General features: G+C 43.0%; 2 protein-coding genes across 2 annotated transcripts; both read left to right on the top strand.

Moving 5' to 3' along the window:
- The first annotated feature begins 88,263 nt into the window (after positions 1 to 88,263).
- On the top strand, positions 88,264 to 93,372 carry CALCB (calcitonin related polypeptide beta). The gene is made up of 5 exons (XM_070803141.1): positions 88,264 to 88,351; positions 89,450 to 89,544; positions 89,816 to 89,962; positions 91,917 to 92,098; positions 92,912 to 93,372. The coding sequence occupies exons 2-4, from the start codon at positions 89,459 to 89,461 to the stop codon at positions 92,074 to 92,076; spliced, it is 393 nt and encodes a 130-aa protein (XP_070659242.1). The 5' UTR covers positions 88,264 to 88,351; positions 89,450 to 89,458; the 3' UTR covers positions 92,077 to 92,098; positions 92,912 to 93,372.
- A 28,251-nt stretch (positions 93,373 to 121,623) lies between these two features.
- INSC (INSC spindle orientation adaptor protein) lies at positions 121,624 to 260,377 on the top strand. The gene is made up of 13 exons (XM_019975829.2): positions 121,624 to 121,727; positions 158,687 to 158,787; positions 187,190 to 187,535; positions 188,508 to 188,560; positions 189,619 to 189,742; positions 203,439 to 203,552; positions 209,615 to 209,740; positions 228,458 to 228,629; positions 236,083 to 236,261; positions 247,153 to 247,219; positions 249,853 to 250,008; positions 251,489 to 251,565; positions 259,072 to 260,377. The coding sequence occupies exons 2-13, from the start codon at positions 158,732 to 158,734 to the stop codon at positions 259,198 to 259,200; spliced, it is 1,599 nt and encodes a 532-aa protein (XP_019831388.2). The 5' UTR covers positions 121,624 to 121,727; positions 158,687 to 158,731; the 3' UTR covers positions 259,201 to 260,377.
- The last annotated feature ends 27,981 nt before the right edge of the window (positions 260,378 to 288,358 follow it).

Here is a 288,358-nt window from a genome sequence, read left to right as displayed (position 1 = left end):
TTAAAAGATGCTTACTCCTTGGAAGGAAAGTTATAACCAACCTAGAAAGCATATTGCAAAGCAGAAACATTACTTTGCCAACAAAGGTGCGTCTAGTCAAGGCTATGGTTTTTCCAGTGGTCATGTATGGATGTGAGAGTTGGACTGTGAAGAAAGCTGAGTACCAAAGAATTAATGCTTTTGAACTGTGGTGTTGGAGAAGACTCTTGAGAGTCCCTTGACTGCAAGGAGATCCAACCAGTCCATTCTTTTTTTTTTTTAATTTTATTTTTAAACTTTACAATATTGTATTAGTTTTGCCAAATATCGAAATGAATCCGCCACAGGTATACCCGCGTTCCCCATCCTGAACCCTCCTCCCTCCTCCCTCCCCTACCCTCCCTCTGGGTCGTCCCAGTGCACCAGCCCCAAGCATCCAATACCGTGCATCGAACCTGGACTGGCGACTCGTTTCATACATGATATTATACATGTTTCAATGCTATTCTCCCAAATCTCCCCACCCTCTCCCTCTCCCACAGAGTCCATAAGACTGGTCTATACACTGGTGTCTCTTTTGCTGTCTTGTACACAGGGTTATTGTTAGCATCTTTCTAAATTCCATATATATGTGTTAGTATACTGTATTGGTGTTTTTCTTTCTGGCTTACTTCACTCTGTATAATAGGTTCCAGTTTCATCCATCTCATTAGAACTGATTCAAATGTATTCTTTTTAATCACTGAGTAATACTCCATTGTGTATATGTACCACAGCTTTCTTATCCATTCATCTGCTGATGGGCATCTAGGTTGCTTCCATGTCCTGGCTATTATAAACAGTGCTGTGATGAACATCGGGGTACACGTGTCTCTTTCCCTTCTCCAACCAGTCCATTCTAAAGGAGATCAGTCCTGGGTGTTCTTTGGAAGGACTGATGCTAAAGCTGAAACTCCAGTACTTTGGCCACCTCATGCGAAAACTTGACTCATTGGAAAAGAGTCTGATGCTGGGAGGGGTTGGGGGCAGGAGGAGAAGGGGACGACAGAGGATGAGATGGCTGGATGGTATCACTGACTTGATGGATGTGAGGTTGAGTGAACTCCGGGAGTTGGTCATGGACAGGGAGGCCTGGCGTGCTGCAATTCATGGGGTCACAAAGAGTCGGACACGACTGAGCGACTGAACTGAACTGAGCTGAATATTTCATTGTGTGTGTGTATGTTGTATATATATATGCCATATTTTCTTTTTCCCTTCATTTGTTGAATGAAGCTTAGGTTGCTTAGGAAGCCTAGGTTGCTTCTATGTCTTAGCCATTGTAAATAGAGATGCTATGAACTTCTGTGTCTTAGCTATTGTAAATAGAGCTGCTATGAACACTGACATGCATATATCTTTCCAAGTTGCAGTTTTTGTCTTTTCCAGATATATGCCCAGGTGTGGGATTGCTGGCTCATATGGTAACTCTATTTTTAATTTAAGGAACCTCCGTACTGTTCTCCATAGTGGCTGCGCCAATTTGCATTCCCAGCTGCATAGGAGGGTTCCCTTTTTGCCATACCCTCTTCATTATTTATTATTCATAGATTTTTTGATGATGGTCATTCTGGCTGATGTGAGGTGATACCTCATTGTAGTTTTGATTTGCATTTCTATAATAATTAGCCATGTTAAGTATCTTTTCATGTGCCCATTTATCATGTGTAGGTCTTCTTTGGAGAAATGTCTATTTAGGTCTTCTGCCCACTTTTTGATTTTTTTTTGATATTGAGCTGTATGAACTGTTTGTATATTAAGAAAAAAGTGTAGGTAACATTGAATGCAAAGCAAGTAACAATTTACTGAAAATGGCCATTTGGCAAGAATAATTCCAAACACAGCTTTATACACATAATCAGATAAAACTATGGATATGTAGGTGGTAAGCAAGTAGATACATAAAAACAATTTTACAAAATAGACTGTACATGTCTTTTAAATGTATTATATTTATCATTTGCTGTTCTGTACTTAGTCACTCAGCTGTGTCTGACTCTTTGTGATCCCATGGAGTAGCCCACTAGGCTTCTCTGTCCATGGGGATTCTCTGTCAAGAATACTGGAGCGGGTTGCCATGCCCTCCTCCATGGTGTCTTCCCAACTCAGGGACTGAAACCAGGTCTCCCAATTGCAGGCAGATTCTCTACAGTCTGAGCCACCAGGGAAGCCCAGGAATACTGGAGTGGGTAGCCTATCTCTTCTCCAGGGGATCTTCCTGACCCAGGAATCAAATCGGGGTCTCTTGCACTGCAGGTGGATTCTTTAGCAGCTAAGCTACCAAGGAATCCCTATATTTATCATATTTGAATTCAATAGAAAAGTAAGTTGAAGAAATTGCTGAATTGCAGATAAAGTTGAGAGGAAGGTACAAAGATCTCTCATATGCCTTCTGCCCTCACAAATTCTACCCTTCCCCATTATTAACATCACTCACCAGAAAGATACTATTTTTTATATCAAGAATGAACCTACATTGATATATCAGAATTACCCAAAGTTCATATTACCTTGGAGTTCACTCTTGGTGTTATATATTCTATGGGTTTGGGTAAAAATACAATGACACATATCTGCCACTGTATTATACAGAATATTTTCATCATCCTAAAAGTTTGAAACAAAACCTTTCCTTTTTTTTTTTTTGATGCATGTTCCTTTCTAGTAGGAAAGCAGGATTTAATTAACACAAAGTTTGAAATCCATGTGTTTGAAGCAAAGCCTTGGATCAAATGTGCCACATTATTTTAGGAGAAATTATATTGAGAATAAGATGTCATATATCCCTTTGCCATTTCCCTGGCAATTTTATTAAGGTCTAATTTGCATATAATTAAATGCACTCATTTAAAAAATAATTTATAGTTTGATGAATTTGGACAAATGTATACACCCATGTCATCACCACCATATTAAAGATATAAAACATTTCCATCACCCCCAAAGTCCTCTATCTCTCCTTTCCCAGCTAATCCCTCTTTCCTACCCCCTAAACCAGTGATCTGCTACCTATCATAGATTGGGTTACTTTTCTAGAGTCTCAAATAAATGTAACCATACAGTATATACTCTTTTATCTGGCTTCTTTTGTGTAATTATCCATGTTTCTCTGTATCATTACTTTATTTTTTTTATTGGTAAGTGTAGTTCATTGTATAAATATACCACATCACCTTTATTGATTTCAGTTCAGTTCAGTCGCTCAGTCGTGTCCGACTCTTTGTGACCGCATGGACTGCAGCAAGCCAGGCCTCCCTGTCCATCACCAACTCCAGGAGTTTACGGAAACTCATGTCCATTGAGTCCATGATGCCATCCAACCATCTCATCCTCTGTTGTCCCCTTCTCCTCCCACATTCAATCTTTCCCAGCATCAGGGTCTTTTCAAATGAGTCAGCTCTTCGCATCAGGTGGCCAAAGTATTGGAGTTTCAGCTTCAGCATCCATCCTTCCAATGAATATTCAACACTAATCTCCTTTAGGATGGACTGGCTGGATCTCCTTGCTGTCCAAGGGACTCTCAAGAGTCTTCTCCAACACCACAGTTCAAAAGCATCAATTCTTCAAAAGCTCAGCTTTCTTTATAATCCAACTCTCACGTCCATACATGATTACTGGAAAAACCATAGCCTTGACTAGACGAACCTTTTTGGCAAAGTAATGTCTCTGCTTTTGAATATGCTATCTAGGTTGGTCATAACTTTCCTTTCAAAGAGTAAGCATCGTTTAATTTCATAACTACAGTCACCATCTGCAGTGATTTTGGAGCCCCCAAAAATAAAGTCAGCCACTGTTTCTACTGTTTCCGCATCTATTTGCCATGAAGTGATGGGACCAGATGCTATGATCTTAGTTTTCTGAATGTTGAGCTTTAAGCCAAATTTTTCACTCTGCTCTTTCACTTTCATCAAGAGGCTCTTTAGTTCTTCTTCACTTTCTGCCATAAAGGTGGTGTCATCTGCATATCTGAGGTTATTGATATTTTTCCTGGCAATCTTGATTCCAGCTTGTGCTTCTTCTAGCCTGGTGTTTCTCATGATGTACTCTGCATATAAGTTAAATAAGCAGGGTGACAATATACAGCCTTAACGTACTCCTTTTCCTATTTGGAACCAGTCTGTTGTTCCATGTCCAGTTCTAAATGTTGGTTCCTGATCTGCATACAGATTTCTCAAGAGGCAGGTTAGGTGGTCAGGTATTCCCATCTCTTTCAGATTTTTCCACAAGTTTATTGTGATCCACACAGTCAAAGGCTTTGGCATAGTCAATAAAGCAGAAATAGATGTTTTTCTAGAACTTTCTTGCTTTTTCTATGATCCAGTGGATGTTGGCAATTTGATCTCTGGTTCCTCTGCCTTTTCTAAAACCAGCTTGAACATCTGGAAGTTCATGGTTTATGTATTGCTGAAGCCTGGCTTGGAGAATTTTGAGCATTACTTTACTAGTGTGTGAGATGAGTGCAACTGTGCAGTAGTTTGAGCATGCTTTGGCATTGCCTTTCTTTGGGATTGGAAAACTGACCTTTTTCAGTCCTGTGGCCACTGCTGAGTTTTCCAAATTTGCTGGCATATTGAATGCATAACTTTCACAGTATCATCTTTGAGGATTTGAAATAGCTCAACTGGAATTTACTTATTGATAATTGGCTGTTTGCATTTTTGGTCTATTATTAAAAAAGAACTCCTGTAAACATTCCTGTCTAGTCAAAGCTATGGTTTTTCCAGTTGTCATGTGTGGATGTGAGAGTTGGACTATAAATAAAGCTGAGCACCAAAGAATTGATTCTTTTGAACTATGGTGTTGGAGAAGACTCTTGAGAGTCCCTTGGACTACAAGGAGATCCAACCAGTCCATCCTAAAGGAGATCAGTCCTGGGTATTCATTGGAAGGACTGATGTTGAAGCTGAAACTCCAGTACTTTGGCCACCTGATTCAAAGAGCTGACTTATTGGAAAAGACCTTGATGCTGGGAAAGATTGAAGGCAGGAGGAGAAGGGGACGACAGAGGATGAGATGGTTGGATGGTATCACCAACTCAATGGACATGGGTTTGGGTAAACTCCAGGAGTTGGTGATGGACAGGGAGGCCTGGTATGCTGCAGTTCACAGGGTCAGAAAGAGTCGGACACGACTGAGTGACTGAACTGAACTGACCTATGACTGATGATATGAACTACTTCTGATGTGCTTATTGGCCATTTATATGTCTTTTTTTGTAAAGTGTTTGTTTACATCTTTTGCCCAGTTTTCAGTTGAGATTTTGTCTTTTAACACTGAATTGTAAGAGTTCTTTATATGTATGTGTATGTGTATATATATATATATAGATAGATAGATGGGGAAACAGTGGAAACAGTCACTGACTTTATTTTTTTGGGCTCCATAATCACTGCAGATGGTGATTGCAGCCATGAAATTAAAAGACACTTACTCCTTGGAAGGAAAGTTATGACCAACCTAGATAGCATATTAAAAAGCAGAGACATTACTTTGTCAACAAAGGTCCATCTAGTCAAGGCTATGGTTTTTCCAGTGGTTGTGTATGGATGTGAGAGTTGGACTATAAAGAAAGCTGAGCACTGAAGAATTGATGCTTTTTTACTGTGGTGTTGGAGAAGACTCTTGAGAGTCCCTTGGACTGCAAGGAGATCCAACCAGTCCATCCTAAAGGAGATCAGTCCTGGGTGTTCATTGGAAGGACTGATGTTGAAACTGAAACTATAATACTTTGGCCACCTGATGCGAAGAGCTGACTCATTGGAAGAGACCTTGATGCTGGGAAAGATTGAGGGCAGGAGGAGAAGGGGACAACAGAGGATGATATGGTTGGATGGTATCACTGACTCAATGGACATGAGTTTGTGTAAACTGGAGTTGGTGATGGACAGGGAGGCCTGGCCTGTTGCGGTTCATGGAGTCTCAAAGAGTCAGACACAACTGAATGACTAACTGAACTGATATGTTGGACACCAGTCCTGTATTAAATATATGTATCATGAATATTTTCTTCTAGCCTATGGCTTTTTTTTAAAATGCTGCCTTTCAAGAAGCAGGAAATTTTAGTTTTTATAAAGTCCAATGTTTCATGCTTTTTGTAACTTATCTAAATAAATTATCAATTACTCCATGCTTGCAAGATTTTCTCCTATGTTTTCTTTAAACTTTATAGTTTTAATTTTTATATTTAGGTCTGTGATCCACTTCAAGTTAATATTTGGGTATCTATGAGATCAAGATTTCTTTTTTACCATATGGTTGGCCAGTTGTTCCAGCACCATTTGTTCAAAAGATTATCACTTTCCCATTGAATTGCCCAGAACTTGTGTTAAAAATCAGTTGACCACATATGTATATCTATTTCTGGATTATCTATTTTATTGTGTTGATCTACATGTTTATCTTCACTCAATTATCACACTGTTATGATTCCTATAGCTTCATATTAAGTCTTGAAATTGGGTAATGTTAGTCTTCCCAACTGAGTCTTCTTCAAAATGGCTTTGGCTATTCTAGCTCCTTTACATTTAAATTGTAAATTTGGAAAAAAATTCTATGGGTAGTTTGACTGGCATAGCATTGCATTTGTAACTCAACTTGGGGAGAATTGAATCTTAGCAATACTGACTATTCCAATCCATGAACTTGAATATATCTATTTACTTGGGATTTCTTTAGTCCTGTCAGGAGTGTTTTATAGTTTTCACTGTAAGCTTGTCTGGAAATGTTTTACATTCTACATCCTTGTAGTTGTAGATGTTATTCCCAGTTGTTAATTACTTGAATATGGAAACAAATTGTTTATCTCTCTGAATGCTTTACATGAATCCTTTAACTTTTATGGGCAATATTTTAATTATGATTTACTTCAGAATAATTTATTTTCCCTATGATTTTTTTTGAGCTATGAGTTCATATGAATTATGAAATTTAATCTCCCAATATTTGAGTATTTTAAGTTTTTTTTTAGTTAGTAATTTCTAATTTATTCCCTTTTGATTTCAATCTTTTAATGTATTGAGACTTAGTTAATGACCTAGCATCTGTTCTATCTTGATAAATGATCCATGTGTACTGGAAAGGACATATAGTCTGTGGCTGAAGGGTTAAGTTCAGTTCTGTCACTCAGTCGTGTCTGACTCTTTGCGACCCCGTGAATTATTGCATGCCAGGCCTCCCTGTCCATCACCAACTCCCAGAGTTCACTCAAACTCATGTCCATCGAGTCGGTGATGCCATCCAACCATCTCATCCTCTGTCGTCCCCTTCTCCTCCTGCCCCCAATCTCTCTCAGCATCAGACTCTTTTCCAATGAGTCAACTCTTTGCATGAGGTGGCCAAAGTACTGGAGTTTCAGCTTTAGCGTCATTCCTTCCAAAGAAATCCCAGGGCTGATCTCCTTTAGAATGGACTGGTTGGATCTCCTTGCAGTCCAAGGGCTTCTCAAGAGTCTTCTCCAACACCACAGTTCAAAAGAATCAATTCTTCGGTGCTTAGCTTTCTTTGCAGTCCAACTCTCACATCCATACATGACTATGGGAAAAACCATAGCCTTGACCAGACGCACCTTTGTTGGCAAAGTAATGTCTCTGCTTTTCAATATGCTATCTATGTTGGTCATAACTTTTCTTCCAAGGAGTAAGCGTCTTAATTTCATGGCTTCAGTCACCATCTGCAGTGATTTTGGAGTCCAAAAAAATTAAGTCTGACATTGTTTCCACTGTTTCCCCATCTATTTCCCATGAAGTGATGAGACCAGATGCCATGATCTTAGTTTTCTGAATGTTGAGCTTTAAGCCAATTTTTTCACTCTCCTTTTTCACTTTCATCAAGAGGCTTTTTAGTTCCTCTTCACTCTGCCATAAGGGTGGTGTCATCTGCATATCTGAGGTTATTGTAGTCTTCTAGAAATGTCCATTAGTTTAAGTTCTTTGATAGTGTCATTCAGGTCTTCTATATTCCTACTTATTTCTATACTTTTTATATTAAGTACTGAGAGAAGAGTTTTGGGACCTACAACTATAATTTTATACTTATCCATTTTTTTTTTGTTTCAATGTAATCAAGTTTTAGTTTTGTGTATGTAAACTTCTACTGTTATCCTTTTAAGAATTTTTTCTCTTCTTTTTTCCTCTCTTTCTGAGACCAAAATCACATTTATGCTAGGCCGCTTGATACTGCTTCACAGATTAGTTAGGCTCTCCTATTTATTTTTATTTTTTTCCCCTAAGTGCTTCATTTTTGATATTTTCTATTGCTTTGTCTCCTAGTTCACTAACCTTCTTTATCTTTTATATCTAATTTGTGGATAATTTCATTCAGAATAATTTTTACTTCATGTATTTTATTTTTCTTCCCTAGCAATTTGGTTTTATTTTTTAATTCTTCTATTCCTACCTCATTATGTTCATGCTTTTATTTAAGTTCTTAAGCATAGTGAATATATGCTTAGCGAATATTTATAAAACATAGTGAATATGCATAGTGAATATTTATAAAAGTTATTTTATCATTCATATTGCTAACTCCATCAATTTTATAGTTTATGCATCTGTTCCATAAAGTCTTTTTTTCTTTTGGTCACATTTTCCTCTATCTTTGCACATCTTGTGCTGGATTATTGCATTTCTTTAAAGGGTGTGGATTTGGTTCTGGTAAGCAGTTAAATTACTCATGATTCACTTTGATATTTTCTAGACTTATTTTAAAGCTTTCTAAGGATGTGACTAGATGTTTTCCTATAACACCAGTTTAGCCTTAGATATGACTCTTCTAGAGTCACTAGTAAATGTCATGTATATTTAACAAAGTCTTTCTGTTCTGATGGGAAGGAATTTGAATAGTCCTGGCCCTGTACATATGTTGGATGTTTGGTTTCCACTCTGTGGTAATTGGTTTTTTCTCCACATGTTGTCCTTCATGCAGTCTTGTTGAATTTTATGTTGTGCATGGACATATTAGTATTCAATCAAAGGCTGACAGAGATCCACATTCAGATATCTTAGACTTCTTCTGTATAACCCTCTTCTCTGTAATATTCTACTCTGCAAATTCTAATGGCCTGAGCTGCCCTAAACTCTTAATGTCTGACTCCTCAGCACAGAGAAGACTACTAAGACTTTGAGATCTCCTATCTGCACCCCTGGGCCTGAAATTGTCTTCTTTCTGAAAGCTGGAGCTATTGGATGACCTATATCATTTATTTCCTTTCTTTCAGGGATCATAACCCTTCAGTGGTTGTGGTCCAATGTTCAGAATCATTTTATATATATATATATATATATATGTATATGTATATTTGATTAGTTTTCTAATTGTTTATGATTGAAGAATTTACTCCTTCACAGTTATAAGCACAAACCATAGTATTTTTGTTGAAATATTTTTTTCCAGGTGGCTTTGTTTCAGTTCTCTGTTCATATGGTGGTCATTACTTATCATTTTACCTCTTTGGGTTCTTAACTTTGAATCAGCTTTTGCTTAGCTCATTTTATCTATCTGAAGTGCTTTTTGTTGAGAGGCTTATGGGCGCTATGTGTCTAGAGAGTTTCAGAAAACATCACTTAACATTTTTTACTTGAAAAACAACTTGTGTGGGTTTAATATTTGTGAGTCATACCCATTTTCCCTTATAATTTATAGACATTTTTACAATGTCTTCTGCCACTGAATGTTACTGTGAGAAGCCAGTATGGTATCCAGCTCACTTTTAATCATTGTATTTTTATTTTTTGCTCATATGCCTGAAGACTTCTGTTTTCATCCTTAGAGTTCAATAATCAAGATCTGTCATTAATGCCCTGTTTAATTCTGGGAGGGGGGGGAAGATATGTGGTATATGCCATTTTAATCCACAGATTTTGATTTGCAGATATATTTTTTAATTGCAGGTTTATTTTTTAATTTTTGTTGGGTTCACTATTTTAGAGACATCTAAATAACTTAATATTCCAATATGAGATTGTCTTTCTCTGATTTCTGTCTCTATTTTTTTACATCATTTGTTTTACTCTCTGTTTTTTTTCCTATTCATTCATCATCATTGTATTTTTTTCTTCTGCCTTCATTTGAGTTTTAGCTATATTTGTCCTATCCATGCAATTCTAGTTTATAGATAATGTTGTTTGGATCTCATTTTATTTCCTTAGCTTTAAAATTTCTGTTTTTCTTTCCTTTCTGATACTTCATTTTCCATTTAGTCTTTGAGCTCTCATTTTACTGAATTTATGTTTACTAAGTAGTTCTATAAAGCTCAGCACTTGTAGGTAATTTGTTTCTGCATCTCATGCTATGTTATTTTTCAGACTGCATTCTTTGACAGTTCTTGCTTGCTTTCTGGATTGTTTGTTTGTTTGTTTGTTTGAGTAAATTCTCCTTGGTGTTTTTCTCACTTTATCTGGGAATTGTTTTTTTTTTTTTTTCCCTGCCACTGTTTGAGATTTAGTTATTTCCTTCCATCACTTTTCTGAAGCCTATTTATCCCTCTGTTCTTGACTTAGTGTTATTACTTAGGGAGGTCTTCTCTTATTCCCCAATCTAAACTAGGACTCCACTGTTATTTTTCTCCCAGATCTATGGTCTTTCCCCTTATAGCATTTATTGGAATGTGTGATTTTGACCACAATTTGAAAAAAAAACCTTCCTACAGTTTTGAAGTAATTTCTCCCCTTCCCTATAAAGTCTATTAGTACCATCAAGCTTTTTTTTTTTTTTTGTCTGTTTTTTTTTTTTTTTTTTAAAGCACCAGAGTTTCAGCCTTATAAATATTTTATTACCTGGGGAATAAAAAATAATTACAGTAAAACTTTCAAATAATCTTAAAGAAAAAATACCTGCTTTACAAACCACACAGATGAGATAGATTGCTTGGGGCATCACTAAATGTCTTAAAGGTCATTAGAAAGATATTGATTTCATGAATACTTTGACCCTTTCTACTAAAGCTCCTATCAAGTGCTAAATGATCACCTCAGTGCCACTTAAATAAAGAGTGTAAACTCACAAAATTCTGCAAATTACAGTATTTGTCTTTTTCATGCACACACATGTACACACACACACACAAACACACAAACATCTATATGTGGCTATAGAACTACTTATTTTGTGCTTATTGTCATTACCACAACTTAAAAGTATGGCCAGATAAAGAATGAGAGGAGTTTACATGGTTGAGGAAAAGATATTAAATTGTATTTAGAGATATATAGAGAGTCAACTGAAAAGAATTTGAAAAATAAATTCAAGATTCAATCAGACAGAAAAGTGATTAGTTGACTCCAAATCGGGATAAAGAGTTTCAAAATACCATCTACCCAAATTGACTCATATAAAAGATCCCAGCATATCAGAGGAAAAATAGAATCATTTTGGAAACAAAGAATATCTTTTATTTGCTGTGGTTCATTTTCTTAGAGTGTAAAAACTTCTGGTATGATAAAAACATTATCTGGAATTTTTGGTGCTGGGATTGAGAAAGTAAATCTCTGAAGATTAAATTAAAAATCTTTGAGAAGTCAAAAGTTTAAAAAGTTAAGTCGTTCAGTAGTGTCTGACTCTTTGCGACCCCGTGGACTGTAGCCCACCAGGCTCCTCCATCCATGGGATTCTCCAGGCAGGAATACTTGAGTGGGTTGCCATTTCCTTCTCCATGGGATCTTCCCGACCCAGGGATCGAACTCGGGTCTCCCACATTGCAGACAGACGCTTTAACCTCGGAGCCACCTTAATGGTTTCCAATTATTTGTTTTCAACAAAGGACCTCATCAAGATACTTGCTTACAGATTATTAAAAATTAGTTTTGAAGCTTAGAGTACTAGGTGCTTTCTGGCTTTTAACTCAGAAGTAGTTCAACGAATTATGATATTGTTATGAAAAAGTTTCTTCCACACCCATTCTCACTATTTGCGTGAATGAGGTATCATAGTTTTTACATCTATTAAGTAGGAACTATAAAAATAGGAATAGAATTGTATCAGCATTGTTTTCAAATAAGTAGGATTGTCCACAGATACTGAAATTGATTAAAAAATATCATATCCATCTTGTTAAGAGATGCATTTCCAGTAAAATATTACTTTATATATTTAATAATTATGTAACAAAATAGATAATGAATTTAAAATGTATAATTGATTATATTATCAATAATATTTATAACCATAATTTTATACTTGAAGTATTATAGATAACTAGAAATAAAAAATATATTCATCTCTTTTTTCAAAGCAGAATGCAATGGGACAAATAAAAGACTCTCAGACATAAAATGTAATGCATTATGATAGAATTCAAGGGAAGATGAACAATGTAAAATTTCTGACAGTTAAAGAAGAGCCTGTTCTTTTATTTTTTGGATTGATGAAGTTGTTATACATTGCTATAGCATTTAGATTCCAGTGAATATCTTTAAAAGAACAATATAATAGCTTAAAATGTCGATATTTGCAATGTCCTGGGAAGTACGTTATTTTACTACTCTTCAAACTTATGAGAAACATTTTAGATATCGTCTAAAAGAGGGTAGTGAGCAAATCATTTAAAATTACTGTACCAAGCTATGTGGACTGGTAATAATCTCACTTAGTTTAAATTTTCTAATCTGAAAAAGTAGGCATAATTATACAAAATTCACAGGGTGCTTCTGTTAAATAAGATAATAAATGTAAAGGTTTTAGCATGAAATAAGCTCTCAATGAATGTTAATTCTGTTCCTTCTCATTTTTCAAGTGAAGAAACTAAATTGAAACTTGCCTAAGAAAAATGGTGTTAAGCTAGCCCCAGTTCCAATGAGAGGAATGTGGAGGCAGTACCTTGTATTGGCAACCCTGGGTAAAGGGTAGAGGGTCCAGGTAAAATCCTAGCAAAGGGACTCATTTAGGTGCCAAAGTTAGTGTCAGGAACAGAACAAGAGATCAAGCAACTCTTCTGTGTATGGAGCACTTGCTATATGTCCGGTTACTGTGCGTTAAACCCATTTCAATCATTATTTAATTTAATCCTATGAAAAAGTCTATGTAGACTTTATTTTTAAAATTTTATCTCCATTTATCAGATAAGGAAACAAAGTCTATCTGATGTTAATTTGTCTGAGGTAAGGCAGTATATTTCTGAGGCAGGAATCAAATCCCGCCTCAGATAAGTTTGTCCCCAAACATAATCTTGCTTGCATTGAAAAGAGTGTTCTTAGTTTGTATTCTACAATCTCCTTCCTCAGAAGGTTACACCCAGAGAAGACCACGAGATTGGTTTCTAGATTCTAGAAATGGTCCTTTTGGGACAGAGGCCTTAAAAGCCCTGGCAGCATGACTCACCAAGACCCATGTTTCAGATTAAACTTTAGGTCAGACTCAGAGCTGGATTCTAGAGTTGGACCCCAGGCTCAGAGAATGGCTACTGAGCCCCCACCTTCACCTCTTGTCATTTCCAGGCAGGAACGGCAGTCACTATCTTGGGTCAGGCTTACATAGATACTGGCCAGTTTTCATATACCCTAGGAAATCCATCCCGGGCTCTGTGAGCAGCCTGCTGTGAGAGGGAACCTTTCCCTTAAGTCAGGGTCTTTGATCCAAAGCGCCATTCTTATGGAAAGACTTGATGAACTAGGAAAGTATCACAGCACACTGTAGTAGATTCTCTGATGAGGCTAATTATAGGAGGAGTGAGATGATGGAAGAGAGAGCCTCTCAACACGGTCCAGCAATGCCACCCTTGAAGGATGAGAAGCACACTACAGACTAAGGTGGTAGTGAGAAGTGGGGAAGGAGGGCTGAGGGGCAGTGAAAAGTCTTCAGGTGAAAGAAAACAGGGATTAGGTGTTTGAGAGCCTTAGTGCCATGTGAAGAGTTTGGACTTTATCCAGTGCAACAGGGGAGCAATGGAGTGTTTTAGGCTACACAGTGAGCACCTCTGGACTATGTGTGATCAGGGCTTGAAAATAGAAAGGGGTGGCACATTTAATTTAGAGGCTTGTATATAATTCAGGCAAAAAATGATAAGGACTCCATTTAAAGTAGTGACAGTGGGATTAGAAAGGAGAAAGCAATAGTTTTTCTAAGCACTGTCCTGCTTCAGAATAATCTGCAGGTGCATCTGAAAAACATTGCAGATTTCTAGGCCAACCAAAGGGAGAATCTTTGATGGATAAGGTCCAGGAAACTACAAGTTCATCAAGTACCGTGGCACAGCACTTTACGATTGGGAAGGAATCACCAAATAAATCCCAGCTTCTCTCTAAGGAGTGAAGATTTTGGATCATATATCTAATAGCCAGTGAGACTCAGCATTCGCCAGTCCGTCAGGACCACAGTCAACAAACAGGTGGTGGTTAACTGAGTGTGTGAGCACTTTCAAAGGCTTTCCCATGAGGTTCATCACAGAGGGAGCAGGCAAAAACTCAAGAGCTCTCAGTTTCTCCCTGCAAGGGATTAGACTACATACTTTCCTACCTACTGCCTGAAAGTTGGGCTTCTAATTAGCCTGCATGCGGGAGCTGACTGGGATCCTTGTTGAAGCCTGAAAGAGCTTGTGGGCACTTCCCCAGCCACACTGAGACACATTGTATTCAAACTGTAAAACGTTGAAAGGGAGAATCTTGAAAGCAGCAAGCAAAGAGTGATATGTTACATATAAGGGAACACTTAAAAGACTATAGGTAGATTTTTCAGCCAAAACATTATAGGCCAGAAAGGAGTAGAATGATATTTAAAGTGCTGAGAGAAAAAAAACTTGCCAATGAAGAATAGTTTTCCTGGCAAAGTTGTCCTTCAGAATTGAAGAAGAGATAAAGATATTCCCAGACAAACAAAGCTGAAGAAATTCCCCACCACTAGATTGGCTTTGTAAGAAATGCTAAAGGGAGTTTTTCCAGCCGAAATGAAAGGACCCTCATTAGTACCATGAAGACATATGAAGTATAAAATTCACTGGTAAAGGTAAATATCTGGTTACATTCAGAATACTTTCATACTGTAATGATGGTGTATAAATTACTTATTAACTCTAGGATAAAAATTAAAAGACAAATTACTAAAAATAAATATAGCCACAATAATTTGTTGGGCTTCCCTGGTGGCTCAAATGGTAAAGAATCCACCTGCAATGCGGGAGACTTGGGTTCGGGCATGGCAACCCACTCCAGTATTCTTGCTTGGAGAATCCCATGGACAGAGAAGCCTAGTGGGCTATAGTCCACAGGGTTGCAAAGAGTTGGACACAACTGAGCAACTAAACACACAGCACACAATAATTTGTTAACTGATATGCAATAGGAAAAGATGAACATTGTAACATCAAAAACATAAAATATGGAGGGAGATTAAAAGTGTATAGCTTTTATATGACATCAAATTAAGTTGTTATCAGCTCAAAATACATTATTGTAAGATGTTCTATGCAAGTGTCTTGGAAACTGTAATTCAAAAACTTGTAGTAGGTCCACAAAAGTTAAAGAGAAAGGAATCAAAGCAGAAAATTATCATATCACAGAGGAAGACAGCAAGAGAGGAAAAAGAAGAACAAAGGGTTAATGAAACAGCCAGTACATTAAATATAAATCGATTAAATTCTTAAAGTTTTTAGGTAAAAAGCTAATGAGACTACACAGTACTCCTGTGAACAGTAATATGCCAGAAATTGGATCACCTGGGAGAAGTGGGTAAATTCCTAGAAATATACAACTTACCAAGCTTAAATCATGAAGAAATTAAAAATTTGAACAAACTGGATAATGAATAAAGAAAGTGAACCACTAATCAAAAACCTCCTAATAAAAGTCCAAGACCAGATGGCTTCACTGATATTTCTACCAAACATTTAAAGAAGAATTAGAATCAACCTTTCTCAAATTCTTCCAAAAAACATTAAAGAGGGAACATGTTCAAACTTATTTTATGAGGCTAGCATTACCCTAAAATCACAGCCAGATAAGTACACTTCAAGTAAAAAAAATTGCAGGTCAGTATCCCTGATAAACATAGATGCAAAAGTCCTCAATGCAAAATACCAACAAACCATCCATAAGAGTGAATTTAAAGGATCATGCACCACAATCAAGTAGGATTTATCCCTGGACGCAAGGATGGTCCAAGATTTGTAAATCAATAAAAGTAATGCACCACATTAACAGAATGAAAGATAAAAATCATGTGATTGTATCAGTAGATACAGAAAAGAGATTTGATAAAATGCAACATCCTTTAACATCCTTTCATGACTAGAATTCTCAACAAACTAAGAATAGAAGGAATGTATCTCACCATAATAAAAGCCAACAGGACAAAGCCACAGCTAACATCATACTCATTGGTGAAAGCTGAACACTTTAAAAATGCACTTTGGTCATTCCTATTCAATAAAGTACTAGAAGTCTAGCCAGAGCAAACAGGGAAGAAAAAAAAAGGCATCAAAATTGCAAATACGGAAGTAAAATTGTCTCTGTTTTCAGATGACATGATGTTATATATACAAACCTTAAAGAATTTACAAAAAAAAAAAAAAAAAAAAAGACAAAAAACAACTGTTAGGACTTGTAACAAATTTGATAAAGTTCCAGACTATAAAATCAAAATACAAAAATCAACTGTGTTTCTATACATAGACTATGAACAATTAGAAAAAAAAAAAACAATCCCATTTGAAATAGCATCAAAAAGAATAAAATACTTAGGAATCCATTTAACCAAAGAGGTGAAAGATCTATATATTGAAAACTATGTAATATTGATGAAAGAATTTAAAGCAATCACAAATTAAATGAAAGATATCCTTTGTTCTTGGATCAGAAGACAATATTGCTAGAATGTCCATGTTGCTCTACAGATTCAGTGCAATCTCTATTAAAGATTCTAATGACATTTTTCACAGAAATAGAAAAAAAATTAAAATTAACATGGAACCAAAATAAGACTCTGAATAGGTAAAGCGATCTTGAGCAAGAGGAACAAAGCTAGAAGCATTATGCTTCTTGGTTTCAAACTGTATTACAAAGCTATAGTAATCAAAATAATATGGTACTGGCATAAAAATAAACACACAAATCAATGAAACAATAGAAATTCATAAATAACCCCATACATATATTGCCAACTAATTTTTGACAAAGGTACCAAGAATACAGAATGGGGAAAAGATAGTCTTTTCAATGAATGATGCTGGAAAAACAGGATATCCACATGCAAAAAAATAAAAATAAAAAAGAAACTGAACCATTATCTTACACCATACACAAAAATTGACTCAAAATGGATTAAAGACTTAAATGTAAGGCCTGAAACCATAAGAACCCTACAAGAAAACTCCCTAACAATAACTTTTTGGCATTAAGTTGGCAATAACTTTTTGGATTTGACATTGAAAGCTCAGCCAATGAAAACAAAAATAAACAAGTGGAACTGCATCAAACCAAAAAGTTTCTATATGGCAAAGGAGATAATCAACAAAATGAAAAAGCCAATTATGGCTAGAAGGAAATATTTGCTAAGCATACACTGAATAAGGGGTTAATATACAAGCTATATAAGGAATTCTTACAACTCAATAGCAAAACCTCAAATATTCTAATTAAAAAATGAGCAGAGAAACTGAACAGACATTTCCCCCCCAAAAAAAACATATAAATAGTTAACAAGTATGTAAAAAAATGCTCAATATTACTAATCATCAAGGAAATGCAAATCAAAACCACAATGAGATATCAAGTCACACATTTTAGGATGTCTGTTATCAAAAAGATGAAATAAATGCTGGTGAGGATGTGGTGAAGGGAATGTAAATTTGTACAGCAATTATGGATAACAGTATGGAGGTTTCTAAAAAAGTTTAAAATGGAACTATCAAATGATCCAGAAATCCCACTCTGATATCCAAAGGAAGTGAAATCACTACCTTTAAGAGATATTTGCACTTCCATGTTCATTGCAACATTATTCATAGTAACCAAGATGAAGAAACAATCTAAGTATCCATCCATGGATGAATGGATGAAGATGTGAATATATAGTGAGATATTAAGAAGGAAATCCTGTAATTTGTGACAATGCTAGCAAAACTATAAGTCATTATGCTAAATGAAATTATCCAGACAGTGAAAGACAATGCTTATAACATAGAATCTTTTGGGGAAAAAAAAAAAGACAACGCCAAATTCATGGAAACATAGACTAGAATTATGGTTTCCAGGAGCTGGAGGGATGGGTGAACTGTGTTGATGCTGGTCAAATGGTACAAAATTTCAGTTTTAAGATTAATAAATTCTTGGCTCTAATGTACATCATGGTGACTCTAGTTAATAATACTGTATTGTACATCTGAAATTTGCTAAGTGTAGATCTTAACCATTTTCATAAAAAAGTAACTATGTGGATTGATAAATTTGTTAACTTGATTGTGACAATCAGTTTTACAATGTATATGTATACCAAATCATCTTGTACACTCTAAATACACTGCAATTTTATTTATCAATTATACTGTGATAAAGCTGGAAAAAAGTAAAATAATTGTCATTCATCTTAGTAGTACATGATATGAGTCTGGAGAAAGAGTCATAAGTGAAGGGATACACCATCTGGTGTGGTGTATCTGGTGTGGTGATGGGTGGTTCAAATATCAATGTATAAGGAGGCTAAAACATCTCTAGACAATTGGAAATATGTAATTGTTCATTTTGTTTTCCAATTTTCCAATAACCATTTTCCTAATGGAAAATGGTTAAATGTACGTTGGTAGTGCCCTCTAGTGGAAGTTAGAGGTAGTGCCCTCTAGTGGAAAGTTAAGCAAAAAGACCCTCCTTGCTGGTGTCAACCGACTGTAACTATCTTTTTCACTAGCCTCTTTTTCTTTTTAAATTTAAAAAATTGTAGATCTCCACTTTCCCAGCCCTCTTTGAAGCTCTCAATAGCCACTTGTGGCTAATAGCTACTGTACAGAATAGCACAGGTATAGATCACTTCCATAGATGCTTCCCAGGGGGCTCCGTGGTCAAGAATCTGTCAATGTAGGAGATGTGGGTTCAATCCCTGGGTCAGGAAGATCCTCTGGAATAGTAATGGCCAACCCACTCCTGTATTCTTGTCTGGAAAATTCCATGGAAGAGGAGCCTGGCGGGCTACAGTCCATGGGGTCGCAAAGAGTCAGATATCACTGAGTGACTGACCATGCACATACACGCAGATCACTTCCATTGTTGAATATCATGCATTGTAGACTGTGTCACTAACTATGAATCCAACAGCTGGTGTGTCTTAAATCTGTTGCCACAGTCAATTAAAATTCCAAGTCACTAAAATACATGGCATTGTGCTTTCTACCAGGTATAAGTGATTTGTTTGTTTCAAATTATTTGTCTCTTTAAAATACCTTGCAGGGAGTTGTCAGTTTAAGAAAATAGAAAACATTTAACTTTAAATAAGCAAAAATGTCATGTTAAATATAATTTTTAGCATAAACAGATATGCTAAAAATTCTACCCACATCAAAATAATACTGAACAGTTTTTAAAAGACTTAGAGCCTGAAGTAGTGTTGTGTTTTTAGCTTCTGTGTCTTCTCCATTCTACCTTTTTCCGGTTAGACGCTATCTACCTCCATGACAGCAAGGAGTAGGATGAGTTAGTGATCCTTCAGGCTTTTGTTATTTCTGAGAATCGAAGTTCTTCACTAAAGCTATTTGGAAAGCCTGTTTTGTCATATAAAATCCATGGCATTTCTCCTGCACAGAAGCTGAGTAGTGGCACAAGAAAACCAATGAGGACTCACAAGTATTTGTCTTATTCATGCTGTTCATGACCATATCAGTAGAGGAAACAACAGGTAAACCCCATGCCCCAGAAATTTTCATCAAATAAAACCCTCATTTATCTACTGTTTTAATTGGAATCTAATCGCTTTACAACAATGTGTTAGTTTCTACGATACAATACTGTGAGTCGGCTATGAGTGTACATGTATCTTGCCCACCCCGAGCTCCCGCCCAGCCTCCCTTTCCACGGCTCTAGGTCTTCACAGAGCACTGAGCTGCACGCCCTGTGCTGTACAGCAGCTTCCTGCTGGCTGGCTGTTCCACACACGGTCCTGCATATGCGTCAGAGCTGCTCTCGAAATATGTCCCGCCCTCACTTCGCCCCTCTGTGTCCACGAGCCCATTCTCTGCCTTTGCACCTCTATTCCTGCCCTGCAAATTAGGTTCATCAGTACCATGTTCCTAGATTCCATATATATGCTATTATTTTAAAAAGCCATTGAAATATGTATAATATCATATATGAAACGAGTCGCCAGTCCAGGTTCGATGCACGATACTGGATGCTTGGGGCTGGTGCACTGGGACGACCCAGAGGGATGGTATGGGGAGGGAGGAGGGAGGAGGGTTCAGGATGGGGAACACATGTATACCTGTGGCAGATTCATTTTGATATATGGCAAAACCAATACAATATTGTGAAGTTAAATAAAATAAAATAAAATAAAAAATAAAAAAAAAAAAAAGCCCTGTCACTTTCCTTTGCACATACTTCTTTGAAAACTCACATCAAATCTGGCCCTCTCTTATAATAGAAAAATATTAAAAGTGTGGTCTCTTTTTCTCATGCTTTGTTTCCAAGGGTCTTGCTGAGATATATTTTTCATGCTTATTAAGTTAAATCATCTCTATCTACTGAGTCAATTAATTCTATTTCTACCATACAACACAGCATGAAAAATACCCTATACTGTACAATCATATAATTATGTATTTTACATACTGAATCTTTTGTAAAATGTCTTTATATATTAATTAGTCTAACAGTTTCCTTCTATTTTAATGTGGTATGCTTTCTCTCAACCAGTGCTTGGAGAACTGGCATTTCTTGATCAGGCTAGAAAAAATGAATGTGAATAGAGTCTCAAGAAACAAATTCTCTCTAGTAAATCAAACATAAGACAAATAAATGTAACACTTTGCAATTTGGTCTCCAAAAGCTACCTGAGCATATGTAGAAAGGTTGAGAATGATATGACTCCTCAGATGCATTTGTTAAAAATGTTTAGTAGCTTTAGTTACTCTTGATTTTAAGATATGTTGGTAATGTGACAATGTAGTAGATTTCAGCTAGGGTGATGGTCTGACTGTCCCCTCTACTTTCTGGGAGCAGAAATAATACATACAGTTAGACCTAGGTTGGTCATGTTGAATTACCCACAGCCAACTGGCCCTGATGGCACCTGACAAAGACTGGTCAGACAAAGTCTGTTCCCAGGATCTGCCACAGGAAACTATGAAAAGAGAGAGTGGTTTTTGTTATTGAGATATGAGTATAGCGCCTGATGGGGTTTCCCAGGTGCTCAGTGGTAAAGAATCTGCCTGCCAATGCAGGAGATGCATGTTGGATCCCTGGGTTCGGAAGATCCTCTGGAGTAGGAAACGGCAACCCTTTCTAGTATGCTTGCCAGGAAAATTCCATGGACGGAGGAGCCTGACGGGCTGCAGTCCTGGGGTGGCAAAGAGTCGGACACCACTGAGTGCACACACACAGATGCACGTATAGTACCTGACAATGCCCGTGTTTCCTGTCACAAGAGTCCTGTAAGGAGCTGGTCTTTGTTTTGGTTGTCTCTTGGGACTGTTTGACTTTTCACTGTGGTTAAATAAGATTTTTAATCCCAGCTATTGCCCTCTGCACAAAACCCCTTACCTTTGCAGTGAATTTCTTTTTGCTTGAGTTCACGTCACTTGACTTTCTACTACTTGCAACCAAAGTTGAGATTAAATGCTGTTTTCAAAGGAACGAATGAAATCTTAGTTTACAGTATTTTAGGACTGTGAGTATTTAGGATAAGAGAAGTGATATACACATTTTATTCTAAACTGTAGCGTTATGTTGATTCTGGATGATAAAGAGATTCAAGGTCACATCATATAAAAGAAGGTTGAAGGAACTGGAAATTTAATTTAGAGGAGACTCCACTGGGACAATGATCGCCTGAAATATGGCTGTTAGGTTTGTTTTATACTATTTCAAAGGCCCTTAAAAATTATTCAAAGTCCAACATGCTTTCAATGCCTAAATCTCTCTAGGATTCCTGCCTCTAAGACATTGGTGTATTTTTGACACATCCAGGAATTCAACAATTATTTAACAAATAGTCACTGTATACCTACTATGTGCCAACCACTATACTATAAACTTGTGTTTTAGCAATGAGAGTGATGTCTGTGCTCTCAGGGCAGCTAGAGTCTCATTGAGAATTTAACTCCCACTTGAAATATTCTATCAGAAAACTCTTGCTGGGCCCAATGGAAAGAAATTGTGGAAACACATGATTTGAGTTGTTTGAAAATGGCCAGATCTGAATGAGAGTAAATATTTAGATACATTTAGATAACTTTCCGGTCCTGAGATTATATGTGAATAAGGACATTCTTGATATCAGTAGTTTCCAGTCTTTGGACTGCAGACCATGACGGTTTCAAGGAATTATTTCAGATGGTTTAGGAACCATATGTGCTTCATTAATTGTTTAAGATGAAGTCAGTAATACTGCCACTGCTATCATGTAAGAATCCATTGAAATTTTCATTCATTTATGCATTCATCCATTCAGTGTATATTGATGACCAGTCAGGTCCCAGGGACTGATTTAAAAGCTGGGGGAAAAACAGAACAAAAAATATTTAGAAAGATTGGGAATCATTGCTTTGAGGTATTTGTAATATTCAGTTTTGTGTACTATATGCTTTCATCAGAAGAAACAGAAGGCAAATCCATGATCCTGTTGGCTTTTTTTTTGGCAAGTAGGGGTGTTTCACACACTATCTACTAGTTATTAGGATATAAATGATACTCTACAAGCTATGTGATCCAGGACAATTTGATAATTTTAAGACTTTTATCATGACCTTTGGCTGTGAATAAAATTTTATTTGACTGAAAGTCACATTATCTTGCTATGTTCACAGAAAAAAGAATTTCTTCTTTTTTATGGCAGTTAAATTGAAGCTGGTGTATTAAAAAATAATGAGATGTCTGTTTCCATGGTAGTAGTACAAGAACAGCCCACAAAGAGGAGGATTTCAAAGCTCCTGTAACTGGAATCTTCAAAAATCTATAATTGCTTAATAATCCCAGGAGACCCTGGAATCCTTGGACATCTAGAATCAGCAGAGAGAAAACAAAACATCAAGCACCATTCTTTGCCTCTTCCTTTACACAGTGCTAGCATGTGAGAGTAAGATTATAGAGACCCATTAGCCAGGTTGTATCCTAGAAAGAAGGTAGTTAAAACTAGTGAATGGTGCTGATTATCTTAGTGCTATGTAGTGGTCAGAATATTATTGAGTAACACTGGTTTAAAACATTATATGTGTCATGTGAACAACATTAAATTTCTACTTCTGTATACCCTATAGTGTGCTTACCACCAAAAACTTCATTTCCATCGGTCACCCTACCATCTGATCCCCTTTACCTGCTTTGCCCACCCACCACTCCCTTTCCCACTGCTAACCACTATTCTGTTCTCTGTAATTACATGTTTGTTTTTTCCATTTATTTTGTTTTGTTTTTTATATCCCACATATGATTTAAATCATGTGGTAATTGTCTTTCTCCATTTGACTTATTTCACTTAGCATAATACCCTCACAATCTAGCCATGTTGTCACAAATGGCAAGATCTCATCTTTTTTTTTGGTTGGGTAGTATTCCTTTGTATATACCTCCCACATCTTCTTTATCCATTCATCTGTTGATGGGCACTTAGGTTGTTTTGATACCTTGGCTGTTGTAAATGATGCCGTGATGAACACGGGGCACATGTATCTTTTCAAATTAGTGTTTTTGATTCTTTGGATAAATATCCAAAAGTGGGATAGCTGAATTATAAAGTAGTTATATTCTTAACTTTTTGAGGACTATCCATACTGTTTTCTACAGTGGCTGCACTAATTTACATGCCCACCAGCAGTGTATAAGGACTCCCTTTTCTCCACACTCTCACCAACACTTTTTATTTCTTGCCTTTTTGATAATACCCATTTTAACAGGCAAGAGATGATATCTAATTGTGGTTTTGATTTACATTTCCTTAATAATTAAACTAAAAAGCCTCTTGATGAAAGTGAAACTGGAGAGTGAAAAAGTTGGCTTAAAGCTCAACATTCAGAAAACGAAGATCATGGCATCCAGTCCCATCACTTCATGGGAAATAGATGGGGAAACAGTGGCAGACTTTATTTTTCTGGGCTCCAAAATCACTGCAGATGGTGACTGCAGTCATGAAATTAAAAGACGCTTACTCCTTGGAAGGAAAGTTATGACCAACCTAGATAGCATATTCAAAAGCAGAGACATTACTTTGCCAACAAAGGTTCGTCTAGTCAAGGCTATGGTTTTTCCTGTGGTCATGTATGGATGTGAGAGTTGGACTGTGAAGAAGGCTGAGTGCTGAACTATGGTGCTTTTGAACTGTGGTGTTGGAGAAGACTCTTGAGAGTCCCTTGGACTGCAAGGAGATCCAACCAGTCCATTCTGAAGGAGATCAGCCCTGGGATTTCTTTGGAAGGAATGATGCTAAAGCTGAAACTCCAGCACTTTGGCCACCTCATGCGAAGAGTTGACTCATTGGAAAAGACTCTGATGCTGGGAGGGATTGGGGGCAGGAGGAGAAGGGGATGACAGAGGATGAGATGGCTGGATGGCATCACTGACTCGATTGGACGTGAGTCTGAGTGAACTCCAGGGGTTTGTGATGGCCTGGCGTGCTGCGATTCATGGGGTTGCAAGAGTCGGACACGACTGAGCAACTGATCTGATCTGATCTGAATAATTAAACATCTTTTCATGTTCCTGTTGATCCTCTGTATGTCTTCTTTGGAAAAATTTCTATTCAGATCATCTGTCCATTTTTGAATCAATTATTTGTTTTTATTGTTGAGATGTATTAGTTCTTTATATAATTTGGATATAAACACCTTATCAAATTGTTTGCAGATATCTTCTCCCATTTTGTAGGTTGTCTTTTTGGCTTTCTTTTTACTGTGCAAAAGCTTTTTAATTTGATGTAGTCCCGTTTGTTTATTTTTACTTTTGTTTCCCTTGCCTGAAGAGACATATCTAAAAAGATTTGGCTAAGACACATGTCAAAGAGGGTATGTGTATTTTTTTTAGGAGTTTATAGCTTCAGGTCTTACATTCAAGTCTTTAATCCATTTTGAGCTAATCTTTATTTCTGATGTGTGATAGTGATCTAGCTTCATTTTGGTTTTACCATGACTTGAATGAACTCTCTCTCCAATTTATACAGTTTCTGTGCTTGCCATGTGATTTTTAATTTCTAAATTTGCCTCTTGATTAACCAGCTGCCAAGAAGCATACACAAGTATACTATTCATGGTGAAGGTATATACTCTGTTGCAAATTAGTAGATTTTTATGAACTTAGAAGATCTTATTGTGCTTCATAGCCATGGTTTTCTACTATTATATGTCATTCTTTAAGAATTTGAGGTCCACCAGTTTGGATTCATAGGTAAAATTAAACCAGGAAAGGAAACCAAAATCTTGGACACTATTGTTACTTCATGAGATTCTGCATAAGCATCTAGTTTTTAACCCCAGGTGCATTATCTTACACCCCTTTCCAAAGTAGTCCTTTGAACTAGAGATAAATCAGATGCTTGGAAGAGTGAAGAGTAGTCTTTATTTTTAGTTCCTTACTAAAAACAAAGCAAAAACTAGAAAAAGATCCTTCTGTTTGGATATATGGTTTTATTTCTACCCCATCTATGTAAATCTAATTCCCAAACTGACATCTATATATGCAGAGATGATTCAATATAGTATACATTTCATTGAAGAGAATTGCATTTCTGCTTTGTAAATGCCAATTTAAACATTCTCAGATTTTAAACATTAATCTTGAATGAACTGTAAAAGCTTTATTGTATTGTTAATACTCTATGTGGTTTAATTAGAGGAATTAGTATCAATGAGTGAAAATGTTTTGAAGATTGTTCTCAGGCTTAAATTCAGTTGCAAATATGGCTTAAGCTGTGTTGATCACAACAGATTATCCATAAACTGAACTCTGGCTATGACAAGCTGTGTTGGATCAAATGATACACCTACAAATAGCTTTTAATTTTAAGCATTTAATAAACAGGGTGAGGAATCCAGTACAGAGTGGGTTGCATCAACCAGGAAGCCTGGGGGTGCTCTTTTTATTGAATGCTTGGTATATGATGTAAAGGAAAGTTAATGGCAAAAAAATCTTCATATCAGCAAGATGCTTTGAGTATCTTATTATATCTAAATGTGATAAAAATGATGATAGCCCATTAATTACACATTCAGAAGAAAACCGTATTGTTCAGTGGAAAAACCCATTTCCTGGAATTGGAATTACCATTAGATATCTTTTTTAATGGATTTTATTTTCAAAAATGAAAAAAGCTTTTTGTTTGTTTCTGATTATAAAAGTAATGGGATTAATGGGAAAGATGGTGGTCTAAGTGTTCATTTATCCATGCCTAATGTTTACTGAAAAGAGGCAGGAGAATGAACTAAGAAAAAGAAAACTTCATTAGTGCTGAAATGAGAGCAGGCTTTATCTTCATAATATAATGTCTGGATAAAGGATGCCAAGAAAGGAACATGATTCTCCTGCTCACGAGTATCATGGGCTGGGCTGAGGAAGTGGGTGGAGATGATACAGAACTCCTGTGGTACTTCTCACTAGAAGAGCAAGATACCTGTGGTATGAGTGGGCTGCAGGAAGAACAGCAAACATCTTCTTTGGAGTGAAGGGGATGCTGGAAGAGAACCATATGACTAAATAGTATCATTCTGTTTTTCTGACCTAGCTTCCTAAGCAGTAGAGATCTACAGATGAACCTTCATTGAAGCTGTGGACCAGAAAAACAGACTTTCCTGATGGCTCAGATGGTAAAGAGTCTGCCTGCAATGCAGACTCTTTACCCTGGTTCGGGAAGATCCCCTGGAGAAGGAAATGGCAATCCACTCCAGTATTCTTGCCTGGGAAATCCAATGGACAGAGGAGCCTAGCGGGCTATAGTTCATAGGGTCACGAAGAGTTGGACAGGAGTGAGAGGCTAATACTTTCACTTTTTCACAAATTTAAATGTACACTAATCCTTTAAAGAGAAGTCTCAATGTTGAAAATAGATTCTATATCAGAAGCAATAAAATAAATATACATTTTAGGAGTGCCCTCCATAAAATAGGTAATATTCTATGAAATGGATAATAATGAAAGATTTTTAATAAATTAAGAAAGAAAATACAATTTTCTTTCCCAGACTCTAAGTTTATATAGACACAGACCGCTACCCACCCACACACCTATTTGCCATAGGTAACTAAGTAATAGAAAAGGGAATATTTACTGTAATATCCATCCATTTAGCTCAAGTGCTAGTGGAAAGATTAGTATATTGATGAATAAATAGGAAGGAAAGTCAAGTAGATTCTATCCATATTAATCTGGAACAAATATTAGACTTATATTATGAGATAAATATGCAGGAAAATACCAGCTTGCGAATAAACATTTTATAGCAAAAAAGATTAAAAGGACATTTATGTAAAAGGACGAAAATGCATTTTGGTACATTTACTGTAGGGAACAGAGAAATTTCAACTGTAACCATTTTGTGCTTGTGGTTTTAAGCAGGAGATTGTACAATAGGGTGAAATGAAAAAGCTACTAGAAAAACTAAGAAAATAAAAAAAGATAAAGATCACCTTCTAGACAAATATTATATCAATGTTAATTTCCTGTTTTTGATAATTGTACTGTTTATGTAAGTTGTTAACACATGTATTACTGACAAACAATGTGTCTAGAGAACTGGGAATAGTAGGTACTCGATAAATATTTGTTGAATGAGTGAATCAATTTCATCCATAATGGTGTGCCACAGTAGTAAAGAGTGATCATTAGAATTATACAGGAAGCTATTTAAAAGTACATAAATCTAGGTTCCACCTCATATCTATTTAATTAGAATCTCTGAGAAAGTGACAGAAGTTGATAAAACAATAGTAATAAGAGACGTCAACATATCTTAGTTCTTGACAGATTTTGTAATTAAGAAAAATCCATAGAAGATCTTAATCATATAATTAACAAGCTTAATCTAACATTTTTAAAGCTGTGGAATTTTTCTTCAGAATATATCTTATATTAAAGACTCTCAAGGATTAAGAGATACAATTCCTTTTTTAAAAAATTAATTTTTATTGGAGTATAGCTGATTACAATGTTGTTTTAGTTTTGGGTATATAACACTGTGAGTCAGTTATACATATACCTATATCCACTCGTGGAGAAATAACTCAAGAGAGAATGAAGGGATGGAGCCAAAGAAAAAAGAATACCCAGCTGTGGATGTGACTGGTGATAGGAGCAAGGTCCAATGCTATAAAGAGCAATATTGCATAGGAACCTGGAATGTCAGGTCCATAAATCAAGGCAAATTGGAAGTGGTCAAACAGGAGATGGCAAGAGTGAATGTCAACATTTTAGGAATCAGCGAACTGAAATGGACTGGAATGGGTGAATTTAACTCCGATGACCATTATATCTACTACTGTGGGCAGGAACCCCTCAGAAAAAATGGAGTAGCCATCATGGTCAACAAAAGAGTCTAAAATGCAGTACTTGGATGCAATCTCAAAAACAACAGAATGATCTCTGTTCGTTTCCAAGGCAAATCATTCAATATCACAGCAATCCAAGTCTATGCCCCAACCAGTAACGCTGAAGAAGCTGAAGTTGAATGGTTCTATGAAGACCTATAAGACCTTTTAGAACTAACACCCAAAAAAGATGTCCTTTTCATTATAGGGGACTGGAATGCAAAAGGAGGAAGTCAAGAAACACCTGGAGTAACAGGCAAATTTGGCCTTGGAATATGGAATGAAGCAGGGCAAAGACTAATAGAGTTTTGCCAAGAAAATGCACCGGTCATAACAAACACCCTCTTCCAACAACACAAGAGAAGACTCTACACATGGACATCACCAGATGGTCAACACTGAAATCAGATTGATTAAATTCTTTGCAGCCAAAGATGGAGAAGCTCTATACAGTCAGCAAAAACAAGACCAGGAGGTGACTGTGGCTCAGACCATGAATTCCTTATTGCCAAATTCAGACTTAAATTGAAGAAAGTAGGGAAAACCACTAGACCATTCAGGTATGACCTAAATCAAATCCCTTATGATTATACAGTGGAAGTGAGAATTAGATTTAAGGGCCTAGATCTGATAGATAGAGTGCCTGATGAACTATGGACTGAGGTTCATGACATTGTACAGGAGATAGGGATCAAGACCATGCCCATGGAAAAGAAATGCAAAAAAGCAAAATGGCTGTCTGGGGAGGCATTACAAATAGCTGTGAAAAGAAGAGAAGCGAAAAGCAAAGGAGAAAAGGAAAGACATAAACATCTGAATGCAGAGTTCCAAAGAATAGCAAGAAGAAATAAGAAAGCCTTTTTTCAGCGATCAGTGCAAAGAAATAGAGGAAAACAACAGAATGGGAAAGACTAGAGATCTCTTCAAGAAAATTAGAGATACCAAAGGAACATTTCATGCAAAGATGGGCTCGATAAGGACAGAAATGGTATGGACCTAACAGAAGCAGAAGATATCAAGAAGAGGTGGCAAGAATACACAGAAGAACTGTACAAAAAAGATCTTCATGACCCAGATAATCACGGTGGTGTGATCACTGACCTAGAGCCAGACATCCTGGAATGTGAAGTCAAGTGGGCCTTAGAAAGCATCACTACAAACAAAGCTAGTGGAGGTGATGGAATTCCAGTTTAGCTATTCCAAATCCTGAAAGATGATGCTGTGAAAGTGCTGTACTCAATATGCCAGCACATTTGGAAAACTCAGCAGTGGCCACAGGACTGGAAAAGGTCAGTTTTCATTCCAATCTCAAAGAAAGGCAATGCCAAAAAACGCTCAAACTACTGCACAATTGCACTCATCTCACACACTAGTAAAGTAATGCTCAAAATTCTCCAAGCCAGGCTTCAGCAATATGTGAACCGTGAACTTCCTGATGTTCAAGCTGGTTTTAGAAAAGGCAGAGGAACCAGAGATCAACTTGCCAACATCCGCTGGATCATGGAAAAAGCAAGAGAGTTCCAGAAAAACATCTATTTCTGCTTTATTGACTATGCCAAAGCCTTTGATTGTTGGATCACAATAAACTGTGGAAAATTCTGAAAGAGATGGGAATACCAGACCACCTGATCTGCCTCTTGAGAAATTTGTATGCAGGTCAGGAAGCAACAGTTAGAACTGGACATGAAACAACAGACTGGTTCCAAATAGGAAAAGGAGTACGTCAAGGCTGTATATTGTCACCTGATTATTTAACTTATATGCAGAGTACATCATGAGAAACGCTGGACTGGAAGAAGCACAAGCTGGAATCAAGATTGCTGGGAGAAATATCAATAACCTCAGATATGCAGATGACACCACCCTTATGGCAGAAAGTGAAGAGGAACTAAAAAGCCTCTTGATGAAAGTGAAAGTGGAGAGTGATAAAGTTGGCTTAAAGCTCAACATTCAGAAAACGAAGATCATGGCATCCGGTCCCATCAGTTTATGGGAAATAGATGGGGAAACAGTGGAAACAGTGGCAGACTTTATTTTTCTGGGCTCCAAAATCACTGCAGATGGTGACTGCAGCCATGAAATTAAAAGACGCTTACTCCTTGGAAGGAAAATTATGACCAACCTAGAGGGCATATTCAAAAGCAGAGACATTACTTTGCCAACAAAGGTTCGTCTAATCAAGGCTATGGTTTTTCCTGTGGTCATGTATGGATGTGAGAATTGGACTGTGAAGAAGGCTGAGCGCCGAAGAATTGATGCTTTTGAACTGTGGTGTTGGAGAAGACTCTTGAGAGTCCCTTGGACTGCAAGGAGATCCAACCAGTCCATTCTGAAGGAGATCAGCCCTGGGACTTCTTTGGAAGGAATGATGCTAAAGCTGAAACTCCAGCACTTTGGCCACCTCATGCGAAGAGTTGACTCATTGGAAAAGACTCTGATGCTGGGAGGGATTGGGGGCAGGAGGAGAAGGGGATGACAGAGGATGAGATGGCTGGATGGCATCACTGACTCGATTGGACGTGAGTCTGAGTGAACTCCGGGATATGTGATGGACAGGGAGGCCTGGCATGCTGCGATTCATGGGGTCGCAAAGAGTTGGACACGACTGAGCGACTAATCTGATCTGATCTGATATCCACTCCTTTATCTACTCTTTTAGATTCTTTACCCATATATGCCCTTACAGAGTACTGAGTAGAGCTCCCTGTCTATACAGTAGGTTATTAGCTATATACTTTATATATAGTACTGTGTATATATCAATCCAAGTCTTTCAATTTATGCTTACCCTGTGGTAACCATAAGTTTGTTTCCTACATCTATAACTCTATTTCTGTTTTGTAGATAAGTTCACTTGTACCCTCTTTTAAGATTCCACATGTAAGCAATATCATATGATATCTGTCTTTCTCTGACTTTCTTCACTCAGTAGGACAATCTCTAGGTCCATCCACATTGCTGCAGATGGTATTATTTAGTTCCTTTTTACAGCTGAGTAATATTCAATTGTGTATGTGTGTGTGTGTATATCTTCTTTATCCATTCCTCTATCAGTGGACACTTTGGTTGCTTCCATGTCTTGGCTACTGTAAATGATGCTTCAATGAGCATTGGGGTGCATGTATCTTTTAGAATTATGGTTTTCTCTGGATATATACCCAGGAGTGGAATCACTGGGTCATATGGTAGCTCTGTTTTCAGTTTTTTAAGGAGCCTCCATACTGTTCTGCACAGTGGCTGTACCAATTTACATTCCCACTGACAGTGTTGGAGGGTTCCCTTTGCTCCACATCCTCTCCAGCATTTATAGTTTATACATTTTTGGATGAGCAGAGGAGCTCAACAGACATTTCTCCAAAGAAAACATACAGATGGCCAAAAAGCACATGAAAAGATGCTCAGCCTCACTAACTATTAGAGAAATGCAAATCAAAACTATAAAGAGATACAGTTCTGATAATTGTTATATAGTTATTGATTTAACAAATGCAGTATTTTCAATTCCCTTAAGTAAGGAATATCAGAAGCAGTTTTCATTCATTTGGGATGAACAGTCAGTCCATATTTATGAATTTACTCTATGATCTGTGACTGCCCTCTGTCACAATATAGGAATCCAAAGAGTTTGATCATCTGGGCATTGTACAGAAGATCACATTGGTTTGATATATTGATGACATCACATTATTTAGCCCTGATAAGCAGGAAATAGTAAATGTTCCAAATGCCTATCACTGCAGATGGTGATTGCAGCCATGAAATTAAAAGACACTTACTCCTTGGAAGGAAAGTTATGACCAACCTAGACAGCATATTAAAAAGCAGAGACATTACTTTGCCAACAAAGGTCTGTCTAGTCAAGGCTATGGTTTTTCCAGTGATCATGTATAGATATGAGAGTTGAACTATAAAGAAAGCTGAGCACCGAAGAATTGATGCTTTTGAACTGTGCTGTTGGAGAAGACTCTTGAGAGTCCCTTGGACTGCAAGGAGATCCAACCAGTCCATCCTAAAGGAGATCAGTCCTAGGTGTTCATTGGAAGGACTAATGTTGAAGCTGAAACTCCAGTACTTTGGCCACCAGATGCAAAGAGCTGACTCATTGGAAAAGACCCTGATGCTGGGGAAGATTGAGGGCAGGAGGAGAAGGGGACGACAGAGGATGAGATGGTTGGATGGCATCACCGACTCAATGGACATGGGTTTGGGTGGACTCCTGAGAAAAAAATGAAGAAAGAAAAAAGTTAGGAAGTCTTGTGAATGGGATGAAATTGAATTTGGACTGACTGGGCAGACACGATGTCACTGAAATGTGAAGGACTAACAGGGAAAGAAAGAGCAAGTCCTGAGGCTACCTGGGGGAGGGGTGCCAAGTGGAATGGCAACAGTGTACACAGGACGGAGGTGGGAGTTTGTGGAGATAACCAGCGGGGCTGGTAAGAACTTTGACAGGTTGAGGGCAAAGGACACAGCAGAGAAGTGACATGAGTGCTCTATATTTTAACAGTGCACAGAACAGACAAAGTTCCTGCTCTCATGAAACTTTTATTCTAGTAGAGGAGGCAGACAGTAACAAAATATAATAAATAAAATCTAGAGGATGAAATGTGATACATACTACTAAGAGAGAATGAGGCAGAGCAAGAGGACTTTCTGGCTGCAGCATTGAAAACAAGTTGTTGAGGGGCCCTGGGAAGGGTGTGAGGGTGGATGCAGGGAGAGAAGTTAGAGGTTATGATAGTAGTCATGGCAGGAAGTGCTGAGAGTGAGTGGTAGCAATGGAGAACAAGGGCCATGGCAGATTCAGGGCATATTTAGGAGGCAGAGTCAACTGGAACTTATTGCTGGATTGGATATATGGTGTGTATGAGAGAGAGAATTCCAGGCTAACTCCAGGGATTTTGGGCTGAGCAACTGGAAGGATGGAGTTGTCATTACTAGGATGGAAAGACCATGGGAGGAGAAGGTTTTGGGGAAACTGTGGGAGCTTGCTTCTTTGAGCCCGTTTGCAAGGCCATAGAGATGTTGAGCGGGAAGTAAAAGTTGGCATGAACTTTTCCTTTTCAGCTCATGCTTTATCTTGAAAGATACTTTCTCACTGAGACAAAGTTTGATTATATATAGTTTGATTACTTGGGCTCAAATCTGCCTCTAAGATGCACTGTCCCTGTGCACACTGTGCACCAGTTCGCTGGTGGCAGAGTTAGGGTTCAATTCCAGGCAACTTGGCTCCAGAATCCAGGTGTTTTGGACTCTCAAAACTCTCAGTTGAGTTCAGTTCAGTTCAGTCGCTCAGTCGTGTCCGACTCTTTGCAACCCCATGAATCGCAGCACGCCAGGCCTCCCTGTCCATCACATACTCCCGGAGTTCACTCAACCTCACGTCCATCGAGTCAGTGATGCCATCCAGCCATCCCATTCTCTGTCGTCCCCTTCTCCTCCTGTCCCCAATCCCTCCCAGCATCAGAGTATTTTCCAATGAGTCAACTCTTCGCATGAGGTGGCCAAACTACTGGAGTTTCAGCTTTAGCATCATTCCTTCCAAAGGAACCCCAGGGCTGATCTCCTTCAGAATGGACTGGTTGGATCTCCTTGCAGTCCAAGGGACTCTCAAGAGTCTTCTCCAACACCACAGTTCAAAAGCATCAATTCTTCAGTGCTCAGCCTTCTTCACAGTCCAACTCTCACATCCATACATGACCACAGGAAAAACCATAGCCTTGATTAGACGGACCTTTGTTGGCAAAGTAATGTCTGGTTTTCAATATGCCCTCTAGGTTGGTTATAACTTTTCTTCCAAGGAGTAAGCGTCTTTTAATTTCATGGCTGCAGTCACCATCCGCAGTGATTTTGGAGCCCAAAAAAATAAAGTCTGCCATTGTTTCCACTGTTTCCCCATCTATTTCCCATGAAGTGATGGGACTGGATGCCATGATCTTTGTTTTCTGAATGTTGAGCTTTAAGCCAACTTTTTCACTCTCCACTTTCACTATCATCAAGAGGCTTTTTAGTTCCTCTTCACTTTCTGCCATAAGGGTGGTGTCATCTGCATATCTGAGGTTATTGATATTTCTCCCGACAATCTTGATTCCAGCTTGTGCTTCTTCCAGTCCAGCATTTCTCATAATGTACTCTGCATATAAGTTAAATAATCAGGGTGACAATATACAGCCTTGACGTACTCCTTTTCCTGTTTGGAACCAGTTGGTTGTTCCATGTCCAGTTCTAACTGTTGCTTCCTGACCTGCATACAAATTTCTCAAGAGGCAGATCAGGTAGTCTGGTATTCCCATCTTTTTCAGAATTTTCCACAGTTTATTGTGATCCACACATCCAAGGTTTTGGCATAGTTAATAAAACAGAAATAGATGTTTTTCTGGAACTCTCTTGCTTTTTCCATGATCCAGCAGATGTTGGCAATTTGATCTCTGGTTCCTCTGCCTTTTCTAAAACCAGCTTGAACATTTGGGTGTTCACGGTTCATGTATTGCTGAAGCCTGGCTTGAAGAATTTTGAGCATTATTTACTAGCATGTTAGATGAGTACAATTGTGCAGTAGTTTGAGCATCCTTTGGCATTTCCTTTCTTTGGGATTGGAATGAAAACTGACCTTTTCCAGTCCTGTGGCCACTGCTGAGTTTTCCAAGTTTGCTGGCATATTGAGGGCAGCACTTTCACAGCATCATCTTTCAGGATTTGAAATAGCTCAACTGCAATTCCATTACCTCCTCTAGCTTTGTTCATAGTGATGCTTTCTAAGGCCCACTTGACTTCACATTTCAGGATGTCTGGCTCTAGGTGAGTGATCACACCATCACGATTATCTGGGTCATGAAGATCTTTTTTGTACAGTTCTTCTGTGTATTCTTGCCACCTCTTCTTGATATCTTCTGCTTCTGTTAGGTCCATACAATTTCTGTCCTTTATCGAGCCCATCTTTGCATGAAATATTCCCTTGGTATCTCTAATTTTCTTGAGAGGTCTCTAGTCTTTCCCATTCTGTTGTTTTCCTCTATTTCTTTACATTGATCGCTGAGGAAGGCTTTCTTATCTCTTCTTGCTATTCTTTGGAACTCTGCATTCAGATTCTTATATCTTTCCTTTTCTCCTTTGCTTTTCACTTCTCTTCTTTTCACAGCTATTTGCAAGGCCTCCCCAGACAGCCATTTTGCTTTTTTGCATTTCTTTTCCATGGGGATGATCTTGATCCCTGTCTCCTGTACAATGTCACGAATCTCATTCCATAGTTCATCAGGCACTCTATCTATCAGATCTGGGCCCTTAAATCTAATTCTCACTTCCACTGTATAATCATAAGGGATTTGATTTAGGTCATACCTGAATGGTCTAGTGGTTTTCCCTACTTTCTTCAATTTAAGTCTGAATTTGGTAATAAGGACAGAATGTGGCCACTGGAGAAGGGAATGGCAAACCACTTCAGTATTCTTGCCTTGAGACCCCCATGAACAGTATGAAAAGGCAAAATGATAGGATACTGAAAGAGAAACTCCCCAGGTCAGTAGGTGCCCAATATGCTACTGGAGATCAGTGGAGAAATAACTCCAGAAAGAATGAAGGGATGGAGCCAAAGCAAAAACAATACCCAGCTGTGGATGTGACTGGTGATAGGAGCAAGGTCCGATGCTATAAAGGGCAATATTGCATAGGAACCTGTAATGTCAGGTCCATGAATCAAGGCAAATTGGAAGTGGTCAAACAAGAGATGGCAAGAGTGAATGTCAACATTCTAGGAATCAGCAAACTGAAATGGACTGGAATGGGTGAATTTAACTCAGATGACCATTATATCTACTACTGTGGGCAGGAATCCCTCAGAAGAAATGGAGTGGCCATCATGGTCAACAAAAGAGTCCAAAATGCAGTACTTGGATGCAATCTCAAAAATGACAGAATGATCTCTGTTCGTTTCCAAGGCAAACCATTCAATATTACAGTAATTCAAGTCTATGCCCCAACCAGTAATGCTGAAGAAGCTGAAGTTGATTGGTTCTATGAAGACCTACAAGACCTTTTAGAACTAACACCCAAAAAAGATGTCCTTTTCATTATAGGGGACTGGAATGCAAAAGGAGGAAGTTAAGAAACACCTGGAGTAACAGGCAAATTTGGCCTTGGAATATGGAATGAAGCAGGGCAAAGACTAATAGAGTTTTGCCAAGAAAATGCACTGGTCATAGCAAACATCCTCTTCCAACAACACAAGAGAAGACTCTACACATGGACATCACCAGATGGTCAACACCGAAATCAGACTGATTAAATTCTTTGCAGCCAAAGATGGAGAAGCTCTATACCGTCAACAAAAACAAGACCAACAGCTGACTGTGGCTCAGATCATGAACTCCTTATTACCAAATTCAAAACTCTCAGAACATGTTAAATATGGTTATTTCCCTGGGTTTTTTCTTTGTTGTATCAGGGCATCAATTTTTAATCTGCATCAATTCTTAATAACGCTTAAAATTCATTTAGAGTCTGATATTTGTCAATTGTACTTCTAAGGAGTATTGTTACTTTCAATATACTTTGTAAAGTGTCATTTCTAATTGCACTAGGAATGACCTATCGTTGCACTGGCCAGGCCCTGTGGCTTCCTGCCATTCTCTAATTTGAGCACTCTGTCTTGTGTATCTAGGTGATCAGCATTCTGCCAGTTACAGTGACAACACAGGGATTCAGTTCTGCCTGCCTTCGTGGGAAGAGTTGATTCCTGGTTGAGATTCGATCTCCCATGACTGTTACCATGTGGGAGCATTCTTGTTTTATCATTTCATGTTCATTCTTATGTGGACAGTAGTTGAATAGTTGGGTTCACTTATGTTACACCACACACATCATTCATACATTGCAAATATTATTTGTAACAGTTGTTTATAAGCTCTCCACCCAGGACCTTGTTTGGTAAAATATGATATTTTAATAATTAGGAAAATCTTTTTTGACAATCAAGTAACTTTTATTTTATCTTTACTTATTCCTTCTTTGATGCTTTTTTCCTTTCTGTAGATATGAGTTGCTTACCTGTATTATTTTCCTTCTCTCTAAAGAAACTTCTTTTAACATTTCTTGTAAGGCAGGTCTACTGACAAGTTTCCTCAATTTTATTTATTTATTAAAAATATTTTTATTTATTTGACTGTAATGGGTCTTAATTGTGGCACATGGGATCTTCAATCCTCATTGCAGCATGCGGGATTTTTAGTTATGGTATGCAAACTCTTAGTTGCAGCATGTGGGATCTAGTTCCCTGACCAGGGATTGAATCTAGGCCCCTGGCATTGGGAATATAGTATCTTAGCCACTGTATCACTAGGGAAGTCCCCTTCAATTTTAATTTGTCTGAGAAAGTCTTTATATTGCCTTCACTTTTGGAGAATAATTTCAAAGGGTACAGAATTCTAGGTTGATGTTTTTTTTTTTTTTTTTCCCCCTTAACACTAAATAGTTCATTCCCCTCTCTTCTTGCTTGCATGGGTTCTGAGGAAAAGTCAGATGTAATTTTCATCTTTTTCCTCTATAGATAAGATGCGTTTTAAACTCTGGATTCTTTCTTTATCTTTGATTTTCTGTAGTTAAAAATTATGTGTCTACTTATAGGGGTTTCTTGTTGTTTTATTTGGTTGGTTGGTTTTTGTTTTTTGCATTTATTCTGCTTGATATTCTCTTAGCTTCATGGATCTATGGTTTTCTGTCTGACATTAATCCATAGTAATTCTCAGTCATTATTGTTTCAAATATATCTTCTTTCTTTTTATCTTTCTCTTCTTCTATATTTTTATTACACATATGTTACACCTTTTGCAGCTGTCCCCTAGTCCTTGGATATTCACTTTGTATTTTCGAGTCTTTGTTTTTTTGTTTTTCTGTTTTGGAGGTTTCTGTTGACATAGCCATGATTCTAAGATTCTTTCCTCAGCCATATCCAGTTTACTAAGTTCATTAAAGGCATACTTCATTTTATTACAGTGTTTTATATCTCCAACATTTCTTTTGATTCTTTTCACCTCTCTACTTAAATGTCTCACTATTCTTGCAGGCTATCTACTTTATCTGTTAGTTCAGTTCAGTTCAGTTGCTCAGTCATGTCAGACTCTTTGTGACCCCATGGACTGCAGCAAGCCAGGCCTCCCTGTCCCTCACAACTCCCGGAGTTTATACAAACTCATGTCCACTGAGTTGGTGATGCCATCCAACCATCTCATCCTCTGTCATCCCTTTCTCCTCCTGCCTCCATCTTTCCCAGCATCAGGGTCTTTTCAAATGAGTCAGTTCTTCACATCAGGTGGCCGAAATATTGGAGTTTCAGCTTCAACATCAGTCCTCCCAATGAGTGTTCAGGACTGGTTTCCTTTAGGATGGACTGGTTGGATCTGCTTTCTGTCTAAGGGACTCTCAAGAGTCTTCTCCAAAAAAAAAAAAAAAAAACAAACAAACAGTTCAAAAGCATCAATTCTTCTGCAGGCAGCTTTCTTTATAGTCCAACTCTCATATCCATACATGACTACTGGAAAAACCATAGCCTTGACTAGATGGAACTTTGTTGGCAAAGTAATGTTCTGCTTTTTAATATGCTGTCTAGGTTGGTTATAACTTTTCTTCTAAGGAGTAAGTGTCTTTTAATTTCATGGCTGCAATCACCATCTGTAGTGATTTTGGAGCCCCCCAAGAATAAAGCTTCCCCATCTATTTGCCATCAAGTGATGGGACCAGATGTCATGATCTTTGTTTTCTGAATGTTGAGTTTTAAACCAACTTTTTCACTCTCCTCTTTCATCAAGAGGCTCTTTAGTTCTTCTTCACTTTCTACCATAAGGATGGTGTCATCTGCATATCTGAGGTTATTGATATTTCTTCTGGCAATCTTGATTTCAGCTTGTGCTTCAAACAGCCTGGCGTTTCTCATAATGTACTCTGCATATAAGTGAAATAAGCACGGTGACAATATACAGCCTTGACATACTCCTTTCCCTATTTGGAACCAGTCTGTTGTTCCATGTCCAGTTCTAACTGTTGCTTCCTGACCTGCAAACAGGTTTCTCAAGAGGCAAGTCATTCCCATCTCTTTAAGAATTTTCCACAGTTTGTGGTGATCCACACAGTCAAAGGCTTTGGCATAGTCAATAAAGCAGAAATAGATGTTTTTTCTGGAACTCTCTTGCTTTTTCAATGATCCAGCAGATGTTGGCAATTTGATCTCTGGTTCCTCTGCCTTTTCTAAAACCAGCTTGAACATCTGGAAGTTTACAGGTCACGTACTGTTGAAGCCTGGCTTGGAGAATTTTGAGCGTTACTTTACTAGCGTGTGAGATGAGTGCAATTGTGAAGTAGTTTGAGCATTCTTTGGCATTGCCTTTCTTTGGGATTGGAATGAAAACTGACCTTTTCCAGTCCTGTGGCCACTCCTGAGTTTTCCAAGTTTGCTGGTATATTGAGTGCAGCACTTTCACAGCATCAACTTTTAGGATTTGAAATAGCTCACCTGGAATTCCATCACCTCCACTAGCTTTGTTCGTAGTGATGTTTCCTAAGGCCCACTTGACTTCACATTCCAGGATGTCTGGCTCTAGGTGAGTGATCACACCATCGTGATTATCTGGGTCATGAAGATCTTTTTTGTATAGTTCTTCTGTGTATTCTTGCCATCTCTTTGTAATATCTTCTGCTTCTGTTAGGTCCATACCATTTCTGTCCTTTATTGAGCCCATCTTTGCATGAAATATTCCCTTGGTATCTCTAATTTTCTCCAAGAGATCTCTAATCTTTTCCATTCTATTGTTTTCCTCTATTTCTGTGCACTGATCGCTGAAGAAGGCTTTCTTATCTCTCCTTGCTTTTCTTTGGAACTCTACTTTCAAATGCATATATCTTTCTTTTTCTCCTTTGCTTTTCACTTCTCTTCTTTTCCACCTATTTGTAAGGCCTCCTCAGACAGCCATTTTTCTTTTTTACATTTCTTTTTTTGGGAATGGTCTTGATCCCTGTCTCCTGTATAATGTCAGGAACCTCTGTCCATAGTTCATCAGGCACTCTGTCTATCAGATCTAATCCATTGAATTGATTTCTTACTTCCACTGTATAATCATAAGGGATTTGATTTAGGTCATACCTGAATGGTCTAGTGGTTTTCCCTGCTTTCTTTACTTTAAGTCTGAACTTGGCAATAAGGAGCTCATGATCTGAGCCACAGTCCGCTCCTGGTCTTGTTTTGCTGACTGTATAGAGCTTCTCCATCTTTGGCTGCAAAGAATATAATCAGTCTGATTTCGGTGTTGACCATCTGATGATGTCCATTTAGAGTCTTCTCTTGCGTTGTTGGAAGAGGGTGTTTGTTATGACCAGTGTGTTCTCTTGGCAAAACTCTATTAGCCTTTGCCCTGCTTCATTCTGTACTCCAAGGCCTAATTTGTCTATTACTCCAGATGTTTTTTAACTTCCTCCTTTTGCATTCCAGTCTCCTATAATGAAAAGGACATCTTTTTTGGGTGTTAGTTCTAAAAGGTCTTGTAGGTCTTCATAGAACCATTCAACTTCAGCTTCTTCAGCGTTACTGCTAGGGGCATAGAGTTGGATTACCATGATATTGAATGGTTTGCCTTGGAAATGAACAGAGATCATTCTGTTGTTTTTGAGATTGCATCCAAGTAATGCATGTCAGACTCTTTTGTAGACTATGATGGTACTCTATTTCTTCTAAGGGACTCTTGCCCACAGTAGTAGATATAATGGTCATCTGAGTTAAATTCACCCATTTCCGTCCATTTTAGTTTGCTGATAGCTAAAATGTTGATTTCACTCTTGCCATCTCCTGATTGACCACTTCCAATTTGCCTTGATTCATGGACCTAACATTCCAGTTTCCTATGCAATATTGCTCTTTACAGCATTGGACTTTGACTCTATCACCAGTCACATCCACAACTGGGTGTTTTTGCTTTGTCTCTGTCTCTTCATTCTTTCTGGAGTTATTTCTCCACTGATCTCCAGTAGCATATTGGGCACATACCGACCTGGGGAGTTCATCTTTCAGTGTTATATCTTTTTGCCTTTTCATACTGTTCATGGGGTTCTCAAGGCAAGAATACTGAAGTGGTTTGCCATTCCCTTTTCCAGTGGCCCACATTTTGTCAGAACTCTCCACCATGACCAGTCCGTCTTGGGTGGCCCCACAGAGCATGGCTCATAGTGGCATGTAGCACCACACAGAGCGGTGGCTGTGCTTCGCTGGAGTGGCCGTGAGGAGACACCCAAAGTCCAAGGTCGGGAGCTGCAGCTGCACTTCACTAGAGGGGCTGTGAGGAGATACCTCACATCCAAAATCAGAGAAACCCAAAACCAAAACCAGCAAGAGTGTAGGTGCTGGAGAGGCTGCGCGGCATTGGAACAGCTGTGAGCAGATACCCCACGTGCAAAGTCAGAGAAACCCCAGCAAGAGGGTAGGTGCTGGAGAGGCTGCGTGGCACTGGAACAGCTGTGAGGAGAAATCCCACACCCAAGGGCAAAGCTCTAACCATTAGAGCCCTTAGCATATTAACCATAGGTGTTTTAAATTCCAACATCCCTGCCATGTCTGCTTCTGATGCTTGCTATGGATAGCCGTATTGTGTCTTTTGACTTTTAGTATGCCTTGAAATTTTTTTTTTGGTAGTCCAAGGAGCTGTGGCTGCGCAGGCGCAGGAGGGCCTAGAGGAGTTATCCCACATTGAAGGTCAGGAAGGGTGGCGGTGAGGAGATACCCCTCTTCCAAGGTAAGGAGCAATGGCTGCACTTTGCTGGAGCAGCCGTGAAGAGATACCCCACGCCCAAGATAAGAGAAACCCAAGTAAGATGGTAGGTGTTGCAAGAGGGCATCAGAGGGCAAACACACTGAAACCATACTCACAGAAAACTAGGCAATCTAATCACACTAGGACCACAGCCTTGTCTAACTCAATGAAACTAAGCCATGCCCGTGGGGCCACCCAAGACGGGTGGGTCATGGTGGAGAAATTTGACAGAATGTGGTCCAGTGGAGAAGGGAATGGCAAACCACTTCAGTATTCTTGCCTTGAGACCCCCATGAACAGTATGAAAAGGCAAAATGATAGGATACTGAAAGAGAAACTCCCCAGGTCAGTAGGTGCCCAATATGCTACTGGAGATCAGTGGAGAAATAACTCCAGAAAGAATGAAGGGATGGAGCCAAAGCAAAAACAATACCCAGCTGTGGATGTGACTGGTGATAGAAGCAAGGTCTGATGCTGTAAAGAGCAATATTGCATAGGAACTTGGAATGTCAGGTCCATGAATCAAGACAAATTGGAAGTGGTCAAACAAGAGATGGCAAGAGTGAATGTCAACATTCTAGGAATCAGCAAACTGAAATGGACTGGAATGGGTGAATTTAATTCAGATGACCATTATATCTACTACTGTGGGCAGGAATCCATCAGAAGAAATGGAGTGGCCATCATGGTCAACAAAACAGTCTGAAATGCAGTACTTGGATGCAATCTCAAAAACAACAGAATGATCTCTGTTCGTTTCCAAGGCAGACCATTCAATATTACAGTAATCCAAGTCTATGCCCCAACCAGTAATGCTGAAGAAGCTGAAGTTGAATGGTTCTATGAAGACCTACAAGACCTTTTAGAACTAACACCCAAAAAAGATGTCCTTTTCATTATAGGGGACTGGAATGCAAAAGGAGGAAGTCAAGAAACACCTGGAGTAACAGGCAAATTTGGCCTTGGAATATGGAATGAAGCAGGGCAAAGGCTAATAGAGTTTTGCCAAGAAAATGCACCGGTCATAACAAACACCCTCTTCCAACAACACAAGAGAAGACTCTATACATGGACATCACCAGATGGTCAACACCGAAATCAGATTGATTATATTCTTTGCAGCCAAAGATGGAGCAGCTCTATACAGTCAGCAAAAACAAGACCAGAAGCTGACTGTGGCTCAGACCATGAACTCCTTATTGCCAAATTCAGACTTAAATTGAAGAAAGTAGGGAAAACCACTAGACCACTCAGGTATGACCTAAATCAAATCCCTTATGATTATACAGTGGAAGTGAGAGATTTAAGGGCCTAGATCTGATAGATAGAGTGCCTGATGAACTATGGAATGAGGTTCGTGACATTGTACAGGAGACAGGCATCAAGACCATTCCCATAGAAAAGAAATGCAAAAAAGCAAAATGGCTGTCTGGGGAGGCCTTACAAATAGCTGTGAAAAGAAGAGAAGTGAAAAGCAAAGGAGAAAAGGAAAGATATAAGCATCTGAATGCAGAGTTCCAAAGAATAGCAAGAAGACATAAGAAGGCCTTCTTCAGCGGTCAATGCAAAGAAATAGAGGAAAACAACAGAATGGAAAAGACTAGGGATCTCTTCAAGAAAATCAGAGATACCAAAGGAACATTTCATGCAAAGATGAGCTCGATTATGGACAGAAATGGTATGGACCTAACAGAAGCAGAAGATATTAAGAAGAGATGGCAAGAATACACAGAAGAACTGTACAAAAAAGATCTTCACGACCCAGATAATCGTGATGATGTGATCACTGACCTAGAGCCAGACATCCTGGAATGTGAAGTCAAGTGGGCCTTAGAAAGCATCACTATGAACAAAGCTAGTGGAGGTGATGGAATTCCAGTTGAGCTATTTCAAATCCTGAAAGATGATGCTGTGAAAGTGCTGTACTCAATATGCCAGCACATTCAGAAAACTCAGCAGTGGCCACAGGACTGGAAAAGGTCAGTTTCCATTCCAATCCCAAAGAAAGGCAATGCCAAAGAATGGTCAAACTACTGCACAATTGCACTCATCTCACACACTAGTAAAGTAATGCTCAAAATTCTCCAAGCCAGGCTTCAGCAATACATAAACCATGAACTTCCAGATGTTCAAGCTGGTTTTAGAAAAGGCAGAGGAACCAGAGATCAACTTGCCAACATCTGCTGGATCATGGAAAAAGCAAGAGAGTTCCAGAAAAACATCTATTTCTGCTTTATTGACTATGCCAAAGCCTTTGACTGTGTGGATCACAATAAACTGTGGAAAATTCTGAAAGAGATGGGAATACCAGACCACCTGATCTGCCTCTTGAGAAATTTGTATGCAGGTCAGGAAGCAACAATTGGAACTGGACATGGAACAACAGACTGGTTCCAAATAGGAAAAGGAGTTCGTCAAGGCTGTATATTGTCATCCTGTTTATTTAACTTATATGCAGAGTACATCATGAGAAACGCTGGGCTGGAAGAAACACAAACTGGAATCAACATTGCTGGGAGAAATATCAATAACGTCAGATATGCAGATGACACCACCCTTATGGCAGAAAGTGAAGAGGAACTAAAAAGCCTCTTGATGAAAGTGAAAGTGGAGAGTGAAAAAGTTGGCTTAAAGCTCAACATTCAGAAAACAAAGATCATGGCATCCAGTCCCATCACTTCATGGGAAATAGATGGGGAAACAGTGGAAACAGTGTCAGACTTTATTTTTCTGGGCTCCAAAATCACTGCAGATGGTGACTGCAGCCATGAAATTAAAAGACGCTTACTCCTTGGAAGGAAAGTTATGACCAACCAAGATAGCGTGATCAAAAGCAGAGACATTACTTTGCCAACAAAGGTCCGTCTAATCAAGGCTATGGTTTTTCCTGTGGTCATGTATGGATGTAAGAGTTGGACTGTGAAGAAGGCTGAGCGCCCAAGAATTGATGCTTTTGAAATGTGGTGTTGGAGAAGACTCTTGATAGTCCCTTGGACTGCAAGGAGATCCAACCAGTCCATTCTGAAGGAGATCAGCCCTGGGATTTCTTTGGAAGGTATGATGCTAAAGCTGAAACTTCTGTAGTTTGGCCACCTCATGCGAAGAGTTGACTCATTGGAAAAGACTCTGATGCTAGGGGGGATTGGGGGCAGGAGGAGAAGGGGATGACAGAGGATGAGATGGCTGGATGGCATCACTGACTCAATGGACGTAAGTCTGAATGAACTCTGGGAGTTGGTGATGGACAGGGAGGCCTGGCGTGGTGCGATTCATGGGGTCGCAAAGAGTCGGACACGACTGAGCGACTGATCTGATCTGAAACACATTGCTAGCTAAACAGGCTTCCCTGGTGGCTCAGTGGTAAAGAACCCACCTGCCAATGCTGGAGATATGTGTTTGACCCCTGAGTCTGGAAGATCCCTGGAGAAGAGAATGGCAACCCAACTAGTATTCTTGCCGAATAAGCTATAGTATTTAAAAAGGATTCCTTCTCACTTTCCCCTTCTGAAAGCACAGGAATTTTTTCTTCAGTATTTACTGTAAGAACCCAATCACACTTCTGGAAGTAAATCTCACAAAATTGAGTTCCCTGTCCCCTCCCACATGCCTGAGACCCCCTGGATTTTTTAGGGTTGTCCACATGAATCCTCCAGCAACTGATCAATTACAGTTAGGTTTTCCCACCCCAGCCCTGATTCCCAAAGAGTTTATCCCTTCTTAGTCTCTGTTTCAGTAAGCCACGACTCCTTGCCTGCCTGTCTGTCTCTCCAGTTTTGGAGGCAGCAGTTTGCCCTTGTCCTCAACTATCTTATGGGTCCTAGAAAAGCTGTTGATTTTTCAGTCTGTTCAAACTTTTATTTGTTAGTTTGGAGTGACAACTTCCACGCTCATTTTATGCTGAACCAGAAACCGAAAGTGGCAATTAGTGACTTTAATGTAAAGATTTTAAATATTTAGGCATTATCATAGATTATGTACAATAACAACCTAAAGCAGTGGGTTTAACGTGTGTTTCTAAAAATAATAGAGCTATATTTTTATAATGAAAAATCCATGTTATGTGGTTAATTGAGAATAAAAACCTACTCTTTGAACTCTATAAAATGACGTAAACTAGAGATTGGCAAAAGATGAATGGTATTTTGTGAAACATTAAAATTACATATAATACATACCATATGTAAAATAGATAATCAGTGGGAATTTTCAGGGTGATGCAGGGAGGTCAAAACTAGTGTTCTGTGACAATCTAGAGGTTTTGGGATGGGGTGGGAAGTGGAAGGTAGGTTCAAGAGGGAGGGAACATCAGCTTATGGCTGATTCATATTAATATATGGCAGCAACCAACACAATATTGTAAAGCAATTATCCTTCAACTAAAAATAAATTTTTAAAAAAAGTTTACTATATGTATAAATAAAGTTTTATTGGAACACAGTCCCACTGTTACATTTTGTGGATGGCTACCTTCACACCATAGTAACAGAGTTGAGTAGCTATGACAGAGATTGTATAGCCTGCAAAGTCTAAAATAATTTACTATCTGTCCTTTGCAGAAAAAGTCTGCTGACCCCTTAAATAAATTAATACAAAGATAATGGTGCAGGCATTCTTGGTAAGACCAGGGTCCTGCATTGCTTGGTCAGGATCTGTTTGCCCGTCTTTTCACAATGTGCAGAGCTGTCATGCGGCAGTGGATGCTGACTGCAATCAGAGGAGACAGTCAGAGAAAAACATTTAGCCTAATCCCGTATAACATTCTGTTCTTATCTTAATATGTATTTCCTTTGAAAATATGGTTCTTGTAAATTGTTGGTTTGTTTTCCAGAAATAAAACCATCACTGAATGTAGAATTGTATTTTGAAAGCCTAAGTAAGAGAGGATTTTTTTTCCAGAATGAAAATTGTTTTATTTTTCTCATTACAAAAATATGCATTTAGTGTAAAAAATTATAAAACCAAAAAAGCATAGTGTAAAAGTGAAAATCCCACCTCTCAGAGATAACCACCATCTGACATCAGTTTATCCTATGTCTTAAAAGAAAGAGGTGATATTTATTTTTCAGCCTGCCAAAGACCACTTGATACTGGTCTGGATGCAGTTAAAGAGCCCTTTTCAAGGTGAGCGGAGCAGGTGGCCCAATGTCCTGCCCCAAAGGAAGCCCATTGGCTCTTTGCAGTTGTCCAAAGGTCAGGCAGGAAGCCAACAGGTAGCTCAGTTTATATCAGCAATAAAAGCAGGAACATGCTATATAGAAAGCATTGGATATGCATGCATTCATTTAACCATTCAACCAACCAGTGAATAGTAGGTATGCTGCTGCTACTGCTGCTAAGTTGCTTCAGTTGTGTCTGGCTCTCTGCGACCCCATAGATGGCAGCCCACCAGGCTCCTCTGTCCATGGGATTATGCAGGCAAGAACACTGGAGTGGGTTGCCATTGCCTTCTCCCGAATAGTAGGCATACTAGTTCCCTACTGCTTTTGTAATAGATGACCACAAATGTAATGGCTTAGAATGATACAAATTTATTCTTTTATAATTTTGGTGATAACAAATCTAAAATCAAGGTTTTGGAGGGCTGTGTTTCTTCCAGAGGCTTTAGGGAAGAATCTGTTTTCTTAGCATTTCTGACTTCTTTCTAGAGGTAAACTGCATTCCTTGGCTTGTGCCTCTTCCTCTGTCTTCAGAACACATCACTGTAACATCTCTTTCTGTAGTCACATCTCCTTTTCCCTTGGTATCTTGTCTCCCACTTATAAGGACCTTTGTGATTACACCGGACCCACCCAGATAACCCTGGATAATTGCCCCACCTCAAGATCCTTAATTTAATCCCATCTGTGAAGTCCCTTTTGCCATGTAAGGTGACATATTCACAGATTCTTGAGAAGTTTTTGAGAGATTATTATTCTGTCTACCACAGTATGTGGGCACCTGCTTTGTTTCTGACACTGCTCTGGGCTCTTGGAAATCAGAGTTGAATGAACACAGCTCCTCCCCCTTGAAAAGCTGATTCCAGGCCCAAAGAAAGAACTTGGGGAAAGATGTAGAAGAGTGAAGTGAATGGTGTAGCTGGGAGATGGTGATTAATTCACCATTTGGGAAATCCTGTATATTAGTCAGTGCTCTTTGGCTGAAGCATTAGAAAGCAACTTGATCAGGCTTAAACAAAGGTGATTTTCTTAAATAGATGTACAGTGACAAAAGGAACCCAAGAGCAAAAGTGCAGCTGGGCCCCAGGAAGGCCTGAACCAGAAACTGGAAAATGGACCGAAACCCAGGCAACTTCTCTCCATGTGCCTGCTCCTGATGTCCAGTCCATATGGCTAAAATGACTACACCTTAGCTCCTAAGCTTTTCTTTTCTCTTTTAAAAAAATGTTCACTTTTCTCACTATTCATATCCTCAGAAGAAAATCCAGTGTGCTGTTGATTTCTGGTCTAATTCTTTCTGACCTTGGCAGTATCACATAATGTCCACAGGGGAATCTCCAAAAGTCTTCACCTTGGGTGTTTGAATATCATAGTGCACTGCCATATAATGACATTTTTCTTTTCAAGGGGAGGTAGGTTGTTAATTTATTATCATTATTCTTATATTATTGAGGGCCTAGAAACATAGGACCTCTTGCCTGGAAAATCCCATGGGCGGAGGAGCCTGGTAGGCTGCAGTCCATGGGGTCGCTAAGAGTCGGACACGACTGAGAGACTTCACTTTCACTTTTCACTTTCATGCATTGGAGAAGGAAATGGCAACCCACTCCAGTGTTCTTGCCTGGAGAATCCCAGGGACGGCGGAGCCTGGTGGGCTGCCGTTTATGGGGCTGCACAGAGTCGGACACGACTGAAGCGACTTAGCAGCAGAAACATAGGACAGATATCAAAATAACATATCTGTCTGATTGTTCTGAGAAAAAATGAATAACATATCCTAATTCCTTTCCTTTGTTTAGTAATTTTGCTAGCTTACTTTATTCAATGTGTATCTCTCTCTTATCCTGTAGTTCCTAACCCTGGCTGCAGAGTTGCCTGGGAAATTTTTATAAAATATTCATGCCTCAGACCAATTGAATCAGAATCTGGGGTGGTAGCAGACATCTGTGTTTTTAGAAACTACACTGGGTGAAATGAGTGCATGTAACAACTGGTGAAAATTGAATAAGGCCTGTAGTTTAGTTAATAGTATTGCACTGATATTAATGTCCTGGTTAGATCACTGGGGGAAGCTACTGAAGAGTACAAGGGAATTCTCTACTGTTTTTGCAACTTCTGGTAAGTCTGAAATTATCAAAAGAAAAAGATAAAAAGAAAAAGTCCACAGAGGCTAACACAATATTGTGAAGCAATTTTTCTTCAATTAAAAATAAATAAGTTTGAAAAAAAAATCCAAATGAACAAAGAGCCAAAAGAATCCACCCTTTCCCCAAATAAAGAGTTGTCAATTTGACAAATTTTTTGAAATTTGTCAAATTTTGAAAGTATTAAAAACAACAACAACATGCCCTAGGTGATTCTGAGGAGGATTGGGAATGTTTGCCTTAATGTATTTAGTAGACCTGAGTCCCTTTGTGTAAGATCAAATTGGATTCCCCTAATGAGAATTTCAACCAAACAAAGCTTCAGTGGGATTAAATTTGGGAAAGTTTATAGGTAGAATTTATCTTCTGTTCTCAATCTCAGGGAATGTAGTAAAAGGTCAGAGCATCTCTTTTATAATGCTGTAGAAATGACTCAGAAATTTCCTGTAAAAGCTCAGCCGTAGGCTTCTGACACTCCAACCAATGTTATTTGTCCCCAGCATAAATGAGCAAACAGGCTTGGGGTTTAGGCTTCCTGTATAATTGACATTTTCTGCCTCCAGGCAGTGTGCTGAATGCTAAGAAGGTGATACAAAAAGATTATTGAACATTATATTTAATATGGAGTAAAAGGAACATGTGAAACTCTCTGCCCTTTTGTTGTTATAGTGTCCTGAGATTTTTATCTCAAAGAAATTTAGCAAGTCAGAGTGTAGTCAGGCCTGAAAGGAGCAATCATTTTTGATCTAGGGCAGATCTCAAATAGAGGGAGGTTTCAGGGGTGAGAGAGATATTTTAGGATGTCACTTTGATTTCAAGAAATAATAAATTTCATTTCTAATAGAGCTATTGGTATTAGGAAGGTTCATGTTTTGTATTATTAATAGATTTCAGACTTTATAAGCCACAAGTAGTACAACCATTTAAGTGCATTAGTGAGGAGTCTTTGTTTGTAAGTGACAGTAGTTTAAAGGAAAAGATTTATTGACTCACTAAGAAGTTGAAGGCATCCCTGCCTTCGGTTATGGCTGGCATCCCTGCCTTCACTACTGAAGCAATGTCATCGAATTGACTCCATTTCTCTACTGTGTTTCTCTCTATGTTAGCTCATTTCTCAGGATATTTTTTCCCAATGTGGTGGCAAAAAATGTATGCCAGCATTCTCAGGCATACGATTTCCATTTAGCTAATGACTCTAAAGAAAAAAAACTCTGCTTTCCCAGTGGTGTATGCTAAGTCGCTTCAGTCATGTCCTTCTCTTTGTGACCCTGTGGATTGTAGCCTGCCAGGCTCCTCTGTCCATGGGATTCTCCAGGCAAGAATATGGGGGAGTGGGTTGCCATGCCCTCGCCAGGGGATCTTCCTGACCTAAGGATCGAACCTGCATCTTTTACATCTCCTGCATTGGCAGGTGGGTTCTTTACCATTAGTGCACCTGGGAAGCCTCTTTCCCAGCGGTGGTTGTGGTGGTGGTTTAGTCACTAAATCATGTCTAACTCTTGCGACTCCATGAACTGTAGCCCACCAGGCTCCTCTGGCCTTAGGATTTCCCAGGTGAGAATACTGGAGTGGGTTGCCATTTCCTTCTCCAGGGGATCTTCCCAATCCAGAGATTGAATCTGTGTCTCCTGCATTGCTGGTGGATTCTCAGACAAATTCCTAGGCACAGCTCTCATTGCACTGGCTTAAGTCACACGTCCATCTCTGAATCAATCACTGTTTTAACAGGGATCAGACTGCTGTTGGTCAGGCCTGAGTTGTATGCCTCCTCCTCAACTGAGATGAGGTCAGTTCTCCAGATTACCTGTGGAATGAAAATGGAGCAGAGGTGGTTTCCCAAAGAACTGCTAGTCAAATAGAAGGTGATGGTTCCCATTGAAAGAGGTTCATCTGTGGGCATTGGCTATAGCAGTAGACATCACTAGGCGAGTGACATAGGGGAGTGGTGATGATGCCCTGTGGTGGTGATGATGCCCTGTGGTGACTAATACATCTTATTTGTGAGCATTCATGAGAAACTCACATTCATGAAACTCACATGGAGAAACTCCACCCCAGAGTCCCAGAAGTACCATGCTCAGGGCAGACATTGTTGGAAGCAGAAGAGATTGTCCATTAGCAGGTAAAGAGTCTGTGAAGCATGGATGAAACATGGGTGAAATCCTAATGAAAATCAAAGTGGGAATTCAAGGCCAGGCATTGTATAGCATGGCTTACAAGAGAACTGAATTTTTATGAAAAGCCTTATTTTGAATATTTGTCTATCTTATGAAGTTTCTTTTACTCTATACACTCTATACACTGCTGTTTGGGAAAGTGGAAACTAATTTCTTATGATGTGGAAGCAAGTTTTGGGGAAGAGAAAGAAAGAGAGAGTATCAAAGGAGCTGAAGAGAAGAGGAACAAGAAATGATATGTATTTAGATCCAATTTAATGTCAGATTCATGAATATTTATGAATGAACATTAAACAGCAATAAAAGTTTTTAAAACGTTAGTCTTTTTAAACTGACCTCACACCTCATTCTGCAGGAGGCATATAACTCAGGCCTGGCCAATAGGAGTCTCCAACCCTCTTAAAACAGTGGTTGCTCCAGGGATGGACATGTGACTTAAGCCCGCACAATGAGAGCCATGCCTGGGAGCTTGCCTGGAACCACTGGGAAAGTAGTGCTCCTTTTCTCGGGGGATAATGGTTTCCCCATAAACTGTCCATAGACCGAGAAATTTCCAGACATTTGAAAAAGGGCCACCCCTGCAAAAGCATCATGTGCTACTGCTATTAACATAAACATGAAATGAAGGGAACCTTGGAGATCTGAACCATTGAGGAGGATGCAGAAAGCCAGCAGCCACAATTTGATCTCCAAAAAGAACTTTAACAGGATGTGCTATACCAGATGCTAGTCCATGCTATAGGCTTGGAATATCTGAGAAAACGTTGTTGTTGTTCAGTTGCTCAGTCACGTCTGACTCTTTGTAACCCCATGGACTGCAGTACGTCAGGCTTCCCTGTCCTTCACCATCTCCCAGAATTTGCTCAAACTCATGTCCATTGAGTTGATAATTCTATCCAACCATCTCATCCTCTGTCACCCGCTTCTCTTCCTGCCCTCAATTTTTCCCAGTATCAGGGTCTTTTCCAATGAGTTGGCTCTTCACATCAGGTGGCCAAAGTATTGGAACTTCAGCTTCAGCATCAGTCCTTCCAATTAATATTCAGAGTTGATTTCCTTCAGGATTGACTGGTTTGAACTCCTAGCTGTCCCAGGGATTCTCAAGAGTCTTCTCCACCACAATTTGGAAGCATCACTTCTTCAGTGCTCAGCCTTCTTTATGGTTAGGAATTTTTAAAAATGGTAAAAGCAGTCTTTTGAGAGAGATGTAGAGAGTTATTGCAATCCCTTTCTAGGATCAATTACATATTCAGATTTTAGAAAAAGATCAAACAACTCTTTTGAGTACTTTGTGTTGGGTTTTCTTGGGCACTGAATTAGACCCACTTCCCCACCAAAATGTTCTCCACCTTTTTTTATAGGGATCTTTGAAAATATGTCATATATTTATTTATTTTTGACTGCACTGGGTCTTCATTGTTGCACTTGGGCTTCCTCTAGTTGCTGTGAGCAGAGGCTACTCTCTCGTTGCAATGTGCTGGCTTCTTTTGCTGCAGAGCATAGGCTTCGGTGGTTGTGGTACATGGGCTCAGTTGCCCTGCAGCATGTGGGATCTTCCTAAACCAGGGATCAAATCTGTGTGCCCTGCATTGGCAGGCAGATTCTTAACCACTGGACCACCAGGAAAGTCCCTACAGGGGTCTTTCTAAGCAGATCCAGCTAAGTAGGTGAGGAAGAAGCTTATTTCTGGGAAGGTTTTCTGTTAATTAGTAGTGCTGGGGTAACTCTTGGATTTAATGGATACTTTTTAAGTACATAATCATTTGGCTACTTCTATATTTTAAACCTTTGGTTGATTTATGAAACAGCTGGAATTGGTGAAAAGAGAATGGAAATGGAATGCAAAGATTAAGAGTTCCTGTCTTGGCTTTAGCTTGTACTAGATGTATATCTTTGGAAAGTTAATGTGTTTCAGCTTGGCTATTTCAACCTATAAAGTAGATATAATACTACCTACTGCAAAGGCTTGATTTAAACATTAAAGGAGGTGAACAATCTTTCAGAATGCCTGGCATGTTTTAGGAAACAAACACCTGTCATGGGGTCATAGGAAAAATATCTCACATTTCAGTTATAACACAGATCTGTCTGTGACCTGGTCTTTTTGATGAAATTTTGATGAAATTTCCATAGAGCCAATGATTTACCATGTAAAGCCTCTAGGAGTGGTGATCTCAAAGAGGCTTTCAGGAAATATGTCCACCACAGGAATTTTAGTAGATTGTCCCAAACCTATTTAGTCAGGGTTAAAGATGCTGGACCATCAATCTGAATATAAATACATACTTCTTTTTAAAAACCCCAGAGACAAATTACAAATTATGACCTATAAATGAACCCAGGGCATTTATGCTTCTTGGAAGATTTCCAAGATGCCATTAAAGAGATTTGCTGTTAGTTATTGGTGGATTTAAGCATTACCCTCCCCCAACTCACCATGCCAATGAATAGTGGTTAAGAATTGATCTGCTTGTTCCAGAGGGACCAGCAAAAAATACTGCAAAAACTGCACAGCAAAGATGCATATAACAATGTGTGTGATCTTATTGCAGATGGCATTTGACTTAGTCTTTTTGGACTGCCATAACAAAATAAAATAGACTGGGTAGCTTAAATAATAAAAATTTATTTCTCACGTACTCGGTGATCTGAAGTCCAAGATCAAGTTGTTGGCGACAAAGATTTCATTCTGATGCCTTTCCTCTTGGCTTTTAGGAAGCAGCCATCTTGCTGTGTGCTCACATGACCTCTTAGTGTTTTGAGAGAGAAAGCACTAATCTCTTCTTATAAGGACACTAATGCATTCATGGGGGCCCCATCCTCATGACCTCCTCTAAACCTAATTCCGTTCCAAAGGCCTTATCTCCCATACCAACACACTGTAGGGGTTAGAGCTTCAACATATGAATTTTGGGAGGATACAGACATTCAGTATTAACAGGATTTTGAGTGTCAAAACGTGTGAGAAAATATGGCCACAAATCCAAAAGGCACATGATCTCTCGAATCTGACACTTCTCCACAAAAGTAATTGACTATCTCATGAAGTTATCTTTACCTTCTCCCCTACCTATTTAAGTAATTTAAAAACCTCTTCTACCTTGTACCATGAGGATTATTTTTATTTTAGTTTTATTTTCGATTGCACTGAGTCTTTGTTGCTATTCACAGGCTTTCTCTAGTTGCAGTGAGTTGGGGCTACTTTTTGTTACAGTGCCCGGGCTTCTCATTGTGGGGGTGTCTCTTGTTGTGGAAGTCTGTAGGCTCGAGGGCTCAGTAATTGTAGCCCACGGGCTCTAGAGTGTGGGCTCAGTGGTTGTGGTACATGGGCTTAGTTATCCAGGGCATGGAATCTTCCCAGACCCAGGATTGAACCCATATCCATTGCATTGGTAGGTGGATTCTTATCCACTGTACCACGAGGGAAGTCCTGGAGGATTATTTTAGAATTTACCCTATTACACAACCATCACTTATCACCAAGTATTGTGATTTTGACTAACAATACTGCCCTGTTTTTGGGGGGAAGCAAATGTGATATTTGCAATAAGTAAATATTTGCATAAATAAACATAAACTTTGCAGTCTGTTTGAAGTTCTCTTTTATAGCCTTATTCCACATGAAGTCTTTAAAAAGGAGAACTGGGAGATCAGAATCAGTTCAGCATCTGATTCTGATCTGATCAGAATCTGATCAGAATCAGATCAGAATCAGTGTCAGCATCAGTTCAGCGTTACCCAAGGAGTACCAGCTATATCTGGCAGAGGATTCTGACCAATGGAGTAACCATTTTTGTAGAGCAGGGTCTTATGGGGCTTTGCCAGTGATTACTTTAAATATCCCTGTTAGGCATCAGATTTCTTGCACCTCAGTTTTTTCTGTGTTCTAAGAAAGATTCTGATAAGTTATTTAGTTCCTCAGGTATCTTAATGAGTAAGAGTGAGCTTCAGAGAGTGACAAAATTCTGGTCCTTGGAAAGAGGAAATCATGTATTTCATTGTAAGTTACATGCCCCAGTCTTTGATGAATTAATTCTTGAGGGTTCTGGGTTAGTTCCCAAAGCCTGGTGAATTCTGAGTATACTGAAAACAAATTTGAGTTTCAACACTTTGAAGATAAGAATTATAGTGTGTATATAAAGACTTCCCAGTTCAATTCAGTTCAACTCAGTCACTCAGTCGTGTCCGAACTTTGCGACCCCATGAATCACAGCACACCAGGCCTCCCTGTCCATCATCATCTCCCAGAGTTCACTCAGACTCATGTCCATCGAGTCAGTGATGCCATCCAGTCATCTCATCCTCTGTCGTCCCCTTATTCTCCTGCCCCCAATCCCTCCCAGCATCACAGTATTTTCCAGTGAGTCAACTTTTCACATCAGGTGGCCAAAGTACTGGAGTTTCAGCTTTAACATCAGTCCTTCAAAAAGAACACCCAGGACTGATCTTTATAATGGACTGGTTGGATCTCCTTGCAGTTCAAGAGACTCTAAGGGTCTTCTCCAACACTCCAGTTCAAAAGCATCAATTCTTCGGTGCTCAGCTTTCTTCACAGTCCAACTCTCACATCCATACATGACCAGTGGAAAAACCATAGCCTTGACTAGATGGACCTTTGTTGGCAAAGTAATGTCTCTGATTTTCAATATGCTATCTAGGTTGGTCATAACTTTTCTTCTAAGGAGTAAGCGTCTTTTGATTTCATGGCTACAGTCACCAACTGAAGTGATTTTGGAGCCCCAAAAAATAAAGTCTGACACTGTTTCCCCATCTATTTCCCATGAAGCGATGGGACCAGATGCCATGATCTTCGTTTTCTGAATGTTGAGCTTTAAGCCAACTTTTTCACTCTCCACGTTCACTTTCATCAAGAGGCTTTTTATTTCCTCTTCACTTTCTGCCATAAGGGTGGTGTCATCTGCATATCTGAGGTTATTGATATTTGTCCCGGCAGTCTTGATTCCAGCTTGTGCTTCTTCCAGTCCAGCGTTTCTCATGATGTACTCTGCATATAAGTTAAATAAACAGGATGACAATATACAGCCTTGACGAACTCCTTTTCCTATTTGGAACCAGTCTGTTCTTCCTTGTCCAGTTCTAACTGTTGCTTCCTGACCTGCATATAGGTTTCTCAAGAGGCAGGTGGTCTGGTATTCACATCTCTTTCAGAATTTTCCAGTTTATTGTGATCCACACAGTAAAAGGCTTTGGCATAGTCAATAAAGCAGAAATAGATGTTTTTCTGGAACTCTCTTGCTTTTTCCATGATCCAGCAGATGTTGGCAAGTTGATCTCTGGTTCCTCTGCCTTTTCTAAAACCAGCTTGAACATCTGGAAGTTCACGGTTCACGTATTGCTGAAGCCTGGGTTGGAGAATTTTGAGCATTACTTTACTAACGTGTGAGATGAGTGCAATTGTGTGGTAGTTTGAGCATTCTTTGGCATTGCCTTTCTTTGGGATTGGAATGAAAACTGACCTTTTCCAGTCCTGTGGCCACTGCTGAGTTTTCTGAATGTGCTGGCATATTGAGTACAGCACTTTCACAGCATCATCTTTCAGGATTTGGATTAGCTCAACTGGAATTCCATCACCTCCACTAGCTTTGTTCGTAGTGATGCTTCCTAAGATCCACTTGACTTCACATTCCAGGATGTCTGGCTCTAGGTGAGTGATCACACCATCGTGATTATCTGGGTCGTGAAGATCTTTTTTGTACAGTTCTTCTGTGTATTCTTGCCATCTCTTCTTAATATCTTCTGCTTCTGTTAGGTCCATACCATTTCTGTCCCTTATCGAGCCCATCTTTGCATGAAGTGTTCCCTTGGTATCTCTAATTTTCTTGAAGAGATCTCTAGTCTCTCCCATTCTGTTGTTTTCCTCTATTTCTTTGCATTGATCGCTAAGGAAGGCTTTCTTATCTCTTCTTGCTATTCTTTGGAACTCTGCATTCAGATGCTTTTATCTTTCCTTTTCTCCTTTGCTTTTCACTTCTCTTCTTTTCACAGCTATTTGTAAGGCCTCCCTAGACAGCCATTTGCTTTTTTGCATTTCTTCTCCATGGGGATGGTCTTGATCCCTGTCTCCTGTACAGTGTTATGAACCTCAGTCCATAGTTCATCAGGCACTCTATCTATCAGATCTAGGCCCTTAAATCTATTTCTCACTTCCACTGTATGATCATAAGAGATTTGATTTAGGTCATACCTGAATGGTCTAGTGGTTTTCCCTACTTTCTTCAATTTCAGTCTGAATTTGGCAATAAGGATTTCATGGTCTGAGCCACAGTCAGCTGTTGGTCTTGTTTTTGTTGACGGTATAGAGATTCCCCATCTTTGGCTGCAAAGAATATATCAATCTGATTTCGGTGTTGACCATCTGGTGATGTCCATGTGTAGAGTCTTCTCTTGTGTTGTTGGAAGAGGGTGTTTGCTATGACCAGTGCGTTTTCTTGGCAAAGCTCTATTAGTCGTTGCCCTGCTTCATTCCGTATTCCAAGGCCAAATTTGCCTGTTACTCCAGGTGTTTCTTGACTTCCTACTTTTGCTTCCAGTACCCTATAATGAAAATATAGGTAGGTGTTGCAAGAAGGCATCAGAGGGCAGACACACTGAAACCATAATCACAGAAAACTAGTCAATGTAATCACACTAGGACCATAGCCTTGTCTAACTCAATGAAACTAAGCCATGCCCGTGGGGCCACCCAAGACGGGTGGGTCGTGGTGGAGAGGTCTGACAGAATGTGGTCCACTGGAGAAGGGAATGGCAAACCACTTCAGTATTCTTGCCTTGAGAACCCCATGAACAGTATGAAAGGCAAAATGATAGGATACTGAAAGAGGAACTCCCCAGGTCAGTAGGTGCCCAATATGCTACTGGAGATCAGTGGAGAAATAACTCCAGAAAGAATGAAGGGATGGAGCCAAAGCAAAAACAAAACCCAGCTGTGCATGTGACTGGTGATAGAAGCAAGGTCCGATGCTTTTAAAGAGCAATATTGCATAGGAACCTGGAATGTCAGGTCCATGAATCAAGGCAAATTGGAAGTGGTCAAACAGGAGATGGCAAGAGTGAATGTTGACATTCTAGGAATCAGAGAACTAAAATGGACTGGAATGGGTGAGTTTAACTCAGATGGCCATTATATCTACTACTGCGGGCAGGAATCCCTTAGAAGAAATGGAGTGGCCATCATCGTCAACAAAAGAGTCTGAAATGCAGTACTTGGATGCAATCTCAAAAACGACAGAATGATCTCTGTTCATTTCCAAGGCAAACCATTCAATATCACAGTAATCCAAGTCTATGCCCAACCAGTAACGCTGAAGAAACTGAAGTTGAATGGTTCTATGAAGACCTACAAGACCTTTTAGAACTAACACCCAAAAAAAGACTTCCCAGGTGGCGCTTATAGTAAAGAACCTGCCTGCCAACGCAGTTGTAACAGACGTGGGTTCAATCCCTGGGTTGGGAAGATCTCGAGGAGAAGAAGGGCATGGCAACCCACTCCAGTATTCTTGCCTGAAAGTCCTGTGGACAGAGGAGCCTGGTGGGCTGTGGTCCATAGGGTTGCAAAGAGTTGGACATGACTGAAGCGACTTAGCACACACACACCTGTACATCTATACACTATATAGTATACAGGTACACTGACCACAGTGAAACCTTGCATGAATTTCCTGCCAGTGTCTCCATGTCTCCTATATCTTTTAACTTGGCAAGTCTGAATGGGCATGTCATTTTCCACCTGCCAGCTGTTGTGTCATCTTCATAAACACAGAGATACCTCCCACTGCCAAACCCACAGAACAGCTCTGCCCCATTAATAGAATATTTGGCAGAAGACACTTGTAACTGTGCCAGAATTATACAGGGCACAAAATAGAATTGTATTTTCAGGATCTGTAGTTAATTTATGCATACGCTACATCTCACCTTTCCAAAGAGTCTGCACAACAGCCCAGTTTTAATGGGACACAGTTTATACCAAGAACCAGTGAAGGTTTTTAGAAGCTTTAGGAAAAAAGAAACTTCTGAAAAAGTTTGGAGAGTCATGTATTCCTCCTTTGAGTGAAAGTTTATACATACTACAGTTACACAGTGAGCCAAACAGGACCTGTCTCTCCAAGCATAGTAACACTTGAACTTATAAACTGTGTCCTGGGAGAAGATTCTGGCTGAAAACTTTGAAGCAAGTTAAGTAAAAGGCATTTGATTCATTCATTTTGCAAATTAGACATCTTGGTAGCTTTTTGGCTACTAACCCATTTAATATAGACATTCTTGTTCAGTCTTTTTGCTGGCACTTTTAAAAATTTTCTTTTCTTTAACAGAATCTTATTGTGGGTTCGTTTTTGTAACTCTTCAGGGTACAAGTTCCATTGAATGGCATGCATTTATATAATCCTCTAACTTGAAACAGACCTTTGTCTTTTGAGCAGCTGTCTTTATGAATATTTCATTAGTGACTATATACTAGTAACACTTTTCAAACTTTCCTTTTATTTTTAAACAAGTTCCCTGTTCTTTGTTGATATTAGATTTATGTTCTTTTCCCTTATAACTCTTGCCAGAGATCATCTTTCAGATATCCTAGGAATTTATAGGTAGAGATGTCAGTGGCATCTTGTATATGTTTATTGACATAAAATAGCTCTACAAAAAATAATTCCTCAAATAATGAACTAATGATGTGTTTAAAGTACAAAAAGGCAGAACTTAAGAATACATTTTCCAGACAGAAGTTGGGGTCCCCAAAATATCTTTAAATTATAAGCATGGTGACTGAAGCACTAATTCTCAGGTTGTTCACCATTCTCTCTTAAAAATGTCAAGCTAAAGTTCATTCTTTTTCCAACATCATCTATTAATCTGGTGATAAATGTTCACCCATTTGATAACTAGACTCTTCTGAATACTTAAATATTTCTGTTAAATAAGTTGTTCAATAGATATACCAAAATCATAGATTGAAATGCTCGTAGCACCTTTATGCCAAAAACAGCTTTACCACAAATTTCTCTCCAGCTTGATGTCAATCAATCAGTACCCCTCAGATTTTGCTGTTTAACCAGTTGCCCTTCTGACAGTCCAACTATCTAGTTTTTATTCTTCAGGATTTTGTGAGATCTGCTGCAGAGACAGGAAGCAAAATTTCTAGGAGTTGGTTGCTGGGAGAAATGGCAGGAGGTGCTAATCCTATTTCCACCTCTTTGCTGCATTTCCTAGCTAATGAGGATACAGCACAATGTTGTTTTAATACATATGTTGCATTCTGGAGGACAGCTCCCAACATGGCAGAAGGTCCCTGTGATGCTGCCTTAGTTCCTCAGATCATTCCACCACTGTGTGATACTTCTGGGAATAGAGGACTGTCCTAGCCAGTACTGTGTGGGACACAATACCAAATAGATGAGGCATTCTTAAGTCCTTGAGAAGAGGTGCTAAACAGGGAAGGGAAACCCATATCCACAGTATGTATCAATTGTGATGAGAACAAATAACTACCCCTTGTACGGTGTATGGAGCGTTCTCTAGACCCTAAGACAGGCCAATCCCGTAAGATTAAACCAATAAAGTGAAGCAGATACTTGATCATCTCAATATTCAATTTCCTGCTGTTCTGCATCTTAGTTAACCACAACTGGAAGGCAACCTCCGTGATTTTGATGACCTACATTGCAAGGGTCATCACCACTCTGTTCACCACTACAGTGGAGTTCCTGTTGCCTTTTTTTTTTTTTTACCTTGATTTATTTTTTATTTATTTATTTTTTTGCAGGAGTTTATGGATTTCTTTTTAAACTTTACAATATTGTATTGATTTTGCCATACATCAATATGCATCCGCTATGGGTGTACACATGTTCCCCATCCTGAACCCCACTCCTGCCTCCTTCCCCATACCATCCCTCTGGGTCATCCCAGTGCACCAACCCCAAGCTTCCTGTATCCTGCATCGAACCTGGACTGGCGATTCTTTTCTTATATGATATTATACATGTTGTAATGCCATTCTCCCAAATCATCCCACCCTCCCTCTCCCACAGAGTCCAAAAGACTGTTCTATACATCTGTGTCTCTTTTGCTGTCTCTCATACAGGGATGTCGTTACCATCTTTCTAAATTCCATATATATGTGTTAGTATACTGTATTGGTGTTTTTCTTTCTGGCTTACTTCACTCTGTATAATAGGCTGCAGTTTCATCCACCTCATTAGAACTGATTCAAATGTATTCTTTTTAATGGCTGAGTAATACTCCATTGTGTATATGTACCACAGCTATCTTATCCATTCATCTGCTGATGGACATCTAGGTTGCTTCCATGTCCTGGCTATTATAAACAGTGTAGCGATGAACATTGGGGGTACACGTGTCTCTTTCAATTCTGGTTTCCTCAGTGTGTATGCCCAGCAGTGGGATTGCTGGATCATAAGGCAGTTCTATTTCCAGTTTTTTAAGGAATCTCCACACTGTTCTCCATAGTGGCTGTACTAGTTTGCATTCCCACCAACAGTGTAAGAGGGTTCCCTTTTCTCCACATCCTCTCCAGCATTTATTGCTTGTAGACTTTTGGATCACAGCCATTCTGACTGGCGTGAAATGGTACCTCATTATGGTTTTGATTTGCATTTCTCTGATAATGAGTGATGTTGAGCATCTTTTCAAGTGTTTGTCAGCCATCTGTATGTCTTCTTTGGAGAAATGTCTATTTAGTTCTTTGGCCCATTTTTTTGATTGGGACATTTATTTTTCTGGAATTGAGCTGCAGGAGTTGCTTGTATATTTTTGAGATTAGTTGTTTGTCAGTTGCTTCATTTGCTATTATTTTCTCCCATTCTGAAGGCTGTCTTTTCACCTTGCTTATAGTTTCTTTTGTTGTGCAGAAGCTTTTAATTTTAATTATATCCCATTTGTTTATTTTTGTTTGTATTTCCAACATTCTGGGAGGTGGGTCATAGAGGATCCTGCTGTGATGTATGTCAGAGAGTGTTTTGCCTACATTCTCCTCTAAGAGTTTTATAGTTTCTGGTCTTATGTTTAGATCTTTAATCCATTTTGAGTTTATTTTTGTGTATGGTGTTAGAAAGTGTTCTAGTTTCATTCTTTTACAAGTGGTTGACCAGTTTTCCCAGCACCACTTGTTAAAGAGATTGTCTTTTCTCCATTGTATATTCTTGCCTCCTTTGTCAAAGATAAGGTGTCCATATGTGTGTGGATTTATCTCTGGGCTTTCTATTTTTTTCCATTGATCTATATTTCTGTCTTTATGTCAGTACCATACTGTCTTGATGACTGTGGCTTTGTAGTAGAGCCTGAAGGCAGGCAGGTTGATTCCTCCAGTTCCATTCTTCTTTCTCAAGATTGCTTTGGCTATTTGAGGTTTTTTGTATTTCCATACAAATTGTGAAATTATTTGTTCTAGCTCTGTGAAAAATACCATTGGTAGCTTGATATGGATTGCATTGAATCTATAGATTGCTTTGGGTAGTATACTCATTTTCACTATATTGATTCTTCCGATCTATGAACATGGTATATTTCTCCATCTCTTAGTGTCCTCTTTGATTTCTTTCATCAGTGTTTTATAGTTTTCTATATATAGGTCTTTAGTTTCTTTAGGTAGATATATTCCTAAGTATTTTATTCTTTTCGTTGCAATTGTGAATGGAATTGTTTCCTTAATTTCTCTTTCTATTTTCTCATTCGGAGAAGGCAATGGCACCCTACTCCAGTACTCTTACCTGGAAAATCCCATGGATGGAGGAGCCTGGTGGGCTGCAGTCCATGGGGTCGCTGGGAGTTGGACACGACTGAGCGACTTCACTTTCACTTTTCACTTTCATGCATTGGAGAAGGAAACGGCAACCCACTACAGTGTTCTTGCCTGGAGAATCCCAGGGACAGGGGAGCCTGGTGGGCTGCTGTCCATGGGGTCACACAGAGTCGGACACAACTAAAGTTAGTGTATAGGAATGCAAGGGATTTCTGTGTGTTGATTTTATATACTACTATATTCATTAATTAGCTCTAGTAATTTTCTGGTGGAGTCTTTAGGGTTTTCTATGTAGAGGATCATGTCATCTGAAAACAGGGAGAGTTTTACTTTTTCTTTTCCAATTTGGATTCCTTTTATTTCTTTTTCTGCTCTGATTACTGTGGCCAAAACTTCCAAAACTATGTTGAACATTAGTGGTGAGAGTGGGCACCCTTGTCTTGTTCCTGACTTTAGGGGAAATGCTTTCAATTTTTCACCATTGAGGATAATGTTTGCTGTGGGTTTGTCATATATAGCTTTTATTATGTTGAGGTATGTTTCTTCTATTCCTGCTTTCTGGAGAGGTTTTGATCATAAATGGATGTTGGATTTTGTTAAAGGCTTTCTCTGCATCTATTGAGATAATCATATGGCTTTTATTTTTCAATTTGTTAATGTGGTGTATTACATTGATTGATGTGCGGATATTGAAGAATCCTTGCATCCCTGGGATAAAGCTCACTTGGTCATGGTGTATGATCTTTTTAGTGTGGTGTTGGATTCTGATTGCTAGAATTTTGTTAAGGATTTTTGCATCTATGTTCATCAGTGATAGTGGCCTGTAGTTTTCTTTGTTTGTGGCATCTTTGTCAGGTTTTGGTATTAGGGTGATGGTGGCCTCATAGAATGAGTTTGGAAGTTTACTTTCCTCTGCAATTTTCTGGAAGAGTTTGAGTAGGATAGGTGTCAGCTCTTCTCTGAATTTTTGGTAGATTTCAGCTGTGAAGCCGTCTGGACCTGGGCTTTTATTTGCTGGAAGATTTCTGATTACAGTTTCAATTTCTGTGCTTGTGATGGGTCTGTTAAGATTTTCTATTTCTTCCTGGTTCAGTTTTGGAAAGTTGTACTTTTCTAAGAATTGTCCATTTCTTCCCTGTTGTCCATTTTATTGGCATATAATTGCTGGTAGTAGTCTCTTATGATACTTTGTATTTGTGTGTTGTCTGTTGTGATCTCTCCATTTTAATTTCTAATTTTATTGATTTGATTTTTCTCCCTTTGTTTCTTGATGAGTCTGGCTAATGGTTTGTCAATTTTATTTATCCTTTCCAAGAACCAGCTTTTGGCTTTGTTGATTTTTGCTATGGTCTCCTTTGTTTGTTTTGCATTTATTTCTGCCCTAATTTTTAAGATTTCTTTCCTTCTACTAACCCTGGGGTTCTTCATTTCTTCCTTTTCTAGTTGCTTTAGGTGTAGAGTTAGGTTATTTATTTGACTTTTTTCTTGTTTTTTGAGGCATGCCTGTATTGCTATGAACTTTCCCTTTAGCACTGCTTTTACAGTGTCCCATAGGTTTTGGGTTGTTGTGTTTTCATTTCCATTCGTTTCTATACATATTTTGATTTCTTTTTTGATTTCTTCTGTGATTTGTTGGTTATTCAGCAGCGTGTTGTTCAGCCTCCATATGTTGGAATTTTAAATATTTTTTCTCCTGTAATTGACATCTAATCTTACTGCATTGTGGTCAGAAAAGATGCTTGGAATGATTTCAGTTTTTTTGAATTTACCAAGGCTAGATTTATGGCCTTTAGGTGTGATCTATCCTGGAGAAGGTTCCATGTGCACTTGAGAAAAAGGTGAAATTCATTGTTTTGGGGTGAAATGTTCTATAGATATCAATTAGGTCTAACTGATCTATTGTATCATTTAAAGTTTGTGTTTCTTTGTTAATTTTCTGTTTAGTTGACCTATCCATAGGTGTGAGTGGGGTATTAAAGTCTCCCACTATTATTGTGTTATTGTTAATTTCCCCTTTCATACTTATTAGCATTTGTCTTACATATTGCGGTGTTCCTATGTTGGGTGCATATATATTTATAATTGTTATATCTTCTTCTTGGATTGATCCTTTGATCATTATGTAGTGTCCTTGTCTCTTTTTACAGCCTTTGTTTTAAAGTCTATTTTATCTGATATGAGTATTGCTACTCCTGCTTTCTTTTGATCTCTATTTGCATGAAATATCTTTTTCCAGCCCTTCACTTTCAGTCTATATGTGTCCCCTGTTTTGAGGTGGGTCTCTTGTAGACAACATATATAGGGGTCTTGTTTTTGTATCCATTCAGCCAGTCTTTGTCTTTTGGTTGGGGCATTCAACCCATTTATGTTTAAGGTAATTATCGATAAGTATGATCCCATTGCCATTTACTTTATTGTTTTGGGTTCGAGTTTATACACCGTTTTTGTGTCTCCTGTCTGGAGAATATCCTTTAGCATTTGTTGGAGAGCTGGTTTGATGGTGCTGAATTCTCTCAGCTTTTGCTTGTCTGTAAAGCTTTTGATTTCTCCTTCATATTTGAATGAGATCCTTACTGGCTACAGTAATCTGGGCTGTAGGTTATTTTCTTTCATCACTTTAAGTATGTCTTGCCATTCCCTCCTGGCCTGAAGAGTTTCTATTGAAAGACCAGCTGTTATCCTTATGGGAATCTCCTTGTGTGTTATTTGTTGTTTTTCCCTTGCTGCTTTTAATATTTGTTCTTTGTGTTTGATCTTTGTTAATTTGATTAATATGTGTCTTGGGGTATTTCACCTTGGGTTTATCCTGTTTGGGACTCTCTGGGTTTCTTGGACTTGGGTGATTATTTCCTTCCCCATTTTAGGAAAGTTTTCAACTATTATCTCCTCAAGTATTTTCTCATGGTCTTTCTTTTTGTCTTCTTCTTCTGGGACTCCTATGATTTGAATGTTGCGGCGTTTAACATTGTCCTGGAGGTCTCTGAGATTGTCCTCATTTCTTTTAATTCGTTTTTCATTTTTCCTCTCTGATTCATTTATTTCTACCATTCTATCTTCCATTTTACTAATCCTATCTTCTGCCTCCATTATTCTACTATTTGTTGCCTCCAGAGTGTTTTTGATCTCACTTACTGCATTATTCATTATATATTGACTCTTTTTTATTTCTTCTAGGTCCTTGTTAAACCTTTCTTGCATCTTCTCAATCCTTGCCTCCAGGCTATTTATCTGTGATTCCATTTTTATTTCAAAATTTTGGATCATTTTCACTAACATTATTCAAAATTCTTTACCAGGTAGATTCCCTATCTCTTCCTTTTTTGTTTGGTTTGGTGGGGGTTTATCCTCTTCCTTTACCTGCTGGGTATTCCTCTGTCTCTCCATCTTATTTATATTGCTGAGTTTGGGGTGGCCTTTCTGTATTCTGGCAGTTTGTGGAGTTCTCTTTATTATGGAGTTTCCTCGCTGTGAGTGGGGTTGTATTGGTGGCTTGTCAAGGTTTCTTGGTTAGGGAAGCTTATGTCAGTGTTCTGGTAGGTGGAGCTGGATTTCTTCTCTCTGGAGTGCAATGAAGTGTCTAGTAATGAGTTATGAGATGTCAATGGATTTGGAGTAACTTTGGGCAGCCTGTATATTGAAGCTCAGGGCTGTGTTCCTGTGTTGCTGGAGAATTTGCATGGTATATCTTGCTCAGGAACTTGTTGGCCCTTGGGTGGTGCTTGGTTTCAGTGTAGGTATGGAGGCGTTTGATGAGCTCCTATCGCTTAATGTTCCCTGGAGTCAGGTGTTCTATGATGTTCTCAGGATTTGGACTTAAGCCTCCTGCTTCTGATTTTCAGTCTTATTTTTACAGTAGTCTCAAGACTTCTCCTTCTATACAGCACCATTGATAAAACACCTAGGTTAAAGATGAAAAGTTTCTCCACAGTGAGGGACACCCAGAGAAGTTCACAGAGTTACATGGAGAAGAGAAGAGGTAGGAGGGAGATAGAGGTGACCCAAATGAGATGAGGTGGAATCAAAAGATGAGAGAGCAAGCTAGCCAGTAATCACTTCCTTATGTGCGCTCCACAGTCTGGATCACTCAGAGATGTTCATGGAGTTATCAGAGAAGAGGGAGGAAGGAGATAGAGTTGGCCAAGAGGATAAAAGGGGGGAATGAAAAGGAGAGAGACAGATCCAGCCAGTAATCATTTCCCTTAGTGTCCTCCACTGTCTGGAAGACACAGAGATTCAGAGAGTTGGGTAGAGAAGAGAAGGGGGAGGGAGGAGACAGAAGCAACCTAGTGGAGAGAAAGGAGAGTCCAAAGCGGGAGAGAGCAGTCAAGCCAGTAATCTCACTCCCAAGTAAAAATAGGTACTGAAGATTGGGTTCTCAAAGGTACAAAATTGATAATAAATACCAAAAAGCAAAGATTAAAATTCTAGAGCAGAGGTTGGATTTTCAAAAATGCAATATTAAAGAAAAGAAGAAGAAAAAAAAAGTCACAAAAGTTATTAAAAATATATATATGTGAAGTTTGCTTTAAAAATAGTCTTTTTTTTTTGAAAAATAATAGTAGGTTATAAAAATGAAAATTAAAGGAGTAATAGAGGACTTAAAATTTTTTAAAAAGTTGAAAAAGAAAGAAAAGAAAAAGAAGAAGAAGAAAAAAAAAAGAAAGAAAAGAATGATCGTAAAAATAGTAAAAATATATCTAGGACTTTTCTCTGGTGTTGTGGGCAGTGTGGGGTCAGTTCATTTTCGGATAGTTTCTTGGTCCGGCTTATATTTCTCAAGATCTATAGGTCCCTTCCTATGTAGTCAGTACTAACTACAGGGTTTTAATCTATTGCACCTGTCACTTCCAAGGCGGTTCCCTCGGTTTTAGCTTCTGTTTGCTGGTCTCTTCAGTGTCTGATTTCCGCCCTGACACAAGGGGGCGGTGGTGGACACTTTTTTAGGCTCACTTGTTCAGTCGCACTGTGGGGAGGGAGGGACGCTGCAAACAAATAACACTGGCGTGCTCCTAGTGTATCAGCCACACTGGGCCTGCCCCCGCTCAAGGCGCGTGCACCCTCCCTGTCCACACAGCTCAGGCTCTAGGTTGCTCTGCTGGAACCATCTGAGGCTGGCCCTGGGCTGCATGCACCTCCCAGGTCTAAGCCACTCAGGTTCAGGCACTTGGGTAGTCCTCAGAGATGCAGACTCCGTTGGGCCTGCGTTTTGTGCCCTTCCCAGCTCCGAGCAGCTCGGGTGATGAGGTGTTTGGCGAGCGTGGTCACTGTGACTTATTGCCTCTCCCGTCCCTGGCGCTCAGTTTTCTGGGTGTACAACCGGCGCACCTTCTCAGGCGGATGACTGTCCAGAACCCCAAGAAGTCTCAGTAAGCAAAGAAGCCTGCTTGCAGTTTGGTAGATAATGTCTCTCGGGCTGCAATTGCCCCCTTCTGGCTCTGGCTGCCTGTCACCAGAGGGGGATGGTCTGCAGCCGGCTAGTTCTGTTCAGCCCTTTGTTCTGTGCGTGGGCCTAGCGGTGTCTTAGGGCTTTTCACGTGGTAGCTATCCCACAGTCTGGTTTGCTAGCCCAAATTAGTTCGCTCTGATTACCCTGGGAGGCATTCAGGCCCGATCCTTACTCTAAGCAATGCAGCCCGCGCCTCCCTGCCCAGCCCCTGCTTGCTAGTGGTGGGTGCAGGCATCTGTGCTGCTTCTCCACTGGGGGAATTACTGTTGGGCTTGTAATCTGTGGGTTTTGATTATTTAATTTTTCCTCCCTATTATGTTGCCCTCTGTGCTTCTAAGGCTCAGCACAGACTCAGCAGTGAGAGTGTTTCCTGGTGTTTGGAAACTTCTCTCTTTTTAAGACTCCCTTCGCAGGACAGAGCTCCGTCCCTACCTCTTCTGTCTCTCTTTTTGTCTTTTATATTTTTTCCTACCTCCTTTCGAAGACAATGGGCTGCTTTTCTGGGTGCCTTATGTCCTCTGCCGGCATTCAGAAGTTGTTTTGTGGATTTTACTCAGTGTTTAAATGTTCTTTTGATGAATTTGTGGGGGAGAAAGTGGTCTCCCCATCCTATTCCTCCACCATCTTAGGACCGCCTCTCCTGTTGCCTTTAGATCAGTGAATAATCCAACTGCAAATCCCACTGTGAGGTTTGCTTTCCCAGGGCCACTGCTGGGACTGTCTTAGCCTGGATTTCCTAGAAAACAAGATCTGAGGCAAAAACTTACATTCCTAACATTTTAGAAAGGTGTTTAAAGTAGAAATGAAGGGAAACAATAAGTGGGACAAGGGAAGGAGGGAGGACAAACACACAGGGATGTGCAACTGAGTTGGTCACCACCTCATGGATAACAAAGCCAGTGGACTGCCTGGCCCACACGATGTCTGCGAGGAGCCAAGTAAGCCCACGCTGCACCTTCGAAACAGTCCATGGCATGGGGACAAAGGAGGGTAGGGGAGAAAAGGCAGAGAAACTTGTTTGCTTTCTCCAATCTTCTCCCATGGATTTAAGCCCATCCCAGGTGGCATTACTTGTTCTTTACTTCTCCAGGTAGCTGCTGTTCCCAGAGCAGCTGCAGGACTGCAGGACCCTCCTTCTCTATCATCCCTGTATTATCTGGGGGCTCTTGATCTGTGTGTGTTGTGGCAGCATGGGGGATCCTGCTCTGTGACCATGGGAATTGTGTTAAGGCTGCTTGGTTGGAGCACAAGTAATGAAAAGTGGATGTGGCCATAAGAATGGGGTCTTGCATGAACTGGGTCTGTTCAGAAAACATGGGTGTGTTCAGAAAATAGTGATTTTCCCTAGACTCATACCCTACAGGATCCTTCTCTGCCTGGAAAATTCCACAGGCATAATCAAGAATACATTTCCAGCATGAATTCTTGTAAAACATTTATACTTCTTGCTTTCCTTAGGGGACCTAGCAAAGTGCCTGCCACAGAAAAGGCTCTGGGCAATTTGGCTTTAGAAGACTTACAGTTCTTACAAAGCCATCTCCAATGTCTGATGGACCCAGAAGACAAATTACTGCATTTGTCTCTGTAATTAGCTTCTCACAAAGTGTACATATTAGCAAGAAAATGAAAAAAAAAAAAAAGCTCACTATTACTGACATTTAATTTAATTACCTGGGTCATTTCTATAACTTAAATCTCAACCTACTGGAAATGATTTTTATCCTTTCTTGAACAAATTTACTGTTTTTTTTTTTTCTTTGAACACACAGGGATTAAACCATTTTTCTCAGTTAGGACAAGACATTTGAATTCTTATGTCTTTTTATAATTCAAAGCTGTTTAATTTTGAAATTAAAACAAGAAGGAATACCCATTAGCTTAGATTATATGTTTAGTAGGTGTATTTTATGTTTAGTTTCTGGGGAAGTGTGGGGATGGGAGGGTGGCAGAAGAGAAGAGGAAATCCAAGGAAGTCTAGAGATATATTGATTAGCATTTAGAAATGAGAGAAGACTTTTGATTGTTTATTTGTTTTTTACAACCAGGAAATCCTGTGTTATAACCAGTTCAAATATTGAGATTTCATATCAGCATTGGTAAATTAGTAAATTGGTAAATTATTTTTCTCAATCAATATTTCAGGTGCTTGAACTATCATTTTGTGAAATTCACCCCATGCCAGTAAGTTATATCCTTCAAGAATTCATATATTAATATGACAAAAACTATCAGTCATTGGGATAATTTAGTTAGACAATGCCAATCATTTGCAAAAATTCATATTCAATAAAGATCTTCACTGTTCTTTCAGAGGTGAGGAGATGTATGGCTATGGAAGGGAATGTCTCTCTGGTCTCAGACCACTAGTGAGGGAACTAAGACCTCAGTTAGTCCTAATTCAGTAACTCTTTCACAGTAACTTGAAAGGTTTAATATTTTTTTTCTTATTAAAGACACCAAGGCAGGGATGGCAAGGATGAACCATATGAAAATGGAAGCTATTTGGAATTTGCTTCCATGTTTATTACATATATCCATATGTCCCATATGCATGCATGCTTAGTCATGTCTGACTCTTTGTGACCCCACGGAAGCCTTTAGGCACTATTGCCTAGTCTGTACAATAAGACAACATTGGAAATATACACAGTATATCTTATCTATAATATAAACTACATACAGAATATATTATAAACAAATATATGTAATAAGGTTTCCCAGGTGGTACAGTGGTTAAAAATCTGCCTGCCAACGCAGGAGACATGGGTTTAATTCCTGGATTGGGAGGGTCCCCTGGAATAGGAAATGGCAACCACTCCAGTATTCTTGCCTGGACAATTCCATGGACAGAGGAATCTGATGGGCTTTAGTCCGTGGAGTTGCAAAGAGCTGGACGTGACTGAGCAACTGAGTACGCACACGCAGAGTGTATTGGGAGTAACCACTAACACCTTCCCCAGGGAATTGAAGAAGCCTTTAACCAAAATTGTATGAATTTTAGATCCTTTCTAACCCTTCTTGTTTTTGCCAATTAAATTAGAAATCTCCAGCCCATGCTCTGTCACCCAGACTGATCTTCCTGAGCTGTGTACTCCTTGGCACTACTGATAACCCGTTTAAATACTGAAAGCCCGTTACTGAGGACTTTCAGCCTGTCTGCCTGCAGTTGCCTCAGGTTCCATCCCTGAAGCAGAGAGTTTGTCAGAAACAAACTTATGCAATACAGGAGATGGGGTTTGGGATATACTTCCCTTCACATGCCTGAGAAATGCCCTTTGCTGTGTGCTACCACTGAGGGAGTCATTTCCACAGTTCATCTATTTAACACTTGTTCACTTATTTACATTTGTCAGTTTTATTGTGTTATAATTTTTCAGTTTTATTGAGTCTCAAATAAGATTGTGAGATACTTAAAGTATATATCATGGTGACTTGATATACATAACATTGTGAAAGGATTTCCTCCATCTAGTTAATTTATATACCCATTACCTCACATATTTATGTATTTATTTATGTGTTGTGAATATTCAACACGTATTCACTCCATGCTTACTTTGTGCCAGGGATTCATGACAGGTGCTAGGAATATAGACGTGAGTAAGATGTGTCTGGGCCCTGGCCTCCCAGACCCCATGCTTTAATAGACACTAGGGACAATTTAATAAGCAGTCTCAGTAGTGAATGCTGGGCTAAGGGAACTATTGAGTGCCTTGGAGTTGAATCACAGGTGGAAGGCATCATGGTAAGCTTCTGTGTAGGAGGACCAGTGTGTGACATGTGATGGAAGAATGTGTAGAGATTAGCTATATGTGGAAAGTTTTAGTGTTCTCAGAGACTTAAGTGACTACTCAAAGTTGGATTGTGTTGCCTGAAAGAACCCCCTTTATTTAAGATTGTCCCTGTCTCCCCCAAACTCCAAGACAAGTGCTGGGCTCCAAGTCAGATGAGCTGGGGTTTGAATCCTAGCTCTCATGGTGAATTTTCAGAGTTTTCAGTTGTAGACCACAAAATTCCCTCTAACTCTAAGCAGAAAAGTATTTGTTCTGGGAGATTAGGTAGGTTGAAGACGCGAGAGAGGCCAAGGAACCACACCTAGTTACTGCACAGCTAAGAACACAGCAGCTTAGGGAAACACTCAAGCACACCACAAGTCTGTTTTGGGGGATCCCCTGCCTCTAGTGCTACTGCACCTATAATATTGGGGACCAGAAACTAAGTTCCCCCTCAGTTGCTCCAGAAGAAGCACATGAAGAAATACCATATACAGTCTCCACAGAGGGAGGCTGCTCCTTGTCACTTCTGCCTCCAGGCATTGCTCATGAGAATCTAGGCTGCACACGGAATCCAGTTTCAATGCCTGGGTAATGCCATTTCTAATTTTCCAGCCTCTGTGATGGCATATTATACCCAAGACGAATTGTGTGTGTTGAATGAGCCCGTTTTCTTTATATGTCACAGCCAATTACTAAGCATCTAACCTTAAGGAAATTGCTTAATCTTTCTGTGTCTCAGTTTTTTCGTTTATAAGATGGAACTGGTAAAGGGACCATATCTCACAAGGTTGTTGTGAAGATTAATAAAATATATAACACATGCTGTAAAGATTACTACGATAGATAACAAATGCTAGCACTTAGTTTAGATATATGATATTACAAAATAATGTTATCTTCTACTCCTGCTATTATTATTATTATTAGAAGTAGCCCTACCTCAAAAGGAACTGCATGCCCAGGGAAATAGCTGAGTCCAACTGACTTTACTTTGAATTACCTTTTCTGAACATACATATATTACATTGCCAAACCCAGGGACTAAGGTACATTATTGGTAGACAGAATGGATGAGATTGGGGACAAAACAGGATGGACAAGACTTAACAACACCTAACAAAAAACTCCTGACTGTCTGTTAAACTGTCTAAAATTCAACTGTGAATTTCAGTCTTTTGGGTCTCTTGTGTTTTCTAGAGTTCTTTAAGAATTGCAACAAAACCGTTGTCAGTCCCTGTCTTGTATTTGCCTGCTGCTTATTTTCATTATGAATCCTCCACAGTAGGATAGTCTCACCATGGAAGAATTCATCTTAATAGTGACCATCCTACCGCCTTAGAGGGCCTGGAATTGTCATAATCCTTAAAGCACTTGACAGCTGCTTAGCTCCAATTAGGGTCCTTTTAGATCCTCTTGCTGGAGACCATCTTTTTTTTTTTTGCTAATAGTTATATCTAGAAATCTATGTTTCATCCAGTACCAATTAGTGCTTTCCCTACTTGTCTTATAACCTGACAGACATTTAGTCGTGAACTGTGTTGGTGTCCACAAATTAGCTGCCTAGCTCTCTACTCCATTTCAGCAGCTGCAGAGTGGGAGGGGGAATTTTTGTTTCCAATTCCTCCAATTTTCTGGTTGGATGTTGGGGTGAGATTCATACCCTATGATTGAAGAGAGACTCAGATTCTTGAGTGATCCTTCCCCTTGTGGAGTCCTGATCACTGTGTTTCACCAATGAGATCTGACACTCAGTGCTGATTGCTTTTGGAATTAAAAATCTGTCTTCTCAGACACTACCATGCTGGACAACCTAGCTGTCTTCAGCTAGTCTCTAATTTACATTGTATTTCTCCAATCTCTGTATAAAAGTCTTCTACTCCAAGGTCCCAGCCCAGGTCCACCAGAATTATGACTAAAGTGAGATCTTTATGAGCTTCCTCTGGAAAATCCTATGAGAATGAGATGGAAACAGGGTAGATACATTTAGAAGAAAGGCCAGCAAGCACTATCTGATCTTTGTACCCTTTGTCTGCATGATCAGCCCTGGCGACAACCATTGTTCAGAATTTGATGTACAGAGCAATTTGTATACACAGCAGCCCTTCATTTTCAAAAAGGATTTATTTTTATCCCCCAAATATCCTTCAATTTATTTATCCTAAAGGAGCCCTGCTTCTTTGGCAGTTTTCCTCTGACTGCATTAGCTGGAAATCTCTGTGAGCACCTCTCCTTGGCTGCTGATCCCTGTCTGACTGACAGCATCTAGGAGATGACCTCTCTCCGGGAAAAATCAGAGGGATTTCTTAGGAATAACTAAAAGTCTTTTTAGAAAACAAAGCCTTCTTCCAACCACTTATAATTTTCCTCTGAGTACTCAGCAAAGAGAAATATCTCATGGAAATCTCCCTTCTTGCATTTACCCTTTGAAGGACAGCAAACCACTTTCTGCCCATTATATAGGGCTCTTTGGCCAGAACAGTAACTTAGAGATGTCACCTTTTCATGGAAGGGTCCTGTCTTTAATATGCAGAGTAGATGGAAGTCTCTAGAAATGTGAGCACGATGTAAAAAGGACTTTGCATTGCAGTGTGAATGATGACAATATTTTTAATCGAGAAGAGCACTGCTGTGCATGAGCCAAGAGACTCTTTCTCTGGCTGTTGGGAGCCATTTCCTCCAGGACTCATCCCACCAGCCCGTCATCAGGTGAGAGTGTTTCTTGGGCTGCACGCCAGTTCTTGGATGGCTGAAACACTTGCCTGGACTTTGGCTACTTGCCCCATAGTGCTCTCTGAATACAGTCACCCCCAGTGACTCACATAGAAAGATGTTACCTCATTGTGTTGACTTCCATCGTGTGGGCTGAAGGTTGAGTTTAGCTGGAAGAAAGGATAATGAGAACCAGAGATGAGGTGGCTAATTGACAATCTCAATTACCAAATGACACATGAAACCATAGAAGCTCTTAATAAGGAAGGGAATGTGAGAGCTTTGCCCTCTACTGGATTTCTTTTGCAATCAGCTACTTGTGAGTCACTTCTGATCTGGGGGAAGGTACAGTGAGTTCAGTGGGGTTTAGGCAATGGAATGAAGATTTTTCAGTGAACAACTCCCAGCAGAGCCTCACAAAGGAGAAGGGTAGAGGAGGACTCACATTTCTACTAAGTGGAAGGTAATAATCTGAAGAAATCTTTCACTGAGTGGCTGTTCCATGCTTGTGTAACCCAGATCTGAGCTGAAGTCTACCAATCCCTTACAAGAGAGTCAGTTCAAACCCTTATTTCACGCTTTATCATCTCTTGGTTCCAGTTTTTTCATGTGCTGTCTTTGGTTCTGTCTCATGTGGACTCTGAGATGAAAAACTCAATGCCTTCCTTGATTTCCTCAAAAATAGTCCAACAAGACAGAAAAGATTATCATCAATTTTATTAAAGATATGGGGTAAAGGAAGAAGTCACAACACAGCTCGACAAGTTAATAAACTAAATTTTCATATTAGGCATTTTTGTTCTTTTCCGTTTTTTGTCCCTTACCTCATCCCCTAGCTACCAAGAAGAGTTTCTCCCTTGCTGTTTACCCTTGTGAGTTCTGGGGCTTCTGTTGTTTCCTCTTTCTCCTTTCACTTCCAGACTGCTCTATGGGAACTTCAATTTTTCATCCCTCTATGCAAAACAATGCTATTTCCCCTAACTCCAGATCACAAACTTGGATGTCCAAACACATCAATGATCTAACAAGGTGGTGGTGATGATGAAAAAACAAAACAAGCAAAAAAGCAAAAAATAAAGTTGTTATACCACTACTATTCATTTAACAAATACATGCTAAGTGGTTACTATATGCCAGGCATTGTTCTAAGCACTGTCTATCTCTCAGTAGAATTTGCATAGCATCTTTGCATTGTCAGGATTGCTACCTGATTTCAGTTGGAATATCACATTTGTTGCCCTAGGTCAAGACTTTGGTTAACTCTGACTCTTGCACCTGGTGGTTCATTCATTCCTTTAATTATGGAAGACAGATATCACCTCTGACCTATGCAGTCCATCCACTGTGGAGAAGTAGTCAACTAAGGAGAGACTAGGCTCTGGTCTTGGTTCTGGAGGCTTCCTCTCTGAAAAGTTCTGGGGTGTTGCCACCGTCTTCAGATATATTGGAAGGATGTGTGATGATTGTAAGAATGTGATGGTCTATAAGGGAGCTAATTTGGTTCCCCAAGAATCTTCTATAACAATTATGGCTGGGTACGTCTGGGAGACGACTGGGGCTGCCTATAGTTCATTCTGTTCTCCAGGCCTCTTCTATATAATTGAGCTCATAAGACCATTTATCAAGTGCTTCCTGTTGGTTGTTGTTGGTTGGGTCAGTTGTGTCCGACTCTTCATGACCCCATGGACTGTAGTCCAGCAGGCTCCTCTGTCCATGGAATTTTTCAGGCAAGAATACTAGAGTGGGTTGCCGTTTCCTATTCCAGAGAATCTTCCTGACCCAGGGATCAAACCCTCGACTCCTGCATCTCCTGCATTGGCAGGTGGATTCTTTACCACAACGCCACCTGGGAAGCCAAGAGCTTCCTTCTTCTCCTTAAATATCTACAGTTGACATGAAAGAGACAAATAAACAAAAATATTTAAATGTGGGCTCTGGAGTCAGACTGTCTATACATAAATCCTGCTCTTAAGACTGGATATGACATTGAGCTAGTACTTAACTTTTCCATCTTTATTTTTTCCCCAGATGGATAGCAAGCATACAAATATCTGCTTCATAAGGTTGTTATTAGATGTGATAGTTAATTGTATGTATCAGCTTGACTGGGCTACAGGGTTTCCAGATATTTGTTATATATTATTTCTGGGTGTGTCTGTGAAGGTGTTTTCTGGATGAGATCAACATTTGAATTCATAGACTGAGTAAAATATATTTCTTTCCCCAATGTGAGTGGGCTTCACCCATTCCACTCAAGCCTAGAAAGAGTAAAAGGCTAAATAAGAAAGAATTGTTTCTTTCTTTCTGGCTATCTTTGAGCTGGGACATAAGTTTTCTGCCTTCAAACTCAGACTAAAACTCTGACATCTGTTCTCCTGGGTCTTGGCTTGCTGACTGTAGATCTTGGACTTCTCAGACTCCCTGATCACATGAGCCAATTTCTTATGGTAAATTTGTATGTAGTTTCCTATCGATTCTGTTTCTCTGGAGAAGAAAGGATTAACACATAAGGATTATGTAAAATGATCTAAGTAGAGCTCTCAGCATACTGCTAAGTGTTGCATAGTAAGCATTCACATACTTAGCGATTCTTCAGATGTTTATCAAATCCAACTTCTGTGCTGGATACTGTTCCAGGAACTGGAGATACAGTGGTGAACAAGGTATTCAAGGTGACTGCTCTCCAAGAGCTACCTACATTCTAGTGAAAGAAGACAAATAATACACAAATAAGTAGATTTCAGAGATAATTTCAGAGAGTGGTAAGTTCTGTAAAGGATGTAAAACAGGTTGATGTCATAAAGAGACTGGAGGGATTCCTTTAGATAAGATGGTTGTGGAAGGTCTTTTTTAAGTAGGTGATTTTTAAGTTGCAAAAAGAACAGTGATAAGGAGCCAGCCATCAAAGGTGGTGGTGGTGGTGTGTGTGTGTGTGTGTATTGTGTGGTGTCACAGAAGGGGAAGATTGACAGATAAGAAAGACATTTCTAGGCAGAGGAGCCAGCAAGTACAAAAAGTCTGGAGTGGAAAAGGTTTTGGTGTGTTAGATCTAAGACTTCCAAAAAGTCCAGTGTGGGTATCTGGATGAGGGGAGACTGTCATCAGAGGGTACTTCTGAGATGGATAGGAGCTAGACCATGTCTGTCTTAAAGCTATGGAAAAGCATTAAAATTTTTATCCTAACTATACTGGAGCACTGTAAGAAGGGAAGTAACCCAATATGATCTATGCTTTTAAAAGATCACTCTGAGCATTACATGGAAAAGGGATTACAGAGGCAACCGTCAAATCCAGGAGATTAGTTAGGAGACTACTGAAATTGTTCAGGCAAGAAATGATGGTGACTTGGACTACAGTCCCAGGTTGCCATGGTCTGAATGTTTGTATCTCTGCCCCCACCCCAATTTATATGTTGAAATTTTAATGCTCCGTAAGTTAGTATTAGCAGTTGGAGTCTTAGGGAGGTGATTAGGTCATGAGGGCAGAGCCTTCATGAATGAGATCAATGCCCCCATAAGAGAGACCCCAGAGAGCTCCCTTGCCCCCTTCTGCCATGTGAGGATACTGTGAGAAGTCTGAAACCTGGAAGAGGGCCACCCCCTGACCATATTGCCACAACAATCTTAGATTTCCAGCCCCTAGAATTGTGGGAAATAAATTTCAGTTGTTTATAATCTACATAGTCTGTGTTATTCTGTTACAGCTGTCTGAATGGACTAAGATTTTGATGGAGACAGGGATAAACGGATGGATTTGGAATGTTTTGGGGGCAGGGAGAGTAAATAGGAGTGGAGTAATTAGTTACTATATCTCATCAATGGATTAGAAGTAGGTGAAAGAAAAAGAGGAGTTAAGAATGATACCTACTTTTGAGCTGAATCTACTGATTATTAGTGCTACCATTTACTATGATGGGTAAAAGTGAGGGAAGGACAGATTTGGACAGAAAAAAAAATTCTTTTTTGACATGGTTAGATAGAGAGACTTATTAGACATCCAAGTGAAGGTGTATGTGAATTACTCAATCCTCATCCAAACCCCTTCTTGCAAGCCTCTCTATAAAGGTTAGAAAATTAAAGACATTTCTTCTCAGGTCCTTTTGGGGCTAGAATGCACATAAAGCTTGGGCTCTGGCTATCAGAGGCATTTCTAAAGACTGGGAGGGCAAACGTGAACATTTTACAATAATGGCTGTATGATAGGAGACTGGATATTCTGAGGCAACCATGGAATTCCTTGGAGTGAAAACTGCTATGGGCGAGCAGCAGTGGACTTCCTACTATGACATTTCCACGGTGTGATTGGTTTTTCTTTTGGGTGTGTGACATCTGCACCTGATTCTCTGGCTCTTTAAAAAAATTCTGTAAGCTACTCAATACCTCGTAACAAGTACTGCTGCTGTTGCTGCTAAGTCGAATCAGTTGTGTCCAACTCTGTGCGACGCCATAGACGGCAGCCCAACAGGCTCCTGTGTCCCTGGGATTCTCCAGGCAAGAACACTGGAATGAGTTGCCATTTCCTTCTCCAATGCATGAAAATGAAAAATGAAAGTGAAGTCGCTCAGTCGTGTCCAACTCTTAGCAACCCCATGCACTATAGCCTACCAGGCTCCTCCATCCATGGGATTCTCCAGGCAAGAGTACTGGAGTGGGTTGCCATTGCCTTTTCCACATAACAAGTACTGTCCTGTTTAAATTAGCTTGGAGAATTCTGTTACATACAACTAAGCACCCTGATGAATACAGTGTCCAATGTTAAAAATTAGCATTATTGCTATCAGTCATTCTGCCACCTCCCATAATCCTCCATCCTTTCAGGTATGTGTATGAAAAATTAATTTTAACCCATCAAGATGGAGAGCTGAAAACACCCATTCATGAAAAAAGCCTGATATGATTATCTTCCACAACAAACAGAAGATATGCCCCAGTAATTTCTTGGCCAAGGAAATTTCTAAGCTGCTAGGTTTGAGAAAATAGGGTCTGTTCAACAAGAAGTAACAAATCAAGTCATGAAAACTAATAAATCAGGGTTGGATTTATTTTCCTCCTACCGCCCCAAGCTCATCCAGCATTAATGAGTCTTTGGCAGCATGTCCTTTATATTTTCCTTTGAGTGGAAGTTTCTCTGTGTGTGTGTTTGAGTTATTGCTGCAAGAGACTAGAGAGCACCAATTTTTCTGGTGTTTGCTTACTGACGAAATGGGCACTGAAGATAATGGACCCTAAGACCCAGGACCACCAAAGGCTTTCTAAATACTCTGAGCAAAAACCTTAAGAATCAAGTGAGTGGGAATAGTCAACAAAGTGACATCCGCATATCACACAGCCTGTTTACTAATCTTTCAGGACACAGTGTGGATGAGAAATGTATTCCTGCCCATTTTTAGGGAGGGTCATTAAGCAGTGGCAGACTCTTTATAATAATAACACGGACTGTAGAAGATTGTCATAGAGCCTCATCAGTTTTTCCTATTCTTGTATTTAACCATAGCTTTCTACTGCAAGCACCTGTGACCTGGGAATTTTCTCTGGCCAAGGACCCTGGCCATGCAGGACTGGCTAGATGTGGTAGGCAGTTGGCACCTGTGGGAGCGGTCCTAAACTGGTGACGGACTGGAGTTGGTAGATAAATAACTTAATCCTTCTTTGAGTGGAATAATTCTGAGGCTTTCTCTTTAAGTGTTCCAGGGGATCTCCAGCAGGATCAAGTGGCCTATAGCTGCAACCTGCATACTCTGTAATGGTTATCTTCCCTCCCCTGTCTCATTTCCCTGTTCCCTTACTGGTACAACTCCCAAATAAATGGTTTGCCTTGAGTTCTGCTTCTGGAGAAACCCAGTGTAAGACAATGGTTAACATGTGTATAGCACTTACTAGTTACCATACACGGTTCTAAGCACTTTAGGTTTATTACCCATTTAATCCTCATAGTAGCTGTATTAAACCATATTAAATAAGTAACATTATCCTTATTTTACAAAGGAGGATCCTGAAGTACAGAGTGTTTGAGCTATTTGTCTATGATGAAACAGCTAAATAAGTGTGAGAGGCAGAATTTGAACAAAAAACAGTCTGGCTCCAAAATCTATGCATCTAACCACTACTCTATACAGTGGATTGTCATCTACAATGCTCTAATCACTAGCTAAATGAGGCTATTTACCTTTAAATTAATTAAAATAAATTAGAATTCAGCTTTTTGGTTGCACTAGTTATATTTTGTGTGCACAAGAGTCACATGTGGCTTGTTGCAATTGCCCTGGAAAGCACAAATTTGGAACATTCCCATTTTTGCAGAAAGTTCTATTGGACAACACTGTTATGCAAGATCCATTTTAAAACCCGTGGTCTAACTCAAACTTCCTTAACATTAGAGAAACACCCACTTATCCAGAAACACCCTTCTATAGAAGACATGGGCTTCCCAGGTGGTGCTAGTGGTAAAGAACCCACCTGCCAGGGGAGGATGGTAAGAGACCTGGGTTTGATCCCTGGGTGGGGAAGATCACCTGGAGAAGAAAATGGCAACCCACTCCAGTATTCTTGCCTGGAGAATCTCATGAACAGAGGAGCCTGGTGAGCTACAGTCCATAGGGTCACAGAAAGTCAGACACAACTGGAGTGACTTAGCATGCACACGCAGAGCATATAGTTGAGGGTCAGAAAATGTATTAGATCTCTCTGCCATTTCTCACAAGAGAGACACTCAGATCTTTCTCTTAACCTTCCTTACTTCTGATTTGCTCCAGCCAGTTCTATGAAGCATGTTTCTATTGTTTTCATAATGATATTGAATTAGCAGGTGAAAATTCTGGTAAGCTGGCCTGAGGCTAGAGGCAGATATATTAACAGTGACCAGCAGAAACCATCAAAAACCAAAAATGTGATCCTGAGATACTGACTATGTGTCTCATAGTCAACAAAATATGAATAACTAACATGCTAACTGTAAACAATGGACCAAGAGCTCAAAAACAGAAGTTGGGGTCAAAAGGTGTGGAGGTAAACAGTCCACTAAGTCCAGCCCTCACATAGGATGCAACACTGTGACTGATGTGCTCTTGATGATAGCTGTGAGTCATTCAGAGAAGGTTAAGAGGAGAATGCCATGCATTTAAAAAGGGTTTCCATCCAAAATGACTTTTAAAAAGCTTGTTTTCCATTTAAAGTATGTTTCTGTTACCTGGAAATTTACTTTAGCAAAAACTCTCATTTTTCTGAGAGTGTTGAATGCAGGAAAGTTTTCTCTAATGAGCTTTACAAGAAAGATTTACCTGTATTTCTACTTCCATTGCAGTATGGAATAATGCTTTCAGACAGGGAGGATATAGTCAGTTTGGGTTCAGTGAGTCTGAGCCAAGAAAGAAGCTTAATCATCTCAGAGGAACCCAACCTGAGTAATTCCTTGACGTCATTCACTGTCCATCTCTCAGGAGTGACCAGCTTGGGTCTGGGCCACCATGCTTTGCTCATTCTCTGGCAGACACAGACAACTCTAAAAATAATCTCTAAGAAAGGACTTCTGCAAGTTAGATGTTGGCATCTCTATTTCTCTGGGGTTTGGAGGAAGAAGCCTCCCAAGCAGGTTGCCTGTGATGGGGAGTGGGACTTTATTGAGGTCAAGTGCCCAGTGGACTGAATCTAATTTGAGGGCTCTGTAATTACTGTATCTCTTACCCTTCAACCAGTCTTCTTAACTGGTTTAGCACAAGAGAAAGCTGTGTAATGACATATATTTCTAGTGCAAACTACTCTAGTAGGGCAGGGAAAGCCATCAAGAAGCAAGGACTCCAGACAAGCTCTGGGCTCTGAGGAATTGGTTGCCTCTCTTGGTGGTGTTATAGACTGGGTTGAAAATTGGAGTAATTGCAAGCCTTTAAAAGGAGTAGCTAGACCCAAAATTTTCTTCTGTATCCTATGTAGTTAGATGACTGGGTCCCAGAAAAGACTGGAGGATTATTATAATGAATGATAAAACTCTCAGCCTCTTTCTTCATTACTCATCAGTTTATACTCTATCCCCCAACCCCCCATCCTGGTAATCCTTGCAGGAATCTTCTTAGGAGATGAAGAGCCAAGAGGAAAGACTTACAAGTTATTCTTAGTTTAGCATCCTCCCCCAATAGAAAGGCAAGGCTGCTTCTTATCTAATCATTTTATTATATTCAGGTCTATTGATGGACAATTCTGCCATTCTCATCTTCTGAATAGCATATTATTACCTCCCTCTTAAATATAAATCAGCAGCTAGGGAGAACTAGAAATACGAGGGCAATCTCTAAAGTAAGAAAAACAAAACAAATGACCTATATTTAACAGCTGCAGAGAGCTAGAAGATGATGCTGTACCCATTAAATAAAAACAGGAGGAAGTAAAAACTAACACAGGATTTTAAAAAAGTTATTGCAAGTTAAAACTATGATCAAAAGAATTTAAAAACAATGTAAATTTTAAAAAAAGTCTCCCAGAAAGTTAAACAAAAACAACAAAAAGATAAAATTATCAAAGAAATAAAGCAAGAAAATATCCCTAAATTGAAGAACATGAATTTTCTTATTGCAAGTGTTATTCCAGTACTTAGAACAATAAATAAAAATAGCCCACACCAAGACACAACATCATGGTATTTTAGAAGACTGGAACAGAGGGAGGGAGAGAAGGGGGGTGAGAGAAAGAGAGAGAGAGGTCCTATACAAAAAAAAAAAAAAAAGGAAATGGATTTCTCAACAGTCACACTGGAAATAGGAGACAAGTGGACAATGCTTTAACAATTTCTGGAAAATCTCTCGTATAATGGTGAGTTTGCTCCACCAAAGTGAGGTAGTAAACCAAGAATGAGGGACAAATGTGACACTGGAAAATGAATAAACAGGTGATGGCAGAATGAAAAGAGAGGGAATTACTAACTAAAAGTAAAACATACAAGAAAATGTAATCAAAGTTCACTATGTAGCTCAGCTAGTCTGTACGTTGTCTTAATCATATAAACCCTGAATATCTGTTTGACAGATAGATGATATTACTATATTGTGAGGATGTGAGTGGAATATGGGCTTCCCTCACAGCTCAGTTGGTAAAGAATCCACCTGCAATGCAGGAGACCCCAGTTCAATTCCTGGGTGAGGATATGTATGTGTTTCATTTGGGTGGAAGGTGATATACAAGGACTCCTGTTAAATACATCACTGTAATATAGGCATCAGGAGGGCAGGGGTTTTGTTTTGTTCACTGTGAATTGCTAGTGCCTGTAACAATGCCTGGCACATAGTGGGTTCTCAGTATTTGTTGCATGAATAAAACTTTCCTTTAAGGGATGTGTCTCCAAGAAAATTTTTAAAGAAAACAGAGAGTAAGTTAAAGTAAATAAAAATAAACTTCAAAGGCTATAGTACATGGAATCTGTTTCTCTCTAAAAATTAATGACTATCATTTTCAAAATGTAAAAAATAATTACATAAAATAGTTAAAATGAGCATGGAAACATTTGAGACAATTTAAGAGCAAAAGATTATTCCTGGGAAACCATTCGCTATAAATCCTCATGCTAGTTGGTTTGATTGGGATGCCTTGAAGCTCAGAACAGTTCCAGGAAAATCAAAATGTAATTTTCTCCATTTAGAAAACAAGGCATTTTATTGACTTTTTCTTCCATTCACTCACAAATATAATAAAGGATGGGTTGAGGGGAAATGCCTTATTTTGCTTTTCAAGCTGGAGTTCGGAACCCTTCCTCTCACGTTATATTCCAGAAAGTTTCCACCAGGACATCAGGATTCCTTTCATTAAATAAAAAGAGGTACTTCCTTGGATCAACATTCTGCTTTTCCATCTAATGGATCTAAATTGGGTGCTGTTCAACTTGGCTGCGAATTTCCTGCTGACTCTTACTGTAATGAACCCTTGGAACTGTTCATTCATTCATCCCCTCGCTCACTCCCCTGTCACCGAACTTTTGCTGTGCACCTACTGTGCTCCAAACACTGTGCAAAGACCCTAGTGGAGGAAGATTAGGGCAAATAATTCTGGGTACCCAACAAGATACTGAAAGCATGGAACCGGGACTGCTTGTGACAAGATGGGCCTCCAGGTAGGGTGCGCGCTCCCCTTTCTTGCACAGGGATTCGAGCCTCCGTGGCTTTTAGAGAAATTTTCACCGACTTCACCCAGGCAGGAGCTCTGCTCGGGTTCTGGGCCACCCACCGCATGCGGAATGGAAGGAGCCCCAGGGATTGTACCGTGCTCAGTGGGGGGCCGCAAGGCTGTGGGTCCTAACACTTTAGGAAAGTCCAAGTGACACAGTCTCTGGAGAGGATGCCAGCTTTTCAGCCCTTAACCCTAAGAGTTCAAAGTTTTCCTACATTCATATTTTGGGGCTTCTAGGGAGGCAGAACCCCAAACCCGATTCCTGCGCTCTCTGCGGGCTTCGAGCTTGGTGGACGCTGGGGAGCCCGGGCTCCAAGGTCGGGGGCTTCCGGGTCTTTTCTCGTCCCCTGCGCTGGCCCTCTCCGAGGAGCAGGGCTGCCCCGGGGCTGCTAGGCGGGCTACACTCTGCCAGAGCTCAGTGGTCCGGGATGAAGCGGGGAAGGGAGCAGGTATAGTCAGCTCCCAGCGACACCTGTCCACCTGGCAGCCCCCTTCCCCGGCCAGAATCCCGGAAAGGGACGCAGAAGTGTCTCCTCACATTTGCAGGACTCGTGCAGAAGAGCCCCCAAGTAAAAGGCCGCTTCGGTGTCACCGGTTGCATCTGAAAGCGAGCCTAAGAACTGGGGCGCAGAGAGACAGTCCCTCCGGATCAGCAGCCCCCCACTCCCCACCTTCTCGGCGCAGCTCAGGCTTCCCGGGAGCAGGGGAGACTCCGGGTCCTGCGCCCTGTGCCTCCTCCCGCCAGCATAGCAGGCCCAGCAAGAATCGCCGTTTGGCCAACCTGATTCTTTGGGAGTTTCTTTTGCCAAGGTGTTAGAGGGCAACCGGTCTTGTGCCCCCAAGCAGCGTTCTGTCACAGAAAACCCGGAGGATGTAGACAGACGTTCCCTGTGCTCCTTCCTGACCTGCAGAAGCGGTGGTCACCAGCTGAGGGTCTTCGGCCGGCCTCTGGCTTCGCTCCCGGCCCCGCACCTCTGGGCCAGGTTTCCTGAGAGGCTTCGCGAGCTCAGGAGGGCCCGGCGGGCGCGTCTGGTGTCGCCGCGACCACGTGGTGCGGTGCTAGCCTGAGGCTCTGAAGGTGAGTGCCTCCTTCACTCCTCCCCCACTGCCTCTCCCCACAGTCCCTAGGCGACCCTTCCAGAGCCGGGATCTTCTCGCTGCGCCCGCGTGTCTTGGGAGCCCGCCTCGAGGACTCCAGACCCGTCTTTCCTTAAGGAAAAAGGAAAGGGCAGATACAGTCAGCTCCCAGCGGCACCTGTTCACCTGGCGCGTGTGTCTATGTGCGTGTTGGGGGCGGGGGTCGGTGGGGACAACGCGTACCCCTGTGTACGTAAAACGTGCCTGTTTCCGAAAGCAGAAACTCGAGGTGTTGGTTTCAGATGAGGTCGAGGTGGGGTTGGGTGAATGCGCGCTCCCTCCTTAGCGGACAGCGGGTGAGGGCGCGTCTGTTGGAGTGAGTGCTGGCGGTCTGCGGAGTGTCCGTTTGTGAGTGCGAAAGGAGAGCGTGTGTCTGGGGTCCAGGTAGGTGAGTGCGGTGTGCACCTGCGGGAGGCGTGAGTGCGCGCACTGACAGCCTGGGGCTTCGAACCTATGTATTCGAAGGTTGCCCTTTGGGCTTGCAGCACCTGTGGGTGGACGCTGACCCCCCCCCCTCCAGCTCTGCAATCGAGCGCTTCAGGAAAGTGGGGCGGGGGTGTGGGGCGAGACGGGTAGAAACCCGGACACAGGCGTCCTGGCCCAGCAGCTTGGCAAACAGAAGGCAGAGGAGTGGGACAGCTGTGTAAACCAACTCCAGCGCCGCGGTGCAGATCCGCGGTTAGAGTAGGGGATGCTGAACTAGCAGTCGAGAATTAGGGAGTACAAGAGGGGTGTCTAGCTTTCTGTGCAGGCAGTGCCAGCTTAGCCCCCTCCCCAGTCCTCTCTTCCACTCCCACCTCTGTCCCAGAGGAGTGAGGCAAAAGAGGCCAGGTTACCAGACTGGAAGCAAAACTACTTCGAAGGGGCGGTTGAAGGAGAGTAGGGAGGAAGAATATACCGGATCACCCCATATGGTCCAAAGAGCTTAATTTTTCAAAGATCCTTTCCTCTCACCATCCCCTTCCTCCAAGGTGGTCTATTACATCTGAGATCCCTTCAAAGTCTGAGTGACCGGCCGGGGTCCCTAATGGAGTGGGTGGAGGGGGTGCGAGGTCCGAGTTCAGTTGCAGAGAAAGTGAGAGGCACTCTGACCCCTCACCGTCAGTTACACCAGTTTCTCCCCCAGTTTGCTCCCACTTTCTGGACGTCGAACGCCCTCCACTCCCTCCCAGCCCTCCGGTTCCCCAAGCAATGACCTCATTGCGAATGACAGCCAGAGCGGACGGTTCCTCTCCCTAGTGGACCGGTGTGGGAGCGCGGGCAATGACGCAATCGGAGCTGGGTCGCTCCTGGCCACTTTGGATTGGCCGTGCGGACTCCTGGGGCTCTCCCCGCCCCCTATCACCCGCATAAGAGCCGAGAGCTCCGCAGAGAAGACGCCCACAGCAGGCGTTGTGTCTGTCCCCGGGACCCGCCGCTCGCCCTCTCCTGAAACTCGAGTTGCCAGGTGAGAACTTCCTATGCTGCTCACTCTGATTACCAGCCTCTGGATAGTTCAGCTAATTTGCTCCATCCGCTTGCCTGCTTGCCTCTCCTTTGCTTCTGAAGGCCATCCTGGCCCACCTATAGCCAGGTGCTCCTAGCTGCCTGTCCCGCTGGGAAGAAGGCAGAAGGTTGTGGCCGACAGCTCATTTTCTTCTAACTAGCGCCAGTGAAACCGCAAGCATCCCCAGGGTGTCGTCTGGACGCTGGAAGCTCCGTGCGCCCAGCCCTAGCTTCCTAGCCTGCCCTGGTCCTCGGCCCCTGCCTTGGTGCCCGTCCTTCGCATGCAGGATCTTGTTGGAGTTTGTTCTGGGAGTGCCCTGAGCAGTCTGGGTCCCGAGGAGAGATCGTGTTTGGTTCTCCGGCCGGTTAAGCCCTGAAGCTTCCTCTGAGGCGTCTGCAGCTCGCTTGCGTGCCTGGGGCATTGGCATGGACTTGGGGCAGTGCAGTCAGCCGGCCAGAACGTGGAGCTCATCTCGGGGAGCTGGCGCCCAGCACCTGCTGCTAAACCGCATTTCAGCAGAGACGGGATGCACTGGCAGAGTCCAGTCACGATCCTGCACATTAAATTACTCCCAAACCCAAACCCAAACCCACAGACTGAGAGGTTAACGCTCTTTTCCAATTTACCCCTCCTGCCTTCTTCTCCCACCCGTTGGCAGAGAAGTCCAGCAGAGGTAAAGTGGTCCTAGATTTCTCAGTCCCTAAGAAGATAGGCACAGTCTACAGCAAGGGTGGGTCCTCGCTTGGCTTCTGCCTAGGGCAAAAGGTGTGGCTTTATGTGCACGTGTGTGGCTTCTTCCTGGCTTTTCACAGAGCAAAACCAGAACCCTCCCCCCACCCCTCCCCAGCACACCCATTTCTACTTACCAAACTATTCAGTGTAATGTATATTTGGAGATTCAAAGCAGCCTATCTGGCATATGAACTGAAAAGAGGCGTGGGGAAGTGAAGTAACCTGCCTGAATTCTCAAGGCAGTTGTGGCCGGACTGGAACCTGGGTCTGTGAGCTCCAGATGGTGCTTGGTCTTGGTGCAGTGGTAACGTCATTCTCCCTTTACAGAGAGGCATCATGGGCTTCGGGAAATCCTCCCCCTTCCTGGCTTTCAGCATCTTGGTCCTGTGCCAGGCAGGCAGTCTCCAGGCGACACCACTCAGGTGAGGCAGCATGAAGCCACGAACTTATTCCTCTTCCACTGACCCTGGGATCAGGCAGTTTTTTTTTTTGCCTCTGAGGTCACAGCAGGGGGAGGCTCCCAGTGAATCAACCCCCTTAGGTGGACACTGGCCTTGAGCCCTGTGGGCTAGGAGTCAGGAGAGCCATGTCCTCTGGGAAAGCCACAGGGACTGGGTAGCCTGGGTGCTTATTCTGGAAAGGAGGCAGGCAGGGGCTCAGAGCCTCTTTGCTGGGGTTGCTTCCTCTCTCCAGGTCAGCTTTGGAGACCCTCCCAGATCCTGGGGCACTCAGTGAGAAGGAAGGGCGCCTCCTGCTGGCCGCACTGGTGAAGGCCTATGTCCAGAGGAAGACCAATGAGCTGGAGCAGGAGGAGGAGCAGGAGGAGACAGAGGACTCCAGGTAAGTCTCCCCTCCCAACCTTGGCCTATTCAGGAGGGTGCAGCCCAGAGAAGCAGGAAAAACAACATCTGGCCAGAGCCCCGCAGGTTGTCCCTGTTCACCAGGACGGCACCCAGTCATTCTTAGCCTCCATGGAAGACTGTGGTCCGTCCAGGTGCAGCTGGAGGAACTGTGGTTAGTTAGACACATTGAAAAGATCAACTCCTGAAAGCTGTTAGGAAATGAGATGGGGAGATGTGGAAGTACTTATTCTGGGAGTTGGTCTTGCCCTACTGAGGAGAACACTCAGCACTGGATGAGTTAGGACTGGTAAGTGTGGAGCCAGGAGATGGACCTGTTGCAGCTCAGGATGTCTGAGGAATTTAACCTGTGTATGTTCTTTCACACCTGCAAGGCACCTTCGTTGCACAGTTGCAAGGTAAACCCAAAGGCCTTGCAGAGGGTGGGGTCAGGTAGAGCAGTGTCTGAGGTAGGTCCGGGGCCTTTAGATGTGTAGAATCTGTGGACATGTGCATGTTCTCACTGGACCAGACACCCTTCCCCATCCCCACCTCCCTGTGCACGCTGAGCTTTGAGTTCACACCAGCAGAGCCATGTATGGCACTTGCATCCACCCTGAGAACCTCTCTGCAGAGCAGGAAGGACTGAGCAGCATGTGGAATGCCAGAAAAGGTCACCCCTTCCCCACCGCAGCCCTTCCCCACTCTGCCCTGGCTCAGAGAACCTCTGAGTTCTCCTAGTGGAGGGTGTGTGAGCTTTGCCTCCTGCCTGCCCCCTCCACCTCTGTGCCAAGTGCCCCCTCCCTGGTCTAACCTTCTGCATGACTGCCCCCAGGAGCAGCCCTGGGTGCATGGTATTGTCTGGCATGTCTTTTCCCTGCAGCCTGGACGGCTCCAGAGCTAAGCGGTGCAGTAATCTGAGTACCTGTGTGCTGAGTGCTTACTGGAAGGACTTGAACAACTATCATAGATTCTCTGGCATGGGCTTCGGGCCTGAAACACCTGGCAAGAAAAGGGACGTAGCCAACAGCTTGGAGAGGGACCACTCCTTCCATTTTGGGGTGCCCCAGGATGCCAACTGAACTCCTTCCAGTGCTTCCTGATTTCCTTTCTTGTTCCCATGGATGAAATTAATGCATGCAGATTTCACTCTGATTGCTCTTCAAGCTCGTATTGGTAGCTTTGCTTATGACAAAGAATGCCAGGAACCTCAGGATGGAAGGAAAGACAGCAGGACTCACAGATAAGGTTAGAAATGAGAGAGAGTGAGGGAAGTTTCTGAGATTCCAAAGTTGTCATGGCAGAACCCTCCAATTCTTGCTTCATCCCTCATGCCTCGTCATTGATTAATAAATCTATTTTCTAAAAGGATTGACACTTTGGTGGTCATTACTCTGGTCCTCGTCCAAGGCCTGAGAGTGTCCAGGGCCTATGCTTAAAAGTAGCCTTCACCTTAGGGTAAGTGGGATACAGGGAGTGGTAAGAGTCCTGTGAACCAGCTCCTGCAATGAGAACAGATGTGCTGCGGAGCAGGTAAGCACTGCTGGGGGAGGATGCTGCAAACCCGGTGCTCTGAGCCTTTTCCAGGTAAGACTTCAGAAATTTTTCATTTTCCATAGAAAGTGGTTTTGTTGGTGCTTTGGGCTAGGGTATGTCCTCATATGCTCCTTGTGTGTTGGGGTGGGGTGAATGTAAGGGATGGTAAGTGTAGGGTTTTAGCACTTGTCACATGGCCCTGAAGTGCATTTTTTGTGAAAACTTTTAGGCAGGGCTTCTGGCAAAGGCTGCCAGGTCATTTCCCCTAACAGCCTTGATAATTGCATTTAGGGGAAATACTTATTTTTAAGTGATATGTCGAAGAGCTACAATTCTCTTTCTGAAAGCCCAATGGGGTAGGCTTCTGCCGCAGCCTCTCACTGACAGGCCTTTTCTCCTTTCTCCATCCTGCAAACCAGCATCACTGCCCAGAAGAGGTCCTGCAACACTGCCACCTGTGTGACCCATCGGCTGGCAGGCTTGCTCAGCAGATCTGGGGGTGTGGTAAAGAGCAACTTTGTGCCCACCAACGTGGGCTCTGAAGCCTTTGGCCGGCGCCGCAGGGACCTTCAGGACTGAGCAGAGAAATGACTCTGGGAAGGTGATTGCCTTGTACTGTCAGAAGGGAGGAGAAGGGATTTGGAGATTAGGACTCGCATTTTGAAACCCACTGGACGTGGGTTCAGATCTCTTCTCTCCAATTACATTTTTCCTCTTGAGTTAGTGAGCTCCTACAACTTAGCTCAAAATCCGAGCACTAGGACAGGCTGTGGGCTTCCCTGGTGGTTCAGGTGGTAAAGAATCCGCCTGCAGTACAGGAGACCCAGGTTTAGTCCCTGGGTTGGGAAGATCCCCTGGAGAAGGAAATGGCCACCCACTCCAGTGTTCTTGCCTGGAAAATTCCATAGATAGAGGAGCCTGGTGGGTCCATGGGGTCGCAAAGGGTTAGACATGCCTGAGGGACTAACACACTCTTTCACACACACAGGACAGGCTGTGACGATGCAGTGTCATCTTTCTCAGAAGAGAAAAATAGCTTTCTGAATTCAGAAAGGGAAGGCCTTGCAAATCTTAGCCTGGGTCACACATCCTTAATGAACCCAGTTTCGGAAAGCCCTTCAACATTGATCAATGTTCACAGATTCAGACAAGAGAGCTATACCTGTAATACTACTGCTAGTATTAATAGTGACCCCTGAATTGTTTTCTCATCCTTTGCCATAAAAGTTTTCTCATATCTCATATCCATAATTTATAAATAGAGTTCAGTTAAAGAAACATTTCTATAAATTTGTGTTCTTTCAGTAGTAATTGTGATTATTTCCTTCTTATTCTCCACTTCTCTTTCTTTTTCTTCTTTTCCTCTTCCTACCCCTCTTCTTCTTTTTAATTTTCTTTATTTTTTTAATCTCAGGTTACCGTGAAGCTAAACTCACCACTTCTATTAATTTCTGTTGACAACCACTTGGTGAGGAGGCACCATGGAAGATATACATGTTTGCATCCTAATAGATATTGGAAAAAAAAGCACCTTTATCACTTGAAAGGAATGAAACTGAATGCAAAAATAAGCTAATTCCATATTTGTTGTGCATCTTTTTTATATTTGATTCTATATGCAGTAAATGTGATGGCATCTCTCATTAGCTTATCTGGTAGCAAATTGGGTCTTTGAAAGTTGTTCTGTTGACCATGGCATCTCTGCCAACTCTTAGGGGGACATTCAGTCACTGCCTCTGTGGCCTGTGGGGACACATGGTAATGGAGATGCTATGCTTTATTGTCCAAGAACATGATTGTATAATTTGTTTAAGGAAATGTCAATATTATGCCATTTGTGAACTTCATTAAGATTAAAAACATATTTTGGATACACTTGTTTCAAGATCTTGTTGGTTCATTTTAACATGTCTTCCTATTTGATGATAATAGTAATAATGATAATTATAATAGACATATTTTGGGTGCTTACTATGGGCCAGATGATGTTCTGAGATAGTGCTTCATAGCTATTAATTCAGTTAATCTTCAGGAAGACTCCATGGGGCTAGACCCCATTATCATTTCCACTCTGCATGTGGGACACAGAGGCATGGAGACACGAAGTCCAATGTCACACAGCTGACCACTATCTCAGGGCATACACAGGTGTTGATTTCCAGAGCTTATGGTTCAAACTACTGCAGTATATGCTTTTCAGCATTGGCTCCTGACATTTTCCAGAGGCCTGTGAGTCATTCTTTTTGTTAACTGCCTCACACAGTAGATGGACCCTCAGATTTTTGAAGACAGACATTTTAAAACATATAAACAATCCAGTCTTTATATAATAAAATGAATCCCTTCTATTAGTTGGTGCTACAGGCTGCATGTTTGTGTCCTTCTCAAAATGTTTATGTTGATACCTAACCCCCAAAGTGATGCTATTAGGAGGTGGGGCCTTGGGGAGGTGATTAAGTCATAAGAATAGCCTCTCATGAATGGTATTAGTATCATTATAAATAAGGCCTGAGAGAATGCCCTTGTTCCTTCCACATATGAGGTTGCAGCGAGAAATTTGCTGTGAATGAGGAAGTGGGCTCTCCACCAGATATTGAATCTGCAAGTGCCCTGGTCTTGGACTTCTCAGCTTCCAGAACTGTAAGAAATAAATATTTACTGTTTATAAGTCATCCAGTTTGTGGTATTTGTTACACTAGCTTGAAATGAGGTGAAGACATTTGGCTTCAACAGTGATCAATTTGTGGCCAATGTTGTTATATCTATGAGCCATCTGCTTCCCCCAGACCTTCTCCCAGTACCCAATCCCAATATGTCCATAAATATTTCCACTTGTATCTTCAAATGTTTAACTCTTAAACGTAAAACCAAAATTCAATTTAACAACTAAATAGTTCAAATCTCTCAATTACCTTATAGATATATATGATGTCATATATATTAATCATATATGAAATTATATATATTATATGAATATATTGTGAGTATGTATGTGTGCTAAGTCACTTCAGTCATGTCCAATTCTTTGGGACCCTATAGACTATAGCCCACCAGGCTTCTCTGTGCATGGGGATTCTGCAGGTGAGAGTACTGGAGTGGGTTGCAACGCCCTCCTCCAGGGGATCTTCCCACCCAGGGATTGAACCTGTGTCTCCTGTGGCTCCTACATTGCAGGCGAATTCTTTACCACTGAGCCACCGGGGAAGCCCCATATTATATTTATAAATATAAATCAAATTAGGTCTTCACTTTGCTGCTGGTTAATATGTTTTAAGGCACTTCTCATCTAGAGGCTTCACCGCTATCATTTTTTTCCCTTCTTCAATTTATTTGTTGGAGAGACTAAGTTATTTGTCCAATAGAGTTTCCCATATTCTGAATTTTGATGACACTACACCCCTGTGGTGAAGCTTAACATACTTCTTTATCAACTGTATTTCTTGTGAGTCAGAGTGAGGGGAAAGAAAAGTAAAAGATGAGATCAGAGATGTAATGGTCAGAATGGATCATGTAGGATTTTGTAGGGCATGGGACAGACCTGGGCTTTCTCTCAATCAATTTCTAGTCCATAGAACAGACATCACATAAGCAATTTTAACAGAAAGAATACTCCAAGACATTATTAAACAGGCAGTAGAGTACTGAAAAGGCAAAAGAGAACGAGAAATCGTGCAGAGATTAAAAACGAAAAGTAGCAGTTACTATCCACAGGGCTGGAGGAATAGGGGAACTGACAGGGAATTAGAATCTAGAAACTTTAAGAATTCTCAGACCATTGAGAAGAGAGGTCGTCTGATGCTGGTATCTCTGAAGTGGTGCAACAAGACTGTTCTAGGAGTGTGGAAAAACAAAATAAAACTGGAAACAGGAACCAACTTCCCTGGCAGAGTAAAGAAACTGTGGGTGATATTGACAGAGATCAAAATCAAATAGGAAGGAGCAAGTTTATTCTTCAAGCTTTCTTGTCTCCTTTGAGGACCTCCAATTGGCAAAGCTTAATAGGGATCCATTTGACAAAGGAAAAAGTAGTTGGTAGAGAGTCCCAGCCCCAGTATCTCTTTTTAAGCATATAATTTAAAATTTTTATAGAGAAAAGTCATTTTGGGGCATATAGTTCAATGGGTTTTGACAGTACATTTAGGCCATGTAATCAGCATCACAATAAAGGGGCAAAGCAATTTCATCACTGCTCAAGCCCCCTACTTCTCCTTTGCAGCCAATTGTCTCCTCAATCCTCAAACCCTAACAACTGCTATGTTCTTTTTCTATAGTTTTTTTAAAATTTATCTTTTAAAATTGAGATATAATTGACATATAACATTATATTAGTTTTAGGTGTCCAACAAGATGATTTGATATATGTGTGTATTGTGAAATGACCACTAGAGTAAGTTCCATTAATGCCCATCAGTTACATTGTTACAGGTTTTCACTTGTGATGAAAAATTTAAGATTTACTTGCTCAGCAACTTTCAGTTCAGTTCAGTTCAGTCGCTCAGTCATGTCTGACTCTTTGCTACCCCATGAATCGCGGCACGCCAGGCCTCCCTGTCCATCACCAACTCCTGCAACTTTACGTAATAGATTATTATTAACTATACTCACCATGTAGTACATTACATTCCCAGGGCTTATTTATCCTATACCTGGAAGTTGTACTTTTCAACTGTCTTCACCCATTTACAGCTCTGTACCCCCACCTCTGGCAGCCAACATTCTGTTCTCTGTTTCATGAGTTCAGTTTTTTTTTTTATTTCATATGAAAGTGATATCATACAGTATTTATCTTTCTTTGCCTGACTAATTTCACTTAGTATAAAGCCCTCAGGGTCCATCCATATTGTAAAACGTGGCAGGATTTCCACTTTTTTAAAATGGTGAATTACAATGACTAAACAACAACCACATGTATTCCATTATATATAAAATACTCTACACATGCAAGAATCTATATATCCATATTTCGATCTACCTATATATCACATCTTCTTTATCTAGTCATCCATCAATGGACACTTAGCTTGTTTCCATGTCATGGCTATTGTAAATAGTTCTGGTACAAACATCAGGGTGCAGGTATCTTTCCAAGGTAGTAGTTTTACTTCTCTCAGATAAATAACCAGGAATTGAATTGCTAGATCATATATTAGTTTCATTTTAAATAATTTTGAGGAACTTGTACACTGTTTTCCATATTGGCTGCACTAATTTACATTCCCACCAGCAGTGCACAGGGTCCCCGTTTTTCTGCATCCATGCTGACATTTGTTAGTTTCTTTTTGATAATACCATTTTGACAGATGTGAGGTGATGTGTGATTGACATTGTGGTTTTGATTTGCATTTCCCTGATAATTAGTGATGCTGAATACCTTTTCATGTACCTGTTGGCCATTTGTATGTCTTCTTTAGAAAACATCCAATCAAATTCTTCTGCCTTTTCCAGAATGTTGTAGAAATGAAATCAGTACATAGCTTTGTCTGAACTTTTTTTTACTTAATGTTTTTGAGGTTTATTCATATTATTGTACATATACAGTTTGTTTCTTTTTCTTGTTGGGCAGTATTACATGTACTATAGTTGGTTAATCCATTTATTCATTGAAGAACATCTGGATTGCTTCCAGCTTTTGGCATTTATGGATATAAACTTTTGTGTATAGATTTTTGTGTGAAGATAAGTGTAATGGGCCAAACAGGAGTCCCCAAGAAGACATGCCAATGTCTTGATCCCTGAAAACTGTGAATGCTACCTTATCTGAAAAAGGATCTTTGCCGATGTAATTAAATTAGGATTTTAAAATGTGCTCATCCTGGATTATCCAAGTGGGTCTTAAAATCAAAGATGTTCTTATAAAAGATACACAAAGAAGAAGAGAAAGTGAAATGAAGACACGGGTAGAGAGTCACAAGTCAAGGATGCCAAGTCAGCTAACAGCTCTTGGAGGCTAGAAGACACATGGAGCAGATTCTCCCCCAGGGTCTCTGGAGGGAGTACAGCCTTCTGTCACCTAGATTTTGGAATGAGAGAATAAATTTCTGTCATTTGAAGCCACTGAGCTTGTGGTAATTTATTATGGCATCTTTAGGAAACTAATGCGATCCATTCCATTTCTTTTGGGTAAATACCTTGGGGTAGGATTGCTGAGTCCATTTGACAAGTGTCTGTATTTTTTCCCTTAAAAGTATTTTATTTTTACAATTGCATTCTAATCTTGGTCCATATGTATTTGCATTCTTGATAATTTCTACCAAATAGTTTTCATGTGGTGTTATACATTATGCTTGTTACTGCATTCCATGTAATAAACATAATTGTATTGCTTAATTAAGTAAAGTAAGAAAAACTAATTACAGAAACTTTGAAAAATCAATATGTGGAGAATTCCATTTACAGAGGAGCCTGGTGGGCTACAGTCCATGTGGCTGCAGAGAGTTGGACACGACTGAGTGACTAACACACACACATGCTTTGCTTTTATTGTCTTCCTTTTGTATGCATATTTCATGTAATTCTAAACAATATATATATTTTTAAATAAAAACATTTTTAGAGCAGTTTTAAGTTTGTAAGAAAATTAAGAGTAAGGGACAGATATACCTATACTCTCTACTCCTACATAGCTGTAGCTTCCTCCATTATCAACATCACTCACCAGAAAAATGTTTGTTTTTTTTAACTGAGGATGAACCTACATTGACACATCATAATCACCCAAAGTCCGTAGTATACCTTAGAGTTCTCTAGGTGTTGTATGTATCAGTTTAGTTCAGTCGCTCAGTCGTGTCCGACTCTTTGCAACCCCGTGAACTACAGCACACCAGCCCTCCCTGTCTGTCACCAACTCCTGGAGTTTATCCAAACTCATGTCCATTGAGTCGGTGATGCCATCCAACCATCTCATGCTCTGTCGTCCCCTTCTCCTCCTGCCCTCAATCTTTCCCAGCATCAGGGTCTTTTCAAATGAGTCAGCTCTTCGCATGAGGTGGCCAAAATATTGGAGTTTCAGCTTCAACATCAGACCGTCCAATGAACACCCAGGACCTATCTCCTTTAGGATGGACTGGTTGGATCTCCTTGCAGTCCAAGGGACTCTCAAGAGTCTTCTCCAACACAACAGTTCAAAGGCATCAACTCTTTGGCGCTCAGCTTTCTTTATAGTCCACCTCTCACATCCATACGTGACTACTGGAAAAAACAGCCTTTTCCAGATAGACCTTTGTTAACAAAGTAATGTCTCTGCTTTTGAATATGCTATCTAGGTTGGTCATAACTTTCCTTCCAAGGAGTAAGCGTCTTTTAATTTCATGGCTGCAATCACCATCTGCAGTGATTTGGAGCCCCCCAAAATAAAGTCAGCCACTGTTTCCCCATCTATTTGCCATGAAGTGATGGGACCAGATGCCATGATCTTCGTTTTCTGAATGTTGAGCTTTAAGCCAACTTTTTCAGTCTCCTCTTTCACTTTCATCAAAAGGCTTTTTAGTTCTTCACTTTCTGCCATAAGGGTGGTGTCATCTGCATATCTGAGGTTATTGATATTTTTTCCTGGCATCTTGAAAGCAGCTTGTGCTTCATCCAGCCCAGCATTTCTCATGATGTACCCTGCATATAAGTTAAATAAGCAGGGTGACAATATATAGCCTTGATGTACTCCTTTTCCTATTTGGAACCAGTCTGTTGTTCCATGTCCAGTTCTAACTGTTGCTTCCTGACCTGCATACAGGTTTCTCAAGAGGCAATTCATGTGATCTGGTATTCCCATCTCTTTCAGAATTTTCCACAGTTTCTTGTGATACACACAGTCAAGGCTTTGGCATAGTCAATAAAGCAGAAATAGATGTTTTTCTGTAACTCTCTTGCTTTTTTGATGATCCAGTGGATGTTGGCAATTTGATCTCTGGTTCCTCTGTCTTTTCTAAAACCAGCTTGAACATCTGAAAGTTCACAGTTCATGTACTGTTGAAGCCTGGCTTGGAGAATTTTGAGCATTACTTTACTAGCGTGTGAGATGAGTACAGTTGTGAGGTACTTTGAGCATTCTTTGGCATTGTCCTTCTTTGGGATTGGAATGAAAACTGACCTTTTCCAGTCCTGTGGCCACTGCTGAGTTTTCCAAATTTGCTGACATACTGAGTACAGCACTTTCACAGCATCATCTTTCAGGATTTGAAATAGCTCAACTGGAATTCCATCACCTCCACTAGCTTTGTTCGTAGTGATGCTTCCTAAGGCCCACTTGACTTCACATTCCAGGGTGTCTGGTTCTAGGTTAGTGATCACACCGTCGTGATTATCTGGGTCATGAAGATCTTTTTTGTATAGTTCTTCTGTGTATTCTTGCCACCTCTTCTTAATATATTCTGCTTCTGTTAGGTCCATACCATTTCTGTCCTTTATCGAGCCCATCTTTGCATGAAATGTTCCCTAGGTATCTCTAATTTTCTTGAAGAGATCTCTAGTCTTTCCCATTCTATTGTTTTCCTCCATTTCTTTGCATTGATCACTGAGGAAGGCTTTCTTATCTCTCCTTGCTATTCTTTGGAACTCTGCATTCAAATGGGTATATCTTTCCTTTTCTCCTTTGCTTTTCACTTCTGTTCTTTTCATAGCTATTTGTCCTTTTAAAACTAACACCCAAAAAAAGATGTCCTTTTCATTATAGGAGACTGGAATGCAAAGGTAGGAAGTAAAGAAACACCTGGAGTAACAGGCAAATATGACCTTGGAGTACATAATGAAGCAGGCAAAGGCTAATAGAGTTGTATGTATATCCATCATTATAATAGCATATAGAGTATTTCACTGCTCTAAAAATTCTTTTGTGCTTTGCTTGTGCATTCCTCCCCACCATTCCCCTGGAAAATACTGATTTTGCCTTTTCCAGAGTGTCACATAGTTGGAATCATGCAATATGTAGCCTTTTCAGCTTGGGTTATTTCCCTTAGTGATATGCATTTACAATTCCTCCAAGTCATTTCATGGCTTGATAGCTCATCTCTTTTAGCGCTGAATAATATTCCATTGTCTCAATGTATTGCAGTTTATCAATTCATCTTCTGAAGGACATCTCATTTGCTTCCAATTTCTGGCAATTATAAATAAAGCTGCTACAAATATCTGTGTGTAGGTTTTGTGTGGACATGTTTTCAACTTGTTTGGATAAATATCAAGAAGTGTGACTGCTGGACCCTATGGTAAGGGTATGTTTAGTTTTGTAAGAAACTCCTAGATAGTGGTTGGTCGCATTTGCAGTGCCATCAGCAGTGATGAGAGTTCCTGTTACTTCCCATCCTCACCAATATTTGGTATTGTCAGTGTTCTGGATTTTGTTCATTCTCATATGTATGTAGTGGTGTCTCATTTTAATTTGTGTTTCCCTGATGACATGACTTGGATCGCCTTTTCATATGCTTATTTGTCATATCTTCTTTGGTGGGGCTTATGTTAAGGTCTTTGGCCCCTTTTTAAAATTTTAAGAGTTCTTTGTATATTTTGTAGAATAGGCCTTTACCAGTTGTGCACTTTCCAAATGTCATCTTCTAGTCTGTGGCTTGTCTTCTCATTTTCTTGATACCATCTTTTGCAAAGCTTTAAATTTGATAAAGACCAGTTTATCAATTACTTCTTTCATGGATCATGTCTTTTATATTGTATCTAAAACAACACCACTATACCCAAGGTCATCTAGGTTTTCTTCTATGTAATCTTCTAGGAGTTTTATAGTTTTGCATCATGAATGGATGTTGGATTTTGTCAAGTGCTTTTTCTGTGTTTGTTGGAATAATCATGTGATTTTTATTTTTTACTCTGTTGATGTGATGCATTATATTAATTGATTTTCTAATATTGAACCCACCTTGCATGGCTGGAATAAATCCTACTTAGTCATGTTGTATAACCCTTTTCATACTTTTTGATCCTATTTACTATTAACTTACTGAAGATTTTTGCATCTATGTTCATGTGAGGTATGGTCTATAGTTTTCTTTTCTTGCAGTGTGTTTGTTTGGTTTTAGTATTAGCGTAATACTGGCCTCAGAATGAGTTAGGAATTTCATCTTCTCTTTTCGGAAAGAAATTGCAGAGAATTGGTGTAATTCCTTCCTTAAGTGTTGGGTAGAATTCACCAGTGACCTCATGGGCAGGTGCTTTCTATTTTGAATGTTAGTAGTTATTTACTCAATGTCTTTCATAGAAATAGGTCTATTCGGATTTGTTGTGTGCGTTTTGGTGTTTCAAGAAATGGGTGCATTTCATTTAGGTTATCAAATTTGTGAAAATAGAATTGCTCTTAGTATTTTGTTATTATCCTTTTAATGTCCATAGGATCTGTAGTGATGTACTTCCTTCACTTCTGATATTAGCAATTTGTGTCCTCTTTTTTTGTTTTAAGCTGGCCTGGCTAGAGGCTTGTTGACTTTGTTGATCTTTTTGAAAAACCAGCTTTTGATTTTACTGATCTTCTCTATTGATTTCCTGTTTTCAATTTATTGATTGATAGTCCAGTTGTTATTATTTCTTTTCTTCTCTTTACTTTGGATTTAATTTTTCTTTCTATAGTTTCCTAAGAAAAATTTCAGAGAAGGCAATGGCACCCCACTCCAGCACTCTTGCCTGGAAAATCGCATGGACAGAGGAGCCTGGTGGGCTGCAGTTCCTGGGGTTGCTAAGAGTCAGACACGACTGAGCAACTTCACTTTCACTTTTCACTTTCATGCATTGGAGAAGGAAATGGCAACCCACTCCAGTATTCTTGCCTGGAGAATCCCAGGGACAGGGGAGCCTGGTGGGCTGTGGTCTATGGGGTTGCACAGAGTTGGACATAACTGAAGCGACTTAGCAGCAGCAGCAAGAAAAATTTAGGTGGTTGATTTCAGATGTTTCTTCTTTACTGATATTTGCATTTATCACTATAAATTTCCCTGTAAGTACTGCTTTCACTGCACTCCATGAATCCTGATAAATTTTCATTTTCCTTTAGTTCACAATATTTTTAAAATTTTTATTGCAATTTATTTTTGACTAGTGAATTATTTAGAAGTGTGCTGTTTAATCTCCACATAGTTTGAGATTTTCCAATAACCTTTCTGTTATTTGATTCCTAGTTTAATGGTGTGACAGCAGACACTATAGGATTTTACTCATTTAAATTTATTAAGGTGTGTTGTGTGGCCCAGAACATGGTCTCTCTTGGTGAATGTTCCTTGTGAGTTTGAAAAGAATGTGATTCTTCTATTGCTGGATGAAGCAGCAGTATATCAATGTTCATTATATCCAGTTGATTGACGGTACTGTTGAATTCAACTATATCCTTATTGATTTTCTGCCTGCTGGATCTGTTCATCTCTGATAGGCGGTGTTGAAGTCCTCAATTTTAATAGCATATTAGTCTATTTCTCCTTGCAGTGCTATTAATCTTTGCCTCATGTATTTTGATGCTCTACTGTTAGGCATATAAGTCAAGGCAAATTATATGTTCTTGGAGAAGGAACACCTTTATCATTATGTAATACCCTGCTTTATCTTTGATAATTTTCAAAGCTTTGAAGTCTTTTCTATCTGAAATTAATATATCTAGCCCTGTTTTTCTTTTGATTAGTGTTAGCATTTCCTTTTTTGTTGTGGTACGATTGGGATACAAAATTATTAGTTTCTGGTATAGAACATAATGATTTGATATTTATATATATTAAGAAATGATTATTTCTGGATAACATCTGTCATCATTGTTAAAGAATTTTTTTCTTGTAATGAGAAATTTTAAGATCTACTCTCATAACTTTCAATACATACTATTAATTATATTTGCCATGCTACACATACATCCATTTGTTTACTTTTAATTTTTATGCAGCTTTATATTTAAAGTGGGTTGCTTATCAACAATATACAGTTGGCTTTTGTTCTTGATCCATTCTGACAATCTGTGTTTTTTAACTGGTGTTTTCAGACTTGACATCAAAGTGATTATCATTATAGTTGGATTCATATCTACTATATTCATTATGGCTAGTATATATTTAACTTTATAAGAAAATTCCAAACCATTTTCTGAAGTGGCTATACCATTTTGAATTTCCACCAGGCTTCTGAGTGTTCTAGTAACTCCACTAATGTGTATATAGTAGTATATCATTGTGGTTTTAGTTTAAGTTTCCCTAATGACTAATGACACTGAGCATCTTTTCCTGTGCTTATTTTCCATATATTTACGCCTTTTGCTGAAATGTCTCTTCAAATGTTTTGCTCATTTCATAATGGATTGCTTGCTTTATTACTGCTGAATTTTGAGAGTACTTTACATATTGTGGATGTAAGATTTTTACCAGATATGTAATACTGAAAATTTTTCCAGTCTGTGGATTGCATTTTCATTTTCTTAGCAAAAGTTTTTAATTTTACTGAAGTCTAATTTATCATTTTTAAAATGGATTGTGCTTTGGTGTCATGCCTAAGAACTCTTTGTCCAACCTCAGATCCCAAGGTAGCAGTGGCTTCATTACATATGTTTTCCTAAAAGATTTTTGGTTTTATGTTTTACATTTAGGTCTAGGATCCATTTTGAGTTAATTTTTGCATAAGGTGAGAGGTGTAGATTGAGATCAATTTGTTTGCATGTAGATGCCCAATTGTTCGAGAGACTGTTAATTTAATTGCCTTTACATCTTAGTAAAAAATCAATTGATCACATTTGTGCAGATGTATTTCTGGACTCCCAAGTCTGTCTCATCTATCAATGTAGTTATTCTTCTGCCAATACAGCACTGTCTTTTTCTAAAAATTAATCTTTATTGGAGAATAATTGATGTACAATGTTGTGCTGGTTTATGCTGTATAGCAAAGTGAATCAGTTTTACATATACATATATCATTCTTCCTTAGATTCTAGTCCCATATAGGCCACTTCAGAGTATTGAGTAGAGTTCACTGTGCTATACAGTAGGTATAAAGTGAAGTCGCTCAGTCGTGTCCAACTCTTTGAGACCCCATGGATTGTAGCCTACCAGGCTCCATCCATGGGATTTTCCAGGCAAGAATACTGGAGTGGGTTGCCATTTCCTTCTCCTAATATACAGTAGGTATGCTGCTGCTGCTGCTAAGTCACTTCAGTCGTGTCTGACTCTGTGCGACCCCATAGACGGCAGCCCACCAGGTTCCCCCATCCCTGGGATTCTCCAGGCAAGAACACTGGAGTGGGTTGCCATTTCCGTCTCCAATGCATGAAAGTGAAAAGTGAAAGTGAAGTTGCTCAGTCGTGTCCAACCCTTAGCATGGACTGCAGCCCACCAGGCTCCTCCGTCCATGGGATTTTCCAGGCAAGAGTACTGGAGTGGGGTGCCATTGCCTTCTCCGACAGTAGGTATAGTAGGTCCTTATTAGTTATCTATCTTACATATAGTAGTATGTATATAAACATCAGTCTCACAATTTATCCCTCCTTCTTTTCCCCCTTGAATACCACACTGTCTTGATATACTTAGACAGACTATGGTGTTAAAGTAAGCATGGAAATCAGGTAGCATGGGTCTTACAAAATTGCTAATTTATGTTATTACTTAAAAATCTACAAGTCTACGGGTCCACTCCAACTCAACTCTTACACAGTTATATGCAAATAATGTTTAATGTGAGATGCAGGTGCTTTTAACTTAATAGGGGTGAAGATGTCAAAAATAAAAGTAAAGGGGCTAGCAGCATCTTAAAATATCCAGTCTCTGCCCCAGTCCCTCCCTGGGAGCGAAGCAGCCCCTTCTCCACCAGAGGGTGCACCAAGCAGGCACTTAAGCTAGCTTTGCCAGGATCCCCTCTTTCCAGTCTGGTCCCAAGCTGGTCTCCCAGATTCACCTCTCCCTGCTCTCTGAGCCTTGGTTTTATATGGCTCTCGTATTTGGAATAATGACACCTCCCTCACAGGGGTGAGGCGGTGTCCTACCAATGGCACTCAGGATTCTAGGGGCAGATGGCAGTGCTTAGGGAGGAGGGAGGCTGGATGTTTCCTCTTGGCTGAGGGATCCGAGAAAAGAGCAGCCATCATGAGACCCATTTTGTTGCCTTCTTGATTCCCCTCAGAGGAAAAGGGCTGGGGCAGAGATGAGTGGCAGGAGTGGGGGCATTCGGGACGCGAAGAGGGGGTCTCCACATTTTGACACAGTACTACTCCTGTCGGGAGGTGAAAGTGAAAGTGTTAGTTGCTCAGTCCTACTCTTTGCGACCCCATGAACTCTAGCCCATCAGGCTCCTCTGTCCATGGAATTCTCTAGGCAAGAATACTGGAGTGGGTAGCCATTCCCTTCTCCAGGGGATCGTCCCAACCCAGGAATCGAACCCATAGTCTCTGGCACTGCAGGCAAATTCTTTACCATCTGAGCCACCAGGGAAGTGTGCAGACAAAATAAGGGAGGTTTTTATGGAGGGATTATTCTTGAATTCAATGTTGAAAGGCTGATAGGGTTTGTTTTTTAATTGAAAAATAACTTCTTTTTCCTAATTATGCAATTAAAATACTCAATATGGAAGATTTAGAAACTACAGGGAAGACAAAAAATAAGGTGTGTGTGTCGCGGGGAGGGGTGAGAATAGTAAATAGTATGTTTCTTAATTATCTCATCATCCAGAAAAATCCATTAGTAGTTTGGTGTGTTCTTATGTATCTTATGTGCATGTTTATAAAACTGCGTCACACCAAGCTTACTTTGAAACTTGCCTTTTTCAGTGTCTTTCCATGCTGCTCCATGTCCTTCTACTACATAATTTTTCATGTCCATTTCACATTCTATTGAATAAATGTGCCTGCCAGAGTTTATTTAATCAGTCCCTATATACATGTAAATTATTTCCAAGTTTTTATTCTTGCAAAAATGCTGTAGTAATTATCTTTGGAGCTAAATTTTGTAAAATATCCTTATTTATTTCCTTAGGAGAACTGTGCATGGGCACACTCTAGGATCACATTAATTTAATTTTAATCTAATGTGATACCATTTTTTATTCTTTCTTGCACTGGGATTGTAGAGTCAGAGTAAGTACATAATTTTGCTAAGGATAGGCAATCTACCATTTTGCATTCCCACCAGCCATGTGTAAGATTCTTGTTTCTCCCAGCCTCACCAACTGGATATGTCATCAGATACCTAGATGACCAGTCACAGGGAGACATAGACCAATATAAACAACAGAAAACAGAAACAGACCCAGAGGATCAAATGTAGGGGGAACAAATGGGAAGAGAAATGCCAACTCAGCATGGGGAGATACTTTTTGAGGGTGGGAGCTGCCTAATGGTAGCAGGGGCTTCTTGGGAAGTGATGGGCTCCCTGTCATTGGAAGTGTTCAAGGACAGTCCAGATGGCCATTCAGTAGAATGTGTGTGCATTTGTGTGCATGCTCAGTCATGGTCAACTCTTTGCTACCCCATGGATTGTACTCCTCCAGGCTCCTCTTTCCATGGAATTTTTCAGGCAAGAATACTGGAGTGGGTTGCCATTTCCTACTCCAGGAGATCTTCCTCACCCAGGGATTGAATTCACCAACCCCTGCGTCTCCTGCCCCGGCAGGCAGATTCTTTACCGCTGTACCACCTGGGGATCCATGTAGAATAGGAGTTTCAGCAACTTGGCTTCTGGATCAAGGATTTTTGACGCCTGAGAAAATTCACACAACCATATTGATTGAGTGCCTCATTTTATTGGTTGATTGCCTCATTTTAAATCCATGAGCATTAATTAAGCCTTTGTTGCTGACAAGAAATTGTATGTCCTTAGTCCATTCAGTCGGAGAAGGCAATGGCACCCCACTCCAGTACTCTGGCCTGGAAAATCCCATGGATGGAGGAGCCTGGTAGGCTGCAGTCCATGGGGTCGCTAAGAGTCGGACACGACTGAGCAACTTCACTTTCACTTTTCCCTTTCATGCATTGGAGAAGGAAATGGCAACCCATTCCAGTGTTCTTGCCTGGAGAATCCCAGGGATGGGGGAGCCTGGTGGGCTGCCGTCTATGGAGTCGCACAGAGTCGGACACGACTAAAGCAACTTAGCAGTAGCAGCAGTCCATTCAGTCTTCCATTTACTTCTAGATCTTTATTCAAACCTTCTCCTCAAAACCGCAGCACTTCCTCCACCATCTTTATTCCCTGACCCTGCTTTTGTGTGCTCATGCTCAGTCACTTATCATGTCTGACTCTTTGCGACACCATGAACTGTAGCCTGCAGGCTCCTCTGTCCATGGGATTTTCCCAACAAGAATACTGGAGTGAGTTGCCAAGCCCTCCTCTAAGGGGTCTTCACAACCCAGGGATTGAACCCACATCTCCTGCATTGCAGGCAAATTCTTTACCACTGAGCCACTGGAGAAGCCCAGACCCTGCTTCCTACTTATTGATAAAATGACATTAATCAGAAGAGAGCCCCCACAGACCCCACCAGAACACCTGTATGCTACTGGTATCTGTTCCCAGGTACTTGTCTCCCACTAGTATTCATAGATGAACTTTCCATGCTCCAAGGTAGAGCCTTTCTTCCATTTGTATGCTAGGTCCCTTCCCTTTTCCACTATTCAGGGCACTGCTCCAATAATCTCTCTTTATCCCCTCCTTCATCTTCTCCTGTTCCCCTATTCCCTTGTTCAAACTGCTCCACTTCCCTAGTCTCCTTACTCTTGCTCTAAGACACCAGGCTGCTGCTGCTAAGTCACTTCAGTCGTGTCCGACTCTGTGCAACCCCATAGATGGCAGCCCACCAGGCTCCCCCGTCCCTGGGATTCTCCAGGTAAGAACACTGGAGTGGGTCGCCATTTCCTTCTCCAGTGCACGGAAGTGAAAAGTGAAAGTGAAGGCACTCTTGCCTTAGTCTTTGCTTTGACTGTTTCCTTTCCTTGGAAAGCTCTTTTCACAGAAAACTATTTGCATAACACAGAACTCCTTTACCTCTAATTACACAGACTGTATTAAGTAACCAAGTGGCGCTAGTAGTAAAGAACCCGCCTGCCAGTGCAAGAGACAGGAGAGATGTGGGTTCAATCCCTGGGTCAGGAAGATCCCCTGGAGTAGGAAATGGCAACTCACTTCAGTGTCCTTGCCTGGAGAATCCCATGGACAGAGGAGACTGGTGGGTTACAGTCAGAGTCAGAAGAGTGAAGTGAAGCATTCTTCTCCTTCTAACTACAGACATCTAAAACATACAAGAGATATCCAAAACATAAGAATACAAAAAGGGCAAAAGCAAAAGAATGAACAATTTCCCCTGCAAACAGTAGCCAAAATAATGGTCGTATAATGATATTGATTTTGAATAAAGCTGACTTTAAGGCACAAAGCATCATAGAGATAATGAAGGCCATCTTATAACAGCAAAATTTAAAAATTTCCAACCAGATATAATAATTCCAAGTGTGTATGCACCTCATAATAACTTCAAAGTATATAAAGCTGAAATGCACAATTACGGTGGGACATTTTTCACCTCTCTGATAATTATCTCCTAATATGAGATGGTGTATCTGTATCTCTTTGTGCGTCATTAGACTGTGAGCCTCCCAAGGTCAGAGATTGACTTGATCACTTGTATTCTGACTGATGTGCATAAGACTGGCCTTTATTCTTTTTTTTTGCTGAGCTAAACTTCCTTCCACAATGATAAATAGCACATTCTTTCTTTGGGAATGCTTTCACTCTTAGAAGGGTCTTAGTTTTCTGGATTAAAACCTGTCCTTCCCATTCTCCCCAGGCTTTCTAATGTGGCCTAGGCGTGGATGGATTTTGGAAAATTTCCCTCCAGGACTGGGTATGTCTGAGGCCAGATCTTTTAAACCATAGGTGGGTGTCAATTGCAAGGAATTTAAAATAGATCAATTTTTTTTTTGCTACAAACTCCTGGTTGGGCATTGTTTCTATTAGAAGAATCCTTTCTGGGTGGTTACCTCAATCCTCAATAATGTATGTGGGGGTTAGTATTAAGCCTCCTCAGTTATTCAGATTGTCAGAATCTTTATTTCCTGGTGAAACTTTTCTGGAAGCTCTCATGGAAGCAAATTCATGTGCTCTATGGCAAAGCTTTAGCTTTTGCCTTTGTCTCTGGCAGGCCCTTAGCCAAGGGCTATAAATCTAGGTTTGGACTTATTTGTAATGGTCTATCAAGACCATTATAACAATTCAGTGATTTTCTGGAGAGTTTAGCACTCTTATGAAGATTTAAATGAAAGGGAGTCTGTGAGGATTTAAAGAGATTGTAGGTCTTGGTTTTTCTCTGCTTTTAGTTATTATCCACTTGAACAGTATACCCTCCCCATAGCTCCTCCATCCTTCTCTGCTCTGTGTCAGGAGGGTCCTCACATCACATCACCTGGGCTATCTGGTTGGGCTTTGCCAATGGAGGCACTGGCTGGAGGTCAGAGGGAGGAGCGGAGAGAGGTTAGGGGACTTCTTTTCCACTTGGGTGCCACGGTTCTGAGATGACCTTGTCCATGGTTCCACCGGAGCACCAGTAAACTGTTCCCTCCTCACCCCTAGACTTGGAGGTGGCAGCATCTTCCCACAGTCATCAGCACCTCAGTGCCTCAAAGTAAGTTGCTTCAGTTGTGTCCAACTCTTTGCGATTCTATGGACTGTAGCCCGCCAGGCTCCCCTGTCCATGGAATTCTCCAGGCAAGAATACTGGAGTGGGTTGCCATTTTCTTCTCCAGGGGATCTTCCCGATTCAGAGATCAAACCCAGGTCTCTCATATTGCAGGCAGATTCTTTACCATTCTTTACCAACTGAGCCATTGCAGGCAGATTCTTTACCACCTCGGTGCCTCAAACCAGCTGTTATTATCTTAACCCTGACCATAGATAACTCTTCCAGTCTCTAAGTCCCACCTAAGTGAACTTCTTTTCCTGCTGGGACCTGACTAGGATATAAAAATATACAGAATATGCTTTCTGCCTGGAAGATGGCTCCTTCCTTTACTTTATGAGCTCAAAGTCCTTGTCAAATTCACCTGAAAGGAGCCTTGGACTAGATCTCAGATGAGTGTCTGTGACTCAGAAAAGGAAAGACACTTACTTTGGGTCACAGAGGTAAGAGCCTCTGATCCTCACCTGCTGTGCTGTGCTTCCTGCTCACTGCTGGGCGTCCTTTTGGTGCTGTGTTCACCAAGGAGACACGGGCATGGGGGCTACATCAGGATCTTTAACATGGTAAGCAAAAGAAAAAAAATTCAAGCCAGTTTAAGAGAAATAAGAAAAGCATTGTTAGAGTGTAGGGGTGTCTTTGAAGCAAGAGGGAAGGGGGCAGGGCACAACTTTTAAAAGAATGACATGGCCATAGGACGTGGCAAGGACTGGTTAGAACCAACCAGGTCCAAGATTTGACTTCCAGTGGGCTTTCAGCCTCATTATATGCTCATTGTAATATATCAGCATGCTAAATGATACACCCAGCAGCATCATGACAGTTCTGACAGTTCTGAGGCCAACCATAGAAGACCAAGAAGTGGGTGATGGCCCGATTCCTGGAAATCTCAAACCCTTCCCCTAAATAACTGAACAATCCTTGCAATTATTATCTGATGAAATGACCCAGCCCATAAAAACTAGTCATGCCATATTTCAAGGACACTCTCGCCTTCTAAGCTGGCCTACACTCTGTTTGTGGAGTGTGTTTCTCTCTAAATAAATCCATTTTTTACCTATCACTTCAGCTCTGAATTCTTCTGTGATGAAGCAAGAATGTAAATTCAATGGCAACATCTTAAGGAATCTCAGGACAGGGAAGCTGCTGGGTCTCAGGAACCAGGGGTGCTAATACCCTTCTTATGGAAAATTCTTGGAAACTCGAGTCCTCTTCCTTTCAGGTGCCGGATCTTCTGTCTGGCTTCCTTTGTCTTCTTAGCCTCTGGTTCCTGGATGCTCTTGGCCACTTCTGTGCTCTGCCACATGGGGCAGCTACTTCTACCACCACCACTGTGCTTGAATCATTCCACAGAAGTTTGCTGAATAACTATGTACTGGGTGCTGCACCAGAAGATGGGGCCTCTGTTCTTATGGAGTGGGGGCACTGGGGAGACAGATAATCAAGCAAATAAACAAGGATATTTCTGAGAGTGATAAGTGATATGAACAGGGGAGTGACAGGACAGGGCTCTTTTAATTTGGGTGGTCAGGGAAGATCTTTCTTAGGAAGATGATATGACCTGAGATCCTGGTGGCGAGAAGAACCATGTAGAATTTTGTGAACCAGAGTAAAGTCTAGAACTTCTAAGTGCAAGAAGGAGAAGCTGTTGAAGAGTTTTAGGTTGGAAGAGGATGGAGTCTCCTTTACATTGTTAAAGGATGACTCTGGTGAATTTGTGGTTAAGGGGGTTTAGGTGGTCAGGGAATTCAACATGGAGGTAGAGCAGATAGGTCAGACGGACCAGTTGGCTATTGCAGGAAGGGGACGGTGAGGTAAGAGGAAGAAAAAATGACTCAGGTCTTTGTTTTAATCAGCTGAGAAGAGGCGGTGCCAGTTAATGTCTTGTCTTGATTTCAACCCAGAGCCAGCTCCAGAGCCTCCCACTCTCCAGTTGAGGAAAGTTCTCTCTTTACCAGGCTTGCAGATTCTGCCATAACTCCCAGTGCCCATCCTGACCACCTCTGTCCACTGGCCCTGCTGTGTTCGGGAATCTGGGCCATGTTCTACTAGAGCTGAGAAGGAAGTCCTTCAGGGCAGCACCAGGCAGTGTGAGGAGGGGTCCTAGCTGTTTCTCCCCTCACAATAGAGGGTAAGCTCCCTGCAATCCCTGCCTGGAACACCTCTCAGACATGGGCTCAGTGCTTGTCCCCAGACTCAGATCTGAGTCACTAAGTCTGGCTTGTGTGACTGCTCTCATGGGCTCCATTTCTAATGAATGTTTTCAACTCTGGTCATCATTCCTAATCTTCTCCTTCCCCTACTTCCCAGGGGATCTGGGCAGGTCCTTCCTTGGCTCCTCAAGACCCTGCCCCCATTTCTGCCCTTCTATTTGCTTCAAGTTGCCTGGTCCCCCACTGATGAAGTGAGCCCGGCCCCACTCTTCCCCCAGCCGATCTGGCTAGCGCCTGCCTTCCCCAGCCTGTCTCAGCTCGCACCTGGGCTCCCCTCTCAGCAGCCGGTGCGCCTCTGCACCTGTGTTCTTGCACTCCCCCCTGGGAAACTTGTGGACCTACAGTCAGATAGACCTGGATTTGAATCTTCCATCTTCCACTCACCGGCTGTGTAATCTCGGGAGAGCTACTTAATCTCTCTTGCCCTTGGTTCCTCACTCTAAAGAGGGGATAGTAATAACTGCATCATTGCATCGTGGTGAGACACAAGCAAGGGAAATACATGGGACGTGCTTAGTACATGCAGCAGGGCTGTATACAGGAAGAAGTCAGTGCCTAGTAATGTAATAGTAATGGTTATTATTATTATTTTGCTTCTCTTCTCAAGACCTCACTTCTTCAGTTACTCTCAAAGCTGATTTTTCTTCCTGAACCTGGGGAGCACAAGAAGAGGAAACAGTAGATTCACGCTGGAGAGGCCAAAGTGGCTTCCAGAGCCAGGCCCTTGGCAGACCTCCTTCCAGAAGGACACCTGAAGGTGTCTGTCCTCAGGACCCCCTGAGAATCCAAAGAGCCAGGAATTTCCACTGTCATCCCCTTAATTAGACGTGAAGCCAGTGACAAAAGTAGCATTTCTCTGCCGTGTTTCTGGTGAGGTTGTCCAGATGTTTTTGGAAAGGGGTTACCCCTTAGACTTTGGAAAGAGGGTCTAAACTCAGGATGCAAGGCCATACCTAGGATGCCCAAGGTTTCTCAGGAGCATGGGGTCAAGGATGCTAGCCAGGAAGAAATGTGATTGGCCACACAACTGGCACCCTGACAGCTGATAGCTTTTCCTCCCTGGGCTTTGAGTCATTGTTAGGGAGGCAGAAGCTACAGCCCTGTCTGCTAGGATGGTGGTCCTCAGTGTGTAACAGGTCAGAATCACCTGGAAGACTTGTTAAAACACAGCAGGCTGGGCTATAGCCCCAGAGCTTCTGATTCAGTAGTTGCGGGAGGAGGCCTGAGAATTTGCACTTCCTATACAATGCCAGGATATGCTGATGCTGCTGGTCTAGGACCCCTCTTGGAGAACACCTCCCTGGAGAATTGTGTATTTGCATAGTCTCCTTTTGCATCCTATTTGAAGGTGGGAAATAGAAAGACAAAGGGGCAGGAATCTCGGGTTCTCATCTTCACTAACTTGCTCTGTGACTGTTTCTCAAGGTGGGTTTGGTTGTAAGCAATGGGAAACACCTTGTTACTTTAAGTAACAGGGAACTTTTTAGGATGATACTGAGGAATCTTTCTGAGTTTAACGAAGAGTTGAACAATCAAGGCTTGGGGAAGGCACGGTGGTCCTAAAGCCCTCAACAGCTGGAGTTCACATGCCTGCTGTTCCAGGTGATCTGGCCACTAATAAGCTCTAGTCCAACCTATTCAAATTCCAAATGCTGATGAAAGGTAATCTGATTGGCTCACAAGGGGCAGGACCTCCCTGCCATTCTTCTCTTAGGCTATGAGCCACAGCCACCGTGTGGTGGAGAGGATGCAGGAGAGGGTCAAGAAGAAGGTAGGGCTGCTTGCCAACCCCCACGGTCCTGAACTGAGCAGCCACGATCCCACAAGGGGCCTACTACAGTGACCTCAGCCAAGATTCCTTCCCTCATCGGGCCCTAGTTTCCCTATCTGTCAAATGAGGGGTTTGAGTTAGAATCTAATTACTGGATCAGTGTTTCTTCTCAAAAAGCCCTGCATTGTAATTGCTTAGGATGCTTGAAAATAGAGACCCATATGGCCCATGGTGGGAAGTCGTCCACAAGAGACTTTCCAAAGCAAAGTAAAATAAAACATAATGCCCTGACTTGTAGTACTTGCTCAATGTCTGTGGTGTAAATAAATACTCTCATCATGGTCAATTTCAAGCTACCAGCATGAAGTCACTGAACACAGAACTGGGAAGGGAGGGGCACCCGGGCTCTGGCTCACCCCCTACCCACTGAATCAGAACCTCTGAGGGAGCCTGATAACCTGTATTTCAACCCCTGCCCTCCCGAAGTGATTCTGGTGGGTAACAACATTTCAGAACCCTGCTCCCAGAGATCTCTGAGGGCTTTCTGGTTCTTACATCCTTCATCCTAGTTACATTACAGGCTCTCACACTGGTTCTGGAAGTTGGGGGGAATTTTCCCTTTTGAGAGCATTGCAGAGGGAGACCTGGAGAGATCCATGGCCCAAGTGAGCCCATGGTGTGTCCTTACCAGCCTGTGGCCAGACTCCCCTCTCCCCGTCCTCCTTGACTGGGCTGTCCCACCATCACTCCTGGAGGCAGGACAGCACCCCCATGGGAATGCCTTCAGGCTGCAGGAGGGGACTGCAGGACGCGAGGTCATGGCTGCGGGTACTGGGATCCTTGCCCATTGCTCATATCTCTGGGTGGGCTGGCATTTCAGCTGCAATCATCATGACCTTCTGATCTGATATCTCCGTCCCCAGAAATGAGAGCCTGTCTGGTCATCAGCTATTTTTGTGCAGGTCCCTCATCTTGATAACCTTCTCTGAGCGGGTGGAGGGCAGTGTGGAGGATGCCATGTCTTATTTGAGATGGACTGAGGCAGACAGAACCATCACAGAGCTCCGGAGAGACCAACCAACAGACAGCTGGGCCAGCGCAGAAGCTGGGAAGATGGAGGTGGATAAAGGAAAGTAGAAACTACTGACAGGAAGGGGAAGTCTTTCTTTAGGGCCCTTTCAGAAATCAGTTGCACTCTGAAGTTAGACTGCACCTTTAGTTTTGAGTTGAAACATCTGACTTTCTCTTGTTCTGTAAAGCAGTGGTTCTCAGAGTGTGACCTCCTCACCCAGACCAGTACCACTCACATCCCCTGGAAACCTCTTAGAAATGCCAACTCTTGGGCTTCAAATGTCTCCCCCTCTTAGAGCCATTGCCTGGCTACACGATTCCAGGTTCAATTGTGCACTCCTCTCTGGAAAAATCCCTTTCCAATATAGATGCCCCACAGGGCTGCCATGCTAAGCTGTCATCAGACCACAGAGTGGATAGACTCTTGACAGCAGGAAGCACAAGGAATTGTGGGGTGGGGACGAGATGGGAAATGAAGAGAGACAATAGAGATGGCCCTGGCTACTGTAGGCCTTCCAGAGCACTCTACTGGGGAGGGGGCCCAGGCCAGCACTGCCCTGCTTGGAAATGTTTAGCTTAGCATGGAAAATTCCAGCAGTGGACAAGTCCCTGGATTGATAACTTCTTCTGTTCTCTTCTTTTGCAGTCCTGTTCTCCCAACTCCCAGGGCTGTGGACTTCATTATTTATCCTATACGTAGCCCTGCCGTTCCTGTGCCCACCGTCCTTCCCCCAAAGCCTTACCATCTCTCTGCAGTGTGGCATCAGTTCCCTTGGGCAGCCCGTGCTCTGTTCTGCCCGAGGCCAGGCTCCGGCGCCCTGCCTTGTCCTGTGAGCCCCGTGCAGCCTCATCTGGGCCTGGGAACTGGAGCCCTCCTTGGCCAGCCCCTGACAAGGTCCAGAGTCTCTGAAGAGCTCCCTGCATGAAGTTTGTTCATGATCCCTTCAGAAGAGAGCACCCAAGACTTCTTCCAGTGACCACGGAGGTGTGCTGGGCAAACTGGGTTTGGAGCTGAGGCTGGGGGTTGATGGTAGTTCAGGCTTGCTGCCTGAATTGTAAACCTGAAATCTACTCTCCGTTTAGGTCTAACTTGGCCTTGCTGAAGTGACTTGTGAAGTTTTTGGGAGGGAAGAAGAACATGGTGTCAGGCTAGAGGGGATCTTTGCCTGATGCAGCTCTGGACCATTTCTCTGGCTTCTCTATTGGTAGAAGATTCTATCTGTGGTTGTGCCTCCTGAGAGTGTTCATTTATTTGTTTACTTGTGTTTACCTTTGTTCACCCATGAGGGCTCCCACACATATTTGTATAGAATCTCCCTTCATCTTACAAGCTGTGAGGCCAAAGGCAGGTGATTTAAACCATCTGACCTCCATTTTCCCTGTCTGTATAATGGGAATAACAATAACTTCCACAAAAAAGTTACTATGGTGGCAAAATGAAACCACACATATAAGCCCCTGATCATGGTTCCTGATGCTAATGTGTTAGGCTGTTATTCAGTTCAGTTCAATCACTCAGTTGTGTCTGACTCTTTGTGACTCCATGGACTGCAGCACGCCAGGCTTCCCTGTCCATCACCAAATTTTGGAATTTGCTTAAACTCATGTCCATCGAGTTGGTGATGCCATCCAGCCATCTCATCTTTTATTGTCCCCTTTTCCTCCTGCCTTCAGTCTTTCCCAGCATCAGGGTCTTTTCCAATGAGTCAGTTCTTCATATCAGGTGACCAAAGTATTGGAGCTTCAGCTTCAGCATCAGTCCTTCCAATGAATATTCAGGACTAGTTTCCTTTAGGATTGCCTGATTTGATCTCCTTGCTGTCCAAGGGACTCTCAAGAGTCTTCTCCAACCCCACAGCTCAAAGGTATCAATTCTTCAGTGCTCAGCTCTCTTTATGGTCCAACTCTCACATCCATACACGGCTACTGGCAAAACCATAGCTTTGACAAGCAGACTGTTGTTGGCAAAGTAATGTCTTTGCTTTGTAAAATGCTGTCTAGGTTGGTCATAGCTTTTCTTCCAAGAAGCAAGTGTCTTTTAATTTCATGGTTGCAGTCACCATCTGCAGTGATTTTGGAGCCCAAGAAAATAAAGCCTGTCTCTGTTTCCATTGTTTCTGCATTTTTTTGCCATAAAGTGATGAGACTGGATGCCATGATCTTCATTTCCTGAATGTTGAGTTTTAAGCCAGCTTTTTCACTCTCCTCTTTCATCAAGAGGTTCTTTAATTCCTCTTTATTTTCTGCCATAAGAGTAGTGTCATCCACTTGTACCCCAATGTTCATCGCAGCACTGTTTGTAATAGCCAGGACATGGAAGCAACCTAGATGTCCATCAGCAGATGAATGGATAAGAAAGCTGTGGTACATATACACAATGGAGTATTACTCAGCCATTAAAAAGAATACATTTGAATCAGTTCTAATGAGGTGGATGAAACTGGAGCCTATTATACAGAGTGAAGCAAGCCAGAAAGAAAAATACCAATACAGTATACTAACGCATATATATGGAATTTAGAAAGATGATAACGATAACCCTGTAAGCGATACAGCAAAAGAGACACAGATGTATAGAACAGTCTTATGGACTCTGTGGGAGAGGGAGAGAGTGGGATGATTTGGGAGAATGGCATTGAAACATGTATAATATCATATATGAAACGAATCAACAGTCCAGGTTCGATGCATGATACTGGATGTTTGGGGCTGGTGCACTGGGATGACCCAGAGGGATGGTACGGGGAGGGAAGAGGGAGGGGGGTTCAGGATGGGGAACACGTGTATACCCGTGGCGGATTCATGTTGATGTATGGCAAAACCAATACAATATTGTAAAGTAATTAACCTCCAGTTAAAATAAATAAATTTATATTAAAAATAAATAAAATAAAATAGTTAATAAAAAAAAAGAGTAGTATCTTTTTTCAGTATCATATCTGAAGTTATTGATATTTCTCCCAGAATCTTGATTCCAGCTTGTGCTTCATCCAGTCTGGCATTTCTCATGATATACTCTGCATATAAGTTAAATAAGCAGGGTGACAATATACAGCCTTGACGTACTCCTTTCCCAATTTGGAACCAGTCTGTTGTTCCATGTCCAGTTCTAACTGTTGCTTCTTGACGTGCATACTGGTTTCGAGGGGACAGGTAAGGTGGTCTGGTATTCCCATCTTTTTAAGAATTCTCCACAGTTTGTTGTGATCCATACAGTCAAAGGCTTTGGCGTAGTCAATAAAGCAGAAGTAGATGTTTTTCTGGAACTCTCTTGCTTTTTCTGTGATTTAATGGATGTTGGCAATTTGATCTCTTGTTTCTCTGCCCTTTCTAAATCCAGTTTGAACATCTGGAAGTTCTCAGTTCATGTACTGTTGAAGTCTTGCTTGGAGAATTTTGAGCATTGCTTTGCTAGCGTGTGAGATGAGTGCAACTGTGCGCTAGTTTGAACATTCTTTGGCATTGCCTTTCTTTGGGATTGGAATGAAAACTGACCTTTTATAGTCCTGTGGCCACTGCTGAGTTTTCCAAATTTGCTGGCATATTGAGTGCAGCACTTTCACAGCATAATCTTTTAGAATTTGAAATAGCTCAGCTAAAATTCCATCACCTTCTCAAGCTTTGTTTGTAGTGATGCTTCCTAAGGCCCTTATTACTTTGTAGGCTATTATCACTAGATGCCTAATGTACATTGTTGCTCCACGTGCCTCAGTTTCCCCGTGTGTAAATTAGGGATAGTAGCTAAGTTGCCCACAAACCCAGTGTCATTGTGAGAATTAGGGAAGTTCATACCTATAAAAACTTACCACCATGCAGTAAATGCTAGTAATTATAATGCTTATTATTCTTTTGGGTATGTGTTTGGGTGAGACTCTCTGAGTTTGTGAATGATTCCAGGCATGTCTGTCTGCTGAGACTGTGAGCATGTATGTGAATATGTGTGGATCTGTTTTTATATGGCCAGGGAGGCCTCCTGTCTCTGGGTGGAGTTTTCTGTTGGCCTAAGCCTGGACTCCCTGAGCCAGCCAGGGCCGGCGCTGGGGATGGAATTTCCATTAAGAATTAAGCAGGACAGCACTGGGAAGCCAGGCAGGCAGAGGGGAGGGGGCGAGTGGGATGATGCTCCAACTCTGAGCTCCCTCCACGGCCTCAGTTCTGAGCTGCCTTGGAGAAGGCCTCTGCCAACTTTGCCTGGATTTGTAGGCCTTGCAGGGGCCATGGCCCAGAAGGATGTGCAAGGAGAGAGGAGTTGCCTGCTGGAGACTCTGTAAGGAGACTTGGAGCTGTTGCCAAGACTGGAGCTATGAGGAGACCCCCTGGGAATGGAGAGACAGCCAGCGAGGGTCCAGGCAGCTGGAGCCTATGGGGCCGATTCGAGCCCAAGAGGCTGGGCTGTGCTGTATGTATCTGGGAACACGGATGTGTGTGTGTGTGTGAACGCAGCGTGGGGGACATCCATACCAAGGGAACATAGAGAGCACCTAGCAAACCAGATCTGTTCCTCTCTTGTCCTGAAACTCAGACTCAGAGTTTGGACCTGAGAATAAAAGATTCCTGAGGCTTTTTGTTAATATTTATCCTGTTCATGATCTAAGCTTCATTCTGTTTCTAGCATACTAAAAAATAGCTTTCCAGGTACTTTTACATAAATTCCTGATCTCATCTTTTACTTTGAATAACATATGAGCTAGGCAGAGATTATTACGATCCCCATTGTAAATATGGGAAAACTGAGCCTCAGAGAGATTAAGTGACTTGTCCAAGGACACACAGTTAGAAAGTAGTTGAGGCAGGATGTGAAGTCAGGTTTCTTTGAGGATAAAGTCCAGGCTATTTTATTTTATTTTATTTTTTAAATATCACTTGATCTACCAAAAAGGGCTTCCCAGGTGGCACTAGTGGTAAAGAACATAAGAGAAATAAGAGATGTGGGGTTCGATCCTTGGGTCGGGAAGATCCTCTGGAGGAGGGCATGACAACCCACTCCAATATTCTTGCCTGGAGAATCCCATGGACAGAGGAGCCTGGTGGGCTACAGTCCATAGGGGCTACAGCCCACAGGGTCGCACAGAGTCGGACACAACTGAAGTGACTTGGCATGCATGCACGTGCGATCTACCAGAAATGGACTCAACGATCCAGGAAACTGCCCATTTGAGGAAGTCTGTGGCTCCAGTGCTAATGCATAGCCAGGCGAATGGCTGGGGCTCCAAGCCCCGTCCCCAGGCCCTGAGACAGCCTTTGCTGAGATAGGAATCGAAGCCCTTCTCAAGAGTCTAAGGAGTAGAATCAGGCTGTCTCCAATGGATGGAAGCTGTGGTCAGGGTTTCTTGTCTGAGGAGGATGACTGAGCACCTGCAGAGCCTGGGGTCCCCAGAGAGCTGAGGTGGTGGAGTTAATGTCAGGAGTTGCAATGTGTCCATGGCCAGGGAGCAGCTGTCATTTTTAGCCAGGGCCTGAAAAAGGGAACAGGGATATTAGCATCAAGGAAGAGAGACTGAGATGGGACCTTGGTATGGTCATTGTGTCATGGAGACAAAGCTGGTTTTCCTGTTCTTGAACACAAAGGTGTGAGCATTTGGACACAGTTGCACATGAGGGATTTAAGTTAGACGCCAAGGAGAACTTCCTGCCAATAAGCGGGTTCAAAATTGGGAATAGTGCCCTGGGGAGGCTAGGGTCTGCTGTTTCCTGGTGACCCCCACTCCCCTCCAAAGTGGGGAGAGTTGGCCTACCCCGCCTCCCAGCCCCTGGGAGATTCTTGACAGGATGGAGAGAGTTGGATGGAATGACTGCAGCTTCCTTTCAGTTCAAGAATGTGACATTCCTGAGCTTTTGGGTAGGAATCAGCCTTCTTTCTAGACTTAGCCATCTGACACTAGGTCTGGAGGGGAAGTCTGACGTGTCCCCAAGTTAAAAGGTGCCTGTGCAACCATCTTCTGTCCTTTTTGGCAGGTCGGCAAACTTAGAGGAGTGACTTAGGTTCCAAAGGGAAGCACCTGCAGTAAATAAACCAAGTGGCCTTCCAGGCGTCTGGGGGGCTGCTCAAAGTTCAGAGCTCTCTCCGCAGAGCGTGTGAACCGCACCCAAACCCCTCCTCGTTTTGTTTCAGCTCCAATGCATTCCTTTTCCTCTCCAGATGTTGGCATGTGGGGCACATGTGGGCACCCCCGCCGGGACGGCACCGAGGCTCCCGGGTGCTTACCCGCTCTGACTCGGCCCTGGCCCCGGGTGAGCCAGGTCTCTAATTAGACCTGACCACGTCCCCATTCCAGCGCGCCCCACAGCCCAGAGCGCAAGGTTTGCGCTGCCAGGGGCCCAAAATAGCTTCGGGCCGGCGGAGACTACGCGGGACAGGGGCTTGGCAGCTAGCGCGCTGTTGCCGGAGGTCCTGCGGCGGCGGCCCGGAGCGCGGGCGGGGGCAGAGCGGGGCGGGGGCGCGGGGCCGCGGGCGGCCCTCGGGCTGGGCCACCGGGCGGGTCACTCGCTCGCAGCCTGCGAATCCCCAGCTGCGCCTCCACCGCCGGTCTGGCCGCCGCTCACAGGCTCTCACTCGCTCCCAGTCAGTAAGTAGACGGCGCTCCCCGGGTTGGATTTTGTGCCCAGCCTGGTAGGGGCAGAGCTTTCTTGTGATTATTTGGATATTATGTGTCGATGTAGCAGTGTGAGTGCTCCTGAGTGCGAGCGAGCTTCAGAGGGAGGGAGTGTGTCTGGGCCGGCATGTGAGCATATGGAAATTTCTAGCATGCGTCCTAAGGTATGAACGTGGGTGACAGGGTGTGCCTTTCTGTGCTTGTGGCCTTACGTGTGCCTGGACCTGGAGTGTGTCCGCAGGTGGCACATGCTGTCCTGTGTGGACTGGGTCAGTACTGTTGGAAGTGGAGGCTCAAGTGTGTGTGGCAGGCAGGCTCCACGGGGCTGAGCGAATGTGTGGATGGCTGGATGCCTGTGAGTGAGCAGATGAAGGCAGGGGCGGAGGATAAGTAGTGTTATCTGAACTCAGACTTTCTAGGGTGACCCGACTTGTCCCCAGCTGGGGCGTCTTCTCTGTGGGTCACGCGGCTTTGGTTTCTTAGGACTCTGAGCAGGGCAGGAGCTCAGCACCAACACCAGAGAGAATGAGGTTCCAAGCCAGCTGTGGAGACAGCCCCATGGTCACCTTGGAAGGAGACAGGAGGACCGGGGCATGAGCAGACCACTCACCTACAAACACTCACAAGGCAGCCACATGCTCACAGCTGCTCATGTGTGCACATCTTCCTACCACTCACACCACTCTCACATGTGCTACATCTCAGGACTCATGTTCTTTCAGCATGTACACCTAGCAATAGTGACACGTATCCAACAGGTAGCTCCATGTGTAAAACATAAGTGTGCAAACTGGGTCACCCCAGTCTCAGCCTCTAAGGTCCCTTTAGCCTCCATGTGGCACCTTGGGCAAGTCTAAGAAACTGGGTAGGAAGTATCTTCAGTCAGGGGCTTTGGCTGGGGGCTGAGGGCAGATGACACTGACTTTCTCTTCCTTAGTGTTTATGGTTTGGTCTAAGGAGTACCTGAGTTCTCATCCCACCAGCTTCTCTCCTATGCAGGGGAGCAGATGGGCTTCAGCCATTTCTTGAGGATGTGCTGGAACCTAGCTTTCCCTGGCCTGGTCCTCCACCTGACCCTTGGGGATGGCTTAATACAGGCAGGCTGTGGTCAGTTGGGCAGCCTTTTGCAGAGTGAAGCTGGTGGGGAAGGAGGTCTGTGTGCCTTCCCTAGCCTTCTTGTTTGTGGGGGGTCCCCAGCCACCTTAAAACTCAGGAAAAGACGCTGGAAAACTGAGGTACCCACCATGAGTCCTAGGCTGGTTCCCCAGTTTTTAATTCATCAGCTACATACACCTAACAATCAGAATTTTAGAGCAACAATTAGGACTCACAGGGCATCAAGGCAGCCCTATTAAGTTAATATAGTTCCAACTTAAAGAAGAGAACTTTAAGACTCAGACAACTGCAAAAACGGTAATAGTAACAACCGCTATTTGTTGAATCTGTAATATATGCTTCATTTCATTTAGTTTTCACAACAGCCTTATTAGGTTAATAGTCCCCTCCCCCCTTGTTTTCTCTAACAAGGAAATCGAAGCTTAGAGTGCTCAAGAGATTTCTACAGGTCTCTGTGACTCTTGAACTCATGACACAACCTGTATATTTCCCTTCTTACACTGGCTGCCAGGAAGCTCTTAGTTCATCATATTTGCTTCATCCTCGTAAATGTATTCATTGGAACCCTGGTTTTGACTTTTAATTTCTGCTTTAATAACTTTATAGCACACCCATCTTTAACTGTAAACTTCTACATCCTTTGTAGAGAGAGATCAGAATAAATAAATGAACAATCAACAATTAAGTATTTTATTGGTCTCTGAGGAGGAGAACCACGCTGCATAGAGTTTTGGGGGACATCTCCAATTTCAAATATTTCATCTGGCTTTCAAGCCATATGTTTCAATTTTGGTTTCTATATTTTTGGCTTCTGATTTGTGACCATGTCTTGGGGCTTTTCTTCCTAGTGGCTCTGGGAGAAAATGCCCATCTCTGTGCTGGCTCAGACAATGGGGATTGTTGCGAATGAATTGGGCCATTGATAAAGTTCCCCTCCTTTGACTGCTTCAGCTGCCAGCTTCTCCCTGTCTCAAAAGCAGGAGTGTTTGGGTGCCCGAAGGAGTTTGACCTCTGCCCTCTGCCCAGCCCTGGCCCCATGGCCACCCCACTCCTTCTGTGATCCCGCCTAAGCCTCGGGCCCTGCTTGGAGGTCTGTGTCTCTTGGACCTGAGCTCTGCCTCCCTCGGTGTGGATCACATGGTCTCTGATCAGCAATGGCGTTTCTGGAGCCAGAGCTCAGTAGGAGGAATGTGGGCTTTGGAGTGTGGAACACACAAAGGGCCTCTCTGCCCCCTTCCCTAGACCTGGGAGACCATAGGCTAGTGTTCACTTATTTTTCTTTTTCCTCATGAGGGGCTCTCCTGTTTGCCACGTGGTCAGAAAGTCATTTGTCACCTCTTATCTGCAAGAGAAGTGTGTCACCAGAGTCATCTGAAAGCAAGGCAGGCCTTCAGCCACATTGTAAAGTTGGCAAAACTCCTAATTAATTTACTGTAAGACTGCTTCTTTTAGCCAACCTGAGACTATCGGTATTTGGAAGGGGGAGGAGTGGGAGTCAAGGCTTAGCACTAGAGATTACGGAGAAGGGTGCGACAGAAGATGAGATGGTTGGATGGCGTCACTGACTCCATGGACACGTGTTTGAGCAAACTCGGGGAGATAGTGATGGACAGAGAAGCCTGGCGTGTGCTGCAGTTTATGGGGTCACAAAGAGTCAGAACAACAACAGCAACAGAGATTACTCGATAGGACTCCCGTGGTGGGCTTTAAGGCTTTGTGTTGAGCTCTCACCTCTCAGTATGCATTAAATCACCTGCTACTGGCATGTGTTTCCCACGTTCAAGCTGAAGTCTCCCAGAGGCACTCCCTTTATGGGGGAGGAAGAGTTGCTGGCCTGGGGCTCTAGGAAGTGTCTGGTGCTGGGTGGTGTGCTGGTGGGTTGAGGTGGGTGAGGGGTTTGTTCCTTCCCGGGTAAATGCCATCTCAAAAAGGTAAGACTTGATTACATCTCTACTGGGAATTTAAGCTAAAACAGTTTTTAAATCCAATAAGAGAGCCTCTTATTGGAGGCTTAGGTCTTCCCTGGTGGCTCAGAGGATAAAGCTGAGCCACCAGGCCTGTAATGCAGGAGACCCGGGTTTGATCCCTGGGTTGGGAAGATTCCCTGGAGAAGGAAATGGCAACCCATTCCAGTATTCTTGCTTGGAGAATCCCATGGACAGAGGAGCCTGGCAGGCTACAGTCCACAGGGTTGCAGAGTCGGACACAACTGAGTGAATTCACTTCACTTCACTTCACTTCAAGAGAGCCTCAGGTGAGGCAGTCAGTACTTCTGTGGGAGAAGGTTTGCTCAGTTACTCACATTCTTTAGTTTATCTACTAAAGGTCAACTCCCTTGTTAGGTTCTTTGCATCTTTTGTTTCAGGAAACGGCCACAGGGAAACTGAGGCACTGCATTGTAGACAGGCTCTTTACCGTCTGAGCCACCAGGGAAGTCCAACTGAAGCACAGCAAGGTTAAATGATTAGCCTGAAGGTAGAACCAGCAAAAGTTCCATCCCAGGTCTGTCTGATGCCAGAGCCTGTGATGAAGACTCTGTGGTCTGTGGTCCTTTGACCATTCCCCAGCTCAAAGACCCTGGAAGCAGCAAGTCCAGGCCTTTGGGCCTACTGGAGGAGAGCTGAAGGCTTGCCTTCTCTGGCTCTAGGACCTGAATATCACTGGTGTCAGTAATCTTCCCGGCCTCAGATGGGGACTGCTGCTCTGTGGGAAGCAGGGGTGGGGAAGGCCTCGCAGGAGGGTGGGGAACCCCCTGCCAACCCCACCACCTCCCTGCCAACCACTCCCTCGGGGTGGCCTCCAGAGGCCTCACTTCTTCCCTGGAGCAATTTCTGTCCTGGGAACCAAGCCTCCACCCAGAAACTGTGATCCAGCCAGCCCAGTCTCCTCTTCCAGCTGCATGGTGCCCTCAGTGCCAAGCTCTGGGGGAGTCCTGAATCCTTTGAGGACGTCTCTGGGCATACCAGACCTCATTCGGCGTGAGGCAGCGTCTGTAGGCGTCAGCAGTTTGGCTGGTTAATTGTGTATAGTGTTCACTTTTTGCTGGAGAAATGGAGGTTTTGTCTTACAAACCAAATATCCTGGGTTTGGAAACCATGTGAAATGCATGTTGTCTGGAGGTGTGGGCTGCATTGTGGGTCTGTGTGTGGTGCTGGTTTAAAAGACATGATCAAGGGACAGGCATTTGACTCGGTGCTGCTTGTTGCCCCTGATGGAGGGTCAGAGGTGGGCTGCATAAGCCAGCAATGTGCAGAGAAAAAGAGCATGGGCTTTGCTGTCAGATCTGACTTGGAGCCCGTTTTTGAGTCTGTAAGAAGGGGTTCCTTACAACACAGTGGTGATGTTAGAACTGGAAAGTCTATTAAAGCATGGTGTCCAGCATAGAACAGGTGGACTATAAATGCATATTCTTCCTCTTGTCCCAATTTCCTGCTGGAAAAGAACACTAGGCTGATGGCAAGAGGTCCAGATTCCAGCTGTAGCTCAGCATCTGGGTACACTGTCTTACCTTACCCTCTCCAGGCCTCACTTTTCTCATGCATAAAAAACTGAAAAGAACTAATTTCCTTTATCCTTCTGTATTTTTTTGAAGATTGTGAAAGAGACCAAAGTCAGGGGCTCTCTTGGAAGATGCAGAAAAATTTGTCACTATCGTTCTCGTATCCATGCTGCAGTATTAACTGAGATCCTGTGACGTGCTTGGACCCATGCAGAGCACCGAGCATGCAGGTGTCAGGAGTTTCCTGGTCCTCATGTGGCAAGACAGGCTTGTGAACAGTGACAGGCTTCTCTGTGGAACAGGATCGTGGCAGGCACTGGTGTATCAGAAGAGGAAGTGTCTGTCACTCCCAGCTGGAGCAATCAGGGAGGCCTTCCATGAGGTGAGAATTCCTGGTCTGGATCTGGAAAGATAACGGGAAGATTCCAGGAGGCTAAGAGGAGGGCCAAGAGACCAGCATAGGCTAAGGCACAGAAGCCTTGGCTTGTGTGGTAAAGCTCGGGGGATTTTAGGCAGTGAGGGTACTGGCTAGTGTGACGAGAAAGAGAGAGAGAGAGAGTGTGTCAGGGCTGGCTGATTGTACTGAAGTGTTCGGATTTTTATCATGACAGTTATGAGGTACTTTAAGCACGGGGAGGGTCATGGTTGGACATGGGCTCGCTCATTCACTCAGCAAATATAAAAATAAATTTATATCCCCTTTAATTTTGGTATATCAAAGTAGTGAAAATTTACAAGACTGGTAAAAAAAAAGATCCTTTATCTGCATCCTTTAATCAATTACAAGACACTGCATTTACTTCATTTGTTTTTCCTTCCTTCTCTCTCTCATAATATAAAATATGTTATTTTACTATTTATGTATATTTCAATTAGGAATTTCCCAGGTGGCTCAGTGGTAAAGAAAATGTCTGCCAATGCAGGAAATACAGGAGACAAGGGTTCCATCCCTGAGTAGGGAAGATCCCCTGGAGGAGGAAATGGCAACTTGCTTCAGTATTCTTGCCTAAGAAATCCTATGGACAGAGGAGCCTGGTGGGCTACAGTCCACGGGGTCACAAAGGAGTCAGACATGACTGAGAAATGGAACATACATATTTAAATTACCTGTATAATTTATACTTTATTGTTCATTTATTATAATGATGCATATTTATGTTTTTATCATGTATATATGAATACATGTAACATATTCATATTTCTGATCAATTTGAGTAAATTGAAGACATGGTGCCCCTTTGCTCATAAATACTTAAGTGTGTATTTCATTTAAAAAAGGATATTCTCTGACCACAATACAATTATGTCCTATTAACGTCTCTATAGCTCTCCCGTCTTCCTTGCCCTGTTCAGGGTCCAGTCTGTAGACTGCATTTAGTTGTCTTGTTTCCTTAGTCTCCTTTAATTTGGAGCAGTTCCTCTGCTTTATCTTTCTTGATATTTGCGTTTTTGAATGGCACAGGCCAGTCATTATGTTGAGTATCCCTCCGTTTGGACTTATCTAATGGTTTTGCATGACTGGATTCAAGCTATGCATGATGAGCAGGAGTACCACTAAAGTAAGGTTAGCATACCAGAAGCACAGGCTGTGGGGACTGTCCCAGTACTGACGATGGGAGCTTTCGTCACTTGCTTGAGGTGATATTCACCAGTTTCTTCACTGTGCCATTACTGCTTTTCCCTTTGTAATTAGTAACTTATGGAGAGATACTTTGAGGTTATGTAACTATCCTATTCCACATCAAATGTTTAGTCACTAATTTCCTCATCATTGATACTTTTGAATCTGTCATTTCTTCTATACTACTTGGCATTTTACTATAGGAAAAATTTTCCCTTCTCCCTTTCTTTCTCTCTTTCTCTCCCCTTCCTTCCTTCTTTCTTTCATTACTGTGAACTCATAGATTCTTAATTTATTCAGTGGGTGAATAAATTTGTATGTTTTATTTTGATGTTCAAATTGTCCCAGATTTGGTCAGTGGGAGGCTCTGCAAATTGGCTCCTGTTTCTTTCGAATTTCCCCTATCATTCTCTGAGCACTTGCTTACTGTTGCTCTGGCAGGATGTTCCAGGCTCATCTTGTTCTTTCCTTGCTCCAGCCCTGAAATTAGTCATTTCTCCAGGGAGTCCCGGATCCTTTTAGTGGAGAATGGTATTTAGAAACCAAAACCTGGGGCTGCATATGCTCCCTATTACTCGTGTGTCATTGCTTTTATGCCCTCTTAGCAAACAGAGCTAGGGTATACAGTTATAATAAAAAATAAAACAAATTACTATGTATTTTTAGAAAGAAAAAACCCAAGTGACTGAGAAAGAGTGAGTGAGAAGGTAGGGATGCTTTCGATGACTTTCCCAACCCAGGGGATTGAACCCGCATCTCCTGTGTCTCCTGAATTGTAGGCAGACTCCCTATCCACTGAGCCACTGGAGAAGCCCTAATAAAAAATAAAACAAATTATTATATATTTTTAGAAAGAAAAAAATGTGAGTGACTGAGATAGAGAATGAGAGGGTAGTATTGCTTTAGAAGGGTAGTCAGGGAGGGACTCTTTGAGGAAGAAGGCAGTATTTAGAAAGACCTACAGTGTGGAATGGATGGATTGGAAGGAGAGAGAGCTTGAGGATTGTTTTATTTATCCAGGCAATGATTATGAGGACCTGAAATAAGTCAGGGTAGAGGGAAGGTAGAATCAGGTAACTGGTTGAATGCAGAAGGTAAGGGAGGTGAAGGAGGGAGGTTGACATTTCCAAGACCTCTCAAACTGAGCGTGTGCAAAATGGAATTTGTGCATTCTTGCTCGACACTGTCCTGTTCATATGTGGTCCTCTTCAGGACTGAGTGACTTCACTTCACTTCAGGTATTTCAGATCTTAGGAATGGCTCCTTCGTCTATGTATCTATGTGTGTGAGAGAGCTGGCAATCATCTTCAATGCTTTTCTCTTTTAAAGCTCATATCCAATCCACCACCAAGTCTGTTGTGTTCTCTTGAAAATCCCTCTCCAATCTATCACTTCTGTCTCCGTCCCCACCAGTATCACCAGAGTACTGTGAGAGCTTCCTAACTGGTCTACCGATACCCATGCTGGCCTCCTCCAATTTGTTCTCACACAGCAGCCAAGTGTACTTCAAAACACAGCTCCTGTCATTTCCCTCCTCAAAAGTACTTCAGTTGTTTCCTCTTGATCTTAAGCTAAAGACCAACCTTTTCCGTAAGTCCTGCAAAGCCATGTGTCTGAGCCCCGCCTCCACTCCTGTGTCCTCCTGCCCAGTCCTTGTTTTCCTCTCTCCTGGCCTTGTCTCAGACCCTTGGGCTCGTCAAGCCTCCTGCCACAGGCCTTTAAATTTGCTGTTCTTCTGCTTAGAACAGTCTTCCTTCATGTCTTCACCTACTGAATTCCTTTTATGTCTCACCTTTCAGTTCGGCTGTCACTTCCATGGGCTCCATGATTAGGTCAAATCCCATTCTACAAAGCTTCACGGTACATATACTTCCTTCAAATGTATCATAGTTGCGATTTTACGTTTATTTACAATTATTTCATGATAATTAATGCTTACTTTTCTTATTTGATGATGAGTTTTGCTCACTGCTTTATTCTGGCAATTAGCATGTTACTGACACCTGCCACAAAATTTATGGGATAAATGAATGAATAAAATTTTATCAGCCAAGCAATCAGATAGATGGTGGTGCCATTCAGTAGAATAAAAATTCTAAAGAAGAAGTAGATTTGGGGAGGACGATTATAATTCATTTTAGGACATGTTACATTTGAGGTGCCTGTCACCCCGTGGCTACCTCTGAAACATCTTACTGTCTTTGGGCAAGCAAACTAGACTGCCGTTCAGGAGCTTTGAGAGGACTGGTGATAGATGGCGTCTAATTCCTGGATGATTTTAAGAAGTTCCTGGATAAAATAGCTAAGTCACATGGCCTCCCTGAGCTGTAACTTACTTTCTGGGTTTCTGGAGGATACAGGACATCTGAGAGGCCTTCCTGTGGTTTTTTCTGCCTCCTTGCCTGCTACAAAGGATTTAACAAACATTTATGAAGGCTTCTTGGAGACTGAGAATCACTTGCCTGATTCATCTCAGTCAGGAGTTGCCAACCTCCTCGCCATCCCTAAGACTGCACTAGAGACAGGCTGAAAAGAGAATTCAGAGATAGGGTCTTGCCAAGCCCAGTGAGGTGTCCTTGCAAAGATGCCAATGGCACCAGGATGGAGAACGTATTCAATCACTCCGGCCCACCCACTCCTGCATTCCTCACTCACTCATTCTATATATGTTTCGCCTTCACAATCACTTGCTCACCCACCCACCTATCCATCTGCAAACGAGAGTTTATGTTGGGTCTGTAGCAGGGCTCAGGGCTGGTGAGTCACCCTCACCTGCCTCTTCCCTATGGTCCTCGAGTCCAGGAGCCCAGGTGAGGTGACGACAGGGTGGGAAGGCATCACTGTGCTGAGGAGGGCCCTGTGTGCTTGCAAAGTGTTAACAGCAAGAGAGGGAGATGCTGCTTGCCTGTTCCTCTTATTTCACTTCTTGCTTTTCTAGTGTCCCGTTCCCTCTATCGATGGTGATGAGAGCTTAGGAATTAAGCTACTTAATCAGATAGATAGGTGGTGGCAGCTGGTTTCCACAGCAGTACTCAGGGCTCAGGCTTAAAAGGGAAAGAGAAACACAGCTCCCCATGAGTCCCATCATGAAAAAGAGGACGCTTTTGTTTTCTTCTTCATTTCCACCAGGATTGCCCTTTTAACCCTATGGAATTTGCAGAGAGGCCGAGGGTGGGGAGGACGGGACAGCAGGGTTTAAAATGTGGCATTTAGAAACCAGGCAGTGGATTGATCCTGGCCCTGCTCCTCTAGAAGCTGCTCTTTCAGTTCTCTGGGGCTTGTCATTTACAAAGAGACCCCCAGAATGTGTGCTGTCCATCTGCTGCAACATCAGACAGGGCTGGGGCTGAGCAGACGTAGGACAATGGCAGCTACATCAGATAAGAGCATCTTGGAGACATGCCTGAAGGTGTCCAGGATCTAAGCTACAGACTCCTTCACTCATTCCCTCCCTCCCTCATTCATTCAACGATGGTCTATTAATACTTAGCACCTACTCTGTGCCATGCATTGTTCTAGGCACTGGAAATATAACAGCAAGCGAAACACCTGCTCACAGAGAATTTGCTTTCTGTTGTGGAAAGACAGTAAACTGGTTGATCTATGCAAAATGATGCTGAGTGCTGTGAGAAATATAAAAGATACAAAGGGTGGGAGGGGACTTATACATTTATGCTAGGTCAAGAGGTTCTCTCTGATATGTGGCTATTTAAACAGAGGCCACAAGGGCTCTGTTTAAGTGAAAGGGCTAGCTATGTGGATATGGAGGGGGAGGAGCAGTCAGCACTTCAGTGTTCTGGGTGCCCTGTGGTCTGGGTTGGGGTGGGGCGGTCTGAATAAGTTTCTAGGAGGAGACCGCATTTAAGCTGCATCTTGACGTGTGGGGACAGCAAGTCAGTCCTGAAGAACAGCAGGAAACTTGCCTTGAAGCGTGAGCATAAGGAGAGGGTTTGGTAAGGCCCAAAGAGGTGGGTGGGGTGGAAACAAGATGCGGAGAGTGATAAGCACCAGGCTCAGGAGCTCAGATCTGAGATGAGAGACACTGGGGAGCCACTGCAGATTTTCAAGGAGATGATACAATGAGAGCAGTGTTTTAAGAAGCTGCAACTAACATTAGAATAGTCTGGGAGCTGTGCAACCAGCAAGAAGACAATTGCCTTGTGTGAGCCTACATGGTCTTATTGCCCACCAGGACCCTAAGATTGGGAGGAATATTGGGGTAGCCCCTAGATGCACAGCAGGTAGGGATGCAGTGATGTGGGGCTCTAATGGCCAACAGAAGAAGCAGGTGATGAAGTAGGTTTCACTGGGACAAACCTCAGATGTGTCCTGGAACTTGAAGGTATCTTTGAGCAAAGACCACAGAGAAGCCAGGGTTCTGGGCAGAGCAAGTTGCAGAAAAGACTTTGGGTCTGATCTCTGGCCATGAAGCTTCTGGGTAGGGGGTCCTTGGATTGTAGGAACATTTTGTTAAGAGCAGAGCTTCGGAGACGGGAAATTGGAAGTCCAGAAAAGGAGCATAAATTATCCAAGGCCATACAGGAGCACGTGTGGCAGAGAAAGGTCAAGCATCTTATTTGAATTCATCTTGGAGGAATTACTATGCCTTATTTAATTTTACATTTATATATATATATCTTTTAATGGAAGAGGAGATTCTAAGAAAAAGGAAATTGTTTTATGCATCTACTTCTCCATCATCTAGCTGCAGCCTGATACAGAGCAGATGCTCTCTTGACACGGACCAAGGCTGATGTGAGACTGGTCTCAGATGTGGGAGCAGAAAGAGCCACCTGTGAGTTGGGGGAGAGCTTGGCTCTGGATCCCTCATGCACTTCGTGGCCTGGCCATTTCTACCTCAGTTAGACTCACAGCTCTTGGTCAAGGGGCCATGGATGTGAGGAGTAGGGGGCTGCTCTCACAAGGGTGTCTGCTGAAAGGGAGAGGTGACAGGTGTGAGGGGCTGGGTGTCTTCGGTCTGAGGCCATTGCAAGAGAGAGAGAGAGGTCCTGCCCAGCTTGAGAGAACAGCCTTCAGGGGAGTTCGCAGCCTCTAGGTGGGTACCTGGGATGCATGTTTATATGTAAGTGCTGTGCTTGGTCTGGCCTGAGGCTGGGCTCCCAAAAGTTCACCGAACACACTTATCTGTTCCCTTCCTGTCCCAAGGAGCTGAAGGCCACACCTTTAAGAAGAGGTACTGTTCTTTGCCCACAGCATGCAGAAGTCTGACTTAACAGCAGGATTTCAGATGGAACTGTCCTCTGATATGCCTCCGTCCTCCCACTCAGGATCTTAGTGGGAAGGGATGAGCTGGGGACAGTTTCCTGAAAAGTCAGAGGGATTTGTGCTGTAGCTCCTGCCAGTCCAGGCCCTGGGGTCTGCGTCAGCCCTGGACGAGTCATTGCTTCTTAAGCTTTTGGTCAACACAATCTGTTTGTCTTGTACTATGGTGTTGACAGAGGGATTTCCACATGGAGATGAGTGAGTAATATGTATCAGCAAACTGAACCTGTAGACAGAGGAGAATAAGTGCCCTGAGTTTGGCATCCCTCAGTGAATGTCCTGGGAGAGGCAGTGGGGTTTTCTTCAGGGGTGGTGTCATCACACTCTTGAAGGTAGTAGCATCATGAACCAGGTTTTGGAAAGAACCTGGGAGGAAGGGAAGAAGGAACTGAATTCTAATCTGGGTTCAGCCACAAATTTCCCCTGTGACTTGGGCAAATCTTTTGCCCTCTCTCAACCTCAGTTTCCTTTGTCATGAACCACGGGGTTGGAAGAGAGGATTCCTGAGGACCTGTCCTATAACCTTCCTGGTTTATTGTTTACATAATGCTAAGGAATTTTGATTGACACCTTAACTTCGAGATTTTTATCCTGGCCCAGGTCTCTTACTTTGCCTGAAATTCTACCTTTATAAATTCATGCCTTTGGTTCTTTTAAGAGACTCATATCCATATTGACTAACGAAATCCTTATTATTTTTATGACCTCGTATAAGGATACGAAGCGGTGTAATCTCCCTGTATTTCAGCCTTTGTAGCAACCGTGCTGGGTAATCAAAGATACATTATTATTTCCAGTCTGCACATGAGAAAAGAGGCCCAGAGAAGTTAAGTAGTTTGACAAAGTTCATGAAGTTACCTTAGTTGAAGCTGCAGGTTTCTTGGCTGTTGGCTTATGTTCTCTGGTTCTACCATTTGGGTTTGGAAAGGGAGTTCTAAGGTCTGCATGGGATGCCGGTTGTGTTTATCAGATGGCACAAGTTATCAGGATGACAGCATCCACCCCCACATACCTGGACCACATAAGCTGAAGTGTTCTCAGCCTGGGGCAGCCCCACCCAACCCAGGCACAGTGGTGAGGGGCTGTGCTGGCCTCTGTGCCTAGTTATACAAAGGCAGGTCAGGGTAAGAAGCAGGTCCTCTGCAGCAGGTTTTGCACTGATAATCCTGTGCTCTTGTCTGCCAGACTATTTTAGCAGGGAGGTGGGTAACTGGCCAAGCCCAGGTCTTTCTTTCTATCCATGCCCCCGGCCCACCCCCCCCAGATTTACTGAGCTATAATTGACATATAGTATTGTATAAGTTTAAGGTGTATAATGTGATGAGTTGATAGACATATTTATTATGAAATGATTACCACAGTAGGGTTAGTGACACATTTGTCTCCACACATGGTTACCTTTTTGTTTATGTGGTGAAAATTTTGAAGATCTGCTTTCTTAGCAACTTTCAAATATACAATACAGTATTGTAAACTATAGTCACCATGCATACATTAAATCTCCAGGACTTATTCCTCTTATAACTGAAAATTTGTTCCCTTTGGCCAATATCTACCCATTTCTCCCAACCCCCAGCCCCTGGCAACCAGCAATCTACTCTCTGTTTCTATAGTTCAGCTCTTCTAGGTTCTACATATAAATGAGGTCATTTGTCTTTCTCTGTATGACTTATTTCACTTTTTATAGTGCTCTCGGGGTGCATCTATATTGTCACAAATGGCAGGATTTCCTTCTTTTTACGGCTAAATAATATTTCGTTGTGATATAGATATAGATACACACAAACACATATATGTGTGTATGTATATATATTATTTCTCTTTTTTTCTTTATCCATTCATTGAAGGACCCTTAGGTTGCTTCCATGTCTTAGCTGTGGTGAATAATGGTGTAAAGAATTTGGGGGTGAACCAGTCAGAATGGCTGAGATCCAAAAGTCTACAAGCAATAAATGCTGGAGAGGGTGTGGAGAAAAGGGAACCCTCTTACACTGTTGGTGGGAATGCAAACTAGTATAGCCACTATGGAGAACAGTGTGGAGATTCCTTAAAAAACTGGAAATAGAACTGCCTTATGATCCAGCAATCCCACTGCTGGGCATACACACTGAGGAAACCAGAAGGGAAAGAGACACATGTACCCCAATGTTCATCGCAGCACTGTTTATAATAGCCAAGACATGGAAGCAACCTAGATGTCCATCAGCAGATGAATGGATAAGAAAGCAGTGGTACATATACACAATGGAGTATTACTCAGCCTTTAAAAAGAATACATTTGAATCAGTCCTAATGAGGTGGATGAAACTGGAGCCTATTATACAGAGTGAAGTAAGCCAGAAGGAAAAACACCAATACAGTATACTAACGCATATATATGGAATTTAGAAAGATGCTAACAATAACCCTGTGTACGAGACAGCAAAAGAGACACAGATGTATAGAACAGTCTTATGGACTCTGTGGGAGAGGGAGAGGGTGGGAAGATTTGGGAGAATGGCATTGAAACATGTAAAATATCATGTATGAAATGAGTTGCCAGTCCAGGTTCGATGCACGATACTGGATGCTTGGGGCTAGTGCACTGGGACGACCCAGAGGGCTGGTATGGGGAGGGAGGAGGGAGGAGGGTTCAGGATGGGGAACACATGTATACCTGTGGCGGATTCATTTTGATATTTGGCAAAACTAATACAATTATGTAAAGTTTAAAAATAAAATAAAATAAAAAGAATTTGGGGGTGTAGATATCTCTTAGAGACAGTGATTTCATTTCCTTCAGACATATACCTAGAAGCAGAATTGCCAGATCACATGGTAGTTCTATTTTGAATTCTTTTGAGAAAGCTCCATACTGTTTTCCACAGTGGGTGCACCAATTTACATTTCCACCGGTAGTTCACACTAGTTCTCTTTTCTTCACATCCTCACCAGCGCGTCTATCTTATCTTTTTGATTATAACCACTCTAACAGGTGTGAGGAGATATCTCATTGTGGTTCGGATTTGCATTTTCTGATGATTGCTGTTAACCACGGTTTATTTCTGGGCTCATGATTCTTTTCCGTTGGTTTCTGTGTCTATTTTTATACTAGTCCCATATGGTTTGGATACTATTTGTCGTTGTTTACTTGCTAGTCGTGTCTGATTCTTTTTGTGACCCTGTGGTCTGTAGCCTGCCAGGCTCCTCTGTCCATGGGATTTCCCAGGCAAGAATATTGGAGTGGGTTGCCATTTCCTTCTCCAGATGATCTTTCTGACCTAGAGATCGAACCTGCATCTCCTGCACTGGCAGGAGGATTCTTTACCACTGAGCCACCAAGGAAGCCCTTGGATACTATATTTTGTAATATAGCTGGAAATCAGAAAGTGTGATGCTTCTAGCCTTGTTCTTTCTCAAGATTGCTTTAGCTATTTGGGGTCTTTTGTAGTAGGATTAAAAAAAAATATCTCTTAAAATTCCATTAGGCTTTTAGTAGAGATTACATTGTCTGTAGACAGCTTTGTGTCGTATGAACATATTAACAATGTTAATTCTTTTCCTCCATGAACATGGACCATCCATTTCTTTGTGTCTTCTTCAGTTTCTTTGACCCATGTCTTATATTTGTCAGCGTACAGATCTTTCACCTCCTTGGTTAAATTTATTCCTAACTATTTTATTCTTTTTGATGCTATTGTAAATGGGATAGTTTTATTTTTTAAATGGTTTGTAGTTAGTGTTAAAAAATGCAGCTGATTTTTTGCAAGTTGATTTTGTATCCAAAAAAAAAATTTACCCAACTCATTTATTATTGTAGTTCCAACAGTTTTTTGGTGGGGTTTTTAGGGTTTTCTATGTGTAAGATTATATCATCTTGCAAACAGACATTTTCACTTCTGCTTTCTGATTTGAATGACTTTGTTGTTGTTGTTGTTGCTTAATTGTTCTGGCTAGGACTTTCAGTATCATGCTAAACAGGAGTGGTGACAGTGAGTACCCTTGTCTTGTTCTTGACCTTAGAAGAAAAGCTTTTAATCTTTCACCATTGAATATGATGTTGACTGTGAATTTGTCATATCTGACCTATTATGTTGAGGTATTCACCTTCTATATTCCATTTATTGAGAGCTTTTCTCGTGAGAGGGCAACATATTTTGTTAAATGCTTTTTCTCCATCTATTGAGAGAATCATATGGTTTTTATCCTTCATTCTATTAATATGTATATTATATTTATTGATTTGTGTATGTTGAACCCTCCTTGCATCTCAGGATAAATCCCACTTGATCATTCAGACTGAATTTAGCAGCATATTAAAAGGATCATATACCAGGTCTTCTTAATTAACCTTCCATTTCTCATTTTCAGAAGCTTTCTCGTACGCTTGTCCTGGAGATGGGCTAGCGTTTTCTGTCTGCAGAAGGGCTGTCTTAGAGCAACCCTCTTATCTGTTTCTCTCTAGCAAAAACCAGCTCAGTCTTGCTCTGGGGCAATAAGTGTGGGCAAGAAGGAGCTCTCCCCTAACATACCAGGCAGGAGCTATGGTGGGAATCACCCCCAACCCTCCCCAACTCACTTTCTGCTTATGCTTTGGGATATGAGTGCTCTCTGTCTATCTCTCCTGTTTCCCCCTCCTCTGTCATTAATCAAGTTTCTATACTTGCTTTAGTCTATTTTGGAGCGCCTATTCAATTCTCTAAGTTTATTCTAGGGTCAGTATCACATTGTATTTATTATTTGAAAATAAGTCTTTATTCTCTGGCAAGACAAGTGCCCTGATTTCTTTTACTTTTTCAGGAATAATCTTGGGTTAACTCATCAAGTCCTAGGAAAAAGTTTTGTGGGGATTTGATTGGGACTGTGTGGAACCTCTAGGTCATTTTATGGTGAATTGACATTTTCCTGTCTATATACATGAAAAACTTCTTCATTTATTTTGGTCTTCTTTAGTATCTTTTAATAATATTTTATAATTTTCTCAATAAAGAACTTACACATTTTTTCATTTTTATATACTTTATATATTTTTGTTGCTCTTGTAAATACCCTCTCTTCTAAATTTCACTTTACTTTTGTGCTGGTGTCTAGGAATATATTATTGTTTAGTCGCTAAGTCATGTCTGACTCTTTTTGCAACCCCATGGACTATAGTTCACCAGATTCTCTGTCCATGGGATTTCCCAGGCAAGAATACTAGAGTAAGTTGCCATTTCCTTCTCCAGGGGATCTTCCTGACCCAGGGATCAAGCCTGTGTCTCCTGAATTGGCAGGTGGATTCTTTACCACTTAGCCACCAGGGAAGCCCATCTAAGACTCTACTTGACCTTCTTATATCTATTTTTAGCCCTCTTTCTAAGCCCTTTCATGAATTAAAATAATCTCTTTGTACATACTTTGGGTCTTTCTACATTGACAAGGAGAGTACCTTGCTAGTTCATGGCACATTTTAATAGAATAGGGCAAGATACCTTTTCTGGGAAGACACAGACCCATGGAGCTTTGGTTTGTCAAATGGACTTCAGGTTTGTGTGTGGTGGACTCAGCCCTGTGTAGGGTATACTGCTGGGTAGACACAGCAGAGACCAGCTGTAGCCTCCCCTCACCCCACGGGCTGTGTGCAATGGGGAAGCCCTATGGAAAGTCATACCAACCGTGAATAATGACAGTTTTGTTTCTGTTCTTACACATTTTCTTTCTTTCTACGCGAGCTAAGATTTGTAACACAATAATGAATAGAAGTTGGTGGGAGCTGGCATTTTAATTTTGTTTCTGATCTCACAGGAAATGCTTTCAACATGTCTTCATTACATATGTTGTTCGTGTGTATTTTTTCTTGATAGATGCCCTCTAATCAGTTTAAGGAAGGTCTCTGTTTTCCTAGTTTTCTAAAAAGTTTTGTTACAAATGGTTGTTGAATTTTATGAGATTATTTTCGTTTATCTGTTGAGGTGATCATAAGGTTTTTCTTCTTTAACCTATTAATGTAGTGAGTTTCATTAATTTATTTTCTAATGTTTAGGCATCCATGTATTTTTAAGCTAAACCCAACTTGGCCATTATTTATTATTCTTTGTATATATCTATATCTATATACAGCTGGATTCTATATTTAATATTTTGTTATATTTTTGTCTATTGTCTATACATGAGGTTGTCCTATATATTTCCTTTGTGTATTTTAGTTTCAGTATCAAAATTATGTCAATCTTACAAAATAAATTGAAGTATATTTTCTTTTAATTTTTCATAGTCTATTTTTTAATTGAAGTTATATTTGATTTACCATGTTGTGCCTATCCCCTGTTTTCTGTAATTCTTATTCTCTGGAAAAGCTTGACAAAGGAAGAGTTATCTTTCCTTTGAATGATGGGAACTGCTCTGTGAACTTCTCTGTGCCTGGTGGTTTTCTTAAGGGAAGAGTTTAAACTATTGGTTAATTTATTCAGTAGTTATAGATCTATTTCTTCCTCAGTCAACTTTGGTAAGTTGTATTTTCCTAGGAATTTGTCTAGTTTATGATTTCAGTAATATTGCAGAATACTTGTCCATATGATATTATCCATCATATTCTCTTATTTCTGCTGCATTTGTAGTAATAAACTTGCTTTTGTTGTGAATATTGATTATTTGTATCTCCTTTCCTTTTTCATTTTTAATTGGAGGATAATTTCTTTACAGTGGTGTGTTGATTTCTGCCATACATATTGTTTCCTTTTTTCTGATCTTACCAGTAGTTCATCTATTTTATTTGTTTTCAAAAACTAATTTTAACTCTATTGAGCATTTCATTTATGCTTATGTTTTGCTTTGCGCTTTTGTTGTGTTTTGCATAATGTTTGCTTCTATCTTAACTATTTTTCTTTTTTTTTTTTAACTTAAAAGTTTTTCTTCAATTGACTTTTGGTCGTGCTGGGTCACGGTTACTGTGCATGGGCTTTCTCTAGTTGTAGTGACCGGAGACTACTCTCTAGTTGCTGTGCACAGGCTTCTCATTCAATGACTTTTCTTGTAGAACATGGAGTTTAGGGCATACAGGCTTCAATAGTTGCTGTGCTTGGAGTAAGTAGTTATGGGCTGTGGGCTTACTATTTGTGGCCCACAGGCTTAGTTGCTCCACAGACTGTGAGATCTTCCCAGTATAGAGATTGAACCCATGTTCCCTGCATTGGCACATGGATTCTTAACCAGTGGGCCACCAAGGAATTCCTTAACTATTTTTCTTTTGCTACTTTCTTTGAAATTATTATTTTCTTTTTTAAAATTTCTTATGTTGTTGCTGCTGCTGCTGCTAAGTTGCTTCAGTCGTGTCCGACTCTGTGCGACCCCATAGGTGGCAGCCCACCAGGCTCCCCCATACCTGGGATTCTCCAGGCAAGAACACTGGAGTGGGTTGCCATTTCCTTCTCCAATGCATGAAAGTGAAAAGTGAAAGTGAAGTCACTCAGTCGTGTCTTACCCTCAGTGACCCAATGGACTGCAGCCTTCCAGGCTCCTCCATCCATGGGATTTTCCAGGCAAGAGTACTGGAGTGGGGTGCCATTGCCTTCTCCCTTATGTTGTTAGAAGTTAGAATTATTCTAATTTTCATGTTTTCTAATTTAAGACTACAACCTTTGCTCTTAATCCTGCTTATCAGCATACAATATGATTTTTATATACATGTTGTCATAATCATTCATATTTATTTTCTAATTTCTGTTTTAATTTCTTCTTTGACCTATGATTTGTGTGTTTAAATAATTGAGGATCTTTATATTGGGGTACAGATTATAGTCTATAAGATAACAGTCATTGGAAATTTGCTGAGACTTGCTTTAAGATCCAGTCACTACTCATTAGAAAAAAAATAGTGAATCACAAATCCTCAAAAAGATTGTGTATGCCTGATAAGTTGAATGCAGTGTTCTATTCATAACTCTAACTTTTAATTATGCCATTCATATCTTCTTTATCTTTACTGATTTTTTTTGATTGATTGAGCTGTCAATCAATGACAGAATTACATTGGAATCTCCATCTGTAATTCTTGATTTGTTCATTTCCTCTTCAAATTTTATCAGTTTTTACTTTGTATATCTGTGTTATTGTTTTTCAGTATATCCTCATTATTATATTTTCTTCTTGTTTGTTGTTTCTCCGAAATATATTTAGGTGCTAATCTGGCATTTCCCCACAAGTCCCCCTTTTTATGCTCTTCTTTATCCAAGTGTAACATACACTTCTTAAGCAGTGATTTCAATTTTCTTGATGGGCTAAACTGTTTGTTTTTATGCAATGAAACTCTTCTCTGTAATGCATATTGTCTTAGAGTTTGTTTTGTATCATATGAATATATTAACACCAGAATTCTTCAGTAAATATTCCTATGTCCTATCATTTGTAGCCTTTAACGTCAAGCTGTTTGGGTGTTTTTGTTTTAGAGATATTTCTTATAGCCAGCACATAGCACACTTTCTTTCCTTTTCTCTCCCCCTCTCTCCTCTTTTGCTTTCTCTTTCTTTTTCTCTTTCTCTCTGTCTTTGCCTATAATGCATGTTTTATAATATTTGCTTACAAGTGACTAGTTTAGTTTATCTCACCTTGCTGCTGCTGCTGCTAAGTCGCTTCAGTTGTGTCCAACTCTGTGCTAACCCATAGATGGCAGCCCACCAGGCTCCTCTGTCCCTGGGATTCTCCAGGCAAGAATACTGAAGTGGGTTGCCATTTCCTTCTCCAGTGCATGAAAGTGAAAGGGAAGTGAAGTCGCTCAGTCGTGTCTGACTCTTCGTGACCCTATGGACTGTAGCCTACCAGGCTCCTCCGTCCATGGGTTTTTCCAGGCAAGAGTACTGGAGTGGGTTGCCACTTCCTGCCGCATATCTCTCCTTAATCTGGTGGCTATAATTCATTGATACCCCCTCCACACTTTTGTCCCCTTTTGAATTTTTTCCCATCTACATATTGAATTAGAGATACCAAGGGAACATTTCATGCAAAAGTGGGCACAATAAAGGACAGAAATAGTATGGACCTAACAGAAGAAGAAAATATTAAGAAGAGGTGGCAAGAATACACAGAAGAACTATACAAAAGAGATCTTCATGACCCAGATACCCGGATGGTGTGATCACCCACCTAGAGCCAGACATCCTGGAATGCGAAGTCAAGTGGGCCTTAGGAAGCATCACTATGAACAAAGCTAGATGAGGTGATGGAATTCCAATTGAGCTATTTCAAATCCTAAAAGATGATGCTGTTTAAATGCTGCACTCAATATGCCAGCAAATTTGGAGAACTCAGCAGTGGCCACAGGACTATAAAAGGTCAGTTTTCATTCCAATCCCAAGGAAAAGCAATGCCAAAGAATGCTCAAACTACCGCACAATTGTGCTCATCTCACAGCTAGCAAAGTAGTGCTCAAAATTCTCCAAGCAAGGCTTCAACAGTACGTGAACCATGAACTTCCAGATATTCAAGCTGGTTTTAGAAAAGGCAGAGGAACCAGAGATCAAATTGCCAATATCCATTGGATCATTGAAAAAGCAAGAGAGTTCCAGAAAAACATTTACTTCTGCTTTATTGATTATGCCAAAGCCTTTGAACTGTGGATCACAACAAACTGGAAAATTCTTCAAGAGATGGGTATACCAGATAACCTTTCCTACCTCCTGAGAAATCTGTATGCAGGTCAAGAAGGAACAGTTAGAACTAGACATGGAATGACAGACTCAGGAAAGGTGTACATCAAGGCTGTATATCGTCACCCTGCTTATTTAACTTATATGCAGAGTACATCTTGTGAAATGCCAGGCTGGGTGAAGCACAAGCTGGAATTAAGCTTGCCGGAAGAAATATCGATAACCTCAGGTATGCAGAAACACCACCTTTGTGGCAGAAAGTGAAGAAGAACTAAAGAGCCTCTTGATGAAAGTGAAAGAGGAAAGTGAAAAAGTTGGCTTAAAACTCAGCATTTAGAAAACGAAGATCATGGCATCTGGTCCCATCACTTCATGCCAAATAGATGGGAAACAATGGAAATAGTGACAGACTTTATTTTTGGGGGCTCCAAAATCACTGAAGATGGTGACTGCAGCCATGAAATTAAAAGACACTTCTTGGAAGAAAAGCTATGACCAACCTAGACAGCATATTAAAAAGCAGAGATATTACTTTGCCAACAAAGGTCCATCTAGTCAAAGCCATGGTTTTTTCCAGTAGTCATATATGGATGTGAGGCCTGGACTATAAAGAAAGCTGAGTGCCGAAGAACTGATACTTTTGAACTCTAGTGTGAAGACTCTTGAGAGTCCCTTGGATTGCAAGGAGATCCAACCAGTCCATCCTAAAGGAAATCAGTTCTGAATATTCATTGGAAGGATGGATGCTGAAGCTGAAGCTAAAATACTTTGGCCACCTGATGTGAAGAACTGACTCCTTGGAAAAGACCCTGGTGCTGGGAAAGATTGAAGGCAGGAGGAGAAGGGGATGACAGAGGATGAGATGGTTGGATGTCATCACCGACTCAATGGACATAAGTTTGAGCAACCTCCGGGAGTTGGTGAGGACAGGGAAGCCTGATGTGCTGCAGTCCATGGGGTCACAAAGGGTCGGACAAGACTGAGTGACTGAACTGAACTAAACATATTTGAATGGTAATGTCTGTTTCTACCTCTGTGTATATTCTTTCGGTTGGTTACTCTAAATATTACAACATAAATAATAACCTAATAATGCTAACGTTAATTTACCTTTCTATTTTCCTCCTTCCAAATATAAGATTATTAGAATGCTTTAACTTACTTTAGTCATCCCCTTCTGAATTTATGAATAAAGTTGAGATTTATCTTTCTTTCCTTATCCCACAAATGAAGTATTATGATTGTTTCTTACACTCAGTGTTTGCATTTACTCACATAGTGAAAGTAAGTTTGCTCATCATCCTTTCTTATATTTCAAACTCTCCTTCTGGCATTACATTCTTTCTGCCTGAAATCAATCTTTTAGAATTTCCTTTGGTGCGAGATTCTTACTGGTTTGAAAATGTATCTATTTCCTTCTTATTCTTGAAAGGGTTTTCCTGAGGATAGAGTTTAAGGATAATTATTTTCAGTAATCAGAAATTTTTCCACTCTCTGCTCACTTTTATCATTGTTATCAAGTGGTCACCTATAAGTCTGATTTCTCTTCTCTGTCTCTTTTTTCCTCCTTTGGATGCCTTCAAAGCTTCTCTGTCTTTTGTGTTCTTTCAGTTCAGTTCAGTTCAGTCGCTCAGTCATGTCCGACTCTTTGCGACCCCATGAATCGCAGCACGCCAGGCCTCCCTGTCCATTACCAACTCCCGGAGTTCACTCAGACTCACATCCAGCAAGTCAGTGATGTCATCCAGTCATCTCATCCTCTGTCATCCCCTTCTCCTCCTGCCCCCAATCCCTCCCAGCATCAGAGTCTTTTCCAATGACTCAACTCTTCGCATGAGGTGGCCAAAGTACTGGAGTTTCAGCTTTAGCATCATTCCTTCCAAAGAAATCCCAGGGCTGATCTCCTTCAGAATGGACTGGTTGGATCTCCTTGCAGTCCAAGGGACTCTCAAGAGTCTTCTCCAACACCACAGTTCAAAAGCATCAATTCTTCCGTGCTTAGCCTTCTTCACAGTCCAACTCTCACATCCATACATGACCACTGGAAAAACCATAGCCTTGACTAGATGGACCTTTGTTGGCAAAGTAATGTCTTTGCTTTTGAATATGCTATCTAGATTGGTCATAACTTTCCTTCCAGGGAGTAAGCGTCTTTTAATTTCATGGCTGCAGTCACCATCTGCAGTGATTTTGGAGCCCAAAAAAATAAAGTCTGACACTGTTTCCACTGTTTCCCCATCTACTTCCCATGAGGTGATGGGACCAGATGCCATGGTCTTCATTTTCTGAATGTTGAGCTTTAAGCCAACTTTTTCACTCTCCACGTTCACTTTCATCAAGAGGCTTTTTAGTTCCTCTTCACTTTCTGCCATAAGGGTGGTGTCATCTGCATATATGAGGTTATTGATATTTCTCCTGGCAATTTTGATTCCAGCTTGTGTTTCTTCCAGTCCAGCGTTTCTCATGATGTACTCTGCATATAAGTTAAATAAGCAGGGTGACAATATACAGCCTTAATGTATTCCTTTTCCTATTTGTGTTCTTTAGTCTTATGAATTATCTAGGGTGTGTGGATCTTTTGCATTCTTCCTGCTTGGGATTCATTGGGATTCCTGGATTTGAATGTTGTTTTGTATTTCAAAAATTCCGAGAAATTCTTCAGCCACTATTTTTTTGGATATCACTTTTCCCCTCCTATTATCTTATCTCCTTTCAGAAACCTGACTAAATACTTGTGAGTCTATTTTACTTTTTATTCCTTAGTTCTAATTCTCTTGTATTTTGTCTTTCTCTCTCTGGGCTACATTTTAGATTATTTCATTTGTCCTACCTTTTAATACACCAATCCAATCTTAAGCTGTGATTAATCTGTCCAGTGAGTTTTTCATTTTAATTATTGTATTTTTAATTTATATAAGTTCTATCTGGTTCTTTCCAAAATCTGCTTGGTCATATTTTACAGCCTCTGTTCCTTGAAAATGTTTCCAAGACTCTTTTTTATTTCTTGAAGCTAAATTCTCTAATTGAGTTTTTTCTCCTCATAGATAATGTGAATTCAGGCTGCAAACCCTTTTCATATTGTGGTCATTAATTCTCAGAAAAGATTTTACTTCCCTTTAACCCAGCACCAAAGTTGGGATAGACAGCTTTTCTTACATTGTCTATATAGGAGATTTATTTCTCATTCACCCTCGCATTGGGTTTTTGGCCTTCTGGACCACTATTTTATTGTTTCTGTAACCTCCTAGGCTTTGTCCCTTGTCTGCTCTTCCCCATACATGCATGGAACAGAAGCTTGGGGAATGCAACATTCAGCCGATATTCTCAGGGCAAAAACTCCCTTCAAGCCTTGCTTGTTACTCCTGTTTCCTGCTTTTGCTTTCCTTTTGGTTTCTCCAGATTTCTTACATTTTTGCCAGTTAAGTGATATATTTTAAAAAACATGGAAACATCTTTATCAATCCTTTAAAATTCTTCTTATGAAGAATTATTTCATAATATATGTTGTACCATATTGCTGTACATAGAATTCTTATGTGAACTTTCTCTGTAAGAAGTATAATCAGTTATCAAATAATAATCACATGCTAAAAGATAGTGGCATAGTATAGATTTTCTTAAAGAGAGGATACAATCATTACCCTAGCTCAACTTACTAGATATGTATCATAGCAAATTATTGGATCTCTGGATCTTCATTTCCATGTCTTCAAAATGAGGATAATAGTAGTACTAATTATTCTGATGCTTTTTTGTGAAATAAATTTAGTTTTAAAAAGAACCTAGAAGTGTACTTGACATACAGTTAAGTGCTCAATACCATTTCATTAAAGTTAAGATGCCACAGATTGTACGATGCCCTGTGATTTTGTAGAAAAGCAAACATGTTTTCTTTTTAAAGTAATTACTTAATTAATTAATTTTTGGCTGCCCTGGGTCTTTATTGCTGCTTGCAGTCTTTCTCTAATTGTAGCAAGCAGGAGGCAGGCTTAGTGGCAGAGGGCAGGCTTCTTTTGTCATGGAGCAGGGACTCTAGGCACGTGGATTTCAGGAATTGCAGAGTTCAGGCTCAGTCGCTGCAGCTTGCAGGCCCTAGAGCTCGTGGGCTCTGTAGATGTAGAGCACAGGCTGAGTTGACCCGTGGCATGTGGGATCCTCCCGGACCAGGGATTGAACCTGTGTCCTCTGCATTGGCAGGTGGATTCCCAACCACTGGACTACCAGGGAAGTCTAAGAAAACATGTTTTCAGTTAAACTGTGACACAATACAAAGATGCCATTGACTGAAATTGCATCCCAGTTTCATATATTAAAATACAAAATAATACATCTTAGAACCATCTGACAATACTAAATTTTGGCTATTATGAATGGATACATATGAGCAAAGACAACAGTGAGTGAGAAATGGAACTTCAGTCTCAGAATTGGTAGGACCCAGGTATTTATATATTTGTAGGTATTTATTTCATTCTACCTCCTAACCTCATCTACTTCTGGACTCTGGCTGTTCTGTGCATGAATTAGAGTCAGTGTCCAGAAGGCTAATTGTCAGTAGACAAACACAATATTCCACCATCTTCTCCAAGACTGAGGAGGAAGGGGAAAAAACATATTTATTGAGAGACCTCTGTACCTAGGACACTTATGAGTACCTTAAATATCACGTTTACTTTCATTCTCACAATTAGGTTAAGATTAATTGGCATAACAAACAACCCCCAAATATTAGTGGCTTAGCACATTTTGTTTAATTCTTGCTTGTACATTGACTGATGTGAGTAGGGTGGTTCTACTTTAAACTGTGATCCACAACTCACCTTATTCCATCTTTTGGCTTTGCCATACTGTGGCTTTCTAGTTGCTCTGTTATCACTGAGGAGACAGAAATGGGAAGAGAGAGGGACCATGAAGAAAGCGTATGTTTTATTATAATATAATTTAAAAAATTTCAGGATGTCAGAGTTTGATTTATTCCTAGGAAACCTGTTGGAGAATTTACTGTAGGTTAGGGTGGTTGGAAAAGGCCTCCCAAATGAAGTAGGATTAAAGCTACATCCTGAAATATCGATATTACCTGGATATAGGTAAAGAGTGTTGAGATTTCCGTCTGGATGTGCTGAAGTGGCATGACCAATGCATAGAATTATGGAAGAGCTAGATGTTTTTGGAGAACCATGCAACCCTTTCTTGGAAAATAACCAACATTTATTGAGCTCCTATGCTGTGCTAGACACTGTTCAGATGCTACGGTGATACATGGCTTCCTAAACATCATTGAGCCTCCATAAGACAACATTCTGGGAATGGGCTCTTTTTCATGTTTGATCCACTCTGTGGCTGGGTTAATTCAAATAATCATATTTGGAACATGTGGTCCAAGTACCTGACACTGTACTCCCACATAAAGGATCTTTATCTGAGGATGTTATGGTAATGACAGCAGGATTTGTTGAGAATCGTGTGTTGGATTCTCTCACTCTGGATTATTCTGTCTACATTTGGTAGCCCTGAAATGGGTTCTCGTTCTGTGACTTTGGTGCCTTTTTTTCAGTGAGCTGCTGAGAATCCTTTGCCCTTGTTGCTGAATCAAGGTTCTGGTTCAGTATGGACTCTCTTTTGAATGCCCCACACTATTTAAGTCACACAGGGTGTGAGCTGGGATGTTAATTGTTTCTTCATGACCAATGTTACTGATTATGGAAAATGTCTTCATGTTGTTATTTGGACTTATTCAAAGCATGATCTTTGTATATGAGATCTTTGTCAAATCTCCAGGGAAGGCTTGTCTTCTTCCCAATATATACAGTATATTCTGCTTTTTAATCCCTTTCAGTTTGAAGCAGCTCTTTGGGCCTGAGTTCTGGGTGGGAAATGGATCTTTCTTTGGGTACAATGATAGATATCATGAGACTTCCTGTGTGATACCATTAACTTAGTTCCCTGGGTCAAAGTAGCCTATGGTATTGTTATTTCACTTGCTCTTATAAGTATCATGCAGGATACATGATCTTATGTGATTCTTATAACAATCCTGAGAATAGATTAAATTCCCATTTTACAGATGAAGAGGCTAAAGGTCAGAGAGGCCTGGTAAGAGACAAAATTGGGGTTGGAATCCCAATCCTGAACTTTTGGATTTCCATAACCTTATCATGCTACTTTCTAGATGTTATTGAGCATCCTCCAGTTTGGAGGATTTAAGAAGGAAATAAAATATGGGGAGGCTGGATTAGCATGGTTGTTGATGTAGTACTCTTGTCTACTCATGGCTTTAGAAGTAAGAGAAAATGGTATTTGTGAAACTACAAAAGATTGTAGTCTCTCTTCTGTCCTCTTTCCCAAGGGTATGTAGACCCCCCTCAATGCGGGCCCTCGTCATGACTCAGAGAGGGAAATAACTTGCCCAGCCTGACCTCCAAGAGTGATTTATGAAACAGGATATATCCAAATTTTCACCACATTGGAGCTATTCAATTTTCTCTAATGGCCTTTATCTGAGAGTTATGTCTATTCGTGGCAGCCACGACCAGTAAGTCATTAGCTTAAAGTATACTGATTGTTAATTTTAGCATCCTGGGACCTGGGCCCAGTGAGAGAGGACTCTCACTTTTGCGAATCAAAGCTGAAGAACGTTCGAGCAGTTGGCTAACATTTATATCAGCAGAAGTTAGAAAGTAAGAAGAAATAATTAAAAAGTTGAAAAGTAAGAAGCAGTTGACTAGCTTGACATAGTTCAGGAGGTGGCAGAATGGCTTCCATTTGTTGGCCTCCCTACTGCTAGGTACTGTCCTCATCAGAAGAGAAAAATGGAACCAGTCTTTATATCAAGCACCCTTGGGTGCCAGGTACTTCACATATGTGATCTCATCGATCTGAACAGCAGTGTTATGAGGACGGGACCACCCCTTGCATTTTATCTTTACAATATACAAACCCCAATTTATAGACAAGGGCACATAATACCCGAGGTCACACAGCTAATAACTGACGGAACTGGGATTTGAACCCCGACAGTCTGCATTCTTAACCAACAGAATTCTGCATGGTGGTGGCTCAAAGGCCCAGCCAAGCCTCCCTTGAGGACTGCATGCCACTTAAGGTCTTGGAGGTCTGATGTACCATTTTCTTACTTATGACCCTTAGAAAATCACCAGCTCAGGGACAGCTCCCAGATGCCAGTAACTGCAGTTTCCTTGTGTGGTTCAGGGCTTGGGGCTCCTCTCATGGGCAGCTGGGCTTTGGGACCCCAGAGCTGGAAGGAACCTACCCTAGGTCACAAGATGGGAAGCCATGGCTTTCCTGGCTCCAGGAGCCTGTGTCCCCCTGCAGGATTGCTTCATATGCTCCTTCAGGAGAGGCTGCTGGGGTTTGGCTCTGACAAGTTGAGCCATTTGGGGGATGGGTGGTCGTGTTAATCAGGAATTGGGGCACATGGCCTCAGCCAGGAAAGTTCGACTCTGGGCTTGTTTTCCTCCAACTTTGGGGGACTCATGGACACTTCTGAGTCAACCTGCCTGTCCCATTCCAAGGCTGAGCCAAATTAGACCAGGAATCCCTGGAACCTCCCTGTCCACTGTCCATTCTTCTGTGCTTTGTAATCACAGCAAAGGAGAGAAGCAGCTGTAACTATCCCTGTTTTACAGATGGGGAACTGTGCTGCCATCGATTTCCTAGGGTAAATTACTCTGAGCCTGGATGGGGCTCTCTGAGCTCTCACTAGGACAAGACTTCTTTGGATTTCCCAGGGGAGTTTATGGGAATGCAAAGACCTGAGTGCTGGCCCCAGGAATAGCTCAGCTTACTGTGTGACATCAGGCAGATTTCTTCCCCTCTCTGGGTCTCGCCATCTGTTCACGCTGAGCTCTTTGTGCTTCAGTTTCCTCATCTGAAAATGGGGGACAATAATAGTAACTTAATTCATAGAGTTATTTTGAGGATTAACTGTAAAGCATTTAGAAGAGTACCTGATACAAAGCACCTAATAAGTGTTTCTCCCTCTACTCCTCATTTTCTTATCATCATCATTATTATAAGGGGGTCTTCTCTTATGCTTTCCATTGGTTCTCATACTCTATGAAGTAAACTCCTCCAAGAAGCCTGCCTAGATTTTGACTGACCCTGGGGTTTATGGGGTCCCTCTGGGAGCTTATAAGTGTCTCTTAAATGAACTCCTGTTGCTAGTCTTACTCCTGTAAAGTTCACGGACATACTTGTGCATAAGTACATCCATGAATTTCGATGTCCTATTACTTTCCAGGACTTTGGGATTCTTGTTACTTTCCAGGTTAGGGCTAGAAAGTGTCAATAGACATATTAGGTTAATCAGGTGGAGGCTTGGGACCTTGTCTGTGTCTTGCTGAAATTGTTCTGGCTCCAGAATTGAAGAGCAGGGCTGAAGTCTGGGTGGACCCTCTCTACGTGATGCACAGGCCACCTGGGTTGTCCAGCCAGGCTTTCCAGGGCCTGAGGGGACAAGGCCAGCAATATGAGCCCTGAGGTTTGTTCTGCCTACTTGCTGGGCTCTGTTGCCTGACAGCTATGAGGGGCCCTCAGAGCCTCCTCCAGGGAGCCAGCGCTCTCTATATTTCATGAGACTTGGTCCACTCAGCAGGGCTGGTGGCAGCTTGCTTGAGTTCTTGCATCTCCCCTGGGAATAAGGGTTTTTAGAGTATCTGATTGCTGCAGGAGACTGGCCGCCACAGCTAGCAATGCACAAGGATCTCTGATCCTACTGCCACCTGTGGGAGACAAGTCACATAGAGGCCCAGAGTGGGGAGGGGGACCCATTATCCTTACTTCACAAAGCTCACTGAATCCCTCCTTTCCACTGTGGGTCTCTACTTCTCCAGCCCTGGGGCTTTCGGGGTTCTGCTAGGAGCTTGTGTTTGTCTCTTGAACGAATTCCTGCTGCTGGTCTTGCTCCCTGAGGCCCGTCCACTCCATTGGTCACGATGGAAGTGGAAATTCCACTCTGATTATTTTACTCTCCTGCTCATATACCTTCAGTGGTGCCCACCATCTACAGGATAGAATCTAAGGAATCAGCTCCTTTTTTTCCCTTCCCCACCTCTCTGCCCACTGCCTCCCCTCCCCACAACAGGAGAGACCTGGGTCTCTAATACCTGGTCCATTTTCTGGTCTCCTTGCCATGGCTCTCCTGGCACTGAATGTCATGTCCCATCTTCACCTGGCAAGATCCCACTCTGCATTTAAGACTCAGGTCAGATGTCTCCTCCTCTAAGAAGTCTGGCCTGTTCTCCAGCTGAAAGTGACCCCTTTTTTTCTGTATTTCCTTGCCACTGGGACAGCTTACTCCTGACTCCACTACCAGCCCTGAGGTCCCCAGCCTTTCTAGAAACCCTTGAAGTTCCCTAAGTGTATCATGCTCAGGATTCTGTGCTTTCACACGCCCATCCCTCTGCCTGCATGCTCTTCCTTTCTGCCCCTTCTCCTTCCCACATTCTTCTCTCAGTTTTGGGGTCATGTCCTGAGAAACTTCCCATGACCCCCTCGCCCTACCTTCCATTCTCACCTACTACTGCTTGGAGGTCCTCTGGACTCCTTTTAGCACGCCCTTGTGTGTGTGTGTTTAGTTGCTCAGTCATGTCCGACTCTTTGCGACCCTTTGGAATGTAGCCTGCCAGGCTCCTCTGTCCATGGGATTTCTCAGGCAAGAATACTGGAGTGGGTTATTTCCTCCTCCAGGGGATCTTCCCAACCCAGGTATTGAACCTGAGTCTCCTGTGTCTCCTGCATTGCAGGTGGATTCTTTACCCACTGAGCCATCAGGGAAGCTCTTGTTATTGTAGTTTTTGTGCAGTTTTGGGATTGTCTATTCATCCATCTGTCTTGAGCATAGAGCTGGTGGGAGGGAGGGAAGGTACCACCAGGCAGTGAGGACAGCAAGAACTAGAGAGGGGCAGGTGGCTCTTTCTCATGGATTTAGGAGGCAGAGCCCTTTCCATGCAGTGTATATGGTTGCAAAAGGCCCTCCCAACTATTTCACTGAATTCTTATAACCATGTGGTGAAAATAGGTACTTCATCTCTGGTTTCCCAGTGAGGAAGCTGAAGTTCCTTCAATAAGAACTCACCTAGTCAATCAGCAAGTGTTACTTGATCTATGTACCAGGCAGTGTGTCAGGAGGGAGATGGTGTGGTGAGGAGTGGTGAGGAGACAGAGCCGTCAACGGGGCAGACCTAGTCCACACCCCTGGTAGGATCCTCAAGGGAGAAAGACGCTAAGTGTTAATTTCGCAGTTAATTGTTTAATTACAATTGTGATAAATTCCATGGAGGAGAAATAATGAGGGGATAGGGGATGGTGTAAGGAGGGACTTGACTGAATTCCTGGGTCAGTGCCTCTCCTGCCCACCGCCATGCCCAGCTCCTATTCCTCTCTCTATTGGTGCTGCTGCTGGAGCTTAACTGCTTCCCACAGTAGTTACTGCCCAGCTCCTGTTGACAGCCCTAATGGATTCTTCAGATTAAACAGTCCCAGCCCAGCCTTGGCTGTACTTGGATTGGCCCATTAAACAACAGCAGAAGCACCCCCCACCCCCCAATCCCCGCCTTGCTCCTGGTTCTAATTGAATAATTTACTGTAAATAGCTTCCATTTCCTCTAGAGCCTAAGCTGGCTCCTTAGCCAAATGGAGGTGAGCAAGGGCTTCCTCTAATGGGACGCAGGAGCAGAAATGAGCTGTCCAAATGAGCAGTCGTCGCAGCAGGCGTTGAATTAAATCAGAGACACTTAAGACTTCAAATCCTTCTTGTAAACGAACCACTGTGGTGGGGAGACACCACCAAGAGCCCTGCAGAACCCAGGCTGCAAGCTCCAGGGTAGGATTTCCCATGAATTAGAAGGCCCTTGGGCAGAGAGTGGAGGTAATGGAGTTTGCTGTTTCCTGCTCACCCCTACCTGTGTCCTTTTCCCATCTCTCATGAGCAAGATAGCATCTCTCCCTGAGATATATTGGGTTGGCCAAAAAGTGTGTTCAGGTTTTTCCATTACACCTTGTGGAAAAACCCAAATGAACTTATTGGCCATCCCAGTATTTCTCAGCTCTTTCTTCTATGAGGAAGAGTGCTCCTACTCTGAGGCTAGCATGTGCCAAGCACAATATATATTATTTTGAACTAAATTATCTATCAGAGAATTTTATGAGTGATTTCATTTAACCCTTATGAGGCTTCTGGGAGGCAGGTATGATTGAGGAAATCGCATTCATGCAGACTGATGCTTTTCCAAAGGTCACATATTTATCAGACATAGAATCAGGATTTGAATCCAAATCTATTAGACTCCAAACTTTAAATTCAGTCTGCAATACCAGTGAAGACAGATGGCATACCGCCAAGGGGTTACTTTAGGTCCATTCTTGGTTTCCTGACATGCTCAGCAGCTTCAGAGGGGTTCTATTCTAACTCTCTGCTCAATAGGATGAGTCCAGCTTAGGTCAGTGGGAGGGAGAAACCACCCAGCAATCTGTGGAGACCTCCCCGAAGGCTGCGTGATTGAAACGGATCTCTCTGCAAATCTGGTGACACTTTAGACTTTAGCTGGGACTGTCGTTTCCCATCCCCTGACCCCTTTGGGACCCGTGTGCATGTGCTAAGTCACTTCAATTGTCTGACTCTTTGTGACCCTATGGACTGTAGCCTGCAGGCTCCTCTGTCCATGGTATTCTCCAGGCAAGAATAATGCAGTGGTTTGCCATGCCCTTGTCCAGGGAATCTTCCTGACCCAGGGATTGAACCCACATCTCTTACATCTCCTGCATCGGCAGGCAGGTTCTTTACCTCTAGTGCCACCTGGGAAGCCCTTTAGACCCACAGCTTTGTCCTAATGACTCACTAAAGGAACCAACCAATGAGGAGCAGGAGATCTGCTCCCCTTACTCCCATTGGTGTCCCACTTCCTTCTACCACTTGGTGCAGTGTTTGGGGGCTTCCTTCTTCCAAGGACTCTTCTGTCCTCTGACCTTGTCACTGAGGTCCGATACTCAGTGAAGCTGCTGATCTCATGGGTTGGGAGGCGCTGGTGAGAGGAAGAGGGCTCTGCAGTGTGTGAAGGGTGAGGGCCGAGTGTGGCCCCCAGGGAACGGAGTCAGACTTACTGTTAGCAAACGCTGGACTTGTGTTGCAAGTCCTTTGTTGCGCTCATCATCTTCACCTGCTGCAGCACCTCACCTCCTGTCTGATCATAAAACCCAGAGACCGGTCCTCTGTCACCTACTAGCTGTGTGATCTGGGGCATTGCACGTGCTTCCACTGAATTTCAGAGGTCTTATCATCACAGAGGGATGCTGATAGTTTTAAAGGTGCTAATACTATATGAAGCTCTTAGGTGCCTGGAACATAGTACACACTCAAAATGATACAAGCAATTATTAGTATTCTTTGCACTTTATAAACATCAACTAGGCTTATTCTTGATAGTCCCCATTTCATCTTCCAGATCTTCCCAGGTGGCTCTAGTGGTAAAGAACCTGCCTGCCAGTGCAGGAGATGTCAGAGACGTGGGCTTGATCCCTGGATCAGGAAGCTCTTCTGGAGGAGAGCAGGGCAACCCACTCCAATATTCTTGCCTGGAGATTCCCATGGACAGAGGAGCCTGGCCTTCTACAGTCCTTAGGGTCACAAAGAGTCTGATACAACAAACGACTTAGCACACATGCATCTTCTAGATATGCCCTTACTTGTTCCCCGTCCCCAGTGATTATGAGCTGTGGCTCCTCTGAAAACTTATCTGACTCACCATCTCAGCTTCACCATGTAGGTGCCCAGCTTCTCACTGAGCAAGATGGGGCTTCAGACATCCAGGAGTTTGTCCCACTGGGGAAAGGAGGCATGAATAAAATAGTCTATGCAGAGGGCAGTGATACATGTCTTGCCTGGATGTCCCTAAGCAGGCTCTCCAGCCTCTGGGAACGTGCATAGTCATGTGAATCAAGGTTTCGTTAGCAGACAGCCTCCACTGGCCTAGCTCCTGAAAGGCTGATGAAATAGGGCAATGAGGATATCTCAACTGGGTCTTTCAACAAAATCAAGATATATTAGGTTTATTGCATCCCCCTTCAGCTGAGAGCCCAGTGGTTTCTAATGAAAAGGAAGAAATTGTCTGAGCATGATTTGTTCCATCTGGGCTCTAGCTGGCTTCTGCCTAAAGGGCTCACAGATCAGTGATTAGGAATCTGTTTTAGAATTTTGTGGTCACCAAGTGTTTCTAGAATCTCTTGGAAAGTCAGAACATTCTCCTGCCTTCAGGGACCCTTTCTCAGGGTCCCTCAGATACAACTTGATCAGATCTAGACGGGTTCTCTAATGTTCACGGGTGTGCTCACAGAATCCTAACTCGTTCACACTTTCAAGGGGCTTGGAGCTTTGTGTGTCCTTAAATTTCCCTTAGTGTCACCTGCCTTAAGCTGATTTCCTCTTTAACTTTTACTTTGCCCCTTTCTTCTCCATGATGAAGATGGAGCTAAAATAAGATCTGCTAGCTCACTGTGCTCTGATCACGTCAGAGCATTCACTCTGAGATGCTGGTATTTCCCTTTTTGCTTCTTTCATCAGAGATATCGAAAAGGGAACAAATACCTCATTTTGTTGTTTCTAGCTTTTTTTTTCTTTTGTGCCTTTCTTTTCAGGTTGCTGACTCACTGGGTTCCAAAAATATACCTTCTCAATAATGAAAATAATGAAAGTAATAAAAATTGTGATGCTCCTGATGATAAAGAGCCCTCATGGAGCACTGTTATTGTCCTGGGTTCTTTAGATGCTGTGTTTAATAGCATCTCCCCCGGCAAAGCTGACCACAGGGCTGAACACACCACAGACTCTTAGGACATAATAATAACTATTTATTTAGCTCTCCACCTGGCCTGACATTTCTGCATTCCTTACCCTATGTCATTGTTATAATAGCCCTGTAAAACAGATACTATTATTCTCTGTTGCAGATGAAGAATTAGGGCTCAACATAAATATATTAAGAATTCACTCCACTCATTATTTCTATAGACATATCGAATGTTTGCTAAGTGCCCAGCCCTTAGAACCAAGTGGTTCCTGCCCTCCACGGTCTCACAGTCTAGTGGGGCCCAAAGGGCAGGGAGCAGGCAGTGGAAGTGAATCTCTGGAATTATCTAAAGCCCTAATTTGTTCTGGGCTCCTGCCTCCCTATATTTTCAGATTCACTCTTTGTCTTCTGTTCCAAGCATCACAAGGGGGCTTCCCAGGTGGCACAGTGGTAAAAAATCTGCCTGCCAATGCAGGATGCTGGAGATGTGGTTTGATCCCTGGGTTGGGAAGATCCCCTGGAGTAGGAATTGGCAACCCACTCCAGTATTCTTGCCTGGAAAATTCCATGGACAGAGGAACCTGGTGAGCTATAGTCCATAGAGTTGCAAAGAGTTGGACATGACTGAGCACTCATCACAAGGGGTACTTCATGTCCAGCCACATCACTATTAATTAAAGTCCTCCTCCATTCTTCTCTCATAAGGGTCACTTGTAACCATAAGAGTTTAATTTTTCTGGACCTGAGTTGCTGCCCTCCTCAGCTGTATCCTCCCACAAGTTCATGCCTGTGTTTTCTCTGAGGGTCTTGATCTGTTGTTCTCAAGCTCAGAACATGATAGGTGACAGTCAACCCTGTCTTGACTATTGCTTTACTCAGATGAAGGGGACAGAATCTTTATTTTCACCAAGGAGGGCTTCTTATTGGCTTGGAAAAGGAGATGACAGAGAGAGGAGTGGGAAAGGACGGGCGAGGCAGGAGACAACAGGTGGGCAGCTGATTTTATGGAGGAAGAAGGACACTATTTGAGTTGGTCTAATCTGTGAGGCACAGGCAAACCAAGTAGGTGCTCAGTGCTGGGACTGGAGGCCCCGGAACCTGGATCACTTTTATTTATTAGACTATTTATCGAACCAGAATCCTCACTGAGACAAGAACTTTACTATCTTACATACTGGGAAGCCCAGAGGTGGGCCAGACCCAGCACTGGTTGATTCAGTGGCTCCGTGATCAAGGATGCAGGTTTTTCCCTGTGTGCATCCACTTTCTTCTCTAGCTGGGTCCCTTCTCGATGGCCAGGTAGTCTCTGGCAGCTGTGGAGTGATGCGCTTCCTTGTTCACGTTCAGTGGGAGAGATACTATCTCACCTTGCGACTGGCTTGCAGTTAAGGAGAAAGTAAATTTTTCCTAGAAACAGTTCTTTCATGGCTCATTGGCTTGAATTGGGTCACATGCCTATCGCTGAACCAATTCCTGGCAGTTTGGGTGAAATGACATCATCTAAAGTGGAACAGATTTGGGGAAGCAACCACCGTGCCATTACAGGGTCACATTTCCCAGACATAAGCAAAGTGAAGAACCCAGTACTGTGACAGTATATGGTTAAGGAATTAGTATGCAGAGTTGCCAGATTTAGCCAAGAATACAAGGTGCCCGGTAAAATGTGAATTTCAGGTAAACTACAAACTTTTAAAGTATAAATATTTCCTGTGCAATATTTGCTGGTCTGTATGTCCCAACATTTGGTACAAAGCAAAATGGGTTAAGTATGTGTTTGGCGATGAAACCTAAGAAAAATTCTAGGGGTTGATGGTGCATCAGGGACTTAGAATCAAGGTCAGATCTGAGTCTTGCATGGAGTGTGAGGTCAGTGATTCAAACAGCAGAGGAGGGCTGGGGGGCCTTCTCTCCACACATAAGATGACCCCCTGTGGCCAGGATTTGGGAGAGGAAATGACTGGGCCTCCTCACTTGGGGGCCCTGGTTGACCCCATCCTGCCTTCTGTTTGTAGGGCCCCGATCGCTGTCGGCAGGCTTTGCTGCGGATTGGCGTCAACATGATGGCGCTGCCTGGAGGCCGCCACCTGGACTCCATCCCTCTGCCGGGTCAGCGGTAAGTCCCACTGCTGTGTCTCAGGGCCTGGCCTGCCCCATCTGGACTCTGGCAGAGGCCCAGACCCAGGATCCTAGGGTTTGCAGGTGGCCCCATCTCTCAGCACACTGTGCTGGGAGGAGGCTTAGGATGAGGTATCTGGGATACTGCAGTCACTCAGCAAATACAAATGGAACTGGGCTCTGAGACACAGAGGAGTCAGCCACATCCTGCCCCAAGGGGCTACTTTAAGATCCAAGCAGACAATGAAGCAAAGGATCAAGTGGGAAGTGCTGCTCACAGAAGGGGCCCCAAAGGAAGCTCTGGATTCTGTTAGCGACAGGAGGTTGGAGCCACTGGGGGGACTTGGCCTCTCCAAGACTCTTGGAAGACATCAGACTACCATTAAGATGTCTTTCTCTCGAAACACCAGTGGGAGGAGTGGGCACAGAGCTGATCCTTGGGAAACGCTTGTTGCCCTGAGTTGGGCAGTGTGGTGAGGGGGAGGAAAGAATACACCAAGCAGGGAGTGAGGCCTGGATGATGGGCGAAGGAAGATCTAGGGTTCCAGAGCTGCCTTCACACAGGTGAAGGGGACGGGGAGGCAGGTGGAGATCTGACTGGCTGGTCCTGGTGGCCCTAGACAGAAGCAAAGGTTGAGGCACCAGGGCAGCAAATCTCTGATGACAACTATCCCAGTTTGCCTGGTACTGTGCTGATTTTGGCACTGACAATCCCATGTCCCTGGAAACTCCTCAGTCCTGGGCAAACCGGAATGGTGGGTCACTCTAACTTAGGTTTGCTCTGTGGAGGAACTTTGCAGTTTGAGGCTCAGAGCTTCCTCTTAACCTCTCACTTCTTGCTTAGACATTTTGATGGGACTGTTTTGAGGCAGCAGAATCCAAGTAGCCCTTCCAAGGTTGTTAAATCATTGTTTTTTATTGCTTTATATATTGGGTTGGCCAAAAAGTTCATTCAGATTGTTCCATCCAATATTATGGAAAGACCCAAACAAACATTTTGGCCTACAAAAATATTCTGATACCACTACCATCTAATCTCTCTTTTCAACCCCCGCTTGAATTATAGGGGCTTCAACTATGTACAGCATTCATTGATACATTGTTTGTTCTGTTTTTGAGTATTTTGGGTGTGTGTGTGTATTGCTTTTAAAATCAGAAGGATTTATTAAATATTTGCTAAGAGTCTACTGGAGTTGGATTAATCTCTATGACAGTATCGGTCTGCTCCCCCAAAGCCATTATCATAAAGAGGTTTAAGAAGATGAACATTCCTGAGGGCTGAGAACACTGTTAGAAATGCAGTTAAGAATTTCCTGTGTGGCCTGACACTGGGAGTAAGGTATAATATGAGACCCAAATATTTTTCCACGTGGACTGTAAGGTAGAGCTCAGAGATGGTGTGATGCAAACCTGTAAGGATACATGCATAGTCTCAGAGATGGGATTTCATGATTTGAGCAGATGTTATCACCTCTGAACACACGACTGACTGGCTTCAACTAATTGTGTGGTTTTATGTGAACTCCTCAACCCCATGGCTTCTTGGCTCCTTCATGTATAAAACAGGGGTAATAATAGTATCTAGACATAAGGTTGATGTGTGGATTAAATGAGCTAATAATACATGCAAAACGTCTGCCATCAGGTGAGAGCTATATAAGAAGGGCCCTTGTTTATTGGGTGCCTGCTACATGTTGGAGGCCCTCTGTGTCTCTTCATGTAGGTGATCTTAGGGGGTTCTTCTAGAAATACTTCGCTTGACCCCTTACTATAGGCAAGTTACCTCTTTGAGAAAATAAGAAATCATGGGCAGACACTCCCATCAGCCTAATATTTTATAATCAGAAAAGAGTAGAAGTGTTCTAGATGCAGAGGAATCTGTCTTTCCATCATCTGTCCTGCCCAGGTTGAAAACCGTATACTCAGATGAGTAGAACATCTGTGGCAATAGGGCTTTGGGACCCCTCTACAGATCTCACAGAGTTGGAATTGTTAGACCAGAGCCTGTGCTGGGGTTCGGGTAACTGACATCACAGGGCAGTTTAGGACAGTGGTTTTGAATCTTGACCCCCCCCACCCCCCACAAAAATTGATTCTTGGTTCTGCTGCTTATTAGCTATAACCTTGGGCTTCAGTTTATTGATCAATGAAATAGAGATATTTATGCTTACATCATCGGGTTGTGATGAGCCTTTAATATGTATATGTTGTTACTATTCACATATAAACTGAACAACAAATTGTTGCTGTATGCAAATAGCTATTATGCTTTATTTTTGTGTAGAAGAAAATGCTTGAAAATAAATCCAAAGATTAAAAAAAGAGATAATATACAAAGTGCCTGTCTGAAACATAGGAACTGCTCAATCAATATTACCATCTCCTTTAGATAAAGAATAAGACCCTGGAGTAGAGAATATGAGCCAAGGTAGATCACATTCTGGAACTCTGTCAGCCCCTGGGAACCACTGGTCTCTCTCTTCCAAGCTCCTCAGAATTTTTAAAAATAAGAGAAAATTAAATTACATAAAAATGATTTAGGAATCAGATCATTATGCTTTTGGAGTCGAGACAGGCTTTCTAACTGACATTGTACAGCAAATATTGATACCTTGGGAGGAAAATACCAGACTAACATGATTCCACAAACACTGCAACCTGCAAAATTGTTTGTTTAGAATGTCTTCAGTCTTATTATTCTGGTAGGGGAGGCAGGCTGCAGAGTGAAGGTGGCAGCGCCTTTACTGTCATCACAATCTCATATTGCCGGGCCAGGCCTACCCAGAACAGTGGGGGAATATAATCCTATTAATCATCTACCACCCTGTTAATTGTCTGTGTTCTGGAGTGTGTGCCTGGGCCACATTCACTGTTGGGGCTCATGTGTATTTACAGCATGTCAGAGGAATTCATTTGTCCAATCTGATGCTTCATTATGAGCAGACAATAGCAGCCGCCTCTTCTTTCCTCTTGTTCCAAGCTGCAGAGGCCTCTCTCGTGGGGAATAACACCATGGTTATTGTCTCCAGATAAATAATTAATGCTGGATAATTGACTTCTTTCTGTTGTGTTCCACTGAGCCTGAATTTCACTCTGGAGTGCCATTGTTCACATCGGTGTACAAAGTAAATAAATATTGTCAAGTTGCATGGGATCATCCCACAGCCTGGGTTAGACCTTTGGTGTTTGAGACCCTTTTGAGTAAATAGCATCAGAAGAGCTTTTCTAGGTATTGGCTCCTGGAAGAGTACAGAAGGTGGGGAACAGAGGTGTCTGAGGCCAGGGGTTGGGATTGTGAACTGAATTGGGTGATAGGAGGGGGTGTGATGGTTGTCAACTATGACCATGTCTGAATATCCTGGGAGGTTTTCATATTTTAAAAAATAATATAATAATAAAAAGCCCATACTGCTGATTCATGTTGCTATATGGCAGAAACCAACACTGTATTATAAAGCAATTATCCTCCAATTAAAAATAAATTTTAGAAAAGCGATAAAATAAAATAAACAAGCCAAAGAACAGGACCCTATTCTTGAAAACTTTAATGTAGGAACCTGAAGATGTTGAAAGCATATGAGCCTTGGGATCAGACTTGGGCTCTAAGCCCAGCTCCACTTCCTACCAGCTCTGTGACTCTGGCTGCTGCCTAATCTGTCTGAGCACCAGTTTTATCTTCTATAACAAGGTGACCGTGGTCATTGCTTTAAAAGGTCGTCTAAGTGCTGGGGTCTAAGAAGGAAGGTCTCTCTAGGCCTCTGGGTGCCAACATACATTTTACAAGGCCATCCTGGTAACAGTAAGGCATCCCCCACCCCCAATCTCCCTCCCTCAGCAGTAAAAACCCTTGCAAGCTTAGGTTCAGATACTTCCCCAGAAGTTCATGAATTTATTGCTGGCAGTAAAGGGGACAGCGGATCGGCTCTCTGGGTAGCTAGAGACTGTGGTGCTGTGTCTCTAGCTGATTTTGTTCTTCTCGGGTCTCTGGGCTCCCATCTCTACGATTGGTACATCAGTTCTTGCTGTTGGCTCTGAGCTGGGTGATAGTGGTTCGGGGATCCAGACATGGTGGTCAGGGTGCTGCCACCTGTCTGCCTGCTCCCAGGATTGTGCCCGCCATCATCGTGCCTCCTCTTCTGCAGAAGGCCCAGGCCTTTGAATTAACAGTCTCTATGGTGCGGTTCCTGCAGGGTGGACTGGAGGCCAGTCTGAGGGATGCACACAGGGCCACATCCAGACATGTCTCCCGCTCCCCCTCCCTCCCACCCTCCCTCCCTTTCATTGCTTCTCTTACCCACAGATCAAGCTGAGACACTGACATTTTCTCTCTGGTTTCCTGCTTGTGAGGGTGGGAATACTGATGAAAGGACTTTACTAACCCCCGTAACAAAATTGGCTCACTCTCATTCAGCACTTGCTATGAGCTGGTTGCTTTTTACACATAGCAATTCACTCAGTCCTCATCACAGCCCTTGTGTATACTTACTATTATCTCTGTTTTGCTAATGAGGGGGCCATAGGTTGGGTTCCCTGGGAAGCAGTCATTGAGATGGGGTTGAGTCCAGGATGGTCATTAGGGAGTGCCTTTGGGATTGACACTTGTGGCAGGAAAGGAAGGAAGCAGGCATGGCCGGTGGTGTGGGAGTGGGGTGGGGGCAGGGTGCAGATGGTGAGCTGTGATGCCGGCTTGATGACAACTCAGCTGACCTCACAGGGACCTTTGGGATCAGAGTTGTTCATTGGCCAGACAGGCCAGGACCTTCATATCCCACCTTCATTCTGTCGGAGTGGGCGACTTTGGGCAGAGCATGACCTCAGGTAAGGTAGCTCTGAAAGTCCTGCCAGCTGGGGACAGCAAGTCTTTCCTTTGAGGAACCCAGATGCCACATACAACGTCCGTCCCATGAGAAAACTGAGGCTTGAGGAGCTGAAGCTGCTTACTTGTCCAGGACAGGCTGACAAAGAACAGAGCCAGGATACATGTCCTCAGATGGTGCTTGAACCTGAGTGCCAGCCAGTACTCTATTCCAGCTGTCTTTTCCATGATGTTCTTGAGGGCATCACATGAAGAAGTCATTCATTCATTCATTCATTCAGGTGGTTGTTTATTCATTGTTGTCTTTGTTTAGTTGCTAAGTTGTGTCTGACTCTTTGTGACCCCATGGACTGTAACCAGGCTCCTCTGTCCATGTGATTTTCCAGGCAAGAATACTGGAGTAGATCACCATTTTCTTCTCCAGGGGAATCTTCCAACCCAGAGATTGAATCCGTGTCTCCCATGTCTCCTGCATTGGCAAGTGGGTTCTTTGCTGCCAAGTCACCAGTGAAGCCCCGTTTATTCATTAGTATTCATTAAGTCTTCCACAAAATTTCTCTACAAGTACGTATTAAGTGCAGATCACGTCTCTGTATGGGGCTGTGTGCTTAAGGACATGATGGTGACTGAATCAGATGTGGTGCCTTTCCTTGTGGAACTTGTTAATTTATCTCAAGTGATCAGGCTTGGATTGGAAGCAAGTATACAACCGGGAGCTTTTCTTTGGGATGTCTCACTGGGAGGGAGAGATGTCTCACTAGGTTTCTGTTCAGCCTGGAGTCTGAGATGAGTCAGCTGAAGCCTGTGGCAGGCTGGCGGCCTCCTGGGTCACCCCTGGGCTGCTGGCGAGGACCCGCCCAGCTTCCCTGAGCCAGTGAGGCTGTCGCGGGCCAGCCTGTCTCCAAGTAGATAATGGCTTGCATGTGTACGCCCTTGCTCTGCGGCTGGTTTTCTGCTGCCGGTTGCTTTCTGTGCCCGCGGTGAAATGTGCAGACTGTAATTGTCAATGGGATAATTGGATATTTTCCTGTTTAAACCTAAAGGAAGGCTAGAATCAAATTCCCTTCCTTCTCCCATCTCCCAAGAGAAATCCACAGAAACGTAGGGTGTGACCTTGTAAAGACATAGGAATAATGATTCCATTTTTAAGAGAGGAGGTTGGATTTAAAATCCCTTATAGTGCCGGGAACTGGGATCATAGAGGCATCGAATGTTGTTGCTGGAAGTTTCCTTAGAGCTCCCTGTATTACGAGATGGGGAAATTGAGACCCAGAGAGGGGAATGGAGCTGCTATAATACTCTCAGGCCCCCTGCTGCTCTCTGTGGAGTCCTGCCTTCCCTGAGCTGTGTTTCTTAAGTTTATTATCTCAGCTAGCCTCCAGTGATTTCTAACAGCTCTGTGTCCTAGCTCCAGTGGAATCCTCTTATTAGCAGTGATCTGTAATAGATTTCAATTTCATTCATTCACCCGTTCATTTGAATGAAATTTACTTTAGGCTAAGAACTTACTTTGGGCCAGGCCATGAGTAGAACTATAATGAATTATGTAAATGTCATCCTTCTGACTCAATAAATATCCTGAGGGTCAGTCATTTCTGATTCATATTTGTGCTCCTGTGGTTAACATGCACACGAAAGAAGCTCAAAAACTGGTTGTTGAATGAATAAATGTTTACTAAATGACAAGTGACTAACCACTGAGGCGTCTCAGGTGACTGTGAGAAATTTAATTCCTTAGCTCAAAGTTTGTTCCTTTCTCCAAGCAAGCTGTTTTCATTCTTTATGGTAGAAAACTGCCTCATGGAGGGAAAGGATAAGCTAAAGTTTTACCTTGATTAATTTAAATACTGTTTCTGAGTGGCAGCCAAAGATTTAATTGGTTGAAGAGTCAGATAGTTGGAGAGACTTTTTCTTCTCCTAAAGGATAGCAATTCAGAAATATTTTTAATCTTTTGGTTTTATGTTCATTGGAAAAAATGTCTCTGCGATTTCATCATTTAATGTCTTGCAGGAGAGCACGGTGCAGTGGGGAGCAGTGACCAGGGGCCAGAGGCTGGCCTTCCTCCCACCCTGTCTTCCTTCCTCCCTTCCTTCCTTCCCAGCCCTGGTTCTGCACTAACCTGCTCTGTGTCTGCAGACCATCATTTCCCTCTCTGAGCTTCGTTTTCTTCATCTGAGGATGAGGAGGTAGGCAAAAGTTTCCCAAGGACTCTTCCAGTGCTAATGTTTTAGGACTTTGTGAGTGAGTTTTGGATGGTCTTTTCCCTTTTCTGGACAAAAAGGATCCCACTTTAGTGCCTCAGGGCTGTGAAAGAATCTCATTGACCAAAACAAGCAAGGTCTTATTCCTTTCAGTGAAAAGCATGAAAAGGTTTTGTGTTGGCCTTGTAGCTGGGAAGGAAATTGTAAGACATTTTAGTTTGGGAGCCCCTTCCAGCATCTGAGGGTGTGCCTTGTCCAGGTTTTATGGAAGCCCCATGGTATAGCCTGGAGAAGTGCTTTATGAGGGGGTGGGTATAGAGCACCCAGCTTCGCTGGAATAAAATACAGATAAATCCATGAATCCCAGCATTCCAACACGCTTCTTGATTTGAAGTTCTTACTTTTGACTGAGTCCATTCCACCCCTCTGACTACTCTTAGCAACTCGCCATCTTCCCAACATGCGGCTCCATGTCTCCACTGCTTTGCACATGCTGGTTCCTCTGTTTGAAATCCTGTTGCCTTCCAACTCTGCTGCTTCTAGTACACTTGAAGGCATCCTTCTAGCGTTAGCCTGGGACATTTTCTCAGATCCCCTAGCTTGAGCTGAACTTCTCTGTGCTCCCAAAATTCCTTCTGATTACTTCAAAATGCCACATGGAACATACTGAGCCATAATTGCTTATTTAAAACCGTTCATTTATTCATTCAGCAAATGTTCGTCGAGTGCTTATGACACGCCAGGTGCTGTGCGAGGTCCAAGGATCATGTCACACTGTGATGGAAGGTCCAGCCCTCTTGGAGATCACATTCTCACTATCTCTCCTATATAATCCCAGCACCTAGCTTGGCCCACTGGGATGCTCAGTGGAATTTGGAGGTCATTACCAAGTGTTCTTGGCATAGAAAAGTATTCTTTTACAGAAAAGTCTCCGCTTCACATTAGCAGGTAGAATAGAATAAGGCAGATCGAAATTTCAGACTTAGAAGGAATAATTGAAGTTTCAGTCTGAGTGAAAAGAATTTAAAAGGAGCCAACAAGAATGTAGACAGAGATTTCCATAAACTATTGCCCCCCAGTGTTTTGGGGGAACCCTGGATGCCAGACCTACAGGATTATCTGGCAATGAGACATTGATATCAGAAGTTAGGGGCCAGGGCATGGGTCTGCTGGACTGCGGAAGGCTGTTCCCTCTGGCATCTGAATGATGTGGTGCTGTTACCTTCCCCCAGTGATGGGCTTTGAAGAGTGAGGCAGGATGCGAGCAGAGGCAGAGCAAGGATGGGGAAGAGTCCTCAGAAGGAGTGCCCTTGCCCCATCTCCCTGGCTTCCCACTCTGGCAGTTCTTCTGGTGCAAACTTGTCAGAGATCTGTGATGATGGGGCCAGTGGCCCAGTAGTTCTGTCCTGAATTTAAATAACATACACCTCATTCTGTCTCAGAAGGAAATAAGGCAGGATTTGAAAAATGACTAGGCATACTGTGGTCTTTAAATGATCATAAGCTTTAAAAAGACTTATATACGGTAGCAATGAACCTCTTTGCAGGGCAGGAAGAGAGGCACAGACACGGAGAAGGGACTTGTGGACACAGAGGGGAAAGGGAGGAGGGGACGACTTGACAGAATACAGTTTACATGTATATAGTACCATGTGTAAAACAGTTAGTGGGAAGCTTCTGTATAACACGTGGAGCTCAGCTCAGTGACGATCTAGAAGGATGGAATGGGGGTTGGAGTTGGAGGGAGACTCAAGAGGGAGAGGATATATGTATACATGCAAGAGAGTGGAAGTGTTAGTCTCTCAGTTATGTCCGACTCTTTGCCACCAGATGGACTGTAGTCTGCCAGGCTACTCTGTCCATGGGATTCTCCAGGCAAGAATACTGAAATATGTTGCTGTTCCCTTCTCCAGGGGATCTTCCCAACCCAGAGATCAAACCCAGGTCTCCTGCATTGCAGACAGATTCTTAAACACTTCGCCATCTGGGAAGCCCATACATATATTTATGAAAAAAAGGCATTGATAGTCATGTAAGAACGGTTTAACATGGGAGAAAGAGCCCCAGCTATGGATTTGAGGGTGTGAATATCAGTAAAATTGCTGAAGACTGTTAAAAAACATACTATTTAGGAAAGAGCAAATCTCTGGTCTCAGACTGCATAAATTCTTGTTTCCACTTAACTCAAGATCTCCACCTTGAGATCTTGGCCTAGTTACTTCACCTCCCAAATCTCAGTTACGTGACCTTCACGGGATTGTTTTTGTTTGTTTCTTTTAATTTTTACCGAATGTAGATGCTTTATAATGTTGTGTTAGTTTCTGCTGTACACCAAATTGAATCAGCTGTATATATAGATATATCCCCTCTTTTTTTGTGATATCCTTCCCATTTAGGTCACCACAGAACATTGAGTAGAATTCCCTCTGCTCTATAGGTTCTCATTAATTATCTATTTTATACACAGTAGTCTGTGTATGTCTATTTTGAGGGTAAAGTAAATAATTAAGATTGGACCAAGCATTTAGCACAGTGTCCAGAATTTAATAAGCACTCAATTCTAACTTCATTATGATTATTAACAGTGAGGTCTTAGGCGAGTTAAGTAATGCTTCTAAGCCTCAGTTTTTACCTCTGTATAATGGGTGGGTAATCACCAACCATCGAACCACTGTGTGGGCTGAAGGAGAGAGTTCTTGGTTCCCAGAAGGTGTCCTATTGTTGGTAATTCTTCCTGCTTACTGTGTGGGTAGTTAATTCCTTCTGATTTTAGACACAGCTCAGGGAACCCATTGTTTCATTCTGTAATTCTTTGGTATATGACTATGCTACTCCCTTCCCCTACTCCAACTCTACCCTGGATAAATTCCAGCTTAAAAAAATCTATCTGACCAGTAGCCTGGTATGTGGAGATAACTGTGGTTACATCTGGCTTTGGGTTTTGGAATCTGCCAGACTCCACAAAACCCAGATTTGGGGGCTCAGTCACCTCCTTCCAGATGTCCAGGAAGGCCACCATCCAGAAGCAAGGAGCAGGGCAACTGGGGGAGTAGGCAGCTCTTGGGAACTCTGCTGGGAACTGCACAGGCTCTTGTGAGCCTGGTTCACTGCTGGGATGCCCGCCTGCTCCCCGGGCACAGGGGCATCTTCCTAGCATCAGATTCCAGCTCACCAAGGAGACAGAGGAAATCCAACCTCGGTCTTGGCCCCTGACCCCTCCAGCTCCTGACTGTGGCAATTTCCACCATGAAGGGTATGTGACTCATTGCCAGTCCATCTGCTTTGACCTTGGTTTTCATTTCCTCCCTTTGTATGAGAAGTCAGACCATCTGTACTAGGAATGGGAAGATTTCATGTCTAGTGTGATGGCAGCTCCAGGTTCACAGCTGAGGATGGTTCAACCACTGGGAGCTGCGAGGTGTGGGGCAGCAGACAGTCCCCACTGCACAGCAAGAGCTGCCCTGTTCAACCAGACTTTTTATCTTGGGGGTCAATCAGCAAATACAGTAGGAAAGGTGGCGCCCTGGGAACCGGAGAGCTAATGACACAGAATCTGACGAGCTCTGCAATTATGGGATGCTCAGTCCAAACCCTAAGGAGCCGCAGTCCCTGGACTCCAAAATTGAGAAGAACATCTCATTATGTGGCGGCACGGTGACCGCGGCTGGGAGTGGACCGGCCTGTGGCGGGGCCGTTCCGGGCTCTCCAGGCCTGCTCTCCTCCCTGGGAAGGCGTGGGGCTCTTCGATAGACCCCTCTGTGAGGCCCCACACCCACTTCTGCTCTGACCTTGTGAATCCTGCTTGTCATCGTGCCCCACCCTGAAACCAAGCAAGATGAAAACTGACCCCTCCCTGGATGGGTTTCCCGTCAGCCAGGGCAGCACCGGGCACCCAGACCAGGCCCTAGGAGCCAGCCTTGCTCCTTCTCCTCCTTCACCCTCGCATCCTCTCGCCTCGCCTCACCATCCACTTCTTCCTGGCCCATGCCATGGTCTTTGTGCAGCCTGCTGTCCTCTCTCGACTGTACAACCTTCATCTCCTGGCAGGTCACCTCCTGTACAGTATTTAATCCACTGTGGTCCCTTTTCTACTGAGTCTCTGCACAGTTATGTCACTGCCCTGCTCTGATATGTTTTGAGTGGCTCCGAATTGCCCTCAGGATTAAATCCAAATCCCTAATCATGGTATTCAAGGTCTTTAATCAACTGATCCTCCTCTCTATCCTTAGGCCCCTTCATCGGGCCCTTAATTGAGTCTAGTGAAACTTCTACTTGTATTACTATTTCTGTGTCCCCAGGCGTTTTTGCATTTATGTGGAAGCCCTTTGGCCCTTGTCATCCTGGCCAACTCCTCTCCTCTAAGAACCAGGGCAAATGTCATTTCCTTTGTGTACATATTCCCAGGCGAAGTCAGGCCCTCTGTCTCCTGTGATCCCAGACTCTCCTGCTCACAGCTTCTTCCTCTCTGTGTGGTGTTTAGTTGATATGAGGAGAAGGTCTGTGCTCTAGAGCATGGGTCTGAGTCTTGGCTTCACCACTTACTGACATGTTACCTCTCCCAGAAGAAGTCTCTTTGTCTGTAAATGAGATTAATAACAGTCTTCTCTCCCAGGGCTGTGGGGAGGATTAAGGAGATAATATATTGAGAGAGCTTAGAACACTGCCTGGCTTATTGCTGGAACTCAATACATGAGCTACTGTTACAATTATGACCAGATTGGATTCTTAGTGCTTTCTTCCCTGTTCAGGGTCTTGCCTGAGCTGTGTGAGCACTGGGATTTTCTTCTATTCAGCTGTGTCCTCAGCTTTTAGAACAGACTGGTGATGAGAATGCACACAGAAGACACCAGGGCACTAGGGCTCCCAGCCTGGCCCCAGCACGTGCTGCAGGACCTGGTGGGACAGGCAGCCTCTCCTGACCTCTGCGTCTAGGGTCCTTTTGAAGCCAAAGCCTAAGGATGCCTGGAGTCTGCCCAAAACCAGGGACAGAGGACTCATGGTCACAGCCTAAGGCTGGAGCTGCTGTGAGAGTGGTGGAAGAAGGGGGTCAAGGTGCTAGGGGCTGGAGTCCACAGCGATGGTATAGATCTGCTCTTGGAAGCCCTCTAGTGGTGACTTCTGGACTCTCACCTCCCTTTCCCGGAACCCCATGGAGGTACCAGGATGGCAGCTGTGATGTAGGATCTGTGAATTCTCCTAAATGTTTCACTTTGGCAAGTGAAAATACTCTCCTTAAAGTGAAGAGGAGAATACAGTGGGAAAGATAAAGCTAAAACCGTCTTGTCTATACTTCAGGTCCTGTGTTACAGCCATGAAACTTGAGGCCAAGCAAGGACTCCGCTTGGGGATGTGAGAAGGCATTTATATCTTTACCTGACAGTCCTGAACATGCCACCTGCACAGAGCATGGCCTTCACAAGGCGGGTTAGAGTGGCATTTAAGAAAAGACAGGGTCTAGAGTCTAATGGGCTGGGTTCTGAGCCAAACTTTGCCACTGACAATCTGAGTGATATCTGATAGTTCATGTAACCTCTCCGAGCTTCAGTTTCCTCATTTGTAAAAATAAGATAATTATGGCGCCCTGCCCTCAGGGTCACAGTGAGATCTGCACAAAGCCATCCCCATGGTAGTTTGGCCCAGGGCCCAGTCTCAATAAATGTTGGCGGTAATGGTTATGGAGCTTATCACAATAACCCCGTGAGACGGTACAGCAGTGCAGGTCATTGTTATTCCCATTTGATAGATTTTTAAACTTAATTCAGTTCCATAAATATATACACTGAGCATTTTCACTATATCAGGTCCAGTGCGAGGGGAAGCGTGGAGGGCAGGCATGACAAACAGAAGCCCCGCCCTGCTATGGACTAGTGCAGGGGTCTCCTACCCCTGGGCAATAGACAAATGCCAGTCAAAGGCCTGTTACATGGATTTCACAGCAGGATGTGAGCAACAGGTGAGCAAGTGAAGCTTCATCTCTATTTATAATTGCTCCCTATCGCTTGCATTACCACCTGAGCTCCACCTCCTGTCAGATCAGTAGAGGCATCAGATTCTCATTGGAGAGGGAACCCTACTGTGCTTGAGTCATTCTGAAACCATCCACCCCTCACCCCCAGTCCATGGAAAAATTATCCTCCATGAAACTGGTCCCTGGTACCAGAAAGATTAGAGACCTCTGGGCTAGTGGATAAACAGATAGTTGAATAATTGAGACCTGTGTCATGATGGGGGAAAGACAGGGTGCTTCAGACACACAGGACCCATGGGAGGTAAGCTCATCTAGGAGTCAGAGACACCTGCCCCAGGAGAGACATTTGGGACAAGATTTCAAGGATGTGTGGGCACCAGCAGGGTGCAGAGGAGACAGGGCGAGAGGGATCAACAGCTGCAAAGGCTGGGGGGCTGGAAGTCTCAGGAAAGGCACTGAAAGAACTTGGTGAGGCTGAGACAGTGGTTGGGGAATGAGGGGGAGAGCAGGTCAGGGAACTGAGGCTCAGAGAGGGCAAGTGTCACATGCAAGGCCACACAGCTGTTAAGAGGTGGAGTGGGATGAGGACACGTGATGGAGCCTCATCACGTTTTCTTGCTGTGAGCAGCATCATGCCAGTTCTTATATGTGTGCTGACAGTGTGCACACATACATGTATCCTTTTAAGAGGTTCAAAAATAAGTTGTTCCTGAGTTAAAGAAAGACCAGGGATTATTAGTAGCATCTTTCTCTGGGGGCTTCCCTGGTGGCTCAGATAGTCAAGAATCTGCATGCAGCCCAGGAGACCCCGGGTTCTATCCCTGGGTTGGGAAGATGTAGGAAATCCCTGAGTAGGAAATGGCAACCCACTCCAGTATTCTTGCCTGGAGAATGCTATGGACAGAGGAGTCTGGCAGGCTAAATTCATGGGGTCACACAGAGTCAGACATGACTGCAGGACTAACAACAGTTTCATTCTCCGAGGGCGTCTAAAATGCCAGGGTTTCATAAAGTTAACAAGATGGGCTTGCAATCATCAGAGAGGAGGCAGCTGTGAAATGTACACATGAAATTGGCTGCCTGGACTGGAAATAGTCACCTGGAGACAAATTCCTGTTCTTTGGCTTTCTGAAAGAGAAAACAGCAGTGCACCCCATAGGTGCTGGACAGACTAGAGGGGGTGAGTCTCAGTTTTCCTCCTCTGTAAAATTGGGGATGATAAAATAGGATCCTAAAACTGCAAGACGGGCTTCCCTGGTGGCACAGCAGTGAAGAATCTGCCTGCTAATGCAGGAGACATGAGTTTGATTCTTGGGGCAGGAAAACCCCCCTGGAGAAAGAAATGGCAACTCACTGTAATATTCTTGCCTGGGAAATCCCATGGACAGAGGAACCGTCAGGCTATAGTCCATGGGGCTGCAAAAGAATCGGACACTACTGAGAGACTAAACAACTGCAACAAGTGCAAGACAGATACTGTACGTCAAGCACTTGATATGTGCCTGGCATGCAGAGGTACTCAAAAAATATCTCCTTTACAGCATGCTTGGAACGAGGCCAGACTTTTTAAAAATTGACTTAATGCATCCAAATCTCTTTCGTACCTTCAAGTCCTTCTATAGGTCAGTGGAAGCCACAACCTGGAGAAACAGATGGGACAGAGTGACTGTAATGCCATTATCCACGTCCCCTTCACAAATTACTCCCTGGTATTAGCTTCAAGGTATATTGGTGGGCCATTACTCCTGTGAATATCTGAAAAGTAGGATCAACTCTCTAACCATGTTATACTGGACAGTTCAATTAACAGAAAGAGTTGTGGAACACATATGTCAAAATGGCTAGGATGAATAATGAAAATGAGAACATCTCTACCCTTAAAATGTGAACTAGGAGTGGTCAGGGATGGAGAGGTAGAGAATTGTCTGCCCTTTTCACAAAAGCCTCAATGCACAGAAAGGCCTGTGCTGCTGCAGCTCCGCGTGGGTCAGAAGCAGGGCGATGAAGATGCTGGAAGACGAACAAGATCAGGGAGCAGCATTTCCTTGGTCTCAGCTGGCTGGGCTTCACTGGTTCACCAGTGCCTTAGTAAAGAGGGACTGGAAGTTAATCTCCTAACCATACTGTAAATTATTTACAGTTTGTTACCTAAATAATTATGCTTGAATTAACTGTTTAGTAAACAATTTATAGTTTACTGCATAGCAGAGATTGTCATTCTAAATTAATTTATGTGTTGTTTTTATAAAACCCTTAGTGAGAGAGTCTTCCGGGTTGGGTTGTAGAATGGTGTGGGGGCCGGGTAGACCCAGCTGATATCTGATGACAAGACTCCTTGGATGTCTCAGGAGGAATCCTCATGTTTCCTCAGAGTGAAATCCCAGAGTGCCTGCAGTGGCTTCTAGGGGCCTCCAGGATCTAGCCTGAGTCCCTTCTCACCTCTTCCTGATCTTTCCTTTGTTCACTCCATTCTAGCTGTGTTTATTTCTGTGCCATTTCTCAAACATCCAGGCCTACTCCAGCAGAGGGTCTTCGTACCATCTGTTCCCTCTGCCTGGAATGCCCAGTACCTGTATTTAACCATGGTTGGTTTTCTCTGAAGCATTTACTCAAATCCTACCTTCTCAATGAGTCCTGCCCTGATCCTTTAAGTGGCAGTTACCTTCCTGCTTCCCACATGAACGATCTCATCCCCACGTATTCTTACATCTTTTGAAAAGAAATTATCTGCGTTTGATGTACTGCATGTGTCCTTAGCTGTGTTTGACCCTTTGTGACTACATGGACTGTAGCCTGCCAGGTTCCTCTGTCCATGGGATTTTCCAGGCAAGACTGCTGGAGTGGATTGCCGTTTCCTCCTCCAGGGGATCTACCAGACCCAGGAGTCAGAGCTGCATCTCCTGCAATGGCTCTGCACTTTTAAATTTATTACAATTTATTGCTATTGTCTGTTTTCCCTGCTAGAAAGTACCTTCCATGGGACAGGGATGTTTTTTGGCTTTTTCACTCTGTATCCCAAGTGGCTAGAAGAATTCCCAGCACATTGTAGGCACTAAGGAAATATTTATTGAATAAATATTCAGAGTTGAACGTGTGAGGGTATGGAGGCCACGCACTCTGCCTGGAGGCTGGAAGTGCCCAGAATTTTGGAGAATGAAGTTCGATGGGAGGAAGTCCAGTGAGAAGGATGAGCCCTCTTCAAAAAAAGAGACAGTAGGTCCATTGGATTCAACTAGTCTCAAACTGAACCCATCTTCCTATCTTCTGACCTGGTTTTGCCTGTCCATTCATCTGCTCAAGTCAAAAATCTGGGTCACCTCTTGGACTAGTTCCTGTCATTCTTCATCCTTATGATTTGGTATCGAAGTCCTATTGATTTTATCTTAATTGTTCTTGAGTGATTGTCTCCCAACACCACTGCTGCCACAGGAATCAGGGCTCCTTCTTATACTTGAACGTCCTTTTGGCTAAATATAAAATCCTTGGTTTCCCTTAGTGTTTTGTGTATGTTACTTTACTTTTTTTTTTTCCTAGTAAAAAGGATTGCTCTAAAAATATTATTATAGCCTAATTTTGGTCCTTTATAAGTAACATGGACTTCCCCAGTGGCTCAGCAATAAAGAATCTGCCTACAATGCAGGAGTCACAGGAGATACAGGTTCGATCCCTGGGGTGGGAAGATCCCCTGGAGGAGGGCATGGCAACCCACTCCAGTATTCTGACTTGGAGAATCCCCATGGACAGAGGGGCTGGGTGTGCTACAGTCCATAGGGTTGCAAAGAGTTGGACATGATTGAAGCAGTTTAACATGTACACAAGCATAAGTTAACATGCACTTATTTCTAGATGCACAAAGGATTTTCTTTTTTTTTTAAATAAAAGTCCAGTCTTCCTAGGATGTGCTTTGTATGCTTGTTTTCATTTATGTAGTATACTCTGTATCTATAATTTTCTTAAAAATTTAAACTCATTTTTATAATGGTTACTTAAATAGTAAGTTATAATTTCCTTCTGTTTTGTGAGTACATTCTACTGGCATTTTCTCATTGTTATTATTCTGCTCTTTATTCTATTTCTAAAATAATTGTACATGGGATGATACTTCAATAAACTTTTGTTGCTCATTTCTATGTGAAATTAGATTTATGAACATTTGCGGGGGGGTGGGTGCATTTAGGAAAGCTGTTCTAACTTCATAGAGCTCCATCGTCTTTTGTTTTTGTATAGGGTTCAAAAAACATAGTGATCTGCCTCCTAAGGTTCCTAGCTCTGTTCTGCCCTTCACGTTGGACTGAACATCTCCTCCTCTGTCTCTGTTGTCTCTGTCTTGCTCAATTTTGATCTTACTCCCAAAAGTTTCTTCTTAACGTGGCTCTGTGTAGAAGAGATTCCTGTTGGTTCCGTTTTAAGAGTCTAGTGTAGTTGCCTTGCACTCACCCCAGAGAGGCAAACCCCTTCTGATTTCAGTTACTATTCCTAAATTGTCACACTGTCCTTTGCATTAAATACGCAGTGGCTCATCCAAGTTCTCATCCTCTCCAGATGCCTCCTTACTGCTGCTTCTCATACAGTTTTGTAACTGCAGGTGATTTGTCCCCAGCCGCTTGCAGTTTGAGTTTTGTAGGAATCCTTTACCGTCTAGTTTTGTTGTAAATATTATGCATGGGGTTTTGGCTCTCTTATCTAGTTACTCTGCCAGTTTTTATATGGGGAACTGGAGTGACTGAAAAACTATACTGCCACAACTGTCATCTTTTCAGAATTCTTCCTTATTTCTCTTACTTTTAAGCAACTAAGTTCTGATGATACAGCTGCTTTAATTCAAATCACTCCAGAAATAATGATCACACACAGTATTGCCTATCAGAAATTATTCTAAGCAAATATTTACATATCGTTGTAATATACTTATTACACTCTGGATACTACAAAAAAACATGATAAAAAAGTTTTGTGTTTTAAATAGAAATACTTAAAGCAGATGTCAGCAGAAGATAATTTTCACTTATTAATCAAAAAATGCCTAGGAGTTAGGTACTATCATCACTCCATCTTGCTAGTGAAGAAGAGGAAACTCAAACATAAAGAGGCTTTCCCAAAGTTGTAGTTAGCAAGTGGCCAACTAGTAGTTAATCCAGGCAATCTAGCTCCAGGATTCATACTCGGAGGGGAGTAGTGGTGCCCAACAGAAGCCACCTGATGCCTGGAACATCCAGTGTCATGCCAGGCTCTGATGCTGGCACAGTGGTACCTAGAAGATGCAGCAGTAAGAGAAGAAGCAGTGACTGTGATAGTCCGAGATGTCTAATAGAGATCAGAGAGCATGACGTTGCCCAGAAGGAAAGGCAACCATGCTGGATGGACCTGGCAGGGCCTGGCAGTTAGAATAACAGCCAGTGGAAGTCTGCTGAAGGAAGAAAAGATGACAGCATGATCCAATGCTGCCATGTGGTTGACTGAACCTGTCTTTTTTTAGGGGGTAAGGAGGAAATATATAAGAGTGGAACTCTAGGGATGCCTGGAAATACTTGACACTATGGTACATCATGTTGGAATGAGAATGAGGTTGGTTGTATTTGTTTATGTCTGTTTTTCTCTTGGGCAGTGTAAGGGCAAGGGTTGCCAGAACAAAGCCTGGTATATGATCAACATCTGTAGCGTTTCACTGAATTGACCAGGGATTGTTTTAAATCTTATGAAACTGGTTGAGACTACTTTATGTTTGTTACAGGTATCATATGGGGACAGGCACTTCCTATGGGAGCTCAGACCTCCCTTCAGCCACTTCGCCAAGGCTTAGATATATATCCCCATTCCTCATTGGAAAGCCATTTGCCTGTAAGTTCTGAGAATCTGGATAATGGTTGGTTAGGGTTCAAGCTCCACCCAATCAGAGCATTGCTTCGTGGAATATAGGAATGTCTGCACAATGCCTTTTACAAAGGTCTCTCTGATTCTGCTGACATCTGCTTTAAGTACTTCTATTTAAAACACAAAAATTTTTATCATGTCTTTTGTAGTATCTAGTTATTTGGTCAAACTCAAATTTTAGCCATAGGTTGATCTACACTTTTTCTGACATCTAAGCCAAAAACAGAGTACACATTGTCTGAAATATAGCCCCAGAACAGAAGATGGAGTGATGTCATGGATTCCAGTCTATGTTCCCAGTCAGGGCACTCATGCTTATCTTGCATGACACTCTGCAATTTCTGGAAATATTTTTGGTTGGCAAGGCTCATAATCTGTTTTCCAGAAACTCTTTGGTTTACTTGATTCAAATAAGTATTTATTAATACCTGCTGTGTGCTGGATACTGGTGATGCTGAGATAAATCAGGAAGTGCCTACTTTTGAGGGGAATCTCAAAATCTAGTGAACAAGAGACACAGGTGGAGAAACTCTTTAGTATGGCCAGGGTGCACACTGTCTATGAAATCAGGCTGCCTACATGGAGTTCTGGCTCTCTTAAGTCTTGTAAGTGTTGTGCACCTCTATTTTCATCTGGAAAGTAAAGGCAATAAGAACATTCACTTAACCAGGTTACTGTGAAAATAAAATACTGCATGATAATTGTACAGCTATGGGGCACAGTAAGAGTCCAATAAATATTAGTTATAACTGGTGGATTTTGTCTACTTTCTCTTTCCCCGTGACTTCAGAACTGCTTTCCACCCAATTATCTATTTTATTTATTTATTTAATGCGATTATATATTATCCCAATGGCTTAGTTGTAACTTGAGTAACTTGGGGGCAAAGCAAGCTGAGTAAAGTCAGGCTTTGTAGGTATATACATGCCTTGATCATCAACCCATTTGACCTGCTGGTGGGCCAGAGCCTCCAATGTCCTCCCATCCCTGGTCAGAGTTGGCCTTGGACCTGAGTGGGATGTGCCTGCTTCTTGGGGCCTGGGGATGAGCCACGGAGTGGGGTTAGGAGGAGGCAGGAGGCAAGGATCCATGGGCTTACTAATCTGCTTGTTTATTCTTCTCTGTATGTTCGGTTGCTGCTGGGAGAGAAAGAGGAGGTATCTGTTTAAACAATCTCTAGAAACGGAAGTTATTTTAAGTTCATTCTTAAAGAAAACCAGATTCTTCTTGCCCCGCAGGCGCCCCTTGTCTGTCTTCGTCTCTGAAGCTGTCACCCGGGAAGGCAGCTCCTGGAACTGCGCGGCCAGGAGTGGGTTTGGCCTGAAAGCAGCAATTCCCTCTCTGGGGCCCGTGATCCTGGTCTTCCCGCTACCCAGAGCTTCAGGCAGAGCCAGTGGCTCACAGTTTCCCTTCATCTTCTTGTTGCCAATAAGCAGTCCCTGAAGTTCTTCCTTGAGAAAATAGCCCCACTTGTCTTCCTGGGTTGAGGCATCTCATCCTGCTCTCGGATCTTCTTCACATTTTTTGAAGGGGTGGGCAGAAGGTGAAGCAGTAAAGCAGAGCAGTGAAGAGTAGACTCTGGAACCAGAAAGACTAGGATTTACTACTTTTGACCTGGGTGACTTTACTTCTCTGCATCTCAGTTTCCTCATCTGTAAAATGGGGATGATGATAAGACCCGACTCAAACAGTTGTTCTGAGGAGTAAGCCAAATAATTCATGTAAAATACTCAGCACAGCTCTCAACACATGGAATGTGCTCACTAAATTCTCACCATTATTATAGTTATTAGAGGTGCTAATGGAGAAGGCAATGGCACCATTCCAGTACTCTTGCCTGGAAAATCTCATGGATGGAGGAGCCTGGTAGGCTGCAGTCCATGGGGTCGCTAAGAGTCGGACACAACTGAGTGACTTCACTTTCACTTCTCACTTTCATGCATTGGAGAAGGAAATGGTAACCCACTCCAGTGTTCTTGCCTGGAGAATCCCAGGGACAGGGAAGCCTGGTGGGCTACTGTCTATGGGGTCGCACAGAGTTGGATACAACTGAAGCGACTTAGCAGCAGCAGCAGCAGAGGTGCTGAAGTGTTGCATGTGGGGAAGGGCAGCCAAGAGAATGAACATTTTTGAGCATCTTCTTTGTGTTATGCAATGTCCTTTCGTGTTCACCATTTAATCCGTCCATCAACTCAGTGTGGCAGGTTCTATTATTATCTCAGTTTTACAGATGAAGAAATTGAAGCTCAGAGAGGTTAAGAAACTGACTAAGAAGGCTAATGTATGTTGTGAGGGTCAGAACACTGGTTATTGTGGTGGAGGAGTGGCCAGAAAGGGGTGCAAGGGTGACTTCTGGAATGCTGCTAACGTTCTATTTCTTTGTCTGTTTTAGGATACCAGGGTACATTGATTTTATGAAAAGTCATCAAACTGCAGCTTGATATTATTTGTTTACTTCTAAATACATATGCTGGGAAAGACTGAGGAAGGGAGGAGAAGGAGGCAACAGAGGATGAGATGATTGGATGGCATCACCAACTGAATGGACATGAGTTGGAGCAAACTCCAGGAGATAGTGAAGAACAGGGAGGCCTCGTGTGCTGTAGTCCGTAGGGTGGAAGAGTTGGACACGACTGAGCGATTGAACAAAAACAACAAATACGTATGTTACTTCAATACAAATATCAGAAAAGGGGGAAGAAAGCAGCAGCAGGGCCAACCTGGCTTTAATCCCTCACACAGATTATGAGCAGCAGGCCCAGCTCTTTCTACCACCGTGTGCAGAAGTGCAAGCCTTGTTGGCCTGGGCCTGCGGAAGCCCCTCTTATGCTCAAGGCCTTTACACAATAGGCTATTCTGTCTGAGGAAGCTCTGCTTCAGGGTCTGTTCAGGCGATTAAGGAGGGATCAGGATCTTCCTGAGCCAGTCTGTGGGCCTGGCTGCCAGAGTGAGGCCTCCCTGGGATCGTTAAGTGCAGAAGGCTCAGGTCTAAGAGTCTGGCCTGGGATCCAGCCATTGCTGGGCTCTAGGGTGGGTGATGGGGTCGACTGAAGACAGAGCCAACTAGGCTCTCCCTGTTTCTCCCCACTAAGAGGACAACTTCTGTCTCCTAGCTGAGCCATACACCCTCTCTCCTTCGGCTTCAGCTTTGTAGCCAGCTTCCATCTTCTGGTCCTCTGGAGCTTGGATGCACTAAGGCTTCCTGCTGTGAAGCTCAGGACACAAAGTCAGAGAGACGTACCGTCTCCGCCTGTGTTTCCGGTTGGGGAAGAAGCACGGGAAGTGAAATTCTTTCTAGAGGGATGGGGTGGAAAATCCTTTGGCTTGTCATCTGAATTCCACCTCCCTGCCAAACCTCATCTTTTAAAAAGAAACTTAAATTATTTTTTGCTTAATAGTTTTGGATTTGCAGAAAGTTGCAAAGATAGTACACAGTTTTTCTATATCCCGTATAGCCAGTTCCTCTGATTACTGTCTAATACCCACTTGGTCCATTAGTCACGACTAAGGAAGCAGCATTGGCCCTTTACCATTAACTAAATTCCAGACTTTATTTGGATTTCACTAGTTTTTCCATGAATGTATAATTTTTTTTTTATGGTTTCAGGATTCTACCCAGGGTATCCTGTTACACTTAGTCATCACCGCATCTCCTTGCTCCCCTCTGGTCTATGACGGTTTCTTGGTCTCCGCTTGCTTTTGGTGGCCCTGAGGTTTGAGGAGTGTCACTCAGGTCTTCTGTACATGTGTGCCGTGCGCTTAGTTTGTGTGCAAACCCTTAGGTTGGTTCCCTGTTGTTTTTCCCATGATGAGACTGAGTTACGGGTTTAAGGGGAAAATTCACAGAGTTTGAAGTGTCTTTTTCACATCCAATCAGAACTGTGCTGAGCTGTGCTGTGTTTAGTCACTCAGTTGGGTCCGACTCTTTGCCATCTCATAAACTGTAGCCCGCCAGGCTCCTCTGTCCATGGAGATTCTCCAGGCAGGAATACTGGAGTGGGTTGCCATACCCTCCTCCAGGGCATGTCAAGACTGAAAGTGAAAAGTGAAAGTAAGTCACTCAGTCGTGTCCGACTCTTTGCAATCCCATGGACTGTAGTCTACCAGGCTTCTCTGTCCATGGAATTTTCCAGGCAAGAATACTGGAGTGGGTTGCCATTTCCTTCTACCTGCTATCAATGTGGCTTATCAGCAGTGAGGTTGATCTCTTGGTTAAGGTGGTGTTTGCCAGGTTTCTCCATTGCAAAGTTACTTTTTTCCTCCACTTTCTGTTCTCTTTTCTTTGGAACTGAGTCATCAGTCGCAGCCCACACTCAAGTCCGACACCACCGCCATCCATTTTTAATCTTCAAGTTTCTCTGACACAAGACCAGTAAACACACAAACTCATCTGAGTATTGACTCAGGTAGGGATACACAGACTGTCACCCAGACACCAACACACAGATGACATAGACAGACACCGAGATGAGTTCATATCTGCCAACACGGTCAGACACAGACACAAATATACAAACACCGGGGAAATCAATAGTTTTGTCATTCCATTTCTCTTACCAGCAGAGTGATAAATCAACTAGGATTTTAATCAGCAAAGCTTCTGAAATCCCACTTTCCTTCTAATTTCTAAAGACCTTAAAGAGCAAGAACTGAGTAATAACCTCCATGCAAGTTGGGGAGGAAGCGGGGACTGATGAAAATCTTGGTTTGGGGATCTCATCAGACTGAGATGGGTTTCAGGGAAAAAGTGACAGAGGTGAAGTGTCTTCATCATATCAGAAGTACATGCTACCAACGTGGCTTATCAGAAAGGAGGTTCCCTTGTGGATGGGCCCAGGTCATTGGCAAGTGGTGGCTTTGTCTTTCTTTTTCTACCTGGTTCTTCCACGGCCCTTTCCCACCCAGACCAGAAGTGAGGGGTGTGCATATCTCCCCCTGAGGACCCCAGAGCTCTTCCATGGGGAGATGTGCCAAGAGCCCATCTTAGCACTGTGGGTTTCCTTTGTGCTGGGTGCTGGTCTCAGCTGCTGTGATTTAGGTAGGAATCTTTCAACTCCACTGGTCTCCTCCTGTCGTTGCCTAGCCTGCTGCCCTTGAATAGCTTTTTGGGGCTTTCAGCATAAATGCCCAAGCCCTACTCTGGCTTCAAAGCTTCTCAAGCTCAGGGCTTTCCTCCTCCTCCAAGCTTTTCCCTCTCTTTGCTCCCTCTCTTTCAGAATGTTTAACTCTAACCCCACTGACCTACTCATTGTCCTTTCATCTGCCACACCCTGGAAGATGCTCCCACTGTCTTTAGGTGTTCCAACTCTGTTGCTAAGTTGTGTCCCAGCCCTACCCAGCTCTAAAGCCACCTTCTACATGAACCTACCCTGATCTCCAACTGGAATGAAAGGCTCCCAGAAAACCATTTTTTTAAGGGATGGCACTGACTGAACTCTGCTTAATTATCCGTGAACTTGTGCTTCAGAAAAGATTCTTTTGCTTGCAAGCAATAAAGATTAACTCTGGGCCTTGTTCCCCAATCTTCAGTTGATGCTGGAGTTCCTCATGGAACAGCTGAAGTTGCCGTCATGGAAGTGACTCACATCCGGCACCTCCAGTCTGTTGTTAACTCTTGGTTCTAAGTCTCATAGTTTAGGGAGAGGGAATCAGATTAGTGCAGCTTGGTTCAGGAGCCCACCCATGGATTAACCACCAGCCGTGATGAAGAGCATCTTCACGCAATGCAGACAGGGCTCCTGAGGGACCACCTTATGTTTGGGAGCAGGGGCCCGCCCAAATGCTGAAGCCTACATTGCCCCACCAAGAGGCCAGGCAGCTAATGTAGCTTGCCTTTGCCACTGATGGAAGGAGGGAGGGTGCTGGGAAGACAAAAACAACAGATGTCCCCTCCTAAGTATTTATGAAGAGAATGAGTCAGTGAGTGAGTGACTGGTTTATTTGTTGCCCCTTAAAAGCCCCTAGGTCAGTTTGCCTCCCAGGTCTGTATCTCTAGAACATGATGGGCATATATTTTTCCATCTCCTGTATCCCCTTTCCTATCATGTTGTCATGAATGGAAAATGTTGCCAGTGTATCAGTAAACAAAGGATGCTGCAGCCATCAGGCCACTATAGCCGCCCCTGAAAGTGAGCCCCGAGGGAACTCAGAATGGAGACAGATGGGCCGCCTGCTGCCAAGCCCTCAGCCTCTGCAGCCTCACTCTGCAGCCAGTGGGCTGCCCTGGGGGAACTCAGGATAGAAAAGAACAAGGTACCAGGCCTAGATAGGTAGATAGCTGAGATGCATATCAAAAGAACGATTTCAGGGAGTCCTGACTCTTGCATCTTCCTATACATAAATAGTGCTATATTCATGAACTTGAGAAGTCTGGCTTTCTTTATTTAACAGTACTGTTTTGATGTTCTGTCTACTTGGCCTTTGTTGCAAAACCCCCTACATATCCTGGCTCCTTCCTTACCTCTTCGGAGCAGTCCCTTGGAGCTATTCTGAAAGGCTACCCCCCAGACTTGAAGTGCTCAGTTTTGTCTGTCAAATAAAACATAATTCTCAATTTTTCAGTTGTGCATTTTTTTGTCAGTTGACCTTGTTCTTGATGCCGTTCCCTGGGAGGTGGAATAGTGGAGTCGTGGAGAGTCCCCCTGCAGAGGTAGAGCAGTAGATGCCTGCCACTCATTCTAGGTGGAGCTGGGATCTGTCAGGCACTGGTGAGAAACCAGATATGAGGGACTGTCCCTCATAGGATGTACAGAGTGCAGACAGATATACAAATTGCAATAGAATGTTATTAGGCTCCAATGGAGGAAGCATGGAGAGGTGGGAGCTGCTGGGGGGGCAGCTGATGAACTCTGACTGAGGCTTTTCAGAGAAAGTAACATTAGAGTCCAGTATCGCAGAGTGAATAGGAGCTTGCCGGGTCAAGAAGAAAGAAAAAAGATTCCGGTCTAAGAAACTATCTGTGTAAGACAGGGGTATGGATTGTAAAAGACTGCCGTACTTGGGAAACAGGGAGGTTGAGTGTACCCTGAGTGTAGTGTGTTTATGGTGAGAGTGCTAAGATTGGAGGGAAGATGGAAAAGGGAGGTGTATAGAAAGGAGGCTGAGGCCAGATCTAGGAAGCTCCCCATCTGAGCCTCGGGAACTTTAACTTATGGAAGGAGGCGGTTGGTAGGGGGGACTCACATAGGGGAATAACAACATATATGTATAGAAAGTTCTCCTGCATTGTTGGGGAATGCATTGCTTCTTTGGGGAGCTAATGTGGCAACTTACTGAACTTTGCTCCTTCCTACTCCTGGGGTCTATGGCATAGAATGAAGATACTGATATGTAACGGCACATGTATAATGGGGTCTGTAGTGGTCAAGAACTAGAAACAAATGAGTGCCCAAGAATGGGAAAATGTTTAATAAATTGTGGTATATCCATAAAGTGATTTTTCATCCATCTATCTTCTATTAAAATTCTTTACAAAATATAATGGCTATTTTTCATGAAGGGAGAGGGAGATAGAAAGGTCATTGGTAAGCTCTTATTTTTAACAATTTAAAAAGCTGTAAGGAACCACATGTATAATTTGCATAAACAGTATAAGTCTTGTAGTTAAAACTTACATTTAAAAGCCTTATAGACAGCTGCATCATTGAGAAAGTCCTAGTCCTTCTCATTAAAAATGAAGATGTGATTTTAACCATGATAATTGGAGCATGCCTTTATCATTTCAGTCCTCCTTGGTACCTTGGGCCCACCTATCCACTCTCCTCCATGCTTTCTGTGTGCTGTGATAACTCGGAATAAAAGCCAAGTCCTCACCTTGTCCTACACAACTCCGCAGGGTCTGCCCACCTCCACCGTCCACTCCCCTCACCTCAAGTCCTCCGTCTCTCTCCCTGTCAGGCTAACTCTGGCCTCCTTGCTATTTCTCACACATCTCACAGACATTGTGTGCCCCAGGGCCTTTGCTCTTGCTGTTTTCTCTCCCTGAAACAATTTGCCCCCAGATATCCACACGGCTCACTCCCTCATGGCCTTCAAATCTTGGCTCACATGTCCCTTTCTCAGACAGCCTTCTCTGATCCACCTATTTTTACAATGCAGTAACTACTCCCCTTCCACCTCCACAACTCTCCAGACTTTTTTCCTGTTCTTTTCCTTCATGGTACTTACTACCTCTAGTATACATTGCTTATTTATTTTTGTTTATTTGGAAATTGCTTTGAAAGTTGACTCTCGTCTCACTTGAATGTAACTTTCACAAAGGAAATGGCTTTTTTCTACCTGTTGTTATAGCCCAGAGCTTGGACAGTACTTGGCATGTAGTAGACTCTGAGTACTTACTTGTGGGATGAATGAATGACTCGTGGTAGATGGAGAATGGCTGGAGGCAGGTAAGATGCATAACAAAAGACTAGTTAGAAGCCTGTTACAAGCCAAGGGCTAAGGGACTCAAACCCAGCCTTAAAGTTTAGCTGTGCATATCTTTTTCTGTTGTAACTTTCAAATGATGTTGAAGTCTATTATTTTTTAACTTCTCATTAGTGTGTCTTGTTTATTTAGGCAGATCTGAAACTCCAGGAGAAGGGAGGCTTGGCATGTTGATCTCCACTTTTCCCACAGTGCCTGGCAATTACATGCTATTAAATATAATTCACTCAACCAATGCTCAAAGCTTCATTAATGATCTGATGTTACTTACTATTATTTGACTAAGTGATTTTTAGAGTGAACTTTATTTGACAAAGATTTTAGGATCTAATTGATATTCTTATGCTGTTGTATTAAATAGAGTTAATTTTGTTCCATTAAAAATGTAGTATGGGACTTCCTGGCAACCGGGTAGTTCAGACTCCATGCTTTCAAAGTAAAGGGAGTGGGTTTGATCCCTGGTTGGGAAACTAAGATCTCACATGCTGCATGGTGAAGCCATCAAGTAAGAAAAAATAAAAAGAAAAATATCTAGCTTAAAAAAAAAAAGTCATATACATGCTTATGATAGAAAATTTAGAAGTTAGAGAAAAGTTGAAAACAAATGAAAAATTTTTTTCATTTCACTACCCATAAAGAACCACTAGCATTTTAATATTCCTTTTAAATATTTTTCTAGACATAGCTTTTTAACATAGTTATAATAGCTGTGTTTACATTTCTGCATACTGATTGCATACTTTGTGTTTATTAATGCTATAAACTTTTGGAAAACATTATTTTAAATAGGTTCACGTTATATAATTATGTCACTGTACTATAGCTTATTTGACATAACCAGTACTTGATACTTAGGGTTTTTCTGTTTTCTTCTTACTGTAAAAGTTATTTGTTACTCTGTCAGACTTCATGGCCTGGTTTGTCTGGTCATCTGCCCTCAAAACATCTTATTATCTATAAGATGGACATAATGAGGAGCAAGAAGTTTAAGGTAAGTGAATGCAAGAAACAGTGGTGAGCATAGAGTAGGTGTTTAGGAAACATCAGATGGCTTGGGATTGAAACTGTGGGAACTTGAGGAGTGCTAGGAGCCTTCATGATGCTGTGCCCTGGCTGCAGGCCGCACCTGATGCAAGTGGACTCAGTCCAGCGCTGGATGGAGGACCTGAAGCTCATGACGGAGTGTGAGTGCATGTGTGTCCTGCAGGCGAAGCCCATCAGCCTGGAGGAGGATGCCCAGGGTGACCTCATCCTGGCAGGTGGCCCTGGCCCTGGAGACCCCCTGCAGCTGCTGCTCAAGCGGGGCTGGGTCATCAGCACTGAGTTGCGCAGAATCGGGCAGAAGCTGGCCCAGGACCGCTGGGCGCGCGTCCACAGCATGAGCGTGCGTCTGACCTGCCATGCCCGCTCCATGGTCAGCGAGTACAGCGCTGTCAGCAGGAACTCTTCGCAGGAGATGAGCCAGGTCGGTTGCCTGGCCTGGGCATGGGTGGGCACTCAGAACTGGGAGTGTCTTTTAAAAGAGTGGGTCTGAATTGCTTAGAGTCTGAAGTCTTCCTGCCCCAGGGACCTTCCTCCCCTTCCAATGAAGCAGGGAAGACAGTGAGGACCTTTACTGAGTATCTGCTTTGTGCTAGGAACTGTGCTAGATGTTTTTATACACATCTCACTTAACTTATACAACCTGTGAGGCCAACATAACTTGTGAGGCCACAGTGCAAGACACTGAAATGGTTAAATACACCCACTTTAATGCCAGACTCCCTGGGTTCAAATTTCAGCTCCGTGTGCTGTGTGACCTCAGCAAGTTACTTCTCTGTGCTCTAGTTCCATCATCCTGATGAGTATAATAATAGAATTTATTTCATAGCTCCATTGTGATGACTGAGTTCTAATTAAATTAATTAAAAATATTAGCTAGTATTATTGTCCTCATTTTATAGATGTGGAAATAGAAACTCAGAGTCTAAGTAACTTGCCCAAAGTTACGCGTGAATGGTATAAATGGGATTCAACCTACAGCTTTCTAGTTTCAAAGCCCATGATTCTGAATCTTCTTCAGGTCCAGAGTGAACCACTGAAAATCCCCCTTCATATCTGTTTCCTCTGGCATCACTTTGCACCTTAGTTCTCTACTCTTTTCCTTGCTCCACTTTGCACAGTATACTTGTCTTCACTCTTTGAAACCCAGCTCAAATGCCTCTTCCTCTCTGAGACTTCCCAGATCCCTCAGCACAGTTAATCACTCAGTTTTCTTTCCCTGAGCAGCTGACGATGAACTCTGTTGCCATCCATTTCGCACGGTTGTAGTTTATGTGCCTGTTTTCCAGATCGGATGATTTGATTCTTCATCTTTATGCCGCAGAGCGCCCAGCTCAGCAGTTGGTCTTCGACCAATGCTTATTGAATTGAATAAAATTGATCTATTTTTCTGCAGATTGAGAAGCTGCTAATGGAGAAGTGTTCAGAGCTGTCAGCGGTCACAGAGAGGTAAATCTGGCCCCTGGGTGAATCTGGACTGCGTCTGCCATCCTTAGGCAGAGGAAGGTCCTGGCGTCTGTCTCCTTCCATGGGAACAGTGGGGCTGGGGAGGGCTGGTGGTGACCTGGGAGCTTCCTTTTGCAACCTTAAGAGACTCCCTGGGGATTTTCTGCTCTGTTTTCAGGCATGGGAGAATGTAGAAGGCAGAGGAGAGGCCTGGCCATAGGAAGAAAGAGGATTCATGAGGGTTGGTAGCAAGGAAAGGTTTCTCACAGCTTTGAGAAGCCCCCTGATCTCCATGGTCAAGGCAAAGTGAAAGTGAACACACACACCTTATCCTCACATCCACACTGACCACTCACACAATCACAGGGGTACACTCACACCTTCTCCATATCTCACATACATAAACCCGCAATGACACTCAGACACATACACACACTCAACCTGGCCTGTTTACATACCCAAGAGTGTGTTGACACTCTCCCTCATGCTTTACAGCCCCCAGGCCCTGGAAGAAAAACCTGCAACTTGACATTCCTAGGGCTGTGTGGGCTCTTTGGACTTCCAGCATCAAACATTCTCAGGCCTTAAGGGTGGATTTTATCTTGATCTTCCTGGGTGAGGAGAAAATCCTCAAGGCTCCTGTCTGCACTGCTGCAGGCAGCCATTTCTTAAAGGGGCACGGGCATCGCGATACACCTTCAGAGTGAGCATGGCACACCAGCATCCCTCCTCTGCAGCTCTCATCCCCCATCTCTAGACACTGATGGTTGATTCTCCCAGGGAGAATCCCAAAGGTATGGATTTAGCCACTTTTGGGTGGCCTTTCTTCCTGGTGACTTGCACTGTTAGCTCCCATTCTAGGCCAGCTCTTCTCGGAATGCTAGGAAGCCGGAGGATGAGCCAGTCTTGGAATATTTCCATTTTGGACTCCCCTGGAGCTGATATCCTCTTCCCAGGCCACTTGTTCCACCACCAGGCCTGCGACAGGCCCAGATTTGGCCCCGGAAATGGCTATGACCACCTGCTCCTTCTGGTGGCCCATCGAGGGTTTCTTTCCCTAGGTGCCTCCAGGTGGAGAATGAGCATGTCCTGAAGTCAATGAAGGCCTGTGTGAGCGAGACCCTGAGCACTCTGGGCGAGCACTTTGGCCAGCTGCTGGAGCTGGCCCTGACCCGGGAGGTGCAGGTCAGTGCTGGCTGGGCGGCGGAGGAGGGCTGAGTGGTTCTGCTAGGCTTGGGGAAGCTCCAGAGTGGCCTTTCTTGGGGGCCATCCTTCTCAGACTGCCAAAGTGAACTCCAACACCTTAGAGACAGGACTGTTAGAGCTGAGCAGAGGCTTGCTGAGCATCTAGCACAGCTCTGCATTTTCCAGATGTGAAAATTGGAGCCAGAGAGGGCAGAAACTGACCTAAGGTCACACAGCAAGGCTGTGGCAGAGCACACCGTCTCCTAATTGTACTTTCAGTATTGCTCCCACCACCTTAACTCTTCTCTTTTGAGTTATTGTTCACAGCACACACAATGAATCTTTATTGTCCCCAAAGACTTAAGGCACCTGCAGGGAACATGTCAATTCTGGATATCCTGGCAATAGAGAAGAATCTAGAAAGGTCAGATAGTCTAGCTCCTGCCTTCAGGCAGTCTGGTGCTTGATTCCAGAAAGAACGTAGGCTTTGGAACCTGACAGATCTACTTTCACGGCGTGGTTCATGGCGAGACCTTGGTCAGGTTCCTTAATCTTATAGCCTCCCTTTCCTCATCTATAAAGTGAAAATCTTCCCCAGAAGAAAAGCGAGAGGGCTAAGTAAACAACGTTTGAAAAGCACTTAGCACATAGTATAGGTTAAATACGTGTTATTTCCTTCTCTTGCCTTTTCCTATTTTAAAAGCCTCCAGAAAAGCTGATTCCATACGGTTTTCATTAGGAAAGGTATTTACATGTTATTTATAGTTACAGAAATATTGTGTTACATATTTGCCATTCTTTTCCCGCCATCAAGTAAAAGCTTTCCACAAATAACAAATCCCTTCCCGTATCGGCTTCTATCCAAACTCAGCCTTTTTACCTAACCCAGCATTTCCTTTCTCTTTTTCCTGTGTGTCTGGCTCGTTTTGCACACAGCACAGGCCCTTCTGATCTGGCTCACTTGCTGGTCAGGGTAGCTGGCCCTGTGCAACCCAGAAGGGTCTGTAAAGTTCTCTCTCCCTGTCCCCAGAGCCTGGGACAAGGGGAAGGAAGGACCGGGGCTCTGGTGCTTAAAGCTGATGAGCAAATGCTGACAGTCACATGTATGGTCAGGGAGGAGTTCAAGCTGGGGCCAGTGTCCCAAATGGAACCATCAAGAACCATCAAGTCCAGAGGGACCCACTGGAACATGGGAGCTAAAGTGGGTGTAGAAGTTGGAGAAGTGATGAGCTGGGGTATTGAAGTCGGTGGTAGGGACGAGGGGAGCCTGAAGGGACGCCTGAGCAGGAGCACAGGTGCCTGTTGACTCTTTTTATACCATTTTGATGCTCTTTTGCATCAAAGTACCAGGAAGTACCAGGCTCACACTTTCATGCATTGGAGAAGGAAATGGCAACCCACTCCAGTGTTCTTGCCTGGAGAATCCCAGGGACGGGGGAGCCTGGTGGGCTGCCATCTGTGGGGTGGCACAGAGCCGGACACGACTGAAGTGACTTAGCAGCAGCAGCACTAGGCTCACGTAAAAGGGCTGAAGTGGAGGAGTTCTGCTGGATTGTGAACAGAAGCCAGCAGGGTTTGCAAGCAGTCAGTCCCTAGCTGTTTCTACTCGCAGGCAAAGGGTAGGATGTCTTTTTGATGCTCTAGATCATAGAATCCTGCGGAAAAGCTCCTTAGGCTGTCAGGAACCTACCTGGGCCTTGTGGACTATGTATCTGATTTCCCGGGGCACCTGGATCCATTCTGTTTTTCCTCAACTTGACCTTGTTCAGGGTGGAATTCCTGATCTAGTGCTTTGGGAAGGCTTAATTTTGAATTCATGTTGGATCTGCTTCTGCGACTTGAACCCTCATCCTGCCGCTACTGTTACTGTAAGCATACATAATGACCTGCCTCAGGGAGATAACCTGAGCTGCCTGACTGTAAGGAATTGAAACTAACACATTCCCCTGCCTGAGGCTCGCCCATTCTTGGGAATGTTTGCTAGGATTGAATAGTCTTTTTACTTGGTTTCCTCAGCCCCTTCCCATCTCTGGTTCATAAAAGAACCTGACAACCAGGCCCCTTTTCAGCGCTACCCTACCATCTTCTCAGCCAGCCAGCTCTCGAATAAAGTCCCTTCCTGATCCCAGCACCTTGTCTCAGATCCATAGACTGATTGTGCTGCTAGTTTGGACTTGGTAACCCTTCTGCTTCCCTGCCTAAATCCTGCCGCATCCTCAGATCTGCCCACCTGCATCACTGATACTCAGCCTGAGAGCTGTTGTATCAACTGCTCCTGTCTTAGGACTGAGTCCCTCATTGATCCCCCTCCCCTGGTGGAGGGGGCAGTGTCTGTCCTCCATTCCTCTGTGTACTTGTTGGTTTCCTGACAACTCCTCCCTTCCTTCCCACATGTCCCATGGTGTCCTCTAATCCCTCCTATGGGCTGAGCTTGCTGTGCTCATAATATTTCTTGGCTGATCTTTAGCTTCTTTTTACATTAGAAAGTTTCCAAACAGGACAGTGGTGACATAAAAAGATACACCACCTGAAGGCAGGGTAACCCGTGTGCGGTGTTGTGAGCATGTGTTTCCTAAATGGGTGACTAAAATACTGTTCTCTAGAAGTTAGTAATTATACCAGGATCCTATGTTTGCCGTTGTTATTAGTCGATAAGTTGAGTCTGACTCTTGCGACCCCATGGGCCCCCAGAGGGCCCCTGCCAGGCTCCTCTGTCCGTGGGATTTCCCAAGAAAGAATACTGGAATGGGTTGCCATTTTCTCCTTCAGGGGATCTTCCCAACCAGGGATCACACCCACATCTCTGGCATTGTAGGCAGATTCGTTATTCTTTATCATCTTGACATAATTAAACTTAAGTTTATTTCTTTATATTAGGATTTCTCTTATGATATGCTACTGTGAGTCTTCTTAAAGGTCCTCACATATTCATAGTATTTCTTGTCTGAACTGTAGTTTGCATAAACACGGAATTTGGTTTGTTTTGTTCACTAATGTAATATCTGCTCACAGTAGGCATCCAATAAAGATTTATTAATGCATGAATGTTAAGCAGTGTGTTCCAAACTTACATAGTTACAGCTCTTTTTTTATTCTTAAAGCACCCATTCACTTATTCTGGGATACTGGTTTTTAGGAAATGCAATTTGGGAAAATTCCCTTTGTGCACCAGGGAGCCACGTAGGCTCTAAAGCAGAGAAACAGTGCTCTTTCCATCACAAATTACAATACACGGTAGAATGGTGCTTGTAAGGAGGGCGGTGATAACCCAGCACTACTTTGCATTGGTCTGCTCCGTCCTGGAATGTTCTGTCAAGCTCCAGATTCTAGATGTGTTATTGCCAATGATTGTGTTCAGGGAGGTCCCTGGAAGGATGAGAATGGGCCAAAGATTAAGATATGTGGGGACTAGGTGGAGGAGCTGGGACGCTTAATCTTGAATGGACACTGTATTACCTCCAAAGAGAGGAAGCGAATTTATAGGACATTCCATGAAAAAAAGGAGTTGGTAAAGCAATAGGGCTGCCCCATAGTAAAAGGTCTGCTTTAGAAACTTCCCATCACTGAGTCGTGCCAGGAAGGGTATTGGCAGTAGGTGGAGGTTGGATTAATTACTTGCAAGGTTTCTTCCGATCTTGATAACGTATACATCTATGAATGTGAGCCTTGTGGAGTGGTGAAATGAGCATAGCATTTGGAGGCATCAGGGTTCAAATCCTGTGCTGCTTACTGGATCTGCAAACTTTGAGCCAGTTGCTTAACTTTGCTCAGTTTCCTCATCTCGACAGTGGCTTGTTGTCGGCATTAAATAAGACAACACAGGACTATGGGTGGTACTCCTCTGATTGTGTCAGTAGCTTTACTCACTAGAGACCTAGCTACCTTAAGAGAAGCTAACAACAGGCTTTGCTAAAAAGAGCCTCCTAATCACCTAATTACTATTTCTTGAGATAATTTAACTACTTGGTGGGCATAGAAATTTAAGGCTTACCTGTTAGGAGTCACCAATGGAAAATTAATGAGTATTAAGGATTAGACTTTCTTGGCTTAAAGGATTAGCTGTGTGGGAGGTAAGCGGAAGAGACTTAACAGAGGTTGATTTACTTGAAGACGACTTCTAGGGGACTCTATTGAATAAATCACCTCTCACCTGTACTTTTGAATTTCTTGACTCAGCCTCATGTGGATAGATGTTTTATATTCATCCCATCAATCAATATTTATTTTAGTTTAAAATATCACCTTTATTCTAGTAGAACTGGTTCGTGAGTTTATCTCTGACTCTGTGGCTGCATGAACTTAAAACTTCATCTCGCCCCTAAGTTTCCCCTCCCAGTGCCAGGCAGACCTGGGCAACCTCAGACCGCACCTGGGGCACAAGTACCTATCTTGTGGCAAAGGTCAGGTCAGAGGGACGCTTCCTAAGAGAAGAGAGGCAGGTGCTAAGCTGAGTATACCTGGTTCCTTCTTCCAAACTCACTAATGCATCCCTACCCTCTTGGCAAGTGACATAGAGGTGTGGGGAGTGAGGCCAGCAGACGTGGTGTTGCTGAACCCTCCCTAGCAGAGCAGGAGGACTGGAGACCAAGCATCACTCCTGAGTGTTCACAGTTCTTGTCCTGTAACCTTACTGAACTCATCCATCCACGTGTGGTCAGGCAAGGGTATGGCTGGGCCCTTTGGAAGAGGAGGTCAGCTCCCTATGAAGCCATCTTTTCCCACCTTCAGGAAGCTATCCACCCTGCTTCCCCCCCCCCCCCCCCCCCCCCCGCCATAACAAACTCTACTCCTTTGTAGATCCTTCTGGAATCCCAGTGGGCAATTTAAACTTGGAAATGACTCAAAATACTACATTCCTTAAATTGACTCTAAGGAGATTTTGTAACTAAAGGTTATAATTTGCTTTCCTGTTCTTTTTCCCACTCTCAGATTTTGCTCAGCTATGGTACCTAATACAGATAATCAGAGGCTGCAGGGCAATTCAACAGCAAGGTAAAGGTAATCCAAACATAACTGCCAGGAGGAGAACTATCAGGATGTTCAAAATTTTTAAATGGTCTTCTATCTCATTTTAAAGTTCCCTGAGAAAGAATAAAGTGAAAGAAAAAAAAAAAAAACCTGAAAGCTGAATCCTTTTACTCTTAGCAATAATTCAAAGCCCCCAGTTCTTAGATTAATAGGATTCTCCTTAATTTTCTTATTCAGCTCATCCTAGTCAGGAGGGTCTCATCCCAGTGTGTGTGTGTGTGTGTGTGTGTGAAATTATGTTTCCCTGGGTAACTACAGCCCAGGCTGTTTCCCCAGAAATAGGAAGGATTTCTTCAGGGCTTTTTGATTTATACTGGTCTTTCCCCATGATACTTGAAAGGACCCAAAGAGTTGGTACCTTGCATACACTGTATTATCATAGCATTGCTGCTGTACTCACAGAAAGTTAACACAGGCCAATCAACCCTAACAACCGTTAGGGTGGGAATTCCAGTCAACATGTAGTCCCAAGACTCTCTTTAGGGTTGCCAGAGACCTTAATAGGCACTCATTTGTGGTTGAGAGAAAGAGGGTGGATGACAGGTACCGTCTTGGTTGCATATGCAACAGGATGACTATTTCAGTTGTCCATAGTCCACAAGGATTCCTGAACATACATTCACTGGAGGAAATGAGAAACCACAGGTTAATCGTGATGTGATGGTTACCATATTTGGGAGAAAAATGTCTCCTTTTTCATGGACGGGTATGTGATATATTTCTTCTTCGTAGCAAAGCCAGGTATTTGTAATTCCTCCTCAAGGACTTGCTCGATTTGTATTCTTCCCCGCAGTGTTTTCAACATTTGTGAATTTCAGGCTCTCCTGTAAACGTTGTGTTTCTGCCACTCCAGGCTGCATTGATTTGGACTGCTTGAACCTGGGATCTACCACTTCGGATGCATTGCATCCTCTGTGTTCCCAAAGATTTCCTAGGAGAAGTGCAAGCACACGTATTTTTAAGGACATCAATTTCTAGATCTTCAATTTTCATTTGTTTTCTTTTTTAAAGACAACCCAATGATACGTCGTTTTTAGTAGCTCTTCTGTTATTTTCTGAAAGAAAGGCATACTCCTCACTCATCCCAAAACTTATAGTGCATTGCCACCCCCCCACCCCCACTTTTTAGCAAAAACCTTGGAGGGGGAGTGAGGAGAACAAACAAAAAAGAAACCTATATTCATGAACCGTAGATCTTTAGGCTTCCATGCATTTCCATGTTTTAAATATTTCTGTTGAGAAAAGCATTATAAATTGTGTATTTTTCCCAGTGTGGGAATTTTCTGAATCTAGAAGTGTGGTAGAATGGTAGAGTGTGTGTGTATGTGTGCGAGTCACTGAGTCATGTCCAACTCGTTGCATCTCCATGAACTGTAGCCCGCTAGGCTCCTCTGTCCATAGACTTCTCCAGGCATGAACACTGGAGTTGGTTGCTATTTCCTTCTCCAGGGAATCTTCCTGATCCAGGGATCGAACCCTGGTCTCCTGCATTGTAGGCAGATTCTTTACAGTCTGAGCCACCAGGGAAGCCCATCTTATCCATTTATTCTCAAATTGTGCAGAGCTCTTGAGGGATATTCTCCGTAGACAAAGCAAAGATAGCACAGGTAGGGCAAATCAAACACTAACAATGGATTTAGGGGAACTTTTTAAATGCAAGCAGTTCTTTTCAGCTCTGTGTTATGCTCAGCTCTAAGAGATGTCATTGCTGCTGCTGCTGAGTCGCTTCAGTCGTGTTCGACTCTGTGAGACCCCATAGACAGCAGCCCACCAGGCTCCCGCGTCCCTGGGATTCTCCAGGCAAGAACACTGGAGTGGGTTGCCATTTCCTTCTCCAATGCATGAGAGTGAAAAGTGAAAATGACGCTCAGTTGTGTCCGACTCTTAGCGACCCCATGGACTGCAGCCTACCAGGCTCCTCTGTCCATGGGATTTTCCAGGCAAGACTACTGGAGTGGGGTGCCACTGCCTTCTCCGAAGAGATGTCATTAGCTGGAAAGAAAAGTATCTTTAAAGAACCAAAGACTTTAAAGTTTAATGATAATGATTCTTTTAAATGTAATTGAAATATTTTTGAGAAAGACCACATTTTTCGAGATATACTGGATAAAATTCACAGAATCAAGTTTTGCATGGTTTTCCTATTCAGATTTGATGCATATTATTTAAGGCACCAGTTAGACTATTTTGTCTAAACACTTTGTGAGATATTTACACTAATTTCTACTTACTGTTAGCAAGAGATATAATTAATTTCTGGCAGCGGGACTAATTAGATTTAAGTATAAATACTTTTCTTCTTCTTTAAACACATAGGGAAAATTGATCATAAGAGCTACTAAAAATAGTCAAATGATATTTTTATTCTCAGATCTTATTTAATTATTCCTTGAAATAAACACAAAAAGTTCAATACACAAACACATCTATTTACTGAAGGAATACAGTGCCTTTTATATTTCCAGATTTATAATTAATTTACAGTGTAAGCTATGTATTACTTTGCATTTTGAAAAGTTTAATAGATTGTTTCATCTTGGCTTTAGAACATATACAACTAAATCAAATTTTATTTTAAGTCTATATTATTTTAATATTGGCAGTTTTTAGCATTTTCCCTTATAAAATGATTTCCATAATTATTTGTCAGCATTTTTAGCATTTCTTGGAACACATATTAAAATTTTTTAATTAAAAATGAAGTCAGGTCTATATTGAGAAAAAGCTAAGTTGACTTGGCTGATTGGGTTGGCTTAAAAACAGTCTTTGCCAGTTAGGTCATAGGGTGGGTATTTTCCATAAATTAAATATACAAAAGCTGCAGATTCAAGCTTTTTATAAAACATATTTGAAACACACAAAAATATTTGATTAAAATTGTATTGGTGATGAAATTAATAATATTTTGATTTTCTTAATCCTCTCTGAATAATTTGGATAATCCAAGGTGCTCTAAGTGAAGGAGTTGAAGGAGTAGTGGGCATAATTAAGAGTTATTTCATATGTCTTGGTAAAGTACTTCTGGATTTCTTCCCAGAAATTGAGATAAGTGAATGAATGAATCTAATGATTGGGTAAGAAATACTTTTGCAAGTCAAATGGTTTCCAATTTTTGCTTCTACAAATTTATATGCATTATCAGCTGGCAGATCATTAAAAAATAGTGTTTGATGATAGATCACTGAGTGACTACATAGCTCAGAATGTGCTCAAAGGGTGAACAACTTGTCTATACAAACTCCTCCCATTCTTCTTTTCATTTGATTTATAGAAACAAGATTTTTCAGGATTTATATCATTAAGTCAATATTTAGTCATGGATAAATAAGTTAGAAAGCCTAAAATGTTTGCAAAGCCTTATTTATCTCATTAGGAGATATAGTTATGATAAAATTTTAATTTTTATGATTTATAATTATTTTTCAAAATTTATCATCTATGTTGTATTGACCAATTGTACTGATGATAACTGTAACACTAATTCAACTAAGAAGAGATTATTTGTAAACACTTGGAGCCTTATAGTCAAAGAAATAATAGAAGATTTCAAATTTCAATTATAAGCCTGATAATGGTGATTAGTAAAATTATTTGAAACTTAAATGTATTACATTAAGATAAAATTCTGAGGGAGAAATGGAATAAGAATGTAAATTTTAAAATGAAAAGATGCAAAATGGTCCCATGTTAAAGAGATTACTCATGTATTTTTAAACATGATGATGGTATCAAGTTTTGGTATGTAGATTTCATGGAATACATCTAAAACAGTAATGCAGTCATTTTATTTTATGTCACTATTTATAGTCTGCTGGAAATCATATCATTTCCAAATTTGTTCTTTAAAGTTATGATGAAAAACTTACCTGTCAAATTAAAAATTTATAGGGGGACATATATTTTAAAAAGTTCTTTTAGGGCTAAATGAGAAAAAAAATGACATAGGATATACAGACACCCTAGTTCTATAATATGATGGCCATTGTCTCTGCCTCTTGCTGAGAATCGCTTCAGCCTTAAGACCCTGTCATCTTGGCAGGGTTTTCTTGTGATGCTCCTGAAGCTTGGTGCCTATGGGCCTAGTCAGAACCTTCCTTCTGCCCTGTGCTTCTCAGAACATTGTCTTCCCAAAGCTTTTGAATATTTTAGTCTTAAATAACATTTTTCTGCTACATCTTTATTTTTTTTTCCCCCAGTAATGAATTATGTCTAATTCAGTTTTCTCTGTCCTCTGTTAATCCCCAACTCATTTCAGGAAGACTCATTGATTTCCTTACCATTTGCCCTGCTTCTCATGTGGGTCTCTTTCCTTACTTAATTCATAGAATGAACACTATTTGTTGGATCTGAGCAGTGTTTCTGCTTTCACTTCTCTTTCCTTTCTGGCACATTCTTTTGTTTCTAAAAATACTCTTTTAGATTTTAGGATTTCCCTTATTGTGAAAAATAAATCTGCCCCAGACCTCTGGATTTAAGTGATCTTATCCATTTTTTTGTCTCTCTAAACTGGATAATTACACCTAGGAGATATTTTCCCAATAGACCACTAGCTAATCCAAGCCTGAATTCAGTTATTATTTCGCCTGTCTCCTGTTTAACATGTCCAGTCTTTCTGTGCCTTTCTTCAAGCCCTAATTCATGCATTTCTCAAAATGCTCTCTTGGGCACAGGCAGTAATAACTATTTATTTATTTTAAAACATTTTCCCTTGCAATTTATCTCATGATCCTTTGACTATTTTGTGCTGATGTCTGTACTTTTCTCCTGTGTTCCAGAACTCTATTAACACATAACAAACAACCCCAACAACAATTTTCTTTACATCTCACAATTTTAAGGGTCAAGAATTTTGAGCTTGGCTGAGTAATTTTTCTGCTCCTTGTGCCATAGATAGAGGTCACTTGGGGATATTCAGCTGCCTAATGGTTCAGCGAATCTTAGAAAGGTTCCTCATGCATATGGTGCTTTGGAGGAGACGGCTGAAAAGCTGGTCTCAGTTGAAAGCATTGATCAGGGACCCAACACATGGCACACAGCATCTCTAGCATGACAGTCTCAGAGTTATCAGACTTTTTGTGCGCTCAGTTGCTCAGTCGAGTCTGACTCTTTGTGACTTCATGGACTGTAGCCAGGGATCAGAACCATGTCTCCTGCATTGCCAGGCAGATTCTTTACCACTGTGCCACCTGGGAAGCCCCATTAAACTTCTTACCTGGTAGCTTAGGACTCTGAAAAGAATGTTCCAAGAAGCCTGAGTGGCAGCATCAGAGTTTCTGATGACCTAGCATTGGAAATCCTGAAATGTTACTTCTACCACGTGCTGCCTTCTGTTGGTCAAGAAAGGTACGAAGACCAGCCCAGATTCGAAAGGCAGGGACATTAGAACCCACCTCTTTATAGGAGGAGTAGAAAAGAATTTGTGGCCATCTTTAATCTACTTGTGTTTATGTCATCCCTTTGCATGGCTTGGCTGCCCTAACTATATCTATGGAGTCTCTCTCTGAACCTTTGAATGAGGCTTCACGATATTTCCTTTCTCCATCTGAGAAACTTATTCCAGGCTGATTTTTGAGAGTTTACTCCTCCTAATAAATTTCACTGGACTGTAGTCACTCTTTCTGATGGACAAACAATTAAAAATATACCCCCCTTTTTACATTTTTTTATTTAGGGTAGTTATATTGTATGCATCTCCTAAACACTTAAAAAAAATCTCTCTCTTGTTCTTCAAGATCTTCATTTTTGTTTCATATCTGCCTAATCTGTCTTAAAAAATTCTATCATTCAGTTTAATCGGTCTGTCTTTCTTTATCTTGTTTTCATTGTTTCACCACTCTTCTCATGAGAGGCTGAAGCATATTTTTGAAACATCTCTTTCCTCCTCGATTACTTGAAAAAACTTGATTTTGTAGACTGTGTTGGTTTGAAACTGACACCAAGATAGGATTTGATAAGAAACGTCTATGAAAGATAAAGGGAAGGAAGCAGGAGGAGGCAGTGGGAAAACTGCAAGTCTGACAACTGAGAAAGAAAATGGAGATGGACGAATTGAATAGGAAGAGCTGGAATTTTCAAGCTCAAGTCACCTGTTAGTGAAGTTCCCTGCTGGCAGTCTTGGGTTCGCAGTGGAGCCCCTGCTGTGCTGAGTCAAGGCTGGGAGTAGCTCATGGGGCTATGTGCCCCCTGCAGGAACACAGTGGGGGGCCTAACAGGGCAGCTGGTGGGGCTTTCAGTCAGCTCTGCCTGCTGCACGGAGAAGCTCAGGCCGTCACAGCGTAGAGCACTGTAGATGCTAATGGAAGCCAGGGAGGAGTACAGTGCTGCAGTTTGGTAAGAGCTGCTCATGAGGCTGGATTTTCTCCTTATCTTGAGACTTCCATCTCTAGTCCCCGGGAGATCCTGCTGGCACTGGGGGACATGGATTCACTGACTTTGGCAAGTAGGAAGTCACATTCACAGGGGATAAGGTCTAACTCTATCATGTACCACAAGTGTAATTAACCTTGGTCAGATTTCTGTGTCTCAGTTTTTCTCAGCTCGGAAGGAAATCTTGCACAAAACTTTTGAGAGCTCTTCTGGCTCTGACGCCTTCCAGCTCTGACACATTCAATACTCAGAGCCTTGATGATTCAGTAGAGCCTTTGATCTCTTATCTTTCCAAATTTATTCTTGTGAAAAGGATGCTTACAACTTTTCATTGTCAGAGAGCTGACTCACTGAGACAGAGCTGAGGTGTGACTGTAAACATGGATAAGAAATTTTCCTCAGACATAAATGGTCTAATAGCAGCAGATGATTGCCAAAGACATTAGTTTTGAATAATTTAACATAATGTTATCTACTGCGAGTACAAACACTAATCAGGAACATTAGGTAATTCTGATTTAGGTACAGGACCCCAATATATGAAACGTGCATTTTCATGCTAGCACCAATAGCACTTACATAACTGCTTGTGCTAACGATGGGGAATGAGTCTAACAAGTACATTTGCTACAGAGATTTGCAGTGTAAATCCTGGTTATTAATTTTACCTTTTGTTAGATATCTTACAAGACGCATCTACCCAATCTTAGGAAATAATTTTTATGTTTAATGTGTCGACAGATTAATTACACACTTAATCTTAGACTGGTGTATGTAGAAGATTAGCATATTGCTATGTGTGAAGCATTCTGAGTTTGAATAAAGAAGAAAAAGGGAAGAGCTATTTACCTTGAGCTTCAAGCCCATTTAATTTAAATAATTTTACAAATAGGGAAATTGAGGCCTAGGTTGTTTGTCGCAACTGCCCAATATCACAAGATAATAACTCCTAAGAATTTTATTTTGCTTCTGTATGCCAGATACCTTTATAAGTTCTTTATATATATGAGCAACTTTAAGAGATGGGTAGAACCACCAGAAGAGATGGACACTGTTATTTCCACCGTCTTACACATGAGGAAGCCGAGGTATGAAAGGGTTGAATTATCTCTAGGGCACTTAGAAGTGGCAAAGCCAGGATTTGAACCCAGGCACTTTGGCTCCAGAGTCCATGCTTTTAACCCTATACATACTTTACATACTTCCTCATCAGTATAGTGTGTTAAAAAAGGCAAGCCTGCACTGGAAATTGGATCTCTTGATTTCCTATGTGTCTTTTCCGTAACACCAGGGTTAATTAGAAACAAGCCTATTTTAATATTTTAAAACTAACACAGCAACTGAAACTGTACAAGTGGCTTCCCAGAAGTCCTACTCTCTCCCATGAGGACCCCAAAAGCAAGTCTCCCCAGTCTCTGCCTCCACACCTCCCAGGAGAAACTCGAGCAATGAACATTAATTAGCAGGTAGGAGTCATTTATAATTGATGAACCACATGCTTCAAAACAAATGACTGATTATGAAGTGGTTTCAGGTTACATGAAAAGCTTTTTCCCAGAAATAAGCTAAACTCTACTAGGAATAATCTCCATATCTCATTTGTTGATGAATTCTCCATTTGCTCCTCTTCCTGAGTCTCCCGGGGTCCTGTGCTTAATCATTCCCAGCCCTCTCACCACCAGCCCTAGACCCTTCAGCCTTAACCAGTGGCGTTCTCACTGAGTGACCGCCTCTTTGACAGGACCCTAGGTTGCTCTGTTGGCCTGGCTGACACCTAAGGCAGGTGTCCCCTTGTAGCAGGAAGTAGCAGGAAGCTACTGCAGAGAAGAACGCTTCTTTTGACTCAACTCCTGAACCCATCATCCAGCTGGACTTTGCATGAGCTTACGGACATTCGAACTGAGCAGCTTCTTTGGTCATCTGTGTAGCAATCCATTGATTTGCAACTTGATGGTTTATTTAACCAATGGTTTCTGTTCTCGTTAGGAGCCAGTAGAATAGCAAAAAGGTACTTGCTGAGACTATCAGTGATGAAAGCTGATTTTCTGATTGACTGAAGCAGAGTGCATTGATTGTCTCTGCCCCAGTGGGGCTGTTTCTCAAACATAGCTCAGACCTCATCCTGATTCATGTCTTTTCAAAAGTTAGAACCTCATCACCCCTGTCGTGGGGTAGTAGAGAAGGGGCGGGATTACAAATTTCAGGGGGCCCTTAGGAGTGTGGACCTACTGGTATTCCATTAAGGAAGATGCGCAGAGGGTAGATGAGTGAGTAACCATCAGACTTCGCTCTCTTTTCTTAGGCACTGGTGAGAAAAATCGATGCCTCAGACAATATCTACACCACAGAGTCCACCACGGGGAACCTGTTCAGCCTGACCCAGGAGGGGGCTCCCTTGTGCCGCATCATAGCTAAGGTGAGCGTCATGGTTGGGGGCCAGGGTGACAGGCCTCGGGAGAGTGTGAGGAAGCTAGTTTGGTGGGGACAGCTGTTTTCCGCTCTAAGTATCAACTCTCCTCCCCCATCTTCACGTATCTTAACAAATCCAAACCAATCATATCTTCCAACTTAGGTTCTTGGCTGGATCTTAAAAATGCCCGCTGTCACTGAAATACTGCATGAGGAAAAGACAAAATTGAGAAAGACTGTGTTTTTTTTTTTCAGTTACCATGGGCGCTGTAATTCATTAGACTCACGGTCAATTTGCCCCTGAACTTGAGACTCAAATGCTTAGAGCAGTGGTAGGCAATCGGTAGCCCTAGGACCTCACTAAGGTCTTTGTTTTATCTTTGCCTTTTCTTTCTTCCTTTCCTCCTTTCTTCTGTCCTTCCTTCTCCACCTCCTTGCTCCCTCCCTCTTCCTTCTTTCCTTTTTTCTCCCTCCCTCTTTTCCTCCGTCCCTCCATTCTTTCTTTCGTTCTTTCCCTTGAGAAATGGCATCACCCTTGGGGATAGAATGATGATCCAACTGGAAGCAGTTATGTCCTCTAATAAACTTCAGATGTCAGTCACAAGAAGATGCTTGAGCTTGGTGGTTCTCAGTCCTCACTGGGCATCACAACCCCTCAGGGAGTTTTTGGAAAATAGCCGGTTTGCCCCACCCAAGGTTTATCAAGGTCCTGGGTTAAGACCTGGGAATCCACATTTTAAAAAACTCTACAATTCTATCCCCAGTTTTTAAGGAATCTCTCTAGGACAACCCAGAGGGCTAGGGTGGGGAGAGAGGTGGGAGGGAGGTTCAGGATGGGCGGGACACATGTATATACATGTGGCTGATTCATGTTGATATATGGCAAAAACCATCACAATATTGTAAAGTAATTATCCTCCAATTAAATAAATTAATAAAAAAATTTAAAAGCTTTTCAGGTGTTTCTGAGGCATGGCTACTCTCAGAAATAACTGCTCTAAGCCTTTATAGAAATCTGGAAGAGCAGGGTAAATGTCAACTTTGCTCAGGGGAGAAGTGGATTATATGGTACCTCAATAGCAAATGTTTGAGTGTGCTCTCCGCTGAGCTTAATGCCTTGCAAACATTATTTCTTTTAAATCATAAGACCATCCTAATAAGTAGTTACCTTGTTTTCCCTCATCTGTGGTTGAGGAAATGACTTGAGAGGCTTACTCAAGGTCATACAGCTGATAAAGAGTGGAGTCAGAATTAGAACCCAAGTCTTTCTAACCTGGAATTCATGATCCAAAAGCCCACAGTGGTGACTTCTGGTTCAGTCTTTGGCCCTTCAGCTTCTTGGGCCAAAGTGTGACTCAGAAGTTCTCAACCCTGTATGCATATTAGCATCACTGGGAAGCTTTAAAAATTTCTGCTAGTAAGTAACCAAGCTGAATTTGAACCTGGCTGTTTGGTAGTGAAGCTATGCTCTTGTTTGCTGTTCTGAACTTGCTCTCAGCAGCTAGGCTCTCTCTTTTTCCTCCTGCCTGCCTCCTCCTTCTCAACCCCCTCCTCCCATGCCCTCCTCCCTTCTCTACAGCCTTCATTATCTCCTGCATCCTTACCATATGTCAAACACTGTGCTAGCTTTCCCTTCATCATCTCATCTGATCCTCCTGATAATCTAATGATGTGTTACAATCATAATTCCCATTTTTAAGATAAGGGGACAGAGACTCAGAGAGAGGGTTATGTGCCCTGAATGCAGATGAGATTTTAACTAGATCTGCTGACTCCAGAGACTTAATCTCAGCCTTCCTCTGTCTCCAGTCCTTGGTTGGGGGGTGCGGGGGGGGGGGGGTGGGGGACGGTGGTGGTGAGTAGACAGAGGTTTGAAGCAGAGAGAAGATTCAGTGGTGAGTCTCATCTTCTGCCTCCAGCAGAATCATCTTTAGGTTTCTAGTCCTGACAGTGACATGGGGGCTGGGAGTCCCTGGTACGCCCTGCAGAGCATCCTCACCTTCGATGCTCAGGAAATGTGCCCTATCTGGTGACAGACGTGGGGCAGCTCCCCCCAGTGGCCTTCCTCACTCACCTCCTTGGGGGCCCAGGGTGTCTGTCTTCAGGTCCTTCATCCCTCTGAGCTGCGCCCATGAGATGGTTTGGGCAACCTCTTTGAGGTCTATCCTCTCATCCCTTAGGGTTCCTCTGACAACCAGGAAATAAACCAAGTCCTCCTTATGAAGCTGGTGGCAAGTCCCATCCCTTCCTGAATGCAGAGCCCAGAAGACTCCCCTGTGTGTTGTCAAATTACTCCCCCCACCCAGCCCAACTCCTCTATTATTCCCCCTCCACTAGTCTACACACCCTACAAGTGGCCTCCTCCAGCTTTATGACAGCTTATCCTGAGCCTGTCTGAATAATGCATGCCATTATACAGCTGGGCTCTGAGCCCAGAGCTCTCTATAAAATTAAACAAGCTCCAGCCAACAGTGCAATTCTGCAAGCTCAGGCGACTCCAAGTCCCACTCGAAGCCGAATGCTGCTTTTCAGTCCTTGGTGGGTGGGGGCTCCAGAGTGGTCCCCGCAACGACTCCATCTCACTTCCTACCTCTTCTCCCTGCCACGCACGCCAGCCTCTGGGACACCTTTCATGAGGCTGTCAGTCACCCTTCTGACCAGGGTGACTTCCGTGGCCCGACCCCCTCCTGGCGGTCCAGGCCCACCCTCACTGCATGCTCAGCCCTTTCACAACCTCAACCTGCTTCACCTCTGACAGCTGAGTCATGCGGTTGTCCCCACCACATTTTAAACCAAAGATACCCAGCAGCAGAAGTACGATTTGAACCAGAATCCTCTCAGTCTGGGTTCTGGATTTCCCTCTTCCTCTCCTAGTAGCAAAAAATGCTAAGAAGACCGTTTTTCACAGGCTTGGGAAAGGATGTAAGGAGAATCCAATGCAAATGGGTACAAAGGCTTAGATATAGTCATGCTGGAGCTGGCATCTCCCAAGCCAAAGGAAGGCTGCCACGTTGATCCTGGCTCTCAGCCTCTCATGCTTTGGCATCATTTCTTCATGGTCTGCTCCAAAAGTAACTATCACTTTATCTATCTTTGTACATATATAAAGAATATTCATACTACCTATGATTATAAATATATACATGTATAAATATGCATGCTTATGTAAACATATATGTATACAGATATTTACATCTGGTGGAAGGTCATTAATAGCTAGCAAGGCAGGCTGGGGAGACCTTAGGATTCTTGTTTTTTCTTTTCACTTTAAAGAGTAATTTGATTTTATGTCAGTGACTCTCTGAGTAAGGTCTTTGTGTGGAACCCTTATCAGATGTCCCAGGGGCCGTGGGAAGGTAGGCAGGCTGGGATAAAGGACTGTGGAGCAAGAAATCAGAGGGGTGAGTGTCTTGGCCCATACTAGAGCATACATTTAGTGAAATGATGATGTGGCTTTAAAATCAGAGTGCTTTTCTTTGACACTTCTACAGCCACCCCGCCCCCTCCCCAGATTGTGTCAGGAGTTTCTGCTCCATGCTTTTTAAACCCTGTACCCCATCCCCATTTCAGTGCATCCCTACCCAGATTTCTTCCTGCTTTTAACATGTCTGCCAGACCATGAGCTCGTTATTGATGGAGACTGAGGCAGTGCCCAGCATAGGGTCTGGCATATAATAAACCATTAATATTTTTTGCTTCATGAACAAAATTACCCATCCTAAGATATGACCTTTTCCCACCAAATAAACTATCCTAAAAGGAAGTAGGAATATAGAAGTTGAAGATCACTCTTAGCTAATTACAAAATATCAGAAATCCTGAACTCCTCCAGAATTGGACACTTTCGTCTTGGTCCTGCTGTGATAGCTGCCAAACTCTTAGACTGCAAAGGGCTCAGAGCTTATCTTTGTGGGGTACTGGGAAGGGGAGTTCTGGGGTGACTGGTTTCGATGGGGCTGTGCTGGGCTGCGGTGGTCGTTGCTGTTTCTGGTTGCTCACACACTATGCTTTCAGTTACTCCTTCCTGTGTCCCTAGGACACTCGACAGTGCTTGGTGCATAGTATAGTTTTTGTTGAGAGAGTTCTCAAAAATCTGATGGGATGGCAGTTTTGCTGAACCCAGCTCCTTCTTCCTGTAATGTCTTTCTCAGTTTAGGAAACAGCGTGATGGGCTCAGTTAGAGCCAGGAGTGGTGCAGTTAAAGGCAAGTGCCCCTCAGGACCAGGTGCAGACCACTTGTTCATGTATTCTTTCCTGCTACTGGCACCTCTGCAGCCCGCAGGGAAGGGAAGAGGGGGAAGCAGGGAAAAGCCAGATGTGGGGCGGCCAGCTTCCTCTGCTCTGGACGTGGACGTCCAGAGTAGGGTTGCCACCAGTTTGCTGGGCACGTGGTGAGTCACCGTTGTGATCTGTTGGCTCTTTCACTTTGCTCTGGGAGCCAAGGTGGCTTCAGTGATTTCTATAGAATTAATCTGTCCAGTTAGGAAGAGCGCTTCACTCCCAGCCTCTTCTCAGAAATCCTCCCAGACTCCTGGGAAGTCGCCACAAGGTAAGGGAGTTTGCACGAACTGCTCTCACAAAGAGAAAAATACAGGTTCACACTCAAGAGCTGGGCTGATCAGTTCTAAAGGGTTTTATTTTTTTTTCCTTTTACAAACTGGAGTGAAGGAGTGAAAACAGGACCAATGTGGATTAGGGAGGGAGGTGTGATTATTTCATCCATCTGGACTTCCATTTTTCCCATCCCCAAAGTGGAAAGAAATTTCAGTATTGATGTAAATAAAGCCCCTTTTTGTGTTCCTGCCGTGGTGGTGGGGACGATCTGAGAAGTAACAGGTGGTTGCTGGCATAGTGAGAACCAGCATGAGGCATCTCGGTTTCAGCTCTCTCCATCTGCCTCGGGCTTGTTTCTAGAACTTATTTCTGACAGCTCCAGGCTTGTTCCCAGGCGGCTGCTGGGAGGGGGTTGCCAGGCGTCTGGAGCAGTGATAACTGGGGTTGACCCTGGTCCCAGCACAGGTGCCTCCCCTGGCCCCTCCCCTCCAGTTTAGATTTCCAAGGGTGACATTATTTCTGGAGCTGATATTTCACTGCAGCATGTGTGGGAGCTTGGGAACATGTGAGTGTGTGTCTGTGTGTGTGTGTAGGAGCTGGGCGGGGGGAGGGGGCGGGGGATTTTTGCTCCTACGACCTTTCTAGATTCTCTGGCTGGGGCCCTGTAGATTAGGCTGACAAAAGACAGTTTAACAAAGGAAAAAAATGTTATTAGCGTGTGCACTGCACTTACCCATGGGAACTGTCAGAGATGAGTAACCCACAGGGTTGGTTACAACGTGGGCTTCTGTAGCATCTTAGCAAAGGAACAATACATTTTTAGAGATGTTATAAGATAAAGGAAGAGAACCTTGAGTCTCTGAAAGTGAAAGTGTTAGTTGCTCCGTCCTGTCCAACTCTTTGAGACCCTAAGGACTGTAGCCCACCAGGCTCCTCTGTCCATGGAATTCTCCAGGCAAGAATACTGGAGTGGGGTGCCATTTCCTTCTCCAGGGGATCTTCCCAACCCAGGGATCAAACCCAGGTCTCCTGTATTACAGGCAGATTCTTTACCATCTGAGCAACAAAGGAAGCCCCCTTGAGTCTTTAGGGGTGGCGAACTGTGGGAAGACATGTATATGGCAAACCAATAGTAGCTAAAGACTGAAGTTTGCTATATGAGTTTCTTCTGGTGCTGAATCCAGGCTAATAAGGGTCTAAAGTTGTCTCCAGTGATTAACTCTTGTCCTTCTTAGTAGAGAGGAAAGGGAGAATGCTCTTTTTAAATTTATGTCCTGCTTTTAGTCAAATAGGGGGAGAACGGATATCTTTTTTTTTTTTTTTTTGTATCTGCTTCTTAATTGCCTTCAGCTCAAGACAATCCTTAGACTAAAGTGGTATATTTGGGGGTGGCTATTCTGCCGCCCTACAGACCCCAAAATGCACCAGCTGAGTGAGGGGGTGTCAGTCCTTCTCGAGTCAGCCGCGGGAGAGGTGACACGGTGAGGTCACGTGACATTTTCTTTTCCTTGCCAGGAGGGTGGGGTCGTCGCGCTCTTCAAGATCTGCCGGCAGGACACTCTCCGGTGCCTCTACCCCCAGGCCCTCCGCACGCTGGCCTCCATCTGCTGCGTGGAGGAGGGTGTCCACCAGCTGGAGAAGGTAAGAGTGCAGCTGGCCGGCTGCATGGGGACTGAGGTCCCCGAGGGGGTGGGTGGCTGGGCAAAGTGACCTCTTGGTGGACATCTGGACCTCTTCCTGGAGCAAGTCCCCTGAGTCCCTCCTTTCCCCAGCATCATTCAGGTGGGGCTGCTGTGACCTTGACTGTGGCTGATGAAGATGTGAAGGGGGCAGAGACTGAGGAGCTCAGCTGGAGAAGGCAGGGCCCAGAGGGACACTCAGCACTTCCTGGGTGGAGGTCCCAGGGGTGGACCACTGCAGGAGGCAGACGAGTCGGATGGGGAGGGGGCATCGAGGCTGAGGTGGTTGGTCCTCCTCTCGTGGCAGGTCCCTGGCATGAAGAGAAGAGATTTCTCAGGGGACGGGATAGGCAGGAGCAGGGTGTGCGTGGATGCCTGGGTAGGCAGGTGGGCTTCCCTCCAAGAGGGCTTGGGGTAAGGGAAAGGCTTGAGTCCAGGGGCGTGGGTCACCACTGCTGGGGTGTCTGGGGTTGGAGGGGTGGGGTGACATGGCAGTCCCAGGTACCTGGCTCCAGGCCAACCTAGGGCAACATGACGGGTTTCAGCCACCCCCTCCCCACCCCCACACCGCCCAGGTGGGAGGGCTGAGCCTTTCTCCCACTTGGCCTGAGTGGGCCCGAGCCTGCAGACAGCTCCTCAGGGATTCTAGCAGGAGGGTTGGGAGGCTACGGCTGACACTTGGGGATTTTTCAATCATGTTTCAAGGAAAGATGCTGAAATTATTTTTATGGAAGAGAGGTAGAAAGTCGTGGTATGTCCTGGTGACAGATGCCATGTCTGCAGGATTGGGGGTAGGTACCTTGAGTGTGTTCTCATAGCTTGGTCTAAATGGGGAGGGGGCAAGCAAACTGCTTCCTTTCCACTGCATCCCTGCCCCACAGTCTGATCCTGGCTGCCCAGGAAACCTCCACCCTCCCCTCAGCCTTTTCACTTCAGTGTGGACTCCTAGACGGATGGTTGTTTTACATTCTACCCTGCCTCTTTCCAAATCTGCTCAGGTTGTGGGACAGAGTCACAGGGTCATGGGCTCTGAGGTGCTTTTAGCTGAAGATGGAGTGTTCATGGGCAATCTACTCATTTCACAGATGAGAAGGCTGTGACTCAGAATGGGCAAGTCATTTGTCTGGGGTCACACAGCAAAGTGGTGAAGGAGCGAAGGCCAGCCCTCTGGACAGAGTGTTTCCTTCCCATGGGTTCAGAAGCCTTTGTGTGTGCGCTTGCTTAGGTGGCAAAAAGGAGACGAGGCAGTGGCTAGACAGACAGACTCCATGAAGTAAACGCACTGAGCACATCCAGCTTCATGCAGGGAATAATCCTCTCTTCTCCAGTAAAGTCTTCCTCCTTCGAGAGTGGAAAATGGCCAAATGGGTTTGTTTCTTGTCTTCTTTCACGCTGGCTGGCAGAAAGAAGAAGGGAAGAAAGCAGAAGGGACTGGACTCACCAGTCCTCCAAGAGCAGTGGATTTCTTGGCTTATGAGTTTGCAGAGCAGCGGGAAAACTTCAATCCGGGAAAGCAAAACAGCAGAACTTTTTTGTTTAGAGTGAAAGCCTGTGCAGCCAGGAAGGCTGGGGGCAGTTTTTCCTTCCACCTTCCTGTGACGGTCCCAAGCCAGAAGGCGAAAATGTGTCTTTCCCAGGCCAGGTGGGCCGCTGGCCTGGGAGTCAGACCCCAACCCACCAAGCAAAAGGATGAGGAGAGTGCCCAGTGCTGGAGGGGTTACGCAGCAGCCAGAGCTGACCTAGCCCCTTACATGCCCTTCATTAAGGCCTCAGGACCTCCCGAGGTGAGCGCTCTTCCTATCTTCATCTTAAAGAAAAGGAACTGTCTCAGCCAGTGTAAGTGACTCACCTAAAATCACGGAGTAAGTTTGGAGCTAGGATTTGGATCCTGTCTGCTTGCCTAATGCTCAGTCAGTATCATTGACTCACTGGTTTAATAGATACTCTGAGAACACCCCCCAAAAAAATTCCTTTAGCTAAACCCAGACCGCCTTGCTGTTTCTGGCCAGTGTCCTAATCTTCTCCCTCCCCTAACTGGCACAGGAGAAAGTCACCCTCTCTGGGCTTTCTCCTCCTCCAGGTCAGATTCGTTTCCATACACAGATACTTGTGAAACAATGCGGTGCCAGGCAGTGGGCAGGACGGAGACTTGTCAGAAAGGAGCCCCCTTGTGGTCAGAAACAGCAACTACAGCTCTGCAGTCAGAGCTTGCCAAGTGTCTCCATGGACAGCTTAGTTTCATTTGATGCTTACCCTGAACGTGCAAGCATACCCATTACACAGATAAAGAAACCGAGGCCCAGAGATATGAAGTGACATCTGCACAGAATCACACAGCTCATAATTCATTCATTCAGCAAACATCTATCAACTGTCTGCTGTTTGCCAGGCACTGTTTTATGTGCTGGGAGTATAGCAGTGAACAAAACAGACGACCACCCTGGTCCTCTTAGAGCTTATGTTCTAGTTCATGGGGTGGCAAGTTACAACCTGTGGGCTGAAGTCAGCCCGTTGTTTTTGGCATGTACAGCCCATGAGTTAAGTCATTTTTAAATGATTATAAAAATATGAGAGGAATAACATTTTATGTCACGTGAAAATTATGTGAAGTTCAAATTTTTGATCCATAAAGTTTTAATGGAACACCGCCAGGCTCCTTCGTTTAGGTGTTGTAAATGTCTGGTTTCTCTACAACAGCATAGTTGGATAATTGCAAGAGAACATGCAGTCAAAAATATTTACCACCTGGCCCTCTACAGAAAGTTTATCCACCCCTAATCTATCAGGTGATAAGGACATCATGGCCGTGGCTAAAAAGACAATGAAAGTGAAAATGAAGTTGCTCAGTCGTGTCCAACTCTGCAACTCCATGGACTGTAGCCTACCAGAATCCTTCATCCATGGGATTTTCCAGGCAAGGGTACTGGAGTGGGGTGCCATTTTCTTCTCCAGAAAAAGACAATAATTAACATTTATTGAGTGCTTGGTTTGTGCAAGCACTTGGCTAGACCACTCCTTTCATGGTGTCACTTAATCATTAACCTGTCAGTGCTATTATCATCCATGTCATCTATAGAAGGAAGGAAGACTCAGAGAAGTGAAGCAACTTGCTCAAGGGCACACAGCTAATCGACGGCCTCATTTGATCCAGGATCACAAAGAGTTGGACATGACTGAGCGACTGAACATGCACTGATGAGCCGGAGCCAGACTGGGTTGCGAACCATCGTGCCCACCCAGGATTCAGCTCCAGTGTGTGAGGTCAAAGTCCATGCTCTTTTCCTCCATATCACACTGTTTCCAAAGTTGTGAGAAGTTCTAGAGATACCCGGGGGTCCTGGGTCACCTGCCCCTCCCCCAGGTCCCTCTCACACTCTGTGATCTGGGTGCCAAGTGCTGGCCTCAGACGCTCCGGTGAGGTCACCACTGTCTGTGTTTAGGGTGGAAGGTGAAGAAGTCTGGGGATGGGCTGGATCGCAGAAGCCCTAGCACGACAGGCTGGGTGGAGGCATAAGTGGAGAGCAGGTGCCCGGGGGCTCTCACCCACTGCCCACTCACTAGGCACAGCTCATGCCTTCCTCAGATAATGTCACAGCCTCAGCCTCCCCTGATTTACTGGCCTCACCTCCTCCCTGAGGCTCCTGTAATTAATTGCCACAAGAAACGCGCTAAATTTGGTGAAATCCATCTTTGTCTGCAGCTACCCACCCCCTCCCCTTCCCGCCAACCTTGGAGCGGTTCATTAAGTCACGCACAGACCCCGGCAGAGTGTGAGTCTATCGGGTCACCAGACGCCCCATCCATCCTCAGCCCTGCTGTGTGATGCTAGAGCTCCGTCGGGCTTGAGGCATTCACATGGCCATAGATTCACTTAGTCACCTGCTTCTTCTTTCTCTGTCATCCAGCCGTTCACTTACTTTCAAGCCGCTTGCTTCCTTGCTCGCCCACTCAGTCCATCACCATCTCATCCTGCTACTAACTCATTCTGTCATCGAGTTTGTTGTGAACTGTCCAGCGTGCTGGGGAAACTGTGGCCTCTCAGAGTCAGGCTCTTCTGGATGCGAATCCAGGCTTGTCTACCAATGAACTTGGACACATTTCCCTGGGCAAGTTACTTAACTTCTCAGAGGTGCAGTGTCTTCATCCATCAATGTGCACGATGAAATCTACCTCCCAGGGCCAGCAGAGATGGATAGATGCACAGCAGTGTGGTTCCTGGCTCCCACTAGGCACTGAATAAATGGTAGCTGTTATGATTATGGTACAGGTAATTCCAGTTTCTGGGGTTTTGGACATCAGTGGCCTCAGGGAAATGATGGTCTGGTGGAGAAGGGAAGGCTGTCCGGTCAGCAGGAAGGGCTAGCATGGCCAAAGATGCTGCCCCGTGCACTGTGAGCAGAAGTGTGGAACACGAGTCCCCACAACCTTTCCACTTTACAGGGGAGGAAACTGAGACTCAGCTCATGAATGTGGAGTTTTGATTCAAAGCCTGGCTGGTTTCCAAAGCCCAGTTCTTTACATTCTGTGACCCTGGGAAGAGCTGGCCCTCAGGGCAGTGGCTCCCAGGGAGCCAGGCTCTGGGTATTGGTCTGGAAAAGGGGGCAGGCATGGAAATTCCTGAGCGGGTATGGAGCTGAAAGATGTCAAGACAGAGCAAAGTCCTCTCCAGAGGTGTCTGAAGGGTCTTCCAAGCCTCCCTTCTTTCTTTCCAGAGGTCCGGTTCCTCCTGTTCCCCCTGGGGCAGCGGGTTTCAGGAAGTCTGTCTTCCCTCCCGTGTGCCCTCAGCAGACGGTCACCCCTCACTCCCCAGTCCCTGTGCTGGGCTCTGGGAGGAAGAGACAAGCAACTGTGTTCCCTGCCTCCCACCTGGGATGGCCATGGGGCGGCCCCATGGCTGTCAGAAGCCGCAGGCCAGTGGCCTCACCTGTGCCCGGGGAGCTGGTGTTGGCAGCGGCAGGAGGCAGCGGAGCTGGCCAGAGGACCGAGGCGGAGCTGCCAGGCAGGCCAGGGGAACGCGGCCTCGGCAGAGGGAGTCCACAGCTAGGCCAGTGGGGCTCTGAGTCTTTTAGGAGCTCAGTGAATTGGGGAAGCCCAGAAGAGAAGGCAGCGTTTTCTGGGACTCACTTTGGAGAAGATGGGATAAAGAAAATGAGGCCCAAAGAGAGAGTGAGGACCCCAGACCCACACAACCCGGTGAGAACAGATGGACCCAGCTCCGTCTGATCATCAGGTGACCCAGCCCACCTGGACTGGTCAGGGCAGCACTGGGGAGGACTAGAGCTGGGACGGTGGACTGGCATCACCAAGGGGAGGACTGCCAGTCTGTGGGGAAGCTGCAAGGGGGCTAGAGAGCAAGTGATTCCTCTCTGAACCTCCGTTTCCTCTTTATGGGGTTGCCATGGTGAGGTGATGCAGCAGTGTGGGTGGGGCCTGTGTGGAGGCAGAACTCGCCTTTGTCTGTGTCCCTTCCTTCTTTCCTGGCCTGTTTGTCTTCACCTTTTGGGGTTAGTCTGGGGAAACCCTGTAACATGACCAGAAATCCTGAGTCCTGGGGTTTGACAGTGACCCTGGCAGACTTCCAGTGTTCTGATTGGCTCATGAGATGGTCAGGGCACTGCTGGTGCAGAGGCCAGGGTTGGACAGGGCTAGGGGCCAGGATGGGGCTGGAGGTGGGTGGGGACTAGAGTCAGACTGGGGCCTGGGGTCCAGGTGAGGGGCTGGGGCTGTGGGGCCGGAACCTAGAGTCTAGGGCCATAGGGGTCTGTCCAAGCCTAATGCTCAAATGGCCCGAGACAACCTCCGAGAGAGTTCTGGTAATTGCCTCTTCCAGCCGTGATACCAGAGACAATCTTACTTTCGAAAGAGATTTCTTTTATTCCCCCCTCCCTCTTATTTCATTTTTTCAAATAAGGAGTTCATCCTATGTTGGAGCCAAGAAGAGAGGTTAATGTAAATCGATGGAGAAATTAAAGATGAACAGCGGGGAGGGAAGGAGGGCTCAACTTCAAGTCTAAGAAGAGATCCATCAGTAATGAGGGATGGGGACACTGCTGCCTGTCTCCACGCAGCTCCCTCATCCCATTTCCTGGGGCAGCTTCTTGGGATTGAGTTGCCCTGACATCTGAAGGGCCAGGCTGGAGACAGGGAGGCCTGGACCCAGAAACCCTGGGCAGGAGGGAACTGGGTGGGGAGGCTCTGTCTCTCCAGCTGCTGTCTTACAGGAGTTTCTTTCCACTGCCTGCTTCTTGTAGGGCTCCCGATGGTCAGAAATAAGTCACATCTGTAAAAAAAAAAAAAAACAACCAGTTTTTCTCATCCTTTTGCTCATTTGATCCAAACAGTCATTTTACAAGGAAGGCACACAGAGATGGTTATGCCCATTTTACAGAAGGGAAAGTTGAGGCTACAAGGCATAAAGACACTGTCAGGGGCAGTGTTGTGTCTGACTCTTTGCGACCCCATGGACTGTAGCTTGCCAGGCTCCTCCGTCCATGGAATTTTCCAGGCAAGAATACTGGAGTGGGTTGCCATTTCTTTCTCCAGGGAATTTTCCCAAACTAGGGACTGAACCCGGGTTTCCTGCACTGCAGGCAGCCATCAGGGAAGGCCCCAGGATGTGGAGACGGGATAGAATTAGGCACTCTGCCCTGCTCCCCGTCTTTGAGATTCACTCAGAGATTATGTAGGGGCCAGTATTGTCCAGACAGAAGAAGGCCCTGCTGGCCCCGGGTCTGCACCGCACTCCAAACCTGAGTTTGAAGAAGGCAGCCTCAGTCCTGCATGTGGCAGCCAGAGAGGGCTCAGCTCAGCCAGGCCTCGGCTGGTTCCCATGTGCTGTGCAACAGCGCCACCTGGTGGACAAAAGCAGCAGCTGCCTCTGACGTGCGGCCTTGTGCTGTCTTCTCTACTTGTCAAAACTGGTCTGAACCAATAGTCAGGGCCACGATGTGTCCTGAATGTGGCCTGGTTTGCAAATTCAAGGCAACAGAGTCTTCTTTTTACTAAAGTGGCTTCCTCCCGGGGGAGTTTGGAGATACATCTTGTAATCTAGTGTTAGTTGCTCAGTTGTATCTGACTCTTTGCAAGGCTGTGGACGGCTAGGCTCCTCTGTCCATGGTATCCTCCAGGCAACAATACTAAAGTGGGTAGCCATTCCCTTCTCCAGGAGATCTTCCTGGTCCAGGGATCAAACCCAGGTCTTCTGAATTGCAGGCAGATTCTTTACGTCTGAACCACCAGGGATGCCCTCTTGTGATCTAACATGTCTCCAACTTGCAGTCTTCCACAGCGCTTGTCCTGTGCCCTCCTGGAACAGAACCCTTCCTAAACCCCCAGTTCTCACTGCACAAAATCCACCCCTGCCCCCGCACCCCACCCCCAGCCCAGTAAAGGTGCCCTCTGAGCAAGCCACGGTCCGCACATTGCCCCTCCGACACACAGACCCGGGTTGATGTCTGGCTTTCCGCCCACTCACTATGAGTTGACTTTGCCCTGCTCCAGCCCTGTGCCATCACACGTAAAGCGCAGTGATAATCCCTGCCTTGCAGACAGTGAGAGCCAAGTGAGTCAACATACCATAAGTGCAAGCTGTTTTCCCCTTCTTATCAAATTCTTCCACTAACCATTCTCAGGGCTTCCTTGCCTGCAGCACCTGCCTAGGTGAGGCCGTCCCAGTGGAGTGGCTCAGCGGTACTTGCCCATGTCGGTCGATGCCCATCTCTGAATGGCCTTCCTGGCGGCCCTCTCCCTCTTGGAGCTCACATTGTACTTGGTGCGTCCCTGAGAGCGTGACCTATACCCCTGACCTCAGAGCACTGTCTAAGCTTCCCCACCAGCAGACGCTGTCTCGCCTACTCCTTGGCCCATCAGGGAAGTGGCTTGCACACACAGATGAATCATTTTTGCTGTATGGATGAATAAATACAGTTGGAAGAGTTCTGGTGCATCCTTCCATTGCTAATGGCAGGACAGAGACTCAGAGAGGCAAAGCTCCTGCATCCCAGGCTCCCACTGTTAGCAGCAGGGCCACAGCCAGAAGGCTGGCTGCTGACTTCATGCGGATACAGCCTGTGAGCAGTTCCGGGCCCCTGCGTGGGGTGGGGTGTGGGAGTGAAGACGTTGTAGATCCCTCGGCAAGGATGCACTAGCTGAAAATCTTTCTATGGGATTTGCCCTGAGCCCCTTTTTGTACCATCTGGCCTGAGTAGTTGGTTCCAGCTTCCTCTCCCCTCCCTTTCTCTCCCTCCTGTCACTCTAAGCCCAAGCTCTGGAGTCCACAAACAGACCTTGTCCCCGGACTGGCAATAGTGCGGAGAGCCTGGGGCCAGCTCTTCCTTTGCTACTGGTTTGCTGGGGAACCACAGGGAACTTTCCTAATCCCCGTAAGCCTTGGTGTTCTCATTCGCTGAGTGGAGAATCTGTTCTGCTGGTATCCTGTGCCCGATGAAGTGATCTTGGAAGATGAACGTGTGAACACAACTTAGAAGGTGTTGAGCTGGCTGGGCTGGGGTTCTGGGGCCTCTTCCCTGCACACAGTGTGTTGTCAGAAGAGAACTGGACACCTCTCCCTGTGAGTCCATAGATGGAGACCTGTGCTTGTGTGTGTGTGTGTGTGTGTATGGTGGGTGAGGGGCAGTAAGCTCGGCAGGGTAAAACATCAGTAAAGTGCATTTCCTGGCTCTACCCCCAAGTAATCTAGTGCGAGCAGGGAATCTGCCCATAAGAAGTCAGATGTAAACATGATGCTTGTGTCAGGGAGAAGGGAAACTGTGCCACAGCGAAGCGAGGGCTGCTCAGGACCCCGGACGGGGTACAGAGGTGGGGCCTGTACCATCACGGCTTCCCCTGGGCTTCTGGAGCGGGGCCAGTGCCAGTTCAGAGGCCAGCAGGGGAAGGAAGCTGCTGCAGCAGAGACAGTGAGGAGACAGGGAAGGTAGAGTGTGGAGGTTTGGGGGCAGAATTTGACATGGGAGGACCCATTTGCTGGGAACAGCCTGGCACCAATGGCACAGGATCCACCTGGTGGCAGGTGGTGGGTACTCCAGTCCCACACAGAGACAGAGACAAGGAGAGGGAGGAGTAAAGGAGAGGGAGGAGTAATGGGAAAGAGGAGGAGACACAGGATAAGAGAGGAAGGGGCGACGGGAAGACCCACACAGATAATGAACACACAGTTTCCAAAGGAGTGTTTCATTCTCCCTTGGGCTACTTTAAAAGTACAAATAATTAGTTTGGGAATTCCAGTGGTTAAGATTCTGCTCTTCCACTGCAGAGGGTGTGGGTTTGATCCTGGCTGGGGAACTAAGATCCCATGTACTGCGTGGTGCAGCCAAAAAAAAAAAACAAACAAGTAATTAATCTGAAGCCTTGTGGTGACTGGACATGCAGTGCCCTGCTCCTGGCCTGCTTGGGCATATAGTGATCTCTCATGGTGGTTTTAATTTTCATCTCACTGACAACTAATACTTTTGAGCTGTTTTCCCATATCATTTCAAGCATTTAATGCAGCTCTTCAACCCCAAAAGGGTAGTGTCTTCAGATGGCAGCTCTCAAAAGGTCCACCGATCCTGTGTTTCAACTTACATGTTCATAAAATTCGTTGACAATGCCTTCTGTCTGTTATTAATGCAAGCTTCCAACTTTTGTTGGGCCAATTATATCTGCCAGTTTGCATATCTAGCATACTAAGAGGAGATCATTTTCATTACTCTATTCTATACCATTATTATTTAGGTCATTGACCTATCATTGGAAAAACAGAATTATTTTAGGGGCTGAGGGAGCAGGAGTTTTTTGTTGTCGTTTCTTTGGCTGCATCATGCGGCTTATGATTTTGTGGCATCTTAGTTCCCTGACAAGGGTTTGAACCCTCGCTCCAGGTGGTAAAAGCCTGGAGTCTTAACCACTGGACTGCCAGGGAATTCCCCAACGTTTGGTTTTTACTAAATTATCTTAAACTGTTTCCTGTCCTTTGGACAGGAAGGAATTTGAATAAATGCTTCCTTTAATTGGTATGTGCCATGACATGTACCTCTATGGGTTAAATTTTCCTTTGAAGTGTGATTAACAATTTTGTTTCAATGGAAGTAGAGCACTATATAAGCAGAACAAACCATGGGTTTCAGTATTTGTGATTACTGCAAAAAATTGTAACTCGTATATATTATATGTTATACACATTAATATATATAATAACATATATATATATACACATACATGCAAAACCAAGGGCTTCCATGGTGGCTTAATGGTAAAGAATCCACCTGTGGTGCAGGAGCTGCAGGAGTCTCAGGTTCAATCCCTGGGTTGGGAAGATCCCCTGGAGAAGGAAATGGCAACCCACTCCAGTATTCTTACCTGGAGAATTCCATGGACAGAGGAGCGTGGCAGGCTACAGTTCATGGGGTTGCAGATTGTTAGACATGACTGAAGCGACTGAGCACTCACTGACCATTTGGTTATTTTCTGTGATATGTCTGTTTGAGACTTTTGCCCATTAAAAAAAATGAATTGCCTTTTTCTTATTGATTTATAAGCTTAAATATATGTATTCTACATAAAACTCTTTGTCAGATATGTGTATTAAGAATACATATTCTCAGTCCGTGGTTTGCATTTTCATTTTCTTAATGGTGTCTTCAGATGGATAGAAATTAACTTTGATAAAGCCCAATGTATTGATCTTTTCTTTTATAGTTAGTGTTTCTTGTCTCCATTTAAAAAAGGTTTATGTTCCCTCAAATCATGAAAAGAGTCTCTTATATTTTTTTCTAGGAGCTTTATTATTTAACCTTTCACATTTAGTTCAATAGTCTATTTTAAATTACATTTTTTTGATGTTCAAGATTCAGTGTTTTTCTGTATGATATCCAATGGAGCCAGCACCACTTATCAAAAAGATAATGTGTTTCACCGCTGAATTAAAATGGTACCTTTGTTGTAGGTAAAGTAATGACACAGGTATGTCTGTTTTTGGACTATTTTCTGTTCAATTAGTCTTTTTGTCCATCCTTGTACCAGTATGGCCTTGGCTGAGTCCCTATAATCTAAATAATTTTTCATATTTGGTAATATAGATCATCTAATATTGTTCTTGTTTAAGACTTTCTTGGTAATTCTAAGTTTTATGCTTTTCTATATATAATTTAGAATCAGCTTGTTACTTTCTCCAAAGACACCTGCAGAGATTTTGATTGAAATTTCTTTAAATTTGTAAATAAATTCAGGGAAATTTGACATCTTAGACAGTATAGGGTATTCCAGTCAATAAATGTAGTATACCTTCCCACTCTCTCTCTCAGCAATGTTTTGAGTTTTCAGTATTGATGTGTTACACATTTTTAAGATTTATTTCTAGATATATTTTTATGCTAATGTGTGTTATTTGAATTTTTATTTTCTAATTATTGGTGATATATAGAAAATACAATTTTGAATATTGTATCTAATGATCCTGCTGAATTCAGTTATTAATTTTAGTGGTATGTAGATTCTTTGGGATTTTATGCAGATTTGGATTATGTACATTGAAGAAGTGAGTGCTCAGTCATGTCTGACTCTTTTGTGACCCAGTGGACTGTAGCCCGCCAGGTTTCTCTGTCCATGGAATTTCCCTGGTAAGAATATTGGAGTTACTTGCCATTCCCTTCTCCAGGGGATCTTCCCAATCCAGGGATTGAACCCACGTCTCTTGCATCTCTTGCATTGGCAGGCAGAGTCCTTACCAGCTGTTCCACAGGGGTACAATCATGTCATCTGTAAATTATGACAGTTTCACTTCCTTTTTTGGAGTCATTATACCTTTTTATTTCTTTCTCTTGTATTACCTAGGGCCATGACCAACCTAGATAGTATGTTGAAGAGCAGAGATATTACTTTGCCAACAAAGGTCTGTCTAGTCAAGGCTTTGGTTTTTCCTGTGGTCATGTATGGATGTGAGAGTTGGACTGTGAAGAAGGCTGAGCGCCGAAGAATTGATGCTTTTGAACTGTGGTGTTGGAGAAGACTTTTGAGAATCCCTTGGACTGCAAGGAGATCCAACCAGTCCATTCTGAAGGAGATCAGCCCTGGGATTTCTTTGGAAGGACTGATGCTAAAGCTGAAACTCCAATACTTTGGCCACCTGATGTGAAGAGTTGACTCATTGGAAAAGACCCTGATGCTGGGAGGGATTGGGGGCAGGAGGAGAAATGGACAACAGAGGATGAGATGGCTGGATGGCATCACTGACTCGATGGACAAGAGTTTGAGCGAACTCCAGGAGTTGGTGACGAACAGGGAGGCCTGGCGTGCTGCGATTCATGGGGTCGCAAAGAGTTGGACACGACTGAGCGACTGAACTGACTGACTGTCAAGTATTAAGTAGCGGTGGTGATAATAGCTATCTCTGTCTTGATACAGATTTAGGGGGAATGCTTTTGATATTCATTAACTTTTTCCTCATTATCATTTTAAGGACTAGAATACTGAGGCTTAGAGAAGATGAATAACTTGCTCATTTCACCAAGTCAGCAGTTAACACAGTTGAGTTGTGAACCCAGGCTTTTTTTACTCCTTGGTTTGTGCAGCTCCCACTGCACCATCACTACCTCTAGAAAAGTGGGCTGAACCCAGGATCTCTGCTAGAGTCACTTGAGGAAGCTTAAAAATATTGATGACAAGACTCCATCCCAGACCAGCTAAATCAGAATTTCTGGTGGTGTAGTGCAGGCATTAGTGTTATAACAATCCCACATTACCTGAGAACCAGGCAGATAACCGCTGATCTAGAAGTACTTTGGTACAGTTCAGATTCCAGCTGTGCCAGGAGTGCTTTGTGGAAAACTTGCTGTTTTCACATCACCACATGCCTAGCAACCTTCACCCAAAGGAAAATAAACTTTTTCTTAGTGACCTTTGAAACCTCCTCACAGACTCCACTCCTTCCACCGCCAAATGCCTCCAGAGCATCTTTTCAACAATCTGCTTTAAGGAAAATCACTTGCTTGATGGGGAAATTATTTTCTATTTATATTCTTAAGTGATTTAATTCTTGATTTCTTTCCACCTCACTAATTCACCTCCTTCTTCATCACTGACTTGGCTGCCAAACTGGTTATATAATCCCTTTCATCTACTGTTCCATTCCCTATTTCATACTCATATTTGTTTTTGTCTGATTTGGCACTTGACTTTTAATCGAAGAGTCTTGTTTGAAAGAGTAAAAGAGGTTGAGTGGGGTCTGGGTATGTTCATTTGGGAGGAAGGTTATATTCTCCTCCTGAAGGTGTGTTTTACTTTCTGTAACTTTCTATTGGGCTCCCAGCTCTCCCACCACTACTTAAAACAAACATGTCATTTTATAAAGTAAGCCTCTAACCCCTTACTTTGTTCGTAGACTTTGTCCTGAACTTTGCCCTCTTCTGGTTTATATCGCACATTCAGATCCTGCTTCTGGCCTGTGGGCTCAATTATTCCACCAAATACCTTGCCCTGTCCCTTGGCCCGCACTTGGCCTTGCTTCCTCGGATGTGACCCTGCTTCCCTCTCTGACTGTGATTGGATTTTCCCTTTAGCTGTACCTTGGATATGCAGATTCATCAATGAGCAGGATTCCAAGTTCTTTGTGGTTCCCACTTGTCTTTTGTTTTTTTCTGCAGGCTTCTTGTGTCCAAATGGACAGAAAGGTGAAGGAGGAAATTCGGGGGGTCTTTAGGTCATGCTCCCCTTCCACCCCACAGCTGTTATAGCTGCTTTCACATGATTCTGTTAATCTGTTACAACAAGCAAGTCCTGACTTCCCCTAAAAATGAAACATGCAAAAAGGAATTAGAAAGTAGCAGGCGAATGCCAGTGATAGATGATGGGCCTTTGTATCCTGGCCCCTGTCCCTTAGATATTCACCCAAAAGCCACCGGTGCTGCTTTCCCGAAGGTCAGTGGAGGACATTGCTCATAAATCGGATGTGATGTGTCCAGTACACTTGGATCCCTCAAGGGCATGGTTTCCACATCCCACCTCCCAGGGAGACTTTCACAGTCTGCCTGTTCCCTCTTTGTTCAGATTCAGGGTGCATCAGTCCACCAACCCAAGTAGTGACCAGGCCAGACCATCCTCAGCATCACTTGAATGCCCTCCCATGAGGAAAGCTTGTCACCAGGCCCAGCCCATCCCACTCTACGTAAAAGCTAATTACCTCTAAGTGCTTCCAGCAGCAATCTCTTTAGGGCTGTGAAAGTGCTTTGATTAGATTGTTCTCTTGGCATCATTAAATTCACAACTGAGGATGGGAAGTGGGTGTTTGGGGATGGAGGCTCTCCAGAAATGGGACCAGTGTTGGAGGGAGCTGGTCTCATGCTGGGCTACCCCTCGGCCCACCACAGGAGCTGAGTTGAGCAGCCCCTGCTGAGCTGACCCTCTTGCCAGCCTCTTCCTTTCCTGCCCATGTCAAAGGCCCCACAGATGGGCCACAGGGCCAGGAGGGGGGAACCAGGATGGGAGTCTCGGCCGTGGCATCACCCTGCTTCGTGGTCTGAGCAGTCTCTTCCCCTCCCTGGGCCTCTGTTTCCTGATCATTCAGCCCAAACTTCATGCAGCTGAAGTTGTCTGTCAGGCCTCAGCTGCCTACTAGACACCAGAGAAGATTCAGTGCAGGAGCTGCTCCAAGCCATTCAGATCTAGTACAGGGATGGGCATGTAAACTAGGCATTTACCAACATGATGGGGCTTCCCAGGTGGCTCAGCGGTAAAGAATCCGCCTGCCAATGAGGAGACATGGGAGATGCAGGTTTTATCTCTGGGTCAAAAAGATCCCCTGGAGAAGGAAATGGCAACCCACTCCAGTATTCTTGCTTAGAGCATCCCATGGACAGAGGAGCTTGGCAGGCTATAGTCCAAAGGGTCACAAAGAGTTAGACACGACTGAAGCAACTTAGCACACACGCGCCAGCATGGTAAGTACTCTAGTTGTGGGCAGACCAGAGTGTGTGGAGGACAGAGACCTTCTGACTGGGGGATGAAGGTGCATGTTCACAGAGGAGGTGATTTCTTACCTGGGTCTGAGAGGGAGTGAGGAGTGAAGGCAGGGAAGAGGAACACTTCAGCTGTAAGTGAACTGCGTTTGAATTGTCTATGAAATATCTGGGAAAATTAGTTTTGGAATTGAACATAAAGATACCCAGTAGCAGGTTGGAAATGTGTATGTGGATCTTGGGAAAGGAGGTCAGAGCTGGAGGGCTAGGTTTGAGTCATTAAGGTCACTTGGGTTTGAGAGGTGTTGCTGACGTGGTCCAGAGTGGGCTGATGGCAAAATCTGGGGTTAAGAAGCAGTTAGCTAGGAGGAGATGGGCCCCAAAGTGGGTATCCTGGAGGCCCAGGAAGAGGAGAGGCCCAGATGGAGAGAGTTCTCAGCAGGGGGAGGTAATTCTAAAGGCCAAAAAAGAGGGGAATGGAGAGGCTGGGCTTTGCACCAGTCACGTTCCCAAATCCTTTTAAGTGTATGACCTCTCTCTTTCTGCTTCTCCCTCTCCCACCCCTGTTTCTCTTTGGTTTCTGTATCTCTGTTTCTCCGTCTCTTTCTTTGTTCCAATTGATCTCTGTGTCAGTCTACCTAGTTCAGCTTCGGTCACAATGTAAATGCTCAGTTACTGTTTGCTGAACATTAGAGATGCATGGGTGGTACTTTTTCTCTCAGTTCCCTTCTGAGGAATGTAATTGTTCATCTTATCATTCCTGGTTGGGCATTAATACAGGAGTCACTGACCTTCGCAAAATTCTAGTTCTGGCCTGCATGATCCAAGGTTGTCAAGCCAATGAGAAAACTTGTAGGCCCCAATCCGCAGAGCTGAGGTTCCCCACGGGGTCACAACCTCAGAGGAGCCTGCAGAAGGGAGCCCTGGAGAGAAGTCCAGGTGGGAGACTAAGCCAGGGTAGGGAAAGTGAAACCAGGGCCCTAAGTCTCGGAGAGACAACTGTACCCGCTGGATGGGGCTAAGGTGGAATGAGGGTGCCACCGTGTGGCGGCCACTGCATATGCATCTCTTAGATAATGCAGATTTCAGCACCCTTTGGGGTTTATATATATATAAAGAGAGAGAGAGTGAGCGAGCGAGCACTTCCCTGGTGGCTCAGATGGTAAAGAATCTGCCTGCAATGCAGGAAGCCTAGGTTTGATCCCCTTGGAGAAGGAAATGGCTACCTACTCCAGTATTCTCACCTGGAGAATTCCATAGACAGAGGAGCCTAGTGGGTTGCAGTCCATGGAGTCACAAAGAGTCGGACATGACTAAGCAAAAAATTAAAGGCTCAGAGTAGGTACAAAAATATTCCAGCTAGTAAATATAGAGGCAGGATTCAGAACAGCTAGGTGTGACTCCAGAGGCCGTGCGTTTTCTGAGACTGTACGAATTGGTTCATACACTGGGAAGCCCACAGCCCATTGGTGGGGGCCCTTCAGGGCCTCCTGATGATGAGCTGGGCTGGACTGAAGTTGTGAGATAGTAATGGATATGGAGATCAATTTCGGTTGGTGGCCGCTTGCTAGCAGGAGGCCATGTGGCCAGTCACTGGCATCAGGGCCAGAAGCCTGGGAAATTGACCCACTCAACGATTCAGGGTCACTTTCCAGGGGTCAGGAATCTGTGGGATCCAGTTATACATGCTGTCATGACAGTAGATGTGCCTAGATGTGAGCTCTGAAGAGGGTCTCCCTCTCTGATCTGGGGGTGCGGGCCTTAAGTCAGAGCGGCTTCCGGGAGATCTTCCCGGAAGTCAGGCTGTACAATGGTCATTTGTGGATGAGTCACTTGCCCTTGCCCCTCTGCTCCAGTACACATGCGCTGTACTGGGAGTGCTGCTCCCTGGCATGCTTTCAGGGAGGCTGTGCTCAGTGGGTTTGCCAAGCGGGAGTCTGGGCTGGTGAGTGGGCCCTTGGGGACCGTCCATTCCCTGACCTCTCTAGTGTATTCAGATTGGCCCATCTCCCTGAACCTGCTGGGGATTAGGTCTGAATCTAGTTTGGGACTGACCAGCATTCCCAGCTGGGGCTGGGATGCAACTCCATGTGCACCCAAGATGAGATTAGGGAGTTGGACTGGCTGAGAGAGTCCCTCACTAGAGACCCTGTTGCTCTCTAGCCTTGGATGGTGCTGGAAGTGGGGAGGCGACGAACCAGATAAGCTTAAGAGGTGTCTTAGGTTGCAGTAAGAGGGCAGCTTCCCATTTCTAGGCCCAGAGCAGCCCCCGTTTCTTCCCTGGGCCCCGGTGAGGTCCCTCCCAGAGGGCCTGTTAGCCGAACACCTGGCAGGAGCCCAGTCCTGCGGGGACTGCTGGCTGCTGTTTGCTCTCTTTTATTGAGCACATCCAGGTGAGTTTTATTGCGGATGGTTCCCCAGGCTCCTGTTTCCACATTTGTCTCTTTTGAGTCTGAGATTGCCAAAGGCTTTCACTGCTAATGGCCCTTAGGGCTCCCAAGAGCATTTAAGGGAGGCCTAGAACATGACTGGGTAATTAGTCAGACTAAACGCAGCCCCTGGAGCGTGGCTGAAGCTGAGTGGCAGGAAGTCATGGTGTGGGGACAGGAGCCCAGGCCCAGGGCAGCTGCACAGGCTTCTCCTCGCCTCACCTCACCTCACCCTGCCTCTGTCCCTGCCCTGAGCCCGAACAAGGGTAGGTCTCCCTGGCCCTTGATGGCAGGGTCCCCAGGCAGGTGGGTGTCCTGCATCATCTGAGGAGGACTGCTGAGCTGACCTTGGCAAGTTACTGCCTCTCTTTCTCTGAACAAGTCTCACCTTGCTGGCAGGCTGAGCTCAGGTGTCACTTCTCAGAAGGCAGCATGACACCTCTTCAAAACCATGGGCTTTGAGACCAAGCCGTTTTGGTTCAAATCCCAAAGCAACTGGTTTTAAAGTCTGTGATCTGGGGTAAGTCAATGAACCTTTGTGTGTCTCAGTTTCTTCATCTTTAAATCGAAGATAATGATAACACTGACCTCAGAAGGTTATTAAAAGGATGAATGGTATAATAACGTATGCACTGTGTATAGCACTGACCTCGGGAGGCGGTTATGAGGATTAATGGTGTAATAACACTTGCACAGTGGTAGCGGGCATATATTAAGCTCTCAAGAAGTTACAGTGCCAAGAGTAGGTCCGACTGGAGCAGAACTCGGGGGGTTGACATCTTTCTCTGGCATTCAGGTCCCCTGTGCCCAGGTTTGCTTCTCTCTGGTGGGGCAGAGAGAGCAAGGCCTCTGTAGGGGAAGGCGGTGGAGGACAGGATGGGGAAAAAGGATGCTGAGCTCAGCCTGCTGCTGACCTAAGGAGGGGAGGAGGGAGCCAACATTTGTCAAGCATCACTTCTGGCTCCAGCATCTCCTGCTTCATCTCTTTAACTCCTCACACCTTGTTGGTGGGTGAGGAAACAGAGTCTCAGAGAGGCTGAGTGACCGAGCAGGAGGGAGTGAGGAGGGGCGCTTAGGGGTGTGAGATTCCTAAGGGACTGTTCTTTCTACTAGAGTTCGCTGTGGTGGATGCCCTGGCCTAGCTCCTGGACACCTGCTGATGCCTGCTATCTAAGAAGCCCATGGGAAGTCACTGATCTCTCTGGAGCCAAAGGATAAGCCCCTAGAGTCCCTGGGGATCCAGTCTGGGATGTGAGTCTGTTTCATTATTGTCATGAGCATGTGCTGTCTCTCTGCTCGCAGGTGGATGGTGTTCTGTGCTTGGCTGACATTTTGACCGACGACAGCCACTCAGAAGCCACGCGGGCCGAGGCTGCGGCCGTGGTGGCCCAGGTCACCTCCCCACACCTGCCCTTCACCCAGCACCTCAGCAGCTTTCTGGAGAGCATGGAGGAGATCGTGACAGCTCTCGTTAGTGAGTCATCTGGGGTGCGGGGGTGCCGTTGGGTGAGGGGGGCCTTGTCACGGTTGTCTTCAGAAAAGGCTCCCTGGGCCCCCTCACTACACCCCACACAACTCCTCCACAGAGATCACATGTGCCAAATCCCAGCGGTTAAGGATCAGAGTCAGACTTGGAAGAGCTTTGTTGTCAAGTCTTCTATTAGAATGCTTGCAGCCCTCTGAGAAACTACAAGCATTGACTTGAGTTCAGGCTAGGATTAATTGGCCTTTCTGGGTGGAGACCAAGACACGCCCCAGGGAAGCGTGGGGACTCCAATGTTGAGGTTCAGATCCTTGGCCAGAGAGACTGATGGGCTTTGTTCCCGAAATCTCCCATCTGTGGTACCCGGGGAATGTGGCAGCAATGCCTGGCGACAAGTGGCTTCTCAGAGAGCAGCCATTCCCCACACCTGCTGCCTGCAACCCCAGCCTGGCCTCGCTCCCTGGGACCCTGAGAGCTTTGACTCTTCTAGAGTCCCCTATTCAGATGTGTGTGTTCCTGGCAGGAGAATCAGAGCCTGATATCCAGAATATACTCTTTCTGCCAAACTGCAGGAAGTAGAAGAACTCACCTGGAGAGCAGTCCTCAGGAAATTTGTTTTGCAAAGCTCAGCTGTTCTGTATTTCTATTTCAATCCCTCTCTCTGTCACTGTCTCTATATCTGTATCTTATTGAAACAATGAAAATTGATTTCATCAGATAATGTAGGGTTGGTGTCAGGGCACTTGGGCTTGGATTTTTGTCTTTGATTCATCCATCTGACAAAGAGCTCTTGATCGGTAGCCCTGGGCAGGCTGTGTGGGATTCCACCCCTCACTTGCCGTACTGCATTGCAAAGCTCCCTTTATGGTGTTCCTACTCTAGGAAACAAGAGGTAAGGACCCGTTTCTCCCAAGGGTTCTCCTAGCTTTAGAATTTTCAGATCTGTAAGTACTTTGTACTCAGGAGGTCTTAGTTAGAGTTGACTTAATGGCTGATTCTGGTTTCTCTGGTCACGGCACCTCCAGGCCAGGGTGGGAGAAATCAACTTGTTAAATATCTACATTGATTCAAAGCTGAGAAAATACAGAAGCTGACTGTTGAAGAGCCTTGGCTGGAGGGAACTCAAGAGATCACGCCCACCCTATAAGAGAAGAAACCGAGGCCCAAAGCGGGTGAGAAACTTTCCCAAGGCCACATAACAGTGTTAGGATTCCCTTCTGCCAAGGGTGTTATACTCAGGCATAGCACCAGAGCCTGGCAGGAAACAGAAATGAGGTGAAGAAGCCAGGTGGAAGAAGAAAATAAGGAGATTTTGAGTCCCGTATTGAATTTAAAAACATGTACAGTGGATGATGTTGTTGTTCATTCGCTCAGTCGTGTCCAGCTCTTTTCGACCCCATGGACTGCCGCACACCAGGCCTCCCTGTCCTTCACTATCTCCCGGAGTTTGATCAAATTCATGTCCACTGAATCAACGATGTCATCCAACCATCTTATCCTCTGTCAACCCCTTCTTCTGCCCTCAATCTTTCCCAGCATCAGGGTCTTTTCCAGTGAATTGGCTGCTTGCATCAGGTAGTCAAAGTATTAGAGCTTCAGCTTCAGCATCAGTCCTTCCTTCCAATGAATATTCAGGGTTGATTTCCTTTAGGATTGACTGGTTTGATCTCCAGATTCACTTCTGCCAGGGGTGTCATGCTCAATCATGCACCAGAGCTTGGCAGGAAACATAAATGAGGTGAAGAGGCCAGATGGAAGAAGAAAATAAGGAGATGTGAGTCCTGTACTGAATTTAAAAGCATCTGCAGTGAATAAAGAGAGGCAATCCCTGATAAACTCTGGTTGATTGTTGCCATATAGGAAAGAGCAATTTTAAAAAAGACAAAAATTCTAAGTTTTATAGAAAATCTCCCAGTCTATAAATGATAGCAAATAATAAATCAAAACATATATATTCCAAGTGACCTTTCACTATTACCATATGTCTATGCCAGCTTCTTTGCCTGGTCTGGATTTCTCCCCAGAGAAGAGTTTCCTTATTTGTTTTGCCCTGATGAAGATACATTGTGGAGTTGGCTCTGAGAGTCAGCAGACGGGATGTATCTTCTGGGCAGGTAGCCAGGGCTCTGTTCTTTGGTGGGAAATAGTCCTCCAATTTCTTGCCATTCCCTGGAAACATTTATAAATGAGTCACTTGGATCTTCAGTTTAATCTTTCTAACATATCCCAGGTGACTCAGCCTGTAGCTCAAATAAATGTGCATCATCAAAATTAAAAGGCACTTAGACAGTTGTGTTAATAATTGCTATGTCTGCAGCAGTGGTGGTGATATAAGAATGAGGGTGGGTATTTGGACTAGAAATTGTAGCAAAGTGGACTATGGGTTGTGTGATCACACCCCAAACCCTGGACATAGGCAGGTGGCCTGGAAGGGCTGACCCTAGTGGTTCCCCGCAAATCAGAAGATAAAGCCATCATTGTAAAGGGCTGGTCATAGACTTCTTATTTGTTGCTGTTGGTCAGTCGCTCAGTCATGTCCAACTGTTTGTGACCCCATGGACTGTAGTTCACCAGGCTTCTCTGTCCTTCACCATCTTCTGGAGTTTGCTCAAACTCATGTCTATTGAGTCAGTGATGCCATCCAACCATCTCATCCTCTGTCATCCCCTTCTCCTCCTTCCTTCAATCTTTCTTAGCATCAGAGTCTTTTCCAATGGGTTAGCTCTTCACATTAGGTGGCCAAAGTATTGGAGCTTCAGCATCAGTCCCTCCAAAGATAGAGTTCTTAATTCCTTGGCTAATGTGCAGCCCAGGGAGGTTAGATCAAGATGCTAGGTCTTGTTGTGGCCACACCTGGGCTGTGGGGAGCAGTGCTGCCCAGAGGATAAGCATTTTCTCGATGAAATAAGATCTGCAGGAGCATCACTGCAAATGAAGCAAAGAAGCCTGGAGACAAGAGGCAGCCTAGAACATAGAAAGAGTGGGGAGTCTGGGGTCAGGCAGACTTGGATTTGATTCTCAGTTCAGTTTAATTCAGTCACTCAGTCATGTCCGACTCTTGGCGACATGAATTGCAGCATGCCAGGCCTCCCTGTCCATCACCAACTCCCAGAGTTCACTCAACTCATGTCCATCGAGTCCGTGATGCCATCCAGCCATCTCATCCTCTGCCGTCCCCTTCTCCTCCTGCCCCCAATCCCTCCCAGCATCAGGGTCTTTTCCAATGAGTCAACTCTTCTCATGAAGTGGTCAAAGTATTGGAGTTTCAGCTTCAGCATTGGTCCTTCCAATGAACACCCAGGACTGATCTTTAGGATGGACTGGTTGTATCTCCTTGCAGTCCAAGGGACTCTCAAGAGTCTTCTCCAACACCACAGTTCAAAAGCATCAATTCTTCCATGCTCAGCTTTCTTCACAGTCCAACTCATGAACCCCCAAATTACCATCAACCCTTAATTCCACAGTTTTTGGAAAATCATTGAACATTTGAGTCCTCTGTCCCTTCATCTATAAAATTGTCACAAAAAGTTGGGTTGTTGTGAGGATGGAATGAATTAGTGAGATAGAGTGCACAGCAGGGCCTGGCACAGAATAAACACTTGATCAGAGGTGGCTATTGCTACTAGCTTCTCTGAGTCTCAGCTTCTACATTGTAAATGGAGGCAACTACTTTCTGCCCTAAAGGTGCTCAGAAATTAATGGCATTGTGTAAAGCACACTGCAGGAGGTTCAACTAATGCTATTTTCTGTCCCTTTATAAGCAGGGACCAGAAATTGCTTTCACTAGAAGGTGCCAAGAGGTGCCAGTTCTAATATCAGAACCTAAAAGTAGATTCTTTTGGAAGCAAGAACTAGAGAGCAGGATAGAACACAGCTCAACCCTTCCCAGTCTGGCTTCTTTTCCTGTACTTTCATAGAGGTACTATGTAGGTATCCACATCAGTAGGAGGGGATGTGGACCCAGGAAGCCCCTTGATTATTGGTCATGTTGTAACTGAGGGTCAGAAGTCAGGCCCATTCGGATGGGTGGGCAGTACCGTGGACCCCTTTATGCCTTCTCCAAGGCAGGAGCCCATGGGGGGAATGTGTTAGATGGTGGAGGGGTGCAGGTTGGGGTGGCTCTCTCTTCCTCAAAGAATCCACCAGAATACTGGAGTGGGTAGCTTTTCCCTTCCCCAGGGGACCTTCCCAACCCAGGGATTGAACCCAGGTCTCCCACATTGCAGGTGGATTCTTTACTAGCTGAGCCACAAGGGAAACCCAAGCATACTAGAGTGGGTAGCCTGTCCCTTCTCCACGGATCCTCCTGACACAGGAATTGAACTGGGGTCTTCTGCATTGCAGGCACATTCTTTACCAACTGAGCCATCAGGGAAGCCCCAGAGAACCTTTAATACAATTACAGATGGTAGTTGGGGGGATATTATTAGGATTGGGTTATGGCTCCTAGAATCAGTGAGAAAGAGCCTGACATTCAGGGACATGATGTAGGACTTTTATGCAGCCAGGTGATCCTTATCCTGGGACCCAGAGGAAATCCCGAAACTGTGCTGACGACAGTTGGAAAAGCAGTGTTTTTATATTTTAACTTCAGCTTCTCCCTCAAGGCTAACTTAGCAGCAGTCTAGTGCAGTCACTAGACACACATGGACTAGAGCTCTTTCCTGCCCCAGGGCCTTTGCACATGCTGTTCCTTTGGTTTGGAACATGCTCTTTCCCCCACATATTCTAATGACTTGTTCATTTCCCCCCAAGGTCTCAGTGGGAAAGTCACTTTCTTAGGGAGACCTTTCCTACTCACCCAGTGGGCCTTTAAGACGAGTGCTAATTCTTGTCTTAGCACCTGTTTATTTCCTCCCTCATATTTATTAGACTTTGCAGTTATATATATCAACTTCTTAAAAGTTTGTTTTCTCTTGCCCAGTTGTTTAGTCAGTAAGTCGTATCCAAATCTTTGTGACCCCATGAACTTCGGCATACCAGGCTCCCCTGTCCTTCACTATCTCCTGGAGTTTGCTCAAACTCATGTCCATTGAGTCAGTCATGCCATCCAACCATCTTATTCTCTGTCACCCACTTCTCCTCCTGCCCTCAATCTTTCCCAGTATCAGGCTCTTTTCCAGTGAGTCAGCTTTTTCCATCAGGTGGCCAAAGTATTGGAACTTCAGCTTTAGCATCAGTCCTTCCAATGAATATTCAGGGTTGATTTCCTTTAAGATTGACTGGTTTGATCTCCTTGCTGTCCAAGGGACTCTTAAGTCTTCTCCAGCACCACAGTTTGAAATCATCAATTCTTTTAGGATGTAAGCTTAACAGGGGCAAATATCTGATCTGCTGTGTTCACCAGTCCATATGAAGACACTAGAGTGCCCAGTACACAGTGTTCACTCAGTAGATACTTGTTGGATGAACAAGTAATTAGAATGCACACATCAGGTTGCAAATGCCAGCTCTGCAACTAATATCAGATCAGATTAGATCAGATCAGTCGCTCAGTCGTGTCCGACTCTTTGGGACCCCATGAATCGCAGCACGCCAGGCCTCCCTGTCCATCACCAACTCCTGGAGTTCGCTAAGACTCACGTCCATCGAGTCAGTGATGCCATCCAGCCATCTCATCCTCTGTTGTCCCCTTCTCCTCCTGCCCCCAATCCCTCCCAGCATCAGAGTCTTTTCCAATGAGTCAACTCTTCGCATGAGGTGGCCAAAGTATTGGAGTTTCAGCTTTAGCATCATTCCTTCCAAAGAAATCCCAGGTCTGATCTCCTTCAGAATGGACTGGTTGGATCTCCTTGCAGTCCAAGGGACTCTCAAGAGTCTTCTCCAACACCACAGTTCAAAAACATCAATTCTTCGGCGCTCAGCCTTCACAGTCCAACTCTCACATCCATACATGACCACAGGAAAAACCATAGCCTTGACTAGATGGACCTTTGTTGGCAAAGTAATATCTCTGCTTTTGAATATGCTATCTAGGTTGGTCATAACTTTCCTTCCAAGGAGTAAGCGTCTTTTAATTTCATGGCTGCAGTCACCATCTGCAGTGATTTTGGAGCCCCCCAAAATAAAGTCTGACACTGTTTCCACTGTTTCCCCATCTATTTCCCATGAAGTGATGGGACCGGATGCCATGATCTCAGTTTTCAGAATGTTGAGCTTTAAGCCAACTTTTTCACTCTCCACTTTTACTTTCATCAAGAGGCTTTTTAGTTCCTCTTCACTTTCTGCCATAAGGGTGGTGTCATCTGCATATCTGAGGTTATTGATATTTCTCCCGGCAATCTTGATTCCAGCTTGTGTTTCTTCCAGTCCAGCGTTTCTCATGATGTACTCTGCATATAAGTTAAATAAACAGGATGACAATATACAGCCTTGACGTACTCCTTTTCCTATTTGGAACCAGTCGGTTGTTCCATGTCCAGTTCTAACTGTTGCTTCCTGACCTGCATACAAATTTCTCAAGAGGCAGATCAGGTGGTCTGGTATTCCCATCTCTTTCAGAGTTTCCCACAGTTTATTGTGATCCATACAATCAAAGGCTTTGGCATAGTCAATAAAGCAGAAATAGATGTTTTTCTGGAACTCTCTTGCTTTTTCCATGATCCAGCGGATGTTGGCAAGTTGATCTCTGGTTCCTCTGCCTTTTCTAAAACCAGCTTGAACATTAGGAAGTTCAGGGTTCACATATTGCTGAAGCCTGGCTTGGAGAATTTTGAGCATTACTTTACTAGTGTGTGAGATGAGTGCAATTGTGTGGTAGTTTGAGCATTCTTTGGCATTGCCTTTCTTTGGGATTGGAATGAAAACTGACCTTTTCCAGTCCTGTGGCCACTGCTGAGTTTTCCAAATGTGCTGGCATAATGAGTGCAGCACTTTCACAGCATCATCTTTCAGGATTTGGAATAGCTCAACTGGAATTCCATCACTTCCACTAGCTTTGTTCGTAGTGATGCTTTCTAAGGCCCACTTGACTTCACATTCCAGGATGTCTGGCTCTAGGTGAGTGATCACACCATCGTGATTATCTGGGTCATGAAGATCTTTTTTGTACAGTTCTTCTGTATATTCTTGCCATCTCTTCTTAATATCTTCTGCTTCTGTTAGGTCCATACCATTTCTGTCCTTTATCGAGCCCATCTTTGCATGAAATGTTCCTTTGGTATCTCTGATTTTCTTGAAGAGATCCCTAGTCTTTCCCATTCTATTGTTTTCCTCTATTTCTTTGCATTGATCGCTGAAAAAGGCTTTCTTACCTCTTCTTGCTATTCTTTGGTACTCTGAAAGATACATTTCCCTCTCCAGTAACTACTTTTTTTTTCATCTGTAAAATGGAAATTATAACAGCTTTCCAAAATTTCTCCCAGAGCTATTGTGGGAACCAGATGAGGTAACTGATATGAAAGCGCTTGGCAGTGAAGCTGTTTTCTTCCTCTTCACCATCTAGAACTGTGCCAAGAGGCCTCGTCTGGGGAAGTTTTCCTGCTGGCCTCGGCGGCCCTTGCCAACATCACCTTCTTTGACACGATGGCCTGTGAGATGCTCCTGCAGCTGAATGCCATCCGCGTGCTGCTGGAGGCCTGCAGCGACAAGCAGAGAGTGGACACACCTTACACCCGGGACCAGGTGAGCCGCTCAGGGGGCCATGTCTGGAGCCTATACGTGTGAAGGCAGAGGGCAGGGGCCAGGGCTCAGGTTCTGGAGTCAGCATGGCCTGCAGCACAGAGTCAGTGCTGTTAGTCGTGTTCTTGGGGAAGGTGAAGGAATGTGTTCTCCACGTGCCTCATGCCCTTGGAGCATCTCCACAAGTCCCCTGCTCATCCCCTTTCCCATCCCAACCTCTAGAAGGCCTTCCTCCGTCTCCATCTGTCCATCCTAGGAGGCAGAGAGGCACCATGGGAAGGTCCCTGAACCTCCTCCAAAGGTCTGGGTCCAGCTTTGTGGGCTCCTGGCTGTCTGATCTTGTACCTGCTGTGAGTTTCTTCCTTTCCTGGCCTCCATGAAACAGGGTCTTGGAGCAGACCCTTGATTCTGGACCTCAGCCCCTGTATCAGTTTCTCTCTCTCTCTCTCTCTCTCTTTTTTTTTTTTTTTTTGTATATTTGAATTCCATGAAAAGTTTTGTTTGGGGAAAAATGATTTTACTACTATATATGTTTGAAATATTGAGTAAGGGGCTTTTCAAGGGCCTTTGCCCTCTGAGGTTATGGGAGTCGGTCTTGACCCACCTCTGCTGTGTTCAGCCTCCCATTTCCCTATCAGAGGTGGGGGTGGTGGATCTGGTGCATTTTTGTTCTCTGTAAATCCCACCAGATGCCTGAGCTCTGTGTCAGATGATCCTCTAACCTCATCCTTGTCTGTGTCCCAGCTCCCCAGTCCTACCTGATTCTTCTAACCTTGCTGCCTGGTCAAAGCTGCCATAACTTCACGTGCCAGCTCCCACCCCAGCAACTCTGGGAAAGCCTTCCCAGACAGCCCTGGCTCTCTGGGATCCTCCTTTCCTTGAAGGCCACACCTCACAATGCAGTGTTGACTTTTCCAGTGATATTTATTCTTTTCCAGTTATTTCAAGTCAATTTATCCCCCTGAGGGCATGGTCCATGTTCTGCACTTCCCTAGGATTTCTCGGGCCCCTAACCCAGAGTGGGCACCCTTGATGCTTTCTGTAAATGTTTGTCTAGGACCTGAAAGGGAAGAAGCAGGATGGTACTTCATCTTGTCTTTCTTGTCTTGAGAATCCCCTGTGGAAGGGCAGCCACAGAAATCCCCATTCAGAGAGAACTCTGAATATAAGCATTTGCATATGAGGGTTCTGCTAATGCTGTGAGGCTGGCAGTATCTGCCCCATTTTACAGATAAGAAAGTGTATTTTTTTTAAGAAAAAAAAAAAGAATATTGAGACTTAAGAGAGTATCTCCGATATCATAGGGCTGACAATCAGTTCAGTTCAGTCGCTCAGTCGTGTCTGACTCTTTGCGACCCCTTGAATTGCAGCACGCCAGGCCTCCCTGTCCATCACCAACTCCCAGAGTTCACTCAAATTCATGTTCATCGAGTCAGTGATGCCATCCAGCCATTTCATCCTCTGTCGTCCCCTTCTCCTCCTGCCCCCAATACCTCCCAGCATCAGGGTCTTTTCCAACGAGTCAACTCTTCTCATGAGGTGGCCAAAGTATTGAAGTTTCAGCTTTAGCATCATTCCTTCCAAAACACCCAGGACTGATTTCCTTTAGAATGGACTGGTTGGATCTTCTTGCAGTCCAAAGGACTCTCAAGAGTCTTCTCCAACACCACAGTTCAAAAGCATCAGTTCTTCGGTGCTCAGCTTTCTTCACAGTCCAACTCTCACATCCATACATGACCACTGGAAAAACCATAGCCTTGACTAGACGGACCTTTGTTGGCCAAGTAATGTCTCTGTTTTTGAATATGCTATCTAGGTTGGTCATAACTTTCCTTCCAAGGAGTAAGCGTCTTTTAATTGCATGGCTGCAATCACCATCTGCAGTGATTTTGGAGCCCCCAAAAATAAAGTCTGACACTGTTTCCACTGTTTCCCCATCTATTTGCCCTGAAGTGATGGGACCGGATGCCATGATCTTCGTTTTCTGAATGTTGAGCTTTAAGCCAACTTTTTCACTCTCCACTTTCACCTTCATCAAGAGGCTTTTTAGTTCCTCTTCACTTTCTGCCATAAGGGTGGTGTCATCTGCACATCTGAGGTTATTGATATTTCTCCCGGCAATCTTGATTCCAGCTTGTGCTTCTTCCAGCCCAGCGTTTCTCATGATGTACTCTGCATATAAGTTAAATAAGCAGGGTGACAGTGTATAGCCTTGATGTACTCCTTTTCCTATTTGGAACCAGTCTGTTGTTCCATGTCCAGTTCTAACTGTTGCTTCCTGACCTGCATACAAATTTCTCAAGAGTCAGATCAGGTGGTCTGATATTCCCATCTCTTTCAGAATTTTCCACAGTTTATTGCAATCCACACAGTCAAAGGCTTTGGCATAGTCAATAAAGCAGAAATAGATGTTTTTCTGGAACTCTCTTGTTTTTTCCATGATCCAGCGGATGTTGGCAATTTGATCTCTGGTTCCTCTGCCTTTTCTAAAACCAGCGTGAACACCTGGAAGTTCACGGTTCAGGTATTGCTGAAGCCTGGCTTGGAGATTTTTGAACATTACCTTACTAGAGTGTGGCTATTTAGGGCTGACAATAGCCAGCACTAAATCCTAGCCTGACATAGACCTTGGTCTTTGACTCTTATCTGCTGCCATCTCTGAAAATAAAGAGGAAATAGTGGGACTATGGGGTCAGACTGAATGTTGATCTTGTCTGGGACCATTTTTTAACTGGGTGACTTTGGGCAAGTCACAGCCTCTTGGGTGTTGGTCTACCTTGCACAATCATTGTGAGATAAAATACATGTAAAGGACTTCATATGATGCTTTGTCCTTACTTAACAAGTGATGAGTATCACTGTTTTTCAAACTTGATCTTATAAGGAAGAGCGTAGATAGCAAGTTATCCAAAATCCTCACTTTGTCCTTCCAAGCCTTGCATGATGTAGTTCTAGACTTCCTTTCCGGTTTAATCTCTCACTTCTTAGTTAGACAACCTCCATAGAGACCAGGTAAGACAGTGCAAATAGATTGAGTGGTGGCTTATTGGGCCGGCTTTTGGCTGTTTGGCTGACAAGGCAGGGCCAGCCATTTGCAGTCACTGTGCTCAGCTATGTGGGGGGTGGAGGCCACTGGAGGGCTAACTCTGTGTCATCTGCCTTGTTCCCCCTCTTCTTTTCTTCAGCTGGGTGCCTCCAGTTGCTGGGTCTCTCACCTACCTGACACAATTTTAGGCCCCTTTCCTTTCAAGTGCCTCTTCTATAGCCAACTCTAGTCATCTCATACAAGATCCAATAGTAAGGCAGAAAGAACAGGAGTGAGGGGTTCAGATGACATGGCTTCAAAGCTTCTCTGCTGTATAATCATGTAACTGGGCAATTCACTTGGAGCCTAATTTTTCTCATCTGTGAATGGGGTTGAACAATACATATTTCCTAGAAATAAAATAAGAATTGAGTAAACTAATACAAGCTTTTAGTACCATTCCTGGCACATAGGAAGTATTACATAAATGAAAGCCTCTGTCCGTGTGATTGTTATGATTGGCCTTTGAGTGTGTGGTACTCAGCCCTGAATGGGGCACCTTCAGAGGGGAGCATTCTAATCTGTAAAGGGGGATGGTCTCTTCCAGCATAGACATCCTGTGGCTTTATGTGCACAGACCCTTTTTCATCATGAGGAGTGATAGTCTATCTCTTGGAACCTCACTGATCCCTAAGAAGGAGGTGCTCCAAGTGGGGTGAGAATGGAGAATGTGGTCAGGTTCTATGATGATGACATTTCTTTCTGAATCTGGATTCTAATGTTTTCTGGCTGTGTTTCCCCTGTCTCCCCCATCCCCTACCCCCAACCCCTTCTAAACTCCCCACAGCTGAGCCAGGCTCTTCTCCACTGTCCTCAGGACGGCCTCACCTTCCGCCCTGACTCAGAGCAACCACTTAGCTAGTGAGAGAGGACCCATTAAAGAAACAAATGTCTCTTTCCTGTGGCAGAGGGAGGATTAAGGTGATCTGAGGGCTCCCAGTAATGAAGACAAAGAAGACGAATTAGACTCTGAAGTGCTTACTGCCTCCTGAAACACTTAGGAGATTAAATGCCCACGAGGCTTCCGGTAACGCATCTGCCAATGACACCAGTGCTGTGCAGAGCCTCTGGGTCTTGCAACTGTATTTGTCCACCTTCCTCTGAACACCTCAGCAAGAACCCCTCCATCATCCCAGCAAACTGAGTCTACTTAACTGGTCCGCAGAAGCCACGATAGCCTCAGTTTGCCTGTCCTCTACCCACTCTTGGAGTGTGGATGGGGCTGAGGGCCGCCTGGGGCCTGGGCTCTTCCACTACCACCATCTGCCCCCTGCCAACCCCTGCTAATGGAGGGGAGTGGGATGCAGTTAACATTCAGAAGCACTCCCTATCTAACAAGCCATCTGTGTGGATTGTGTTTTCATCCCTAGAAGTATTTTCGAGGGGTCACGCTGCCCAGGGTAAACGGTTACAGGCATGACAATAGGGTGGGTACAGGGCTGGCTCACCTCTGCCTACCTGTCAAGATGTGACAATCTAGGGTGAAAGGGATGTGGTTATCTTGTCTAACTCACAGCACAGATTTTCACTGAACATGACTTTGTAACCTTTAGAGATGAATTGCTTTCACAGAGGTAAAGGGTGCTGGTATATTTACTTTCCATGAAGATACACTATCTGTTTGGCATTTTAGAATGTCCAGATTTTGTAGCATTTCTGAGCCCTTGCTGTGAGTATCATTATCATGCCTGCATGCTCAGTTGCTCAGTTGTGTCTGACTCTCTCAGTTGCGTCGTGACCCTGTGGACTGTAGCCCACCAGGCTCCTCTCTCCATGGGATTTTCCAGGCAAGAATACTGGAGTGGGCTGCCACTTCTTCCTTCAATATAATTATCAGAAGTCCATTTATCAGAAATGCCAGTTACTGAAGATTACAATTTTGACTTACATTTTAGAAGCTCTCTGTAGTTTATACAGCCCTATCACACACATATATGACATGGTAGAAACAGTAACAGGCTTTGGGTTCAGGCAGACCTGAATTCAAATGCTGATCCCATTTCCTAGCTGTATGACCTTAGACAAATTGCTTAACTTCTCTGAGCCACAATTCCCTCTGTGAAATAAGGATACTAATATTTCCTCCCTTCTTGTGTCATTATGATGATTAGGTGGCATAATGCTTGTAAAGTAGTTGGAAACAAAGTGATACTCATTGGGATGGGTCCACGGAAGTGGAGTCAGGAAATGTGGTTAATGTGGAGGTCAATGTAATGTGGTGTGAGTCAATGCATGGTGTGTGATTGTTTCAATCTGTGTGTGGGTTTCTGAAGGTCGTACTGTATGTGTGTGTCTGTGTGTGTATGAGAGAGCAAAAGAAGAGAGAGAGTGGTGTAGGGGACTATAAAGCAGTTTGTTTGTATTTGAATATATGAGCGTATCTACTATCCACAGAGGCTTAGATTAAGCCAGGATCACAACACCCAGGCCTGTTTGGCTCCCAAATCCCTTCCCTATAAAGTCAAGGGAAAACTAAACCCAGAGAACATGGTCTGGTGTTCACATGCTTCTAATACTGTGAGGCTGACAGCCCAGCCTTGATGCAATCCCTAGGCAGAGTGTTTTGGTTCAGTTCACCTTTAACTTGGGACCTACATCTAAGGCATTTCTATGGCCTTTGTGACTCTCCCTGCTGAGCCCAGAACTCAGCCCTCCAGTCTCACCTCTTTGGTCGTGAAAGGATCAGGGACCAGAGGGTGGGAGCAGTGTCTGTCTTGGGAATCAGGCAGGTGCCCTGCTGGTCTCCATGCCTATCAGAGGGAGAGAGAGGAGGGGGAAAAGGGCTGGGTCTTCTCCTGAACCCCTTGCCTTGCTGGCCTTGAAGGAGAAAGTGTTTCAAGAGCCCACACTCTCTCTCTGTCAGACCCCTTCATCCTTCAAACCACTGTTCTTGTCTTGATTCTTTCTGTTCTTTGATGGAGGGAAGTGGTGTGGAGGGAGGGGAGCAGGGCAGAGAAGTACTTCCTTAGAGGCCATAAAGGGCTTCTGCTGGCTGGTCTCAAGGCTGAAGGTGACATGGTTGTCAAAGCTTTAGAGAGTTATCTCAGTGACCTGGGCTTCCCAGGGGGTGCTAGTAGTAAAGAACCCGCCTGCTAATGGATGGAACTCGCATTTCCTGCATTGGCAGGCAGATTCTTTACCTGCTGAGCCATTGGGAAGTCCCAACAGCTGCTCTGAGTGCTTGACAAAACATTAATTCACTTAATACTCATCACAGTCTTATGAGTTCTCTTGTTTTTCTCTTCTGCAGTAGGCCAAAAAATGCCCCCTCCAAGAATGTCTACATCCTAATCCCCAAAACCTGGGTAGGCTCCCTTACATGGCAAAAGGGATATCTTCAGATATGAGTAAGTTAAGGATCTTGGTTTAGTAATAATATCCTGGATTATCTATGTGGGCCCAATGTACCACAAGGATTCTTGTAAGAAAGAGGCAGAGGGTCAGAGTCAGAGGATGAGATGTGACTGAGGAAGCAGAGGTCAGAGTGATGGGCCAGCAGAGGCTAAGGAGTCTGAGCAGCTTTTAAAAACTGGAAAAGAACAGGACACGGATTCTCCCTGAGAGCCTCCATGCAGAAGGAATGAAGCTCTGTCAACACTTGACTTTAGCTCCATCAGACCCACTAAAGGCTTCTAACCCCCGGAATTGCAAGATAAAATTATGTTGGGTTAAGTCACTAAGTCTGTGGTCACTTGTTTTAGCAGCAATAGAAAACGAATACTCCTTGCTCAACAAGGCAGAGAAAGGTTAAGTAACATGGTCAAGATCAGATGGAAAATGATGATAGAACCCAGATTTGGAAGAGGTTGGTCCATGCATTTAGCTGCTATGCTATACGGTCTCTTACCTAGGGCCTCTCTTGAGGGTGATACCCTCTGTATTCACAAATAGCTATAGAGGGATCAGTACCCTCTCACTTAGGAGGAATAAGACTTAATTAAAAAATCATCAGACAGGAATGAATTGGCTTGGGCCAGGGGGAAAACTGTCATCTGGCTCCTGTCTTCTGTCCCTTGACAGCATTGCTACTGTATAGCTAACAAGGTAAACCAGTTGTCCCTAAAATCCCAACTCTGGATTCAACTGTAAGGAGGAATGTTGTGGATCTGCCTTCCCCTTTCTATCACAGTAGGTACAGACAAGGATGTTTCAAAGGCGGGGGCTCAAGGCAGGGCCTAATTGGCATTTATTCAAATTGTGCTTAATTGAATACTTCATCTGCACCTCAGAAAACCACATGGGGTACAGGTTCTGTAAAGAGGAAGTAATTTTCATTAACAGGATCTAAATTAGTCTGACACAAAGACCTGCCTGTGCTGTGACACAGCTAATAATTGCTGTGTAATGAACCTGATGCTGCAGACAAAGGTTTCCTTTTTAATTTTGCCTTTCTTTCCCTTCTTCCCTTCCTTCCTGGAGTCCTCTCTCCCTCCCTCCCTCCCTTCCTCTCTTCTCTTTTGGTTCTGTATGTCAAGCAACCACCTTTATTCAGCAGCCAGGCTGGTCATGGTTGGAGGATCGCTGTCCCCATGCTGCAGGAACCAAGGGCGTGCACCATACTCCTACTCACATCCCAGAGAAGGCCAGGTGAACTCCAGTCTGGCACAGGCTTGGCCTTGTGTCTCCTTCCTCACAAGACTGTGTGCTTTAGGCCTCTTAGGAGCCTTCTGCTTTTGGCTGCATCTTCTACCTATATTTTTCTTCTGCCTCTTTCACTTAGCCCACACTCATAATCCTGAAAGGGTGGGGAAAAAGAGCTTCCAAAGACAAACACTTCTTTAGTCCTATTATCTTTCAAAAATGCAAATAGGAGTTTGTCACTCCCCTCATGAAATACTTCCTGGTGCAGAGTGACCTTCAGGATGAAGGTTATGGCGCCTGTCCTGTCCCTCCCCTGGCTACCCTCCCCATCATGCTTACCCACCCAGGCCCCTGGCCGGGTCCAAGCTGGGATGGCGGATATGACAGCCTAAGGAGACATGTCCCTTTCTAAAATGTGTTTAGTGGGAAATGGAGAGGATTGATACTCTATCAATGTGTCATACTTTTCCCTTCCTGTTTAAGAGATTTGTTATCTGAATTTATTATCCAGAGTAATATGCCAATATTGAACCAATTAAAATCTAGATAATACTCTTTGTTAGTCAATACCATGTTCAGTTCAGTTCAGTTCAGTTCAGTTGCTCAGCCATGTCCGACTCTTTGCGACCCCATGAATTGCAGCATGCCAGGCCTCCCTGTCCATCACCAACTCCCGGAGTTCACTCAGACTCATGTCCATCGAGTCAGTGATGCCATCCAGCCATCTCATCCTCTGTCATCCCCTTCTCCTCCTGCCCCCAATCCCTCCCAGCATCACAGTCTTTTCCAATGAGTCAACTCTTCGCATGAGGTGGCCAAAGTACTGGAGTTTCAGCTTTAGCATCATTCCTTCCAAAGAAATCCCAGGGCTGATCTCCTTTAGAATAGACTGGTTGGATCTCCTTGCAGTCCAAGGGACTCTCAAGAGTCTTCTCCAACACCACAGTTCAAAAGCATCAGTTCTTCAGCACTCAGCCTTCTTCACAGTCCAACTCTCACATCCATACATGACCACAGGAAAAATCATAGCCTTGACTAGATGGACCTTTGTTGGCAAAGTAATGTCTCTGCTTTTGAATATGCTGTCTAGGTTGGTCATAACTTTCCTTCCAAGGAGTAAGCGTCTTTTAATTTCATGGCTGCAGTTACCATCTGTAGTGATTTTAGAGCCCCCCAAAATAAAGTCTGACACTGTTTCCACTGTTTCCCCATCTATTTCCCATGAAGTGATGGGACCGGATGCCATGATCTTTGTTTTCTAAATGTTGAGCTTTAAGCCAACTTTTTCACTCTCCACTTTCACTTTCATCAAGAGACTTTTTAGTTCCTCTTCACTTTCTGCCATAAGGGTGGTGTTTGATATTTCTCCTGGCAATCTTGATTCCAGCTTGTGCTTCTTCCAGTCCAGCATTTCTCATGATGTACTCTGCATATAAGTTAAATAATCAGGGTGACAATATACAGCCTTGACGTACTCCTTTTCCTATTTGGAACCAGTCGGTTGTTCCATGTCCAGTTCTAACTATTGCTTCCTGACCTGCATATAGGTTTCTCAAGAGGCAGGTCAGGTGATCTGGTATTCCCATCTCTTTCAGAATTTTCCACAGTTTATTGTGATCCACACAGTCAAAGGCTTTGGCATAGTCAATAAAGCAGAAATAGATGTTTTTCTGGAACTCTCTTGCTTTTTCCATGATCCAGCAGATGTTGGCAAGTTGCTCTCTGGTTCCTCTGCCTTTTCTAAAACCAGCTTGAACATCAGGAAATTCAGGGTTCATGTATTGCTGAAGCCTGGCTTAGAGAATTTTGAGCATTACTTTACTAGCATGTGAGATAAGTGCCATTGTGTGGTAGTTTGAGCATTCTTTGCCATTGCCTTTCTTTGGGATTGGAATGAAAACTGACCTTTTCCAGTCTTGTGGCCACTGCTGAGTTTTCCAAATTTGCTGGCATATTGAGTGCAGCACGTTCATAGCATCATCTCTCAGGATTTGAAATAGCTCAACTGGAATTCCATCACCTCCACTAGCTTTGTTCATAGTGATGCTTTCTAAGGCCCACTTGACTTCACATTCCAGGATGTCTGGCTCTAGGTCAGTGATCACACCATCGTGATTATCTGGGTCGTGAAGATCATTATCCCATTTCAGAACTTAAGCTGCTTGAACTGTGTCAGGAGACTGTCAGCTGCTTCTCCAGAGGTGGGGCACGGCCTCCACTTCTGTTATACCGTGTGACAGGCTTTGCAGAGAAATAAGCCTCCACCAAGGAAAAGTGTTATTTTATGATTTATTTTAATTACTACTTGAGAGTACTGTCCATTTCCATGGAAGCGGGTGAATTTTCATTTTGCTAAATTTAATGTTAGGCTCAGTGTCATGAGTGGCATCTGGGTTAACAGGTGCCCCGTTTCCAACATATTCCAGTGGTGTTTGGCACCCTTTACAGTTTGGGGTCTACAGGAAGTCCCTTACTGGCCCATCCCTTAATTCAGTTTTGAGTTCTCTGTACAACCTTGACTATGCCAGGGGGTAGGGCTGGGGTGGGCTGTTGGCTGCTCAGCCCAGAAGTTGTAACCAAGGCTCAGTGTTTACCTGGCATCAGCATTCCTTTCCTACAGGCAGAGTCCTTCAGCCATGACTGACAAGCAAGGCTTTGCAGTCCACAGGCTTGTAAAGTGTAGCAGAGCATGAATCCTCATCAGATTCCATACAATACCTGAAGTTTATGGTGCAATGCTGCCTTTAGTTTCCTTGTCATGATCTCTATCTTAACCTTAGTCTCCATTCATTTCAGGTTGAAAATAGGTGGGGCTTAGTATCAGGGCAAGAAGCTGGGGTGGAGAGAACCCAATCCAAGACAGGGGCTAGCCAGGAACCTGCCAATTCTGTCTGCATTCCAGGGGCTGGGTGCAAAGGGATCCTGCTGAAAGGTGACTGAGGCTCCATCTTCATTCAGGTGATTCTGTTCTCTCCAACGGTGTCCTGGGGCCCCTGAGGGCCATCCTAGGGCCACATGCTGATGAATGGGCTTCAGTCACTAGGGAAATACATCTGAGTGCCAGAAGCCTGTGAAGATGGAAGAAAATACCATGGAAGGATGGGCCAGGTAGACTGTAAGGAGTCATGGGCTAAAGGAAAGTTTTGTAGCCCCTGACTCACCTACCTATACAGAGTACCTTTGGCTCAGGAGTTCCCATTTTCTTAGCTTCTCAATTCTCTTTTCCAGATTGTGACCATCTTGGCAAACATGTCTGTCCTAGAGCAGTGTGCCTCCGACATTATTCAGGAGAACGGTATGTCTTTTCAGCGGCGTGCATGCTGTATGGGTTATGCGGCTCTGTGGGCCCTTGTGCCTTTGTGTTTGTATGAAGGCCTCTGTGTAGGTATGTAAATTTGTACACGTGGGTCTCCCCATTTGCAAGGGCACATGAATGTGTGCTTATGTGGGCAATGGGCCAATAGGTAAATGTTTGCTTGCTTCCATAGCACTTTGATCTAGTGGGAGGCAGACACGGAGCAAAAGATAGGGAATGTCAGGTGTAGAAAGCAAAGCAGGGAAGAAGACAAGGTAAATCCAAGGTAGAAGCATGGCAGCTGCTATTTTAATTAGTGTGGTGAGGAGAAGACAGAGACTTCATTAGGATCCAAAAGTAAAAACCTGCCCGTAAAGGATGCATTCCAACTTTAAATTATTCTCATCATACTGGGTTTGGCCACGGGAGAAAGCTGATGGGTGGGGGGTGGGGTCAGGGCAGATGGATCCCTGGATGCCTCACCTGAGATCATCTGTTTCCTCTTGTTCCTTTGCTCCCACCTCGCGCTGAGAGTGTCACCATGTCCAGGTGAGGTGCCCAGGATCTGATCTAAATGGTCTCTACTGGAAAGCAGATCAGCTGGCTGCCTTGCAGCTGGGATAGGAGTGGAGAGGGCTTCCTGTGACTGAGAAATAATGGAGCAATTAGCAACCAGTTGGAAACCAAGAGATGCTAATGAGGAGGAGTGAGCTGGGAGCCTGGACAGCTGCCTCTGCTCCTATTAAGCCCCCTTCTCCCAGGTTGCCTTGCTGTTGTAATACATGTATACATTCTCCATTCCCCTTACTCTATTGAAAAAATATCTTTTTGTGTTAATTTTATGTGATCGGGCTAATAATGAGAAACTTTTTTTTGGCTGCATTGCATGGCTGTTACTTACTAGTGACCTCCATTCTTCCATCTGCAAAACGAAACAATAGTAATATCCACCTCACTGGGATGATGTGAGGATTAATAGAAGGCTTGTTAGAAGAGTGTTAGGCACAGAATGAGCTCTGTGCTATGGGTATATGCTTTTTCAGGAAACAGTGGTCATCTCATAGGGTTTAAGTGAAGAGAGTTTGATGAAGGAACTATTTACAAAAGTGGGGCAGAATTTGAGGGTTCAGCAGTGGTGGTCATTCAGCCCGGGACCACTGGAAGACTGTAGAACTCCTTGGTCTGGAGAGGGCCTTGTGCTGTGAAAGGCAATCCTCCACTCAAGACACTTGAGACTCTGACATGCCTTGCCCTGAAGCCTGATGATTTTGTCTCTGTCCTGCCCTGAATTGTGTGTGAGTGTTGGTGGATGAATGGGCCCTGCTAGAAGGTCAGAAACTGTGATCACTGGTCACCCTTACACTGGGAGGCGGGCCAGGGCAGTACAAGCTCATTTTTATCAGTGGTATCAGTGGTGTCCTTCCAGCTAATTTTGCTTCTCCCTCAGTGGCTGGGGCTGAACTGGAGTGAATGTTGGGGATGGAACGTGGCTTTGGGACCTGCTCTCTAAGCTGTAACACCCTTCAACTCTTGGGCGACTCTGTGGCACTGAGCCTGGCTAGAACTTAGAAAACACATTCTGGATTTTTGTTGGCAGCCCCAATTTCATTGCATCTTATCTTTCTGTAGATAAGATTTATATATATTTAAAGGAAACTTTGTGTTTTGTACAATTGCAAGACTTCTCACATGAATACATCCACATTCATTCATTTGATGTTCATTCACAAACCTTTGAGCTGAGCACTATTCTGACACTTAGGAGACACCTGTTCAGGAAATGGACGAACATCCTTGTCCTCATAGTGCCCACCTGCTAGCATAAGAGAAACTGTTTTTTTGTCAGGCTCCAGGTACGAAGCCGGGTTAGGGTTAGGGTTTGGAAAATGGCTTCTTTATGGGAACCCTGACCATGAGGTGTCTGTAAAATTTCTTAATCTTGGTGACCCCTGTTTATGTCACCACAGGTCACAGTATACACCCAGGACAATCAGACCACAGCTCTGGTTTCAGGGGAGAGGTTCTCAGCTGACCAAACCTAAGCCTAAACATCTCAGTCCGATTACTCCACCCTCTTCTAGTCATGAAACCCCTCTAAGACATCTGATCTAGTGATTATCCAGCCTAGGGGTAGGTCACCTCCCACCAGGGAGACCCATTACCCCTGGACCTGTCTCAGATGCTCCAGCATCAGAAGTGAAGCAGTGATGGAGGGTAACCAGTTATCTGAGTTCTCATCCCTAGCTACTTACTGCGCGACCCTGGGCAACATACTTCGCCTCTCTCTGGGCCTCGAAGGGAATTATAATAAATAGTACTTAGTCTCTGAGGCTGTTAGGAGGTTTTAGGGATCATGCATTTACTGTGTATTTAGCACAGCATCAGGGATGTAGTAAAAGCTCAGTGATAGCATTAAAAAAATGTTAAAAGGACCAAAGGTCCCTCCCAAGTATAGTGTCTTGGTATGTGGAGGCAGAGACACCCTCAGGGCAGATGGAGCAGACATGGCCTTGTCCAGGTTCCTCCTGTGGTTGAGACCCCTGAGTCACCCCAACAGCCTTGGCTTGAGCCTACAACTCCATCCAGCTGGCCCTACTCAGGCAGCTACCAACTGTTCCTCGCTTTCCACTCAGGGGTCCAACTTATCATGGGCATGCTGTCTGAGAAGCCACGGTCTGGGACCCCTGCCGAGGTGGCGGCCTGCGAGAGAGTCCAGCAAAAGGCTGCAGTGACCCTGGCCCGTCTCAGCCGAGACCCAGATGTGGCACGGGAGGCCGTGCGGCTGAGCTGTGAGTGGTGCTGGCTGGGGCAGGGGTGGTGGAGGGGTGGTTCGGGCTGGCAGCAGTCCTGATTTCACAGTGGTGGTGGCGATGGATGACTCAGAGCAGGGCTGGCTGTGCTGGGAAACGCTGGTGTGGGGCCCCAAGGTGTGCCCCAAGTGACCTTCCTTTCCCCTGGGGCTGAGGCTGGAGAGAAAAGGAGTCTAGAGAGGTTTAAGTTGGTCAGAGAGTGACTGACTTAGGGGCTTCCTGTTAATGAGGACCTCATTCTTTCATACTCTCATTCATTTCCTCATTCATTCATTCAGTTATTCACCTACTCTTACTTACTTAGCCCCTCATTCATTTACTCATTAATTCATCCTTTTGGTCATTCATTCATTACTTCATTTATCCACCATTATCTCATTCATAACTTACTCATTAAATCCCTCACTCATTCCTTCATTCAGTTAGTCCGTCGTTTATTTACCCAACAAATGTTTCCAGAGCACCCACTCTATGCTAGGCTCTGTTCTGAGTGCTGGGCATAAAACACTGGTTATAACTGCAACCTGATGACAGTGGCTTATAATCTAATGCAGGTAACAGATACGGAAAGAAAAGTTTGCACTTGAATAGCATCATGTAATGCTCAAAGGATGTCGATGGCATGATTGGCACACAGAGGAAGTAGTCTACATTTACCTGGGTGGGGCAAATAATGCTTTAACACGGAAATGAATCCTTAGCTGTAGTTTGAGGAGTTATTCTGGTGTGAAGGCTAAGAAGGAGAGCCCCAGGTGGAGGCAGGAGATGGCAGTGTTCCTGACCATCCAGGCACTGGAGGACAGCAAGAGGTGGCCCTGGGGCAGCATAGAGTCCTGGCTCCATAGTGACTTTATGGAGAATAAACATCAAGAATCTGTCTGCATACTTTTTATTACTATCTTATGAGTTTTTCCCTGTTGTTTTTAGAATTTGAGAGAAGTCATTTTGTATTGAAGAACAAGATCATTTATTTTACTTTCCTCTGTAAAGGCTTAGGAAATATTAGCCTACTCAATCTGTAGTCTTCTTTAATTTTAGCCACAATATATTTTCTGACTCAAATGGGCAATTGGGGAAGAAAAAGGTACTAAGATGTAAACATTGAGTTTAGCTCTGATAAAGTACCTGCATGGGAAGTTCTTTCTTAGAAGGACCTGCAGTATCTCCTGTGGCTTGTCCCTCTCCACTGTTGCCAGTGTGCTGATGCTCAGGGAAAAGGTTTTGATGCTGCAGCTAATTCTGGGCCTGACCAAGGTTCATTTACACTTGAGGGAGCAGAAAGTCTCCCCCAAAGACTCCTCAGAGGGGTTTATCCCTTTCCCTATCAATTGGCAGCCACCTGCCTCTACCCACCTGGCTCCACGCAGAGGGCTGTGGTAAGAGACTGGAACACCTTTGGGTCAGGCCTGGCCGCACCCATCCTGACCCAGGTGTGAGGGTCTCCCCATGTCTCTTGCAGGTATGTCCCGCCTCATTGAACTCTGCCGCTCGCCCTCAGAGAGGAACAGCAGCGACGCCGTGCTGGTGGCCTGCCTGGTGAGTTCCCAGTTTCCCCGCCTCTTCCTTCCTGGGCTTTGGGGTTGCAGACCAGGGACCAGGGGATCAGGCTATGCCACGGTTGACTTGGGTACAGGCAACTTATTCTGGGTTTCCACTTTTCTCTTTAAAATGGTAGCAAGAATAATACTTGTTTCACTAAGTTCATAAGATTGTGATGAAAATTATGCCAGGTCATATAGGTAAAAGGAGAACCTCCATTACACATGTTTATAACCTTTGGGGTTCTGGGGGATCTAATGGCAGGTCAAGACCAGAGGGGCTGGCTGGCAGGATGCTGGTGGTGTTGGTGATGCTGTGGTGCTTGCAGCATGTGGTTGCTGGGGTCTGATGTCTTCTGCCTGTTCCAAAGAGGACACTGTAAGAAAGCCTCCTTTCCTCCTCAGGTAGAGCCCCTCTACTGGTGCTCTTCCAGCTTCGTAGCTCCCTTCTTCTTTGTGGAGCAGGGCAGGGCAGGGCAGGACAAAGTATTATTTGGCCTGTCCCCAGGATCTTCACCCAACCAAGCTAGCACGTCCTGAGAGGTCCCTACCCAACTTCTTGATGCTTGGGTCCACCATGAAAGTACCAACAGCACCAGATGGGGAACAGATGCCTTGTCTCTGTAATCCTCCCTGCTAGGCTGCATCGAATTCTAAAGCAGAGCAGCTGGAAGCATCCAGGAGCAGGAAAGCCCATTGTAAAAGCCCTTTAACTTCTAGAAGGGGGTGCAAGATCTTTGATTGGCCCTCAAAGACTGTGTAGGAGAAGGGACGGACCTAGAGGTTCTGCAAGCTGTTTCACAATAAAGCCCCTCCTCACCCCATCCTTTTTTTTCCCAAACTGATCCCATCCCATTTCTGGGAGCTCCTAACAGGCAGTGTGTGGTGGTAGGAATGGCAGGCATTTTAGTCAGACACACCTGTCTTGGTTTTGCCATTAATGAGCTGTGTAACATTGGGTAGGCCACTAAGTGCTGTAAACTTTATTCAGTAAATATTTGCTGAGTGATTATGTGGGCCATGTACTCTTCTAGGCTTTGGGGATGACAGATGGGGGAAAAAAAGAAAAAAACCTCAGCTCTGATGGGGCTTTTATTTTGGTACATGCAGAACAAACTTCATCTCTTCTGTGCCTTGGGCAAGCTGGTGAAGCTTATGGACCCCATTTCAGTATTAGTTTTTATCATGCATAAAGTAAATATATATAGAATTAAAAGGAGGGCAATCATATTAAAATAATTATTAGACTATTTAAACAGGTGACATAGTAATAGCAGTTCAGTTCAGTCACTCAGTTGCATACAACTCTTTGTGACCCCATAGACTGCAGCACGCCAGGCTTCCCTGTCCATCACCAACTCCTGGAACTTGCTCAAACTCATGTCCATCGAGTTGGTGATGCCATCCAACCAACTCATGGAGTCTTGACTAGCAATGAACATAAATAATGTTGAAAGTACCTCCAGAAACTGTAATGGGATGTGAAATTGTTACTGAACCAAACTTGGGTCCATATGCCCATGGGCAGTAAAGCCATTCCACTGACACTGGCTTGTGGAGAAAGAAAGTGCAGTGTTTTTGCAGATGCCAATTAAGGAGGCCAGGTAACCAGTGCTTAAAAGGCCCAAACTCCCCAAAGGCTTTCAGGGAAAGTTTCTCAAGACAGGATAAGGGAGGAGGGCTTGTGCCGTGTGTGATCAACTCATGGACATTCTCCTGATTGGTTGGTGGTTAGGTGATCTGGAGTTAGCATCATCACCCTTCTTATTTCAACTGGTTGAGAGTCTACGTGGGCAGCATAGAGTTAACTTCTTCCACCTGGTGGGGGTTTCAGTATCTGTAAACCAGTTCAAAGGACATGGCTCAGAATATTACACACATCCACTGAGGAGAAACTAAAGGCCTTTGACTTTGTTTAATGGCTTAACTATCATCACTTTGTCTTGCTTAACTATTTTCCTTTTCTTTCTGCATTTCTCTCTTCTTTGATTAAATGTACTCTTTGGAACTCAGGGAAGTCTAGGAGACTAAAGTTTTTCTACAGACAAGAGGCAGATAGAGGATATGGGGGGAGAGATGTGCTGTTCCACAAAGGCTCCATAGGGTCCTGAAGGTGAAAGTGTTAGTTACTCAGTCATGTCCGACTCTTTGCGATCTCACGGCCCGCCAGGCTCCTCTGCCCATGGAATTCTTCAGGCAAGAATACTGGAGTGGGTTTCCATTCCTTCTGCATCTGGATCTACCTGACCCAGGGTCCTGCTCAGTTACAAAAGTCCCTGTGATTGCTGTTGGTGAACAAGTAACAGTTATTGCTGAGATTTCTTGGTTTGTCACTGCATTCACAGCTGAAGGAAAGGCTATTTCATTCAATTGGAGGGCAGTGAATGTAAAGATATAATATTTTTCATTGCTTTTTCCTCCACAGACTGTAATTCTGTCTGGTCTGCTGAATACGTGGAGAGAGTTAATACCTGCAAATGCATAGTCATTGGTCCCAACTGCTGCATCTTCACAACTTGGGTGGCCAGCAACTGCCTGACACTGAACAGACCCTAAAGAAATGTTGAGCAGTTATAAAGCTTCATTCAGACATGGGGGCTTATTATGACTCATTTTCCATCTTTATCATTAGGTTGAAAAAGAGCGCATAGACGGGCTTGGCCTCTATTTTCCATCACTTGAAGGACTTTCCGGTGGAAAAGGGATTAAATTTCTCCCTGTGGACAGGTTTTTGGATGTGAATAGAGGCCCTTCCTCCAGAATCCATCCTTAACGTGGCTGCTGGCCTAATTTTCCTCATGACAGTTTACAATCAGGACCTTTCCACGAGCAGCCCTTCCCTGGGGCCCCCTTCCCTGTGGCCTACTGTCCATGTGCTCAGCCTTTGTAGCCTGGCTCTGACCTCTGAAGACCTCCCACTGCCTCCAGGCCCTTTCCAGCTCAGGTCTGAGTGCCCTGAACCACCCTGACACTGAGCTTTGTCCCTTGTCCCAGGCAGATGCCCTCTCTACAACTCTGCCTACACTCCCTTCAAGGCTCGGATCAAAATCCTCCTCTGTGAGGCTCAAATGCAGGGAGTACATGGTGTGTGCCTGGGCTGGCCTGCTTGGATTTTGTTTTCCCCAGTAGAAAGCAGGCTGTGTTGTCCTGTGTTCTACGTGTTATGAGGGAGGCCCTTGGAATTCCAACAGAGGCTTGCCTGATGCTGAAGGTCTTGACTTTTTGCCCAGACCTTCTTGTTTCCAGCCATGCTTTCTCCCCTTATGCCTAATGGCCCAGTCATGCTACCTTGGCTCATGGGAGGGGTTCTGTACTTCTCACCCTCTACCCTAGAAGCTTCTCAGGGCTGGGGTTCTTTCCCAGCTCTTGTGTTTCCATAGGACCTTAGGTTTGGTGACTGTTTCTTGCCTGGCTGAGGAACCAGTGGACTTGTCTGCCCACCCCCGGTCCCCCGTGTTGGAGGGTGTTCACTATTTGACCCCCAGACGGGGCTCTATGCCGCCTGGCTGGTGAGCTGGGGGTCACCTGGAGCCTGGCCTGATGGGTGGAGTTGGGGGTACCTCTCTTGGCCCTCCCTAAGCCTTCTTCCCAGTTGCAGAGGCACTCTTCAGGTGAAGGGAGGACACCTCATTTATCATCTCCCACGTCTGGAAAAGCAGCCACACAGACTGCCTCTTGCAAACAGAATTGATTTTTCTTTATTGAAGCGGCTGTCAGAGGGCTGCAGGGCTTGTTTAAGACTTGGCTGTTTTCAGACTGTCTGGGAATGAGGTCCTGGGAATATTGGCTATTAACAACCCTCCGAGGAAAGGAGAGGCCAAGGAAAAGGCTTCAGGCAGGAGAGGTCCTTTGAGCTCCTGGACCCTGAGGAGGGGGTGCTCTGGGGTCATTTGGGTCCATGCCCTGCACGCTTTCTGAGGACCCTGGGGAGTGGAGGATGTCTATTTGCCTTTGTGGTTTTTTGGGTCTAATTCTCTCTCATATTTTGTTTTTGCTTTTCTCTTCCTCTAAAGGTTGCCTCCTCCCTTAGGAATTTTTCTCTCTCTTTCTCTGCTCCCCCCATTCTTTTTACCCCCCTGGTACCCTCCCCTGTCCTCTCCCCTCTCCCTCCTCACTTCCTCCCACTTATTATCCTCTTGTTTCCAGGGTGTGCTCTTTTTTTCTCTGATACCACCTCTTTCTCTCTCCATCTCCCTTTCATGCCTACTTTCTTTTCTTTCCAAGTTCACCTATGTCTCTTTTTATAGTTCCTTCTTGTTCTGTTTTTCTGATGCTCTTTTTCTCTGTGTGTAATTTCCTCCTTCTACCTCATTTTTTCTTTTCATGGATCTATTTTCTATTTCTTTGTCTTCCTTTTGCTTTATTTTTACCCTTGATAATGTAAAATACATTGATGGCTGCCGGGGTCCAGCCCCGGTGGATCCAGGGAATTCGAAGCGGGGACGGCGTCGGCGAGGATCAGGAAACAACTGCTTAATTAAACTTTAATTAAGGATATAAAGAGTAATAGAATAAGGATAGCTCAGTGAGGAAATTCAGTGGAGAAAAGAGGCTGAAATAAGGATAGCTCAGTGAGGAAATTCAGTGGAGAAAAGAGGCTGAATAATTCAGCCAGAAGGTAAGAGAAAGAACGACATGGGGAGACCAAGTTTCGGTGAATAAGGCCCGCTCTTTATTTTCCAAAGTAGTTTTTATACCTTAAGTTGTGCATAGAGGATAATGGGGGAAGGGGTGGAGTCATGCAAGGACAGCAGTTCCTGGTTCTAATCAAAGCCAGGTTTTCAAACTTATCATATGCAAAAGTTCAGGTGATTTACATCATCTTCTGGCCAGGAGGCCTGTTAACATTTTAAGAAACTTATTTTTCTCTAAAGGTGATTATTCCAAAGTCAGGCACCAGCCTCCAAAAAAGCACTGGACAAAGCTGCATTCCTATAGGGCAAAGGTGAGGTGAGCTCAGTCAAGAAAAGATTTAACTCAAGGGTCCAAGGTTACAAACATTGAGGCCATTACTTACATTTCTATACACACATTATATCAATCAATACACTGCCAAGGACACAGTAGGTAAGGGGTATGGAGACTTAGCAGCAAACATTGGCCCAATAAGTGAAAAACCCTTCACCAATACAATTTCTAATCAATCTTTTAACTACTCAAAGGAATCTGTGTTTAGACAGTTTAGAACATCTCCTGCCTCTCACAGTTGGGAGGCTCCGAACAATCACATGTGGCCGGAAAAACCTATTCAGGCAGGCTAGAGGATTTCCAAAGGAGTTAGTAGGTTAGACACTGTCATACCCAGGAATTATTAACTGGAGCTGTAAGCTAACTCTTTTTTCAGAGAGAGGTAGTCGGAGACAGCCCCCCGTAAAGTCAGAGATGTAGGTGAAAGCACAAAGCAGAAAGTAGGCAGACTCTGGTTTTGGGGGTAGATGCTCGAGAATTTCCAGGGGGGACTCCTGAAGCTCGATCCCGGAGCCTTTGTGTATGCCGAGCCTCCTTCCTCATGACCTTTGTCATGGGCGGAGTTCCTCATGCTGGCTCCCGGCAGTGATAGAATTCCAGTTGAGCTATTCCAGATCCTGAAAGATGATGCTGTGGAAAGTGCTGCACTCAATATGCAATATGCACTCAATATGCAATATGCCGGCTCCCGGCAGATGGCCTCATATTCTTGCATCTGTGGAAGATCCCTGATTCCATTTTTTACAGTGACACCTTGAAGGCAGTGGGGTTATTTCTCCCAATTGGAGCCAAGAGGAATCAGAAAGGGTAATGGAGTTCAGCCTTTAGCCCTTGGGGACATCATACCCAGGAGGGGCAGGACACACTAGTTAGAGACAGTCTCCTGGGATCTCCCTCCTGCCACCAGTGGCTAAGACTCTGCTCATGAGCAGAGATGCATGGCCCTTATCCTTGATCCAGCTTGGATATGGCAATGCCTGTTAGTCCAATAGACAAGCCATCCTCTCTTTTCAGTAACTTGGTGATTTCTCAGCACTAGGTTACCTCTTATGTCTAGGTAATGAGCTACATGTTTGCTCTGTACTCAGTATAAGCTAGTGTTTTGGGCTTGCAGCATCCTGCCTAGGTTTAGGTCTGAGGGCCCTGGAGTTGGACTGCTGTGTGGTCTTGGGAAGGTCAGTTTCCCTCTCTGAGTCTTAGTCTCATTTCTAAATTGGAGATCATGATACTTACCTTGCTGTATCCTATGGGGATGAAATGCAGTACTATGTAGATACTCAGGAAGAGTTTGCATTCTTCCTCCTCTGCTTCTCTGCCATTCCAGATAGTCTCCTCTTGGTTTTCCAAGGGAAGGGCATCCTTAAACTCCCATCTTGTTCCCTGCTGCATTTAGGTTTGAGAAGAGGGAAAGAATTAATATTCATTGAACACTTAGTGTGCATGGCTTCAGCTAACCAGCAAAGAGGTCTGGGTAGGTACACAGCATACATTTATAGTTTAAAGGTTGCTCTAGCAGTAAAACTCAGTTTAACATTTGTTCATTTTTTCCCCCCAGCAAACATTTATTATTTATTTGAGTCCTGTGGCAAGCCTTGTTCTGCCTGCTGTAGATGGAGCAAAAAGTACAACAGTCTGTGTTTTTGAGGAGCTTAGAGTCTGGTGTGGTAGATGAACACCTAAATAACAATTGCAGTCTAGTGTGAGAAGGTTGAGGTAGACAGAGGAGGGAGGGATTTTCTCTGCTTCCAGGAATCAGGGAAGGCTTCACAGAAAAGGTGACGGTGGGCCAGGCCTTGCAGGATGAGTACACCTGCTGGCTAGAAAAGAGTGGGTAGGGGTTTCATGTCAAGAGGAAAATCGGAGTAAGGGCACATGGACATAAAATAGGATGGCATACTCAGGGAAGAGCACGACACTCAGTGCATGGGGACCTGGTTTCACTCTGTTTGCACCTCTTTCTCCTGTTCATCCCCATCTTGGTGGCAGAATTTCCATCTCCTTCAACTTTATGACATAGTTTCTTCTCTCTCTTCCCTCCTCTCCATTCCAAATACTTTAGAACCTTGCTGAATTCATGGATGAATGAATAGTCCTTGTTGTTCTAATGTCCCTCTAGGGACCTGGAAGTGAGAATATAATTCCACTAATGCTTCTGGCAGTTCTAGTCTCTAAGATAAACAAATCTTGAACTTAAATATGTTGCTAAATTGACCAAATCCTTAAAATGACAAATCTTCAAAACAATCAGTTTCCTAAGATGATTGAAAAACCAAGATGGCAAGATCATTAAGACCATGAAAACTTTCAGAAGACATCCACCCTAGAGATCAAAGTACCAATGAAGCAAGGTGACTGTATCATAAGGTTGCTATGGTGACTAGGTGACCAAAAGGACCAGCCCACTAAGGTATCAAGGTGACAGTGAGCTCAAATTGGCTGATAAATAAGCCACATACTGAAATGCATCTCTCAGGGAAGTTGCAGGCCTACATGAACCTGAGCAGACCCAGTGTGACCTCTTCTGTTTTCTCATTAGGCTGCTCTGCGTAGACTGGCCGGTGTCTGTCCCGAAGGCCTCCAGGACTCTGACTTCCAGCAGCTGGTCCAGCCCCGGCTTGTGGACTCTTTCTTACTCTGCAGCAACATGGAGGAGAGTTTTGTGTAGCAAGTGTGGGAGACAAAAGACATTCGGCATCATTCTCAAGACCCTATCTGAGTACATTCTTGTGAACGTACCTGATTATACACCAGCCCTTCACCTCCTTATTTATACTTAATTTATTTTTTATGTGAAATGAACAGAGGGCTAAATGTTCTGGCAACATCATCAGGCAGTCTGTGGTCTTTGGGAGTCTTTTTTTTTTTTAATTTTTTGACTTCTGTGACCTTTTAGTTGCAGATGTTGAAATGCATAATGTCTAATATGACAGATTGTCATGGGTGATTTCACTTCCTCTTGCTTTCTCTACTCTCAATATGTAATCTCGCATCCTTTTTAAAAAAAATTTGAGAACCAGAGTATTTTAGCTGCCCAGCAGTTTTTTTTAAAGTTAGATTTGTTCTTTCTAAAATATTGTAAATGAATTTCATAGTTGGACAGACTATACTGGAAGGAAATTCTAGTTTTATTCTTAATAAATGTAATATAAAATGTTTCTTGAATTTTCTGATTGTATTATGTCTTAGACTAAGGTCTTGCTCCCCAAAGTTTCATGCCACAAAAACTTTCTCAACTATTAAAACTGCATAGAAGCTTATATGGTCTTCATAGTTGTGTAAATGGGTCAAGTTCTGAGTGATTTAGTGAGAAGGCAAAAGATTTCCAAAGCCCCAGGAACTCAGTTTCCTTTGGCTTGCTTTTTTTAACCTCATGGTAAATGGTATCCTTAGATGAGGTATTAAGTAATCAAAACTTAACCCATTGACACCAAAACAGACATATGGGTGGATCAGTGGAACAGAAGAGAGCGCCCAGAAATAAACTCACATACCTACAGTCAATCTTTGACAAAGGAGGCAAAAATATACAGTGGAGCAAAGACAGTTTCTTTAATAAGTGGTGCTGGGAAAAACTGGATAGCCACATGTAAAAGAATAAAATTAGAACACTCCCTAATACCATATAAACAACACAAAAATAAAATAAAACACAAAAATAAACCCAAAATGGATTAAAGACCTAAATGTAAGACTGGATACTATAAAACTCCTAGAGGAAAATACAAGCAGAAAACTCTTTGACATAAATTGAAGCGATACTTTTTTTGGATCGGTCTCCTAGAGTAATGGAAATTAAAACAAAACTAAACAAATGAGACCTAATTAAATTTAAAAGCTTTTGTAAAGCTAAAGAAACCATAAGCAAGATGAAAAGACAATCTACAGAATGGGAAAAAATATTTGCAGACAATATAATCAACGAGATTAATTTCTAAAATATACAAACAACTCATAAAGCTCAATATCAAAAAATACAAACAACCCAATCAAAAAATAGCCAGAAGATCTAAATAGATATTTCTTCAAAGAAGACAGATAGATGGTCAATTGGCGCATGAAAAGGTGCTCAACATTGCTAATTATTAGATAAATGCAAATCAAAACTCCAATTAAGTATCATCTCACACTGGTTAAAATGGCAATCGTCAAAACGTCTACAAATATATAAATGTTGGAGAGGGTGTGGAGAAAAGGGAACCCTCTTACATTGTTGGTGGGAGTGTAAACTGGTGCAGCCACTGTGGAGAGCAGTATGGACAGTCCTTAAAAAACTAAAATTAGAGTTACTAAATGATCCAGCAATCCCACTCCTGGGCATATCCAGATAAAACTCCAATTTGAAAAGATACGTGCACCCCAATGTACATTTCAACACTATTCACAATAGCCAAGGCATGGAAGCAACCTAAATATCTCTTGGCAGATGAACCGATAAAGAAGATGTGGTATATATGCACAATGGAATATTGCTTCTCCATAAAAAGTAATGAGCTAATGCCATTTGCAGTATTATGTCAAAAGAGCAAGACAAATACCATATGGAATTGCTTATATGTGGCATCTAAAAAAAAATTATACAAATGAACTAATTTATAAAACAGAGACTCATAGACTTCAGCAACAAACTTATGGTTACCAAAGAGGAAAGGGAGGAGGAGGGATAAATTAGGATCTGGGGTTTAACTAAATTGCGGATATATTAATTATATACATATACACTTTGCTGTTGTTTAGTCACTAAGTTGTGTCTGACTCTGCAACCTCATGGACTATAGCCTGCCAGGCTCCTCTGTCCGTGGGGTTTCCTAGGAATAATACTGCAGTGGGTTGCCATTTCCTTCTCCAGGGGATCCTACCACTACTATGTATAAAGCAGATAACCAACAAGGGCCTACTACTGTACAGCACAGAAAATTAAACTCAGTATTTTGTAATCACCTATAAAGGAAAAGAATATGGAAAAGAATGTATATGCGTATTATGAAGCACTTTGATGTATAGCTGAAGCTGACACACATTGTAAATCAACACTATTTTAATAAAATAAATTAATATAAAAAGGAATAAAACTTTAAAAAAATGATTCCATTTATATACTCCATTATAGATGGGGAAACTGAGGCTTGAAGAGGTTAAATATATTGCCGAAATTAAATAGTTATTACTAATGTGGGGACTGAAATCACATCTCTCTGATTTCAGAGGCTAACTGGGAAGAAAGCAGGAACTTAGCACCAGGTCCTTACTATAAGGTAAATATGGATCTGGACCCATGCTGAACCATCATCCTCTAGCAAACATACTATGAGGGTCTGCTCTGGGCCCAGGGAAGGAAAATAGAAATGAATAAATGATGATATCACCTGTGAATTTGGACTGGAGGGTGGTTGGTTCGTTGTCAGTAAACCAATCACTTAAAAACCTGTAAAGTATACTGGTTAAAAAAAAGTATGAACTCAGCAGCCCACCTTGTTTGAATCCTGGCTCTGCCACTTGCTAACTGTTAGGTAGGGCTCATATCCTCTCTGTGCCTCTGGTTTCTTACCTGTAAGACGACGTAATGATGGTGCCTTAATCCTAGAGCTGCTATGAGAATTAAATGTGTTCATACTTGGAAAAGGCTTAGACTAGTGCCTAATGACAAGAGCACAGTAAATGTGGCTACAGTTAAAGTCAACCAAATCCCATGTTTGCATTTACGCCAGTTCTCTGAGCCATCGTACAGTGTCTCAGATAAGGGACTTATAGCTTGTTAGAAACAGAGACTTTATCTTGCAAAAGGTGTAGGGACCATCTAGTCCCATCTCTACATCCCTCACGTAGGAGTAAAGACACTTGCCTAAAATAACACAGCAAATTACTAGAAGAGCTGGGACTTGGGTCCCAGCAAATTATAACAGCTATCACCACAGCTGCCTATTTTGAGCACCTGCTCTGTGCTAGGCACTGTAACATTCACAACTTCATTAAATTTCTAAAATGACTCTAAGTAGTTATTATTAACCTCTTCTCACAAATAAGGAAACTGATATACAGACAGACTCTGTGTCCTGCCCAATATCACACAACGGTAATGGGAGACAGGACTGAGCAAAGACTGTCTGACGCTAAAGCCATGATCATTCCTCTTTAGTGAACAAATGTTTTATGCATAAACCCAAACATCATGCTCTATCTTAAAAACAGAAGTATAACACTCTGGCAAATTCTGAACTTTCTTTTTATTTGAAAAATATATATTAATATTTTGCATTTAAAAAATTTAATTGAAGTATGGTTGATTTACAATGTGTTTAATTTCTGCTGTACAGCAAAGTGACTCATTATAATATATATATTCTTTTTCATATTGTATGCTATTATGTTTTATCCCATGATATTGAATATATCAATAGTTCCCTGTACTATATAGTAAGACCTTGTTAGTTTGCATTTTTAATTAAATAATTTTAATCTCTGGTAAACTTTAGTTATTCATTTGTTAAAATTATAATAATAGATGTGAAGATTATTTCAGAGAGCAAGTGAATAGGAATGAGACAGTGAAACATAACTTAATCAAAGCAGAAATTCTGTGCCATTTCTGATCAATACCAGGAAAATCTCCAAAATAGCTTCTCCTTAGCCTAGTTTCAGAGTAAAGCATCAAAGACAAATCAAAGCAGATGCTGTATGTTTTCATTTCCAATTTTAAAGCAGTGACAGCTTTTGGGAACAATTGTTTTAAAATTCCTTTTTGTTAGAGGTTTCTGATGTTCCCTTTGTAGAGATCCTGTTTATGTCCACATTCTCTGTCTCCTTTGCTGTGATTTTTATCTGTGATTCTTTATACTGTTTGGGGCTACCCATGACTGATAAAAACAGAAATTAGAGGATATTTACATGTGTGTATTCATGAGTCTCCTACCTGAGGCCTTGAAGAAAGCCAAGGAGTCCAAATAGAAATCCATAAAGGGCTATTTGCATATTTTCACTTTCAACAACACATAAAAATGAGATTGTCCATTTACTCACATCATTTACACGGTATTTTCTTTAAAGTCCATGGTCTCTCTCCATCCTGGGACTAAATTGGTTGCACTGCAGGCATACAAACCTTTGAAACAGAGTCATTTCTCACTTTGGTGGGGGCCATGATGACCTTGAATGACATTCAGGATATGGGGGTAACACTCCGAGTGAGGCTCCCTGGGTTTCTGCCCTCAGGGAAGGTTAGGAAAGAGAGAAAGAGAAGCTCTCAGGGTATTTTTCAGCTCCATTTTTCAGGTTCGGTTTCTGCCACTGCTCCAGCCATGCGGTGCAGTCCCCTGGACCCACAGGTGCCTTGAAGTATGAGGTGGGGGAAGGGCATGCTAAGTTTTGAGGTCTTTGAAAAAGTTATTCTTTACATTTCAAACATATTAAAATTTAATAATGAGCTTACCTATACTTCTACAGTGCTTCTCAAGTTAAAAGTTCATTTGGGAAGTTCCATTTCGATGGTTCGTCTTGAGAAAAGCATCATGTGACCCATCTGAAGAAATTCACTGTCTCATACCAGGTTGACACTTTCCTTATGGATGTCCGTGCAGAACAATTTCCAAATTTTGAATAAGACATTTCAAAGGCCCACATAGCAGACAAGGAAAGTAGAAGTCTTTCTTTAAAATTCACATCCAACTTCACTTTCCACCTCCAGAAAACAAATTCTGATTTTCCAGCATTTTCCTCAAGAGCCTAGTATTTGGATCTCTTCCACAGCTGTTCTTCAGAGAGTAATAAACACAGAGGAGTGCAAAAGCAGAAGGCACCTTTGTATACTAGATGTCACACCACCAAAAAGGAAGAAAGTGACCCTTGGTAAAGGCAGTCAATCTCTCTGCCATGCCTCCTCAGGAAGGCTCCCATCACTCCATCTACGCTGGCAGCTCTGAGTCAAATGACCAGTGGACGTTTTCAGTTTCTCTCAGAACTTGCCCATGTTAACCATCTGTTTTATCTCCTGGCACCTGAGTTTGATGGCCTTGTGGAGTACTTGCATGTACTGGTGGGCTTTCTTCTCCTCCCTGCAGTTGACCACATGAGCCCGCTTCAGCTGCACTGTATCTTTTGCCTTTAAGATCAAGACTTCCTTCCCTTTGCTGAATCTCATGTCAGCCATGGCACAAACCATGGAGACCACAAACAAAGGAGACCACAGAGCTGATGATGTTCTAGGCTGTTTACTTGCAAGAATATCTGGGAGCCTTTCTGTAGTTTACAAGTTACTATTTAACTCACTTTTGTAGGATTGGCTACTCACTGTGACTTCTGACCAAATGACAGTGGTGTCAATTTCCTGTCCCAAAGACCTGTCCAGGAAAGTCAGGGAATGGGGCATATACCTCATCTCCAGCCTCTGCCTTCCTCCTACAGGCACATCCCATGTACTGGCATTCTAGGGCTCTCTCAGACCAAACTGAATTTTTAATACTTATTCATCAATTAAAATATCTTCCCTCTCATCTTTGTTGTTCAGTGATATTTCTTAATAGTTGAAATGGCTTTCCTTCTACTGCCTGAAACTTCCTTAGCAATGGAACCTGCTACACCCTGAAATCATAAAATTGAAGAATCACAAAATACAATTAATGATCTACATAATCTTTGCAAAGATGGGAACCAGAGAGCTCATGTAGTGCAAGCCCAATACTCACATATGTGTGTGCTAAGTTGTTTCAGTCGTGCCTAACTCTGTGAGACCCTATGGACTGTAGCCTGCCAGGTTCCTCTGTCCATGGGGTTCTCCAGGCAAGAATACTAGACTGGGTTGCATTTCCTCTTCCAGAGGATCCTCCCGACCCAGGGATCGAACCCACGTCTCTTATGTCTCCTGCATTTACAGGCAGATTCTTTACCACTAGCGCCACCTGGGAATCCTCAAGACTCATGTACCTATTGTTATTTACTGTTCAGATGACATTTTGAACGTATTTTAAATTTTGTATAGAGAGAATAGTGGTACATTCTTACAGTGAAGTACCTTATTTTTCATTTTTACAATATTTATTTATTTTAGCTGTATCAGGTCTTAGTTGCAGCATGTGGGATCTTTTGCTGTGGCATGTGAGCACTCTAGCTGTGGTATGCCAGCTCCAGAGCACACATGTTCAGTAACTGTAGTGCATGGGCTTAGTTGCCTCATGACATGGGGGATCTTAGTTCCTTGATCAGGGACTGAACCTGTGTCCTCTGCATTGCAATGCAGATTCTTAACCACTGGACCACCAGGGAAGTCCTGAAGTACTTTAAATGAAGTCCTGGAAATTTGTCATACTGATACATCTCAAAAGAACAATCCATGTTGTTGGATTAAAAAAGGAATTACAAAGATACATACAGTTCAATAATGTTTATATAACAGTTTATACAGACTGAGAGACAAGATGGCAGAGTAGAAGGACTTAAGATCAACTCCTCTCATGAAAACACTGAAATCATACCTAACTGCTGAACAATCATCAACAAAAGAGACTGGAATCTACCAGAAAAGATATTCTATATCCAAAGACAAAGAAGAAGCCAGTGAGATGGTAGGAGGGGCATGTTTGTGATAAAATCAAATCCCATACCTGCTAGGTAGCTGACCCACAAGCTGGTGAAAATGATTATATCACAGAGATTCTCACACAGGAGTGAGAATTCTGAGCCCCACATCAGGCTCCCCAGCCTGGGGGGTCTGGCATCTGGAGGAGGAGCCCTCAGAGCATTTGACTTTGCAGGTCAGTGGGGTTTGCTCAAAGGAACTCCACAGGACAGGGGCAAACAGAAACACCACTGTTGGAGGGCACATGGAAGGTCTCACTCATTGACATGAGCTCTCCTAGAGACTGCCATTTTGTCACCAAGACCTGGCCATTCCCAACTGGCTGGTGTCCTGTCTCCAAGGCTGGGACACCTCAGGCCAAACAACCAACAGGGCAGGAACACAGCCCCACCCATCAGTAGACAGGTTGCCTAAAATCTGCCCATAGCCACTTCTAAACATACCTCTTGACATGGTCCTCCCCACCAGAGGGACAAGACACAGCCCTACCCACCAATGGGCAGGAGCCAGTCCCTCCCACCAGGAGGCCTGTCAAAACCTCTTAGACCAGCTTTCCTACTAGGGAGTAGAAGAAAAAGTATAACTCTGCAGCCTGTGGAACAGAAACCACAATGACAGAAAGTTAGATAAAACGAGACAGCAAAGGAATATGTTCCAGATGAAGGAACAAGGTAATACCCCAGGAGACCAACAAAGTGAAGTGAAGATAGGCAATCTACCCAAAAAAGAATTTAGAGTAATAATAAGATATTTATGTTGTTATTAAAATAATATTATTCAGAGTAATAACATTAATAAGATGACCCAAGATCTTGGGTGGATCTAAAGATTATCATTCTAAATGAAGTAAGTCAGACAGAGAAAGAAAAAATATCATATGATATCACTTACATGTGGAATCTTAAAAAATGATACAAATGAAGTTATTTGCAAAACAGAAAGAGACTCATAGACTCAGAAAACAAATGTATGTACCAAAGGGGAAAGGATGTGGGGAAGGGATAAGCTGGGAGTTTGGGATTAACATATACATATTACTACATATAACGTAGATAATCGAAAGGGACCTACTATATAGCCCAGGGAAATCTACTCAATATTCTTTAATAACCTAAATGGGAAAATAATCTGAAAGAGAATAGGTATATGTATATGTATACCTGATCACTTTGCTGTATATCTGAAACTAACAGATTTTTAATCAGCTATACTGCAATATTGGAGAAGGCAATGGCACCCCACTCCAGTACTCTTGCCTGGAAAATCCTATGGAAGGAGGAGCCTGGTAGGCTGCAGTCCATGGGGTCGCTAAGAGTCGGATACGACTGAGCGACTTCACTTTCACTTTTCACTTTCATGCGTTGGAGAAGGAAATGGCAACCCACTCCAGTGTTCTTGCCTGGAGAGTCCCAGGGACGGGGGAGCCTGGTGGGCTGCCGTCTCTGGGGTCGCACAGAGTCGGACACAACTGAAGTGACTTAGCATACTGCAATATGCAGTTTCCCTGGTGGCTCAACGGTAAAGAATCTGCCTGCCAATGCAGCAGACACAGGTTTGATCCTTGGTTTGGCAAGATCCTCTGGAGAAGGCAATGGCAGCCACTCCAGTATTCTTGCCTGGGAAATCCCATGGACAAAGGAGCCTGATGGGCTACAGTCTGTGGGGTTCCAAAGAGTTGGACACAACTAAACAACAATAACAACATGCTCCAATATAAAATAAAATTTTTTAAAAGCTTATACACACAAAATACTATATCAGTTTAGTTCAGTTCAGTCACTCAGTCATGTCCAACTCTTTGCGACCCCATGAATTGCAGCACGCCAGGCCTCCCTGTCTATCACCAATTCCCGGAGTTCACTCAGACTCACGTCCATCGAGTCGGTGATGCCATCCAGCCATCTCATCCTCTGTCGTCCCCTTCTCCTCCTGCCCCCAATCCCTCCCAGCATCAGTCTTTTCCAATGAGTCAACTCTTCGCATGAGGTGGCCAAAGTACTGGAGTTTCAGCTTTAGCATCATTCCTTCCAAAGAAATCGCAGGACTGATCTCCTTTAGAATGGCCCAGTTGGATCTCCTTGCAGTCCAAGGGACTCTCAAGAGTCTTCTCCAAAAGCATCAATTCTTCGGCACTCAGCTTTCTTCACAGTCCAGCTCTCACATTCATACATGACCCCTGGAAAAACCATAGCCTTGACTAGACGGACCTTAGTTGGCAAAGTAATGTCTCTGCTTTTTAATATGCTATCTAGGTTGGTCATAACTTTTCTTCCAAGGAGTAAGCGTCTTTTAATTTCATGGCTGCAATCACCATCTGCAGTGATTTTGGAGCCCCCCAAAATAAAGTCTGACACTGTTTCCACTGTTTCCCCATCTATTTGCCATGAAGTGATGGGACCAGATGCCATGATCTTCGTTTTCTGAATGTTGAGCTTTTTTTTTTCTTTTTTACGATGTATGCATTTTTATTTAGAGCTTATTGTGCAGCAATAGTATTAAATTGTTTCACCTCCCCTTTTTTAAAAAATATAAATTTATTTTAATTAGAGGCTAATTACTTTACAATATTGTATTGGATTTGCCATACATCAATATGAATCTGCCACGGGTGTACACATGAATGTTGAGTTTTAAGCCAACTTTTTCACTCTCCTCTGGCCACAGCCAGGATTGTCTCACATGCGCTGGCTGCAACGGACCGCACAGCAGAAGCGTGGCTGAGAGGAGCAACCCCATGTCCAAGGAGCGATGGCTGTGCCAGTGTAGGAAGGCCGAGAGGAGCTACTCAACGTTCAAGGTCAGGAGGGGTGGCGGTGAGGAGATACCCCTTGTCCAAGGTAAGAGAAACCCAAGTAAGACGGTAGGTGTTGTGAGAGAGCATCACAGGGCAGACACACTGAAACCATAATCACAGAAAACTAGTTAATCTAATCACATGGACCACAGCCTTGTCTAACTCAATGAAACTAAGCCATGCCACATGGGGCCACCCAAGATGGGCGGGTCATGATGGAGAGGTCTGACAGAATGTGGTCCTCTGGAGAAGGGAATGGCAAACCACTTCAGTATTCTTGCCTTGAGAACCCCATGAACAGTATGAAAAGGCAAAATGATAGGATACGGAAAGAGGAACTCTCCAGGTCAGTAAGTGTCCTATATGCTACTGCAGATCAGTGGATAAATAACTCCAGAAAGAATGAAGGGATGGAGCCAAAGCAAAAACAATACCCAGTTGTGGATGTGACTGGTGATAGAAGCAAGGTCCAATGCTGTAAAGAGCAATATTGCATAGGAACCTGGAATGTCAGGTTCATGAATCAAGGCTAATTGGAAGTGGTCAAACAGGAGTGGCAAGAGTGAACGTAGACATTCTAGAAATCAGCGAACTAAAATGGACTGGAATGGGTGAATTTAACTCAGATGACCATTATATCTACTACTGCAGGCAGGAATCCCTTAGAAGAAATGGAGTAGCCATCATGGTCAACAAAAGAGTCCGAAATGCAGTACTTGGATGCAATCTCAAAAACAACAGAATGATCTCTGTTTGTTTCCAAGGCAAACCATTCAATATCACAGTAATCCAAGTCTATGCCCCAACCAGTAACGCTGAAGAAGCTGAAGTTGAACGGTTCTATGAAGACCTACAAGACCTTTTAGAACTAACAACCAAAGAAGATGTCCTTTTCATTATAGGGGACTGGAATGCAAAAGTAGGAAGTCAAGACACACATGGAGTAACAGGCAAATTTGGCCTTGGAATATGGAATGAAGAAGGGCAAAGACTAATAGAGTTTTGCCAAGAGAACAACACTGGTCATAGCAAACACCCTCTTCCAACAACACAAGAGAAGACTCTACACATGGACATCACCAGATGGTCAACACCGAAACCAGATTGATTATATTTTTTGCAGCCAAAGATGGAGAAGCTCTATACAGTCAGCAAAAACAAGACCCGGAGCTGACTGTGGCTCAGATCATGAACTCCTTATTGCCAAATTCAGACTGAAATTGAAGAAAGTAGGGAAAACCACCAGACCATTCAGGTATGACCTAAATCAAATCCCTTATGATTATACAGTGGAAGTGAGAAATAGATTTAAGGGACTAGATCTGATAGATAGAGTGCCTGATGAACTATGGACGGAGGTTTGTGACATTGTACAGGAGACAGGGATCAAGACCATCCCCATGGAAAAGAAATGCAAAAAAGCAAAATGGCTGTCTGGGGAGACCTTACAAATAGCCGTGAAAAGAAGAGAAGCGAAAAGCAAAGGAGAAAAGGAAAGATATAAGCATCTGAATGCAGAGTTCCAAAGAATAGCAAGAAGAGATAAGAAAGCCTTCTTCAGCGATCAATGCAAAGAAACAGAGGAAAACAACAGAATGGGAAAGACTAGAGATCTCTTCAAGAAAATTAGAGATACCAAGGGAATATTTCATGCAAAGATGGGCTCGATAAAGGACAGAAATGGTATGGACCTAACAGAAGCAGAAGATATTAAGAAGAAATGGCAAGAATACACAGAAGAACTGTACAAAATACTATATGTGTGTGTGGAAAAGTCATATGTAGTTAAAGCATTAATAATGGTTGGTGGTATAGGCTGAATTCTGTCCTCCCTAAATTCATATGTTGACATCCTAACCACCCCTCTACCCCTTGCTCCAGGTTCTCAGACTGATATTTGGAAATAGAGTCACTGCAGATGTAATTAGCTAAGGTGAGTTCACACTGGAGTCATGTAGGCCCATAATCCAATATGACTGGTGTCCTTATCAAAGAGGAAGAAAGAGGTGCTGGTCTGGCTTCCAGCACCATCAGGCAGTGAAAGTCTACTGTATAAGCTAATCAATTTGTGGTCCTTTATTATGGAAACTGGGAAACTAAACAGGTGGGAAGGATACACATGAAGTTCAAGATAATGCTTATCCCTGGGGAGGAAAGAAATGAGATTGAAGAGGGAATTTGTGAGATCTTTATTTCATGAATAATAAAATATCTGTAGAATATATGGTAAAAGGTTAGTAGCTGTTAAATCTGGGTAATGAACATATGGGTGCTTGTATATTATTCCCTGTGTGTCCATGCTAAGTCACTTCAGTCTTTTGAGACCCCATGAACTGTAGCCCACTAGGCTCCTCTGTCCATGGGATTCTTTAGGCAAGAATACTGGAGTGAGTTGCTATGCCCTCCTCCAGGGGATCTTCCCAACCCAGGGATCAAACTCGTGTCTTCTGTATGAGAGGCAGACTCTTTACTGCTAGTGCCAACAGGGAAGCCCATTATTCTCTGTACTTTTCTTAATGTGTAGAACAGTCCAAAATGAATCAAGAAGATATTAAGAGGAGTGTATCAGCATACCTAGGATAAGCATGGCCTGTTGTCTGGTTGCTGATTTTAAAGCTGTGATAAACCCAAGGCCCTGCCCCATCTTTGGTGATAAAGGGAGAGGTTGCTGGTGACTAAAGATGCTGAGGATCCATCCAGATGGGCTTCCATCCAGAAGAAAGCCAATAGCTGGCTCAGACTGTTATTTATTTTTAGAAACAGTGACCTTATTCACCAGTTCACCTTTTGAAGTTTTTTTATAATTGAAAACACATCATTCGTCCTGCTCTGGAGTCAAGATATAAGACCAGAATGTCACCAATTAGAGGAGTAGGTCCTTCTGGAAAATATCATTGCTGATGCTAACAGTCATACAATACCCATCCTAGAGAGAGCTCTCCAGGGCAGTGGCTGATGTAATTTGATGTGTTAATACTCGACCTGGACAGACTCAAAAATTCATATTGACATCTGCTGAACCCTTTGAATACTTCCCAGACTAAGTTAGAACTAGAATTCTGAAGCAGAACTCCCAACAGTCTGTTCCAGGTGCTCTCTGCCCTGGGTCAGGTCTGGCAGCAGGCTAACATATGCAACTTGAAATCAAATTTAAGATCTTTTGCTCACTGCCCACATTTAACATAACACATCCATGGCAAAATGAGGCAGGACATCTAGGGTATAATTAACAATCACTATTCCGTGACAGTCTCAGCTACACAAATGCCAATTTGCTTGTCAAATTCCAGAGAGAGAGGAAGGGGCCATGTGGTAAGCATACAATACAAAGTCCTTGTCGTCTGGGCCCAACTCAGCAATTGCTTTGTCCTTGTGTAGCAGGAAAGGAAATCGTGTCAGATACTGGTCCACTGGGCTCTAGATCACTTTCTGAACAGCTCTCCAGTATCAGAGTCTGATTCAGTTGGGTTCTATGGGTCCGTTGGTGAATCAGTAAAGATGTAAATGGAGATCATGAGCCCAAGGAGAGGCAGTTCAGAGAACTGACACAAAGTTTCTTTATTTGGGGCTTGCTGGATACAGATTGAAAGCACTAATAGTCATTAGACTTTGTTATTGCTTAATAAAGACAAGAAAGTGAATTATTACTTAATAATTGCACTTTGATAGGATAATTTTATCTAAAAGTGAGGTTACTTTTACAAATGAATGACGAGAATTCCACTGTGGTATAAATGTTGAAAGCTACTTCTGTAGCTAATCATGAAATTATTTCTTTTTTCTCTGAAAAGGAATTGATCATGCCATAAATAACTAAAATTTTACCTCTTTTTACCTCATATTCTCTCAATGTAAAGAAAGTTCTATTACTTGAGTTGAAATGAGATTTCTAAGCAGATTTCATCCATATCTTTCCTATTGTTGGATAAAAGTCAGTTCTCAGATAATTGATCGTAGCTTCCTGTATGGCTATATTGGTGGGAATTATGAGAAGGGCACAATGGTATACTCTTCTTGTAGAGGCAACACCTCAGAGTAGCTGAAGTCTTGCTTCTGGAGCCAGGCTGTTCTGTTGCTTGATTAATCTTGGACAAGTTTTCTCTTCATGTTTTAGTGTCACTAGCTGTAAAATGCTAAACAACACCTTTATCATGGGATTACTGTTAGGAGTAAATGAATGAATTTGGTAGAGAGCTTTAGAAAAGTAACATATTTAGCTATTATTACTATTTTCATCATCATTAATTAGTAGTGCCTGCCAGTGATGAGGGCGGGAAGAATACTGTAAGAAACGACAAGGATTTTACCATTTGATCCTGAAGGGCAACATTGGCTCCTCCTGCTGATCTGAGTTTTCATTCTGCCACATTCTCAGTTTTGGTTTTCATTTTTTCATTCTGTCTTTCTACACCCCCACACTAGGCCAACTTCCACTTTGCCTCAGATAGTTGATTCTACTTTCCTATACCAGAACTGAAGCCTAACAGCAGACTTCTTGTTCTTTCTGTAATTACTCAAAGTCCAGTCTTCACAGTACAGAGCAACACAGACTCAAGCACAGAAACCCCATCAACTTGGTATCTTTTGTAGTCGCCTGCCATTTGGTACCTAACTAAATACCTGTTTTACATTAGATACTGAGCAACTGAACTGACTGACTGACTGACTGTATATATTCGCAGTGATCTGACAAAGATTATTTACAAATGAGGAAACCGAAGTTTAGAGGGTTTAAGTGGTAATTCACCTACAAGAGAAAGATCTGGGTTGTAAGTGTTGATATTTTCGACCCTTGAAGTTTGTGCTTCTTTCTTTCTCATAGCATGCTGCATTCTGAAGCCTACAGTTGCCAGCACTTGGTTCTAGTACAGGTTAGGATATACGGGGTTCTGCAGTGCTTGTTCCAGTGAATATTGGGAGAGATGGAAAACAGGGTAGACCTCCCAGAAAGAAACAAACAGCTAAAGATGGAGTGCACTCAGGTGTAACCCACTTCTGTGTCGGGTGTGGGAATCAGGCTGGACTGATTTGGGTCAGCAGAAAGGGGAAGGTAAGGAAGATCCAGAACTCCAGATCAGGTGTGGCAAGAACATCAGATACAGCAGGAACAGTGGGACTGGACTTCAGTGCAGGGGACAACGGCATGAATCGGACCAACCTATCCTGATTACTGGAGGGTAGGATGCGGTTCCTGTCTTACTGGGCCCTAGAGCCTCGGAAGCTACAGAAGAGAGGAAAGAGGTGGCAGTTTGCCCTCCCCTGGGAAAATTCATCTTGCAGAAGAGTAAGAGCACCCAGAACTTCCATTTCTATTAATAGCAATGTGCCAGATACAGGGTACTCACTGAAAACAGTAAATACACTATAGACAACACCTTATTAAAGGCCCTAATGAGCTGGCGAGGGAATAAGAAGCTATGAACTTAGTGAAATTAGAAACCCAACTGGCAGGCTTTTACCAGGAGGGTATTTGCCAAACCAGATGAAAACGAGCTATGGTTTTCAGAGCCTTGCCTGGTACTGCTGAATTAAAACCATGTCTGGAGCCTGCCTCAAGTACAGAGACTAGAGAGAAGCTGCCAATGAAAAGTTGGGGCTCTCAAGTATTGCATCTTCAGTATAAGTGTGAGCTAGAAATAAGCCTAAACTTCTGACCCACGAGACTGAAATGAAATTGCCTGTCTTGATTCTTGGCACCAATATATATGGAAGTTTATGTCACAGGTGGTTCTCACATGAATTTGCCACCTGAACTTCTGTTATTTGGATGAGTCAAAAAGAAAAAAAAAAGCAATCCAAGGATTTAAAGTGCTCCTTTAATGAGATGAAAATACAGTTTTCTCTGAATGAAACAATTTCAAAGACCTCAAAGCCTCTCCATAGACAAGGTTCCAAGATATGTAAACATAGTTTAAAAAAAAAAAAAGTCCAACAAAACAAAAGGAAATTAAGCACTCTAAAAGGGCCAGAAGAAAACAATAGAAGAAACAGACCTACCTTGAATGTAGATATTTGAATCATCAAATACAGAATATAAATGAGAATATTTAATTTTTAGAGAAATAAAAAGAGGGTTCACAGTTTTTGAAAAGAGCAAGACAAATGATGAAATGGGTTTAAAACAGATACAATAAAGCTTCTAAAAGTAAAAAATGAAACTGAAATAAGAACTCAATAGGTGGTTTTTAAAAAGTGATCATCTTGAAATGTATGATGTGTTTTTGTTATTGTTTAGTTGCTAAGTTGTGTCCAACTCTTTGCAACCTCAAGAACTGCAGCACTCCTGGCTTCCCTGAGTTTGCTCCTGGAGTTTGCTCAAACTCACGTCCATTGAGTTGATGATGCCATCAAACCATCTAATCCTCTATCATCCTCTTCTCTGAACCTCAGTCTTTCCCAGCATCAGGGTCTTTTCCAGTGAGTCAGTTCTTCACATCAGGTGGCCAAAGTATTAGAGCTTCAGTTTTAGCATCATTCCTTCCAATGAATATTTAGGGTTGATTTCCTTTAGTATTGACTGGTTTGATCTTATAGTTCAAGGGACTTTCAAGAGTCTTTCCTGCTGGCTTAGACAGTAAAGAATCAGCCTGCAATGCAGGAGACCTGGGTCCAAACCCTGGGTCCAGAAGATCCCCTGGAGAAGGGAATGGTTACCCACTCCAGTATTCTTGCCTGGAGAATTCCATGGAAAGAGGAGGCTGATGGGCTACAGTAAATGGAGTCACAGAGTCAGAAATGACTGAGCGACTAACACTTTGAAATGTGTAGAAATCCCAAATTGCTGTGTTGTGTAATAGAAACTAACAGTGTTATAGGGCAATGATATGTCAACAAACAAACAAACAAATAAATTCATAGTGATAGCTTACGGTGAACAGTGTCAGATTCTTGACCTCCAAAGAAGAAGATTTAGCTTCGGGACCAGGGACCAGACTTGATCACTCTAAAGCTTTTGTGTAGCAGAGTTTTATTAAGTGAAAAAGGGACAGAGAAAGCTTCTGACATAGACATCAGAAGTGGGGCAGAGAGTGCCCCAATCCCTAGTCTTAGCAAGGGAATTACACACTTTTAAACTGGTTATTGCTAAGTCACTTCAGTCGTGTCCGACTCTGTGTGACCCCACAGACGGCAGCCCACCAGGCTCAGCCGTCCCTGGGATTCTCCAGGCAAGGACACTGGAGTGGGTTGCCATTTCCTTCTCCAATGCATGAAAGTGAAAAGTGAAAGTGAAGTTGCTCAGTCATTACGATAAATCAAAAGAATGTCTCAAGGTTGAAAAGATCTTACTAGACTCATTCCCATAATATACATTTTAAGATTAACAGGATTAGTCAAAAGGTTTTCAGGAAGGAGAAACCTATCCTCAAGCAGTATACATTATTGTTATATAATCCTTACTAAGGAATGTAGAAAAAAACGTTTTTCCTTTCCTCCTCCTTGAGAATTCCAGACCTTATCTTCTCCTTGAGAGCCCCAGACCCCTTTCTCCTCCTCAGGGACCCCGGACTTACCAACCTGCCTAAGAATTTACTTTCTCAATTGAAAAAGATCAGATTTGTTACCATGGTGGTGGTGGGGAGGGGTTATTGGGTGAAGGCAGTCAAAAGATACAAAATTCCAGTTATAAGAGACATAAATACTAGGATGTAATGTACAACATGATAGATATAATTAACACTGCTGTGTGTTGTAAAAGTTGGTAAACGAGTAAATCCTAAGAGTTCTCATCATAAGAAAATTTTTTCTCTTTCTTTAATTTTTGATCTATATGAGATGATGGATGTTCACTGATAGCTTCATAATGTATGTAAATCCAATCATTGTGCTGTACATCCTTAAACTTATACAGTGCTTTAAATCCATTGTGTCTAGCAATAGAGACACTGATGTATAGAACAGTCTTATGGACTCTGTGGGAGAGGGAGAGGGTGGGAAGATTTGGGAGAATGACATTGTAACATGTAAAATATCATGTAAGAAACGAGTTGCCAGTCCAGGTTCGATGTACGATACTGGATGCTTGGGGCTAGTGCACTGGGACGACCCAGAGGGATGGTATGGGGAGGGAGGAGGGAGGAGGGTTCAGGATGGGGAACACATGTATACCTGTGGTGGATTCATTTTGATGTTTGGCAAAACTAATACAATTATGTAAAGTTTAAAAATAAAATAAAATTAAAAAAGAAAAAAAAAAATCCATTGTGTCTAGAGAAAACTGAAAGAAAAAAAAGCAGAGTAGAAGCCACTAAAGAGTCAACGGATAAACTGAAAGATATATGTGAAAAAAAAAAGTGTACTTTGGAGTGTCTTTGATCGACAATATGGAAGTGAAGTTAAGAAAAACTAAATACCGAGTCAATTGGTTCAATATATACCAGACTGGAATTCCAGAAGAGAAGAGTAAATATTTGAAGATGTCAGGGCGCAAAATTTTCCAACACCATTTCATCATGACTTCCTGGCAGGAAAATAAAGTACACATGCAGATACATGAAAATGAAATCAAAGACAAAGATCTTACAGGTAGGCAAAGAAAAAAATACCTTAAAAATAATGGTCCTTAGAACAACAGATGGTTTTTCAACAACAGAAGTGAAAGCCACATGTGAAATGATATTGTCAGTATACTGAGTATTCGTTTCCTACTGCTGTCATAACAAACGACCACAAATTTAGCAGCTTAAAAAAACACAAATGTATCATCTCTCGGTTCTGTGGTCCATAGTTCAAGTTGACTATGCCAGTTTCTCTGCTCTGAGTTCCATAAGGCTGAAATCCTCCTGTCAGCAAGCCGGCCTCTTACTGGGAGGTCGAGGTTGTTGATTATATAAGCTAGTTCCTGGCACCCGTAAACAAAGTTTCTGTTTTCCTTGCTGGCTGTTAGCTGGGGGCTGCTCTCAGATCCTAGAGGCTCTCTCTGGTTCTTGTGTATGCCTCCCTCTATCTCAGAGCCAACAACAGTTTCAAATCCTTCTAATGCTTAGCATCTCTGTCTTCTTTGACACAACTCTTTTCCCTCTTCTCTTGCTTATCTCTGACTTCTAGCCAGTAAGTCTTCTGCTTTTAAAGGCTCATGTGATTAGACTGACCTCACCTGGATATCCCTGGATCCTCCCCACCTCCACCTCCACACACACACACACACTTCTCCCCATTTTTAGGATCAATAACCTTAATGGAATCTTCAGACTCCCTTTTGCCATGTGATGTAAACTAGTCACAGGTTCTAGGCATTAGGATGTGAGCCTCTTTGGAGAAGAGGCATTATTCTGCCTTCTATGCACTGCAAGAAAATAGCTACCTGAAAATATTTTTCAAGAAAAAAAAGAGAGCTAGCAGAAAAAAAGAATAAAGGCAGAATAACACTTTCAGATAAACAATATCTATGAGAATTTGTCATCAAACAGCTGTCACTAAAGGAAATTCTAAAGAATATGTTTTAAGCAGAAGAAATGTGATCCTAGAAGGAAGGTCTGAGGGATGAAGGATAAAAGGTAAAGAAACTGGCAAATATGTGGGTACATCTTACCGAACATTATATAAAATGATAGTAAGAAACTTTTGTGGATTATGAACACTACAGTTAAAAATATCTGTCAAAAATAATGAATAAGTTGGGTGAATGAGTGTATTATTAAATCTTTGTGTTCTTTGCAAATAGACTTTGTGTAGTCTCTTTTCCACCAAATTTCTTTCTTGTTTTATCTATATAAGTTTGTTTTTTTTTTTTTTTTGACCTGGACCATTTAAAAAGTCTTTATTGAATTGGTTACAATGTTGCTTTTATGTTTCAAGTTTTTTGGCCATGAAGCATATGGGATTTTAGCTCCCTGACCAGGGATTGAACCCACACCCCTGCATTGGAAGGCAAAGTCTTGACAACTGGACTTTCCAGGAGGTACCTCCATGTAACATTTTGAAATTGAGGTCATGTTATATCAATGAAAGTTATATAAATCTCTTTCTGCAATAATTTTTTAAAAATATTTGACTAGTCAGTAAAACTAATCAATAAGATATTTGTGAGATTGTTGTTTTTGGATCACCATTCACTTTGTTTAAAAATTATTGGATTATTCATCTTTAAAAATTTTTTTTCTAGAGTCAAGTTTGGTAAATTGTGTTTTTTAAGAGTTTTATAATTCATATTTCAATTATTTATTGACATAAAAATTTCAGAAAATCTTATCTTTTAAATTTTACCAAATTCAAATTATGTCCTATTCTTCACTTGTAGTATATCTGAGCTTTTATTTTTTATATCAATCAAGTTAGCAGAAGTTTATAAACTTTATTAGCATGTTCAAAGAACTAATTTTTGATTTTATGTATTCCCTTAATTTCATGTTTATTTTGTATTTCATTGAAAAAAATCTTATTATTCCTTTAGTATGGTATTTGTAAGATACATTTTTTCTTCTTTCTTTTTTCCCTTAAACTTTAATCTATTCTTATTCTTATAACAATTATTTTTTTTCTTTCAGTCACCATAGTAAAATTGATCTGAAATTTAGAAGTAGATGATATCCTTTGCTAAATGAAATTTTCCAAGAGACTCATGATTTTCTCAGTCTAGAAGTATCTGCAGGGACTCAGGAACAAAGTCCACTAGGTCTGAACACATGCTTGTTCAAGTTCTAACATGATTTCCAGGAAATGGGAGGTGTTCACCAGAATATGAGGATAATGTCTCAAAATGCTTCTTAGATGTGGAGAAAAAGTGAGAATCCACCCAAGAGTTAATTTTATCCTCAAAGGCAGATTTTTTTTTTATTTTTGGAGAAGGGAATAAAATAGGCTAAAATAAAGATCTTTCTAGAATGGCACCAAGAGCAGAGAAATTTGTTGTGTAGGTTCTAAAGTTATAAAAAAGGTGGAGTCTAACTAACCTATAGTCTCATGGTGAATATAAGATGTGCTCTTTTGAGTCACGTGTCTGTACATCATGTGTGAAGAGACAAGATACTCTACTACCAACAAACGAAGAGATAAAAGAGATATTGGGACCTCTGTTCTTTGATGAAATGTCATCTGATGTTCTTCAAGGCCCACTCTGATATTTTTAAGGCTATATACAAGCATTTCCAGGAATATTTATACTATTAAGATTAGAAGAGGGAACATCACAGTTTTATCATATATCACACTGAGCCTAATGCTAAAGCAGCATCTTATCAACTGTTCATCAAAGAAGTATTATCAGGGCTCACATGGAAGTAAGATGTTTTATGAGGTAGTTTGGATATTTCAGCACCAGGAGAAGATCCACATAATGAACCTAGATCATCTCTTGGGAATGTTTTTTCCAATTCAGAGTAGAAGAGTGAGACATTGCTTTTCTTTTTTTTAAATCAGTGATAGGGGATTTGAATATACTATGGGCTTCTCAGCTGGCGCTAGTGGTAAAGAACCTGCCTACCAGTGCAGGAGTTTGATCCCTGGGTCGGGAAGATTCCCCTGGAGAAGGGCATGGCAACCCACTCCAGTATTCTTGCCTGGAGAATTCCATGGACAGAGAAGCCTGGTGGGACAGTCTTTAGGGTGGCAAAGAGTTAGACATGTGAAGAAGGCTGAACACCGAAGAATTGATGTTTTTGAACTGTGTTGTTGGAGAAGACTCTTGAGAGTCCCTTGGACTGCAAGGAGATCCAACCAGTCCATTCTGAAGGAGATCAGCCCTGGGATTTCTTTGGAAGGAATGATGCTAAAGCTGAAACTCCAGTACTTTGGCCACCTCATGCGAAGAGCTGACTCATTGGAAAAGACTCTGATGCTGGGAGGGATTGGGGGCAGGAGGAGAAGGGGACGACAGAAGATGAGATGGCTGGATGGCATCACTGACTCAATGGACGTGAGTCTGGGTGAACTCCGGGAGTTGGTGATGGACAGGGAGGCCTGGCGTGCTGCGATTCATGGGGTTGCAAAGAGTCGGACACGACTGAGCAACTGAACTGAACTGAACTGAAGCAACTTAGCATGCAGTGTAAGTGCCATGGAAAGGAATATTGACCATTCCTCGATAATGAGGACTACACCCAGGTAAGATAGGACATAGATAAGAGGCAATTTTTTTTTCTAAGGCCCCATTGGAATAAAGGGAAGCTCTTGTCCAACCTTTAACCTTGGACACACTTATTTTAGAGAGAATGTTCAGAGTTGGATCCACCTTCAGTGACAGATACCACAGTTATTCACAGGGAGCATACTAAAGAAGCAAGGTGGATAACAGTCATCCAGGAAGCCCTGAAATAGACAAAGGCAGCTGTGGATTCATAAACTCCAAATGTTCCTTAGGAAGTAGTAGAGGCCTTCCACATTCTTTAGGTAAGTTCTTGAGCTGCATTCTGAGTTGAAGAAACAATGTCACCCTTGTGTTCATATTTGGTCAGAGATGGAATTCAGTGGATGAATGACATGGTGTGATCTCAAAGAGCCACTTTGCACATTAACCAAGATTTGAATGTCAGGGACACATCAGAACAGAAACTTTTCCAGATGCCTTGGAATTGCACTGGACTTCATAGGAGTCCATTAGAAATTTACAAGTCAACTATTCTGACATCAGTCCAGTTCAGTTCAGTTACTCAGTTGTGTCTGACTCTTTGTGACTCCATTGACTTCAACACATCAGGCCTCTCTATCCATCACTAACTCCCAGAGTTTACGCAAACTCATGTCCATTGAGTCAGTGATGCCATCCAATCATCTCATCCTCTGTTGTCCCCTTCTCCTCCTGCCTTCAAGCTTTCCCAGCATCAGGGTCTTTTCCAATGAGTCAGCTCTTTGTATCAGGTGGCCAAATTATTGGAGTTTCAGTTTCAACATCAGTCCTTCCAATGAACACCCAGGACTGGTTGGGTCTCCTTGCAGTCCAAGGGGCTCTCAAGAGTCTTCTCCAACACCACAGTTCAAAAGCATCAATTCTTCAGCACTCAGCTTTCTTTATAGTCCAACTCTCAGATCCATACGTGGCTACTGGAAAAAGCATAGCTTTGACTAGATGGACCTTTGTTGTCAAAGTAATGTCTCTGCTTTTCAATATGCTGTCTAGGTTGGTCATAACTTTCCTTCCAAGGAGCAAGCGTCTTTTAATTTCATGGCTGCAGTCACCATCTGCAGTGATTCTGGAGCCCCCCAAAATAAAGTCTGACACTGTTTCCACTGTTTCCCCATCTATTTCCCATGAAGTGATGGGACCAGATGCCATGATCTTAGTTTTCTGAATGTTGAGCTTTAAGCCAACTTTTTCACTCTCCTCTTTCACTTTCATCAAGAGGATCTTTAATTCTTCTTCGCTTTCTGCTATAAGGGTGGTGTCATCTGCATATCTGAGGTTATTGATATTTCTGCTGGCAATCTTGATTCCAGCTTGTGCTTCATCCAGCTCAGAGTTTCTCATGATGTACTCTGCATATAAGTTTAATAAACAGGATGACAATGTATTTAATTAATTTAATTAAACAGAGACATCCTGGTGATGTCCCTCATTTATGAGAAATGAACGCTAAGTTTAACATGGAGTGAATTAAAGAAGGACAAGTAAGAGCTTCTGTTAAATGTGTGGAACCAGGGACCAGAATAAGGCCAGTATTTCCCCCATATACCTTGGTTTTGATTTTAGACTCTATAAAATCCCACATTCGATTACAAGTTATCTCAGTGTGCATATCCTATTGGCCTGAGTACACTTTCACAGTTTTATCTAAGATTACTGAGCAGTGGGATACCCCAGCTCACACAGCAAGTGGTCAGTTTGAATACTATTCAACATGGAGTGGGAAAGTCTCAGAAAAAAAGGTATGTTTTTCTCCATATATTCCAGAGGTCCCACTTGTAACATCCAACCTACTTTCCCAACTACCTCATATAAGTTTTCAAGTAAGGTTTCACGATTGACTAGTTACCTGATTGTTCAGGCTCTATCTATGTCCTACGTCACTCTGTCACAGCATTTTTGAAAATTAAAAAAAAATTTAATGGAGTATAATTGCTCTACAATGTTGTGTTAGTTTCTGCTGTACAAAAATGTGAACTAGCTATAAGTGTACATATATCCCCTCCCTCTTGAGCCTCCCTCCCACCTCCCCACCCCACCCATCTATGTCATCATGGAGCACCAGGCTGAGCTCCCTGCATTGTACAGCAGCTCCCCACTAGCTATCTATTTTATACATGGTAGTGTACATATATCAATGCTACTTTCTCAATTTGTCCCATCCTCCCCTTCCCCTGTTGTTACAGCATTTTAAGAACAGTCCTACAAACCTCAGTCTAACCCTCTGAACAGCTGTCATGGAAGCCAAAATGTATATGATTATATGAACAGCATATATACTATGGCAGTTTTTCTTATAGTTTTCATTTCCTGGAGAAAAATGATGTTTGAAAGTAAGAATTACTCTAAATACCTGCATTACTAAATTCAAATTGATACGGAAAATGTAACATCTGTTATTCATCGAGAAATACAGGGTAATCTGCAATTTTTACATTTTTGCATTCATTTGAATCTGAATTCCTTATGATAAAATATCCTAATTAACTAGTAGTCACTGCTTGTGAAACAATGATACTCTACTCGGTATGTCAACAATTTTGTCTTCAAAGGTATAGATATTTCATTAGCAGTTATTATTCTATCAATAGTGTAATACTTTTCCCCTTCCAGGTTTCCATTCAGAATACGCAGTTATCCTTTTGGAATGGGTACTTTGATTAAATCTTTGCCTATTACATATTAAAGTAACCTATTAAATATTCAATAAGCCACAATTATAAGACTTCACCACTTTTTATACATGTTCTGAGCCTTCATTTGAGGTGCTGATGCCTATTTTTTTAATCTGTAATCAAATGGCCAGGGTCTCTCAACTATCTTTAAGGCACTTACAGTGTAATGTTTCCAGCATCTCCATACTCTGGAGGCCTGTATTTCTTCCTCATCTGTGATAAAGTCCTTTTCTCTACCCATAGCCAATTGGAATTCTCGGTGTCTTAGATTTTGTTTCTTTTTTTCCCCAAAGACTCTCATGGAAATTTCTTTAATAGCAGTTGGTGAAGAAGAACTTACTGTGAAAATAAGATGGTTTGCCATGGTTTAAAATAGGTCATCTTTTGAACAGCAACTCACATGACATCTTGTTTCTTTTGTTTAAGCCTTCATTGTTCAGACATGTCATTATAATCAGCTTTATCACAATACTAAAACGAGGAGACTGTAACAAATGAGATAAAGAATATCACAAACCCAAATTGCACATACAAAACCCAAATTGCTTTTGTTCTAAACCACATCATTTTAATATGTCTTTTCCCCCCTTTTATTTGGTCCCAAGCATTGTTACTAATAAAACGCTTTTGTTTTAAAAATAAAAATGGACATAGTCATCAATTTGAGGCCTTACCAGTAGTCTGCTCCTTTAAAAATTCCAAGCAGATTCAGAGATCAACAAGGAGAATGCATGCATGTTAATAACACTAATGACAATAATTCCATCAGTGTGGATATGGCACAAGCCCAGGCACATTATGCTGCTGTGCAAAGAATGGTGAACAAAGCCTCAGGATCTTAAAAGACCCATCAATCTGAGAACTGAGCTTTGCAGAATCTGCAAAGCATAGCCACAGTTCTCTCCTGCACTCAGAAAGTCCTCCAAAATGATCCCCCCCAAAACAGTTTTCACTCTTTAGCTCCACGGGAATCAAAGTTTTGCCCGTGTAGCTGAGACTGGTAGTTTTTCAGGAAATAGAAAGCACTTTGTCTACATTGTTGATTGATTAGATTGGCTTTTAAGCTGACCCCAGACTTCATTCCATGGCAAGTTTCAGTCCATGACAGTTCACGTTTGACAAAAGTTTAAGGAAGCTTTTCATTATAGGTACCTCTTGTAGCGGTTCCCTCTCCTTTCTCCCCACAATTCTTCTCTGTAGAATCAAGCCAGGACCACTGGATTGCACACTTTCCAGGGGGCATACTGTAGCAGAGTTAAATGGTGCCCCTGGGATGCTATCCAACATTGTATCCTTGGACCAGTTTCTCCTCAAAGTCCCTAGGGCCAAATTGTTGACTATCTGTATGCATGATCTGTATGCAAATCACCGTGGGTTTCTGGTACAATTAACCAAATTGGATCTTCCTAAGGAGGGATAATCTTGGATCTTCACAATGTTTTTACAGTATTCTGAAATTATCCACTAAATATTTTTATGTAAATGCACTTCATGAGACAGAAATCTCTGTATCAGGTGGCCTGGATGCTTTACTGTATCCACGATGCTTTACTGTATTTTCCTGTGCTCCTGTTGCCACCTTCATAGATGGTGACAGGTCATCCTTTCAGGTGCTCATGCTAAAAGGCTGTAATGGGTACCTGATCCTGCATTTCACTGACAACCGATACTGAGTTCAAAACCATTATCAGCTTATCTCCAACTTCCACATAAATATCTGTATTAGTTCTTTTAGGCATGTTTTTCCTTTACTACAACCATGAGAAAACTTTAAAAATTTCATCTAAATTATATGGTTTGAGAGCTGAGTCAGAGCTAATATTTAGAGAAAAACACAAGACAATGGTGCTAAAGCCATTCCAGCGCTCGGACAAACACGGAAGTCTTTCCACTTATTTGAAGAAATGAGTATAGCTTGAGGACAAATTTTGTCCTGGAAGCCTTGAACCCACAGCCTGAGGGTAAATGTCCCACGTGGGGTCACACCTCAGATCTGGAAAGCTCTGTGTATGGACCGTTCTACTGCTGGACATACCTCCTGGTCAGAGATTGCTATTTAATTTTTAAAAATCAGTCTGACAATGTTTGTCTTTAAACAGTTCATCAAAGTTATGTTTATTGTAATTATTTGTTTCTACCACCTTATTTTGTGTCTTCTATGTGTCAGAAATGACAGAGTGATCTCTGTTTCTTTCCAAGGGAAACCATTCAATATCACAATAATCCAAGTCTATGCCCCAACCACTAATGCTGAAGAAGCTGAAGCTGAATGGTTCTATGAAGACCTACAAGACTTTCTAGAACTAACACCAAAAAAAGATGCCCTTATCAACACAGGGGACTGAAATGCAAAAGTAGGAAGTCAAGAGATACCTGGAGTAACAAGCAAGTTTGGCTTTGGAGTACAAAATGAAGCAGGGCAATGGCTAACAGAGTTTTGCCAAGAGAACACACTTGGCATAGCAAACAACCTCTTCCAACAACACAAGAGATGACTCTACACGTTTACATTACCAGATGGTCAATACCAAAATCAGATTGATTATATTCTTTGCAGCTGAAGATGGAGAAGCTCTCTATAGTCAGCAGAAACAAGACCGGGAGCTGACTCTGGCTCAGATCATGAACTCCTTATTGCCAAATTCAGATTTAAATTTTCAGGTATGACCTAAATCAAATCCCTTACGATTATATAGTAAAAGTGACAAATAGATTCAAGGGATTAGATCTGGTAGATAGAGTTCCTGAAGAACTATGGATGGAGGATTGTAATACTGTACATGAGGCGGTGATCAAAACCATTCCCAAGAAGAAGAAATTCAAAAAGGCAAAATGTTTGTTTGAGAAGGCCTTACAAATAGCTGAGAAAAGAATAGAAGTGAAAGGCAAAGGAGAAAAGGAAAGATATACCCATCTGAATGCAGAGTCCAAAGAATAGCTTGGAGAGATAAGAAAGCCTTCCTAAGTGATCAGTACAAAAAAAAAAAAAAAAGAGGAAAACAACAGAAAGGGAAAGACTAGAGATCTCTTCAAGAAAATTAGAGATACCAAAGGAACATTTCATGCAAAGATGGGCCTAATAAAGAACAGAAACGGTATAGATCTAGAAGAGCTGACAAGAATACACAGAAGAACTATACAGAAAAAGATGTTAATGACTTAGATAACCACAATGGTGTGATCATTCACTTAGACATTCTGGAGTTCGAAGTTAAGTAGGCCTTAGGAAGCATTACTATAAACAAAGCTAGTGCAGGTAATGGAATTCCAGCTGAACTATTTCAAATCCTAAAAGATGATGCTATTAAAGTGCTGCAGTTAATATGCCAGCAAATTTGGAAAACTCAACAGTGGCCACAGGACTGGAAAAGGTCAGTTTTCATTTCAATCCCAAAGAAGGGCAATGCCAAAGAATGTTCAAACTACTGCACAATTGCACTCATCTCACATGCTAGCAAAGTAATGCTCAAAATTTGCCAAGCTAGGCTTCAACAGTACATAAACTGAGAACTTCCAGATGTTCAAGCTGGATTTAGAAAAGGCAGAGGAACCAGAGATCAAATTGCCAACATCCATTGGATCGTAGAAAAAGCAAAAGAATTCCAGAAAAAACATCTACTTCTTCTTCATTAACTGTGTAGATCACAACAAACTGTGGAAAATTCTGAAAGAGATGGGAATACCAGACCACCTTACCTGTTTCCTGAGAAACCTGTATGGAGGTCAAGAAGCAATAGCTAGAACAGGACATGGAACAACAAACTGGTTTCAAATTGGGAAAGGAGAATGTCAAGGCTGTATATTGTTATCCTGCTTATTTAACTTATATGCAGAATACATTATGTAAAATGTTGGGCTGGATGAAGCACAAACTGGATTCAAGATTTCTGGGAGAATTGTCAGTAACCTCAGATGTGCAGATGACACAACCGTTATGGCAGAAAGTGAAAAGGAATTAAAAAGCCTCTTGAGGAAAGTGAAAGAGGAGAGTGAAAAAGCTGCCTTAAAATACAACATTCAGAAAACTAAGATCATGGTAGCTGGTCCCATCACTTCATGGCAAATAGATGGGGAAACAATGGAAACAAGGAAAGAGTTTATTTTCTTGGGCTCCAAAATCACTGCAGATGGTAACTATAGCCATGAAATTAAAACACGCTTGCTCCTTGGAAGAAAAGTTATGACCAACCTAGATGGCATATCGAAAAGCAGAGACATTACTTTGCCAACAAAGGCCTGTGTAGTTAAATCTATGGTTTTTCCAGAAGTCATGGATGGATGTGAGAGTTGGACCATAAAGGAGACTGAGCACTGAAGAATTGATGGTTTTGAACTGTGGTGTTGGAGAAGACTCTTGAGAGTCCCTTGGACTGCAAGGAGATCAAACCAGTCAATCCTAAAAGAATTCAATCCTGAGTATTCATGGGAAGGACTGATGCTGAAGCTGAACCTCTAACACTTTGGCTACCTGGTGTGAGGAGCTGACTCATTGGAAAAGACAAGATGCTGGGAAAGATTGAAGGCAGGAGGAGAAGGGGATGGCAGAGGACAAGATGTTTGGTTGGCATCACTGGCTCAATGGACATGAATTGGCGCAAACTCCAGGAAATGGTGAAATACAGAGAAGCCTGGCGTGCTGCAGTTCATGCGATTGCAAAGAGTTGGACATGACTGAGCAACTGAACGAAAACAAATGTGTCTTACCTTTTCTTTCTTTTCTTTTTCTTCTTGCTG

Source organism: Bos indicus, chromosome 15, assembly GCF_029378745.1.
Source record: "Bos indicus isolate NIAB-ARS_2022 breed Sahiwal x Tharparkar chromosome 15, NIAB-ARS_B.indTharparkar_mat_pri_1.0, whole genome shotgun sequence".
Taxonomy (NCBI): domain Eukaryota; kingdom Metazoa; phylum Chordata; class Mammalia; order Artiodactyla; family Bovidae; genus Bos; species Bos indicus.
This window is presented reverse-complemented; position numbering and strand designations above follow the sequence as displayed.

Coding starts and splice junctions, on each gene's coding strand:
- CALCB (XM_070803141.1), top strand. CDS start 89,459: ATGGGCTTCGGGAAATCCTCCCCCTTCCTGGCTTTCAGCATCTTGGTC. Junction 89,545..89,815: donor CTCCAGGCGACACCACTCAG/GTGAGGCAGCAT, acceptor TCCTCTCTCCAG/GTCAGCTTTGGAGACCCTCC. Junction 89,963..91,916: donor GAGGAGACAGAGGACTCCAG/GTAAGTCTCCCC, acceptor CCTGCAAACCAG/CATCACTGCCCAGAAGAGGT.
- INSC (XM_019975829.2), top strand. CDS start 158,732: ATGATGGCGCTGCCTGGAGGCCGCCACCTGGACTCCATCCCTCTGCCG. Junction 187,536..188,507: donor CTTCGCAGGAGATGAGCCAG/GTCGGTTGCCTG, acceptor ATTTTTCTGCAG/ATTGAGAAGCTGCTAATGGA. Junction 236,262..247,152: donor CACCTTACACCCGGGACCAG/GTGAGCCGCTCA, acceptor TCTCTTTTCCAG/ATTGTGACCATCTTGGCAAA.